This window comes from Artibeus jamaicensis, unplaced genomic scaffold (assembly GCF_021234435.1).
Source record: "Artibeus jamaicensis isolate MK-2021 breed Jamaican fruit bat unplaced genomic scaffold, CSHL_Jam_final contig_233, whole genome shotgun sequence".
NCBI lineage: Eukaryota > Metazoa > Chordata > Mammalia > Chiroptera > Phyllostomidae > Artibeus > Artibeus jamaicensis.
The window spans coordinates 2,646,625-2,924,939 of record NW_026521486.1 but is presented as its reverse complement, the minus strand read 5'-3'; the positions used below and the strand labels follow the sequence as shown (position 1 = coordinate 2,924,939).

The 278,315-nt window shown below is 59.8% G+C and overlaps 4 protein-coding genes and 1 non-coding gene across 13 annotated transcripts; 3 read left to right on the top strand and 2 right to left on the bottom strand.

The window, feature by feature from the left end:
- Positions 1-32,403: 32,403 nt before the first annotated feature.
- Positions 32,404-37,947, bottom strand: RTL6 (retrotransposon Gag like 6). Of its 2 annotated transcripts, none has more exons than XM_053662033.1 (2): positions 37,571-37,947; positions 32,404-37,376 (listed from the first exon to the last, which is right to left on the bottom strand). In XM_053662033.1, the coding sequence occupies exon 2, from the start codon at positions 37,102-37,104 to the stop codon at positions 36,385-36,387; it is 720 nt and encodes a 239-aa protein (XP_053518008.1). In that variant the 5' UTR covers positions 37,105-37,376; positions 37,571-37,947; the 3' UTR covers positions 32,404-36,384. The 2 variants fall into 2 exon arrangements, with proteins under 2 accessions (XP_053518008.1, XP_037016434.2); XM_037160539.2 differs by having other exon boundaries at positions 37,605-37,947.
- A 74,517-nt stretch (positions 37,948-112,464) lies between these two features.
- On the top strand, positions 112,465-158,042 carry PRR5 (proline rich 5). Of its 5 annotated transcripts, none has more exons than XM_037160345.2 (9): positions 112,465-112,548; positions 135,524-135,643; positions 144,098-144,178; positions 146,771-146,819; positions 148,008-148,065; positions 152,305-152,396; positions 152,711-152,851; positions 156,232-156,367; positions 157,549-158,042. In XM_037160345.2, the coding sequence occupies exons 2-9, from the start codon at positions 135,534-135,536 to the stop codon at positions 158,001-158,003; spliced, it is 1,122 nt and encodes a 373-aa protein (XP_037016240.1). In that variant the 5' UTR covers positions 112,465-112,548; positions 135,524-135,533; the 3' UTR covers positions 158,004-158,042. The 5 variants fall into 5 exon arrangements, with proteins under 5 accessions (XP_037016240.1, XP_037016239.1, XP_053518141.1 ...); XM_037160344.2 differs by lacking the exon at positions 112,465-112,548 and adding an exon at positions 116,773-116,919; XM_053662166.1 differs by lacking the exon at positions 112,465-112,548 and having other exon boundaries at positions 135,252-135,643; positions 152,310-152,396.
- LOC119060613 (U1 spliceosomal RNA) lies at positions 145,369-145,536 on the top strand. The gene has a single exon (XR_005084614.2). It is a non-coding gene; the product is annotated as a U1 spliceosomal RNA (small nuclear RNA).
- Positions 158,043-165,604: 7,562 nt separating the features above from the next.
- ARHGAP8 (Rho GTPase activating protein 8) lies at positions 165,605-194,868 on the top strand. 2 transcript variants are annotated; one of them, XM_037160339.2, is made up of 13 exons: positions 165,605-165,690; positions 175,907-176,024; positions 176,817-176,963; positions 179,869-179,956; positions 180,585-180,716; positions 181,840-181,926; positions 183,558-183,656; positions 184,893-185,003; positions 190,003-190,076; positions 192,025-192,102; positions 192,786-192,914; positions 194,094-194,197; positions 194,513-194,868. In XM_037160339.2, the coding sequence occupies exons 2-13, from the start codon at positions 175,988-175,990 to the stop codon at positions 194,804-194,806; spliced, it is 1,380 nt and encodes a 459-aa protein (XP_037016234.2). In that variant the 5' UTR covers positions 165,605-165,690; positions 175,907-175,987; the 3' UTR covers positions 194,807-194,868. The 2 variants fall into 2 exon arrangements, with proteins under 2 accessions (XP_037016234.2, XP_053518139.1); XM_053662164.1 differs by lacking the exons at positions 194,094-194,197; positions 194,513-194,868 and adding an exon at positions 193,513-194,022.
- Positions 194,869-202,223: 7,355 nt separating this feature from the next.
- PHF21B (PHD finger protein 21B) lies at positions 202,224-260,238 on the bottom strand. Of its 3 annotated transcripts, none has more exons than XM_037160109.2 (13): positions 259,833-260,238; positions 258,894-258,956; positions 223,653-223,745; positions 222,522-222,872; positions 220,288-220,425; positions 213,018-213,069; positions 212,140-212,216; positions 210,644-210,698; positions 209,229-209,251; positions 207,646-207,804; positions 205,830-205,905; positions 205,454-205,557; positions 202,224-204,147 (listed from the first exon to the last, which is right to left on the bottom strand). In XM_037160109.2, the coding sequence occupies exons 1-13, from the start codon at positions 259,884-259,886 to the stop codon at positions 203,929-203,931; spliced, it is 1,464 nt and encodes a 487-aa protein (XP_037016004.1). In that variant the 5' UTR covers positions 259,887-260,238; the 3' UTR covers positions 202,224-203,928. The 3 variants fall into 3 exon arrangements, with proteins under 3 accessions (XP_037016004.1, XP_053518138.1, XP_037016005.1); XM_053662163.1 differs by having other exon boundaries at positions 222,522-222,788; XM_037160110.2 differs by lacking the exon at positions 259,833-260,238 and adding an exon at positions 259,145-259,194.
- Between the last annotated feature and the right edge of the window lie 18,077 nt (positions 260,239-278,315).

Here is a 278,315-nt window from a genome sequence, read left to right as displayed (position 1 = left end):
TAGCAGCAGCCAGCGCGGTTTCCAGCTGGGTGGTGGCAGGGTCGCCGTGACCATCCTCAGGTCACCCTCATTTTACTCAATAACGGCCCCCCCAGCACAAGAGCAGTGTGGCTGGCAATTCGGAGATGCCAGCGAGAAGCCAGAAAGTGCTTCCATTAAATGAAAAGGTATTTTGAGAGGGAGAGAGAGAGACCATGTTCATGTAATTTTCATCACAGTCTCTGGTTAGAACTGTCCTATTTTATTTGTTACTGTCACTCTCTTCCTGTGCCTGATCCATCAAGGACACTCCAGCCTCAGTCCACATGTAGAGGAGAAAGCGTGGCCTGCACAGGGCGCAGCACCGCCCAGGGGCTCAGGGCTCCACTGCGGGTGTTGGCTCTACTGCCCTGAGGACCGGGGGCTACTGTACATCAGCCGTGAGTGCACACACACGTATATGTGTGTGCGAATCGCCGTATCATTTGCTGGGCTATGACATTTTACGAACTTCTGCCGTCGGCAGAGGGGGTAGGTCCATACGACAGAGACTGTCCAGATCCGCCCCAGCTTGGCACCGGCCTGTGCTTGCCAAGCGGGGCCACGTGACCAGGTTAGTGGCTCTGGAGTCGGCCACCATTTCCGTACTCCCCTCCCCGTCTGCACTCCCAAACCTCCCAGAGGCCACAGAAGCTGTGTGGGGTCAGAAGAGGCTCTTGGGGACAGGCCTCCTTCAGATGCATCTAGGGGAGAGGCGGCGTGTCCACAGGCACACACACGACAGGGGCCAGGTGCGCCAGCACGGAGTTGCCCCCAAGTGTAGGCTGGCAGTGCTTCCCACAGTCCCTCAGAGCCCCTGCCCTGCTGGAAGGCAACCCCGAGTGCCCTGTCCCAAGCCTGGCAGCCCTCCATCAGCCAGGGCCAGGGCCAGCGATGGGAGGTGGGCAGAAGGGGCTGTCGCTGATGACAAAGTCCGAGCAGCCTTGCCCACATGTGAGTGTGCGCATGTGTGCGTGTCCCCTGAGCCCTCTGCACGCCTCCGCACGCCAGGATCTGCGCCGGGAAGTACTGACGCTGCAGGCCCACCATCTAGGGCAGAAGAGGAACGATCGCGGGGGGGGGGCACCCTCCCGAGTGCTGCCTGTGCCCTGGGTCACACTCCTGCAGCAATCGCTGAGAGCCCTCCAACAGCCCAAAGAGGGAGGCCACTCTGACCCCATTTCACTGGTGAAAAGACTGAGGTTTACAGGGGCAGGTGTTTGCTGAAATTCCCGCAGCCGGGGAGGAGTGGCGTCAGGAGCAAGCCTGAGTGGGCATGCCAGCCTCGACGGGGACAGTTCCTCTGTTGCTGGCTCTGTGACCTGGACCGCCTGCGAGATGGGCAGCCATACTAAAGCTGGGGTGGGGGTTGGGTGACTGGGCAGGGGTCAAGGGTACATGGGGAAGGTTGAAGAGCATCGGGGTGATTCCAATGACTGCGAGGGTGGTGGGGACAGCACGGAGGCGTCGGGGACTCCGGGCATAGGAAGGGCGTGAGGAGGTATTTGCAGGGAGGACGCCCTCAGTCTGAGATCCGGTGGCAGCCACCACGACCCTGGCTCCGCTGCCCGCCAGGGCCTTCCCCACGGTGCCCTCCTACCTCCAGCCACAGGCTGAGGCTGGACACCACGCAGCCCCTGTGCTCCCGCTGAGCCAACACAGCCACAGGACTTGGGTAGCGGAGGCCAGCTCACACCCAGGTCCCCCAGAACCATCCTGATGAACCCACTCCCTGCCGTGTGCCCAGGAAGGGTTCACAGTGTGGGGGGAGAGGACCGGTCTGTCCGCAGGTCCTGTCAGCCTCGGCGCCCCTCCTGGGGGTAGTAAAGGGAGCCCCCAGCCTTTCCCCTGTCTCCCGACCTCCGCCCTCCTGGGCACCAATCACCCCGACTTTAGGGGACTAGCCAGCCCAGGAGAAGGCACGGAATCCATTGCGGCAGGAAGTCAGGCTAGATGGCCCCTCCCTCAGAGCACCGGGACAGGGATGGGGGGCGACCAGGACGGCCCCTTGCGCTAGTGCCACGCCCTGGGTGCCGCCCACCCCCCAAAAGTGGTTTCCTTTTGTGAGCCTTGAAGCACGCTGCTGATCAGAGGAGACCCGCCCAGAGCAGTGCTCTCCCCACCCTTCCAGGGACTCTCCCCACACCGGGCGGAAGGCTGGCCGCCACCTCTGTCTGGGCAGGACCCCAGCCCCCACCACTCCTGAGGAGGATGGGGAGCGGTTCTCCCCCAGGGGGCCAGGCACAGCGCTGCCTCCGAAACCCACTAAACCCACAGCCAGCCCCTAACTAAGCCAGCCGGACTGACTCTGGGGCGGCAGCCGGGATGTTCAGAGCAGGAAGGGCGAGCGGCTCCCCCGCCCACAGACCGGGAGGGCAGCGGGGTTGAGCCCCCTGCCAGAGGAGAGCTTATGGCTGCATCAGGGCTCCGTGGGGTTGGGGAACACAAGGTCCCCCCACCAGAGCCCTCTCCCACCCCCAGGCCCATGGTCTCTCCTCCTTCAGGGGAGCAGAGACTTTGGAGCACAAGAAGACACCCCCCTACCTGTGCTGAGGCTTGTCGCTGCTGCAGAAGTAACTCCAGTGTCCCAGGTGCCTGCCCCCGGCCCCTGCCTGAGGGACAGCCCCAGCCCTGCTCTGTGGAGCGCACCCCCAGTTGGGGCACGTGTGGCGTGCATGGGCATAAGTGTGCACGGGCGTGTGGTGTGTGTCCGGGAGCCAGGGATCAAATATTCCTGGCTGCCACCTGCCAGCAGCCCATCCCAGGGGCCAGCTGCCCGAGGGGGGGCGCCCTGGCAGGGATGGCCAGCCGTACTCTGCTGGGAGGGCCAGGCGGCAGCGCTTGCTCACCAGGCCCCCACCCGCCTCCGGGACTGAGCCGAGCGGTTTATTTTTAGAGCTCGGCCCTTCCCTGGGCGCCAGGATCCCGGCTGAGATTTCCAGTGGCCGAAACCAGCCCAGTCCCAGGAGTTTTCTGAGAGAGATGGAGGCACGTAAAGGATGCTGTCCTCAGTGTTCTCGTCTCCAAGACCCCCTGGCAGGAACGGCCACTGCCGCAGGGGTCGTGCCTGGGATTCTGTGGGGGCCAGCGTGTCCCTTCCTTGGGCTGCCCCAGTTTGCTCAACCAGACTGTGAAAGAGGGCTGCAGGCCCACCTGTCCAGAGCGGGGCTGGGGTCAGAGAAGGGGCTGGAAGAGGAAGAGCCGTCACTGTCCACCAAGTGCTTCCCCCCAACTGGACTGAGGTCACGAAAGGGCAGGGACCCCTGGGCATGTTCACCATGGTAATGCTGGGGTGTCTATCCCACAGTCGGCGTCCAGCAAGTATTAGTGGGGGGACCAGTGCAGTCCCCAAGTCCCTATCAGTCTCTGAATCACCTGCAAGGTCACGGGGCGAGCCTGTGGGACGGACGGGGAGCCCGAGGGGCAGGTCCCTCTCACCCCGACGTGCATCCCGCCTCCTCGTCCAACAGCCAGCCCTGGTCTGCTGCTCTTTCCTGGACTCTGAGTTGCGTGGGTCCCCTGCTGTGCCCACTCACCCCACGGCACACTCGCTGTGCACCAGGCACTCCATAAACATTGTCATCCTGCACACAGGGGGGCCACGGAGGCGCTGTGGGACTCAGCCATAGGACCTCCCGCCTCCTGAAGCTCTCTGGCCCCGAAGGAAGGTCCTGGCCGTCACCACCAGGGAGGCCTCCACCATCTGGGCGCCGCCCTCCCTCCCGTCAAGCTCCAGTGGACCTTGCCGTGAGGACGAAGGGAGGGCACCAGGCACACAGGAGGAGACCGTGCGTGCTCGCCCCCTCCGACTGGCTCGCAGGGGAGGCGGGCGCGTCTGCTGACCGGGGCCCGGCCCGGAGAGCGGGGATCCCCAGAGGGCCCAGGTATCCCACTCGCTCCCTTCCTTGAAGAGTTCTCCCCTTGCTTGGGACACCCCCCTCCCTTCTGCAGCCTTCCAGACCCAAGGCCACCACCTCTGTATTTGCGAGCCTGGCTGCTTGGTCGCCCAGGCCCCGCCTGCCCTGTGCTCTTCTCCAGGGTAACCGAAGGCAGGTGGCCTCCATGCTGTGAGTAGCTGCAGCCCTCAGGGTGTCCCCCAACCTGGGGGACAGATGCAAGGCCACCCCAGGGCATGCTCCAGGCCCAAGGCTGCTCGGAGGCAGGGGAGGGGGTCAGCTGTCACTTCTTAGCCAGGACCTCACCTGAGAGAGCTACCCAGGCCAGACCAGCAGACCCTCCTAGTGGTCCCCTCTGCACCAGAGGCCAGCAGACTTCTGCTGCAGAAATGCCACCGAGGTGGGGGGACGTCTGTCTTCACCAGGCTCTGGAACAGCCACCTGCCACCCGCCATGTCTGCCTCCCCCGCCAAGCGCCTTTCGAGCAGGGCTCCCTGCCTCTCTGGGAGCCTCAGACTCCTCGGTCCCGTCCAAGAGATTCTGTGTTCCTGTCCCTGTCCCTGCCATCAAGGTAGGAGCTCCCTGAGGCAGGAACCCTGTGTCTGCAGGGTCCAGGGCACTTACTCACTGGTCAAGTGGCCGACTCAGTCAGTTGGGCTGTGTGCCGGGTGCCACACTGTGCAGACATTTCAAGCCGGTTTCGGAGTGAGAGCTGACGTCCTGGGCCGGTGCTCACCACCCGATGCTAAAGGGATAGACTGCACGCTGACTACAGACAGACGTCAGTTGTGTTGACTGTGCACACTGGGAGTGACCGCACAGGGAGGAGCGGAGCCTGCCTCTGCGAGGAGGTTCCCGCTTCCCATGGGCGAGCACGCAACCGCCACACGCCAGGCGTGACAGGAGCCGTTTGGTGGAAGGATGGACAAGTTCGTTTATCCGTCCTCGTTTGTTCTTGCAGTCAGCAAATGCTGCTGGGCACCTACTGTGTGCCAGGCTCTCAGCGCCGGGGTCCCGAGAGTACCAGACGGCAGAGAGTCCCGCTCTCACAAGCTTGCCTCAAGAGATGCAATGGTAGGGGACAGCAGACGCCAGAGTGCAAGGACGGAGTCGAGTTGGGCGCACAGGAGGCCCCAGCAAGTGTCCCAAGGAGGGGAAGTGAGCGCAGAGCCCAGAAGTGCGACGGGATGAGAGAACTGGCTGGGACCGAAGGGCCTGCCCCCGAAGGACCACTGCCCCCTTCATAGGGCAGGCGCTCCACCTGTGGGGAGGGCTGCCATTCCCTGAGGCCTGAGACCCCGTCCTGCTCACAGAATTCAGGCTGAATCTGGAGGTCTGTGCTCTGTGCTGAGCCGCTGTGGAGCCTGGAGGATGGTCAACCTCCAGGGACATAGCCCAGAGCACCGCCCACCACAAGTCCTGTTTGTTCTGGATTTGGGCCTGGTGGGCTGCTGCCTCTCCCCCAGGGGACTCCAGCCCCACCCGTGAGTGATTTGACAGCCATCACACGTCCTCCCAGGCCCTGAGCAGGGAGAACAGAGATAGGGGCCTCTGGCAGCCCGGCTGCTGGTCTATTTCTGGCCCCATCTTACTACCCTGTCACTGGCTGGGAAGGCAGGGGTCGGGGGGGACATGACAGACAGAAACCCAGCAAGATGAGGAGAGACACATGGACAGAAACACACAGATAGAGGGACATTCAGACAGAGACGGAGACAGAGAAGGGGTACAGATACAGAATGGGAGACACATGGAGGCAGAGAGACGGTGGGAGGGGGGTTGAACGCAATGGAGTGGGGAGGAAGAGGGGGCCAGAGAGACCCCAGGAGGGACAGCTGAGGTTCTAGAAGAAGGGAGGGGGGACAAAGCAGAGAGGAGGACAGCAGTGACGGATGGATATTTACTGTCAACCTGGTGATCTAGAGGAAGAGGTACGGCCCTTGGCCCTGGCATCGTAGGGTCCATCCTCCCTGCCCCACCAGGGCTCTTCAGGGGCGGCCCCTGCAAGGCCCGCTGCCTGCCCTGACCCACCCCAGCTCCTCAGGGTCCCTGAGGCCCAAGGGGGGCTGGGTCAGAACAGGCTCGCCCTGTTTGTGGAAAAGTGTGCTCTTTCTCCATCCTGATCATTTTTCTTCAATGAAAAAACACCTCTCTCCTCACAGTTGGATCCTTTTTATTGCTCTCTTGTTCAGGTTCCTGCCTTTTCGTTTCCCTGTCTCCTGGAACACACTGTGAATTTTCATAGGAGACCACTCTGCATGGCATGGGCCCAGCTCCCACTCAGAAAGGCCAGTGCAAAGTGAGGTCTGATGCACAGGACCCACACCCACAGAGAGGTTCTCCCGCAGGGAATCAGACCTGCCGTGTACCGAGACTGCTCTGAGACTCGTTTTTGCTAAAACTCCCTCACCCTGAATTGAGGCATCAAGCGCTTGCTGTAACTCCTAAAATCCATGCTCAGCCTTCCAAGGCCGAGTGTAACCACTTCAACCACTTTTCCCTTTGCACTTGCAAATATCCTTCTGTGACGTGATTAGCAGCAGCCTCTCCTCTGTTTTCCGTAAAAGGTTCACCACCTAAAGCGAACTTCCACACAGTAAGTGAGGACCATCATGTAATGTGCCCAGAAAAGCAATGAAAGCTTGTCAAGGCAGGGGTCGGGGTGCTGCCCCCTTGAGAGAGTGGTCAGGGAGCTCCAAGGTGCCTTTTCTCCCCTTGAGAGAGAAGCTGCGTCGTCCCTTTTCCTCCACAGGACTCGGTCGCCCATGTGAATTTGTCGTGTCTCATCCACAATGTCGCGGACCCCACGAGCAGAGGTCCGCATCAGTTTTTATGGCCATCATCCCACTTTTCAACTGTAAAGTTTGTGTTTCGTTTTCTCAAACAATAGTTTTCATCCTTCTGCTGAGATCTCCTGCTTTTTCTCTCGTTAGCGCCATAACCTTTCATTGTTTTAAGTATGTTTTTCCTTTAATTCTTTGAAGGTATTTATAATGGCTGCTTAAAAGTCTTTCTCTGCTAAACCCAACATTAAGACAATCTTTGTTTTTAAAGATTTTATGTATTTATTTTTAGAGAGAGGGGAAGAAAAGGAGAAGGAGAGGGAGAGAAACATCAATGTGTGGTTGCCACTCATGCGTCCCTCACTGGGGACCTGGCTCACAACCCGGGCCCGGGCCCTGACTGGGAATTGAACTGGCAACCCTTTGGTTCACAGGCGGGAGCTCAATCCACTGAGCCACACCAGACAGGGCAAGATTGTCTTTTCTTATTGTATTTTTTTAAATTACCAGTTAGTCCCCCTGTGGCCCACACCCCGCTGCAGCCATCAAGGCCGCCTTCCGTGTACCTCCTGCCGACCACCAGTCGGCCGCCACACGTTCCTGCTTCTCTCTGTGTGTCTAGTGATTCTGTGACTGATTCTGTGAGTGATCCCGTTGTGGACGGCCTATTGCAGAAATACCGGATTCTGCCGTCTTCCTTAAGGAGTGTTTTTCGTTTTTGTTCTTGTTATTTACCAGGCAGCTAAATGACCAGTCATCCCTTTGAACTCACAGAGCCCCCACTTATGCTTTGTTCGTGGGCGAGAAGACAGCGCACGGGTTTCCGAAGCCCTCCTCAGTTGGCAGGAGGAGGCTCAGAGCTTAGTTTCCCCTGCAGACCTCTCGGGCGCCTGGCTTGGGCTTCATTAGCAGAGGTCCCATGTAGTTCTCCCACCAAGACATGGAGCCTGTTCCTCAGAACTAGCCTCTCCAGGGTCTCAGCTGGGCGCCTGTGTTTTCAGCAGAACGTTCAGTCCCCACTCTGGCCAAGCCCCGCCCCTCCCTGTGGCTCCGCTCAGGAGATCTCCCAAGCTCCTGTTTTGCCCTCGGTCCCACGGGGTCTCCCGTCTGAAAGTCTCAGACCGTCCTGCTCTGGGAGTACACAGCTCACACCCCATGTTAACTCCCGGCCCCGCCTTTGCGAAGCTCCTCACTGGCATCACACCTGCGGGTCTGAACTCTCGTTGCTGTCTTCCCAGCTCACCGCTGAGCTGTGCCCAGGCCCGGGTCCCTGGGAGAGAGTTGGTGACCACAGGCTCCCCCACAGGCCAGCCATCTCCCAAGGACCACAGCAGGGCGCTGCCTGCCGCCCAAGTGTTATTAAGCCCGAGCCAGGCCTAAGACTCTGGATCTGGGAACAGACTCAAGGGTTGCCCCCCAGTCTGCTGTGACCCACAGGGGTGTGAGGTGGGCGCTGCCCTGGCTGACAAAACCCTCTTCTCAAAGGTGAAAACGTGTCTCCAAAAGCCACGTTTTGGAGCAAATGTGCTAAAGAGCCGGCCCCTCCCGCAGGGACATGGGCGGAGGGGGTGTCCGTCAGCCTGGGTTCCAATACCGCCTCTGCTCAGAAAGCCGCACTCTCTCTGGTGGGCTGTGCAAATCACAGGATCCACACTCCGCTCGCAGGCGTGGGGATCCAATGAGGTAAGAAAGGGGTGAGAAAGGGCTCGGTCGTGCTGAACAGATGATTACCATCACAGCAAGAGGACAATTTGGAGCCAGCCAGCCACCCTGGAAGGAGTGGGCAGCCCGCCCAGCACCTGGAAGGAGCCCTGCCCTGCGGTGGGCAGTCTCCGGGGTGTGAGCTGAGCTGTCGGTCACACCGCTTCTCCCTCACTCCCCACACATTTCTCCTCTTTCCCAGCCAGGGACTTCGGGCTAATTATAGACGTGAAATTATCAGCCAGGCCAGCCGACTCCGCGCAGTGTGGTTTGAGGAAACTCGGCTGGCATGTGGCAGAGTGTCGTGCCCCACCACCCAGGGTTCCAGACACCCCAGGCTGTGGACTGCTCCGGGAGGGCCCCTGACCACTCTGGAAGCCCCCCTTCCCCACGTCTTGGCTCAGCCGATGAAGCTTGGGCTTCAGGGACGCCAGGGGTGTGAGCCGGATCCTAGAGAAACTCTTTAGTGTTGGGGGGCAGGTTGTGGTGGCTCTCGGGTCCTCGTTAGTAAAGGGATCCCAGCTTTGCCTTAGCCCAGGCCTGGAAAACCCCTGGCACTTGTCTGTCCTCTTCTGCTAATGTCCTTGGAGACATAGCCAGCCAGCTTTCCCACGCAGCCCCACCGGGCCTCAGAATCCTTCGCAACACAGTCCCGGGCAGCCTCTGCTGACTGGTCAGGCTGGTGCTTAAGTTGAAAGCCATTGGCCAGCCTCGCCCAAGTCCTCCGACTCTGAAAGGACCCAAGAGAGATGAGTGGTGTGGAGCAGCTTGTAGCTGGGTACAGGGGACGCCCCACCACCAGGGGAGATGAGTGGGGAACCCCTCCTTTGGAGAAGGCTGGAGTCCTGAGCACAGAAGAGGAGGGAGGGGAGGAGGGAATGTGACCTCATTGTCTCCCCCAGCCCCCGACTCCTGGCCTGACGCCTCCCCACCCCCCAAAACCCCCTTTAACTGCGGCCCCTGCCCCAGCACCGTGGTGCCGCGGAGGGAGCAAGCCCAACAGAAGCCCAGGTGGCCCCGGGTCGAGTCCTGGCCCTGCCCCAGAGTGACTTAGTTACTCCAGGTCTCTGTGTCTCGGTTTTCTCATCTGCACAATGGGGGTGACACTTACTGCCTGGACAGACCGTTGTGAAGAACAGGTGAGTTCACCGGCGACATCTGACTGATTCTAGGGTGTACCTCCCGACCCCTCCGGACCCACCACAGACCTGGTGGTCCGTGTTTTTCATTCCTGAAACACGGGCGTCTCGCCAGCTCCAGTGAGCTGGACTGGGGCATGCAAAGCATTAGAACTGTGCCTGGCACACAGTGGGGCTAATGAATGTCAGCTGTCATCGCTTCTAAACCCCAGATCTGGTTCTGTCGCCCTCTCCCCACCCCTGATTCAGATGAGGCAGACAGAAATCACTGAAAACTAGGGCCCTGCCCGGGGCTCCCCAGGAGTGCTCGGGGGAGGGCCTGCCCATTCAAGCACCTGCTGGGGGTGCGGGGCTGCCCCAGCCCTGGCCACACCAGGGCCGCCCCTGTCCAGGAGCTTTGTGACAGGGACATCGTGCTCAGTGTCTTGATGTTCCCATAACAGTGTTTTCCCGCAAGGCGATTTTTCTTAGTGGCATAATACCCCAGCACACCCACGGTCTCCACCTTTCCTCGCAAAGCTCTATTGCTGGTGGTCAGGGTTCGCTCCAATTTTCTATAATGTACAGAATCACTTTGTTCCCAGGGCTCTGCAAAGGTTACCGAGGACTGGTAGGAACAAAGGGGTAATTGCTGCAGAGAAATGATCGGATATTTCAAAGCCTGTCTTTGTGCCTTATAATCCACTTGCAATTTGGAGGTTATTACCCCACTTTACAGAAGGAAATGATTGTCATTGTTTCTCGTTCAAGGTCACCTGGAAAGCCAACAGCAGACCAGAACAGCACAAGAAAGCTGCTGCTATTCCTCTGGATTTGAAACCCCTGCCTCCAGGCCCTGAGGTCTGAGAAGCCTCGGGACAGCCTTAAAAGGCCACCTTCACCTTTGGTCGCCTTCTCTGGGTCTCTGCGCTGATGTGCAAGAAGCAGCTTGCCTCCTCGGACCCCCCCCCGCCCCCCCGTGGCCAGCAAGGCCATGTTTCCCACCAGCAGTGGGGCTTGTGTGCATTTCCTCTGGTCCCAAGCGGCGGCAGGTCCAGGCATCTGGGCGACCTCATTTTCAGCTGTAGCTGCCCCTCTGGGCTTTTCTCGAGAGCTTTCTCTCCCAGCTCAAGTGGTTGAGCTGCTGCCGTGTGCCAGGGTGTGAATTAATTACACACAGGCCTCACAGCCTCTGTCAAAGAACGCAGAAAAGCAACTTTAAAGAAGAAACCCCTTTTTCTCGCTTGGTGGCTTTCACTGTGGGAGACAGGGCCGATTATGAATTACATCAGCGCTATTCTGAGGCACCGGCGGGGGGCTGGGAGGGGCCCGGCTTCAGCGTCGCCCCTCCCCGCACCCCCACCCTGGGGACAAGGGTTTCGCTCCTGGCGGCGGCTCCAGACCTGGCATGCCCAGTGATCCTGGGGTGAGTGAGCACCCTCAGACCATACCGACTGGGAAAGCACTACAGAACCTCCACCGTAACCCCCTGGTCGGCAGTTAGGGACCTGGGAGCCCCAGGAGAGAAGGGGCTCACTCGGAGTCACACAGCCAGACGGGGAAGGGCCTGAGGCCTGGACCCGCCTCTCCTGAGTCCCTTAGTCCAGAAGGTTCCAGGGAGGAGCGACGTCTTGGGTTAGGGTTCCTGGAAACTGGGGTGCAGAGGGCTCTCATAGGTGCGAGATGTGGGTTGAATGGGGACCCCCAGAAGATCTGCCCGCATCCTCACACCTGGAACCTACGAAGTCGACCTTATTTGGAGGAGGGGTCTTTTCGGATGTAATCAAGTTAAAGATCTGAAGATGAGGTCATCCTGGATTATTTGGGCCCTAATTCCAATGACAAATGTCCTTGTAAGAGAGAGAAGACACAGACAGGAAGAGAAGGTCCCATGGCCGCAGAGGCAGAGGCTGCAGTGATGTGGCCACAAGCCAAGGACCGTGGGCAACGGACAGGAGCCAGAGAGGCAGGGAGGACCCCTGCCCCCGCCCCCAGAGCACTCAGAGGGCGCACCTGGATTCTGGAACTGTGGGAGAATAATTTCTGCTGTTTCAAGCCACGAACCCCGTGGCACTTTGTTATCACAGACCCAGGGTAGGGTCTCCCCAGAAACCCCGAGCCACCCCTGTCTCTGCCGGGAAGTGCGGAGGAGGATCGGCCAGAGGGAGAGGCCGGCCCCGCCGGCCCTGCAGGGAGCCCCAGGGCTGGGGACACCTGAGGTCGGGGGCTGGGTCCCTTCCCTCCGCATCAGCCCATCGGTCACTGGGCCGCCTGCTGGGAGAGGGGCAAACCCGGAGAGGAGCTGCGGCCCGGGTGGAGGGTGCTGTCACGGCAGGCGCAGTGGGTGACAGGGGTGACAAGGTGGGGCACAGGCAGGCCAGCCCTGAGCAGCACGTGGGAGGCGTGCCGCAATTTCCACTACAGAGAGGCCGACAAATCCGTCTTCATAAAAGTAGGGAGCTGCTCTGTGGCAAAAGGACGGAAACGATGCGAAGCGGCAGACGCCAAGGAAGAGAAGCACCTGGGACAATAGAACAAAAGCTTAACGGCCTGCGTTTGCAGGGTGTGTTCTGGAAGCAATAAGAAAAGCACAAACAACAGGAAAATGGGTAAAATATTGTATCAGAAAAAAATAAATAATACATGTTCAGCCTCACTAGTGAGCAGGGGCCGAACACCGGCACAACGCTGCGCTCGTTCTCGCTGTCAGAGCACCGATGGGGGGGCGGTCAGACGCGGGGGGCGGGCCCTGCCCCCCCAGGCCTCGGGGGTCAGCAGAACCCCAGTGGTCCATCGTGAGAGGCATCCCCGGTGGGAGCCCTGCGTCTAGAACACTCCGCAGGGCCGCGGGGTGCATGTGACTCTGTCACAACCGTCCTCATCGCAGGGGGGAGGGCACCCAGGGAGGGCGGCCGGCCCTCCACAGCCCACGAGCAGGCAGGTGGGACCCTGCATCCTGCTGGGGAGGGACACACGGGAAGGAGGCTTCCCTGGAGACAAACCGCAGTGGGTGGGACTCAGGGTGTCGGCAGGAAGGCAGCGCTCCGGGCGTGCGAGGGAGTGCCCACCTGGGAGGGACACGCCTGTCTCCGCTCCCCAAAGCCAGCCTCGCCCCCCCCAACCCCATGCTCTGCTGAGACCTTGCTTCACGGAGCCACCAGGTTAGTCTGGTCCTTCCCCTGTCTGGGTGCCCGTTCTCCATGCGTGTCCCGTAGAGTGACACACGCTGCCTGGTGACACACGCCAGGCCGGACTCCTCCGTCTCTGCATCACCACCCTTTCCCTTCCCCCGGCCAAGTCATCAGCACCAAGGGCATTCTCAGTCCACCCCAGCATGCCCGGGACGTTCTCGCCTTCCCGGACTGGCACCGGGTCCTCGAACCTGCCTCCCCGTGCCCCGCCCGGCCCGGCACCCACCGTCCCGCTTTCTGATTCTGTGACACTGACTCCTCTGGGGGCCGCCTACAAGTGGGACCTGCAGTACCCTTCACTCAGCATGGCGTCCCGGCGCGCTCGGCGCCCGCTGCAGCAGCTGTCGGAGCTTCCTTATCTTTATCTTTTTTTAAGCTGGATAACGTTTCATCCCAGCAAGCACCGGAGGACTTGCCGATGCGACAGAGGCACGTGCAGTGGCCGTGGAGGCAGGCCCCGTGCTGCCCTGTGCACTGGGGACAGGAGCGGACACTGCACCCCGAGCTTCGTGTAGGGAGGCTCTGACCGGGGCATCAACCCGCAGCCATTGTACGTCCTACATGCTCCCGCGGGGCCGCGGGCATCCAGCCTGGAGCTCCACAGAGTGGACGCCCACCTTGTGCCTGTGAGAGTGGCGCCCTGGGTTCCCCATTGGAAAGTCGGCCAAAGGCTTCACTCACATCCCTCATTTAAGCCCCACCACCTCTGCACTCCAAGGGGAGGCCCTCCCAGCCCCACTGGACAGATGAGAACACTGAGGCAGGGAGAAGCGGGCTGTGGATGGTCTGGAGTACACGCCTTACCCTCTTGTTCTTGCCTCTGGCCCCCACATCCCTACGCCGAGGCAGCTGGAGCTTAGAGGAGCAGGGGTAGGGCCACTGCAGGAAGGGAGGAGCTGCAGGAGGGGAGGAGCTACGGGAGGGGAGGAGCTACGGGAGGGGAGGAGCTGCAGCAAAGGAGGAGCTGCAGGAAGGGATGAGACCAGCCACCCACCTACACCTGAGGTGTCGTCGCTCCTTCCATCAATGTTGAAAGCTAATACTCAAGTCCGCAGTTGTGGACCCTGGGCTCAGTGGCCCAGACTTTACCTCCAGAAGTTTCCACTCCTTAGCCAGGCCTCTGGGGGGCCCTGGAGAGCTCAGTAGATTCTGGCCGGGAGGGGGGGGGTGAGGGAGGACGAGGGGGTGGGTGGGAGAGAGCTCAGTCTGAGCCGGGGGAGGCAGCACGGGCATGCCTGTGCAGGGACGGGGCCCTCCGGGGGTCACCTGTCTGAGCTTGGTAACTCAGAAGGATGCGAAGGGGCCAGGAGGCCTCTCTGTGCAGCCCGGGTCTGTTGGCGGGTGCCGCAGGGGAGGGAGGGAAGGTCCCTGCGGGGACACACAGCCTGTGAGAGGACAGCAGAGGGGACTGGCGTTCCGGAGGCGCGGCCGAGGAGACGGATGGGGAAGGAGGGGAGGCTGTCACACTCGCGTGGCGGGAGGGCAGCTGTGTTGCCTGGGGTCTGATTAAACTGAAGTGACAAGCCACAGCGTGGGGAGCAGGTGGCAATTTACTGTACTCTTGCTGACAAGCAATCTCTCCGGCCAGTGTCCAAGGCCAGCCTTCCTGACTCGCACTTCACCAGGAGGAGGAATATGGAACCTCTCTCTCAGGGCTGGGGGCCTGGGACCCAAATTGAGGAGGGGTGGGGTGCAGGAGGGGCTGCGTGGGGGTGTGCATAGGGGGGCTGCAGGGAGAGCATCCCTAGGAAGGTTGGCTGGCCTTGAACTCTCGGCAGTGTGGGGTTGACCCTCACAGTGTCCTCACCCTGCACGGAAGTGGTCCCTGCTAGACAGCACCAGGAGTCAGCGACAATGACACAGTAGGTAACAATTGGGGTGGTGTTTACTGGCCTGTCCACAGCCAGGTCTGGGCCTGGGAGGGAGTGATGGAATCCGCCTGGGGGAGAGACGCCAGTGGGGCCCTCGGGTGCCACAGACCTGGGCCTTGGGCCTCATGTGAGGGAGGAGTTCGCACCAGGAGCTGCCCAAGCCCCGTACTCCCCAAGACAGGGTTTCCTTGCAGAGTTCCCATTAGGTCGCTCCCCCTGCTTAAACCTCCCAGCGGCTGCCCAGGACAGAGTGAAGTCTGGCCCCGGCGGCCCGGCCTCCAGCCTCTGGGCTCCTGTCTGCCCCACAGGCCCCAAGCTGCCTCCGGTCTCCGACCTTCACCCTGCCCTTCCACCTTTCCTACAGCTCACTCTCGCCATCCTCCTTAAAGCGCTCAGCAAAGGCATCGCCTCCTCAGGTGCCCCCATGGCCAGCGCTCCATCTGTCGAGGGCCCACGTTCAAAGGAGAAAATCACATGGATGCAAGAACTGCCCACCCCAGCCACTCACCAAGGCTTCACTGTTGCCTTGTCTGGCCTCTCCCAGGGGACAAGGGACCATGGCCTGTCCTGTCTCATCGTGGGTCAGAGCAAAAAGAGAGCCCCTGGGCCCCGGCCAGGCCTTCCCAAGGGTTCTGCAAGCTGTGCCTCACCTGGGGTCGGCTTTGTCCCCAAACCTTGCCTGGGGGACCACGGAAAACAGCACGTGTGTTCAGCGTCCCCCGGTGGAATGTCGGCCCACAGGATGTGGACTTTGCCGTGGGGATGATGACAGCCTCGGGGGACTAGTGTCAGGAGCTCCGAGTCAGGCCAACCTTCCTTGCTGTGCACCAGAACCTTGCACGCACGCAGTAGGTGTTCAAACATAGTTGCTGAACAAAGTCCCAGGAGACCTGCTAAAATGCTACCAAAACAGGGCCCTGTGAACACATTTCCACCAAAGCTGATGGAACCTGAGTTCGTTTGTTGGCAGGGGCACACACACCTTTTCCGAATTAGCCTCGAACAGAGTTATCTTTAAAAATGAGGCTCAGAACCAGTTGGTGCCACTCAGCCCCACCCCCCAGGGAAGCCCAGTTCCTCTTGTGGGCCTGGGGACAAGCCCCACCCTGAGTGATGGGAGCAAAGACCGCGGGGGGGGGGAGGTGTGTAGATGGGGAGTGCAGACAACATTCCGGAGAGGCGGCGAACGAGGGAGGGCGTTCCTTAATTTGGGGACCCCTGCTCGGAGAGTGGGCAGACCTGCAATGTGAGGATGGGGGGGTCTTCCATTCTCTACTGCCCATGCCGGCTATGTGCACACTCCACAGGCCCCAGGGTCTGGCCCCTCCAGCCTTCTGTCCTGGGGGTCCTGGGGGTCCCCTCCCGGGGTATTCTGATTTGCTATCAGTTCTGGTCTCTGGTGTCCGAGGTCCAGCACTTCCTCAGCCCGGACAGCTCACCCACGGATGGAGAGACAGTTTGTGCACAGCACCGGGTCTGGGGACGTACAGCTCACACACGGATGGAGAGACAGTGTGTGCACAGCACTGGGTCTGGGGACGTACAGCTCACCCACGGATGGAGAGACAGTGTGTGCACAGCACCGGGTCTGGGGACGTAGAGCTCACACACGGATGGAGAGACAGTGTGTGCACAGCACCGGGTCTGGGGACGTACAGCTCACACACGGATGGAGAGACAGTTTGTGCACAGCACCGGGTCTGGGGACGTACAGCTCACACACGGATGGAGAGACAGTGTGTGCACAGCACCGGGTCTGGGGACGTACAGCTCACACACGGATGGAGAGACAGTGTGTGCACAGCACCGGGTCTGGGGACGTACAGCTCACACACGGATGGAGAGACAGTGTGTGCACAGCACCGGGTCTGGGGACGTACAGCTCACACACGGATGGAGAGACAGTTTGTGCACAGCACCGGGTCTGGGGACGTACAGCTCACACACGGATGGAGAGACAGTTTGTGCACAGCACCGGGTCTGGGGACGTACAGCTCACACACGGATGGAGAGACAGTGTGTGCACAGCACCGGGTCTGGGGACGTACAGCTCACCCACGGATGGAGAGACAGTTTGTGCACAGCACCGGGTCTGGGGACGTACAGCTCACACACGGATGGAGAGACAGTTTGTGCACAGCACCGGGTCTGGGGACGTACAGCTCACACACGGATGGAGAGACAGTGTGTGCACAGCACCGGGTCTGGGGACGTACAGCTCACACACGGATGGAGAGACAGTGTGTGCACAGCAGCACTGGGTCTGGGGATGTGGAGCTGCTGGAGGCAGACCTATTTGCTCTTGAATTACAGAGAAGGGAAATCAAAACAGAACGCAGCCTCAAGGGGGAGGCGGGATTGCTGGCCTGGGCACCCCACTCCTGGCAAATGATGGCACAGGGACCCGACTCCAACCAGAAAGTCTGCCTGGGCCCGCCTCCCCCTCCCCAACTCCTCCCCAGCCATCAGCCCCTGGCCTCCAGCCCTCCGCCCCTCTCCCCTCCTCCCACGCCACACAGAGGAGGCTTTTCCTAATGACCTTCGCGTCTCTGCGTTTTCTCTCCAGCAGTGGCTTCCAGGGCTTGCTGGAATCCCCCCCGACATGGCTCGCCAGTTTCTTTGAGGAATTGGATGGTTTAGCTGCAGATCTCACTTGATCTGCAGGAGCCACCCGGCCCCTCTTCATGCCAGCTCCTGGGGATGAGCCCCACGCCCGCGCTGCTGCCGACATGCTAAGTGGCTGCCCTGAGCTGGGAGCCAGCCAGGGGCAGCCCACGCGAACTCAGAGGCTGCTCCGAGGACGATGGGAAGCACGTGGCCAACAGCAGTGTGCTCAGGGACTAGGGTTCTGGGAAAGCAATCCCCGAGTTGACTCAGAGAAATGGAGATGAACTGAGGAGAGATGCGAGCCCAGGCGGGGCCCTGCATCTGCAGAGTCTCCGGGGAAGGAGGCCTCTCCCCTCTGGGTGCAGACAGAACACACGCGCCTCTGTACATTAGGGGTGGACTGGGCTCCGGAGGATGAGGCTGCAGCAGCCGGGGCCCCTCAGAAGTGACCCCTTTCCCTCTAGATACTGCTGCCTGCTCTGCCCCACTCATGAGTTACATGTTACCTGGCTTCCTGCACCCTGACACCTCCCTCCCTGGACCTCGTGGTCTCTCTGCCTGGGGCCCAGGGGCTGGCCCCGCTCCCTGCTCCAGTCTCACATCCCAGGGGAAGCGGGCCCTGCACCTTCTGCGGGGAGTTTGTCACTCCCCTGCTGGTCCTCTCAGCCCTTGTGCAGACCCCCATCAGCACAGGAAACTCACAGACCACTATGCTTAGGTGCCTGCGTCTCATCCCAGGTGCGTCACCCCTGCTTCCACACCGAGAACACATACAAGACAGGTGCACCTCCAAAAATCCATTTTTGCGCCTATTCAATGTGCCCATGGTTGCTGAGAGCAGGGTCTCGTCCCTGCAAGATGGACGTGCCGGGCACGCCCGCCCAGACACCTCTCAGAAACCAGAGTGGGAGCAAGGTCTGGAGGCAGGTGACAGGCTCTGGGATGACAGTGGGGCCACACACTGCATACTGCCCCAGCTTGCCAGCTCTTGGGCTCCAGTTTCAGGCGACAGAGCCAGGGGCCAGGGCCACAAAGAGAAGGCAGCCTCAGCAAGCCCTGTGGAAGCAATGCCAGGAAAAGAGTCATCACCTAGCGTTGGGATGCAAAGGGCAAGCTGTGAGAGAGACACAGCTACCTGGGCCATGACGGGTTTGGGGAGGCCAAGGAGGGTGTGGCTTTAGTGAATTAGGGCGACGTTTATGTCTGAAACCCAAGATAAGCAAGGACTGGGCTGGCAGCATTTAAATGGGGGTCTGTATGTCATCCTCAGAGGGGTCATCTGTGTCACCAGGAAGCAATGGCACCTTGGTGGGCAGAGCCCCTAAGCAAAGGGCCAGGAAGGGACACTTCTAAGGGCTCCCCACCCTTGGGCGGGGAAGGGGAATAGACACAGAGAGCCCCGAAGTTCCTTGGGGACCGCCTGGCTCTCCCACACCTCACCTGGTTACACGAAGACGCTAAAGGCCAAGAAGAAAGCCCCGCGGGAGCCAGCTCAGCCAGCGACAGACCGAACGGGGCGGGGCCCACGAGCTCTCCGCAGTGGGGTCCTGGGAGGCCAGTCCCTCACTGTTGTCCTGTCTGGCCGCCATGCCCCAGACAGGGGACCGGAATGCCTGCTCTGAAGATGAGGATGAGGGTGAGTGGGTCACAGATGCTGGCTGCGCTGCAGAGACGGCCTCCACGTGACCTTTGCAGGCCATGGTCAGCAGAAGCGCCGCTTCAGACCCAGGACACTTTCTCAGAGTGGCAATGACTTCGGGGAGAAGCTGTGAGAATGTCGTGTGGTCCCCACTGGGAACCCCTCTGAGCCTTTTGCCCCTGAAGGACATGCCCAGCCTGTCACTGGATCAGAGGTAGAACACCAGGTAAAGGCTGCAGCATGAACCAAACCGCAGAAACTCCGGGTGTGGCTGTTGTGCGCTAGGCCCTCCGTTAGACGTGCTACACTTCGTTTATGTGTTTTAATCCTCACCCAAGTGCATGTTTATTGATTTTGGAGAGAGGGGAAGGGAGGGACAGAGAGGGAGAAAAACACCAGTGTGAGCGAGGTCTGTTGCCGCTTGACCCAGGACCAAACCCGCACCCGGGCATGTGCCCTGCCTGGGAATCCACACTTCGACCTTCGGTTTATGGGACGGCGCTCCACCCCACTGAGCCGCACCGGCCAGGACTGGCACACTGCGTTGTAAAACTGCATTCCCATGAGACGTGTATTATCATCCTCATTTTATCATTGAGGAAACTGAGTTCCAAAGAAGAGAAATAACTTGCCCAGGATCAGCTAGTGTTAAGTGAAAACTGCTCCCCGCACTCTGCAGTCTCCTGAGCGCGCTGCCTCTCTGCCTCTGGTTATCTGTGGGCCCCGGGGCAGCCTTAGGCATGGGGGTCCCCAGTAGGCTCTTCAGGAGGCCCAGGACCGTGTCCCCAGCACCCAAGCTTCCCTCCCCCATGGCAACCTGAAGCCCCAACCTCTGCTCCTGGGAAGCCCAGCCGGTGGGAGAACCGGCAGGGGCGGGCCCGTCAGACCAGAGGCCCCGGCAGAAAGAGCCTGGGGCAAAACTGTGCTTCCTTCCCTCTGCCCCCAGGCTTTGTCTGGGGGGAGGGGCACTACCTTCTGCAAGGAGCAGCCGCCATCTTCCCGGGTCCAGAAGTCTCTCTACCAAAGCCCGGAAGGCTCCAGTCCTCATTTGCTCCCAAGGGAGGAAGGCTGGTGGCCCCACCCCCTGCAGAGGCCTAGTGCTGGGGACTCAGCGCTCTGTCCGTGGTGCACAGTAGGCTCCTTGCAGATGCCAGGTGTTGTTTCATGTTGTATAAACTTTGAGCAAACAGGGAGTCTGCGGCTCCCATGGTTCAGAAGATGCTCAATGGCTCTGGTTCCACACAGGGACTCTGTCAGGCACCCAGCTGACACCAGCTTTCTCCCCTGTCCTCTCTCCCCGCCTCACCTGAGGCTGGACCTTGCTCTGCAGACCTTGCCTTCCACGGCTGGGAGGTGGGTCCACCCCAGGCTGCCATCTCCTTCCAGATGTCCCTCTGAACTTCAGACAGATGGCACGTCCCACCGTAGCAGCTGGCCCTGCCTGCAACAGTGCCCTGAGCCCAACTGAGCCCAAGGGGGGCTTGTTTGGCCTCGTGGGAAAGCCCAGAGGCAGAGTTCGGCTCACTCTGTCCACCAGTGCAACCAGCGCTCAAGCCTCTTCCAAACCCTGGTGTTCTGTCCTCCTCACCCTGTGACTGAGATCCTCATGGTCACAAAACGGCTGCTGGGATCAAGACACTTTCTCAGCATTCCAGGCAGGAAGGACACAAATTTTTTTTTTTTAAAAAGGAAATGGCAGCTAACTCTGGTATGTGACAAAGCTGTCCCAGAACCTGACCCCACTGACTTTCACTCACACCTTTTTGACAGGAATAGTGCCACCAGGCCACCCCAGACTGCAATGGTGGCTGGGAGAGCAAGTGGCTTAAACGGGCACATTGCAGCTGTCCAAACTCAGGGAGAGTGGCAATTAGCCTGGCAACTGGCAGCATCTACTAGTACCTCTGAGAGTGCTCTATCTGTTATTTCCTCGAAGATGGGGAGCTTGCTCTGCCCCAGGGTGGGCACACAGCAGCGGGAACGCCGGAGAGAAGGCAGCAGACCCCCAGGCCGGGACTCTGGGCCCATTAAGTTCTGCTCCCGGGGAGGACACCTGTCTGGCAAATTCAGAGGCACGGGATTCTCAGCTTTCGATGCCGCTCATCAAACCCAACTCGTTCATTCCGCGCACGTCTGGGGACGATGCTTCCTGAGAGACAGCCACAGAGATTGTCTCCGAGACAAATCACCACCTGACCACGCAGCAGCTCTCAATTATCCCCGTGGAACCGGCCCGGCGAGTGGTAAACAGCCAGGATTGAGCTCTGTGTGGCTGAAGGACTGCCATCACGCTAATCATATTCCAAAATTTTCCATTTGTCTTCCGCCTGCTGCTCCAGCTTCCCAGCGGATGAGTTTGTGTGAGTTTCCGAATGCATGATTCTGGCCCCCACCCGGCTTCCTCTGCACAAGGCTCTCTCTCTGAACGCCTGGGGCCTCTGCCCCGTTCTGCAGGGGCTTATCTGAAGGAGGGCCTTGCCCAGTGCAAATGCTGCACTTCAGATGTATGTGGGTGTGACCGCTGCAGGGTCCCCACCTGGGGACGTTTGGACCCAAAGGCAAGGAAAGAACCCTGGCCTTGAAGCCAGTGAGCATGTTTATGCTAATCCTGGCACTAACACATTACCTGCATAATCGCTGGTCTATTTTTAAAGCCACTGGAAGGGATTAATTCCAGCTTGAAGGTCTCCAGCCACAGCAAGCTCTTTGATTTGGTGGTGTTCCTAGAAAAGGGACCTCTTCCTATGGAGTGGAGACTGGGCTGGAGAAAGGCCATCTGCCTGGGCCCCTGGAGCAGGGGGTGACCAAACAGGGGTCAGGGCCTGGGGCAGAGAGGCAGGTCCCGGGGCCTGGCTCCGAAATTCCGGGACTTCGACTGCATTCCTTCTCTCTGCAGGCCAGGAGGTGGACAGAACCCCCCCCAGGATGCTCCGAGAGCTCAGACTCGGGGACACCGATTCCAGTGTGCCCTGGTCCTGTTCACAGTCCCCTGCCCTCTAACAGCGAGTGCAGTAACCACAGCAACGATGCACACAGCACACGTGCCACATGCCCCTGGGCCCAGAGGTCCACTCCGGGGAGTGTGTCCCAGGCACTTAGTGTGGGTGGGCGTGTGAGCAGGGCCAGTCGATGGCCCCCGCATGCTCACAGCAGTGAAAGTGGGCCCAAGGAGTAAGCAGTTGACATGAAGACCAGGGGACCCCGGCGGTCGTTCCAGGGTAGAGTGCTCCCACGCAGTACTGAGAGGTTACGGAAGCATGGCTGGGAGTGTGCCTCTTTTTTGTTAAAACAACAACATCCGTGCGCATGCGCAGTTGCAATGGGAAAGCCTGGTAGGACAGACAGCAATGTGGTAGGAGCTGTTCCCCTGCCCGCCTCCCAGCAGGCCCAGGGGCACTTGCACCTTTTGTCCACTCCTAGCCTCCACACTGCCCCCAGCCACATTCCTCAAACTTGCTGCCCCTCTGCCTGGAGGCTCCCCTCCATAATCTCCAGGTTTATTCCTGCACCTCTGCTAAAGGCAGAACCGCCCTCTGGAAGCGGCCTGCTCCCACCAGGCAGCGCTCCAGGGAATTTCACAGCTCTTACCACCCCCCAGGGGTGACAGCTCTGCTTGTTCATTGTCGAAGAACTCAGTCCCTCCTAGAAAACGAGCTCCCCGAGAGCAGGGGCCTTAGCCAGCGTCCCCAGCACCTAGAACAACGCCCAGCCCGAGGGAAGCGCTCACAAACGGGCGCTTCTTTCCAGGGCGCCAGAACATCTCAGTGCGGAAAGAAGAGGCCTCCTGACCAGTGGTGCAGGGGCACCTGGACACCCGCCAGCAAAACACTAAATCGGCCCCTCCCTCACACCCTGTAACAAATCGCCGCAAAGCCATCAGTGACCTAAATGTAAGGACAAAGAGTATAAAACCCTTAAAAGAAAACATGGGTAAATCTTCCCGACTGTGGACTGAGCCACAGATTCTTAGCTGCCACCAGCAATCAAAGAAAAAAATTATTTGGACTTCATCAAGATCGTCAGGAAGATACCTCTGGGCTTTAAAAGATACCTTTTAAGAAAATAAAAAGACAACCCACAGAATGGGAGGAAATGTTTGCAAATCATGTATCTAATACACGATTTACATCTAGAGTTCTTTAGAACATATAAAGAACTCTTACAACTCGATAATAAAAAGATAGCTTAATTTTTAAAAATAAGGCAAAGGCTCTGAAGACAGGTTTCCCCAGAGAAGAACGCCAACAGCCAATGAGCACATGAAAAAGGTGTCCGGCCTCAGCAGCCACCAGGGAAACACGAATCGACACGCAACCAGGTGTGGCTACAGAACGGCCATGGTCAAAAAGCTAGGGAACAGCCAGTGTTCGCCGGATGGACAGACATGGGAACGCCCGTACGCCACTGAACGGGAAAGGAGACAGCCACGCGGGCAGCCCGTGTGGCTGTTCTTAAACGGTTACACGCAGACTCACCCCGTGACTTCCACGTCTAGGTGCACACCCCACGGAATCGCGGACGGGTCCACCCAAAAGTGTGTACCTGAACATGTGCAAACAAATGATCACTAGCCGTATTATTCATAACAGCCAAAAAGTGAAAACAGCCCAAATGTCCATCAGTGGGTGCAGAGACCACACGTGGCCTGCCCAGACAGCAGGACCGTGTCCGGCAGTGAAGGGGACTGTCACATGCTGCAGCCCGGCACACAGGTGCCAGTGAAGGAGGCCGGCGTGCGGCCTGAGCCCCTGCGTGTGGAGGGTGCAGCGTGGCGAGTCTGCAGCAAGAGAACGTAGGTGAGTGGTTTCCCTGGGGTGGGGGTCTCAGAAGGTAAAAGCTAAAGAATGTGCGTGATCGGGGCGATGGGGATGTCCTGAAATTGATTATGGGCATGGTTGTGCACCTTTTGACTATAATAAAGACCAGTGAACTTTTAAAATAGGTACACTTTTCAGCGTGTGAGTTATATTGCAAAGGAGTTACCAAAAAAATTCACTTACAGAGACAGCAGTTTCCTTGGAAATAAACTTGATGGCGTGGGTCCTTCTCAAAGACGCTGCATGGAGAAGTGCAGGTGCTGAGGAAGGAAGTGACAAAAATATCGGCAGAAATTAATGAATCATAAACCAAAAAAACTGATGGAATACGTTAAATCAACAGTTGATTCTCTTAAAATACATAAATACAATAGTCCATAATCCATAGATTAATAGATTAAAAATAATATATTAGAGACTTCCGCCAAGATGGAGGCATAGGTGGATGTACTGTGCCTTCTCACACAACCAAGTTTAGAGACAACTAAATATTAGCAACAGAAAACACAGCCAGAACACGGAAAATTGAACTTTTCAGAAGTCCGTTAACAACAAATTCTTCAGCCTGACCGGTAAGGGGCGAAACCAGCGGCTGGTGAGGGGTTGCACAGGAGGACTCGGTCAGACCGACTCAGGCGCACAGAATCCAGGCGCACGGAATCCAGGCGCAAGGTTGGACCTAGTGAGCGACCAGGCGAGCAACTGCGGGGGAGACAGCGGGGGAGCGGTGCTGCGTGTTGACTGTGGTCTCACATTTGTGCGCGGGTGGACAGGCGAGGGAGTGGGCGGTTGGACCGGGGCCTGGCGGGTCCCCGCGGCAAGCGGCAGTGGAGGGCGCCGCCATTTCCCTGCTCTGACCCCACCTCCACATACAGCGTCATAACCCAGCGACCTGAGTGGCCCGGCCCAGGTGAACCACCTAAGGCACTGCTCCTCACCCAGCTGTGAGAAGCGGCAGAGGGGGCCGCCATTTCCCCGCTCTGACCACGCCCCCACATACAGCGTCACAACCCAATGACCTGGGAGTCCAAGGCGCCGCTTCTCACACTTAAAGGGCGCAAACAGACCAAAAATGGCGCAGGAAGATCTCAAAGCCCCAGAACCTATAAATCTAAGCGATGAAGAAATAGCAAAACTCTCAGACGCACAGTTCAAAACACTGGTGATCAGGATCCTCACAGAACTTGTTGATTATAGCCACAAATTAGACAAATATATGAAGGCGAAACTAATTGAAATGAATGGAATTGCACAGGACACCAATAGCAATGAAAAGGAAACTGGGACTCAAATCAATGGAGTGGACCAGAAGAAAGCAAATAATGGCCAAACAGAAAAGAATCAAGAAGCAAGAATTCAAAGAAATGAGGAGAGTCTTAGGAACCTCCAGGACATCTTTAAACGCTCCAACATCCGAATTATAGGGGTACCAGAAGGGGGAAAGGAACAGCCATCAGTGGAAAACTTATTTGAACAAATAATAAAGGAGAATTTCCCCAATCTGGCAAAGGAAATAGACTTCCAGGAAATCCAGGAAGCTCAGAGAGTCCCAAAGAAGTTGGACCCAAGAAGGAACACATCAAGGCACATCATCATTACATTAGCCAAAATTAAAATGAAGGAGAGAATCCTAGAAGCAGCAAGAGCTAAGGGGACAGTCACCTACAAAGGAGTCCCCATCAGACTGTCAGCAGATTTCTCAAAAGAGACCTTACAGGCAAGGGGGCTGGAAAGAGGTATTCCAAGTCATGAAATCCAAAGACCTACAACCAAGATTGCTCTATCCAGCAAAACTTTCATTTAGAATGGAAGGACAGATAAAGTGCTTGTCAGATAAGATCAAATTCAAGGAGTTCATCATCACCAAGCCCTTATTATATGAAATGTTAAAGGGACTTACCTAAGAAAAAGAAGTTAAAAAAACATGAACAGTGAAAGGACAACAAACTCACAGTTATTAACAACCACACCTAAAACGAAAGCAAACTAACGGGACAGCTAGATCAGGAGTGGAAACATAGAAATGAAGATCTCAAGGAGGGTTAGCAACAGGGGAGTGGGAGGAGGAGAAGGGGGGAGAAGGTACAGAAAATAAGTAGCATAGACAGTAGATAGAAAATAGATGGGGGGGGCAAGAATAGCATGGGAAATATAGAATCTAAAGGACTTGAGACACATGGTCATAAACTAAAGGGGGGGGTAAGGGTGGGGATGGGGGGTAGGGTGGAGGGGAATGAAAGGGGGAATAGAACAACTGTAACAGCATAATCAATAAAAAAATTAAAAATATATATATAATATATTAAATTGAGATGAAAAGGGACGTGACAGAGAGGGTTTTCAAAGCCTCAGAGGAAACCATGCACAATTTTATGCTGATAGGTTTGAAGATTCCCAATGAAGTGGACAGTTTTCTAAGTACCCAAAATGATTAAAGTGGAAGTAGCTGATCTGGGACAAAAATGCCATTTATCATATCTGCTACCTAGTACCAGAAATTCCAGCCATTTACATGTAATGAGAAATAAATCAGTCCTGGCTGGTGTGCTTCAGGGGATTGAGTACCAGCCTGCGAACCGAAGGGCCTCCTGAACGATTCCCAGCCGGTGCCCATGCCTGGGTTGCAGGCCGGGTCCCTGGTCAGGGGTGTGCGGGAGGTACTTGGTCAATGTTTCTCTCCCTTTCTTTCTCCCTCCCTTCTCCTCTCTCTAAAAATAAATAAATAAAATATTTTAAAAAGGAAATTAGGTGGGTGTCCTCCGTGTGCAGACACGTACCCCTACCAGCTGGGGAAGAGTGGAAACCACGGGACTCGTGGATCGTTGAGGCAGGAGCAGCAGAAAAAGAGGGCAGACCCTGGTCACGATCAGTCAGAGGACAGAAGACAAGCTGATGGGTTCAGCTAAGGAACCACGAGAAAGACCCGCGAGACCGGAGGCAGCAGAGCCCACAACTTGAGGGAGGAATGAGGCTGGGACTAGGGGGAGGTGCACAGTTCAGGGGCGCCCTGCTCCCAGGGATGACTTTGCACTCACATGGCCCTGAGAGGGAGCACCCCCTTATGTGGGTGTATGTGTGAACTCGGGTGTCGTGTGTGCATTTGCACAGCACGAGGTGGGAGAGGGACCCTCAGGGTGCTGCGGCAGTGCAGGAAAGCTGACTTGCAGGTCTCGCCCGCCCCCGTCTGCACTGCTGACTGAGTTCTCCCGAGGCTGCATTATTTTGCACTTAAATTGTTGTATTGAAAACTGAGATGAGAAGAGGCACAAACACTGGAACACTTTTCCTAGTTCCATTTTATTGTTTCCATGAGACTCTATTTTCTCAGTTTTCTACACTAAACGTGCAATTCATGTAAAACCTAGAAGTTTTACTTTTATAAAACAGAACAAATCAATAAACATTATGGAGAGTCAGGCCCATGAGCAGGGGCAGGTGGGTATAAATAGGCAGGCCATTCCGAGAGGGATCGGATGCTCCAGCCACTGTTTAAAATCACAAACAACATGAGTCATGATACAGAAGGTTATTTTTGTTCCTCCTAATTGGTTTGAAGAAGTCAATGCAGGGTTGGGAGGCAGAACGCCACAGGGTGCACCGCTTCCACCCTAACAACGAGCAAAAGCTGCGTGATCTACAAAATGAGAATTTTCCCTGAGCTCCCCAGAGGGCCAAGTTCACAGGAAGTGAAGGGAGGTGACGTTCAGATCCTGGCCAGCCCCTGTGAGAAGGGACAGGACTCAGATCCGGGTCACCTTTAGCAGAGCGGGGAGACAAAGGGGTGGCCAGAAAGCACCAACATTCTAATACATTCTTAGAGGAGAATGGGACACTGTGACCCCTGAAGGTTACTGGGGCCCAGACCCAGTGGAGGTCACGCTCACCCGTGAGCTCTTGTCCGTAGGCCCTCACTTGGGGTCGCCAGGAATAGTGGGGACAGGGCCAGAGGCCAGAGAGAGTGGCCCTTTCTTTGATACACAAACATGCAAAGCCATGCCCGTCCCAGACCCTCCTCTTTAAAAAATGCTTCAACTTGAACTTGAAAAAGAGAGCAAATTAACCCTAAAATAAGGTGGAGGAAGGAGATAATTAAGATAATAGCAGGAATCAACAATATGGAAAACAGAAATATGGGCTAAATCGATGAAATTTGTAAAAAATGCTACTTTGCTAAGATCAATAAATCCCTAATTAGAACGATCAGAAAAACTAAGAAGACACAACTCCCCACCGTGAAGCAATGAAAGGGGGGAGGCACTAAGATTCCCTCCCCCCCCCCCCCCCACATCACGGAGAGAACAAGGGACTGTCCTGAGGATCTCTGCAGACAAATTTCCTATCTTTGACCAAACGGACAAGTTTTCTGAAGGACACACCACCCAAGCTCCCCAGAGGAGAAACGGACAGCTGATCCGTCCGGTCCACCCACTAACGCGCTGAACTCGCATCAGACCCCTTGTCGCCATGGAGAAACCTCCAGGCCCGGTGCCTCCATCCAACAATTGTCTCTCAAACAACGAAGGAAGGAAAAATCCAACCTTGCGAACGCGTTCAGAAAATGGCGAGGGGCACGGCTCCCAGTCTTGTGATTCGTCACGTGCCAGCGGGGAACGAAGACACTGCAGACGGAGACTGCTGGCCAGTAGCCCCGCTGAAGACAAGCCCGAAGGAACTGCGAAACACCAGCAAACCCACTGCCGCGTTTACAGTAAGAGTAACACTCAGGGACCAAGTGCGTTTCTCCCAGGAGGGCAGGGTTGGCTTTATCGTTTGAAAATCAATCTGTTTCACTCACCATGTTCACAGAACAAAAGAGAAAAGAAATATGAGGGTTTAAATCGATGTGGAAAAGGCAGCAACAAAATTCCGCATCCAAACGATTCAGTTTGAAAACCCTCACAGTTCGGGACAGACGGAAACTTGGTGACTGCGATAAAAGCCACGCAGGAAAAACCCTCCGCGGGGCGTCACACCCAGTGGTGACACCACCTGCACTCCCCAAAGCTCGCGGAGAGGCCGGGCTGCGCATGCGCGACCTCTGCAGGACGCCGAACCGGAAGTCCTGCACAGTGCGGAAGGGCAGGCGGGGGCAATGGAAGGGCAGGGGAACTAGCAAGCAGGTGTAAACTCCCTCCGTTCATTGACGATGTGGCCGCGTGTGTGCAGAAAACCCTAAGGAATCTGGGGAATACGTACTGGAACTAACAAATGGATACTGCAAAAGTCGCAAAAGTGGATGTAAATATTAGTTTGGGTTTTATACACAAGGAACAAATGACTGCCAAATGAAAAACATTGTAATTCCATTTACAGCAGCATCAGGAATCATAAAATTCTTAGGGATATATTCACATGAGATGCGTAAAGCCACTAACTAAAAACAATAAAGCTGGTGAGAAAAATTGAAGGAGTCCTGGAAAGAGAAACCGCATTCGTGTGTTGGATGACTCAATATTATTAAAATGTCGGTTCTCCCTCCCTTTAATCTGCAGGTTTCATTTCTTCCAGGCATAGCCCCAGCAGGCTTTTAAAATAGAAATTGATAAAATGATCCTAAACCTTCCATGGAATTGCAAAGGACTGAAAATGGATGTGGCAATACAAATGTACTACTGAGCTTTGTAAATGCGGTTATTGTGCCTGAGGAACTGAATCTTTAGTGTAACTTCATTTCGATACATTTGAACGGCCCCAGGCGTCTGGTGACTTACTGCACGGCTCAGCGCAGACTGGGACCTGGGAAAGGGGGGCCCTGCGCGAGCCGGGTTTGCACTGAGAGCAAAGCGTCCGGTGCAGTCTCAGTAGTGAAGGCAGCACAGTGCCTGCGTACAGACGGAGGAATAGACGAGCGCGACAGAACCGAGTCCAGGAGCAAACCAACCGTTCTCCACTCATGCAAAGCCACCGAAGCCACCCAGTAGGGAAACAGAAAGTCTTTCAACAAGTGGCTCTAAAATGAGGGGCTGGCTGGCCAGAGGGGCAAACACGCATTTCAGCCCCACGTCCTCCCCCACCAGATCATGGCGGATGCATCAGAGAGCCACGTGGCAAAGTTGCAGCTATGGTTTTCAGAAGAAATACAGAGTACCTTCGTGTCTCGGGAACTGTTACTAGAACTCCTCAGGAGCTTTAGGGAAACATCTGGGTGGCGACGTGCTTTGTATACCTTGGCAGGGTGGTGTACACAGTACACGTTTCAAACTCACCCAATGGCAAGCTTAACGTGGAGGGTTTCGCTGCGTGGAAATTAGTCCCCCTGCCACAGTGCGCGGAACCATAGCTAGTTAGTGACCTGCACTGGTCTCAGGAGGGAAGCCTCCACTGGCCACCGGCCCAGCCTTCTTCCCTGTGACAGGCGCATGGGCTTGCTGCTGCTCTTCCCACTCAGGGACAGAAGCTCCACAACAGTGGTCTTTGTCTCGCCATCACAGGGTAGGGTTCTGGACCAGTGCCTGGCCCTCAGCAGGTGAGCACCTGAGACTCAAAGCCAGTGTTGTTCTGCCGTCCTTCTGGTCAACAACTGAACCATCCCCAAGCAGCTTCTCTGCCAGGCCCTGGAGGAGGGGCCAGGAGCATGGATGGAGCAGACCTCAGCTCCGCCCTCAGGGAGCACAGGTGAAAGTAAGCTCAGTAAGAAGCGAAGTTCCTAGATGGGGCCTGGGGCGGGTGGGGGAGCGCAGCCGAGACCCCGCAGCTGGCCCCGGAGGCTTCCTAAGAGGAGGACTGTGTGGTCTCTGTCTCCACACAGCACTAGGCACAGGGAGGGAGGCAGGAGGGTGAAGAGGACAAAGGTGGCAGGAACGGAGCTCCAGACTGAGAGCTTAGGCACAGCATCGGGAGGCCTTGGAAATGGAGAAGGTGCCATGAAGGACACAAGGCAAGGAGCACACTCAGGTCCCAGGTCCCTGGCTTGGGATGATGTGGATGGAGCCACCACTCACTGTGTGGAGAGTCTCCCGGAGTCTTCAGGACCCTGGTTGGCTATGGGGGATCCAAAGCAAGAGCAGGGGCCCTGCAGCCACTGAGGATGGAGCCCTGGTCCTGCCCAGGCTCCTGGTCTCCAGCCTCACACTGGGTCCCACAGTGGGGCTGGCTGGGGGTGGGGGGCAGAGCTCCATACCTCCACCCCCAGACATGGTGGGGGGCCAGGTCCTTGTGGACCTCTCAGGACCACCTGTCGGGGGCAGCCAGGACGAAGCCGTGCACACAGACTTGCGGGCAACTTGCGGGCAGGCCGGGTGGTTGGGGTGCCATTTTCAGCCCTGGCGTGAAAGAACCAGTCATTGAGAAGCAGGTCGGTGGGAGCCCCAGGGGCAAGGCCTTCTCGGGGAAGGAGGAAGGGGCCACCCCGCCCACAGGGCTGCACCTGCGCACAGCTCACCAGAGCCACTGTGCCTGCCCAGTGCCACCCCTTGTTGCCAAGATTTGGGGAAAATCAGAAGTTTTCAAGTCCATCTGGTATGAATAGCAAAAGAACTCTGAACAGAGGGACCCCACTAGATATGAACACAAACTATAATCACTCTAAAAAGGGAGGTACTGGAAAAATAAATGGATCAATATATAACAGGAAAGTTGGGTAAGAGGTAAGGCTTTCAAATGGGATGAAGAAAACACACACCAAGCAGGAAGAGAAAGGAATCTCCATGAGCTCAGGATGTTTGTTAAAATATTTGGGACCAAGTCCAGTCAGAGCTTCACTCCGAGCTACCTGCCCACCTAATCCCAGAGATAAGTTCACGATTCTAGAGGGAAGAAAGGACCTTCTTCACTTTGAGGTAATGAAAGAAACCACGCAGGATGGGGTAGAGATAGATGTCTGGGGGCCGGGCAGTCTCATGTCTTCGCAGACTAGCAGCTCCCAGAGTGCGAAAGCCCTGTTGGGTCCTGGAGCTACAGGGTTTCCATGGTAACACCGACCACCCCACGCTGCCCCACCCTGTCTCAGGGTGAGCGGTGGGATCTTTCAGAGGCTGTGACAGGCGATCTTACGAGAGATTACGTGCAGAAGCAGGTCTGAGACTCCAGCTGTCTTCTATTAGGCCAATTTTAAAAATGGCAAAAATGTAAAAAAAGTGCCACGCTTGTAAATTTTTTCCTTTGGGAAATAGTTTTCATTAAAAGAGGCTTTTGTGCTGATATTAATGAGTTTATTTTTAATATGTTAAAACACCTTCCAGTTAATGTATTTTTTAAGATTTTATTTTTATTTTTGGAGCAGGAGGAAGGGAAAAACATCAATGTATGGTTGCCTCTTGCACGCCCCCTACTGGGGACCCAGCCCGCAGCCCAGGCATGTGCCCTGACCAGGAATCAAACAGGTGACCCTTTGGTTCCCAGACCACACTGAACCCACTGACCCACACCAACCAGGGCTAATGTATGATTATTAATAAAACCCACGTACGCAAAAGCTCTTTAGGGTCCTCAGTGATGAGTGTGAAGGGACTCAGGGACCCAAAGCGTGGGGACTGCTCTTGCCTGTGGGCACCTGGGCAGGGACTGTTCCCCCCCCACACACACACAGGTCCTCTGCACCCAGCACATCCACTTGTGCAAGTCTGAATTTACTGTGCACCTACTGTGTGCCAGAGGGCATTGTCACAAATGCCACGACACACCTGTGAACAAAAGGTACAGAATACACCAGCCCCTCATCGCTGTCCGCAGGCAGTGCCGGGAGGCACCGTATCAGCCTTGGGGAGGCCTGTTGGCGCTGCAGTCAAACACCCACAAAAGTAAGAGGCTGGGAACGCACCGCAGCTGACACACGGCAGTTAGTATCTTTAATGTACAACGAGCTTGTACAGATGCGTCAGACAGACCCCAGGAGACAAATAAGAGCCAAGGATGGTGACGATTTACAGAAGAGGACACACAACTGGCTTAACATGGAAAGATGTTAAACTGGGTTAAAAACAAAGAAATACAAATGAAAACACAGTGCCATCTTTTCATTATCAAATTAGCAGACTTGGCCCGTTGATGATACTCGGCACTGGCAGGCCGGCAGAGCGGGCCGACTCGTCCTTGCTGGTGGCAGTGTAAGCGGACACATTTTGGAAAGCCGTTTGGTCAGTATGTAACCACAGCCTCAGCAGTTTTCCTACCTTCACTCAACAATCCCTCTTCCAGAATCTATCCTAAGGGGATAGTGGGACATGGGAGAAAGCTTTATGCACAAAGATACCATCTATTTCTAACCGGGAAGGATTAGTTGCCTGCCTGATGGAGCAGTACCGGCCGTTTCAAAGAAAACCAGTAATAACAAGGAAGACAGGGAGGCTGAGAGATCCCAAACTGTTGAATTTCACTTTTCTTTGCTCTACTTAATGTTCCAGAGTCTCTGTGATGTGTAGGTTTGCCAAGACCTAGCAGGCTGTTACTTGTTCATGGAAAGGGGTTAGTGAGGTTCAAGTGAGGACCTGGGGTTCCTTCGGTCTCCACTATGCCGGGTGCCAAGACCCTGAGGTGACACGGGAGACGGCAGCTCCCTTCAGTGGGCAGAGGGCCTGCCCTGACCCTCGGCCCCTCCCTACACCTGCAGGCGCTGACAGCCCAGAGCCAGCCCGCTCCGCCCCAGGAGCACCCCCTCCTCATCCTGAAGCTGCCATGGCTTCTCGAGCACAGGTGATCTCAGTCCCACAGCTCTGGCTGCTGGACGGACAGAGGGACCCTCAGGCGGCTCTCCCAACCCAAAGCCCCACTCACAGTCAAGGGGTCCCTTGCCTTCCCAAGTCCATGCCCACCTCTGCCCACAGCTGTCCACCGTCCCACAGGCCTGTCAGGCTCACAGTCACCCGGTGGGTGATTCTGTCCCCCATTTTCAGAAGCATGTGTGTCAGGGAGCCTCACCTGCACCTCCACACGGTCCTCGACCTGACTCACTCGTCACACACTTACTTACCTGGGACCCAGAAAAATGGGTCTTGCTTTCCCCCAGAAGTCACTGAAATGCTGTAGGACTTCAGCATCGAACCCCAAGGTCACACTCTGTACCGGACCAGGAAGCCACCCCTTACTCGGAATCCCACCTCACATGACGTGGTTAGGAAATGAAGCTTACTTCCCAGACGGGGATGCCATGGACCAGAAAGCAGTCACAGTCCTGTCCAAGGCCAACACCATGGAAAGCAAATCTGACCCTCACATGCATCAACACTAAAGGCCTGACCCTCTGTAAATCAATACAAGTTCTCCTAAATGGAGAGAAAGCATAACCCCAAGGCATGTACGAAGCAGCTCCCCTCCCCCACTTCCTTCTTCAGCTTGACCCTGCCCTCCACTGTGGCCTAGATCTGGGCCACATGGAGCTCAGGTCCCATCTACTTTTGCTGGGGACTGGGTGTCTTCTCCTGGAGCCAGTGGGCTCCTGTGTGGCATTTCTTCCCTGTCCAACGTGGGGGCCACCCCACTCGCTCGCCTGCTCCAGCTTCCACAGCTGCAGGTAGCAGCCAAGGCTGTGGGTGTCCAACAGCGCCAGTCCCAAGCCCACAAATGTAAGCACTAAGTCACTAGGCTAAAGGAAGCTGGAGCAGCAGGCTGGGCCAGGCACCGCGGCCCACGTTCAGTGTCACAGGTGTGGGCGGCTCTGGCCCTGGTGTGTGGGTAGCGTGGCTGAAACACTGCACCTGGTGCAGACACTGAAGTGGGCCTGGGGTGGCTGAGAGCCGAGTTCCTGCCCTGCACCTGCATTGGGCCCCCCTCCCCAGCTGCGCTGGGCCACACAGACAGCCTCCAGGCTCCTGCTCCAGCTGCAGGCATTCCTTTGCCCCAGGCGACGCCGCACCCTTCATCGCAGCAGCCTCCACCTGGCATGCAGGCAGAGGGAAACTTGAGCCCTAAGTGGAAGTGGTCTTCACACCTGGACTGAGGCCCCACCCCCAGAATGGGGGGCTCCACTGTGTCCTCCCCCACTTCAAGCTTAATGAGCACCAAGGGCCCACCTGAACAGCCGTGGCTGGAATCCAGGGGGCCTGTCGCCTGTATTCAGGCAGTTGTTCAGCAGGGCAATTGGGCTAACAGAGTTTACAATGAGAGTGGCAGTGACCCACGAACATCAGCAACCACTGGGTACCCTTGACCTTGCAAGGCAGTAGTTGCTTCAGGAACGCAGTCACTTTCATCAGCATCATCAAAACTCTTAGGTAGGAAGAAAGGATGGGCCCCAAGACCCAACCTCTGGGTAACCCAAGATATGTCTTTGGGTGGGTGCAGCAGCTGTCCCTCTGCAGCCAAGCAGAACAGGGAGGGACAAGCCCAGGGTAAGACACCCCAGCTCCCCCCATTGTCCAGGCGGCTGCATAAATGCAGGTCACTTGGCATTCAACTGTGGCAGGAGCATCACTGGCCAAATGACTTGGCCAAGACTCGCTGGGGAAAAGAATGCCAGGCATCCCCGTGAGTTAGTGCAACGCTGCCCACCACTAAGAAGTATGGCTTTGTCCCTCAGAGTTAGGACTTGAGTGTCAGTCTGCACTGTCGCCTTAGGATGGAGGTAGTCCGCAGCTCTTTTCCTTTCCAAATGTCACTGAGGCCCTGGCTGGAGCGACCAGAGGCCAGTCCTGCTTTGCCTTCCGTGCTTACGGACGCATCCCAAAGGAAGTGGGTCTCTGGCTGTCAGAGGCCAAGTTTTCTTGAGTAAAGGCTAGACACCAGATGGATGGCATGGGGGGGCGGCATGCTACATGGGGGCTCTGGAGACCTACAGATGCTGTGGGTGGCTGAGGGGCTGAGGTGAAGGCCACTTGTCACCTGAATGGAGAAGAGAACAAGTCTCAAGCCAGAGGAGACCTGCCACCAAGTGACATGGGACAGTGGAAGGGTAACCACGCACTAGCAACCAGGGGTCATCCCCACAGGAGGCCAAGTCCTCAGCCCGCAGAGGTCCTTGGGCACTGCGTGCATGCACAGGCTGCTCTGGCTGCTTCTGGGAGCAGCCCAGTGGTCCAAAGTCAGTCACCTTCTCTAGCAGGCAAGTTCCAGGTTCCCAGAACTCCCGGCGCCACCAGAACACTGGCAGCTCAAGCCAGGCATTCACCGAAGTGTCTCCGCTAGGTCTCTCCCTTAACCTGTGTTTCGGCCTTTCCCAGCAGCAACCACCAGCCCACTGACTGCATACTCCGGTGCAGACTGGAGCGTGCCCCCAGACATGCTAGCACTATATCCCTGCAGTGATTGCTCAGCCACCAAGAGCAAGGACAGGGCCCCTGCCTGCCACACTGGGCCCTGGACAGACTAGCAACCTCACAGGTGGAAGGCCAGACTCCCTTCTCCAGGTCCCCACATCAAGCCACCAGCCATCCAAAGTGCCTTCTCTCATCAGCAAGCTCATCAGTGAGAACAGGGCAGCCAGGTGGGGCGCTGCCCTGGGGGTTTGCAGAGGGCAGAAGAGGAGCGTTGGTGAACCTTGTCAGGCCAGGAAGGGTCGGTCAGCCCTAAGGGTCCGCAGCATGTTGTGGGGTGGATGTGATGGAGCAGCAGAGCTGCAGTCACCCGAGGAGCTGCAGTTGCAAGCATGGGAGGGGAAACATGCACAGGGGCGCAGGTGCGGAGCTAGCACGGAACACCAGGAAGCGAGGTGGGTGACCAGGTGCCCAAGAGTATGAAGATCTTCTGGAGCAGGTCGGGAGAGGCAGAAAGGGGTGTCTCAAACAAGGATGCTGTGGTAGGGGCTTTTCTTCTATGCAGCAAAGGGTTTGGGACCTGGTAGTTGCGGTCTCGACCAGGGTGGTGACAGGTTCTTAAAGGTTCCGTGCTCGGGTGGGCAGGGCAGGGGCGGGACTAGTCCCGTTGGAGGCTGGGTGCACAGGGCAGGGGCCTGTGCCCGAGGCGGCCAGCTGGCGGCACAGCATCTGCCGCTCCCGCACAGCTCGATTGGAGGCAGAAGTCTTCCTGATTTGGGCGCGACGGGCGTGCCGCAGTGGGGACTTGTAGGTTCTCCGCAACTCCGCCAGGAACCCCTGATAGTTGTTTCGCAAGGGGCTGTCAGGTTGCATGTGGGGGATCGCCCACTTCTCTGCCTCCCCGGTCAGCCGGGACACAAGGAAGGCCACGCGCTCGGCCTCACCTGGAAAGCGGGAGGCCTGGAAGATCATGAACCTGTCCATCTGCATCAAGAACCCTGCCAGCTGGCCCGGGTCCCCGGAAAAAGGCTCAGGCAGAGAGGTCGGAGGCGTGGTCATTGGCCGGGTCCCATTCGAGGTAATGGCTGAGATGGGCGGGGTGATCTGCAGCGCACCAGGAATCCGGGCCCTGGTGCGTAACAAGGTCAGCTCTGCCATCACGCTCTCCAGCATATTAGTGAGGTTGGCCTTCTCCGCCCTCAGCGTAGAGGCCTCCCGCCTGAGTGCGGAGTTGGTGAGGCGCAAAGAGGTCAAGGTGTCAATGACATCATCCATTTGGGCATTAGTAGAGGCTGCAGAGGCTGGGGTTTCAGCTTTTGATGTCTGGGGTTGGACCATGTTGGCAGAGGTCAGCCAAAGGATGAACTGATGGGTGGGAGAACGGGCTTTGGGTAACCCGGAACCTGAAGACCGGTGATGCTAAAATTGGGTAGACCAGGCAGGAATGAGAGAATAGGTAGGGTTCAAGATTCAGAGTGAACGCAGGGTGGACACGCCAAGAGATGGAGGTGGTGCAGGCCTTTGGGATCCCCGATTCCGGATCTGCTCCTTTATCGCGGACCTCACAAAGCCAAGGCGGGCAGCACAGGAGGTTGGACTTGTTCTGGGGCCTGAAGGATGAAAACACGTTTTTAAAAGGTTTCTTTCGATTGTAGAAAACAGGGTCGAAGTAGGGGAGGCGGCGTGGGAGGGCCAAAGAGCTGGGGGCGCGGCGGGAGCCAGGCCCGAAGCCCCCTCACAGCGTGAAGCCCCCTCCTCGGGCGCGGCCGGCGCCCACCTGGGGCACAACAAAGGGCGAACGCACCTGCGGAGGCGCGGGGCCTGAGACGGGCGCGTACCTGGGTCTCCGCGGCTCCCTCCGTGGCTCCGGGTGCCCCGCGGGCCGCAGCCAAGATGGCACGATCTGGGGACGCTGGCAGGCGGATGAGTCACAGCGGCCCTCCGCCGGAACTGCTTCCCGGTCAGGTCAGGCCAGGGAGGCCGCGGCGGCGTGAGAAGGACGGCCTCGGGCGGGCGCACGGGCGAGCGCACGAGCGGGACCGGGGTCGTAGTAGAGAGCAGGTCGTAGCGTGACCTCGGTGCGGGCAGGGTCGGTGCGGAGCCAGCGGCAGTGGCAGCAGTGGCGGCGAGTGGGTCTTGCGCAGGCCCCACTAGTTGCCATGGAGACCTCCCGCTCGCGTGCAGAGGCTGCAGCCACGCCCCGGAAGTGGCGGGTTCAGCCCCGCCCCTATGTCGCCCAGCCCCGCCTCCCGGGGCAACTCTCCTCAGCAGCCAATCAGTGATGACTACGGTTACTGTTACTTTGTGATAGTGGGTGCTTTTATCATTTCTCTAATTCTCCCTAAACTACGTGCAAAGCCCTTCTTGTATTTGTTGTGATTTTTTTTAGTGAAGCTTGCTTTTTACATTGTAACCTGAATACAAATTCAGTGTAGTGTCTATTGTAGCAAATTCTGATGGCAGAGAAGTCTAAAAGAAATCCTTCATGTCACCCAGAATTCCTCCACCTGGAAAGGACACATAGTAATATTTCTGTCGTTCTATCCAGTCGTTTGTTAATTATATAATTTTTTGTACCTTCTGAGATTTTTTACTCTTAATAACACTGAATTTTGATATTAAAGATACCATTAAAGATATTTCGACAGCCTGATTTTCAAATATTGCCTAGTGTTCCACTGAAGTCGTGCACTGTGGTTTATTTAACCATGCCCCCTTTTGATGGGTCTCTATCTTATTTTCCACGTCGAAGTTTTATAAACCACACTTGCCTATAAATCACAGCCTCTTTCTCTGCCACTTTCTCCAGGGTGAACCCCAACGGGTAAAATTACTGGGCCAGAGCATGGACTGTTTGACTCAGGACCCAGATGCCTCCCTGCCTGACCTTGCTGAGCTGCCCCTCAGCCACCAGATCCAGGCCGAGGCTCGGCGGGAGAGAGAAGACCCCACCATGTCAGTCTCCTGTGCACACAGCCCGCGGGGAGGTGCTGACCACTGGCCCCACCTGAACTCGCTCCTCACACAGGCCTGGGACAGCGGCAGGCCTTCGCTCGGGCCTTTACCATTTTTGCTTCTGTAAAATGGAAATTGGAACATGAGGGTGTGAGTGCTTGGGAAAGACAGTCTAGCTATGCCCCCAACTGTGTGCACCCCAGTGTGCCAAAGGAGGCATTTTTTTGTAACTAGTTGAAAACTCCTGGAGCATAAGGCAAGAGAGAAAAGAAAGGAGACAGTGTTTCTTTAAACTACCTCCACGAAATCTCCCAAGTCAGATGCCAGCAGGACCTTCATTCATGTGGGCTGAAGTCAATGGCTACAGAAAGTGGCTGGGATCCCTGTGCCTCTCCCACTGCTTCTAAACTTGCACGGCTCTCCCCATCTGCTGCTGTGAGCTTCCCCTGGGCCTCTCTACCCTCAGAGCCTGCCTTGTGCCTTCCCAGGCCCCTGGACACCGTGCCCATTACTGCAGTATCTGCTGCAATTCCAGGTGCAGTCGGCACTGGGTCTGGAATTCGCTGGTGCGTGAAGTACAAGGTGCATCGTGATTTCAGAAGTTATCAAAATGAATTTGAAAAAACATACAATTTCTTTGTATTTCGCTTTATTGAAAATAAAGTAGTATAAAAATAAAGCTTTATTTTATTTAAATAAATAAACGAATTTGAAATAAAAATGAATTTGAACATACAATTTCTTCGTATTTCGCTTCATTTTATCTAAAATAAAGCAGTATAAAAATAAAGCAAAATAAAAATGAACAGACTTATTTAAATTCAAAAAACAGCAGACTATTCGGCCCTTGATCCCAATTGGCGATGCTATGAAGCTTCCCTGCCTGCCAAAAACGCAGGACAATGATAAACTGCAAGGAAAAGACCCTGCTGGAGCAAACACAGACAATTCCACTGTGGCCCAGAAACACAAGCTGCTGAGTGTTGACAAAGCCATGGGCCTGCCGGCCCATGTGTCCTGACACAAAACAGGGACACAAGGCTGTGAACAGAGCCAGACTGCATGTGTGAAACAAGGGGAGGGGGAATCACCCCTATTTCAGAAAGGAGTCTGAAAACTGCCTCCACATTTCATGAGGCAACAGCTTCTGGGAGGTGCAGCCCTGCGACAGGGGAGCGCACATACAGTCTCACGAATCTCGTGCCCCTTGGCTTGACAGGCGGACCCCCAAGGGCAGGAAGTGCGGCCCACCACTGCTGATATAAAGCCCATTCTGTACTGAGGACCAGGCATCACCGATACAACACCAAACTACCAGAGGGGGGTGGGAGTGAGTACACAGAGAGAGAAAGAATGTGAAAGACACTCTTTTACCCAAAAATGAGCCTAAAAATAAAAACTCTAGAGCCAAGGAAGACACCTAAAGCTAAGAATAATGGCCACCATAATAAATAATTATAATATCAATTAAATCCAGATGAAGTTAAAATCATAGAACGGTCTGCAAATGAAAAGACTTTAAAGAAAGCATGTTTAGGGTCTTCCATGAGAATAATGAAATAAATGACGTTTGTGAAAGGAACAGACATAAGAGTAGGGGGAGAGAGAAGGCGGACGTGTGACCAGCTGAGGTGGCCATGAAAAAGTACCTTTTAAAAGGATATCGAGTCACCCTCTGTTTCCAGGAAGACGGAGTAGGTGTGTCCTTCCCTGTTCTTTCAGCAAAGCACAACTGAAAACGACTTTCCAGAAAGACCCTGAAAGGCTGAGAGGAAAAGGCGGACGGGGTGGGTTGCTCGGGACCCGGAGAATGGCATGACGGTGAGTAACCTGAGTGTTCTTTGGCATCATGTATCTCAGACTGAAAGCCAAAGATGCTGGCAGCCTGGTGCAGACAGACGCGGCCTCCCCAGAAGCCTACTCTCTCAAGCCAAAGAGCCAGGAAAGAAGAAGACGGGAAACATGCCGACAATACGCACTCTGTCCCAGCCAAACGCTGCGGAGAAACCGGAGGCCCACCACTGCGCAGGCCGGCGAGAGCCCAGAGGGAGGCCTAGACGTACACCCTCGCCGAGCTGGGAGCCACAAATGCCCTTTCGAATGCCAAGGGCAAATGAGGTGCCGCAGCTGTGGCCCCTGCTGGGGTGGGTGTGAGAGAAGGCCAGAAACGTCCCAAAGTGGATTAAATACATTCGTCTGCACAAATTCCGAGTACGATCAACTCAGGTGCACAGACGTGTCCTAAGCAAAATCCTGAAGGTCAAAGGCAGAGAATCTTGAAAGCAGCAGGGGAGACGCAAGTGGTCGTGTATCAAGTGTCATCAATATGTTTAATAGCTTGTTTCTCATCAGAAACCGCGGAGTTGGAAGGCAGTGGGCGGGCAGTTTCAGCGTGCTGAGAGAAAAAGACTATCAACCGAGGGTTCTATAGCCAGCAAAACTAGCTTGCAAAAGATGAAAGAAAACTTGGGACCTTCCTAGGTAGGTAAAACTGTAGAGCATTTGTCACCAGCAGACCAGCTTTACAAAAAATAATAAAGAAAGCTTTTTCAGGTGAAATGACAGGGCATTGGGTGGAAACTGGAATTCATACAAAGAATAAAGAGCATCAGTGAATGTACCAACATGGGTAAACATAAAAGACAGTATAAATGTGGTTTTGTCTGTAAGTCTATTTTCTCCTCTCTTACTTGAAAGACAACTGCAAAAAGCAACAATTATAAGTCTGTGATGAGCATACAATATGCAAAAATGTGATTTGCATGATAATAGTTCAAATGAGGTGTGGAGGACATGATGGTATTCGAGATAAAAGCCTTCTAAACTATTGAAATAAGTTAGTGTTAATCCAAACTAGGTTTTTATAAGTTAAGATGTCTGTTGTCATCCTCAGTATACTTCGTTAGGAATATAACTCAAAAAACATGTTAAAGAAATGACAAAGGAATTCAAATGGTACACTAGAAAATATCTATTTCACATGAGAAAAAGGCAGTAATGAAAGAACAGAGGAACAAAAAATAGGACCCATAGAACACAAATGATAACATGGCAGGTGCAGATCCTACCTGCTTAGTCATATGTTCAATGTAGACGGATCGAACGCTCCAGTTAAAAGGTTGAGATTGGCCGAAGAGATTTTTTAAATGGCCCAATTCAATGCTGTGCATGAGACATACTTTAGTTTAAAAGACACGAGTGAGTTGAAAGTAAATGAATGGAAAATGGTCACCAGAAGAGAACTGGAGTGCTATCAGACAAAACAGACTCTAAGACAAAAATGTTACTGGAGAAGAAGAAGGACATTCTGGTACCTGGCTGGTCTAGCTCAGTGGATTGAAACAAAGGGTTACGGGTTTGATTCCCAGTCAGGGCACATGTCTGGGTTGCCGGCCAGGTCCCCAGCTGGGGCCACATGAGAGGCAACCACACACTGATGATTCTCTCCCTCACCCCCCCTCTCTTTCTCCCTTCCTTCCCCTCTCTCTAAAAAATAAATAAACAAAACCTTTTTAAAAAAGAAGGACATTTTATAATGAATAAAGGGTCAGTCCACCAAGGGGACAATTATGAACATACTGTGGTCCTGCGCCACAGAACTTATTCTAGAGCTTCAGTACCGGCAGAGGGACAGGTGTATAGGTGGACAGGACAGTATAGAGAACCTGGAAATAGACCCGTATAAACATACCAAACTCACTCCTGACAAAGTCAGAAGTGATCCAGTGGGGGAAAGATAGCCTTTCAACAAACGGTGATGCGGCAACTGAATGTCCATTGGTTAAAAAAACACACATACCTCAACCTAAACCTCGTATCTCCTATGAAAATTATCTCAAAGTGGGTCACAGGCCTAGATGTAAAACATAAAACTATTAAACCACACATGGTTTAACATAAAACTCCACATAGTAAAACATAAAACTATGTGGACTTTACTAGTTTTGTGTTGTACATTATGTTATACGTGTATGTGTGCACGTGCGCACTGGAATCTCTGTGATGTGGGGCTGGGCAACGAATTCCTAGATTTGACACCAAAAGCATGATCCATATAAGGAAAAATTGATAAACTAGACCCCATACAATTTTAAAGTTTTGCTCTTTGAGGGACCTATCGAGAGGATTGAAGTACAAGCTGGAAGTGGAGGGAAATATTTGTAAACCACACACCCTACAAAGGAGTGGTATCTAGAACATACATAGACCTCTCAAAATACAATAAGTAGAACAACAAACAACCCAATTCGAAACGGAACAAAGATGTGAACAGACATTTCACCCAAGTGCATACACAGGGTTGGGCAAAAGTGGGTTCAAAATTGTGAGTAGGTGGAACGCAATTTATTCTCGTATTTGTTGAGTAAATATTGTGTTATTTTCCACATGAACAACGGTACACCTACTTTTGCCCCACCCTGCACAGATGGCAAATGAGCATGTGAAAGAGCTTCACCTCATCAGCCATCAGGGACGTGGAAATCAAAACTACAGTGTGAAGGCAGTACGCACACATCAGGGCGGCCAAAATAGAACCAGTGGCTTCCAGTCATGGTGGCGGGTTGGGCAAACACCACTCACCTCCTTGAACAACCACATCAAAATTACAACTAAAATATAAAACAATCATCACTCAGAATCACCAGAAATTGAGTTGAATGGAAGTCTGAGAACTGTAGAATTAAAGGAACCGCATCCATCCCGACTGGTAGGAGGGCGGAGATGCTGAATGGGCCAGTCCCACATCCTCGAGTGGTGGGTAAAAACTGGGGAGTGAGGAAGCGAAGAAGCCCGCTCCAAGACACACCCTGATTGAAATGCCACAACTTCAGGATAAACAGAGACTCCTAAAAGCAGCAAGAGAAAAGCAGTTAGTTACCCATAGGGGAAGTGCCTGTAAGAGTATCAGCTGATTTCTCAAACTCTGCAGGCAAGAAGGGATTGGCAAGACATATTCAAAGTCATGAGAAGCAAGGACCTACAGCCAAAATTGCTCTATCCAGCAAAGCTTTCATGTAGAATCAAAGGACAAAGAAAGAGCTTCCCAGAAAAGGAAAAACTAAAGGTTCATCACTGCCAAACCATTATTATATGAAATGTTAAAGGGATTTGCTTAACAGAAAGATCAAAACTATGAACAATAAATTGGCAATACATACATATCTATCAAAAATTGAACCTGAAAAACAAACTAAGCAAATGAGAAGGACAGACAGAATCACAGATACGGAGAGTGTTTTGATGGTTGCCAGATGGAAGGGGCATTTGGGGGGACGGGTGAGGAGGTGAGGGCGGTAAGAAGTACGAACAGGTAGTCACAGAGCAGCCGCGGGGATGTAAAGTCCAGCAGAGGACATGGACCAGGACCAGCCAAAGAACTTATATGCCTGGCCCATGGACATGAACATGGTGGGGGGCTGCCTGAGGGAGGGGGAGGTGCTGTGTGGAGGGGGAAATGGGGGGGATCAGAACAGCTGTAATAGCATAAACAATAAAATGTAATTTAAAGAAACAGTGACAACACCAGTGAGGATGCAGAGAACCAGACGCACCACCGGTGGGAACGTAGAAGGGCACGGTCACTTCTATGGAAACAGGTTGGCAGGTTGTCGGTAAGCGAGGCCTGCCACTGTCCTGCAACTCAGCCACCGCATTTGTCCCAAAGAAGTGAAGACCTGGGGGCCGCTGGGTGGAGGAGTGGTGCGTGTGGCCCGGGAGGGCCCTGACTGTGGCGAAGTCGGCATCCTGGTTGGGGTGTGGCCCTGTGGTTTCCGAGATGCGAGCATTGGGGGAAGCTGAGCGCAGGGCCCAGCGGTCCGTCTGCATTGTCTCCGACAACTGCCTGCAGAGAGTGGCTTTGCGGGGACGACATTGCTGAGATGGAGTTCGAGAGCCCTTTCCATGACCTTGAGTGGGTATCGGGTGGGCGCGGCTGCGATTCTAGAGTCCGGGGAGAGGCCCGTTGGAAAGTCACGAGGAGACAGGCAGTGTTCAAAGCTTGGAAGAGAGCGTGCCTGAACGGAGAAGGTCAAGGACTGCCCCGACACCTTCAGAGGTCTAGCGGTTGGGAGGGGGGACCTACTGAGGAGCAGTCGGAAGGGCAGAAGGAGACCTCGGGGCCCCAGAAAGCAAGGACTGGCTTCAGGGAAGGCGGTGGCCGCGCGGGCAGGCTCATCGTCCCAACTGGGACGCTTCTGAGAGCAAACCAAGTTGCCAAAGATGGTTAAAGCAGCTTATTCTCCGCAGCCACCAAATTCTTGTATGATGCTAGCGGACCCACAGCTGTGCCCATGTGCTGATATGGTGCTGGGGAATGATCTTTTTTTCAATACGGTCTTATTATTCTTCATTTCATCAGAAAATCACTTACAGTCTTACTCCAAGTTGCATTCTGCAGTTATCAACTTAAATCTGTTGACATTTCTTTTTTTTTTAAAGATTTTATTTAGTTTAATTTTAGAGTGAAGGGAAGTAAAGGAGAAAGAGAAGCATCAGTGTGTGATTGCCCCTTGCGCGCCTCCTACCGGGGACCTGGCTCACAACCCAGGCATGTGCCCTGACTGGGAATGGAACCAGCGACCCCTTTGGTTCTCAGGCCGGTGCTCAATCCCCTGAGCCACACCAATTGGAGCAAATCCGTTGACATCGTCAATTAACTCTTCTTTGTAAACTAAATTTTAATTGAGAGATTCTCTTCATATAGGGACAAAGGAACCACTCAGAAAAACCTAGTAAATGGGAGGTTTTCTCAATTCTATTTTTTTATATTAAAATATATATTCCAGCTCAAATATCTCTACAGGTTCAGTCAATTTGACTCCACTCAGAGTACCACTCTTTGACAAATATTTTTATGAACAAAAACTTATCCCCCTGAAAATTCATCATTGTTTGGAATGTTTCATCAAATTCAGGTGCTGTAGAATTGTGGGCCTTCTGCCCTCCTTCCCGTTCCAATACAGAGTATAAATTTTACCTCATTAAAACTTGGAATCTCATCCAAGTGCTCTTCCCACATGTTGAGATGTTCCAAAAGCAATCACGGAATTTGAGCAGCAGGCCTCAAACGCCATTGGAGCTCTCTGCATTTAATTTCCTCGGCTCCTCCCCGGCTTTTGTAGAGACAGACTTCAGCACTTCCCCGTTGGCAAGGACGGTCTCTAATAATTACAGCTCACTGACGCTTCAAAGCTGGATTCTTGGCGCTCACTTAACAAGTACATTGATTAAAGGCTTCCAGCAGGCTTTGAACACAATGCAAGGAAAAGTTAGAGGACTCCTTTACAAAAGTTCAGACCTCCCGCAGAGCCCTGGGGAGACAGATGCACACAGGAGGTCTTCAAGGGCTCCAAGACTAGCGGGTGGATGAATGACTACAGCAAAGACCCAAAGGACGCACCAGGCGCCTGAGGTCTGCTTTTGCATCCAACCCTGGATTTGTCCCCGGTACCTCTGCTGCCTTCTTTCTCCAACTGCGTGAAAATAAAAGTGTTTTTAAATGTGGACAATGACGGTTTCTCCTTTGGTTGATTAGATTCTGTGGATTGTGGGGACGCCAGCCTGGGGGGGGGGGCTCAGTGCCACCCAGCCCCAAGTGGGTCTGCTCCATCGGTCTGTCGGTGTAGTGGAGATGCAGCCTTTTACCAGGAATGCTGTAGTGAACTGTCCCTTCCCGAGCGCTGTTCAAGTGCCTGGGACCCAGCCTGGGCCCTCACCAACACCCATCCTCCCGGAAAGTAACTCGGCACAGACTGAGAACAGTGGAGGTGGGCGGGCCAGGTCCTCCCTCCCTCTCAGGGGCAGAACCGGGGCACCTGGGCAAGACCGCTCACAGAGGCTCTGTCCCCAGTAGCAAAACCCGGGCAGCCATGCAGACGCCGCCGCAAGAGGCTGGAGAGATCAAGCCGAACGACACGGTAAAGTCGTTCTCAAATGCTCGTGAACATCCGAACCAGCTGGAGAGGCTGACTGGCCCCCCTGTACCCAGAGCTCCTGACTCATAAAGCAGGTCTGGGCTGGACTACCGAAGAATCTGCATTTCTAACAAGGAGGTCTCAGGACGCCGAGGCTGCTGGTCTGGGGACCCCACTCTGAGAGCCGCCCCTGCGGGATGCTGAAAATCGCTGAGCTACCCCCAACGTGACCAGGAGAGCAGACTCAGTGCAGGCTGCTTCATCTCGTTACCCGAGCTCAGTCCCGGGGGGAAGCGAACCACGTACAGGGAGGTGCGAACTGTGGTGGGAAGCACATGTCCATCATCACCACACGTTTCAGGCTCACGGGGGGAGGGGGGCGAGCCTTCGTGCAGGGAGAGGGCTCACTGCAATGAAGAGACACCACCCGTTTTCCAGACCAGCGGTCCCCAACCTTTTTGGCAGCAGGGACTGGTTTCGTGGAAGACAATTTTTCCACAGACGTGGGGTGGGAGGGGATGGTTTGGCGATGATTAAGGCACATTACGGTCAGACTCACCTCCTGCTGTGCGGCCGGGGTCCTAACAGGCCCGGACTGGGGCTGGTCTGCAGCCAGGAGGTTGGGGACCCCCGTTCTGGGCCACAGGCGCCGGAGCAGTTTGCCAGCTGGTGGGAATCACACAGATGTGTCCCTTAGCGGATGTTGAACTGGTTACACACTGGTGTTGTGTGTGCCACCTGCGCCCCCACTGTGTCTCATAAGGTGGAGTTTTTAGAAAGACGAGGGACTGGGCAGAGCGAGAACGCTGCGGGGGGTGGTCAGACGGGAGACAGTGGGAATGGACACATCTTGCAACTTCCAGTGCTCCTGGGTGAGGCCAGTTCCTCCCCCTTTGCCTCTAGATCCTTCTGCTGAGGTCCTTCCCCTGCTCCAGGTCCTCATTCTGGCCTTTCTACCGCCTTCCTCTTCATCCATCTTTCCTTTCCCAGCAGAGGAGTCGCCTCAGCACACAAGTAATGGTATTCCTGCATCTTGTTAAACATCTTGCGAAGGCAGAGCCCTCCTGCTACTGTCCACACTCAAAGCCTGTTGAATTTGGGGGACACAGTGCAGCCTGTAACAGGGACCGGGGTCTGGGCAGGCGAGCGGGGGTGAAAATGAGAGTGTGGGGTTGGTGTCAGAGTGTCGGGGCCACAGTGAGGGGGGCGGGGTTGCTGGGGAGCCTTAGGAGCCCACTGGAGGGCGGCGGCCCTGATAATACCCCCCTCAGTTACATGCCTGCATTTCTTTTGTTCTTTTCCTGACACCTTCAGGGACATGCCCAGCCCATCCACTCTCACCCGCCTCCCTGCGGAGTTATGGTGGAGGGCGAAGGCAAAGCCACAGCTTCACCATGGGGCCTGAAGAACAGGATTTACTGGGCAAACTCACAAGGCCCCGCCCAGTAGGACAAGACCCCAGAGCCTGGAGCTGCCCGGGATCTGCCAGCCTTGTTCAGATCTCAAGGAGGCCTGTCCCCTGCCTGCATCCCCACCTTCCTGTTGTCAAACATGAGAAACCAGCGTGGCTACAGGGAATGCCCTTGGGGGTGAGGTGACAAGCAGGATGTGCAGGGACTGGCCTGGGAAGGCCAGCCGCTATCCTCAGGGGTCAAGTGAGGTTTTGGCTTTCTACTGCTGGCAGAAGGGGAGCCCCTGCTCCCAGGACAATGCAAATGTCTAGTCACTTACCTGACAGCCCCATTGGTCCCTCCACAGGAAATGAGCATTGGAGGCTATGAATCACCCTCTAAATAGTGCTTTAGCTGCATCTCTCCAGTTTTGATATTTCGTTTTATTTTTATTTAATTATTTTCTAATAATTTGATCTTCGACTCATGAATCATGTGGAAGTAGATTCTGTATTTTCAGCCTCGGATTTTTCTAATTATCTAGAGATTATTTATTCGAGCATCATGGTCAGAGAATGTTCCAGTGTGTTTGAAAGAATCTGCATTCTGCAGTTGTCTGGTGCTGGTTTCTATGCATGTCCTTCAATTGCTGAGAGAGATATTGGAAAAGTTTCCAGTTGTAGTCAATTCACCTCTGTATCAGTCTGTTAATTTTTGTTTCATTGCTCTGTTATTAGCTATATACAACATTTTAATTGCTACATAGTCTTAGTTCATTGAAATGTTTATCATTGTGAGGGGCACTTTTAATCTCCACTAGGCTGTTTTATATTAAAGTTAATTCATCTGGTTTTGATGCAGGTATAGCTTTCTTTTAGTGAGTGACATTTTTGTGCCTTTGTGTCTTAGGTGTATCTGTAGTTAATAAATAGCATGTGACTAGCTCTTTTTTAGTTCAGTTTAATGATGTTTATCTTTTGACTTTAGAACTTACAAGTCTACTTCATTTACGCTGATTATGATTGTAGTTCTATTTAAATTCATTTCTGCCAATGCATGATGTGTCTTCAAATTGCCCCACCAATTCTGCCCTTTTTCTATTTTCTCTTGATTTCTTTTGGATTAAGCTCTTTTCTCTTTTGACTTCCTCTACTTCTAATCATTTGGAAGTTACACTCTCGTTTTTCTCCCTTCAACAGTGAAATGGAATCCTCCCTAGTCGTTGTAATGGAATTCTGAGGGTCATCACTGTCCTCACGCTTTCTCTCAGCAACACACACACCTCGGGCACCTTAACTCTGCCCTCCACACTCCGAGGGGCGTTACTGGTGCCCGAGGAAGGCCCTCCCCTCCGGAAGCCCCGCCCAGTGTTTTCCTGCGCCACCAGCTGGGCTTACATTTCTGCACACACCACCCCTTCTGGGCTCCTCGTTCTTGCTGCCCGGTCAGACCTTCCCTTAAAGAGGCACTTTTCTCCTGCTTGCGTGCTCTCTAGCGACGGTCTCTTCGGGCAAAGTCTTGCAGTTGTTTGAATGTTGAAGATGTCTTTATGTCACTTTCGTTCTTAAAGGGCGTGTTTGCCCAGTGGAAGGTTCCCTTCCTCCTGCATGTGGAAGATACTTTCCACCCTCCTCCGCCGGCCCTGTTGGCCAGTGAGCGCCAGCCGCCGTCCTGGCCCCCACACTCCCCCTTCTTCTGCTGCCCCACTTGATCTGCATGAGTTTTCCCTTCATTCTCTTTGGCATTGACAGGGATTGCTGACTGTGGGACAGCGTCTCATATCCGTTCTGGGAATCAGGAAGCAGAAGTTGCAGCTGGCGCCCAGCCGCCCCCACTCCTGCTCCTGCTGGAACCAGGAGGCCGCTCACCCTGCCCGGGCTCTGGCCTCCCCCCTGGTCTGTGCCCCTCGGCGTCTCTGTCCTGCTTCCCATCACTGTGTCCCGCGGCGCTGTGTGCTGGGTCATTTCCTCCGGTATATTTTCCAGAGCAGTGGTAATTGTTTAACTTCTCTGTATTGGAGGATGTGGCATCTTGATTTCTATACACAATACAAATAAAATAATCGCCCATGGATTAAAGCCGTAAAAGTGAATAGCAAAATTCTAAAAGTCTTAGAAGGAAGTATATAGAAGAATATAATTTTGGCCACAGAGTTAGGAAGAGTCCTCTACCTAAGCCACCAAAACTCAAACTGTGAGGAAGAGATTGATGAACGCAGTCCGTCCAAACGTGCCACTTCCGTGCAAGGCCTGCCAGCAGGACGAGCAGACACGCGCCTGAGTTGCAGTCAGCTGGGACCAGTTTCCAGAGTGGATGGGGAATGCGCGCTGATCGGTGGGAGAGAGACACCCACCCAGCAGAAAACTGAAGCCCCTGGAGCAACGGCCCGTAGAAGAGGAGACCCACATGGCCAGCAGACAGGTCTTTCGAAAGTGCGCCTTCACCAGCAATCGGGAAACTGCCAGTTGAATCTGCGGCAGGTCACCCTGGTCTCGTGCCGTCTGCACGTATGTGTTCGTAGCGTCCTCCCTCCACTTGACGCTGTGGAAGTGCCAGGTGAACAGGGCTCAGAGGACCGAGGGGTGCTGCAGCTGTTCTCCCCCAAGCGTGCAGTCCCTGCCCCCACCCCCTGGCCACTCCCCCCAAGCAGGAGGTCCTGCCTGAGTTGCTTCCCCACTCGCCTCTGCCTCTGTGAACAGCATCCACAGAACACCATCTGTGAACCAGCACGAAGGTTCTAATTGTGCTTTGATCAACCTGCTCACGTCCCTCCTCCTTCTCGCTTCCCAAATCTCATCCCCGTCGCCCCCTCTCCTGTCCTGTCGTTCCTTGTGACCGACATTGTTTCACAGATCACGCCGTTTAATGCCAGGCTGGTGGGCTTGAAGAGGGAGGGCAAGAAGTGATGTGTGTTTCGCCATCACCTTGGTCCTGCTCTCCTTCCTGGTGCCGAGGTCTGTTTACTGTAGACACAATGTTGCCAAGTGTAAATGTTTCCGAAATGAGCGACTTTGTCTGCGATTGGTGTCAAAGATCTGGCCCATCCCCAGGCCTGGGATGCAGCCTAGGGTGACCAGCCATCTCTCTGTCCCTCGGTCTGAGGAGGGGTCCTGAGACATGGGACATCCCATGGGTGAGACGGCCATCCTACTGGCAGGTGACCTCAGCCCACTCAGGTGTCCGTCCACCCGTCCCCTGGGTTCAGGGTGGGTGTCGCCGGCACCGCAGGCGTCTAGGTTACACTGGGACTAAATGTGTGCGTCCGACTGCACCTCGTTGTGCTTCACGAGTGACGGCGAGAACTGCCTGTTTCCACTCTCAACCCTCCCGGGGGAGGCCCTGCTTCCCTGTCCCCCCCAGGGCCCCTGCCACCCAGAGCAGGTCTGCAGTTTGCAGCGGACACGGTTCCGGTGTCCGACAGTCTGACTGGTCTGCCCCATCTACCTGGAGGTGGCGTCGGCCCCCCAGACTGCCTCCGAGTCCGGGGTCAGCTACTACAAGTCCCAGGGTGCGGCCTGTGACTCCAACGGACCCACTCCGACTCGGGAGGCCCCACAACTCCCTCTGAAGGGTCAGCAATGTGCTAGAGTGGCTCGCAGAACTCAGGAAAGCAGCTGACTTACTAGATCACTGGTTCCTTATAGCGGACACCACTCAGGACCAGCAAAAGGGTGGCCATGCAAAGGGGAGGGTATAGGGCGCCATCCTCCGGGCCCCAGTGTTCAGTAACCTGGAAGCTCTCCCAACTGCATTCCCGAGGGACTTTTATGGCGGCCTCATTACAAAAGCAGGATGAACAGTTCATTGGCCATGGGCATTAACTCAACCTCCAGTCCCTCTGCCCTCCCCAGAGGTCGGAGGTCAGAGGTCAGAGGTGGTAGAGTGATGGGGGTGGAAGGTCCAGCCCCCTAAGCACAAGGCTGGTTCCCCGGCTACTAGCCCCCACCCTGAGGGACCTTCTGAAAGTTGCTTAATTAACATGCACTCGACTTTGGTTGAAAGGAGCTTGTCCTGAATAACAAAAGACAACCCTTCCGATTTTATCTTTCACGCTCTTATCACTTGAGAAATTCCAAGGGTTTAGGAGCTCTGTGTAAGAATATACATTTGTTATTATAAATCATAATATTATGACAATGAAGCATTAATCCGGCTGATGAAGCATTAAAACCAAAAGTGCTCTCCTCCTCACTTCCTCGTGGTGCCTTGAAAAAACATCCTTCTAGGAATAAAGGCCGATGCAGAGCTGTCCGCTCGCCAGCTGCTCCGTCACAGGTTGGCACTGCACTCGGTGTCAGTATCTGTCCCGGTCAGCTGAAGTCATAATAATGCTGCGTAACAAACGGCTCCAAAACTCAATGGCTAAAACACGAACCATGCTGTCCTTCCGTGTGCCCGGGACATGCTGAAGGTCAGCCGACAGGCCTGCCCTGGGCGGGGCTTGCCTCTGAGCTGCAGGACCAGTCCAGGTGTGCTCCACCTGTGCTCATGCAGGGGCGTGGCCTGAAGAGGCAGCAGCCAGGCAGGGGGGTGGCAGAAGCCCAAGGGGTAGCCCACGTCACAAGCACATCCCAGGCTTTGCTGTGATGCATCCACCAGCATCCACTGGGCCGAAACAAGTCCAGCGACTAAGTCCAAGGTCAGAGAGCAGAGACTCGGGATTACCCACCACGAAGCCAAGGCCGGTCACGTAATCAGACCCAGCAGCAGTGAGCTGGAGCATGACCACCGTGGAGGTGGGGGCGGGGGCGAAGATTCTGGAACAGCTTCTATCTCAACACACTTATCCTCACAGCCTGCCTCTCAAAGGTCAGTCCACGGACCTAGCGCCTCAGGTTCAGTTTCACGACCACGTCTGCCTCTTTTTAAGGTACTTCCCTCTCCGCCCTCCAACATGAGCTTGGCAATTACTTCTTCGAACATGTTTTATGTCAGACCATCCCGAACTCGGTCTCCCAGTTCTGAGTTCATTCCTGGGCTACGGAAACAGACAGGAAGCCTGCGTGTTAACTGCGTCCCGTTCTTGTCACACACCTGCCACTGCTTTAAAGACAGACGACGTTGCCAAATCTCTCACAGTGGATTCCAGAAGTTCCAAGGCTTGGAGAGGGGCCAGGAACCAAGTCATCCGTCAGCAGGAGTGTCACTCAGGAGCCACACATTCCCCTTTCCGAGACGCTGGGCTGCCTTTTGAAAGACACTGTGCACTTCAGGTGACAAGTAATCCAGTTAGGGACGGAAAGGGAAGCTCCTGCCCCCCACACCACCCCACGCCTGGGGACAGGTTGCCACACCCCCTGCCCTGACAGCAGGGGGCACCTGATCAGAGGCACCAGGACTGGGGACCGGCCATGTGCTGTCCCCTGGGACCACCAGGCAGGATTCTGCAGAAATTTCGACTCAAATTTCCATGGCGGCGACCAGAAAAAAGCTGGGCTGGAATTGGCGGGGGGGGGGGGTTCCCCTTGCGAGAATGTTTATAGCGGCGGTCTGACGGCAGATGCCAGCCAGGAGGCCACCTGGACAGGAGGGTGAGGCCGACACTGACGCAGGCAACCCCCCAGATCCCAACAGAATTGATCTGGGGAAGGAGGGCTGGAGTGGGTGGCGACCCCCACAGCCTGGGGAGCGAACTCTGCCCCTAGACACTGCGTTCTGTACAGCAAGATGTGGCCACGAGCCCCTGAGGAGACAAAGGGACAAAGGCAGTGTGCGCCACACGGGGAGCCTTACCTCCCAGTGGCCCTGTGCTAGGTGACTGCCCAGAACCGGGGCTGACACCGCTTGACATTCATCCTGGGCTGTCAGGCCACGCGCCATCGCTGACATGGACGCTGGGTACTCAGGGCTGCGTCAGTGAGCTGAGCGCAGGTAATCCCGGAGCAGAAGGCTGGGAACAGCGGTCGATCGAAGTCCACAGCGTGGAAAGTGTGAGGGAGAGGAACTCGGAGGGCACAAAGATGGAGCGAGTCTCGTCCACGTGGACGTCGGGACAGCGGTGTTGGTTAGGCCCCTGGGAAACTGGGGCCTGACCCACAGAACTCGGCAGGCGTAGGGCCGCCCTTGGGATGGGGAAATGGAATTTGTTCACCACCTCAAAGTTTGAGGGTCCGGCCGAGGGCGGGTGGGGGACGGACAGACAGATGCTACGTGTGGCTGCATTTTGGGGGGTTGGGGGAGGTGGGGCACAGGCAGGGACTTCACCAGGAGAGGAGGAGGAGGGTCCTTCAGGGGAGGGGCCTGGGGGATGGGCAGGGGTGGGATCGCGGAGGCAGCCAGAGCCGCACCTGATGGGTCCCAGGTCCTTGTTTACCTGCTGCCCTGGGGGGCAGAGCAGCGCCCACCCACCCTACTCCTGATAGAGCTGCATCCCAGGGGGGGGACAGTGGGGAGGCGGGAAACGTCCCCAGGGAGGGTCCCTTCCACACTGGGACGTGGGCCTAGCCACACTGGTCCACAGCTGGAGATGCGGCTGGCTGTGGCTGCGGCTGCGGCTGCGGCAGACAGACCGATGCTCTGCTCTCACAGAGGCTGCAGATCTGGGGTTCACCCGCCGGGACAGGCCTCAGCCAACAGGTACGGGGGTCATCTGGGTGGACGGTTCCCAGGGGCCATCTACACGGTGAGGGGCCCCGGTGGGTGGGGCTGAGCCCCGCTGCCTACAGCGACTTCCTTCCCTGCCTCTCTGCCCGAGGCCCTTTCTCCCGCCTCCTGGGATCCAACCTGCACCACACCTTTGCTTTCGAGGCTGTCCGCGCGGAGCCTCCATCCTTTCAGGCTTGCGGTGGATTCAAGGGGCCAGAGCAGACAGTCCTGCTGCAAACAGTAGTCACTGTTCAGGAGCGTGGCGCATGGCAGGGGCTGACAAACTCCTGAAGGGCCAGTCAGGCCTCAGAAGGGAAGCGGCTCTGCAGGGGTCCAGGCCCAGCCACATTCCACGGGGCTTGAACTGGGGGCGGCCTTGGGGACAGGGAGACAGTCAGACTCTGGGTGCGATGAAGAAGTACATTCTCCACAACTTGGTGACGAATTGGAAGAAGATGACGAGGGAGGGGCAAACGTCAAGTGTGACTTTCAGACTAAACAGCTGAGTGTCGTGTAGTCCTGGAGGTGACCAGATTTGGGGACCACCGTCCCCCCAGTCCTGAGTGCAGGGCCTGAATGTGACCCCAAGGGGAGGCCTCTGAGCGAGAACAGACCTCCAACCACAGGTCCTAGGGCACCATTTCCTCTCCGGCATCATCCCACTGTTTAAAAGTGGTTAAAGTAAGTGACGGGGAGGCTTTCAAAATGAGTCGCAATAATGACCATTTCCGGAATGTCCGAGAAATGAAATCATTCTAAATGTCTCTGGGGGTGGCCGTAGCCTTGAGAATGGAGATGCTGAGTTGTAGATTATTCTTCCCAGTTCACCATTTCTACCAAATCCGACGTTCCAGCTCACTGCAACTGGACTTGGAGAGAGTCCTCGCGCGCGTGTGCACACACACACACACACACACACACACGGAATAGATTAACAGCCTGTTATCATCATTATTACAATATACGCACCAGCTAATGTAAACCTCACAGAAAACGAATTCCACCACCCTGCTCCCTGGCCAGACACCCGCACGCCGGGGTGTGGAGCGTCCCAGGGTGAGAGAGGACAGGGAGGGAGCTCAGCCCACGTTCTCCCTGCGCTTGGTTCTGGGGACGTTGCACGCGGCTGTGGGTGCGATCTCTCTTCTGTGTCCACTCCTCAATTCCTTTTCCGACAGCCCTCAGTGAGGTTGGCCTTGTTAAGGCATCTGTGGCTTTTCTGTCACCAAGTGACAGATCTGGGGTCTTCGTGACACTCAACAGATACTAAATAGATCCCCAGGCTATTTGAGGAAGCCACTCGAAATCCTAGGAAAGCATTTCCTCACTTTTTCTGTGTCGAGAGAAAAGGGGTTTTCTCTCCCACCTGTGGGTTTGGTGTCTGCGGGAAGGTGGAAAGATGCCGCCTCCGCAGCCATCCTTGGTCACCCGGTGACTCGTGGCTTTTCCTTCAACCTCGAGACAAGACCGGGGTCCGGGTGGGCTGCTCACACTCCGCTGAAGCTAAAAGGGCAGCTTGCCAGTGGCCTCCTATTCTCAGAGCGACACCCTTTCCTGCTAATTGGAAGTGAAGTAAGCCAGGCATGAAAGACAAATACCATATGATCTCACCTCTAAGTGGAACCTAATCAACATAACAAACAAGTGAGCAAAAGAGAAGCCCAGACACAGGAATAAAGAACAAACTGACAGTGGCCAGAGGGGAGTGGGGAGGGGATAACGGGGGAAATAGGGGAATGTCCGTCAGGGAACATGTATAAAGACACATGGACAACGCCAAAGGGGGCGGGTTCGAGGGTGGGAGGCGGGGATGGGTGGGGCGGGGGCCCGTGGAGGGGGGAATGGAGACGACTGTACTTGAACAACAGTAAAAATAAGACCTGCCCCGGCTCTCCTTTCTCAGCCTGCATATTGCCAACCGGGAAACGGTGGTAATTTCACATCACAAAAAACCTCTTTTTCTGAAACTCAGGCCTTTGGACGTAGTGGGAAGGATGCGCACACGGTCAGGCGGTGGTGGGCTCTCTGGGCCCAGTGTGCTCCCCTTTACTAACCAGCTGGGTTGCTGGGGGCTGGCCACTCACCTCTGCGGGCCCAGGGCTTGCCAGCTGCAAAATGTGGGGAATAAAAGCATCTTTTGTGAAATCAATTAGTCATGGCGATTAAACATAAATTTTAAAAAAGTAAGGGTTGCCTAATTCTTGCAAAGTTCCCAGAATGCTACCTGACAGAAGCTGGGGCTCAGTGCCTGCTGCCCTGACTTTGGGGCTCTCTGTGTTCTGCCAGCATGGGCACGGGCCCCGCCTGGGGCCGAGTCAGCCTCCCCACTTCCCGGAGGTTTTCCCGGGGCAGAGAGCAGTGTGTCCTGGGAGATGCACAGACGGGAATTGTCCCCACCCACCGTGGGTCCTCGCCCCTCCGCCCTGCCCCCGGTCCCAAAGGATCGCCGGCTACGGCACTTGGCTTGTAGCCCTTGCAGTTGTCCGCCTGACTGTGACGTCTGGCACGAACTTGGTGGTCACTTTGGAAACAGCCTTGGCTCTCGTGCTGTTGCTACAGGGAGGGCGCCTTTGAAGGATGTCATTCTTGCTCCATTTCAGCCTTTATTAGTAACATGCCGCTCTTTCCCACCGGTGGGTCTTGTTTCCGGCTTCTGCTGAAACACTCATCCCATTGCCGCCACACGGAGCCCTGCGTGAATTTATGACGTGGAATCTTCCTCAGCTCCAGGCTGTCATTTGATCAAGTGTCATAACCAGGAATGTCCCAAGGCCTGGGGACAACAGAGGTTCATTCACTGGTACAATGAAGTCGATTTTTCAGAGAACTGAACTTGGTGTGTTTTTATTTGTGCCTCAGTTTTCTGGCTGCTGGGGGGCAAAACCATTAGCCAGGTAGACTTGCTTCCCCAGGAGCAGTAAATCCTTCTTGCTGGGCTCCCCCCCTTCTCCCTGTTGATGGATGGCCATGAACTCCTGCTGCCTTGCCGCCAGCATCCTAGTGTGGAAAGGACACTTTCGCGTGGTAATGAACCACTTCTGGGCCCCCAATTTGTCTTTTGAGTTAGGGATACAGCACAGCACATTGTAACTATAATAAATGTCAATTAACTCAAGCAAATAATCAGAGGGAAATGATAGGAAAACACAGTGCAGAGGCGAGCTTGCTTGCTCACAGAACGTCCCCTGCTGTGCTCTGGGGGGGGGAGGGCAGAGCCGGGGGGCAGTGCTGTGGGCTGGTGTCCTCCATCCCTGCTGAGGCCGGCCGGCCCCAGGATGCTGGGCCACACTGGCTCACGGGCAGACGGACCAGGAAAGCAACACTGTGTCTGGTGGTCACAGCCGCACTGGCATTGCCAGCTGAGTATGGTGCCACCAACACACCAGCCCTTCTAAGCACCTTTCACTTGGCCCCCAAGGGCCGGAGGACCCTTCCGATTTGGGAGGTGGACATGGAGAAGCAGAATGGGAGGCGTGGCCCCAGGTGCAGCACCTGGCTGTCTTGGGCACTGGCCAGTGTGAGACGGGCTGCCAAGTGCTTCCCTTGGCCTGGTCTGGCCCTCGAACCCTCTAAAGTGGTGGCTGTCAGGGCCCCGTTTTGCTGACGCAGACAGAGGAGCAGCGAGGTGAGGCTACACCCTCAGACACACGCTAGTTAAGTGGCCGAGCCAGCCCTGGAAGGCCGGGGACAACGTCTCCACTGTGCTCATCTCCACCGGGGACAACGATTCCATTTCCGGGGGCAGTGGCCTCACCACTCTCGTTTCTGAAGAGCTGAGCTGTGCTGGCTCTTCCTGGGAGCAGGACGTTGGACGGCAGAGTCTACGGCCTGGTGGGGCCCTTTATGCATTCAGGGCGGCGGGACCGGTGCTCACAGACAGAGACCAGAGGGCCACATGAGGGTGGGGACTGAGGACAACACTGGAGGACACAGAGGCTCAGCAGGTGCTCCGAAAGGTGGGCTTACTGTTACCCACAGGGCACACAGCCGTAACTACACAGCAATGCACACGTGTGACCCCAGGATGGATGGCCGCCGTGTGTCCGGGAGTGAGACCATCTCGGTGTCCAAGGGAAGTGTCGCAGCAGCAGAAAGTTAGGGGCTACTGGAGATTAGTAGGACAGAGAGCTCGGGGCTCGGTGACACTCACTCACTCCCTCACTCCCTCCCTCATTCACTGATTCATGTGTTTGTTCATTCACTGCACTGGTTGGTACAGGAGGCCCCTTCTTTCTTGGGACTTATATTCCAGGGGGAAGGCAGCTCGTAAACACACACACAGTAGGGAGGATAATTTAACAGAGCAGGCGTTCCCACGATAGTAAAATGGGGGTGTGCAGGAAAGTTCTGGAGACAGAAGTAGGGAGCACGTTAGATGGGATGGTCCAGGCTTCCCTGGCCTTCGATCTGAGGCCCGAGTAAGCAGGAGGCTCCTCCATGTGAGTATTTGGGGCACCAGGCTCCAGGTAGCAGGGCAGCAAGTGCAAAGGCCCTGACAGGCGGGGTTCTGCTCAGGTCCCAACAGCAACTCTGCCCACTGGCCCTGCGGCTCCACCTGCCGCATGCCCGCCCCAGGCCAAGCGTGCCACAGCCGGCCCGCAAGCCCTCGTCCATGAAATGAGAGCAAGAACCTCCTCATATGTCCTACTGTGTGCAGGCTACAAAGATGAGTTAGGAGAAGAGCTCAGCACAATCCTTGGGGCAAAAATGCGGACCCAGTTATTGCTCACAAGGGGAGGGCAGCGGGCTTTCTTGGTGTGGCCGATGCGGTGGAAGGTTGCTTCACTGAGAGCTGCTTCAAGGCAGCCAGCACGTTCTAGTGGCAGAATCACAGCTTGGAACGAACCAGCCTTTCCGCCAGCAAATGACAATCCAGGGGACTCAGCGCCCCTCCCTCCCCACCCCCCACACATGTGCCAGCATGGTGGCCCTCTGCAGTCCCCAGGCCGTGGCCAGCACCTCTGCATCATCCTCTGCACAGACCCCTGCACGGTCACCCACAGACTCAAGGGACCCCCACCGAGATCCTAGCGCTTGCTTCTCCCCCCTCTGTCCCCATCACCAGCCTGGCAGAGCCCGACTGAGCCCAGCTTTGGGATGCGACGCATCCCAAAGACCAGACACGTTCTCCGAATCAGCCAAACCAGCAGCCCCAGGAAACACCTGCCAAAGTGGTGTTGAATCATTTTCTGAATTGCTTTCCTCTCAGAAGAGAAAAGGCTCCCGATGCAGAGGAAGCGATCTGAAATATGGCCGTCATGCCCCGGCCGCCCCGGGAGCGGGTCGTTCCTCTGATGTCGTCACTCAGCAGGCAACGGTGCGGCTGAGCGCCCCCTCCTGGGAGAGGTGTGACCCTGACTCCTGGCCAGGGGTGCCCCCTCCACTCGGCCTCTGCAGCCGAGAGCAGAGCCTTGGTGCTGGGCTCAGACAGAACCAGTAACCGGAGCTTCATCACCAGGCAGGTCCCCCAGCCCAGGAGTTGGCTGCGTCTCTCTCCAGAAACAAACTTGACTGAAGGGAGCCACCAACCTAAGGTCACCCCCTTCTGGGAGCAGTCTGCTTCCAAAGACTGATCAGTGCAGCAGGGAGAGGACTAGGCCTGGCTTGGTCCGGGCAGTCTCAGCAGGCCCTCCCAGGTCCGGGGCTCCCTGGGAGGTCAGTCCGTCCGGGGAGGTGTCTGCGGCAGCTCCGTCTCGGGCCAGCCTTTCCCGCTGCCCTGTCCGATTCCCTCAGCCCTGCAGGATCCCCCCTGGAGCACTCTCCCCAGTCCACGTCCTGCACACGGGGGCCCAACCCAAGAAGGAAGTTATGTATTATCATCCGGGTCCTTCCCCGTGTCACCCCGGAGCCTTCACATCCCGGGTGAAAGGAGGATGTCGTCCTGTCACACGCTGTATCGGGCAGGTTTTGCCGCAGTAACAAACAGTCCCGGTATCTTCGTTGTTTGGAGCAAGGAACCTCACTACTTGTTCTCAGTGACGGAACCACAGCTCAGCTACACCGATCTCTCATGTCTCCTCATCCCAGGATGAGGAGACCAGGATGCAAGGGAGGCCGCCATCCAGGACGTGCTGCCCATGTAGTGAAGGGGGGGCAGGCAGGGGAGGGCCAAGCAAACTGGGGGAGCACAGGCATGGCCCCTCAGCCAGCACAGGCCACAGACCAAGCCCAAGGTCAAGGGAAAGGCTCGTGCGACGTGGGAAGGGCGAGGAGGGAATGGTGACTATGACCACACCAGACAAAGACTCTCCCGACTCCACCCACACGCAGCCTACCTCAGTACTCTCCACGCCGAGAATATACTGGGAAGCTCGACAGTATTACTACAGTCGACATCAGTTTTTACTATCAACTTAGCAAAAGTGAAAAAATAGATTTACTGTCTGCGGTCCGGGCTCGTGCACTTCCAGCAGGAGCGTGGCTCGGTCGATCCCCTTGGACGGCAGTCTGGGCACGATCTGTGAAATGACAGGAAAATGCTCCTGTCACCAGGTATCACCAGTTCAGGAACCTAATCACACGGGGGCACCCGTGTTCCCACAGGAGGGGCCATGAGACCAGGTTAGAGAGAGTGGGTAGAAATCATCTGATTTCCCCCCCGAAATCTCTCCTCTCTCGGCACCCCTTGGCCAAGGCTCCCGTGGGGGGAGTCGGCCGCCCTGACTCCAGGCTTGGTCAGCAGCCTGGCAGCAGGGACTGGGCTGGGTGCACCCGGCGGCCCTCGGAGGCACCGGGGGGCCCTGCTCCCCTCCCCTGTGGACCTGAACCTGGCCACCGCCCGGGAGAAAGTGGGACCCTCACTGAAAACCGCCGAGAGGTCTGGGTCGCTTGCCGCACAGCGTTGCTGCAGCAAACCCGGCTAGCACCACGGGAGACTTTTCAACAACCTACCACGGGTAGAAAGACGTTTCTCAAACGCTGCTGAGTCCCAGGTGCCTACCAAGCGCTTTACAAACGGAACTCACTCCTCACTCAGCCAACTTACGCAGTTGTTTTTCAGATGAGAAGACAGAGGGCCCGGGAGGTTGAGTAACTCACCCTGGACAACCACGGGTGCCGACAGAGGCTGACCAAAGCTGCGCGGCCAGGCCTGGCGCCCACTCGGCGAGCCCTCACCACCGCCCTCCGAGGAGTGGCTCTGGCCAGCCGCTGCTCGCGGCCACCGAAAAGATGCAGGCGTCGTGGAAACGACCAGATCTCACCCTTTCCTGCTGCGGGGACACCCACTTGGACCGCATCATCGGCATTAGGTCACCAGGCCCCCCTTCTCGTGGGCACCCCCACCAGGGGTGTGGCAAGCACTTCCTGTCATGTGAGCACTGCCGCCTGCTGACCTCCACCTCCAGCCCAACGGGCCCTCGGAGCACGTGCGTCTGCCCCTGACCCAGAGCCCACCCTGACTTCTGACGAAGGCACCGAGGGGTCCTGCAAAGCCTCCACACGTCTTTGGACCCCAGGCACAAAGCTCCTGCCGGCCTTCGTGTGGCTGGGGCGTCCTGCCGAAGGGTGTTGTGTCCTGATGTGGGGAAAGGCTGTGTGTGTGTGTGTGTGTGAGAGAGAGAGAGAGAGAGAGAGGAAAGACAGTAGGAGCCAACATTTGGAAGGGAGGAGGAAGGGCGGGAGAGGAGGAGGGAGGGAGAAAAATAAAGAACAAAGCAAAACTCAGCCATGTCGGGCCCTCTGGCCCGTCCTCGCCTCACATCTATCTACGCGTGTCGTCCGGGGCCGGGTTCTCTCTCCCGTCTGCCGCTCCCCACACTCCCTTGTTTGCGAGCTTCTCCGCTGCCGGTGCCTCTGCCTGCCCTGCTTTCATCCTTGTTGCTATGAAGATCCCACTGTGTGAACATCCAAGTTTATTTATTCACCCACTGCCTTGGGCATGTGCGTGGTTTCCAGTTTGAGGCGATCGCAAACCTTCCAGCGTGTTCTGTGCCTCTGGCGGCCATCTGTGCACCTGTCGGCCGAGTCTGTACCCGGGAGCAGGAGCGCCGGCGCCTGTGGGGGCCGAGGTCCAGCTTAGCAGATGTCGCCAAGCAGTCACCACCCTGCCCGGACCTGGGGCGGAGGCAGGAGCACGCACAGGGAGGGACAGGGGCAGCGGGGGCACAGGGGCGGCCGGGGTGGGGCGGCGCAGGAGCATTATTTCTGGGTCTGGGTGCGGGTGTGTGGGTGTGAACCAGGTGGAGACCGTCCAGCTGCACGTTTAGGATGCTCGCACACTTCGATGTGCAGACGAGTTCAACGAAATGTTTGAGAACACTGCTTCTAGAAGCATACATGTTACACACACGTGTGACTCGAATGTCTCGGCCCCCTCTAGCCGTTGTCGTAACTTCTCCGTTATACTTCTGATCTTTCCAGAGCACCTGCGAGAAGCCCCCTGCCCCCGAGTGCAGCCTGCAGAGCCCCAGGCGGCCTGTGCAGGAGGGGGCGGGGCTCAGAGAGAGACCCTGCGTTCTGCTCCCGGACCCCCGGGGCCCCCATGGCCCACTGTGGGAGGGCCGGGCTTCCTCTCAGTCCCCAGCACTCTGTTCCCTGTGGCTGCCTGTTCTTGTGTTTGCCCCTGTAATTCCAAACTTTCACCAACAGCCAAATGGGAATGTTTTATCGGGGTGCTAGAAGGCTCCACCAGTCAGGACCCAACTTTAATTAGCAGAGGTCTTTGTCGGATGGCATCTGGACCTCAAAGAGGCAACCGAGGTGCATCGGCTCACCTTCCGGAGGCCAGCGTGGCCAGGGCTCCCCCAGCGCCTGTGGCCCACACTGCCTGTGCCTCAAGGGGCACGCGACTTCCTGGGAAGGGAGATGGCTGAGCTCCCTGGGTCCTCTGCACCAGGGTGGGGGGCAGCTGATGGTGGCACAGAGGGAGGGTGTGCCAGGCGGCAGACGCTGGAGGCTGTGGAGCTAACGAGGGTGTGTGTGGCTCCCTGGGGGACCACAGCCGGGACCTGTGCTCTGAGCCCCGGCTCCGAGTGGGGAGGGCTCGTCACCGTTCCTTCTGAAGGCTTTCTGAAGGACCCAATTATCTCAGAGCTGGTCCAGCAGGTACCTTGGCCTGGTAAAGTCCCAGTCTCGTTAAAAGCATCTGACAGCACCTTGTTCCCCAGAAGCTGCCAGGGCCTGAGTTGAAAACACTACACAGCCAATTAGAAGGCCGTCACCAGTGGGCCGAGACCTGGGTGTGCCTGTCAGGAGTGTGCGTTCTTGCTGTTGTCTCCTCAAGCTGGCCCCGCCGGGCGGGCAGGTGGATGGAGGGGTGGGTGGATGGGTGGGTGGGTAGGTGGATGAGTGAGTGGGGAAATACAGGAGTGGGTTGGAGGAAGGAATAGTACAGCACTCTGTGCTGTACTATGAAATCACCCTTGCTCTTTCCGAAGCAGGCTGACCCCTGACGCCCACCCCGCCCTGCCCCCGACAACATCAGGAGTCTTCTCTGGGCTCTCTCCCCACTCCTGAGTCCCCTCTGCCACAGCCCTGAATGCAGTGTGTGGTCACCTCTGGTCCACACTTGTGCCCCCACCTGCCTGCAAGGCCCGAGGGTGGAGCCCGTGTCCCCGCAGACGAGCGTGGCCAGTGCCCTGCCTTGCCCGGTCTTCGCTCCACACCGCCTCCACAGGGAGGCCCCCCACCCCCGGACAGAGCCCGGAGCCGAGCCTGGGAGGCGGTGGGAGCCCAGGCGGCTGACGGCACGCCCTTCACTTGCACCGAGGGCTGTGGCAGCACCAGGCACGAGGAAGCAGCTGCTGGCGAAACAACTGGAAAGGCTGCAAACAGGAGGGAGCACGTGTGGGTTTTGACGGATGAGTAGGAGTCGGCCTACTCAGGAAGGAAGACACCCAATTTTAGCATCGGGACAGTTGGGTGTTAACAGAAGGCAAGGGGACGGAGCCGACCGAGAGGTGAGGATGGTGTCGGCACGAGGGATTCAGGGACCAGGAGGGTGTGCCTCCGTCCTGTTTGAGGCTGAGAGCGTCGTTCTCTGGGAAATGCCAGATCTAGGGGACGCACAGGGCCACCTGGGTGCCCACTGAAGGCCCACCCGGGACGTGGGTGTGCTCACAGAGGGTACACCCACATGGCCCAATCTTCTGAAAGAGCCAGGATTGTGGGTGGTCCCGGGCAGCGGCGTCACCGGCCAGAGCTCAGGGGCTCCAGTCCCCCTCGGATCTTGTCCTGCAGAAACGCCAGCCCTTGGACCAGCCACCTCAGGGTTCTCCACAAAAACTAGGTCAGTCCGGAAAGGAAAGCGCGACATCAACCTCAGATCTTTCGTGGCCCAGGAACACCAGCAGAAGTTCAAACACTTCACTGCGTGGCGGGAGGCCTGAGCCCTCACCGCCCGTCACACTGAGGCTGGCCCTCAGAGAAGCGCTCAGCGCCCAGGGTGCAGCCCGGGTGGGAGTGGCCCAGCTGGGCTCTGCTCTGGGTGTCCCTGGCCTCGGCCCTTTCGCCCACCTGGCATGGAGCCAGCCACCGCCTGCAGTCCTCAAGGCCTGGGACATGGAGATGCTCTGCAACACGGAAGTGGCTCGAACTTGGCTGAGACGCTGGGAAGATTCGCAGGTGCCCTAACTCCAACCGCGGCCCTCCCCATGCCCGCCCAGGGCCTGGGCCGCAGGGAAGTCAGCTTGCAGGGGGGCAGCCAGGGCCCCTCTGCTGAGACAGCCGCGCGACCGAGTGATGTATAAGCCTCTTCCGAGGAGCGCCAGGAAAGTATTTCGATGGCGTCGAGATTATTCATCACAGCTGGCGTCACGCAGGGCTGCCTTTCCTCAGGCCACCACCCAGGGAGGTGGCCTTTCTTAAAAATAGAAGCATCATTATAGACTCTGCATCTTCCAGGCACCAAAGGGACCGCTCTCAAATGCCAACTCACTGTGTTGCTCCCGGCCCCACCGCTCCCCCGCGGGTCACAGAATGTGATCGGCAGGACCAAGCCCCACGCTGGGCCGCACGGCTCTGTCCTCCTGGAGGACACGACATTTGAATGAAGACCACGAGCTCCGAACTGGAGGAAAAGGGCGGCGGAGAGCGTTTTAAGCAGGGGAGGCAGCCGGCCGGCATAGGCCCTGCAGCAGGCGGGAGCTCGCGCTTTGCACCGCATTGTTTCCTCCTTGGGGGCCCCAGGAAGACCTGCTGCCCTTGCACTAACCTGGGGTCGTGCTCCTGCGTCCGGCCCGGGCCATGCCCCAGGTCTCCTGCCCTCCACCAGTTGAAGGGACCAGGCGTGGAAGCTGGCAGCGTCCTGAGTCCCTGAGTCGCTGTGCAGAGGGGCTGCCCAGAAGCGAGGAGCTGGCGTTAATCCTGGCATGGGAATAAGCCTGGTGTCGAGGACCGAGGTGGAAGACCTTCTTTGTTATTGCAGCATAGCCTATCCCAGGCTGGCGGACTCCCCGAGGTTTGCTTGGTCAGCAGCGTGGAGATTGGGAGAGAGAATTCCCAGCCTTTCTCTACAGTGAACGTCGGCCAAGACCACGGTCATGGGGTCACTCCCGAGGTCACCTGGAACGGTGACCTCCGAGTGGTACCCTAGGAGCCCACATGGGAGAGGGCTGGCGGGTGGGGGGGCAGAGGAGGGAGGGGGAGAGAACAGGGGTCACTGAGGGAGGGACAAGGTTGAACAAGACCCCAAAACAACCAGAGGACCCTCCCTCCCTTTGTCCATCCACCCGATGGGACTCAGAACAAAGTCTCACTTCCGTCCTGTTTTTAAAACAGATTTTAAAGTGTGAAGTCTCGTGCGGTTCCACACAGCAGCCGCCAGGCCCGTGGGTCAATGGTGACCCGTGAGGTGCGGCTGCCCCAGACGGAGGCGTCCCTCTGGTGTGAGGGGGACAGTCAGATTCTGGGGTCTGCACAGGAAAGAACCTGTGCAGTAGCTCAGCACTAACTCACGCTGATGGCCTGTTATAACAGTACTGCGGCTACCTCGAGTTAAACAAAATGTAGTACGAAATACATTTACCTGTTTTCTCTTTTGAAACACGGTTATCAGAAACTACTATTGAATAACCTGTTTGACTCACATGACATTCATTTTTTAAAATATTTTATTTATTTATTTTTAGAGAGGAGGGCGGGAGACAGAGGGGAGAGACAGCAATGTGCAAGAGCAACACCAATCAGCGGCTTCTCATGCCCCCAGCAGGGGCCAAACCTGCAACCCAGGCAGGCACGTACCAGGGATCGAACCGGCGACCTTTCCCTGTGCGGGATGACGCACAAACCGCTGACACACCCGTCAGGGCCACGTTCTGTTTCTGTCGGGTGGCTCAGATCCAGTTCAACCACTCCGTTTCATAGCTGGGACAAGCGAAGCAGAGAGGTTAATGAACTTGCTCACGTGCGCACGCAAGTTTGGAAGCTGAGCTGCCTGTGAGCTCATAGAGATAATCCAGTGTTCCCTCAGGAGGCAAAAGCAGCAGGCGCCCAGGGGTATCCTGCACTAGTGGTAACAGCACCTGCCCCAGATTGGGGGCCCCTGTGGGGTCTCTCACCAGGGAGGGCCTTCTGGACAGAAAGGGGAGCAGCAGAGGTGGTCAAAGGGGGGATCCTGGACCTTGGGACAGTGAGAGCCTGGCCCGTGCCCAACTGGTATGTCCTCATATCTGGGGGCCAAGGGGACAGGCAGCAGCAGAAGAAAGATGGCTCGGCCGCTGGACCTCTCCCTCTGATCCTCACTGTCCAGGCTGTGGACTAGAGGTCAGGTGACTGCTCATCAGGATTCAGTGGAATGATGTCTGTTTTGGGCTGGCAGGAAAATTCATGCTGACAGGTAAAACAGAGGCCTTATAGGCTCCTAAAAGACAGAAGCCCAGGGTTGATGCAGCTTCAGGCACAGCTTGATCCAGATGCTCTCCTGATGCTGACAGGGTCTGCCTCTCCTCCCGCCACCCGCCCTGCACCTCTGTGCCTGGTGGCTTCAGAGAAGTCGCCCCCATAGAGGGACCGGTGGCAGCTGGAAGCCTCCGTCCCAGCACCCAGCCCTCCAGACCAGCATCATCTGGATGAAACACCTGTCTGTCAACCCAAAAGGTCCTGTAGAGCAGACAGTTGTTTTGAATGCTGTGTGGATCCTTCCAGGGTGCTGAACGGGTTCGAAACCAGAAACAAGCAGCAGCAGCACAACAGCGTGAGTGCACTGAACGCCACGCAGTCCTGTAACTTCAAACGCTTCACTCACAGTGTGTTCTGTGCAGTTCACCTCAGATTTTAAAGGCAAAACAACATATGAACTTTATTTTTCCTAAGATTATTTATTTGTTTTTAGACAGAGGGGAAGGGAGAGAGGGAGAGAAACATCAAGGTTCAGTCCCCTGTCACGTGCCCCCCACCAGGGACCTGGCCAGCAACCCAGGCATGTGCTCTGACTGGGAATCGAACCCGCGACCCTTTAGTTCACAGGTCAGCGCTCAATCCACTGAGCCACACCAGCCAGGGCTGACATATGAACTTTAAACACCTTACTTCACATGGAGACTAGCTCATCGCACTTTTGTTGCAATTCTTTTCTTCAATGTGGGCGGTGTTACCTCTGATGGGCATTTCTTGGAGTGTTTGTTGCAGAAACCTAACTTCCAGGGTGTTGTCCACAGTTTCCGGTTTGGCCTCTCACGAGGGGGAAAAGGCCAGGAGCTGCCCTGAGCTGTCGGAGCTCAGATCCTTCTGGGTTTCCATCTCCGCCCAACTGTCTGGCAGCACAATTTTAGCGTCTGACTTTTATCCAGTCTTCAAATACTCAACTTTGTTTTTCACAGAAAGAAACTGTCTCTCCTCCTTCGTCCCTGTCATTCTCCAGCCCCAGATACCACCGGCAGGAGCAGGTGTGGGCGCCGGCACGAGGCCAAGAGAGACTCCCACTCCCTCTGCTGCCACGGCCGTCCGGAGGCCGACACTCCGGTGCAGCCTCAGCGTGACTTCTTTGTATCAGAGCTTCCACGGGGTCCTCGCGGGCAGCTCTGTCAGACACCCGCCACCACCGCGCCAGCAGGGCCTGGGAGGCAGCAGCCCTCGGCCAGTGGGAGCTGAGACGACTGGCCCAGCCTGGTTTTTCCATGGTTGGTAAAACCATACATTTTATAGGCTGCCTGTGCTGTGCACACACTTTGTATGTAATCCATTCGAGTGTGCGTATTCAAGGCACTTCTGGAAAATCTTCAGGAAGGCTCTTGGTGCCACCAGCTGTCTGCTTCCTCCGCGAGGTTCAGGGTCACGGCTGAATCAGACACTGTCCCCACTGGGAAGCGGGACTCATCACCTTTCAGTGATGACAGGGAATAGCCTTGTTACAGCGACAACTGGAAAATAGAAAGAATCCAGACCGGACCCTGCCATTCCCATAGGAAGGCACACCCAATAACCAACTAGATCAGTAGTGTCCTCTAGGAGTGTATTCCAGGTAATAGGAAATGCCAGGATAGGACAGGACTATTGCCATTCTGCACCCCTGCCCTGTGCATCTCTACCCTGAAGTGACAGCTGCCAACTTCAAAACAAGGAGGACCAGATGCCACGTGCCTCCTGATGGCCGGGTGAAGGCACACAATCAACAGTTTAGTGAGTGGGAAACCGGGGACAGAGGAGTGCACTGGGTGGCACCAGGAGGGCAAAGGCAGCTCCCTGCCCACGGGCAAGTCCACGGTCAAGCAGCCCTCTCTTCAACGGACGCATAAAGGAGAATGAAGCGATGGAGGCTCCTGTAAGGCAAGAGACTTAAAGGACCTAAAAGTCTTAAAGGACGATGACGTCTTCTTGGAGGACAAAAGCATGAGGAACACTGGAAGTGGTCACTGGGGAGTCAGAAGGGAGGTCAGCGACAGGGGGTACGCACGCAGGGCGTGGCCTCTCCAGCCTGCCCGTGACCACTCCCCACCCATGCTCAGCCCCCTGGCCTCAAACACACCCAGTGTTCCCCTCCTCTGGGACTTCACCAGAACAGCCCTTGCAAGCAAGCGTACCTCACCCGCCTGTCACCTCTTCTGGGAAGCCCTCCCTGATGCACCTCAGTGAACTAAAATCTCCCCTAGCTCTAAACCAACCCACGAAGGCAGCCACCTCTCCCACCGGTCTGTGCTGTCCTCGAGGCCAGATCTGATTCACGACCAAGTCCCCAGTGTCCAGATCAGATATCATAACCCCTCAGCTAGCCAATGAAAAAGTCAAAGCCAAGAGGGGAAGCAACATGCCCATGGCCACAAGCTAGTAAAAGGCAGGACAGGGCTTGAACCCCTGCCACCTGCCTTGCAGCCCCTTCCTCACGCCATAGAGCTCCTGGAGGTGGTAGTGGAAGTGAGACCTGGTGGGTCGACAACAGGCAGGGGCACCTAGTCCGGCTCAGGCTCCGGCTCCGGCTCCACCGTGTGGCCCAGCGCCACTCCCAGAATGACGAGGGCCAACCAATCAGCTCTGAAAAGGCGAAGTCACAAATAACAACCGGCTTGGAGCCTGGTGATCGCCATCTGCCGCAAATGCCACTGCAAGCCGAGCCAAGCCCAGCCCCTTCTACCACGCAGGAGCTCCTTCTGTGCTGAGATGGGAGCCTCAGAATCAAATTAAGACTCGGAATCAAATTAAGACCCAGCAGCTGTGCTCCGAAGATAAGGTGCCCCTCAGCCTGCTCAGCACCAAGCCGAGCCAGGAACCAGGCTCAGGATCAGGGAGCGGCCACGTGGTGTGCTCCTGTGCCCCTGCCACCCCCGCCACTGCCCCCAGCTGGAGCCTCTGAGCCCAGTGACAGGAGGACACAGTGCAGGGCAAAGCCCACAGGCTTCCAAGTACAACCCCAGCCCTTGAGAGCTGGAAGGTCCCAGCCCCAACTTTAAAACAAGGATATGAAACTATTGCTCCAATAATGCCGCATAAATAACAAACCTCCCCAACACTTCAAAGGTGAGTCTGTTTGGCTCACAGTTCAGCCCTTCAGGTTGGGCTTCGTCGTGTGGTTCTTCTGGTCTCACTGGGCTCACTGGTGACACCCCGTGGCCCCTCACGTCTCCGCACTTGCCAGACTTGGTGCCTGGGGCGGAATCTGGACATTTCAGCCACAGGACCCCGGTGAACTGGAGAGGCAGGGTTTTGTCGCTGTGATTCTGAAAGATGGGAGCAGGGAGGGCCACCAGGAGCAGAATGACCTGTAGGACGATGCCTCCCCAGGATGGGTCCACAAGGAAGTGACTCTGAATGGGGAGCACAGGTCACATCTATAGGCACTCCAGTCTCCCCCCGGGGGCTCATCATGGGATGGCGGTGTCTCGGTGATGGGAGAGGGTGCTGGGCAGGAAGTGACTGAGGACAGAGCTGTAGCCCAGAGCTGCGGTTAGAGCCCCCTCCAGCCTCCCCGCTCCATCCACAGCCCTGGAGCCCTGCGCCGGGCCCTGTGCAGTGCAGGGGACCAGCCCACTGCCCCCAGCAGGGCTTGCTGGCACGGGCCCCAGGGATCTCTAAATGCCGCCCCAGCAGCTGGCAGGAGCGTGGACCCAACTAATAATGAGTGACTGGGTCCATTGTTCAAAAGTTATCTTTAGACGAGAGGATTTATCAAGTTTAATTAACACGTCAGGGACTCCGCTGCCGGAGACGGCCCCAAATGCAGTCCTGATGATACTAATCTTTCTACTTTAATGACAACTGGGCACTGAGCACTGGGCAGAAAATAGACTGTCGGCGCACTGCCACCCAGAGCAGGGAGGCGATTTCCTCCCCAAAGCAAGCGCAAGGTGTTGCAGACGTCGCAGTGGTGGGCAAAAGGGAAGTGAGCGGGTGGGGGACCTCTGCCCCAAGCTGAAACATTGCAGCACCTTCTGCGCCTGCCGGGCTGGGCGCCGCCCACTGGGGTAGTACTCTCGCTCCAGCTTGGAATCCTTCCCTGACTTCCCAGAAGCAGAAGCCGAGGTTCAGAGAGGCGCCTGACTCCTGGCCACATGGCTTAGTGGGGTCTGGTGCCGAGAGCTGGCCCCTCAGGGGCCCCTCCCCCAGGTCCGGGCAGCCAGGCTGCCAGCATGTTCTGTGCACGGGCTGCCCGCCAGGTCCTGGCTCCAGCAGCCAAAAGGCAGGTGAGACAGAGAGACAGACAGTGGGGCTGGGAGGTGCAGGAGGAGGTGGCAGCTGCCCTGGGCAACGTGGAGTCCGGAATCTTGTCCTCACAAAAGACTGGGAGAGGGGACATTTACCGGGGCCCCAGACATCACCGTGGAGAGTGAGCCGGCGGAGCTGCCCAACGTGGGTGGGGAGCCGGCTCCCCGAGGACGGGCTGTGTGACCCTGGGCACCTCACTTCACCTCTCTGTGCTTCTGGGTCCTCACCTATGAGATGGAGACGAGATCTCAGACTCTCAGAGTCATCTTGAGGGGCTGACAACCTGAGACATGAGGGGCCCTAGGGCTGGGCCTGTCCCAGAGGCCTCAGTAAATGGAGGTCATTGTTATTAGCGTGTAAAGCCACTGGGCCAGCGGGTAGATGAAGCTTCCAGAAGGATTCACAGGGAGGCAGACTTCAGCTCAGTCAGGACAGAGGACCCCTGGAGGGGCTGCACTGCCCGTGTGGGAGTGAGCTCTCCACCACAGGAGGATGCAAGCGGGACCGGACAGCCCCCTTTGTGAGCTGAGTCCAGACACCCTGGGACTGGGCACACGCCCCACCCTTCCTGGCCTGGGGGAAAGGGCCCTTCCCGGGATCTCGGCCCGTCAGGACCTTCCGGGCATCCGGCAGGAAGGTGCCGAAGGCCAGTCGGACACCAAGGAGAGGCCGCTCTGCCCCAAGGTCTGGAGGCCCAGGGAGCACAAACGGTTGTTCCCGGCAGCTGGAGGCACCCAGGTGCCACCAGCCCAACAGAGCCCAGTGTGGCCCCGAGGGTCATCAGCCGGGAATCCACAGTCCTCCAGGTCCTCAAGGTCAGCCCGGTGAGCGCTCAGTGCCGTGGGCAGCCCTCGCCTCTCCCTAACCAGGGCCTCCGCCGGGCCCCCACTGGCCCCGAGCCCCCAGGCGTCTGTTTTCTGGGGTCCTTGCCCTGCCCCTCACTGTTGGTGGGCAGTGGCCTGAGTCTGAACTGCAGCTGCACCGAAGGACCCCCGCCTCTGCTCCCCTTAGCGGCTCAGACCCCGAGAGAGGCAGGGGTCTACACCTTCCTCTGGACATCGTCCAATTCTCGGCACAAGCCCCTCACCTGCCTCCTTGGGGAGTGGCAATAAGGGCCCACGGGTCTTTATCTTCCAGCTCTGAGTGGAGGATTCCCGGGTGACGGAAATTTCATTCAGAGCCCCTGTGTGGGTCGGGGGTCCTAGGACAGTCCCACAGCTCAATGCCCCTCAACCCCTCACTGAGCTGACAGGAGCACCCAGAAGGCAGCCTGCAGAGGGCGCACCAGGAGCAGGGCGCATCGGCCGTCGCCGCCCCCCTGGGCCTCTGTCTCCCTCCCACCTCCGGTCTCCCTGGTGTGAAGGAATGGGGCTGACTTCAGGGAGCAGATGAGGCAGGAGCTGAAGTTCCCGCCTAACTGCTCGCCTGCACAGAGGAGGGGGAAGAGAGGGGTTTGGGGGTCCTCCTTCAGGTTTGGGGCCTGAATCAGTGAAGAAATGAAGAAGCAAATTCTTCCTCAAGGGCCTAGCTCCCGCCCCTCCCCTGAGAGCAGGTGCCGTCCCTGAACTGCCCCCCATACCCAGCTTCCAGCCCGAGGACCCCTGGGCCAGGCCTCCGGGGCTGCCTCCGCCCCTTCCTGATGTCCCTGAGCCTTGTCCCTAGTCCCTGGGGGAGACTGGTCACAGGAGACAACTCCCCGCTGCCATTACCCAGAGGCACCACCTAATTGCTTGTGAAGCTGTTGTCAGGGCCACAGGCCCTCTGAAAAATCCCCACCACATCTCATTTGCATAATCTCCAAGCCTTGCGTGAGGGGCAGCTCTGGCTCAGAGAGAGGGTCACCTCAGGCCTGGACATCTCCAGCGCCCTCACTGGACCCCACTCCTCCCTCCAGTCCCTCCTCCACTTGCACAGCCCCCAGCCACCTGGCATCCTCTGGGGTCACCCCACTGCTCAGGGAACCTCTCTGGGCTTCACCGGCCGGAATCGGTCTGCCTCCCAACGGGAGAAGCTGAGCCAGGGATGCTTTCCAAGGCCAGGGGCAGAGGTTAGGAGCCTGCATGCTGGCTGGTCACTCCTTGGAAACCCCAGCGTTTGCGAACGTTTCCCGGCGCCCCACCCCCCACTTGGAGCGTCTTCACCTAGTGCGCAGGGACGATGCGTCTCCAAGAAACACTGGTGCAGAAGTGGCTCGGGACGCAGCTTCGGGCCTCAAAGGGGAGGTGCAGGAAGAACCCAGGGCACGGGGGGCAGCTCATGGAGAAGCCAGAGCTCTCAGGGCCCGTGCTGCCCTCCCAGGTCCAACACCCCTCTCTGACCTGCAGCGGGAGCAAAGGAGACTCCCCCCACACAGGGGCCTCTGAGCCCAGGCACAGAGGGGTCTCTGGCCTCCGGTCAGAAGCTGAGACAGGGAAGATGGCTCCAGGCCTGCGCTGGGGAGCCAACGAGGTCGCAGTGGGGACTGGGAGGTCCTGCCAACCAATGGGACCAAAATAGAGATGGGGAAACTGAGGCCCAGAGGACCCGACATGTCCAGAGCCCCACCCTGGGGGGGTGACAGGGAGGAAATTGGGGTGCTGGATTCTGACCTCTTGGCCAGTTTCTAAGGGCCCTGGAGCAGGTAGGGGTCCCCTGGGGTCCAGCCCCCTATGAACATTCTCAGACACACCAGGTCCCTTGGCAAGGTGAGGGCCAGCTGTCGTGGGCAGTGACCATTCTCGGGGGGCGGCAGGGGGTACTCGGGGAGTCTCAGAAGAGGAGTAAGCACAGGTGAGGGAAGTCCAACATGCGGGGGGCACACCCGCCCCCCTGAGAGCACTGGCTAGGACACAGACTAAGAGCTCTCCCCCACACGCGGCCCTGAGTGTCTGACGTAGCCGGTTGGGGTGGGCCCTGAAATCTGCAGTTCCACCAAGTTCCCGGCAGACGCTGGCCCACTTTGAGCTGCACCCGGGAAACGAGAAATGGCCGGGCTGGTCCTGAGAGCAGTGTGTACAGATTGGGGTGTCCTGCTGGTGTTTCTAAGGCACAGGTGGGTCGCACTTTACAGTTGGGGAGAGCTTTTCACGCCGTCTCACCTCTCCACGGCTGTGGCGACGAGTTCCACGTTTGCCCAGGGACACTCAGCGACCTGTCCAAGGCCACTGTCCTGGGTCCAGCAGCATTACCTCCAGCAGACGTGGCCCCGGGTCCTGGGCCTTTTCCCATTCGCCGCATCAGCTCTGTGCATTGAATTCACACGCCTACCTTCCTGGGGGCGGGGGTGATCATCACTTTTCCTGAGCACATACTACATGCCAGGCGCTCGCTTGCACACCCCACATCGTCCCATGTGACCCTGGCGCCTGCCCACCTGTGGGGTGTCCAAGGCCAGGGCTGGCCACACCTCCTGTTCCGCGGTGCCAGGAATTGAGCCCACATTCCCTGGCTCCAGGCCCCGGGCTCCCCCCCACCCAGCGCCTGCCAGGCAGGCGGCCCTGGAAAGCAGGCCTTGCTCGGAAACCATCCGCGCCATCGGATGGGCGGCAGGAGGGACCCCAGGGGTAATTGGGGTCCTGCGGCCGAGCGCCCAGGTGTGCCGTCCGCATCCGGAGTCTTTGTTCTTTGGTCCCTTCTAGACAGACTCTGCGATGACCTCCTTCGCCCTTTTTCAGCTGGCTTTCCTCAGGCCTTTGAGCTAATTATTCCCAGACAGAAAATTACTTCCGACCCCAGAAAGAAGTCATTTCGGTGGCAGAGCTCATTATCGGCACTGCCGGAGAGTCTCTGGGAGGGCGTCGCCGCCCCGATGTGTCATCACGGGAACATCGCAACGGAGCCATGGTTGGATCTGACATCAGCTCGAGGCAGGTGGCGCCTGGGCCCAGACGGCTGAGCCCAGGGGCTTGGAGCCCAGCTCCCGGGACCTGCACACCTGACCAAGGTCGCTGAGGGACTGAATCATGCCCCCCGGAAGTCATGCCCACCCAGCCCCCCAGAATGTGACCTCTGGGAATAAGGCCTTGCGGGTGTGATTAGTTCATAAGGATCTTGAGATGAGGTCATCCTGGATCCAGATTGGGTGAGACTTCAGTGCCAGGCCGGCCAGAGTGGCAGGGGAGAGAATGTCAGGGCAGAAGCAGCAGCAGGAGCAGAAGCAGGGGCTGGGGGGAGCTGGGAGTGTGTGGGGAGGGGGAAGGGCCGCGCCTGGAGCTGCAGTGGGACAGGAGTGACAGCCGTGTGATATGTGCCTGTGACCACCGCCCTCCCGAAGGGGGTGGGGACCGAGGCTTGAAATGGCCAAGCGACCCTTTCAAGGTCACAGAGGTGGTGAGTGGACCAGGCGCAGACCACCAGAGGCCTGGACTCCCACCAGCAGCCTGCTCTCCCTCTCAGTCCTGCAACAGTGCAGTCGGGAGGGTTCGGGACCCTGGAAAGTCACAGCTCACCAGCACAGAGCATCGGGGGAAGGTGGCGGATGGAAGGGGATCCGGTGCTGGGGGTGGGGGTGGGCTACGAGGAGCGGAGCTCATGTTGTCCCTTCCTCCTGGAGCAGGCTGCCTGCCCTGAGTCTCGGTGCCCCCGTCTCTGGGGGACCTGAATGATGGCGGCTTCCTCCTGGTGCTGCCGGACCCAGGCAAGCCGACCACACACAGGCCAGCATCATCCATCCCGAATCAGGGCCGCCTGCCTCGGGGACAGGAAGATAAAATCCACCTCCCCACTTCTCGTCCTGCGGGGCCTGTTTGCCCTGGAGCCGGCAGATGGTCCCCAACGAGGCCCTGCCCCACTGCACACGGGGCAGCCCCACCCAGGGCCCCGTCCTCACCATGGGTGCAGAGACATTGAGGCCCCAGGTCTCCCCAGGTGACGCTGTTTCTGCAGCTTTTTGGAGCTACTTTCTTGCAGGGAGACGCCAGAGCTAACATCACGGAGGAGGTCGGGGAGCCAGGTGTGAGGAGGAATGGCCCCCGTCCCATCTCCATCCTGCCGGCGGCCTCCCCTCCATGCCCGGGTGTGCAGGCGGGGCCGCCCACTGAGGGGCAGAAAGGAAGTGGCCGATGGGGGAAGGGGGTGGGAGGTGGCGCTCTCTCTCTCTGAGACCACGGCCTGCTTCAGGGGAAAATAGCAGAGGCCCAGGCTTCACTGTGGTCTACTGCAATCTGCACTGAGCCCGGGGTACCCCAAATACTATTGCAAGGCAGCTACTGTACCCCATCTTTCAAAGGGAAGCAGAAGTGGCCTGTCCCCACCCATGCAGCAGCTAAGTGACAGGATTTGAGCCCAGGCAGGTTTGGGGCTGGGGGGGGGGCTCCTCCCCCAGGGGAGGGTAGGTCCTGGCCTCTCCAGCTTCCGGAGGCACCCGATTTCCCCACGCCACTCCCCTCTGCTCCTGTCACCTCCCCGACTCTGACCCTCCTGACTCCCTCTTATGAGGACGCCGGGATGATACAGCTGCACCCGGAAAACCGGGGATAGTCCCCCACCCCCAAACCCTTCATCCTGCAGCGCACCTGCCACCGAGTGAGACGGCACCCACTCAGGTTCTGGGAATTAGGGTGCACGCGTCCTTGGGGGCCATTTTTCAGCCCGTGGGTACCAGAGGGGGTGGGAAGGGCTGACGAGGGTGTGAAGGGGGGCCATGAGGGACATTCCCACACGTGAGCTCCTCCGGTCCCCACGGTGACCCTGAGGCCGTCCCTCGCTCCATTGTACAGATGAGGGAACTAAGGCGCAGTGACAGAGCCTGTGCCGGTCGTGGGGGGAGGGACCCTCTCCCAGTCTGTGCCCTTTGCCACTGGTGCTGTGGCTCTAAAGGCCCAGGAGCCCAGTCCCCTGGAGGGTCAGCCCGCCCCAGCATTTCTGCTCAGAGGTGGGGACAGCTGTGGGGCCGGAATCTACACATTCCCAGTGATGCTGGTGCCACCAGAAACTCTGGCCATGATGAGAGGGGGAGGCCAGAAGGGGGGCCTGGGCCCTGAAGGCGCCGTGACCCTGCCTGCTGCAGCCAGGGGCCTGTCTCTGATTGGGCTGAGTTGGTACCTGCATCCCGTCCCCGGGTTCCTGGCCAGCGGGGGCAGGAGGCAGAGGGTGGGTCCAGCCCAGCACAGGCCCCAGTCCCTAACACAATGGGAAAGTCCCCGTGTGGATGAAGGTAGACCAGCAGTCCCCACAGATGTGGGGGTGTCAGCATTTGGAGGAGATCCTTGGGCAGTGTCTGAGTGACTTCTGACTCAAGTACATTCTTCTAGAAGAACGTTTGGTGCGGTCGCCTTTTCATGGTGAGGTTGTAGGGGTCACCCTGGAAGGAATCAGAATGGCCCCGGCCACCCTGCCATCCTGAGACCTGACCCCAGCACCCCTGCCTGGCCGCAGCTCCAGAGCCAGCCTGGGCCCCTGCGGGAGAGAGTCCCCCTTGCTGGCTGGACCCTGCCCCCTGTGGGACCCCCACCAGGACCAGCTCCAGCCAGGGGGCCTCAGACCAGATCCCCTTGACCAGGAGAGCACGGCCCAGCCCCCAGCCAGCTCTTCCTCCACGGTCCCTCCAGGTTTGAAGGGGAAAAATGGTTTCCTCATAAAATATTCATGCCAGGCCAAGCCTAAAATAGGCTGGAGAGGAAGGAGGGTGACTTTAGTCCAGCACAAGTGAGGTGACAAGACACCACGAGGCTGTCCTTTCTGACCTGTCCCCCTGCCCCGCCCCCACCCCGCCACAAGCCCTGAGAGCCCCACGGGGCAGACTGCATGGGCCTGTGCCCTGGACGGTCATCCAGGGCCCCCCACCCAGAGGGGTCCCCTGCTTGGTCTCACATTCTGTGATCGCCATCCAGAAATTCTGTTTCAGAGCCAAGGGCCCCCATTTTCATTCCGTGCCGTATGAAAGCAACCATCCCAGCTGACCGGGAAGAGACTGTCGGTCTGACCCTGTGGGTACAAACACGGTCTTTTGGTTAGGGCCAAAGGGCGCCCCCTGGGGCCACCTGCATCCCATCTGTCCCCTCGTTTCGTCCCTGACGAGCCTCGTGAGTGAGACCAACAGCAGCAGAGCCAGGCCCACTGCCCCCGGTCCGGCACCGGCAGGCACAGAGCTGGCGCTCGGTCACCTCTGCTGGCCCTCCAGCCGCCTCGGAGATGACACCTCCTTGACCCCTTCAGGACGAGAAGCTGCGCCCCAGAAAACAAGTCCTGGTCTGCTGCTTTCGGAGACCGTGAGGGTGGGCATGGAACTGTCAGAGGCTGGGCCGGCTGGGCTGGTGGAAGAGAGGTGTGAGCAGAAGCCGGCGAGGTGTGGGGAGGACCATGGAGGACCTGGAGCCCAGGTTAATGGCCTTGAACCGAAGGCATTCGGAAGCTGCCACCTGCCTGCCCTCCTGGGGCCATTGGTGTTTGAAGACTCGCCCCCGAGGGAGCAGACCTGGGGTCCAGGTCCTTATGGCCCTGCCCACCGTGTGCACAGATGCCTGGGACGCGCCTGTCTTCCCCACAATCGGCCACAGCGCCCCCTCCGGCCCCTCAGCCGCGCCTCCAGAACTCCTCCCCTCAGCCCTGGCGGCAGCCCTGGCCGCAGCCCCTGCGGCGGCCCTCAGATGCAGGCCCTGCGACAGGCCTCCCCCCTCCCCCCTTCCCCCGACGCCCCCAGAAGACCCCCCAGGACTCCTCCCAGGAGCCCAGGCCTCCTTCGCCCAGGCAGTAGTGGCAACAGTGACGGCAGCTGCGAGTGCCCCCTTGGGCCAGGCACTCACGCTGGGGGTGTTATGGGGAATGGGTGTCAGGGTCCTGGAGTTTGAAGCCCTGGACTTTCCCAGGGACGGTGGCATCTCCAAGGCGGAGGGTGGGGTGGGGGGGTGGGGGGTGGGGAGGCTCTCAGACTCGGGCCTCCCACTGAGATCCTGCCTGGTGGGGAGACCCCGGAACCCCAGGCCCAGCCCCTCTGTCCCCGAGCACCTCCAAACCAACAGGTGTGGACAGAGCTGTGATCGCCCCCAAACCGGTGCCTCCGCGGTCTCCCTGTCTCAGTCAGTGGTACCCCCCCCACTCCACCGCAACTCTGTCCAACACCTGACGTTAATGCTCCGCCCCCTCCCATTCTCCCCACCCCACATCCCACCGGTCAGAAAACGTGGATGCGCTTTAGGAGGCCCTGAGAATCGAGCCACTTCCCGCCAGTCCTTGGTCCCCGCAGGCCAGCACCTCAGTCCTGGATTGTGTCCTGCCCCCGCCCCTCCCTGCCCCACGCTGTGACCGGCTGGGGCCTCTCACCTCACTCCCAGTCAAAGCCAAAGTCTGGTGAGGCGCCAGGCTCCGCACGACCTGCCCCTCCCCCTCATGCACCCAGGCGGCTTCGCAGTCCACCCCCTCCCTCCCCTGTCTTTACTCAAATGTCACCTCAGCACAAGGCTGCCCCTCGTGACTCAATTCAAACAGGAGAGGTCCAGGCTAGAGCGATGGATCTGGGGAAGACCGGGAGGCTGGGTGGGATTTCCCGGGGAGGGGGGTGTGAAGAGAAGAGGAGGTAGTATCAGAAGTCAGAGAGATCGGGGGCGGGGAGCAGTGAGCAGTGAGCAGTGCGGGGGTGCCGGGAAAAACAGCCGTCTGAAAGCTGCTGCATGCTCCAATGCATGAATGAACGAACACATGTGCACGAGGACAAATGCACACATGCATGAATGAACAAATGCACACATGCATGAGTGAACAAAACATGTGTGAGTGGACACACACATGCACGAATGCACACGTGTATGAATGAATAAACGCACACATGCGTGAATGAACAAATGCACTCACTCGTGAATGACAAAGAAACTACCAAGTCCAGCCAATGACCGTGAGAGCGCCCGGGCCCCGCTCGGCTGGTCCCAAGGCCCCTCGGACGGGGCCCTGGCAGCCGGGGCCCTGTGCTGTTACTTAGACTCACGTCCTCTGTTGTCAGCGCACACTATTGATGGCAGGTTCTCCTGGGAGACCTCCAAATTTATGCTGCAAATCTCACACCGTTTGGTCGGAGGCAGCAATCACCCGCTGTCTGTGCTTATCTGCGGCCCTAAGTCTGCCCGCTGCCTAATGGAGCAGCCGTTTAACAGCGGCCTGACATTTATGAGGCCGGCCTGTCAAGGCCAAAAGAAGCAGCTGGCGCTGGCTCCCGACAGCAGTGGCGGCGGGGCAGGGGCAGCTTGCGGGGGCCGGAGGGGCGGGTGTCTGGGAGGGCCAGGGAAGCCTGCAGCTGGTGACATGAAGCCACCACACTCCCAGGACAGCCTGTGTGTGGCGAGGGTCCAGCCCCGCCTGGGGCCACCAAGAGGGCTCACAGGGAGCCTGCCAGGGGCTTCTCGCCGATGACAGACCCGGAGACTCCTGGGAAGCAGCTCACCTAAGGAATGAGGGAAAGGCAGAGCTACTCAGGCCTGACCTGCCCAGCCTGGTTCGCTAGTGGCCGGGGGTTGCCGGCCCCCAAGGGAAAGAGTCTCCTTTACCCCAGAACCTGCTGAGCAGGTTTGGTGAAATAGCAACGCTAACAGCTAAGTCAACTGAGGCCAGTCGAGATAGGGCCTCAGGGCCCATGTCATGCCCCACAGGTCATGCCCCATCACAGGTGAGGACACGGAGCCGGAGCCCATGGGGACCTGCTGGAAGGCACATGGCCACTGGGCTCTGCTGCCAGCACCGGCCGGGACTCACCCTGACCGTTCGGGCCGACTCCTGAGCCTATCTGGCCAGAGACCCACGTGCCGTCCCCCTGGCAGACCCCGCCCCACACCCAGAGAAAGGGGCACTGCTGTGATCAGTCCGATGGCTCTGGGGTCGGCCAGCAGGACTCGGGCCAGCGTCCAGGGACTGTGGCAGCACCAGAGACAGCATACCCTTCGGGCCCACCACAGAGGCACCTGTGGCTTTAGGATGCCAATAGCTGCAGTGATGGCTGCCCCCTCCTCCCCTGTTCACCCTTCTCCCCGGGACCGCACCAGCTGGTAAGGCGGGGTGGTGGCTGAGGTCCTGGAGGGGAAGGCCCTGGCGAGGGCTGGGGACTGGCAGGTGTGGACTGCGGTCCCCGGAACCAGGAGGCCGAACCTAGAAGCATCAGCGTAGGTTACAGGGAGCTCACTGGCCTCGGCCAAGCTGCCCCCCTGCAGGTGCCCAGACCTGGGGGGGGGGCGGCCTCAGGGCACCAGGCCTGGCTGCTCCAGTGCACCGCAGGCTCAGAGAAGCAGCTGGGGAAGAGGGGAAGGCGGGGGGGAAGGGGGGGGGGGGGGGGTGGGGAGGCGGGGAGGGGGAGGGGGGCATGAACAAACGGGCGGGAGGCTAACGTGCTGGGGATGAGGGAAGCACCTGCTGGGTTCTTAATTGTCCCGAAAAGGTGAGATTAAATGATTATACCCATTTCATAGACAAGGAGGCTGAGACAGGAAGGTCGAGTAACTCGGTCAGAGTCACACAGCCCTGGACCTGGGTCTGAGGGGCCACGCAGCCCCGGGCCAGGGCCAGCCGTCTGCCAGCCTCCTTTTTCCAGCACCCCCACGGCACTCCCAGTGCCTCTGTATCTTCTTATGTGGCTGTGGCCCCGGGGGCACATGTGCGCCCCAGCAGCTGCCATCCCAGCCCTCTCTGGGCTGCCCAGACAGACAGGCAGACATGGAGAAACGTGACATCCAGGTGAACTGACTCCAGGAGGCCTGGACGAGGGGGTGATGGGCCACCATCCAGAATTCCCTCTGCAGGGCTCATCCTCTCTGGGAGTCCGGAGACCACTCACTGGACCCTGACTGGGTCCCCTCCCCCTCCCAGCCTCAGTTTCCCCAGTGGCAGGACGGGATGATTACAGAATCAACTCTGGGACCTCAAGAGGATGGATGAGTCAACAACTGAGACAGCGCGTTGAGAAATGCCAGGTGCTGGGCAGATGTGGGGGAGCCTGCCTGCGCCTGGGGGTTGCCATGGTGACGGGTGCTCCGTGTTTTGCTGGTAAATATCCTCAGCCCACTGGAGCATCTGGTCCTGTCTCATCAAACATCTCTGAGACAGGCAGGGCAGACTGCTCCCAGGCCCTCAGTGCCCCACCCTGGGCCGTGCTCGTCCCTGCTCCGTGCCCCACTGCTCTGTGCCCCCCACTGCCCCGTGCCCCACCCCGTGGCCCACCTGCCTCCTGAGCAGGCCCACACGCAGACCCAACTGCAACACCTCTCTGTCCCCACAGCACAGGTTCCAGAGGGTGCTGTGGGGAAGTGGGGCAGGGGGAGGGATAGCGCAGGCCCCCGGACTGGGGCCCAGGCTGCGGTGGAGAGGCCAAGGGCAGACCCTAGCCCTCTGGGGCCCCTTCCAACAGGACCTCCAGACCCCCAGTTCGTGGACAATACCTGACCGCCCAGAGGGAGAAACTTCCGTCCTGCACTGTGCACCCATCCCAGCCACTCTGGATCCTCCCAGGCAGCCACGGCTGTGGACCGGTGACAATGCTGCACAGCCCACAGAGCTGGGCGACGCGGCTGGCCCTGTCTGCCCGCCGACTGTGGCAAACAAGCACGTTCCCGTAAATCCTGCCAGACGGAGGGAGAGCTGAGCCGTCGCTTCGCCCGTTCTGTGCGCTGGATCAGGCACAGGTTCCAAAAGTGCCCCCGGGGCTTTCCTGCTGGCGGCACCTCGGACCCTGCAGTGAGCGGCCAGGCCGGCCCTGCCTGCGACAGACAGAGGACACCTAACAGACGGGACCTAAAGGGACAATCGAATGCAACACATTGCAAATATTTATCGTAAGTCCAAGATCAGAGGAACCGCTGAGGCTCTGAAGCCCCAAAGACTGAAAAGAAAAAGAAAGAAAAGAAAACAAGAAGAGGAGGAGAAGGAGAAGGTGTCCCGAGTACCCCTGTAGGTCCAAAGAGGGACCATTTCTGGACCCTCAGGCCAACCATCTCCCGGAAGTAAAGCAGTGGCAGAAGGACTGGGGGGCAGGGCAGGGGGTTGCCTGAATGTGTGGTGGTTCTAGTCCTCAGGCACTGCCCCAACCCCAACCCCAGCCCCGGTGACAGAGTGAATGTAAGTCTCTGACAGCCAGTGCAAAGGCCCTGGGGCAGCACATGGGTGCCCTCCACAGCCACTGGCACGAGACTGGCCATCTCGAGGCCAAGCCAGCATGGCGGGACCTAGCAACAGAGTGACAGGGTCCCTCGTGACAGGAGACAGCAGAGTCCTCAAGGCAAACAGAGGAACAAAAGTCACAAACACAGAAAGATAAGCCAGACTGCTTGTCCCCGGCCACCCAAGGGAGCGACAGTCAGGCCATTGCAGCAACTCCCCAGCACTGCCGCTCAGCAGCCTCGCACCGACCCTAACCACCGGACAGACGGATGGACACGTGCGTGCACACACTCAGCCAGAATCGCTGCCCCAAAGGTAGGCGGGGTGACAGGTGAGTTTCCAAGGCCCTTGCCTGGTCCGCGACCACAAGAGAGTCCTTGCCACGCTCACGGCAAGAGACACTCGGGAAACAGCCTCCTTCCGGAGACTGCAGACTCAGGGGCACCCGTGGAGGTGCGGGAGGGGCGGCCCACCCGGTGAAACCACCACAGGTGAGTGAGGGAGACCGAGACCCGAGGTCGCCGAGCCTGTGCGGCTCACCACGTGCAACGGCGACAGAGCGACTTCCTTCCCGGCGCTCAGGCTGGCAGCCTGCCAGTGCCTTTAGACACTCGGTGTCACCAGAGTCAGGGACGGCACAGGAGCGGCCGCCACGAAAGCTCACGGTTCATTCCCTTGGGGGGTGGGCAGCAGGGGGTGGGGGTGCCCAGGTGTTCTCAGTGACCAGCTCCAGGCCGCGCTCCCGGGCGGTGGGACGGGAGGGGCCCCTGCAGCAGGAGGCGGGAGGCTGGTCAGTTTTGATGTCGCCAGGGTCAGGGAAGGAAACCTGCCGGGGGACCTTCAAGATGCTGTGCCAGGGCAGAGGGGAACCGCTGTTTCCTGCACACATGTTCATCGCCCCCTGGATGCGGGCACCCCCTCAGTGGGGCTGGAAAATGGCAGCGAGCAACATGGTCCCAACACTGCCCCAGGGGCTCACGCCGGAACACCCCAACGCCCCACGTGGGAGCCACACGGTCCGGGGTGAGGACGGGGTGAGTGCCGGGCAGGGAGCCAGGCAGCCTGTGGCAGGGGGTTTGGGAGGCTGCCCGGGCTGGAGAGCGTGTCCCACGCAGGGCCACACGGGGCAGCCTGCCCGCAGCCGGGGCTTCTAGTCTTGGCTCACCTGCTACGCCGCCTGCACTGGCAGACCCTTAGCGCCCCACCCAGACTTGTCACTGTCAACTTGGGGACAATGAGGCCAGAGGAGGGAAGAGGTGAGCCTTCCTCACAGAGGGGCACTCGCTGCCCGACCCGCCCAGCCCACCCAGGGAGCACAGGCCCCGCCGGCTGCTGCGGAGCCCCTCCCCCTCCTCTCCTGCACCCGCGAGTGGCAGAGCTAGTCTCACTTAACAGCAGGATGCTCCAGGGCCTCATTACCACGATGCAAATTAATATTTATTATGCAATTATTCATCATTGTAATTGCCACTATTTCAAAGCGAGCACAGAGGCTTGAATTAGAACACTTTGCATGATATTAAAACGACTGTCAGAGTGACACGCGCGCCCTTGCCGCCACAGCCCCTGGGTCTCAGCCTCTGGAAGGTTCTCAGGACCTGGGTCTGCAGCGCGCCACGCCCGGAAGCTCACTTGGTGTTGGGGCCCATCTGTTTTATCTGACTTCTGGAAACCTTCTAGGGACATCAGGAGCTAGAAGCACGAGGCCCTCGGCGGCTGGGGCCAGTGCGGGACACCCTCAGGCCCGGGGAAAGGACCCAGTGTCACAGGCGCCCCTGCTGGTCGCCGCGGCGTCCCTGCCCGCCTCCCCGCCCCCTCCTGCCCCGGCCGACTCTGACCTCTGACGGAGCAGAGCTGGGACCGCTCCTGCCCCTCCAGGGTCACACAGAGCATTGTCCTCGTGGGACTTGCACGTGGCCCTAAGAGGGCGGGAGGGCGGGCGTCGGTTTTCAAAAGCAAGATTTGGGAACTGAGCCGGTCCACCCAGTGGTAGCAGGGCCCCCACCCACCACCCTGTCAGGGTCTACACCGCCCAGCAGGCCTTGGCCACCCTCCTCACGAAGGCAAGCTCGTGGGCGCCGGGGACACTCAGGATCGGAGCCGGGGTTGGAAGGACTCGAGGCCGGGGCAGAGGTGGGGCAGAGGGTCCCCTCCCGGGGAAGGGCTGTCCTGGGCGAGCTGGCATCTTAGCTTCCGTGGAGCCAGGAGGCCCTGGGTTCCAGGCCTGGTTCTCACACCCACCTGCTCTGTGACTTATGGCCAGGTGGCACCCCTCCCCAGGGCCTCAGGTGCTCCATCCGTAAAATGAGCACGAGTCCCGTAGGCCAGCGCCTGGGGCCCCGGCCACAGCCGCCTCTCCTGGTCCTGGAGCAGCGAGCCTCGGGAGCCCCCCAGCCACGCGCCCCCCATTTCTCTCCACGGCCTGACCTGCGCTCACCTGATCTAATGACAACCGAGAGAGCCAATCACTGTCCAAGCGCTCTCTCCGGAAACCCGCCCAAGGCCCGGATGGGGCAGGGGCGCCCCGCCAGTTTACAGGGGGAACTAAAGCTCAGACGGAAGCCAGCCCAACATCCTCAACTGTGACGGAGAACCGAGCTGAGTGGCCTCTTCGTGAGACAAGGCTGGCTCCCCCGGCGGCCGTCCCCAGCTGGGTGGCCCTGGGGATGTGCCCGCACCTCTGGGCCTCCTCATCTGTCACACAGGGAAGAGGTCGCTGATGCAGCCGGGACTTGGAAAGCAGCAGGGTGACAGCCCCGGAGGCAGGCCCGTCCTGTCCCTTCCTCTTCCTCTGCGCCATCGCTGCGACCCCGCAGCCGCTCCCCCCACGTCACTGTGCATGTCAGTCACCGCACTACCTACGGGTGCCCCAGGGAGAGACCCCTGCTCTCTACACCGTCATGCTCAGTCTGGTCGCCCACCAGGTGTGCCCACCTGTGTCCCCTCCTCCTGGGACACCCCACTCCCAGCAGGGGCCTGTCGCCTGGGCAGAGCCAGACAAAGGCAGGTTCCTCTTGGCCACTTCCCAGGGCTCCCTGCCCAGCCCCAGGTGGCCTCCTGCTGGGACCCCCCCCAAAAGCGCAGCAAAGCACAATTTGCATGACAATCGGAGGGGTGGCATCTGTCTGGGGACAGGCCTGTCACCTGGGAGGGGAGGAGGGATGGGGGGTGTCAGTGTTTTCTGGGCCTCGGGTTTTGTGTGTCTGTGTCTTTGAGTCCAGGTGTCCCCTGAGGGGTGCGGTGCCAGTGTGCACAGAGGTGTCGCCTCCTGGAGACGCCAAGTGGAAGAAAGTCCAGGGGGGCGGAGCCGGGGTGGGGGCGGAGCCGGACCAGGTGGGGACGGTGGGTGCTGGGAGGGAAGCTGCCTCTCGAGAGCCATGTCCTCACTAGCAAGCCTAATGACACCCAATGACGCCCAATGACGCCAAAGGGCAGGAAGCAGGCTTGACCCCACTCAGCAGGGGTCAGGCGGGACCTGGGCTCATCCTGTGGAGACAGAGGTCCGTACCCTTGGAGCCGCTGCTGGAGACCCGAGAAGCACGTCAGCAGGGCCACACTGTGTTGTGGGCAATGGCGTTGTCACTAAAAATGGAGTGACGTCGAAGAGAGGGTGGGCCAGGCAGCCCAGGGCTCCCTGTTCTCCGCCTGACCCCAGGCCCCCACAGCGACCCTGGGCGACCCCAGGCACAGCCCTGCCGAGCTGCTGCCTGCTTGCCTGGTTGCTGAGAGGTCTCCGTGGTGACTGATAAGGGGTGAGGGAAGCCTGGCAGCCCCTCCCAGGACTGGCCACCCCCACGGGAGCTGGGCGTGGCCGGACCTCTGCAGACACAGCTGGGCCATGGGATGACCAGGACCAGAATGGGTTGAGGATGGAGGGCAAACCGAGATGGGGCGAGGCAGCAGGAAGCCCTGGGGGCACCGAGGCTGCCTCCACAGTGACCCCTGCTCCGCTGAGGACACCCCCGCAGGCCCGGGCTGGGTGCCAGCTCGTCTGGCCACCCCTTAGCCCTGTGATGGGGTGGCTGACTGCCCCTCGGGCCACACAGGAGGCTGCAGAGCCTGAGCTCCGGGGCTTGTCATCAGAGCGTCCAGTGCTGGTTGGCCGGGTGCCTGTTATCCTGACCGTCTGCCCCTGAGAGCGAGGCCCAGGCCCAGAGAGGCCAAGGGTCTGCTCCCAGGTCACACAGCACACAAGGGAGGCTGGGTGTGCCGATACTGGGGGGGGAGTGTCAGGACGCAGCTGAAACTCTTGGTCTGAGATGCAGCCCAGGGGCTGCCCTGACACAGATGGGGTGCCGGAGAGTCATGCAATTAAACACCTAGGAAACGAGGCCGAGCGTGCGCTGGCCGGGAGCGGGTGCAGGGAGGCGGCGGAGAGAGCTGAGCCTCTCCCCAGTCCCTGGGAGGCAGGCAGCGTCCCCCCATCTGCCCCCACACTCACAACCCGCCTCTTTGCTCCTGAACAGGGCCGGCAGGGAAGGCTTGCTCCTTGTCACGCAAAACGTCTGAGGCCCAGAGAGACGGGGGGGACCAGCTAAGGTCGGCCAGCCCGAGTGTCAGGGCTGGCCCCGACCCGATGGGCCCTCCTGCCTCCCGGCCCCAGGGGTTTCCACTGGGCCCGTGAAGGTGACCCGGGCAACTTCTGAGTGTGCACCCAGCACATGGCCGGCGGTAGCAGGGAGACGTGGCCAGGGCAGCACCTGGTGCAGGGCAGACGCTTGCGAATGGGGAAGGGAGAGCAGCTGTCGCCACTGTATTGGGCTGATGGGGAAACCAAGGCTCAGGGCAGGGGCACAAGGGAGTTGGTGGGAGAGGGAGGAGGGGCGGACCCCAGGGCCCCACGGCCCGGGCCTCCGCCCCACAGCCCCGGCCCCGGGACAAGCTGGGGAGGAGTCCCAGGAGACAAGTGTCATCTGGGTGGTCAGGGCGGAGCCCCTGTCACTGCCTCCCTCTCCCCTCTTCTGCAGGTGGGGGTGCTGAGGCTCCTGCTCCCTCCGTGGAGGCAGCGTTGCCATGGTGACCACTGTTACCTGGCAACCAAGCTGCATCGTCCTGGACACCTGCTGTCTCTCTAGCTGTGGGGATGGACGTGTGTCCAGAAGCCTCCTTGTGTGAGAAAACCCACCCTTGTGCACAAACCAGGTAGGCCAGGCAGGAGGGGACGTGTGCAGACCCTCCTGGGTCTGTGAGGATCAGAAGTGGCTTCTTTTATTTTCTTTCAAACCTGGGAATAACTGTACTGATTTATGGGATAATAAAAACGACATGATAAATGTTTTTGAAACAGTACAGGAGAGTGTGTAAAGCAGGTAAGATTTATGCGCTCACCCCTCTCCACTCGCTGCACCGGGAGGAGCAGGAACCCGGTTTTAACGAGGGATTGCGTGGACCTGTTTCTCAGCCGGCGACACCCCCGTCACGCCCATGCTGCCCCGGGGGCCTGGGGGCACTCACTGAGCATGCCCAGGACTCCAGGGCCAGGCTGGCCACTGGGGTCCCTAGATCCGAGGCCCTGTGCCTGGGCAGAATGAGCTATGACCACCACACCCTAACCCAGCGTCCAGGAGGGGGTGCCCCACTCCACAAGAAGGGGCCGGCTGCGGGGCACGGGCTCAAAAGCAAGGCAAAGCGTCCTCTGCCAGGAAATCGGGGCAGGCTTCCTGGAGGAGCCCTCTTTTTGGCTGAGATTAGAAAGATGAAAGGGGTTAGGAAAAGAACAGAACGTAGGGAGAGAAGGAGAGGACAGGAACACAAGGACAACAGCATGGAGGTGGGACCCTGCTGGCCACCAACAGAGCCCCACTGAGTGTGCAATGGCACAGGGACCAACAGAGCCCCACTGGGTGTGCAATGGCACAGGGACCAACAGAGCCCCACTGGGTGTGCGATGGCACAGGGACCAACAGAGCCCCACTGGGTGTGCAATGGCATGGGGAAGGCCAGAGGGAGGGGATCGCCGGGTCTGGGGAGAGAGGACAGAGACGGGCGGACGGGGGTGGCGGAGGTGGGAACAGGGCCTGTGGGCAGGTGCCGGATTCGATTCCTACCTGAGCCACCGCACACACAGGCCCCGGCTGCCCGCTCCACAGGGCGGGACCTGGGGGCCCTGGCCATTCAGCAGAACTTCCCGAAGACATCGCCGGTGAGCAGGGGCTCCCCAGCAGAGGTCTGTCTGACTTCAGTCCCTACCGCCCATTCCAGCCACTGTCTCAGAGCTGCCCCCGCCCCAACCATTTGTCCCAGAAATAAGTCTCCTAGGGCCTCAGGCCACCAGCTCCCTCTGGGTCCAGTGTGCTCTGCAGCCTGGGACCTCTGGGACCCCTCTTGGGGATGTGCTGACCACCTGACACCCGGGACACACATGAGCATGTGGGCCTGCCCCCGGAGGCTCTGAGGACGGGGGACACTCGGAGGATGAGTCCCTTCTGTCCCCAGGGGGTCGTGGAGCCTGGGGAGCAGATGCCCTCCCTTCACAGGGAGGAAACAGGGGAGAGGGCCCCCCTCCCCCGGAAACTAAAACAAGCCTTTCCGTCTAACCCGTGCCCCCAGCTCGTCCCCGCTCCAGCCCTGGCAGTGTGCTTTGTCCTCTTCAGAAACAGGGTCTCCTGGGCCTGCCCTCTCCTGCCCACCCCGGCTCTGCATACCCACCCACCTGTCACCCTGCCTGCCCCTCCTGGTCACCCACATGGAGCCGTGGGCACCCCTCAGGAGAGCCTCCAGAGTGGCACTGGAAGAGTCAGAAAGGCACCTGCCATACTCGGGGCATTAGGGAAGGCTTCCTGGAGGAGGCCACACATCCAAGCCCTTTCCACTGACTGGGAGTTGGCCGAGGATGGAGGAAGGCAACCCCCACAGCAGGAACCAGACAGCAGCATGAACAAAACCCAGGGACAAGAGGAGTCCCCGAAGATGACAAGCAGACAGCACCGCCAGGGAGCTCTCCTGGGGGAACAGTGCACCCCCAGGGCAGTAGGGGGTGGGGGGGGAGGTCGGGCCAGGAGTGAGGGCTGTACTGCCCCCAGGTGGAAATGCCGAACTCTGGGACGCGGCAGTGGCCCACCTCCAGGCAGGCCTTGACACCAGCCAGCTCCGGTCTCCACCCCTGACACCCACAGGCAGGGCCAGCGGGACCGTGCAGACCCCACAGATAAGCCGGGGGCCCGGTCCCTGCCCAGCCCCCTCCGCCCCTGCAGAGAAACCCATCTAATTGCCAAAGGGGCCTCACCCTGGCAGGGAGCAGGCTGCCAGAGGAGGCAGGGACGGGCAGTGGGCAGCCCTCCCTGGGCCTTGGCTCCCCCTCACTCCTGGGGCGTTCTCTGCGTGTCTCTCCGGGGCCAGGACACGGGGGCCAGACCCACTCCTGCCTGGGGGAGCACCCAGTCTGAAGGCCACAGATAGGAAGAGGCCGTGTGGGCGAGGATCCCTGGTGACAACCAGGTCACAGGCAAGGGGAGGCAGGAACTGTGGCCTAAGCAGGGCCTCCCGCTGCCGGCTCCACGCCAGGCCACTCGCAGGCCTTGGGAGTCCACAGGGTCCCCCGGAGCACGGGCTGGGGGGGGGCTGATGATGCAGATGGGGGGGGTGAGAAACACCTATGGACAAGCAAGTGACCCAGGACAGAGGCCGCCACACCTGGGGCCAGGTGGGCACCGGTGAGGAAGTCGCATGGCCCACTGCTGGGCCCGGTTCCTGGGTTTGGGTGGCTCAGCCTGACTGATTTGGGAATTGCAGCGAGCCCTACGCTGTGGAGACTGGGAACGAAACCTCATTTGGAAAAAGGGCGCTTGCATCCTGGATTAGCTGATGGGGCCTGAATCCCAGGACAGGAGTCCTTGTAAGAAGAGAAGACATAGAGGAGAGGCCAGGGAAAGACGGGAGGGAGGCTGGATGAGGCTGCCACAGGGCGGAGGAGAATCTGGAGCCCCCAGGGGCTGGAGGAGTCAGGAGGGACCCGCCCCTGGAGCCGGCGGAGCAAGCACGGCCCCCGCCCACAGCTTGATATCAGAGTCCAGGCTCCAGACTGGGAGAGAACCGATTTGTATTCTTTTAAGCCACCCAGGTTGTGGCAGCCCCAGGAGACTGACCTTGGTGGCAGCAGCCCCTTGCCCAGCACCCGCCCAAATTCAACCACTCTCAGTGATGGGAGGGTGAGGGGGTGGGTGAGGGTGGGCAGATGGGTGTGGCCCAGCCGAGGGAAAGGGAGGGGGAGACAAGGAGGGCCCACACTGCTCTGACCCCCAGCAAAGAGCCACCAGCCGGATTACTCTCCCACATCACTTCGAGGGGTCCCCCGGAAGGCCTAGCCCCTGAAACGCAGAAATAAGCTGAACATGACCCTCCGAGGGCGCTTTCCGGGCTGGCCAATGGTGGGGGAAACGGAGGCCCGAGGAGGGGAGGAGCCCGGGCGGGATGCGGGGGCTCTGAGGGCACCTGGAGCCCCCAACCCCTTGGCCCCTCCGCGCCCTGCGGGGACTGCAGCCGGGACCCCAGCTGGGAGGCTCCCAGCGCTCCGGTGGGGCGACAGCGCCCCCTGCCGGCCGCGGCCAAGCCGGGCGCGGACTCCGGACTCAAGAACACCGAGAGCGCGCAGCTGGCGTGGACAGCCGCGAGGTCTAGTTCGCCAGGATTCTGGGCAGCGCCGGCTCCCGCTGTGATGCGAACAAGCACGCTCGCATCTGTTGAGCCGCCTCCATGGCTGTTTCTCAGCATCATCATTCGTGAACATCCGAGCGCGGGCACCTGACTTCCTGATCTCATGGATCCAGTCCAACACACACCCCAAAAGGAAACCGGGGTCTGAGCGGGGAGGCAGCCCCAGCCCCGGACTCTGAGGGCCCGAGCCGGGCTCCTGGGGCTCTGATACGGATTCGAGGGGGGAAGCCCCAGGAAATGGGAAAGATGGTGGCTCCGGAGGTCCCTTCCCCTCCCTGAGCCTCAGTTTCTTCGTTTGTAAAATGGACACTGGACAGCGGCGTCTCTTCCCCGTCCCTCCATCAGGGGGCGCTGTGAGCACGCAGAGGGCCGTGGAGAAGGCTCTGCGGGCGCTGCGCTCTGCACTTGGGGCGCACAGCCTCTGGGTGTGCAATCTGGGCGGGCGGTACACGCGCACCACGCTCAGAAAGGCCAGAGCTTGGTTTTCTGCCCTGCTCTCGCAATCTTTGTCGCCTTTTCTGAACCAGGGCCCCTCGCATTCACTGTACAGTGGGGCCCGCAAATCACGTGCTGGTCCTGCGTGTGGGAGCCACTCTATGGAGCCCTAGAACTAGTGGAGGGGCCTCCATCCCGGGCCGCCGGCTGAGCAGGGGCTGTGCCCGCTGCCTGCCCGTCCACGGGCATGTGCCCAGGACGGCGTCGGAGCGCCTGGGAGGCCTCCCCGACCTGCCAGGCTCCCTCACCCCAGCCTCCCGCTCGCAGCGCTGAGCCCGGGGGCCAGGACCAGTGTCATAGAGTCCTGTTCCCTACACACAGCAGGAAGGGTTTGCTAATGCGCTGAGTGAGGAACCCGGGGGAGCTCTGAGAGAGTGTAGGTGTGGGCGCTCCAGCAGTGCCCCCTGTTTGGCCCACACCTCGGACCTTCATCCTCTACCTGTCTCGGAGGGCGCCGGCCCGCTGTCGTTTTCCAAGGTGGGATCCGTGGGGCTCTGCTGCCACCTGGTGGCCGATGGGGAGAAGGCGGCCAATCTACCGCGGGGGTGGAAGCGTGGATCCCCCGTGCGGGGTGGAGCCCGTGCGCCAGGTGGGTGGGTGGGGCAAGGCCGACACCGTGGGGTCGGAGTATCCCAGTGCTTAAAACAACGAAACTACTGTCTCCTTCCCAACGCCCAAAACCACTGTGTACGCTTTAAGAGGGTGAATTGTATGGTATATAAATTGATCCGGTTTTTATTTTATTTTTTTAGACTTTATTTTTAGAGAGAGGGGAAGGGAGGGAGAAAGGGAGAGAAACAGCAGTGTGGTTGCCTCTCACGCGCCCCTGACTGGGAATCAAACTGGAGACCCTTTGGTTGGCAGGTTGGAGCTCAATCCACTGAACCACACCAGCCAAGGTATGATCTGCCTCCTTTTATTTATTTATTTTTTTAGAGAGAGAGAGAGAGGGAGAGGGAGGGGAGGGAGGGAGATAGAGAAGAACATGGATGTTTCCATGGATCAGTTGCCTCTTGTATGAGCCCTGACCAGAGACCTGGCCTGTGACCCAGGCATGCACCCTGACTAGGAACAGAACTGGCGACCTTTCACTCTTTGGGACGGTGTGCAACCCATTGAGCCACTTGCTCAGGGCAATCTGTCTTCTTAAAAGCTTGCCCAGACTTCTCAGCCTGAATCTGGGACCCTCCATAGCAGACCGCAGAGCCTCATCTCCCGCTCAGCCCCCTGAAACCCCCCCACACACACACATCCTCTGACACCTTAGAAAGTACGGCAGGTCTCGTCCCAGGCTCTCTGGGCACCCCTCGTCACAGCCCCGTCGCCTGGCACCGCCCCCTGTCTGCCTCTGTCTCCTACCTTGAGTGTCCACCACCAAAAACCAGACTGGGTCCCCTGGTGTTTACAGCCCTCAGTGGGAGCCACAGGAGCAGGTGTCAGACGAGAAGCCGTGATGCATGGGCGGGTGGGCGGGTCAGTGGATGGGTGGGTTTGCAGCAGCCTAGGAAAGCCATCCAGTGACACTGTCTGGGATGAGGGAATGACACCATCAACCCCTGTGCCCCCTCCCTGCTGGCTCCTCCGGCTCCAGGCCGGGCAGGGGCGGTGGGAGGGGCCGATCCGGCCCCACAGCTACATTAAGGAGGGTAAGAGTCAGCCCCACTCTTTGCCCTGGATTTCACAGCCCGACTCCCTCGCTAGGGGCCCAGATGGGGCGAGCAGGACACGTGGGAGCGCCCTCACAGTGGACAGGCCAGCTCAGTCCTCAGCCGAGTGGAGCCAAGAGCCCCGGGAAGGGGAGGGCAAAGGAGGGACCAGGCCTGGCGGTCTGCTGTGCCCCAGAGGCGAGGTCCTGGAGAAGCCTGAGCAGCGGAGGTGACAGACACTCCCACCCCAACCTGCACTCAAGCTCGATGCACATCGCCCTCTGTGCATGCACACACATGCAGACACACACACCATCCAGCCAAGGGGCGCACCGGCCGGCTCGGACCACAGCCTCCCCAGCCCTGCCCTCCGAGTCGGCCCACCGCCTCCGAGGGAAGCGTGAGATGGCCGAAAGTCTGTGTTGGTCCCTGCCCCCAGGTCCTGGCACTGAGGTCCCAAAACCCTAGTACGTTCCTCAGGGATCAGAGCCCGCGGAGCATCTTTTGTTCTAATGAGTGACCCCTGGGTGGGGCGTGGCCACCAGGCAGACCACACCAGGCAATAATATTAGGAGCTCGGGACGTTAGCCCCACCCCACCCTCCAGAGGGGGCCGGACAGGGAGCCGATGGGGTGTGCCCAGGTGACGAAGCCTCCCCAAAACCAACAGTATGGGGTTCGGGGAGCTCCCAGGTGGGCTAACACATCCACGCACTGGGAAGGTGACGCACCCCAACTCCGTGGGCACCGAAGCTCCCAGACCTCGCTCTGTGTACCTCTTCCTCCGGCTGTTCATCTGTATGATCGTGTTCTTTAAAAGACACGCCGGTTTTCCTGAGATCTGTGAGATGCTCCAGCAAATAATCCAATCCCAAGGGGCAGGGCGGAAGACCTTCCGGGATGTAGCCAAATGGGACAGGAGTTACAGGGAACCTGGGGACCTACAGCTGGCGAATGGCATCTGAAGTCTCGTGGGACCGAGATCCGACACCATCTCCAGACGGCGGGGAACCCCACACATCCGTCGTCACCAACTGGGAGCATTTCAGTCCTGAGCAGGTGAAGGAGATGCACAGGAGGAGGAGCCGTAGGGTTCACACTCAGCAGGCGAGGCAGCTCATTGTGCCCATTTCACAGAAAGGCACACTGAGGTCCCCCACACCAGCGGCTCTATTTGAGCCGGGGGTGACTTGGCCAGGACTCCCGGTCGCTCGCCTACAAAAACCAGGGACCCCACCTTCACAGGACAGGCAGCCCTGCCAGCACCACCACCACCTGGGGGCGTCCTTGTCCACCCCTCAGAGGTGGCAGAGGGCACTTTCAGTGTGTCCCCGTGGAGATTTTGCGAGCACCTGGTCTGTGCCTGGCACCGTGTCCCATACCAAAGGTAGCACTGGCAGGGCTTGGAACTGGCCGAGGGGGGACAAACCCATAAGAGTTTTAATTATAGGGGAGGGTTGCTTCATTTGCAACGCACGCTGAGGCCTGATGGGAAACATGCCTGATGCCTCCAGGGGATGGGGCGGGCGCCCCATGGGAGGTGCCCTTTCACCCAAAGCCTGAAGGTGAAAGGAGGCGCCCAGATCAGCAGGGAGGGGCAGCCTGGGAAGAGGGCGGAGCCGCAGCAGCGCCAGGAACTGGTGGGGCAGGAAGCCGGCCGGGGCGCTGAGCCCCAGTCCCGGGTCTGGAGGTTAAGGCGGGGTCAGGCTGCGGTGGGTCCGAGCCTCTGAAACCCCACCGGGCACAGGCTGTGAGGGCTGGTTGAAGGGATCTGGGTGCAAGCAGAAGCGAAACGGTGTTACAACGTATTTATTTGCAATCTGCTCATCTCCCCGCCTAGAGGTCGAAGCTTCCCACAGCCCCATGACCTGTGAAGTGGACTGACAGAAGGATGGACGGAAGGAAGAGGCCAGAGGGCTCAGGTGGTGACGATGCTCACGGCAGTTCTTTCCATCTGCGGAGACTGCTTGCCGGCCTGGGGCAGCTGCGCCAACAGGCTCTGGGGCCCCTGAGAAGTGCTGCTCAGGAAACCCAGAGAGGACAGACACCTCTGGGACAGCCCCATCCCAGGGCATCACTGCTAACAACTTAGCGCTTCTCTGAGGTCTTAGTCTCACGTTTTACGTCATCTTGATGCTATCTCCCATAACATTTTGACTCACAGGATTTTTTTAAAAACTTATAAAATTTAGTTCTGAGGGTTTTAAAATTTTATTTATTTATTTATTTATTTATTTTTAGAGAGAGGGAAAGGGAAGGAGAAAGAAAGACACATCAATGTGTGGTTGCCTCTTGCACGCCCCCTACTGGGGATTTTACCCGAAACCCAGGCATGTGCCCTGACTAGGAATAGAACTGGTTACCCTGTAGTTCCCAGGCCCCTGCTCAATCCACTGAACCACACCAGCCAGGGTTGTTTTTTTTTTTGTTTTGCTTTTTAAAACCTCACCTGAGGATATGTATTTTTATTGATTTTAGAGAGAGGGGGAGGGAGAGGGAGAGAACTTGATGTGAGAGAGCAACATCGATCAGCTGCCTCCCGTATCCCCCTGACCAGGCATTGAACCCACAGCCTAGGTACGTGCCCTGACCGGGGCTCGAACCTGCAGCCTCCTGGTGCAGGGGACGGCGCTTTAGTGGAAATGCGTAAGCACCTCCCTGTGTCACTACAAACGCATCGTAAACCTGGTTCTAGTGGCTGTGTCTCGTCCGGAGGAAGGATGTGTAATCACATCATATTTAATTCTTGTTGGGTATTTACATGGTGCCCATTTCTCTCAGCTCTGACTAACCATGTGAAGGTTTCCCAAGTTCTGGAAGGTTCCTAAGCATGGGACCCCAGACGTGGAACTGTTGAGTAAGCTCCCTTCCTGACAGGCCTCCGGCAAGTTTGCAGGGGCTGGTATTCCTGCCAGAGGGGTCGCGCTGCCCTGCGTTGTCCAGCCGTGGGCAGACTTGTCATCGTTGCCTACGATGTTGCTGACCTGAAACTTGACAGGCGCTCACCATCCACCCGCCCACAGGATGACGGTCGCCTGGGCGTTTGGTGGCGGTGTTCCTGCCACCCAGGAGTCGTCCCCTCCGGGCCGTCTGGGGCTGGGGCAGGGAGAGGGGGAGGACAGTCTGAGGAGCCCGCAGATCCAGGTCTAAAGCCATGGCCAGCTGCTTCCTAACCCAGACAGGGACAGTGGGAGGGTCAGGACAGAATTTGAGGACAGTGGGTGCGGGCAGTGAGTGGTCACTGCATTCGTATCTTTCATGGCTGGTCCCCGCTGGCTGGCCCCCACCGCTGGCCCATTTGGGGTGGGCGGTTGAGGGGGGGATGCCACACCCTGACCCAAAGCCACTCCTGCCTCCTCCCAGAACAGCACCAGATCAAACACGCTGGGCTCCTGGACGTCACTGGCGACTTGCCTATTCCTCTGTGCCTGGCAGATGTTCCCATGTAACAAGAGAGACCTTTCTATACTCGCATGTCCCTCCAGCAGCCGTGTGGTTTGGATGCTGAGGAGAGAGGGGGTTTGTGCAGGACCCGGTGTCTCAGAACCTCTTCCTACTTGGGAAGCCCGGGGCCCTTGGAGGGGGGACGCCCAGCTCCCTTTCCAGAGGGAAGGAGGGCAAGGGCCAGCTCCAGGCCGGGGGCCCCTCGTGGAGAGGCTGCAGTGTCCGTCTGTCCGTCCACTCACTCACCTGCTCACCCACTGGCCCGACGTCTGTCCCATTCTTGGCGTTGGGACTGGGCTGGGGCTGGGGACAGAGAAAGAAGTCAGACAAAACCCTGCCGCCAGCTGGGGTCGGGGGCTCTGGGCAACAGAAGTCGGAAACATGTCGTCGCGTACACACGGTCGCTGAAAACACATTCTCTGAGCATTTCCCATGGCTCTCAAACTGCTGGGACAGTCCGTCACGCAGACTGTGTGAGCTGGGGCGGGCTGCGTCCCCGGCCCTGTGGGCCGAGGCAGACGGGAGTCTATCGAGGACCAGGGCCACTCCGGGTCACACTCGGGCTGCCAGCAGGAACTCAGGACCTGGACATCAGCCTCTCAGACTCAGCCCACACTCCACGGGCGGAACAGGGAGGGGGATGTTCAGCCACCAGCCTCCCCTCCTCCCGAGAGTCTCAGGAGAAGGCCCCCTGAGCCCCTGGGGCAGGGAACGCGTGCCAGCACCTGTCGGGGAGCCGGAGAGCCGGTTCCGGCCCATGGCTGAGGCAGGAAGCAGCTGTGGGAAGCCAGGGCGGGCGGGGCAGCCACTCAGCAGCCCGCTCCAGGAAGCCAGGGTGGGGGTGCTGTTACCCTGTGGGGCCCGCACTGGGCCGAGCCCAGCTCCAGGGCCTGACAGCCCCGCTGGCCACCCACGGCCCTTTTCTCAGCCTGCTCCGGTCCAACAGCCGCAGGGAGGTGGCGGCTGTGAATGCAGAGGCTGGGAGCCCTCCCAGAGGTGGCTGTGTCCCCAATGGGTGGCCCTGGACAACCAGGTGGGGAGCTGTAGGCAGATTGCTGAGCGAGCTCAGGAGACAGCTGGGAGGAGTGAGTCCACCATCTCTAGCAGCAATCAGGCCTGAGCGAGGCTGCCGTGAAGGCTGCACATGCAGCAGCCTCATAAAAATCCCAGCCCCTGTATGAGGTCCCCGCCCACGTGGGAGGGACTGTCGTCCCCTTACCACAGTGGAGGAAAGTGAGACCCAGACAGTCCAGCCACCTGGCATCTCAGAGGCCACCGGATGGCCCTTCGGGTTCAGGCGTTGTCACCCCCACCTCTGAGAGGCCCGCAGTCAGGGCCCATTTGTCGGGCGCTCCTGGTTTCATCCCTGGTCCCTCCCCGGCTGTGGCCCTGGGTCCTCAGGGAGCACACGCTGGCCTGCGTCCAGGCCCACCTTTTCCAGGTGGCGGGATGGACAGTGTCCCTGCTGCATGTGGGTGGGGGCCGGGAGGGGGCTTGACTACCAAGTGCTTTCCCTACGTGAGTTTGTTTACTCCTCACAGCCACTCACGCGTGGGAGGCTCGTGAGTGGCCACAGGCCACATCCTGGCTGCACGCGGCCAGGTACCCATTCCATCCCCATCTCACCAGGGAGGCCACTGAGGCTCACGGAGCCCGCGCCTCCTGCAGCAAAGCCCACCCAAGTGTCAGTCTTCTTTTATTTATTTATTTATTTATTTAGGGGGAGAAAGAGAGGGAGAGAAACATCAATGTGTGGTTGCCTCTTACACGCCCCCTACTGGGGACCTGGCCTGCAACCCAGGCATGTGCCCTGACTGGGAATCGAACTGGTGACCCCATGGTTCACGGGCCGCACTCAGTCCATTGAGCCGCACCAGCCAGAGCAGTGTTCTGTCATCTGTTTGTCACAACCCAACAGCTGCAGGGCCTCAGTGAGGATGAGTGGGAGTAGCCCTCAGGGTCACTCAGGGGCCAGTGGGTCCAAAGGGCACCCCTGACTCCAAATCCAACCTAAAGGGGGGAGCAGGCAGAGCTCTGGGACCCAGCTTGCTCGTCAGGCAGAGGACAGCTCCCGGAGCCATCTCAGACCTCAGCCAGCCCGGCTCCTACAGCCTTTGGGGTCTCAGCTCCAGCCCCCTTTCAGGCTCAGGGCCCCCTAGTACTGGAACCCCAACCCCCCCCCATAGGTCAGCCTGCTTGACTGAAGGCCTGGTGGGGCCTGGGAGGGGCTCGGCAGTGCTAAACACGGACACAGGGGCTTGGGGGGGGTGGGGGCGGAGCCTCTTCAGGCCCCTCCTCCCCCAGCTCCTCCCTTGGCCCCTCCTCGGACGAGCCTCTCTGCCACCTGCCGCTCCTCAAGGTCCCCACTTGTTGCCTTTCTCTTTGTTCCTTGATTCCCACCCCGAGATTGGTCCAGGGCCCTCCTCGGTACTAAACTGAACCATCCGCTCAGCTACAGGCTCCCCCCGCTCCCTGCACAGGAACTGGAAGGGCAGAGATGTGCTCCATTGCAAGCTGGCCGGCGAGCCTGCCGCATGCCGTTCCACAAAAGCTCCCTACAGACGCGAGTCACCTGATCAGAAACAAAGGACAGTCTAGGACTCGTGGTGGCAGCGGGAGCCAGGAATCAGCATTTTTACGCACCAGTTCCCCAAGCCCCGGTGCCCATAAGGCAACGCAAAGGGGCCAGGCGGCGCCTGCCACTCGGAGGAGGAACCCTGCACCGGGAACCGGAATCTTTCACGGCGGCGGCGAGCAATCCTGCCCTTTGCTCCGGAGGCGGAAGAGCTGCGTGTTTCCAGACTGTTCACCAACCCTGTGTTGCATAGTGTCCCCCCAAATCACGTCCCCCAGAAAACTGTGCATGCGATCTCATTTAGAAGCAGGGTCTTCGCCGATAAGCGAAGTTAAGGGGAAACCCTCTTGGACTGGGGCAGGCCCTTCGTCTCCTACGACCGAGGCCCTTGTCAGCAGGAGGAAGTCTGCAGACGGACACTGACTCGGAGGGAGGGGGCCGTTGTGAAGTTGGGGGCAGAGACCAGAGGGATGCGTCCACCAGCCCAGGTCCACCGTGGGGTGCCAGCCACCACCGGGCCCTGGGGGAGGCAGGAAGGGCCCTCCGCTAGAGCCCTCACAAGGAGCCTGGCCCTGCCGACCCCTTGATTTTGGACTTTTGGCTTCAAGAACTGTGAGACAATGCATTTCTATTGTCCTAAGTCGACCAGTTTGAGACCATCTGTTACAGCACCCATGGGAACGAGTGCGTCCTGTACGAAGTCCTCGAAAAGAGAGGCAGGGACACCGGGCAGTGGTGCCTCGGACACGACACCCCCGAGACTCGGAAGGAATGTCCCCCCCTCCCCCCAAGCAGGCCTGCCGACACCCACCCATCTCTCCTGCCTTTTTTGGCCTTTGGAGGGGGTCACACCCCCGCAGAGTCGGCTCACCTCTGCCAGCGGCCTACCCTGCCATCTCCCCTCCTTGGAAAGGAGATGTTTGTGCCAGCTGTTAAGACAATTTGTAAATGCTTACAGTGTAACATAGCTACAGGTCGGGTTTCCACCCCAAATTGTTTGCAGAGGGGGCTCCGCGGGGTTTCAAGAGTTAAAAAGCCGGACTGCCTGGACCTAGCCCTCTTGGCTGGCAGCTCAGAGGAGGGCAAGTGCTTGCCCGGAGTCAAGAGAAAGTCTGTAGTAGCCGTTTTCACAGACTCCCGATTTAGCCTGTTTCCGCCTATCAAAGCGAAGTCAGAGCCAAGGCCGGCCCTGCTGGGCTCCGCTGTGGGCTGAGCAGGGCTGAGCAGGGCACAGCGGGGCCCAGCCAGGTGGGGACAAAGCGCATTTGTAAGGAGCAGCATCCTTCCCCCGTCCCCTCCCCCTGCCCCACAGAAAACTCGGCCACAGACCTGACACCCGCCCCTCCCACCCAGACCACTTCCTCGGAGATTTCCATCAGCGGCTGAAGTGCTGTCAGGCCAGCGTGTCACCTAGAAAACCTCGTGGAAAGGGGGGCCCCTCTTTGGCTGTCTTGCTCCCCACAACTGTGCTGGTGCCTGGGCTGCTCGCTGACCCCCCTCCCACCCCCTTCATTCCAGGTCTGCTCACTGGGTCCCCACCGTGGGCCAGAGACAGGGCATGAAAGGCTCGGCAGCCGGGGTCTGGCCTAAGCCCCAGAAAAGGGGACTTCGGCCTGATTTCCTTGTAGGGATCCCGAGACTCGGAGAGGCAGGTCTTCAGCTAGAAACTGGCCCTGTAGGTAAAATGGGGGAAGAAGTGAGGGGGGAGGGGACCAGAGAGGAAGGGGCAGTAGTTAGCAGGCGCCCTTGCAGGAACCAGGAGACACAGCCATCTCGTGGGCTGATTCTATAAGTGTCTGTATCTTTCCCTGTCTTTGAGCAAGTTGACCACTCTGTACGTCGTAGAAATGACGGTGACTCGAAGAGGCTTGCCCACAGAGATGCAGAGGAATTGGACCTGGTGGCCTGGGCCCCCCACCACACGGAGGAGCCAGTTTTGTGCCTGTTAGCAAATTCCCTTTGGCCTTCCTGATTGCACACACGCATGTCTGCCCTTGGCTTTTCCTCTGAATTACTGTGACACTCTACCGGCCTTCCTGTTACTTACTGAGCTAACTGTGATCTTTGGCAGCTGTTCACTTAGTGTTTATGTGACAATCAGTTCACCCTCCAACTCAGGGACCCCTGTCTAGGTCCGGGCATCTCCTCAGACTCCGGGGGTGCACCAGGACCCCAGAAGAGAGGGCTCTTTACAGCCCAGACTTCTGGTTCAGAAAGCTGGCCAGGCCTGAGAACTGGCATCCCTACCGGGGCCCCGGCACTGGGGCTGTGAGCATCGCGCCTCACCCTGCGCCAACCCCGCCGCCACCATTCGGCCCGCGCTGTCCGCTGTGGTAACCCCAGCCCATGGCAGGGCCTCAGAGAGGGGATCAAGGTCTTGTTATCCAGCCCTGATCCCCCCACCCCCGGCCCTGCTCTGAGCCTGGCACAGTGTTAAAGCTCAGAGTCCAGTCTCCCTCCCAGGCAGGGTCCACTCTCCCATGGGCTGTGTTGAGAGCAGTTAAGAGGCAGACAGAGCCCTGACTGGTGTAGCTCAGTGGACTGAGCAGGGGCCTGCGAACCAAAGGGTCGCCGGTTTGATTCCTGGTCAGGCACGCGCCTGGGTTGCAGGCCAGGTGCCCTGTTGGGAGCACCTGAGGGGCAACCACACACTGATGTTTCTCTCCCTCTCTTGCTCCCTCCCTTCCCTTCTCTAAAATTACATAAATAAAATCTTAAAAATAAAGAGTCAAATATGAAAAGAGCTGTTGGCTGGGGTGTTATGAAGGAGGCTGTGTCCCCTTGAAAAGCACAGTCCCACCCCACCCCCAGCGGGCAGCTGAGAGCAGGCTCCGGGGGTCTGCGGGCACCTCTGAGAGGCCCCAGGTACGCCGCCGCGGGGGCAGTCGGCCACCTGTCTGGGGTTCTCCTCCGGGGCAGTCAGCCCTGCTCCCCCCGGGAGGATGGCCCTGCCCCAGAGCTGGTGCAGGTCGCCAGATGAAGACCCCTGTGACCAAGCTTCAGCTGAGCTCCCCAGCTGTCTTCTCTAGCAGGCCTCATCCTTGGGCCCCACCCCCACGGGCCAAGCTCAGGAGAGCAGGACCCCCCACCCTTGGTGTCTCCCCTCAGTGAGTTTCCATCCTCTGACCCCTCACTCCGCCAGGTCAAGCCCTGTCTCTCTCCCTGTTGCAGTAGTAAAAGTGGAATAAAGCTTTCCCCGCTGGTTTTAACATTCAACAAAGAGAATCATGTCTCCTTCACAAGCCCTACTCTCCAAGGCGTTGCTGTTCTGCGTGACACCGAAGGCAGTGAACTCGGATGAAGGCCCGCAGGCCCGAAGCCCTGTCTCCCGGGCCCCCGTCCTCGGGCGCCGCCTGCCCGGGTCTGCCTGGCCGAACCCGCCCAACCTACGGACCTCGCCTCTGCCTGTGCTTCCTCCCGCCGTTTCAGCAGCCGCTCATTCGTTCTTTCTTCTTTTCAGCTTCACCCAAGGACATTTTTTTTCATTGTTTTTTTAGAGAGGAGGAAAGGGAGAAAGAAACACTGATTTGAGAGAGAAGCACTGATTGGTTGTCTCCTGTATGTGACTGGGCCGGGGGTCGCAGGCACCCAGACTTGGGACTGGACGTGCCCGCCTGGGGATCAAACCTGCAGCCCTTCTGGTACAGGACGACGCTGCCACCAACGGAGCCACTTGGCGAGGCCCATGCATTCATTCACACACTCACTCGTTCTAAAGTGTGGCACAGCACCCCCTGCGGGGCTTTGCTCTCCCCGGAACGCCATGGGCCGGTCTGTATAGAGATGCCCACATGCCTGTCGCTGCCCAACACCTTGCCTCCTCCTGCCAGCAGCACCCCAACTTTCTTCTGAGAAATTCCCCCGTCCCCACTCACAGCTCATGAGTTTGGGAGGTAGGGAGGGGAACTGATTCTATCTCCCGCCCCCAGGGATGGGCCAGGGACCCTGGTCCGTCATCACGGGACACAGCGAGGGGTCCAGGAGTGGCTACAAGACACCCTCAGGCCAAGGAGATTCAGCCCAGGGTCCTCGCTGGAACCCACTCTTTCTCGGGAGGTGGTGAGGCTGCAAGGCTCGGGGTGCTAGAAGGCCCAGTGACATCCTGGGGGCCTGGATCCAGCAGTTCCTGCAGCTCCCTCTCGATGTACCCATTACGTGAGCGGATGCATTTCCATTCGCAGCGTGTGTGAGAGGCTGTGCAAGCCACGAATGCAGAGGGGAGAAGCAAGCACTTTCCGAGCCGTTGGCATGATCCCGGTCAGTTCCACACATTCTCTCTCTTGAATTTCACAGCAAGAGAGTCTTACCTTTGTTATATAAAAATAAAGAAGTGAACTAAGTCTCAGAGAGAAGTGACTCATTCAAGGTCACACATGAGCAAGCAACAGCCCCTTCCAGCTAAGTCCCCTGGTGTCCCGTCAATGACCCTTTCCCCAAAGAAGTTTCTGGGAACTTCCAGACATGAGAATTCACATGTCCATACTCAGATGTTAAAGCGACACCAGCAAACCACAGCATCCAGCGCTGTTCCAAGACCTGGCCTGCTTCTGCCCCCCCACTACCGTTCTGGGACCGAGAAGGGGTCTCGAATGACAGCGAACACCCCAAAGCCAGAAGGGACGCCTCACAGGGCCTCTTTGGGTCACGGATCCTGCTGTGTAACTCAGGTAAGTGTGTTGGGGCCAAGATTCCCATCAGCAAGAGTGGGAGATTCAGTGAAGGAAAGAACTCTTGTCTGGGGTTCGATTTGGAGGGTTTGGCCGTTTTTCCATCTGTTTTTGTTTGGGGACTCGTTTATTATTTTTTTAATTGATCCTGGAAGCCCATCCAGGACACCGCCAGGACAGGCGGCAAGGAGTAGGGAACTGGCGTGTGTGCATGGAAGGGAAATACCCGGCTGGGTGTCCTGCGCCGTCTGGCGGTCTCCCTCCATTTCTCGGAGTGGAGTTGGGCAAACCCCAGCAGGCAGGGGGGAGGGTGTGAGCAAAGGCCGGAGTCAGGAAGCGTCATGGGGGGGATGGGGGGTCACAGAGGGAGGCAGGCACCGGCACACAGCCTGGGCCAGGCAGTCAGAGCAGGCTTATCCCGGGGTGCTGGGAAGCTGCTCGCAGGAATGAAGAGCCAGCCGCAGGGGTGGCCGAGGCCGCCTGGGGGGGGGGGGGGCGAGGCCCTCGTGTGAGGCAGGGTAAGGCAGGAAGGGCTCTGGGGAGACTGCGAACAGGACTGAGTCAAGCCAGGGGCCAGGGCGGGGAGATACAGCCAGGATGTCAAGCTGACCGGAAACTTCTTTCCATTAGGACACAGAAGGATCTTACGGTAACAACAAAAAAAGGAAAAAACCTGGATAAAAATTGAAACAATATGTTTCTATGGGGCATCCAGGAGGGCTGGGCGTAGGAAGCATGGGCTGAACTCCAGGGAAGCCCAGCCAAGAGCCCCGGCGGCTGCGTGCCCGCGGCCAGCTGCCCGGCAGTGTGCGGGCGGGAGGAGCCAGGCGGGCAGGGACGACTGGAACCTCGAAGCCGCCGTGACAACGGAGAGAAGGAAATGTGTTTCGCTTCCACCCACCTTAGGGCCTTGGCTGGGCCTGTGCATCAGGAGGGCGAGACAGGTTCCCGAGAGAGAAACCAGCAGGGTTGGTGAACACGGCATTGTGCCTGAGTAGCCAAAGGGGTGGCTAGAGCTTGGGCCTCTCCACCACCGTAGGGTGTAATGAGCAAAAGGGACTTCCGGCTCCTGGGGAGGGTGGTGACGGGAAGGTGACCAGGAGGAGTGTGGGAAACAGGTCGGGTTTGCTCCGCAGATTCAAACGGGCGCCTCCTCCGTGGACAAGCTGGTAAGACACCCCCTTTTCCTGGTACTGAGAGCGGCTTCCAACATTTAGGGAAGAAGTTTATAAAAGCCCCTTCAGAGACCAGAGAAGCGGGGAGAATATCCCAAACTGTTTTAATGAGTTGGAATTACCCTGGAACCAAAACTTGGCTGGGACATTATTTTTTTTTTAAAGAGAGAAAGAAATTACAGACCAATATTGCTCATGAATATATGTGCAAAATCCTCAACACAAGTGTAGCAGCAACATACAAGTGATAATGAACTGTGAGGAAGTGGCCTCCGCCAGAACTGCAAGACTGGCTTGCTCAGTATTCCAAAACCAGTCAATGGCATTTACTTCATCAACAAGATAAAAGATAAAAATAATCATGTGATTGCAATAGATGCAAAGAAAGCGCGTGAACAAATTCATTCATGACCAAAAAAGAAAGATTGTTAATGTTCAGCAACTGAGGAATGTGAGGGACCGTCACCAACAGGATCGAGAAACTGCAGAAAAACCCTCGGCGAGCATCGCGGGAAATGGGGAGAGGCTGACGTTTTCCCCAGAGGGCCAGGGGGGAGTCAGGCTGCTCACTGTCCCCCACTTCTACTCCACTTGTCCTGGAGGTCCTGGCCCGTCTCCAGGTGCCAGCGACAAGAACGTCCATCCCTGCAGACGCCCCGCGGGGCCTTGGTGACGGAGGGTGAGTTCTCCCTCACTGAGTGGGGTCGAGGAAGTGGGACATGGCAGAAAGCTTTGGGGCTGCTTCTGCCGGGGAGGCCGCCCAGGAAGAGAGCTATTTTAAGGCCAGCGGGGCCTGGGTTTCCTGTGGAGGCCTGGCGGACTCTGCCTGGAAATCGGAAAGCGGTGATTGAAGACAGATTCTTGGCGGGACGGCCTGGCTCACTGGCCTCGGGTGCTTGGGCCAAGTGCAGGGGGTAGGCTGCCAGAGGCTCCAAGTGTGCGCTGGGGGGCGGGGGAAGGGCACTGGCTGTGTGTGAAAGGCCTCACTCCTGCTCCTTTCATCCCCAGTCAAGTCCCCAGCAGAGGGGAGGGTGCATGAGTGGTCTCAGGAGTGGGACCTCACTGGTGGTTGGCAGGCTGGGCCCTGCGGAGTTCGCCCTCTCAGGTACCCCCCCCCCCCGCTTTGGTCCAGCACCTGGGGCTCAGCCCGAGACCCTCTCGGACAGGCACCAGGCCTAGGGGCTCCGTGTCCCAAGAGGTCCGCCCTCTGTGCGGAGCTTCTGCTGACCTCCCAGGAGGAGGGCGGTCTGTGTGTCCAGCTCCCCAGGGCCCTTCCTGGGTTCTCAGGGTCACACATGTTGTCAGGCCAAGTGGCAGAATCGGTTTCCGGATCTGACTTTTATACCCCCACACCCCCCATCCCCCATCGGAGCTCCCAGGGCTCCCATCGGCATCCCAGCCCAAACTCGGAGCCTGGCACGAGTGAGGCATGCGGACAATGCTCCTCGAATTGAACTGGACTCGGCCGTGCTGTGACCAGTGGGCCAGCAGTCCCGGCCGCTGCTGAAGACAGGGGGCCTGGTTTTCAGCTGGGACCAGTGCTGGGCAGACGAACCTCGTGGAGGAGCCAGACCAATGGAAGGAGAGCCAGGAGGCCCGCAGCCCAAGGCCAGAGCCCCCACCCCTCCAGCACAGCCTGGTGCACAGGTGTGAGACCCAGGTGTGGGGCCCAGGTGAGGTGCACAGGTGACGCATGCATCCGTCAACTCGCCCTTGGGTGCTGACATTGCACAGCACTCTGCACAGCCCATGTGTCACTCGCTGAGCACTCGCTAAGCACCCCTCGGTGTAGCCCAAGCTGTGGGCAGCACCTCTGGACCTGGAGCTGAAGGCCAGGCTTGGCTTCGGAGGACTTTCCATTCCAGGGAAGGGGAGGAGGAGAGGAACATGCTCTGGCAGCTACAGCTGTCTATCGTGGCCTCAGGCCAGGCCAGCTCCTGCCCAGGGTGCTGGCCCTGGGTGAGGAGGGACCGCCATCTGACAGAGCATCAGAGACAAAGGTCAGTTCTGCGCTGCTACAGCACAGAAGGAAAGCCAAGTTCACGATGGGGAAATGCATGCAGCTGTCATGTTATCGTCACTCAGAATGCCGTATTTCCCTTCAAGTGCAAAACGGCGCTACCCAGCACCTGCCTTTTAAGTCTGCAATCACAGGTCAGGTCTGGAAGACCAGTAGCCCCTCACGCAGCCGTGGGGGCAGGGCGGTCACCATGGCAGTCAGGTGAGGCCCAAGCTGGCTCCAGGGTGGACAGTCCAGTGAAGGGGGCTCCAGGCAGAGGCGGCAGCTGCTCCCTAGCCGGCCCTTCATCCCACCCCAGCTTTAGAGGGATTTTTGGCTCTTTCTACGGGAGCTCTGGGGTTTGGTCAAGGCCTCATCTTCCTCCCGTGCCCCGAGCTTGCGGGAGGGGCCCGCAGAAAGAACCCCGTGGGCGCTGAAGTGCCCGCTGCAGGCGGCCAGCTTGTCCAGGAGCTTCAAGACTGGGGAGGACCTTCTGAGTCTTCCACTGTCGCAGGGGACTTGTGTTCTGTTTTTCCCGTTATCATGTACGTCATTGTACGTGTATGTCCTGTAACACCGGAAGCACGCCACGGGAGCAAAGTTTGTGCTGGAGCACCAGCGGAGCTCACAGCCCAGAGCCCCGGAGGGAAGGTGAGGCGCAGAGCGGGGCTCCAGGCGGGAGCTGGCGGAGCTGCGGGACGCCCAGCGCCCCTGCCCGGCTGCGCCCATGGCTCTCCCATGGCTGTTCTAACTCACAGCTGCAGCGTCATGGGCTCCAAACCACACAGACTCCCCCGCTTATGGTTCTAAGGTCAATGGTCGACCAGGTCGTTCTTCCAGAGGCTCCGGGGAAGGAGCAAGGTCCCTGCCTCGTTCTGCTTCTAGGGCCCTGAGTTCTGGGGCGTGAGGCCCCTTCCTCCATCTTCAAAGTCGGGGTGTAGCATCTTCCAACCCTCTCTGTTTCAGTGGTCACACCGCCCTTCCTCATGCTGACCTTCCTATGAGGTTCTTTCTTATGAGGACGCTTGTGTTGACAGCGGGCCCCCCAGATAATCCGGGCTCACCTTCCCACCTGAAGGTCCTTCCCCCTCGAGGCTCCTTTCGCCTTGAAAGATAATGTGTTCACGGGCTCTGGGGACTAGGACGTGGGCATCTTTGGGGGGCAGTGCATTCACCCCAGCCTGGCACACGGTTTGTCCCTGGGCAAGCCGAGGCACAAGGCTGGCCTGTGCCCATCTGCGTGTCCAGAAATCCCTGCTGTGCAGAGAGCCCTCGGCATTTGCATGTCCCCCCGACCCCCCGCCTCGCCCCAGTCCTGCTGGGGCAACTCCTGGGGTTACAGGTGAGTTGAGTGGAAGGTGCAGAGGTTTCCCAGGTACCCTCCTTGCCCCACCTGCTCACAGCCTCCCCCACAGTCACTGGGTGTTGTAATTGATGAGCCTACACAACACGTCATTGTCACCCAGAGTCTGCAGTTCACGCTAGTGCTGGCCGCTGGCGCGGCGCACTCTGCGGGCCCAGACGGACCTGTGATGATGCGCACCCACCACTGCAGCACGATCGAGAATAATCCCACTGCCCCCAAACCCGCTGGGCTCCACCTGCTGGTCCCGGTGCCCCCCCCCCCGTCCCCGGTGACCACCGCTGACTGTCTCCACAGTCTCCCCTTCTCCAGAATGTCGTGGAGTCGGAGTCACACGGTGTGTGTGCTTTCCACAGGCGTTTAAGTTTCCTCCGTGTCTTTTCGTGGTTCGAAAACTCATTTCTTTTTAGTGCTGAATACTTTTCCACTGTCTGAACGTACGGGTTTCCTGTCACCTGCTGAGGACATCTTGGCCGCTTCCAAGTTTTGTTGGTTGTAAATCCAGGTGCAGCTCTTTGTGTGGAGACGAGTTGCAGCTCCTGTGGGTGACACCAGGAGCGAGCGAGCGGGGCCGCGTGGACAGAGGGCGTTCAGGTCTGTGAGGAACGCCGGCTGCCCTCCACCACAGCTGGGCCTCCTGAGTCCCCACCGGCAGCGGCAGCGAGCGAGTCCCTGCTGCCCCTCGCCCCCGTCAGCGCCTGCTGTCAGCCCTCCAGGTTCCGCCCTCCTGCTGGGGACACAGCACTGTCTCCCTGCTGTTGCCACTTGCGCGTTCCACATGGTGCAGGATGCGGGCCTCTTTTCACAGGCTTATTTGCCACTTGTTCGTCTTCTTTGGTGAGATATCTGTTCAACTCGTTGGCTAGGCATGTTTTATAGCCTTGCTGAGCCTCAGCTTCCGATTCTAGAAAGTGGCAAAGATCATATCTGTGTCAGTCAGGGTCCCAGCATCAGACAGAAGGTCCCCGGGTGGTCCAGACAAGAGGCAGGACTAAAGGGACTCACAGAGGTGGGGCCGGTTAGGGAGCACCCAGAGGCTAGCAGTTTCGGGGAGCTGCCATCCTTGGGGCTGGAGGAACAAGCAGAGAACTTGGGGTTTCACGTGGAAGCTGGGGCCGCTGGGGGGCTGCAGCGTGGCTCAGAGAGCCCATGGGAAGTGCAGGGAAGACCCTGCCCCCAGTCCGCTCCCTGACATCCATTGTCATCCGCCTTCCATTGACCAGAACCAACCAGGCGCCAGAGCCAGGTACAGTCCCCCAGGGTGGGCACAGAGCCCAGCAGCAAATGGGTCTGAGGGGACAGGGGTGCCACAGGTGACAAGTGACCAGCACCAGTCCTTATTTGCTCATTCCTTCTTTCCATAAACATCTATTAGGTGCCTTCTAGTTGCCAAACGCTGTCCGAACCACCGGGCACACTTGGGGTGAAAAAGACACACAAGTCCCCTTTCTCAGGGAGTTTGCATCCTACTGGACAAACTAAACAATAAAGAAATAAGCAGCTGAAGACCATACGGCCAAGTCCAAGTGTAAAGAGGAAAGAGAGCAGGGCAAAGTCAGGGATGAAGGGGAGGCTATGGCAGACGGTCTGGAGGTGGGCACACTCACCTGCGTGTTGCCCCCACTGGGCTCTGCCCAGACACCCTCTGCGCTCTGGGACTCCCTGGCCTGTGACTCGGGTGGACTCACCTGCCCAGGACCCTAGGGGACGCCACCAACCCGCTTCCTGTCCTGGAATGCAGTCACCAGGAAGGCATATGCCTGGCCTGTGCCCTGTTAGCACTCTTCCTGGGGACCAGGAGGCTTCGCTTCAAGTACGCACGGTAGCGGTGGGGAGAGGGGGGTGGCGGTAGATGTGTTAGTACTGAACACAGGCAAAAATATTTGCACAGCGGCATGTCCAAACAGTCCGTCACCGCCTGAACACTGGAAGCCCAGCCAGGCCACCTGGCCCCAGGCAGCTCCTGGCTTCCTCCACCCGGTACTGACAGGTCCTCAGAAGGTTCTTATTCCAGGGGCCACCTCCAGCCCAACACGGTGTCACCAGGGGGTCTTTGTAAATGCAGGGGCGGGTGTGCCCTGCTGGAGAGGTGGGGAGCTGGATCCCCCCCCCCCCCCCCAGCCCTGGGGCCTCATCTCCATCCACCTTTTCAGGGCTTGGGAACCACCAGGAGGGCTTGTTGAAACCCAGATTCTGTAAGTCCGGGTGGGGCCCAAGAATTCGAATTTCTAACCCAAGCCTGCGGTGCCCTTGGCGAGGTCTAACCTTAGCCTTGGGCTATTTAGATGCTGGGTGCACTTGTTTGCTGCCTCTGTCTCCTAAGTCCACATCAGGGACTGGAACTGACGGCCGATTTTCCCTCCGGGTTCCCAGCACCCCGCAGGCCGGGGCTTGGGGAGGGGGCGCTCAGAGGACGTTAGAGGGCCCCGCAGAGTGGGTTCCTGGTCAGAGAGCTGATCTAGGCCACTGTGGTTAGCGGGACGACCCCTTCGGCAGCGGGCACCACCCACAGCCTGCGCAGTGCACCGGGGTGGGGAATCCGTGGGGCGGCTCACGGCTCCCAGCTCCGGCGGGTCCAGCCCCCAGCGGGCTGGGGTCGGTGGCTGTGGGTCCGCGGCCCCACCGGCCGCCTGGCGCGGATCTCCCCGCAGCCCCAGGGTCCCGTAGCCGTGGCTGCGCCGGGCACCCTGCGCGAGCAGGGGAGGCGGGGTGGGGCGGGGCCTCAAAGTCCCCCGCCCTCGGCCCCTGGCTCCGGCTCTGCGCGGTGGCAGCAGCGGCGGCGGCAGTGGCGCGGGGACCCAGGTGAGTGGCAGCGAGGGTCCCGGAGGCCCGCCGGGGGAGGGGGCCGGGTGAGCGGAGGGCCACAAGAGCGCCGCCGTGGAGGGCGGGGGCCTGGGGCTGCGCGGGCGGAGTGGCGTGCGCGTGCGTTTGTGTTGCGCGGAATGCGGAGACTGGGGTGGGGTGGGGTGGGGTGGGGTGGGGTGGGGGGGGGGGGTCCACCTTGAGGAGGTTCCACCCTCTCCCACCTGGTCTCTCCCGGGACCCCCCCAGCTCATCTCCTCTCCCAGTCTCTCTCTTGCCCCCCGCCCCGCCCCCCTGTTCCTACCTGTCCCCGAGTTTCTCTGGGTCTCTGTGGTGCGTCTCCGCCTGTCGGTGCAGCCGCCTGTCCAGCGCCTCGTTCCCTGATCTTCTCCCCAGACACTGCCCGCTCCCCATCCAGGCGCTCCCTCCCTTTCCACTGCCCCTTTCACAGAGCAAACAAAGATGGTGAGGGAGGGAGACACCTCCTTTGACAGTGTCCTGGCTCAGCGCGGGGCCCCACCCCTCTGGCCTCTGGCAGGGGCCTCCGCCACCTTCCTGCAGGGGGCTGACCCTGCAGAGTGTGGGGGTGGACTTGGACAGCAGGCCCCAGGGAGCAGGGGGGGGTCTGTGCCCTCCAGCCTGGGGACACCACCTCCCACACACACCTCCTGACAGGCACACTGGCCAGCTCAGCCCGGTTAGGGCCTGGGCCTCTGGCACAATCAGGTCATGCACGGGGCCCTGCTCACGTGTTCGGCCGACACTTTCTAAGATTTTTTTCCCATGAAGCCAAGGTAGGGAGCACTTGCAGGGCCGGAGGAGGGTCGCCGCCCGGGGGCCCTAGGGTGTGGTCAGCGCCTTCCTGCCTGCAGCCCCCATTTCCCCCATCCTCAGCTGGGCATCCGTGAGAGGCTGCCCTGAGGTCTCGGGCTGTCCAGGTGACTAGTGAGCTCTTGGTGATGGCCTGGCTCTACCCCAGTTCCCTGGGCTCCCAGAGGCCAACCCCTGGACTGCCCCTGGAGGGGGAGGGGCTCCCTCAGGCCTCCTGCGTGGGCCCAGCCCCCCCTTCCTGGAGGGCTGGCTGGGGGCCATGGGAACAAGTCCGGGACTGCTGCCTTGTCCTGCCCCTTGCTGGGCTCCTGTCCTGACCCCGGAGGGGGTCACCAGGAATTTGCATTTTCCAACCCACCCCTCCCTCTGACTCATGTTGGGATGTGAGCCCCCCTGGGCGGTGGCCGTGGACAAGGGGACAAGGCCACCTTGTATAGCTCTTTCACTGGCAGGCAGGTGGGGGGGGGAGCCAAGAGGGTCTTATCCCAGAGTCTGCAGCCCTGCTGCCTGGGGAGTGTGTTCTGTGGAGGCGGGCAGAACCGGGGTGGCACCCAAGGCCTGCACTGGCCGGCTACAGGGCCCTGAGCAGGTCACTGTGCTTCTCTATGGCTCGGTTCCTCACAGAAAAATTGGGAGTCACACTGCCCACCCCCTCCCGGTAGTGGGACACAATGCCGACACCTCGAGAGCCCACTGCCCAGGTGGGGACGCCAGGCCCCCAGGTGGTGGGCACTGCATGTGTGGCTGGCTCTTTGGACCCTCTGGGGATGGGAACGGCCTCTCGGACTTAATGTCTCACCGGCGGGGAAGCGGTCTGTGCAGAAACCGTTGTTAGCTAATGGACTTCCTTCTTCCTAATGGACGGCCTAAAAGGCCTGGCGGCGGCCAAGCGGAATTGTCCGGTCAGAGTTGGGTGACGTTCGGTGGGCCCAGGCCAGGCTGCTGGGCCGGCTCTCTCGCTCTAGGCAGGCTCCAGGCGAGCCGTGTGTCCCAGGGACTCCCAGCAGAGTGCGGAAGGCAGAGACGTAGCTGAGAGCCTGGGCTCTGCCCCAGAGCCCGGGTCGTGGGTGTCGGTGGCTGTGGTCGAAGCCCTCTTCCAGGACATCTGTGAGGACAGTGCAGCTCTCAGGAGACACCCTCAGAGGGACAGAGAAAGCCACAGCCTACCGAGTTCACTCGCAGGTCTCTTGGGCCTGGCGGTGGCCAGGGTACCCCCAGGGAGATGGGGAGACCCGGGTGGGAGGGGCTGATGCACAGGGGCTACTGGAGAAGTGGGGGAGCCTGTGGTCCTCAGAGTCCAGTGGCAGGGCCACACAGCTGCTGTGGGGTCAGAAGCCCAGAGTGGCCCCCAGTGGCTCAGCCTCGGAGAAGGATCGGCCGTCTCCTGGGTGAGAGGCGGGAGGCGTGAAGTAGAACCTTGGATGTTGTAAGGACTTGAGTTAGTGGGACAATGAGGTGGCTTCCCCCCCAGTGACAGTGCAACCCTCTTTTCTTTTAACCAAATCCCTCTTTTATGTCTAAAAATCGAATCTTGGTTGGGAGTGCCGCGTGGGATGGGGGCTTTGAAGTCTGCCTGTGAGCAGACTTCCTGGGTCTCTGATGCGGGAATCCCTGGCTCCCGGGACTGGAGCCGCCCACGGGCCTTGGCCCTGGCCTTGGCCTGTCGGTAGCTCCCAGGGAGGCCCAGAGGGGCAGCCCAGCTGGGCCAGGGAGGAGCGGCAGATGCTGGGGAGCCCAATCAGGCCCACTGCTGTAAACCTCTGCGGTGCCATTGAGCAGCTGTGTGGCCTTGGGAGAGCCACCCAACCTCTCTGAGCAGGAGGAACAGACTTGGAGTTGGTCCCGGCACCGCCAGGTGGCAAGTGCCCAGGCCGGGCCCCAGCTGAAAGACCATCGAGAAAAAACATCTGCGGTTTATGTCTGCTGGGAGTGCTGCTGTCCTTCGCCCTGACTCTAAAGCCTGGGTTTGCCTCTTGAAGGCAAGCACCTACTGTGTGCCTGGCCTGTATGAAGACTCCCCCAGGCGCTGTGTCATGCACCCCACCCCCAACCAGCACAGAGGGGATCAAGGCCAAGGCAGCCAACAGATGGGCACGCTGAGGCTCGGAGAGGCCAGGGGCTGCCCGGGCTTTCTTCACCCCTTGTAATACGAGGAGCACATGCCCTGTTCCACAAAGGCCCAGCAGCTCCCAGATAGGGACGGTGACCTGCTTAGCGATGGCCGCCCAGCATCCTGCCCTGTAGGTGTCTCACCCTTTGCCGTGGACCGCATCTTGGCTCGGTGCCGCCACCGCGTGGACAGTGATGTAAAAGGCAGGTGTGGACCCCTGAGACTAGCCCCCAAGGCCCAGCAGGACAGCTGCTCAGCCCCGATCAACAACCCACCCCTTCACCCCTCTGAGTCTCAGGAGGGTCCCTGTTCCACAGTGAATGGGGGCTAAGACCCCCGTGTCACAGGGCTGCTGGAGGAAGAAGTGAGGGGTTGTGATGTCACATCTCTGGGAGGTGGCAGGGGCTTGAAACTTGGCAGCTGCGCTTACTGTTGCTGTTTGGGTCTTGTCGCCCCAGGGAAAGTGTAGACCGTTGCACACGGGAGCCAGGCTCTTTGCGTTCGCAGGCCCCACCCAGGGCACGCCCAGTCACGTTTACTAACCCGATTCCTGACCTCTGAGCCTCCAAATAGAGTGTCTCCTTATGGGCGGGGCACCAAGACAGTTACACAATGTCATCTTGTCCCCCACTTCCACAGCCATCAGCTCCATTTCAAAACAGGGTCAGAGAGGATGGTGGTCCTGCCCAAGGGCACACAGCTGGAAGGGGAGTCGGGAACACTCCCTGGAGGAGGCGGCAGTGGCCCAGGCCAGCAGGACTGGGCGTTTGAGTGGGCCAAGGAGCAGAGAGCTGGTGTGTTAGACATGGGAAGAGGGAGATGGGAGCCCTCCGTGGGGCAGGCCTGAGCCCAGAGCCCAGCACCCAGCACAGAGTGCGGGTGAGCGTTTGCTGACCTGAGCTGGCCTGAAGTCACCGGGGGACAGGAGTGAGCTGGCTGCCTGGGCTCCTGACCTCACCCCTCACGCACCCTGCCCACCACTTCCTTCTGTCTGGGCAGGAAGGGGTGCTCCTCGGGCTCGCAGGCTGCAGACACCTTCGCAGGGACCACTCCGTGAGCAGTGACAAAAGATTCATCAGACACTGGCAGCTGGGCTTCCCCGCGTGGGACAGAGCCGGGGGCAGCCCCCGCCCCAGCCTGCAGCCTCGCCGAGTTCCGCTGAGTCACGGGGAGCTGGGCCCCGCCTGCCTGCGGGCTCCTCGCTCCTGTGCCCTTTGCCCACATGGGTGCCTCCTAATGTGTAAGCCATTTGACCGCCCGCGAGGCCAGGGCTCCCAGCGAGGTTAGTGCTGAGGATTTCAGAGCTCGCCCCACGGGAGGGCGCAGGCCTCGGCCAAGGCCGCACAGGCAGAGAAGGCCAGAGGGCCAGGAGCTCCCTGCACCCACCCCTGCAGGGTCACACCTCCTGACTCCTCACGGCACCCCAAAAGGTAGGTGGTCCTTTTGTGCTTCCCTTGAGGTGAGGACACGGGGATCAGAGCTGGGTGCAAGATGTCCCATCTCCTGGCTGCTGGTGGCCGAGCAGAGGTTTGGCCCCAGTCTCACCCCTGTCCCTGCCGTGCCGAACTCAGTTCTTGCCCTGAATCAGGCCTGGTGTCTCTCCATCTCGATCCGAAGTGGAGCTGTGACTTTGCGTTTGTCGTTTTGATGTCCAGAGTAATGGCTACAAAAAAAAACACAGTAGCAGATGGCCTCTTCCCACCGCCCTGCGGAGCGGCAGGAGGACGGGCTATCAGGTGCTCTTGCTCGCTCATTCATAAAACACGCTCTGGTGCACAGGCCAGGGCATGGGGGCGCTTCGCTGTGGGGTGGGAGCCCTCGGAACCAGAGGGCCAGGTTCGGGGCCTGGGCCTGCTCTCTGATGACGTGCCTGCGTGTGGCCTCTGGCAGACTGCTCCGCCGCCCCGAGCCTCGGTCTCTGATTTGTGAATTGGGGGTACGTGCTTTCTTGAGCGAGGGTCACGCCTGTGTCCCTGTTCTCTGTCACATCCGTCCGATGGGCATCATCGATTGGCCTTGGAACGGGTCTGGTTTCCAGAGGCCCCAGCAGGCTTGGCGCGATCCGCCCTCCAGGAAGGAACCTGGAGCTGGTGTTCCGGGGGCCTTTGGATCTGATGGTGGGAGGTGGGAGTTTCTCCTAAGCTGACTTCTGCAGGAAACTGGCCCCTGGAGCCACGGTCACTGTGAGGGGGAGCCGGTCGGTCACACACAAACTCTGGGTGTGAATCCTGTGGGTGGCTATGGTCTCCTGCACCCTCCGGTCCCGGACCCGGGTCCCTGTGGCCCCCCTCACTGCCTGCCTGTGCACGCAGGTCCTGTCCCTGCCCACCCTGTGCCTTCCCCTCCGCCCTCAGAGCCTCCCCCTGGCATCACTCTGCCTGGAACGCTTTTCCTCCCTTTTTCACTTGGGGGCTTTCATTGCTTCTCCAAGCCCCTGTTAGCGGGTGCCCTCCTCTTCCGGGAAGCCTTCCTGGCTGCCCGAAGTCCATCCCAGGCTGGGCAGGCCGCAGCCCCTGCCATACCCTCCATGCCGGAATTTTGCTCATGTCTTTGATGTAGCCCTGGAACCTCCTGTTGGAACGCCCTCTTCCCAGGCCCCCTTCCTGCAGCCTGGGGGTCCAAGGCCAGGCTCTGCCCCATTCATCTCTGGGTTCCAGGGTCCAGCCCAGGGCCGGCACAGAGCGGGACCCCAGGGGTGTCCAATGAATGAAACCGAGAGTGAGTGAGTGGTAGACATTCAGGGTAGGACCTGCCGCTGAGACAGGAGGGAGCCTGGAAGGTGTGCCCCACGTGACCTGGATCCGTGGCCAGGGCCTCCGGTCCCCTGACGTCACAGAGGATCGGGCCCAGTGTGCACGTGACCCAGTCACATTTACATGCTTGGCTGGACGGCGGGGAATCCGGATTTCTGGGGCTGAGGCTGGGGTGGGGAGCGTTGTAGGGGTCAGGAGGGCGGCCCTCTCAGCCTCAGCCCCCATCTCGGAGCTGCGTGCCCGCGAGCAACTCACCCCCTGCCCCCGCCCTGGGCCCGCACCCATTCCGCAGACCCGGCGTTTCGTTTGAGGGAGGGGGCGGGCAGTAGGCTTGTGCTGGCCAGTCCCGCACAGTGGTGTCCCCACCGGCTGTGTCACCACCGCCTGGCAGGGAAAAAGGGCTGGAAGGAAGGGGCCAAGACGGGCGGCTGCTTTCCTCGTCCAGCATGTTTGTATGTTTCAAACGTTCTCGAGTTCACTCAGTGACGTCGCGTGTGTGTGTGAGATCCTCTTGCTAACCCCCGAGAGACAACTGCTCCAATGCCCCAGCGCCTGCCCACTGGGGCAGTGATGACCGAGGCAGGCAGATGGGACACAGCCCCGTGGCTGACGGACATGTCACGGGCAGATGGAGGCCCCAAGGAGGCCCAGCCCTGCCTGCGGGCTGCCAGCTGCCAGCTTGCTGACGGGCGGGTTTGCCAGGCAGGCAGGTGTGCGAGAGCCAGCGATGCCGCCGGAGACCTGGAGGGGGCGAGGTGGTGGTGGGAGAGACCCTGCAGGGAGAGGGGCCGGGCCAGGTCCTGAGTGACTGGCGGGGAGGGAATTCCTCTTAGGATCCAAACAGCGTCATCCCCTGAGGACACACCCACCGCCTACCAGCGGGGTTGAGGGGGACTTTGCACTAAGGAGCCCTTGAGACTCTCTTACCCTGACCCTATGGGGCAGGCACTGCTGTGTCCCCATTTTACAGAATAGGGACATCAAGGCCAAGCCCTAGAAGTGATGGAGCCGCACTTCAAACCCAAGTCTGTTTGTTCCCAGAGCCCGGCTGGGAATAGCTGGCCCCTCCAACAGCCCTCGCTCGTCACCGAGCCTCCAGGGCCTTTGCTTGGTCATTTGCAGAGTGGAAGTTAGAAAGCCACAGGACAGACCCAGTGATTGCCCTTCCCAGAACTAGTTCTAAAGCCCGCCCCCGGAGCTGCCGTTCCCGCACCCCCACCCCGAGCTGTGGTCAGAGTGCTTCCCTGAGGCCACCAGTCAGGGGACAAGCCGGAAGCACAGGAGGGACCTTGGGGACAGGGCCGTGAGAAGAATAAGCCACAGGTGTGGGAGAGGGACTCAATTCCAGGAGAGCCCTGAGCAGCGGCCTAAAGGAGGTCAGCCCGGCCCAGCCCGGGGCCGCCCGAGGGAGCGAGGACTCAGCCTCAGGGCGGTGGGGGCAGCCAGACAGCCCGAGAGGGAGCGGCTCTGGGGCCCTGGGCCTCCATGCTGAGGTCTCAGAGGCTTCGGGGAGCATGTCTGCCCCTCAAGTCACCAAGGTGACCTCTGCTTTACCCCAGGGTGTGAAAAACCAGCCCAGTGAAGGGTAAAGGCCTCCTCCCTCACAGTCACGGTCGGAGGCCATCCCCTTGGTCGGAGCGCGGGTGGTCACCGTGCGCAGCGGGTGGGGGAGAGGGAAGGAGCCCAGCTGGGGCCCACCATCCTCCTTCCCTGGCTCCACTAGGAGAGGGTGGGGGTCCCCTGCCCGCTGGGGGTTTTCAGCTGGGTGGGCGAGGTGGGTGCCCTAGGGGTCGCCTCAGAGGCTGTGATGTAGACCCCACGGCGTGCTCCGTGTGGGCTTCTGTCCCCCAGCAGGTAAAACAAGGACACCTCCCACCTCCCCCGAATCCAGTCTACCTCCCAGAGCACACATGAGGGCCACAGAGACACTGAGGTCAGCAGGCAGGGTGCCAGGCCTGGCCAAGGTCAGAGTCAAATCCGGGACTCAGCTCCGTGTCTGGCGCATAGCAGCCTCTCAAGAAACACTTTTTAAATGAAAACGAGGGAAAGGGCCAGTGGCCTGTGGCATGTCGCCCTGCCCTCGAGGCCGGGAATGCAGCGGGCCCGGGCCCTGTGGGGGCACTGGACCCTGTGTGGGTGCCGGGCCACCGCCATGTGTGGTGGGGTGGGGCCCGTGGAAGCAACTTGGGGGCTGAGGTCACCCTAAGCAGGGTTTTGCAAGATGAGTAGGGGTTGGCCAAGCAGACCAGGTTTAGGGGAAGTCACCCCAGACAGGGCAAAGGGCAAGGGTGAGGCTGTGAACTTGACCTGGCCTCTGACCCGAATTTGCTCCAGAGGCCTCGGCGAGGCTCCTGGCTCCCCTCCACTCCCCGCAGGCACCTGAGGCCTGGGCCCCCTGCGTGGGCTGGGAGTCTGTGACCCTGTGCTCACCCCTTCGCCCCACCCCTGCAGCAAAGCCGTGGAGACCCCTTCCTGTCGTCTGCCCCCCAGAGGCTGGGGAAACCCCTGCAGCTGAGCCAGGGCGGGAGGGGCTGAGCAGGCAGCCTCAGCTCCCAGGGCATCGGCGTCTTACCTCCATCCCCACCTTATCTGCCACCCACACAGGGAGCCACAGAGAAAGGCCCAGACCTCGGTTACTCAGAACCAGAAACTGCCGGGAAGAGGTGAGGAGAAGCCCTCGGTAGAGGCCGGGCCAGCGTCTGGGCAGGGCCGTCCTCCCACGCCCAGCACCCCAGGGGAGGGCTCAGGGGACGGCAGGTGCCAGGACACCATGTCCACCTGCCAGCTCCTGGCCCCAGCCCAGGTCCCAGTGGGCCGTGGACCTGCCCAGGCCCTGGTCCCTGGGCAGTTGGACCCACAGGGATTCCTGTCTCAGAGGCTCTGCTCTGAGCGCCGCGCCCCAGGACCTCCACCCAGCCCGGGGGCATGCCCCCAGTCACCACAGTCCCAGGGGTTGAAACTGGTGACTCTTCCGAGTGACAACCACCTGTGGCATCAGTGAAACCCCAGGGGGCCCAAGCAGGTCACACCCAGGAGCTCATGCCGTTGCCCTGGTGAGCGGCCCTGTGAGTGTGGTTTCCCATCTCACAGGTCGGGAGGCTGAGGCTCAGAGGACGCAGCAAGTGAGCGGTGCGGGCCGAGGGGTGGGGCGACTGCGTGGTGCTCTTGGGGCCCCCGTGGGCCTGGATCCAAGGCCAGCCAGCCTGCCCGGCCCACAGACCAGGGGCTCCCAAATTCATGCAGGTGCAGGAGGGCAGGCTGGGACCGGGCCCGGGGCTTTTCAGCTCAACAAGCTGCGCGTAACCATTTCCACCCAACCCCCCAGGGCTCACAGAGCCCGAGCTATGGGCCTGGCTTCCTCTCAGCACCGAGGTGGATGGGTAAGGGGGGGACCTCAAAGGCCCCCACCTCTTATTTCACATCCAGGGGCCTTTCTTTCATCACCACAACCTCATGTGCCCACCATCCCCAAGTTCTATCTTTTGCTGGTGGCAGATCTTGGGGCCCGTGAGGCCGGGATGGAGAGGCGGGGCTGTGGGGCGGAACTCCCTGAGACCCACCCTCCAAACCCCTCACACCCCCAAGGTCAGCCGTGCAGCACCCCCTCTGCTCCCTGCTTCTAGGCCCCTGCCTCCCCGGGGACCTGGCTCCTGCCCCCCCTCAGACCACCCTCACTTAGCTTCAGTCCAAGCACAGCTCAGGGCCGTCCCAGAGGGAGACCCTGCCTGGGTGAGCACCAGCCGAGTAGCCTCGCCGCCAGCTCTGGGCAGCAGCTGCACAGGGGCAAAGCTGGGGAGGCCAAGGGGCCCTCGGGTCACCTCTTCGCTTTGCCCTGACTGACCTTGTGGGCTGTGCTGCCCACTCCAGAGCCCCTCCCAGTGGACTGTTGTGGCATTACATGGGATGAGGTGCAGAGTTGCTAACCACAGGGGCAGTCCCCAGGTCTTAGCCCTTCCGGTTACCTGCTGCGTGACCGGGCGGTCAGTTCCCTCCGCGGGGCCTGGTGGGGCTGCCCAGCACCCAGTGGGACCTTTTGCTGCTTTTCTCACTCACTGTCACAGCCCTGCTCCAGGGAGACCCGGCATGTCCCACCCCCATGTGAGGCCTTGGTCTTCCCATCTGTAAAATGGGCAGCTGGGCTGGAGGAACTCCAGGGGCCTTTGGGCCTGGCTTCCTGTGGGTGACAGCAGGGTGGGGAGGGCCTGGGGACAGGGTCTCCCAGCGTCCTTCCTGAGGCCACCAGGCCACTTCCTCCGGCTCCCGTAGTGTTGGCCTGAAGAGGAGGGCCAGACGGTTTGCGTGAAGTGCCCTTGCTTACCCTCCGTGGCAGCTCCCAAGCTTAGGGCCAGCAAGGTGTGGGACCCCTGACGCACGCAGGTGTGTGAGCCAGGTGAGTGAAGGAGGGCTGGATGTCTCCGGGGCCGCGGAGCCTGGGAGAAGCGCCCCTTCCCTCCAGACCCCCTGGGAGAGGAACCCTGCCGGTCTCTGCTCCCTACCTCTCCCGGCCCAGGAAGCGGGCGAGGCGGATTCCCGCTGCTCCCCTGCCAGGGGTGCCGCCGGGGAAGCACTGTGTCTGCTGTCCTGCTCCCGGCCACCTCGCCTCCCACGGCTTCCCTGGCCCAGTCTGGACGGCGGGGTTGGCGGTACCTGCCTCAGACCGTATCGCCGCAGCCTGACTGTACGGAGACACCCTTCAGGCCTGTGCTTGGCTGTTAGAAAGCGCTTGTGATGCGGTGCTTGTGCTTGTGTTATTGCTGTAATTGGTATAAGATGTACCCAGATTTGTTTTTAGAAAGGACACGCTGGGAGTTCCAGTACACGTGTGAGTTATAGACAGAGTTTTTGGACTGAGCTTCCTAGCAGGAAAAGCAAAGAGGGAAAGAGGATGACTCACTGGATTCATAATGCCCTTAAGACGAAAACACAGCTTTTCTTGGTAATGAGATCCAAGGGACGACCCTCCTAGGGGCCCCCATCAAGGGTCCCCATGTGATGCGTTGAGCAGCGTCCTCAGTGCCCCTGTGACCTGTCTTGTTCCGAGCACCTGTGTCTGGAGCACATCCAGGCTCTCCTGACCGCAAGGGAGAGGAGTGGGGCATCCTCAAGGGGCTGGCACACGGGACCCAGCAAAGCCCCGGAGCCTTGAACTTTCATGTGTTACCACCTTCAAAGTCCATGAGGAGTTCACCTCAATCTGTGAGAGAGTCGAATGTGTTGAACTACTAAAGCAATGTTTTCCCTCCTCCACTCAAATCTGTGGGGACCGGGGATGCTCCACACAGGGGGCGGGGCTCATTCCTCAGCCCTTTAAGGGAGGGCCCTCGAAGCCACGCCCTCCCCCAGCAAAAGGCCCACTGGCCTTCAGGAGTTATTCGGACGTGAGCAGAGGGACTCCAGGCCCCGGCTTGGCAGGCAGGCCGTGACCTAGGGTGGCGGGGAACAGCGTGCTACCTCCTGGGCCCACTCATGAGTACGGTTCCTCCCAGCTGGGCTTCTGTCAGGCAGCAGGAGCAGAAAGCTCCAATGGACCTCGAAGTGCATCTGTTCAGGCGCAACCCATGTGACCCAGATGTCAGACACTTGAGGAAGTAGGGACTTTCACACAGATCGAGGGACACCAAGGAAAGACAGGGAAGTCAACGCAGAGACTGGCGACGGTCCCTGCTCCCAGGTCCTGTCCACTCTCACAGCCCTAGACACCCAGGAAGCAGGTACTGGGGTGGCTGATGCCCTGAACCCTGGCTTCCCACCGGCACCGGGCTTCACGGCATCTGTCCGTGTAGGGACGGCCCAACCTGGGGAGGAGTTTTACAAAAATGCATCGGAGCCAAATAGAGGGCACACCTGGAAATGGGATCCCCACAGACTGAGAAGACTGCTTCCCAGGTGGCAGTTTGCAGCCTGTTCTGTGTTCGGAATCAAGGGGGGAAGGGAAGGTGCTGTATGAAGGCGGGAGAGAGCGAGGCAGGATCGGATCGAAGGAGAGTTAGCAAGACCGTGCGTCTGCTCGAGATGAAGATGAACCTCGAACCAAAGACGTTCTGTGCCTGAGGAGTGACTCCCCACCGGGACCTGCCTGGGTGGGACCTGTCATCCCATCGTCCCTTGCAGTGGGCAGCTCTCTGAAGGACCCTTCTCCGGCCACACGCCCTGTTCTATTCTACTTTCCCTTCGTGGCTTTGAATGATGTCGAGCAAGTTCCTTTCACAGACTCTTTCCAGTCGCTCTGCAGCTGGAGCACTGGGGGACATCAGTGCAGTCCGCTGTTGTTTGCTCTGCTCCCTCATGGGGGCCAGACTGCTTGTGTGATGTGTTGCTCAGCATCCTGAGTTCATTTCCAGCCTGGCTTTACCGGAGGACATTCAGGAGGCCTGGCCTGTGGGCGCCCCTCACCCGCCCCCGCAGCCTGGGGCCACTTTCATGTTATTGTTCAGGTTTCCCCACCAGAAAGTGACAGACAGCGGGGGCAGCCAGAGCCTCAGGGGACTCGGAGCTTTTTCCTGGCGACTTTCCTTCTCATCTCTGTCAGTGTAGCGAAACGTTCAAACCTACAGAGAATTTTGGGTGAGTTTATCTGAGCCCAACTGAGGCCTGTTGCCAGGAAGCAACATCTCAACGGGTTCAGCAAGGCCCCCCGAGAATGGCAGTTTAGCACCCTACTCCCTGAGGGCAGTCAGAGGAGGGGCCCCAAGGGGGCTGCGTGAGGCCCACTGGTGACAGCCTAGAGGGGCGGCAGCAAGCAAGGCCGGGGGGGGGGGGGGGGGAGCTCTGGGACTGGAGGAAAGGAAGATCACAGACTTCTCCCCTGCAGGAGGGAGACGAGAGCAAACTCTCCGCAGGGAACAGGGTAACAGTGACTGCCAGGGGGGTGTGGTCTCAGCTGGTGCCCCAGGGCTTTGGGGAACAGAGAGGTTACTCTGACATTCCACAGGTGCACAAAGACAGCAGACAGGCTTCTGGAAGGTAAAAGTTGTCCTTTGTTAGGGAAAACACCAGCCTAGGCCCGGACTAGCTGCCCTGAACCGCCTTTCGTTAATAAGCTCTCATTGTGGCCCATCCTCTGTGGTCACTTGGGGTCTCGGAGCGTGTGAGGTCGCCTCTCACTCCTCCCCTCCTGCTCGGCCCCTTCCTTCCACATCTGTGTCCGTGGGCAGATCTTTCTCCCAGCTCCCCAGTGTTGGGGGGGTGCGGCCCCCTGAAACCCCTGCTGTCTGACACCCTGCTTGCTTGGGGTCTTGTCTTCTGACTGCTGGTTTGAACCTGTGTCGGCACCCCTCCTTCCCTCCAGAGGCTGCCACAGACGTGGGAAAAGTCAGCATTTGTGCTGCCTGACCCAACCAGCAGGGACAGGGATTAAATCTTCAGGAGCGTTTCATTCAGACACTGTCGGTCTGAGAAGACGGCAGGTTACGTGCCCTAAAACAGGGGTCCCCGACCCCCAGCCATGAGCAAAGCTCGCCCGAGCTCCACCTGCCGTCTCCCCACCGTCCACAGCAGGGGAGTGAGGCTCACCTGAGCCCCGCCCCCGGCCCCTCCCCATGGACAGTGGGACTAGCGAGGCTCACCAGTCTCCCCCACCACAAAACGGGTTCGTGGTGCCAAAAAAGATTGGGGACCGCCGCCCTAAAGGGCCGTCTTACATTTCATTTCAAGCTTGACCCCTTTTATAAGGAGAAACAAAAGTCTAGGTAAGGGGTCTGGAATTCAGGAGAAGGGTTAATCTGATAACAGCTGCAGTCCTGCAGTTTCCCAGCGGCCTTTCATTTGCTGGGGGGGATTCTCCGTCCGTGTCCACCACCCGCCACCCACCACCCTCCTGGGGCACGAAGGTCGAACGCCTGTGGGCTCCGGGAGTCGGGGTGGGTGATACCTTCAGTTGCTGGAACTGTAGTGTTTTATACATGCATTCGTTACAAAGATTATTAACTGTAACTTTAAAACTGAAAACTTTCCAGCCCGAGAGGTCCCCCATGACCACCACCCTCACTTCAAGTCCAGGCTTTGCAGCGCTTTCCGGTGGCAACCGTTGTGTTGAGACCGGAAAGCTGGCGTTGGCGCTGCCTGGCACCTGCTACACTCAACAGGCAGAGACGGGGCTGAATCCCTGTGGGGGCTTCATTCAGATGCCGGCGATCTGAGACAACAGTGGTCTGTACCCTAACAGACAGACCGTCTTAAATTCCTTTTTCCAGCCTTCCTATAAGAAGAAAAGTGTAGGGAAAGGGGGTGGAATTCGGGGAAAGTCAATCCAGGGGAAAGCTGCAGTGTTCTTTCATCTGTGCCCCGGGCGGGGGACATCCCACCCTGGAGTGCAGTGGCTCCGGTGCCATCGGATGGCCTGCACTCCTCCGGAGGCACAGTGGTGGGACTGGGTGTGGTCTCCTGCAGTCGGGGTCCTACCTTCAGTTCCTGAAACCATAGCTTTTTACATGCATTGATTGCTGAGCTTATTAGCTATCACCTGAAACTAAGACCTTTCCGACATCTGAGCCCCCCATCAGGACCACTTAGAGCGCATTGGTAGAGTAGAACCGCGAAGAGTACGGGTGCTGGCCCTGACCCATGTGGCCCAGTTGGTTCGGTGTTAGCTCGCAAAGTGAGGGGTCATGAGTTCCATTCCCAGTCAGGGCACGTGAGCAGACCGGATGCACGGGGTGTGATGAAGGCAAGATAAACCTTTCACTGGGGAAGCTTCAGCCCGGGCAGGACTGCCCCCTTGACCTGCCCGGTGAGGGGCTGAGGGTCAGGCCGCCCTGCGAGGTGACTGTTGGTTAGCTCTGTGCCGGCCGGTGCCCATTTCACCCACAGCCGCAGGGGCGGAGGCCTCGGTGCGCCCAGGTGTGGAGACGCCGCCGCTCCGTGAGCGTTGCTGCACACGGCCAGCGCCTCGCCAGCACCTCGCCAGCCCTCACTGCCATCCGCATTCTGTGCGGTGTAACCGCAGGAGCAATGCTGTCTTAGCGATGACGTGAGCATCGTCAGCCTGGCCCCGGTAACGCTCCTCACTGTCTTACGAGCTCACTCGTGCATTCAGGAGACGTCTGGGATGTTTCCTTCCAGCGCGTCTAGGAGATGGTGTCGGAAGGAGCTTCCTGGTTGCGTGGTTCTCAAACCGTCCGGCTTCATGGCCTTTCAGCCGGTCATCCAACCCTCCCCCCAGGTGCCGACCTCTTGCCCAGCACTCCCTGGGTGCGTGACGCTTCTGTCTCATTCACCTTCAAAACTCAGACTGACGTAGGGTCCAGGGAAATCCGGCTCGGCCACCTGCCAGCTCGGTGACTCACCTTTCCGTCTGTGCAGGTCTCCTGCCCTGATCTGCCCCGCCTAGGCCAGGTGTGGTTTGGGAATTCCTGTCCGATCTCTGTGGCAACTAGAGTCTGTCCCACCTATAAGTGGGGACAGTTTCTGCACAACCCGCACCGCGGGTCAGGGTTTGCAGCCCCTGGGGCGGTGGGAGACATCTAGCAGTCTGCGGGGGGGAGGGGCTGGACTCATCTCCAACAGGGACACGGGGGGCTTGACCGCCAAGGGGCCCCAAGGTGTCCATGGGCAGGGAAGTACTGAGAGGAGGCATCTGAGGTCAGGGGTTCTTGTGGGGTCAGCTCATCGGAATCCTGAAGGCAGGCCAGCCGATAAGATCCCGAGTGTGAGAACTTGTCCTGCAAGGGGTCTGGTTCAGGCTGGGTTCTACAGCAAGGGGAGGGGAGCCCAAGGTGGGGCCTCATCAGCGCAGACCGGTCCGTGTGCGGGGCCTGTGCGGGCAGGGGCCATGGCCTCGGGGGAGCCTGGTCTGACGGGGAAGGGCAGACCCTGTCCTGAGACGGAACACATGACAGGGGGCGGTGGCCGGGGGACCCTTAGCTGAGTCGTGTCGGGAGGAGAAAGTTGCTGCCTGTGGGCACTGGGTCGCATGGGGCAGCTGGTGACCGTGGCCCTCGGGCCAGGCCCCTTCTCAGCATTTCACGGCTGCAGATACACTCAGAGCCTTGGGCTCACCCAGGGAGGAAGGCGTCAGGATTCTGTGGGGGTTCAGGACGAGTCACCCCAAAGAGATGCCTCTGTGGTACGTGCATAGTTTTGAGCTAAAAGCAACCTGAGCTGTGGGTTCACGAGGAAGGTCTGCACCTCCCCGTCACTAGCAGGACCTGGGAGCAGGGCCGGGCTCGTAAGCAGAGTGTGTCAGAGGTTGCCTCTTCTCACCGGCCTGTGCCGTGAGGCAAACCACTCATTACGGGGCACGCGCACTTCCGGACGTCCGGCTGTGACCAGAACCCCCACGGTGCCTCGGGGGGCCTCACGCACCCCGTCCCCTTCTGCCCCCGAGGCCGCCATGCCCTCGAGGTTTCTGGCTCTCTCCTGCGGGCAGGGCTCCTGTACATACGTACGTATGTACGTACACAGGAAATCTGTTTTTTTTCTCTTGCTACTGTCTCATCTATTTAGTTATTAGAACAGCTAAAAGAACCTCGAGGGTGCGGTTTCTTCCTCTCCCACATTCCCATTTTTACAGAGGAGGAAACTGAGGCACAGGTAATTGAACAGCCCGAGAGGTCAGCTCCGACCTGCGGAAGCCACAGCCCACCCCCAGCTCGAGGCTGCCCTGCCTCCCGCTGTTATCGGAATCACTGAACCAGAGACCAGAGGGAGGGGCGGGGCGGGCAGCCGGGGCGGAGGGCAGAGCCTGGGTAAAGGCCAGAGTGGGAAGCAGGCAGGGAGTCTGGAGAACAAGCCACGGCTTTGTCTCCTGGCAGGGGGGTGGGGCGGTGAGAGAAAGGGGGCCGGCGGGGCAGACTGGGAGATGAAGCGGAAAAGGAAGGGGTGGAAGGCTGTGCCCGGACTGTGGAGGGTCCTGGCCGCCCAGCACGGAAAGTTGGAGTTCATCCCGCCGGCAGAGGGGGCCTCCCTCTGAGCCCGCGGTGCAGGTCACAAGTGGGGGGACAAGCAGGAAGTGCAGGACACGTGGGCACAGGGACAAGTGACTGCTCGCCACAAGATGCATTCTGGCTGCCGCAAAGGGGTGGCAGTGGGATGGTCCTGACCCTTAGGGGCTTGGGGGCCCAGAAGGCTTCAGGGACAGGGCCAGGCCGGGGCCTGGGACCCAGCAGGGACGGAGAGGACAGCAGGGGAGCAGTACCTGCCGGGGCTTGAGGTGGGGAAGGTCCCAGGCTCCACCGGGGGTGCCTGAATTCAGTCCACAACCCACCTTGGGGGAAGCCAAAGACTGGAATGGGGACTCCAGCACCCATCCTGGTCCTGCCCCCTGCCAGCCTGTGACCCTGCAGGTGACATCAGGATCCGGGACCTCCGTGTGCTGGCAGGGTCACCGTGGGGCCATGTGGGCCGGGCCGGCTAGGAAAAGTACTCAGTAAGGGGTGCCTCTCACCCCCATGGGGAGATGGGGCCCCACCCGCCCGTCCAGAGAACCTCAGCCTCAGTTTCTCCGTCATTTAGTCCCTCCCTTCATGGACTGAACTGCGTTCTTGTGGAAGTAGGGGTGGCGAGGGGAGCACCCTCCTAAGGCCCCCTCCTCGCTGGGCGATTGGGCTTCATTCACAAAGTCAGCAGCACAGGCCAAGTCGTGGTACCACGCTGTCCTTCCCCAGCCGGATCTGCGGGTGGCTGGGACAGGGGTTCCCGCCTCTGGGGCCATCAGGGGGCGCAGTGAGGGGGTTCATGGGCCAGAAAGCACTTCCTCAGACCCCACCTCCCCATCAGGTCCTCCCTGTTACCGCGGCCCCCTCCCTCCGGAGCCTTGCCTGACCAGCGTGAGTTCTGAAATCCACAGAAAACTTCCTTCCTTCCAAGGATCCTTCCAGGGAAAGGCTGCGGGCCAAGAGGGGCCCCGGGGGGAGACTAAACCTGGCAGTCGGGCCCAGGCCGTCCACCTCTGCCCTGTGTGGCCTCAGTCCGCACGTCCGCCCTGTGTGGGGGTGATCCCGAGGCCTGCCTTGCAGGGCCGCTGCCCGTATTCAGGTCAGGAAATGCCATGGGGCCCCGGCACTGGGTGGGCACAGAGAGGCCCAGCGCTGCCCACTGTCCACACCCAGGGGCCAGGGCCACGTGTGACGCCTCCGGCAGAAGGCCCTGCTCCCAAGCTGGACTCCTGGACCTGTGCGTCCCGACCCTAGAACTTGGTGAAGAGGGGTCTGGGGGCACTGGGGCTGGCCTTTCCGCACTCGGGCGGGGTGGCCTGGGCGCCGCGGTCAGAGCCAGGGCTGGGGAAGAGCAGGCCCTGCGAGGGGAAAGCACTGCCTTGAATCAGCACAAACGGGCTGGCCGACCACAGAGACACATTTCTCCCAGGCCTGGAGGCTGAAGTCTGAGGCCACGGGGTCGGGGGTCACGCTTCCTTGTCCCCTCCAGCTGCTGGCGGCCGCCTGTCTGCACCGTCCAGGCGCTGCCTCCCTCCCCCACGGCCACCTTCCTCCGTGTCTCCACCTGGTCTTATGTCAGCGTGTCAGGCACAGGGTTCAGGGCCCACCCTTCCCCAGTCAGATCCCCTCTCGACCTGATCACACCCACGTCCAAATAAAACCGCTGTCACAGGCACTCGGACTAGGACTTCAGCATGTGTTTGGGGTCCCAGCTCCACCCACAGCAGGAGAGCGGCATTCGATCCCCAGACCCGGCCCCGCAGGCAGGTCGCCGCCTCTGTGTCCTACTCAATGCGTGGGCTGCGTACCAGGCGGGCGAGGTGGCGTCTCTGGGCAGGAGGCTTGAAGGGGCAGCGCCAGGGTGGCCTCGGCCTAGCACCCGCCCCCTTGCTCCTCGCCTCCGCCTCCGTCCGAGATGCTGAGGAAAGTAAAGAAACTGCAGCTGCTGTTTACTCAGGGCCGCTCTGTGCTGGGTCCCTGGAAGACACAAGCTGTCCTCACTAGTGTGACAGCTGGCGAGCACCGTGACAACACGAATGTCCCCGTCCCGCCTCACCCCTCCTGGGACAGGTGTGTCCCCTTCCCTGTCCACCCCAGAGTAGGGATGCGATGGCTCCCGGTGCCCGGCACACTGGTAAGCCCCTCCCTGGGTGTCCCCTGACCCCGGCATCCCCGGCCAGTAGGAAGGACTTTCCCAGACAGCAGGGGGGGACACCAGGCCTGCCCACCAGGGGGCAGGAGACTGGCCAGCAGGAGTGGCACAGCCGGGGACAGTCTCTCTCCGGCTCCGCTGGCCTCGCTCCAGCTCCATGCTGACTGTGACGTTGGCCTCCCGAGCCTCAGTTTCTCTGTCTGCAGCCCTTGCCTACCAGCTCTGCTTGGACTAGGTGAGGCAGAAGGACTCCAGGGGCCTCCCTCTGCCCTGCCCCTCACCCAGCCCCTTTGGGGACAGACGAAGCCCCCCACTCACGGCCTGCACTGACTCACCGCTGACCCCTGGGCCCCAGGTCCCCGTCTGTGCCAGGCTCGGGGGTTGCTGAGCCCAGGGGACCGACCCCCTTCCCGTCCCACATGCTTAGCAGCCCTCGTCACGCAGGCCCTGCCGCCAAAGATCCCAACTCCCGGGTCCCCAGCAGGGGCCAGGCCGGTCCTGCGGGCCCCAGTGCTGCGCCTGTGGATGTGAAGGCCCTGGGCCAGCCCCTTGGTGCAGGCAGAGGGATCAGAGATGCCAGGGTTGGCGTCCCCAGCCACGTCTGTCTACGGGGGTGCAGGCGGCCTTTAAAGTACTTTATGGGTTCTCACCTCTCCAACTCCCCTGCAGCAGCTCTGGGGAGGGAGGGAGGAAAAGAAGGAGGGGTCTCACTGGGGTCCCACCCTTGACTTCCTCCATCTCACAGACCGGCAAACTGAGGCCCTCAGGGTCAGGGCCAGATGGACCCCCATTCTGGCCACCTAGTTGAGGGCCTCCTCTTCCATCAGAAGGGGATAGTGGAGTTTTGCACCAGCTCCTGACATCCTGCTGACTTGGGGGGGGGGGCACGGGACTTAGCGTCCCAGGGGAGGAGAGGATGTGGTCCGTGCCATCAGGTCCCTCTGGCAGCTCTGGGGCCCAGGAATGGGTCCCCCTAGCCTCGTGTTCCCTTTGACAGAGAGCATTTCCCTTCCCAGAGTGTCAGGCACAGGGGACCCCGCCCAGAGTCACCCCTCAATACAGTTGTTCAATCCCCCACCCGTGTCAGGCTTGGAAGGTCCCAGAAGCCAGTGCGGGCCTGTCTGCAGGGGCGGCAGTTCTGTGAGAGCCGTCACGTGGGGCCTTGGGCCCAGGAGGCCCGGTCATCTGATGCTTCTCGGGAAGCCAGAAATCAGGGTTTGCATGTCGATCTCCCTGTGAGAAACCCTGGCTGCTTGCAGTTCTGGGCTGGGGTTCCCCCCTCACGCTGCAGGCCATGCAAAACGCATGCATGCAATTGCCCCTGCTCTGCGGGGTTGTCATGGCTGTGTCCCCTCCTGGCCTCTATCTCAGAGTCTATGGCCCTGGCTGCTGGCGGCTCCCCTGGGCTGCCAACCCCCCCCCCCAGCACCTATGTGTGCCCCTCCGCCAGTCACCAGCCCACCCTCTGCCGAGCACCTTCCCCTGCGTCCCCGCTGCAACTGGCCCTGGGCCGTGGGGTGAGGACTGCTGGTGCCTCCGCTGATTCCCTTCACACTGACTGTGGTTGGCTTTTCACTCCCAGGACCGTTCCTACGTCTGGAATTCCCTGCCGGCCACCTCTCCCAGACCCTGCCGCAGCCCCGGCCCCTCTCCACCCAGGCGCCCTCCTGACCACCTCTCTCCCTTCTCTCCCCTCCTCCTGCCTCCCCTATCCCCGGAGTTTCTTATCTGAGCAGTCCAGCCTCCTCCCACCGCCGCCTCCTCACACCCCACTGTGCCCGGGGAACAAAGCCCGCCCTCTGCCCAGAGCCCGCCTGCAGCGTGGGAAAGCTTCTCCCAAGGTGTCCCACCCAGTCCGCTCTGCTGCGCCTCACCGGGGGCAGTTCCCCACCCTTCCCTAAGCGTTTGCGCCCATCGGAGGGACCACCTCTTCCTGGGAGAGAGGCATTTCTCCGGCCATTCCGCCAGACACTGCAGCGTGCCTAGTGTGCAGGGCGAGGTGATACAGAAGTCGCCCAGCTCTGGCTTATGGCAGAGGGTGAAAAAGCCACGGAGTGACAGAGGGCAGTCTCTGAGCCTAGCCCAGGGTGAAGGGAGTCGGAGAAAGGGAGGCACCTTCGCAGTGGCCCGGGGAGAGCAATCAGGAGGCGTCTGTCATCCTGGCCAGAGACCCCTCCGCTCTGCCTGGGGAGGGGACAGGGAGGTAGAGGGCGCAGAATCCATAGATGTTTCTAAAGGGGTGAGGAACCACCTGGGGCTTGGCGGGGTGAAGGCGAGGCAGGGGCGACCTGTGAGGTCATGTGGGTCCCAGCCTCGGGGATGGCAGCTCTGGGAGCCGAAGGTGTCCACGCCCTCAGTTTTAAGCACAGGGTCACAGGGTCTGTCGGCCAAGACTCCGCCCCCTTAGGATGAGGGTAGCGTCCGGCACACAGTAGGTACTCGGGAAATGCTGGTTGGTCTGAACTGGACCATGTCTCCTCACAAAGCTCTTGTGCACCTAGGTGGGGACTGTCCTGGCTCCCGGAGCCACAGAAGAAGCCCCTCAGCTGCCCGGTCGAGCTGTGGCAAGCCCCGTCCCCTGCATGCTTCACGCTGAGGTCCAGGTTTCTGTCTCGGAGTGGGAACGACTTGGCCTCACACTGTGTCACACCGAGCCGGCCACAGGCACCCGTGCCCCAACCCCGCCCCCGGTGGGGACCCTTTTTTCCAGGGAGCAGGTTCCGCCTGCTCCACCATGAAGGGTGGAGTGCAAGGCACTCACTCTGGGGTAGGGGACCCAGTGGCCTCTGGGCCTCAGTTTCCCTCTTCTGTACAACACTGGTGCGGGGGGCTCTCAGGGCCTCCTTCTCAGGCTGAGGTTCTGGGATCAGCCCCCCTCCCCTCACTGATTCATACAGGGAGCATCGGTCGGAGACATGGGGCCAGGGCTCCGGTGGCACCGGGGCAGCCATGCTGCCTTGCCGTCCGAGGGCAGAAGCAGAGGCCGGGGTGCGGGGTCAACCTGTGGCAATGCGAGAATCTGGGGCAGGGCAGGGCAGGGGGCGGGTTTGTGCCTTGTGCTCAGGAGGCTTGGGTGGTCAGGCCCAGCTTTGCCATTTACTGACTGAATGACATTGGGCAAATTACTTCCTTCTCTGAGCCTCAGTTTCCTCAACTGGAAAGCGGTAAATTCCTACCTCCTAGAGGAGATGGGCCTGAGATCAAGTGTCTCAGGTCCCACGGCCCGTCTCATGGTCCCAGTGCTGTGCAAATCCGGCCTGGGGCTCCCTTCCACGGGAGCATTCTCCACCAGCCATAAGGTCTTAGGGGACCCACTTGTTTTTATCATCCCAGAGACCTGGAGTGGGAGGGGTAGCAACAGCTTCGCAGGTCTCTGTGCTGGAGAGACCACTCCCGATTCCTCCGATCCCCAATCTGGCAACTCCTCCAGTCCCAGGCTGGAGGACAGCGTTTGGAGCAGCCAGGGAGGGTGGGGTCGGGGCCTGAGGCACCCCAGGGGGCTGAAGGCTTGGCTCTGCTTTCCTGAGAGCCATGCAGACGCCTGTGTCCAGGTGGCAGGATGTTGAGGGATGTGTGTGAGCACAGCCTTCGTGGGGAGGGACGGGAAGGAGGGGGTGACTTTGTTTGAGGCATTGCAGAGGAGGGGATTTCGGGGTTGGGGGAACAGGAGCCACCGAGCATCCTGTGGATGCGTCCGCAGGGGCGGGGCGGGCGCTAGGGGTTGTTGGTCGTTCTTACCGTGGGTGTTGGTTTCCGATGGGCAGGTGTGGCCTTTGGAAGAGTGCAGCGGTCCTGGATGGACGGAGGCTGGGCTGACCGAGGGGATTTAAGGCGGAGGCGCCAGTTTTGCCCCCAGCTCGTGGCCCCGCCTCCGCTTCCCACAGCCCCGCCCCCTTTCCAGTTCCACTCCGGGCCTCCTCTGCTCCGCCCCCCGGCCTCAAGCCCTGCCCCTGGCCACGCCCCCGGCCTCTGTTTGCGCCGGGTCCGCGCTGCCCGCGGCGCTCCAGGCACTCCACGCTGCAGCCGCTCGGAGCAATGATTAACCCAGAGGGCCGGCCCGCGCCCGGCCTGGGGCGGAGGCCTGGGGCCGGGGCGGGACCCCGAAGGGCCGCTCGGCTTCCTGCTCTCTCCCAAGTTTCCTCGTAGAGAGCGCAGCGCCGGCCAGGGCCCGCGGCGCGGCGTGGCGCAGGGCGCGGCGCCGGCCGCGCGTGGGCGCGGAGAGGGCCACTGGGGTCACCATGAGGACTCTCCGCAGGTTGAAGTTCATGAGTTCGCCCAGCCTCAGTGACCTGGGCAAGAGAGAGCCGGCTGCCGCCTCCGGGGACGAGCGGGGCACGCAGCAGCGCCGGGCCTGCGCCAACGCCACCTGGAACAGGTAAGGCCGCGCCCTCCCGGCCCGCCTGTGGGCCCGGGACCCCAGAGTAGGAGGAGGGGGCGCCCTGGAGCGGGTCTGCGGTAGAGGGCGGGCCCCCTGCGAGGAATGGAGCCGTGGGCACCGCGGCACTTCACTGTTTGCAAGAACTTGCTCCGCCGGAGTTGTACGGACTGGGAGGGAAGTTTAGTGCAACGTGTTTCTAGAGCGGAGGGACAAGACCGCGGACCTCGGGCTGGTCCAGAAGCGCCTGGCTCGTGGGCGGCTGAGTGGGCGGCGCCGCGTGCCGGCCTCCCGCCCGTGGTCTTCCCACGTCTCCGATCCAGTGCTCATGGCAACCTGGGAGATAATACAGCAGGAAGTATTTTTCCCATTTCGCAGATGAGCAGATGAGCCTCGCGGGCGCAGTCGGTAGGTTGCTGGCTGCTGCGCTTCCTGCCTCTGCATTAAGGTCGGGGGCGGGCGGGCGGGCGGTTTTCCCCCGGAGCGGCCCCTGTCCTCCCAGCTGTCCGCAGGGGTGCAGCAGCTGCCCCGCATTCCTTAGCCGACCCTCCTCCAGGGGCCGTTCCCAGACAGGCAGGGGCGTGGGAAGGCCCCTCACCCCCAAGCTTTGTTTGAAGAGCAGCATTGGGATCCGGAAAAGAGACGGTTTATTTAGTGGGATTCCCCAGCCTGTCTGCTCATTGGCCCTTTTCAAAAGTAGATATTTCCACCAAAAGGCAACTGGGAGGGGAGGGGAGGGGAGGGGAGGGGAGGGGAAGGGAAGAGTGTGAGGCAGGCTGTTTAGGGGGGCTGTGGGTGCTGTCCCCCCAACACACACACCTGGCAGTGAAGTCTTGCCAGATGCTCCTCGGGCTGTAGTCTTGGCCAGACTTCACGAGCATCGTGGGGAGCCTGGGGCTGCCAGCCGGGGACCCTCCCGTCTGTGCACCAAACAAGACACTGCCATCGTCTGCTTGTCTTCGGTCCCCTACCAAGTTGCACACTATTTGAGGGCTGGGACGTTTCTGCCCATTTCCCTGTCTGTCTGTGCGCCTGCACATTCCTCCCCACAAACCCACGTGGGACCGAGAGAGAAGGGCTCTGGGGACTCTCACACCGTCTTACAGCTGTGCCTCCCCCCATGGGACTGAGAGGAGCAGCCTTCCTTGTCCTGTCTCTGCCGTGGTTTTAGTGGAAGGCGCCCAACAGTCCTAGTCCGAATCCCTGCTCCACCCCTTCCCTGCTGTGTACCAGTTCTGGTCCTCAGTTTCCTCACCCATAAAATGGGCTAACAAGAGTACCTCCCTCCCACCAGGGCTGTTGCAGGGATTAGGTGTGAAGATGGGCAGTGAAGCCCTCAGCACAGGGCCTGGCAAGCAGTGGGTCCTCTGCTCAACTCAGGCCTGAACTCAGGTCAGGGTGGACCTGGAGGGGTGAGGTTTGGGGGAGCTCCTCGGAGTCTGCTGCTTTGTGAAGGGCACTCTTTGTGATCGGCCCTGCCAGGGGTCCCCCAAACAGAGGTGAGGGCACCCTAGGCCCTGCTCTGAGTCTTCCAGGAGGGGTCACCTGGTCTCCCCACTGCCTTTTACTTAAGGGAGCTGTGGTACTCCAGTCCTGTGCTGTGCCTGGGCCCGGCGGGCTGCCGAGGAGTGCACCCCTCCTCACGGCCTGCACCCACAGGCTCGCGGTCAGCTCCCCCACTGGCCAGCACTCCTGCAATGTGCCAGGCCCCTTCGTGTCCCTTGGCTCACTTCGCCACCATTGCAGCCCAGGGAAAGAGAGATCACAACCACTCCCACCCCCAGTTCAGAGGTGCAGAAGGAGACTCGGAGCCCCAGGAGACCCGCTCACACAGGTGGTGGCAGGGCCAGAGTCCTCCTCTCCCTCCCCAGGCCAAGGGCGGCCTGAGCCAAGAAGGGAGCAACGCGCCTTCAGCAGTGCCCCTGAGTGACAGTGGTGGGGGCCAGGGCCCCTTCTGGGCTTCGCAGTGCCCCCACCGGGCCCACAGACAACAGCCTTGTCTGTGCCGGAACAGTCTGTGTGGGTCCTCCTTGCTGAGTGGAGTCTGCGGTGCGCCGCCCTTTCTCCGTGTGGCCACACTGGTGTCCTGGGCCACCATAGCCCAGCACCACAGGGCGACTTGCAGCAACAGGTTTCTTCCCTCGTGGCTCCAGGGCCAGAAGTCCAAAATCAAGGTGTTGGCGGAGCCGTGCTCCCGCCAGAAGCTCTGGCGGAGGGTCTCCCTGCCCCTACCGGTTCCCGGTGAACCCTGGACTGGTGGCCAAGTCACTCCAGTCTCTGCCTTGTCTTCCTTCCATCTCTCCTCCGTGTCTCGGTGTGCAGCCCCCCTCCTCTCTCATAAAGATACCATTGGATTTCAGGCCCGCCCACATCCGGGGTGGCCATCTGAAGGTCCTGAAGTGATGGCATCTGCAAAGGGCCTGTTTCCAGATGAGATCTGAGATTTCAGGTGGACACTGTCCAACCCACTACAGTGACCTTGGCACACCCCCTACGTTCCCTGTGCCTGTGCCTCATCTGGACATGGGACATGGACAAAAACAAAAAAAAAAACACAGCTTGTTCTTACACAAATAGAATTCGTGTTCTCACTTAGCCGTTCATTCATTTGTTCATTCACTTATTCGCTCGCAGGGCATAGAGTCAGCGAAGAGTTAACAGGCTCCCAGAGCTTCAGGCTTGGAGTCAGGAAATAAATGGGACACAAGCAAAGCAGTCAGGGGTTCGCAGGCCGGCCTCAGTGCCGGCAGGAGACGAACTCGGGGCAGCCAGGTGCTGCCTGCACGTGGCCGGCAGCCTGCATCCCGTTCTCATGGGTTCTGTGGTGTGCAGGAAATGTTTGAGTGAGTGGTGGGTGCCAGGCTGGCCCGCCCTGGCCTGCCCTTGCAAACCACAGACTAGAACCACCAGGAGGCGCGTGGTCAGACAGGTCTCTCCCCTGCCCAAGCCCGCGCCCAGGGCTGCAGGCTGGGGCTCCGGGGAGGGTTGGAAGGCTCACCTGCCAGTCCCACCTGGAGTCCCTCATGCCCCCCCTCCCCAAGGCCTGGCCCATGTGCGTGGGGCCTCCAGCTCTGTGAAGGTCACGTTCCGAGATGTGGGTGGAGGGAGCGCCCCGGACCCCAACACAGGTCCCCTGCACCTGTGTTTGGGTCAGGGTGCAGGGTGCTAGCGATTCTGGCCCCTACCTGCCAGGCCTGACCTGCCCACAGGCTTGAGGTTTGGAGAGCCCTGCACCCACCTAGACATCAGAGTGGAGGTGCCCAGCCAGGCAGGAGCGGGTAGAGGGTGCTCCTGCGTGGGGTCGGTGACACTCGTCACGCTCCCCACAAACTCACTTCCAAAGCTGGGTGACCCTCTTTAGCTTACAAGGCCTGGGGTCCGAACCCAGGTCCCCTTGCAGCCACTGCTGGGCGAAGTGGGCTTCGGGGAGTAGCTGGAGTCTGCCCCCGGTCCTGGAGGGGCCCTGGCCTGATGCCCACAGAGTGTTCCCCTCTGGGATCTCAGCAGCGCTGAGCAGCTGGACACCCTGTTCCCCAGAACCTGAAAGTACGTGGTATTGCAAGGCACAGGGGCCTTTTCAGATGTGACTAAGTTAAGGATCTTTGGATGGAGAGATGACCCAGGCGGCCATGTCCCCACAGGGACTCTGGGAGAGGGAGACCGGGGCGGAAGCTGAGAAGCTGGGGATGGAGGGAGGGGCCCACAAGCTCAGGAGTGCAGGTGCCTCTCTGAGCTGGGCGGGGCCGGAGCTGGGCAGGGCCGGAGCTGGGCAAGGCTGGGAACAGATGGCTCTGCCCTGGGGCCTGTGGGAGGGGCCAGCCCACCCGTGCCTTGGTTTCAGGCCCTTGACACTGACCTGGACTTTTCAGCCTTGAGGATGCCAGGAAAACAACTTGGGCTTGTTGTGAACCACTAGGCTGGTGGTTTTCTGATACAGCAGCCGCGGGACAGCCACGCTCTGGGCGTCCCTCCCACCACATGCCTGGCCCCACCACCACCCTCGCCCCAGCTCAGAAGGTGGGAACGTGAGGCCCGGGCAGCCGTGGGTAGACATGGGCATGCCCCTTCTCCCCTCTGTAGATTGTCAGGATGGAGGGGGTCAGAGCCCAAGCAGGTGCCTGCCTACCTGGGCAGGTGAGCCTTCGAGAAATTCTCCGAGCCCTTGCCTGCAGCGGGTGTGGGTGGGGCTTCTCCAGCTCGGCGAGAACACGGGTGGGGGATTTGAAGGCAGGTGGACGGGAGCCAGGGTACGAGTGGTGCCTGTTGGCTGGGGAGCAGGCAAACCTGCCCATGGGTCTGTTCTCACCCCTACTTTCCGGGGGGTCAGATTGGGGCCTAAACGGGGGTGGGATTAGGTTCTGAGACACCTGCCTCCTGGTGCCTTTCACCCGGTGTCTTCGTGCAGCCCAGGGCATGAAGAAGAGGCCGGTGGTCCTGGGGGCTGGGTGGGGCCCCTGGGGTGCAGAGGAGGATATGGGCTCCCCTGCATGGACAGGGCAGGGAGAGGGGCAGCGCCCGGGCAGTCTGAAGTGGGCGGGGGCTGGGGTGGGCACTAAGCAGCCCAGATGGCATCAGGAAGATCCTGAGGGGACCCGTGGGGACCCGGTGGAGCCCGGCACCCCTGCCTGCGTCTGTCCACCCATCTAGCCCTTCCCTTGGGCCACTGGCTGGGTGTGGGATCCCGAGAGGATCCAGGTCTCCATGCTGGCCTGAGGGAGAACCGGCCCTGCCCAGCCCTGGGTGGCCCTCTGCGGGCGCCGAGCAGTGAGGAAGATATCGGAGGAGGCCCCTTGGAGGCCTGGTCCAGAGCCGGTGGGGGCCCGAGGGAGGACAGGGCCCTACCTCCAGGGGTCCCTGAGCGTCCATCCGCTGACCCGCCGGAGGAGGCCCCCATCCACTCGCTCTCTGCCGGGCAGGTGTGTGCAACGCTGAGAGAGGCGATGCTGTGGTCCCAGCCACACGGCCCCACGTTAGTCTCAGCCCGGGCCGGGATGGCCACCGGCAGGTGCCCCCGAGTTCCACGATCAGCCCTTCCTCCCACTCTCACCACAGCACCCCCAACCCTGGGCAGCCCCGTCCCACCAGCCTCAGTGGCTGATCTCGGCCCATCCTGGGTGCCCCGGAGCCTCCCTGCGGGTCCTGCACCTCTGACCCGTGCCCACCCAGTGCTTGGGCAAGAGAGGCTGGGACTCAGCCCCGCCTCCTGTCTTCCTCCGTGGGATGGGGAAGGACAGGTCCTGTGGGGGAGGGGCTGTCCAGTGGGGTGGGCGATGGGTCAGGGTCTCTTCCTGGAAGTTCCCCAGAGGCCGCCTGCAGTTTCCCTGGGACCGTGGCCCTGCCCCCGGCTGGGCCTGCCCACCGCTGGGCTCGCGGCCGCCATGGGCTGGAACAACTGGGGTTTCACTTCTGTTCTGGGGCCGGGTGGGGGGTGAGAAGTCACACGAGGTCCCTTCACCTTCTCCGCCCTTCCTCCCCCAGGGGCTTGTAGTGAGGTTTTCTTGTTTACCCAACTTGGTCTTTGGAAAGAACATGGAACCTCAGCTGGAGAGGAACGGGAAGGAGCTGGGCCCGGCCCGGCCCCCACCCACACCCCTACCCACATGTTTGGGCGGGGTGGGGCGGGGCGGGGGACCAAGGGCCCGGGGCTCCAGGCTCCGGTGAAGCTGTGTGGCTTCGGGCTGCCGCCCTCGGCCTCCCGGAGCCTCGGTGTCCTGCGGCCTGGGCATGACAGTCCCCACCTCGTGTTGTGTGGTTAGAAGGAAGACACTGAGAAAACCACAGGGCAGATGGCTGAGCTGGGGCGGCCGCTTCTGGGGTCACGCCCCTCCCGAGAGGCGCTGCGGGCAACGCCATGACGAACGGCCCGCAGGGCACGGCCTGCTGCCCACAGCGTCTCCTTTAGGGGCTGCAGTGACGAGCCCACTGTGTGGACGGGAACATGGAGGCACAGAGCTGGGGAGCTCGCGGCTGGGACCCACACCCACACCCACACCCACCCCTGAGCCCGCCCAGGTTGGGGCTGGGGGTGGACAGTGTGGGTGGGGCGCTCAGACAGAATGCAGGGAGGTCACTGGGTCACCCACAGACCCCCGTGAGCGACCTCGGCTGCCCCAGTGCCAGTTGGGGGGTGGAGGCTAAAGAGTAAACCAAATAGACCTCCCCTCGCCAAAAAGGAGAGGGGCTGAATACTTGCCCCACACAGGTGTGGGGGGGTGGGCGGAAGGCCAGCTTCCAGACCAGGGAGCAGTGAGGACGGGGGCCACGAGGCAGGAGTCACAGAGTGGCCAGACCCGCTGAGGGTCCAGACTGCCGGCCCAACCGGTCAGACCCACGCGGTGCGGCATCCGCTCTCGGTGAGGGGTGGGGGCTGTGGAACCAGAGTGGGCCGGAGTCCCTGGGGGGGTCCAAGGGAAGGAGAGGGAGGGCGCAGAGAGGCTGGTGAGAGCAGGTCCCTGAGAGCAGCCGGACCAGGCCTGGCGGCTCGCCGAGGCCTCTAGGTCCCGGGCCCCACCCCTCTCACCACCCCCAGGCAAACGGGGCTGGGTCCCCAGCAGCCCCCACGAGGCGGAGAGAGAGTTCCCAGCTGTCAGGATTCCAGGGGGCGGCTGCCATAGGACAGCTGGCTTCCTGGTGGCCACTGACTTCCCATTGGAGTCTCATCTTTTTTTAGTGCAGTTGGGGAGCCGAGTCCGCCAGGGACTGGTAACCGGCGGACACGACCCCAGTGGTGACCGAGAGGCGAGGCTGGGCAGGCCGGCACATGACCCCGTCCCACAGACAGGAGCCAGGTAGAGGGTGCGGGTCCCTGGACACATGAATAAGCAGCGTTCCAGTGTTGGCCCCAGAGGAGCCGGGCACCCTGGGTCAGGGGACAGGTGTCTGGTGTGGTCACAGCCTCTGGCTCAGCTGGGGCTAGCTGTGGAACCTGGGCACGTCCCCAACACTACCCAGATCCCCCTTCACCTGCCTGGGCTGTGGGGCTTTGCCCCTGCCCGGACCTGTGGCACCCCGCACCCCCCAGGTCACCGGCCTCTCTGAGCCTCAGTCTCCTCATCTGAGAACTGGGCAGCCAGGCCCCTGTTGCTGGGAAGGGTGGAGCTGAGGGAGGCAGACAAGGGCCCCAGGTGCGCTGTGGCCACTTCCTGCCCTGGGATGTGACCAGCATCACGTGTCCAGCTGTCCCCTGCATACCAAGAGTCATGTGGCCAGCATGAGGTAGTGAACCTCAGGGAGCAGCAGCCAGGTGCTGGGTGGAGGGCAGCGGGACCTGGTTGTCACCCTTGGGAATGGGTGGCTGGTGGGAGGAACTAATAGGAGAGTGAATCAGCAAAGTACTGGGACACGAGTTTGCACAGAATGAGGAGGGCATCAGGAGGGCTTCCTGGAGGCAGTGGCCTCTGAGCAGAGGCTCTGATATGACTAGCAGCTTACCTAGAAGACAGGGAGAGGGCCCTCCAGGCAGAAGGGGCAGTGGGTGCAAAGACCCAAAGGCGTGGCACCCCTGACAGGCGCTGCATTCTAGGGGATCAGAGTGCGGGATGCCCAGGAGTACAGGGAAGGGTCACTTCCGAGGAGCCTCGCGTGCCACGTCCAGGCCTTGCTCTGTGCTGGGCGGTGGGTGCCGTGGGGAGGCCGGTGGGCGTAATCAGAGGCCCAGGTGGGGAGGAGGGGCCCTGAGCCGGAAGGCAGAGGGGGGGTGCCTCAGAGATCCAGGAGACAGGGCTGATTGAGTTTGGTGGGCGAGGGTCAGGGTGAACTTGACCAAGTGCGCACCAAGCTGCTCCCTGAGCCAGGTGCCATCACGTGACCATGAGCAGCACGGGGCCCAGCTCATGCCCTTTGTAAAGATGGCGGAAACAAGTTAACCTCACAAATCACACGTAACCATTCCGTCCGGGCTGACAGGTGCTGCCAAAGCAGGCGGCCGCCTGTGACCTGAAGGAAGGAGCCAGGCAGAAGGGAGAAGGGAGGCCCCGCGGGCAGCTTCCCCGGCCAGGCCGGTGCAGAGCGTGGCCCCTGGTGCTCGGAGGCGGGAGCAGCAGGGGCCGGCTCGGGGCCACAGAGGAGCCCAGGGTGGCAAAGTCAGTGGACTTGGATATGGTGAGGCCATCAGGAGGCGGCCCTAGTCTCTGGCCGGGGCTGGAGGGTTTGAGAGCACAGGAAGGGAAGCAGAGTGTGTGCGGGGGACATGGGACGTCCTGGAGAGGTGACCGGGAGGTGCCTGGGGCACGGGGGAGGCTGGGGGCACAGGATCTGGGGGCTGGGGTGGGAACCGAGGGTCCCACGGGGACCATGGATTCCTGCTGTCCCAGCGCCCTGCCTCTGCCCGGGCCCTTCCTGTTGCCCAGCCGGGCAGGAAGGCAGCAGGGGAGAGTGGGTTGAAGGGAGGTCTGGGGGAGGCAGGGAGGGGCCCTGGGCCGTCTGGATGCAGCGCTCCTCTCTCCCCACCCGCAGCATCCACAACGGGGTGATTGCCGTCTTCCAGCGCAAGGGGCTGCCTGATCAGGAGCTGTTCAGCCTCAACGAAGGTGTCCGGTGAGTGGCTGCCCCGTCCGCCCCCACCCAAGTCTGTGAGGGGGGTGGGGGCTGTGCCAGGGTGGGAGGCCCCGGCCAGTCCACCAGCCCTCCTGAGGACATCTTTCCAGGGGAAATGGGGCAGGGCCTGACGGTGGGTCAAGAAAGTGCCCACATTCCCCGCTGGTGTATCAGGAAAGACATTTATTCTGTTAAAGAGGAAGGACCCACCTGCCTAATGACGGGGGTGCCGTTCCCGGAAAAGCCGTTACAGCCGGGGCATGTCCCTCATTTCCTGTGAGTGGCCAAGGCATGGGCACTTGGCAGGGAGCCCCCATGATGGCCTGGCTTCAAGGGAATCCGTGAGGCCTGGCGTGGTCGTGCTCTTTAACAGGAGGTGGCCAGCGATCAGAGAGGTCAAGAGCCTTGCCCAGGGTCACACAGCTCCTACAAGGAGGCGTGGTTGCCTCTGAGCTGTTCCCCTTCCTCTCTGGGGAAAAATAGACAGCAGACCTTCTTGCCAACTCCAAGCGGAAATAAAAGGTCACCTGGGATGGGGTGAACCCTCCCCACCGCCGTGTGGCCAGGCTGGAAGGGCGCCTGCGGACCAACTGCTGAGGCCTGAAGCGGGAGGGGGCTGGTGAAGTTGCGGGAGCAGGGGCTTGTTGCCTGCCAGGCCTGACATGCGGTCTGTCCTGCTTTCCCCGGACTCCGAGGGCCACCCAGGGGTGGGGCCCCAGGAGCCCCCGAGGGCCTCAGTGGGGCCCACAGCACCTCCATTTTCTGCTGTGCTCTGCTCTGCTGAGGGAAAAGGAATTGGGGCCTAAAGAATGTGCTCGGTGTTTAAACAACAGAACATAAGGAAATGGTTCTGCATTCCTGAGCAAAATGTCAGGGACAGCCCTGCAGCCGTCTGCACCCCCCCCCCGCTCCGCTCCATCAGCACAAACCACACAGGGGTGGGGACTGTGACCCCAGACCACACGTCCCCCGTCACCAGCCCTAGGGCACGAATGGAGCAGGCAGCCCCCCTCAGGAGTGTGTATGGGGTGCCGGCCCCAGGCCCCAGGCTCCCCGGACAGCCCAGCATCTTTTACCCGAGAAACAGGTAGAGAGCAGTGGATGTGAGACGTGCAGCTCCTGGCCAGGTAGGTTGTCTGGGGCAGCAGCATTTTAGCCGCTGCTAAAACGGAAGTTCAAAACCGAAGCCTGTGCTCACCTGGCAGGGCAAGGAGGTCCCATGGTCACGAAGGCGCCTTTCCCAGGGCGAGGGTTTTCCGCTACAGTCCGGATGTGCCAACCCGTGCGTTTTCCCCAAATGTAGGAGACTCAGCTGCGTAATTTTTGGTAGTGGGGGACTGCGTTCACACTCTCCCCGGACCCCCGCTCCCCCCAAAAAAATGAAATGCCGGCAGCATCAAGTGCTGATAACGGCCTTTCTTTCGAGAGTTCACTCTCTGCTGGCCTTGTGCCAGGTGCTCACACACCTTAAACGCTCTATGGCACCTCCGAGGAGTGGGTGCCTCGTTGCTCACTTCACAGATGAGGAAACTGAGGCACGAAAAGGTCATGGGTCGATTGTGGAGCCGGGGCCTAAGCCCCTGACTCAGGGCCCTCAGGCCCTTCAGGACCTCCCCCGGCCCCCAGCTCTTCACCATCACGCGGCCTCATTAAATTAAGTGAATTTAATTGTGATTAAGTCCATAATTGGTCACTAGGTTCGATCCCACGAGAGCCTGGGCCTGGAGCCACGGGTCTTGTCCTTCCCGACACTCCCCTCTGCTCCCTTGTGAGACCAGGCGGTGCCTGGGCTCGGGGAGGGCTGAGACCGTGACCGGGGAGGGGACGCTGACATCTGGCCCTCGCTTGCCCCCGCTCCCCCTATTTTGTCTGTGTATTTTTTTGAGACATAATTCATCCTTGTAACATGTGCAGTTCGTTGCTCTAGTTTGTTCACAAGTTTGTACGACCATCACGCTATTTAATTCCAGAACATTTTTATCCCCCGACGAGAAGACCGTCTCCATCACCAACCCCTCCTCCTTACCCTCCCCCGGCCCCTGCCAATGCCCGTCTGTCCGTCTGGGTGGACCTGCCGGTTTGGGGTGACACTTCGTAGGGTGGCGTCACGCAGTCCGCACAAGGCATCTCGTGGCCACTTCCTTCCCTGGGCACAGTCCTTCGGGGTCCGTTCATGTCGGAGTGGGTGTCAGGACTTCGCTCCTTTCCACGGCCACTCAGAACACCACTCGGGTTGCACAGAAAACACACCCTCCTGTTGTCCTCTCCTCTGTGGGCGGACATCCGGGCTGTTTCCTCCCAGTGGCTGCACGGACACCACTGCTGTGAGGTCGTGTGCACGGTTCGTGTGGACAGGTGCTGCCGTGTCCCTGGGTCCCTGCCTGGGGCGGCGTTGCTGGGGGGCCGTAGCCGTGGACAATGAAAGTGTGCAGCCCCCCAGGGCCAGCAGTGCGGGGACAGGTGGACATGCCCGGCCCTCACGTTAGGCTGAGCACGTGGCCCATGGCTCCTGGGCGGGCCCCTGGGACCCCCGCTGCCCCTCGGTGGAGTCTGACTCCCACCCTCCCTCTCTCTCGTCTCCCCCCCCCACAGGCAGCTGCTGAGGACGGAGCTGGGGCCCTTCTTCACGGAGTGCCTGCAGGTGGGTGGTCCTGCTCTCAGTGGGCATTTGGAGCACTAGGTTGCAAAGACTCCGCCTCCCGTGACTTGGTCTCCCCATCGACCACGGCAGCCAGTTGGGAAGTTAATGATTCGATGCAGGCGCAGACTCAGCGCTGTGCCTGGTGCGTGGCGGGCTCGGGCGGCTTCGTCATTAGTGGTTCAGCTCCTTCTGGAACATCAGCGCGGCCCCTGATGTCCATGGTCACACACACACACATACACACCCGCTGCCCCAGTGCCCTGAGCTGAGGTGTCTGTGTCACTGTGTTCCCTTGGTCCCGGGCGCTGTGGCTCTTGTCATTCCTGGCCCCCCTTCTGGCCGCAGGTCAACAGTCGCTGAACACAGGGGAACCCCACGCTGTGGTGCAGTTTAAAGGGTTTAGCTCAGTGCTTCTCAGCGTACCCACAAAGTCCTGCCAACCTCACCACTGGCTGATTCCAGAACATTCTCATCACCCCTCAAGAGAAACCCCATGCTTTGCAATCAGTCCCCGTCCCCTTCCTGAGCAGCCCCCCCGGCAACTGCCGGTCTGCGGTCCATCTCTGGCCTTCCCTGTGCGGGGCGTTTCACGGGGGCGGAGCCACGCCCGCCCTGACTGGCCTTTCGTGGCCGGCTACCTTTGCTGGGCGCGGCATCCTCGGGGCTCCTCCACAGCCAAACACCCCTCCCTGTCTGTGTGTACCCCATTTTGTTTGTCGGCCTGTGGGTGGGCCCTGGGACGTGTCCACCCCTCGGATGGTGTGAATGGGGCCGAGACCACACGGTGTCATCCCCAGCCGGTGCCCAGGGCACGGGACCCTGTTGCATGAGCCTCATGTGACCGGTGCAGTTCCTGAATGAGGCCCTCGTCACAGGCCCTGTGGGCTCAGCGCCCTTCATTTGTTGCGGGATGTGATGCCCAGCTCAGCTGAGGCTGCAGGGCCGCTCGTCTCCTGGGATCATCCCCATGGCCACCTCCTGCCTCGTGACAACCCCTGGTTGGGTCAGCTGTCAGTGTCCTCCGGGGAAGCTGAGGTTCGGGCTCTGAGGCAGGCGGGAGAGGGGATGTCAGCGAGTCCCCCCCTTTCTGGGCCTTGGCTTCAGGTGGGAGACTCGTGGGAGCCCTGCCTGCCAGGACCCCGAGGGCACCCTCAGGGCTGTGACGGAGTCCCCCTGTGTGCCTTCCAGAACCAGCTGCTGACGAAAGGCATGGTGATCCTGAGGGACAAGATCCGCTTCTACGAGGGTGAGTCTGGCAGCCCCGGGGTGGGGACCGTGTGCTGGGCGCCCTGCTTGCTGCTGTGGCTGCTGGGCCACCCGGCTCGTACCAGGGACAGTGGCACAGCAGATGTGCTGGTGGGAAGCATGGCAGTGTGGCCGTCCCGGTCGAGGGCCGGGGGTGCGGCTCGGAAGGGACAAAAATGAGGCCTCTGGGACAGCAGGGGAGATCCGATCCCCGGAGGGGCCCTCGTTGGGTAGAACGTCTGCCCAGGAGGCCCACAGGGTGTCCGGGAGAAGGCTCCTGCCCCACTCAGTCCCCAGCAGCCTGGGAGCAGCCTCGGGCTCTGAGGCTTGACAGGAAGTGGCTTGAAGAGGCCGGAGCAGGTCGCTGGCTCCTGGTGGGAGCAGCCGATGGGGGCTCCCTGCTAGGCATGCGCAGAGGTTCCTTCTCTTCGTGCCCACACCCACCCCCGTGGGTCATTGTTCCCACTGCACAGCTGGGGACAATGCAGTGACGACAGGTGATCTGTCCGTGACCACACTGCACATAAGGAGTAGGGGTGAGATTTGAACCCAGGTCGGCCTGAGCACACACCCTTTGCCCTTCTCTTGGCCCGGAGTCCCAGCTGGCCTCCCCTGCAGGCGCCAAGCCTCAGCAGGGGTGCCAGGTCCTGGCACCCTCGGGCTCCCCGAGCGTGTGGGCCCTGGGGCCACAGCTGAAGGGCAGCCTCCTTAGGGAGGCAGCAGACAGTGGGAGCCTGGCTCCAGCAGGTCGCCTTTGCCTGGGGCCTACTGTGCGCCAGGCCAGTGCTGGGTTCTGGTTCCGTGAATGTTCGCTGAGCACCTGCTAGGCACTGGGTACACGCTTACTCTGCTAGGTTCTGTCCTGACTCTGCTAGCTCAGTGGGTCTCCCAACAACCTGTGAAGGAGATTTGGAAAAACCGAGTCACAGAGGGGTTCAGTGACGTGCAGGCCACATGGCAGCCTGGTCCTGAGCCCACACTGTTCTCGCAGCTCCAGATGTATCCTCAAGTCCTGGCCCTGTGCAGAAGGGGCGTTATCCTGTTTCAGAGAGGAGGGGACCCGGGGTGGCCTGGTGGCTCTGGATGAGCCTGGAGCCGCAGGTCCTTCTGTGTCCACGTCCGTGCCTATCGGGCAGAAGCCCCTGAGGCAGGAGCCTGAGAACCTCAAACTAGAGGCACGGCCACCGGGGTTCCTGGGCCAACTTCCTGGAGGAGGCAGCAGCTAACCAGCAGGACGGGCGGCACAGCCTTGGCACCTGGCGGAGACGCCCTCCCACCCCCTCTCCTGACTCTGCACATTCCGGCAGTGCCTGTGCCTCCCACCAACCCCGGCCCAGGGGAGCGGGATCGTCGGAGAAGGGGAGCTTTGTGCATCTTGGTGGAGTCCTGCCCACAGCAGCCAGGCCGCCAGGCCACCCAGCAGGGAGTGCCAGCCCGTTCAGACTCCCCGGGCCTCTGGGACAGGCCCGGGGCCCCAGGCCATGGGCCGCAGGGCCTGGTGTCCTGCTCTCATCCAGCCACAGACACGACATTTCGCTCTGGCCTCAGTGTCCCCGTCTCGGCTCTGTGGGGTTGGTCGAGCTCCGTCTGCGTGGTCAGGCCCTGTCCAGCAGGGCCTCACAGCTGTTCGGGGCATGGACAAGGCTCAGATGGTGAAAGTACAATGTGGTGAATGTCAGGGTACAGGGCAGCCCTGGGGAGAATGGACCAATTCCACAGAGGCAGTCAGGGAAGGCTGCATGGAGGCGGTGGCCCTCGAGTAGAGGCTCAAAATGCTGTCTGTCCAGGACAATATCTGGCCCCCTAAAGCCCATACCATTGGAATAATAACCGACCCACGTCCTGAAGGCAGACTTGGGAGCCTCTCCTCCCACCTCTCAGCCCTGTTTGGGTCCCAGGGAGAGTGCTTCTTTGAGATGGCTGCTGGCACCCCACCTTGCCCTAGCCTTACCTATGTTTCTGATAAATGGGGTGCTGCCCCCACACAGGGCAGCCGGGCACTCGCTGCCTGCTGCTCCCTTTAGCTGCGCCGAGGCCGGAGCGTCGGCCGCCAAGCAGAGAGGTTCCTGAGCGTGAGGAGTCCGGACAGCAGCCCGGAGGAGGAGGCTCCTTCAGGACCAGCTGAGGTTGTGATTTGGTGCCCTTGGCACGACTAATGGCTAATCGGAGCGAACCCCCTCCGCAGCCACGCCCCATGGTCCCCACTGTCCCTGGGGGCTCCCCGAGGCCGGCCGAGACCTGAGCCACCACCATCCGTTCATTCTGGTCTCCAGGCCCCACAGTCGGCCCTCAGAACTCGGACAAGGAGGACTGACCCGCCCCCTGGGCAGAGCCAGCTTGGCTTCAGCTGCTGTCTGAACCCTGCTGACCGTCAGCAGGGACGCGGCCCACCAATCACCATGACACCTGCCAGCGCTTCCAGAGCACCAGCCACATAGCTGCCTTTAGCCCTGCCTGCGTGGGACAGTCATCGCACCCATTTTACAGAGAACCGCACTGAGGCCCGGGGTGCGGGACTCCCCTCGGGACCTCCAGCAAGGCTGTGCAGCCTGACTCTGTCACCTGATGTCCCCAGTGCCCCGAGATGCAGCCCCCAGGCAGAGGGCCTGGCTGGTGGTCGCGGCCCCGCTTCCTGGCCTCCGTCGGCGTGCGGCCCGGCCGGGCCTGGACTTCGTGTTTCACAACATCTGCTTTCCGCTGCGTTTCCGGGCCGGGGGCTGGAGAGCGGCCCAAGCTCAGCGGACACTGGCCTGGCCCGGCCCGGGGCCACCCCACGGCTAGCTGCGGGGACTGAGCTGCCTTTCTTCTCGCCGGCAGCAGCAGGGACCTGAAGGGACCTTTGTGCTCAGGCAGAGCCCCTGGGGCAGCAAGTACCCGCCTGTCCTGCCACAGACCCAGGTGCGGGCCCCAGGGAGGACCGGGAGTTGGCCGATTGGCAGGGAGCCCCAGTGCCAGCCGACAGCAAAGCACAGAAGCCAGACCCCCCTAACTGCCAGCCAGGCCGCGCTGCACCTCCCGGGCCGCCCCGCCAGGCTCCCCTCCCAGAGCCCCAGCACCGACACAGACCTGGGCCTTGCAGGGTGGTGGCAGCAGGGCCCAGAGCCCGAGGAAAGTGAGGAGAAGAGAGGCCAAGGCTCTTGTCTGGCCCTCTCGTTCCCATGGAAACCGCCGGCATTGAGCAGTGCAGTCTGGGAGAGCGGCCAGTGAGGGGCACTTTCCCCTCCCACCCGGAGCCGCCCACCACGCCCCTGCTGACAGCGAGTCTGCCTTCCAGGCGGGGGTCTACTCCCCCTGGGTCTGGCAGCCCCTCATCCTTCTGCTCTTTCCAGTGAAGAAACTGGGCGCTCAGCACTAAGCATTTCCTGAGGGCACCCCAGCTGTCCCCAACCCCCGGAGGCTGCCGGCCCCGAGGACGGCACCCCCCTTCCCAGGGCAGCAGAGATGACTGCAGTGAGCCTGCCCCACTGCCTGCCTTCTACACACCTGCTCCTGTGGGCCACCAAGGGTGTCATTCAGCCTGGCAAACCGTCCCAGATCAGCATAGACAGCCCCTCCTCCAGGAAGCCCTGCCTGCCCGCCCCTCCTCACCTTCTCTCTACCCTTCTCCCCGCTGCCGTGGATGCACATGGTCTTCCTGGCTCCTCCGATCTCGCCTCCGGCAGCCTCGGGTGTCAGGGCCCCCGGCCCTGGAGAAAGAGGCCTGAGCCTCTCACCGGCTTTGTCTCCGCACTGGCCCAGGGAGGTCACCCCTTGCCACCATCTCACACTTGCTGTTCAGTGCCCTGCTTCTTGACACGTAGTGGGATTGGACTGTTTGGGGCTCAGGGTGGGTCGGTGGACAGATGCCTCACTCCTGGGTGGTGGGTGAGGTGAGTCAGGTGAGACAAGGACGTGAGCTGATGCTCCCATGGGGGGCACGCCTTCGTGGGGCCACGTGGGTGGGGCTGGGACCAGCAGCTCACGCACGGTCGCGTTTCTCTGCCCCAGGCCCCGAGTCAGCTCTGAGATATGGGTCTGCTTCTGTCCCCTTTTACCAGTGGGGAAGCTGAGGCACAGAAAGGCTAAGCAGTGGGCCCAGAGCCAGCGAGCTGCCAAGTGCTCTCTGCTCTTGACCTTGGGGGTGCCTCCTGCACCTCCTCCGGACCAGAGAGGGGACTTCTGACGGCGGGGGGGGGGGGGGGTCAGGAAGTGTCTCCTGAGCCCATTCGAGACGGGCAGTGACAGCTCCCTGTGTCCACAGGACAGAAGCTGCTGGACTCACTGGCGGAGACGTGGGACTTCTTCTTCGGCGACGTGCTGCCCACGCTGCAGGCCGTCTTCTATCCGGTGCAGGTGAGCGGCCCCTGGGGCCGCAGTGTCACCTTCACTGCCCAGCCTGGGGGTGGACACACCTTTCCGGCCCTGGGTGCCAGTGCCGTGGGCAGCACCGTGACAGGACCAGACACGCGGTCCCTGGACCTCTCAGAACCCGTTTTCCCACCCACGAGATGGAAGTAAGGCCAGCTCCCTCGGAGGGCCCCGTAAAGCCCGAGCAGCACACAGTAGGCCGTGCCCAGCGCAGAGTAGGCACCCTGTGTGTGACAGCAACCCTTGCCTCGCCTGCGGGTCAGGAGGCCTCCCACGACCACAGAGTTGTGTGTCCACAGGGCAAGGAGCCGTCCGTGCGCCAGCTGGCCCTGCTGCACTTCCGGAACACCATCACCCTCAGCGTGAAGCTGGAGGAGGCGCTGGCCCGCGCCCACGCCCGCGTGCCTCCCGCCATCGTGCAGATGCTGCTGGTGCTCCAGGTGGGCGCGGGGCCGGGCTCCCAGAGGCAGCGCCTGAGAGCGGGTGTGGGTCCCCACGTGTCACAGCGGGGGTGCTGTCAGCAGGAACCTGGGAGGGAGGAGCCACGCCGAGGCCTGGACTCGGGAGAAGGCCGGCCTCAGCCTGGCCCCATGGTGGCCCTGCAGCGTGATCAGCACCAGAGCTGTCTGCCGTGGGCAAGGAGCTGGGCTCCTACAGCCCCATCAGTCGGTCACGGGGGCTGAGGGCCGCCTTCCCTGACGCTCCACTGTGGCTCTGACATGTAATGGTGGGAACGGCTTGCGCCCAAGAGGGCAGCTCTGGGGGGTGGCCAGCAGCAGGCTGTTGGCACCGTACTCCCAGCTGTGGGGTGAGCAGCCTGGCCCAGGCAGGGGGTCTGATGGGCCACCAGCAGCCCCTGCTGCAGACTGGCCCTTTCGGCACGTCCCGAGTCCTGGGGCAGGCACAGCGCTCCGCAGTTTGCCGGCTCGCCTCACGGCACAGGGCCCAGGTGGGCACCGTCAGCCACCCTGCCTTACCCACAGGCTGGCATGACCAGGAGTCTGGCCTCACCTGAGCCTGGCCGGCTCCAAAGCCCTGCCCATCACCCAAAATGACACATCTGTGTGGAAATCCTGCTGATTCGGGGTCTGTGAGTTTGGTCCTGGGGTTCAGGGCAGCTGGCAAAGGCTCCAGAGCGAATGTGGAGGGTCAGGGGTTGCACCGTGGGGTCCGGCAGCCACGGGCCTGCGGGCAGGGATTTTAAGGGCTTTTTGGTTGCTCCTGGCTGGGTTGCAGCTGGGGGCTTGGAGGAACTCTGCCTCTGGGCCTCTTTTCTCCTTGTGTGGTAGAGTAGGGCCACCTACCTGGTGGGGCAAGGCCAAGGGAGAGAAACCAGCTGTAAAGCCCTCCCTGGAACCCCATCCCTGTGGGCAGCCAGGCTGGGGTGGTGCTGCCCCCTGGTGGCCGCCACCTGATGCAGCTTTCTGGGCTTGGCCCCTCAGCCACCAAGACTGTGGGTGTGAAGCCAAACCACTACCTTTTGCCATTGCCCACCCTCCTTTGGCCCACACTTTAAATGACCTTGTCCCAGCTCCCCAAGGAAACTTGTCCCTACTGTTTTCATGTCCCAAATAGATTGAATTCACAGCTGCTGGTTGGCATATCGGAGGACCTACTGTTTGTCCTGTGCTTCGCCCAGAGAGGCATGGTTCCTCTTCACGGGGTCCCAGAAACCACAGGGACAGCCATGCAGTGGAGGGTACACAAATAATGCAGTCCGTGGCCCCGCTTCCTCTCTGTCCGGGGGAGCAGAGAGCAGACTTCCCAAACAAGTTCTGGGAATGAAAGCACATGAAGTTCCTGGAGACCCAGCACAGCTCGGCACTGCCGTCATCACCAGGGCACCGCTGCCAGGGGCCGAGACAGCTCCAGGGACAGCGGGGCTCCTGGGAGGGCAGGCGCTCGTGGGAACCCAGTCCCTCCTTATCCAAACGCAGCCGGGCCCACGGGTCTGTGGCGATGTTCTTTCCCATCTCCTCAGTCCGCCTGGCTAGAGGCTTAGTGACTCCACTCCTGTCTTCAAAGAACCGGCTTTTGATTTTGCTGGTTTTCTCTCTTGCTTCCTGTTTTCTCTCTCATTCAGTTTTCCTTCTACTTACTTCAGACTTGGTTTGCTCTGCTTTGTGTGATTTCGTAAGCTGGAAGCTTAGATTGTTGATTTTTTAGCTTTTCCTTTTCTAGTATGTCCATTCGATGCTGTAAATGTCCCCCGAAGCGCCGCCTTTGATGTTGTTCATGAATTTGACTGTTTTGTGTTCACTTTCATTGAGTTCAAGGTCTTTTACACAAATCTTCCTGAGATTTCTTCTTCGACTCACGTGTCATTTAGACGTGAGTTGTTTAATCGCTATGCATTTGAGAATTTTCCAGTTTCCTGTTGGTGGTTTCCTGGTTTCATTTCAGCATGGCCTGAGAACGGACATGCTTTGCATTTTTAAAAACCGGGGGGGGGGGGTGCCCCACGGCCCAGAACGCGGTCTGTTTGGCCAGTGTGCCGTGTGAGCGCAAGGAGAATGTTTCTTCTTCCATGCGTGGGTGGACTAGACTGTCGCTGCCACAGACACAGGCGGCTGACAGCCGGTGCTGTTCGGTCCAGCCCAGCCACTTTGACTTCCTGCTGCTGGGGCTGCAGTTCTGAGAGGGGCTCGATGTCTTGGCTGTGGGACTGGACTTGCGTCTCTCCCTGCACTTCTAGATTCCTCCCCTAGTTGGCGCTCTGTCGTTCGGTGCATGTGTGCCAAGGATAGCCATGGCGTCTTAGAGAATGGACCCCTTCATCCGTATGCCATGACCTTCTTTGCCCCTGGGATGTCCTTGGTCTGGAGTCTGCCCTGTCTGGAGTGACCACAGCCACTCCCACGTGTTCCGGTCAGCAAGAACCCGGCACGGCTTTCCCCTCGCTTTCCTTTCAATCTGCCTGTGTCTTCACAGTTTAATAGGTTTCTTGAAGACAGTGTAGAGTTGGGTTCTCTCGCTGTCTTGCACTGTTACTTAATATTATTGTCCTAACCATGTCTTGCCCTTTACCGACTGGCAGCTTCTTTAGGAGTGGTGCCTTTCATTCATTCATTTATTCATATATCAGTCATTCAGCAAACACTCACCAAAAACCTGCTGAGTGCCGGGCCCGGCCAGGGATGCTGGGACCCCGAGCTTGCCCCGCCGATCAGCAAGACCAGCCGTGTCCTGGGCAGCCCGGTTCCTCCGGCTTTGGCTCAAATGAAACCAGAGGAGGCAGAGATCCGCAAAGCTCTGGGTGGGGGGGAGGTATCAGGGAGGAGCTGGATAAGACCTGATAGGGGATGCCACACGATGGGGAGGGGCAGCTGTCAGGAGGAGGGACCCTCACTGCCCAGCTTGGATGTGGACCCTGGGCCTGCCCCATGGGGGTCCACACCCCCTGCAGTGCCCCACAGGTGAGGGAGGGCAGGCAGGGGCCCTGGGTGGATGAGCTTGCCCCTGTAGCGGGGATTCCAGAGCCTCTGGGAAGCCGGTGCTCAGGACCGTCTCCCAAGGGGCAGATTGCAGGTAGCCCAGCCTCACTCAGCCACAGGGCCCTTCCCCATAGGGCCACATGGGCCCCCAGACCCACAGCTGCTGTGGGCAGTGAGCAGCCACAGGGGGTGTCAATTCAGGAGAGAGGCCGCGAGGCCCCAGCTCGAGAGAGGGTTGGGGAGCAGGGCTTGGTAGGCACTGTCCTCAGGGCCCAGGCCCTGTGGGAGTGGGATCAGCGCGGGTGTGGCGGCTTTGAGCTCAGCCCTCTGGTTGAGGGAATCCAAGACCGTGCGGCGCGGTGACCCTCCCACCTCTCCCTCTCCAGGGTGTACACGAGTCCCGGGGTGTGACCAAGGACTACCTGCGCCTGGAGACGCTGATCCAGAAGGTGGTGTCGCCCTACCTGGGCACCTACGGCCTCTACTCCGGCGAGGGCTCCTTCTCACACTCCTGCATCCTGGGTATGGCAGCCCGGGCCGTGGGCGGGAGTGGTAGCCACTGCGCCTGTCCACCGGCCTGCTGCTGGGCTGAAGGAGACCCCAGGGCAGACACCATTGCTGGTGATGTGCGGACTCTCCCTGAAACCCAGCAGCGTCCTCTGTCCCCAAGGGAGTCCCACTTGCACTTCATCCTGACAGTCAGGTGTGGCCAGGCACAGCGGACAGCACAAGTCAGAGCCCCAGGAATCCGGCGCATGTGGGGGTCTGGGAAGAAGGGCGGGGCTTGGGGGTGGGGGCTGCTGTCAGGGGGCTTCCTGGCATGTCCAAGAAGCCAGGCTCCATTGCTCCTTTAACTGTTGGCCCATCGGTCATTCAGCAGTCGCCCGGGCTCCCTGTGGCCCTGGATGACAGGCCCCTCGCAGAGGGACGAGGGAGCCTCGCCTTCTGTCCAGGAAAGGCCCCAAGTCCCTCCACACACTCAGCCCAGCCACTTGGTGGCACTCTGTGGAACTGCGTGGTGCTCACGTGTTCCCCTGTGCAGCCTCGGCCGCCCCCAGGTCCTCTGCTGCCTTCCAGAGGCCCCCACAACACTCGGAGTAGAAACCCCAGCCCTGACCTTGACGGGCCCCTTGTTGACGTGGAACTTACCACTGCCTGACTTGTGGACCACCCCTGTGTGTCTGTCATCTCGTCCCCCTCTCCCCCATCACACACACACTTTGAGATTCCAGCTCCAAGGACAGGGCCTGAGTCTGCCCAGGGAGGTGCCAGTGTGGAGCACCTGTTGATATGGGCTGGCTTTGCACAGGGGGCGTGGGGGTGGGGGAGAGGCACGTGCAGCTGGGAAACCGGAGAGCCGGCTTAGCTGCCCCCCAGCTGATGTGCCCCCCCCGCCCCCCCCCACACTGCCTCTCCAGGCTCAGAGGCAGGGACAGAAGACACAGCTGGGGTGGAGTCTGCACCCTGTTCCCCCCCAGACCAAGCCACCCCTGCAGCTACTGTGGGGGGGCTGGCCCGGGGTCTGCACCAGTCAGGCCTTTCCTGGGGCCACCTCCAAGCAGAGCTGGCGGCCCAGTCTGTGCTCACAGTAGGAGCCACTGGGCACCTGGCAGAAGGAAGGGCCAAGAACCCGCAGTTGCCTGGGGTCGCCATATCCCCTGGCCTCCGGTGCCTGATGCCTGTCTGTCTGTCTGTCTCTACAGAGAAACACTTCCTGCGCCGCGCCCGCTCCGGGGACATCCTGGCCAAGAACCCGGTGGTACGCTCCAAGAGCTACAACACACCGCTGCTGAACCCTGTGGCGGAGCACGAGGCGGAGGGTGTGGCGGCCGGAGGCACCAGCATCCGCAGGCACTCGGTCTCCGAGATGACGTCCTGCCCGGACGCGCAGGGCCAGGGCCCTGCAGGGGACTTCACGCCCTCCCCGGGCCTGCAGCCGGGGCCCTGCCCCAGCAGACTGTACCCGGATTGCACGCAGTCCCCCGAGGCCGGCCCTGCCTGCGGCTCCCCACCTTCCTCCAGCCCAGAGAACCTGGTGGACCAGGTCCTGGAGTCCGTGGACTCGGACTCCGAAGGCATCTTCATTGACTTTAGCCGGCGCAGTGGGCCTGGCGCCTCCAAGCTGGAGGGGGACAGGGGCCGCCAGAGCATTGTGTGAGGTCCTGGCGTTTTTACTGAGCCCAAGTGCGAGCCTGTGTTTGCGTGCGTGCGCGTGAGTTTTTTACTCCATCCCGGCCAGTCCACAGCCAGCCTCGTCCACTGTGGCTTCCCCCACCCCTTGGTTGGAAAAACCATTTTCACCAGCCCAAGCCCCACTCTGTTCTGGGACGTCTACTCCGGCATCTTCACCTGCCACCCACAGGGCACCCGGCACATGGGTCAGCCGCACGTGGGCGAAAGGGTCACCGCCACTCACTGCCCATCAGGCCACCCAGCACCCACATCCACACCCGTGGCGACTGTGAATCTGGCCTCCGGCCAGAATGACCCTCGGACCCACCTGCCCCTCCCCACTGGCCACAGCACAACCTGTGGGTGACTGTCCCGGGCCCTCGGAGTCACCTGCCCTCACTCGGCCAGGGTGGCCACGGGCAGGAAGAGTGTGGAATAAAACTTGTCGGCTCCAAAGCACGTTATGCCCAGCCTCACTTGGCTGGGGCCTCCCCTCCCTGCTTTTGGAGGGGCAGGTCCCTATTACCCACTTTCTCTGTCCCATCCTGTCCGAGGGGCCCAGAGACCCGGAGGGAGGAGCCAGGAGACCCGACAGCCTCTCAGGAGCTGCCAGGACCATAAGGGGTGGAGGCCGGGTGCAGACCATTGGCCCTCCACAGAGGGGGCGGGCCCCTGCCTTTGCCCCCAGTGGTGAAGCGTAGGAGCCTAGAAGGGGGACGGAGCTACCTGGTCCCCACCACCACAACCTTGCTGGAGAGACCTGCCTGGTGCGGGACCCCTGGCACCGCTCTTACCACCCTGGCAGGCAGTGCCCTCCCCCGGCTCCGGGATCCAGGCCCTGGACCAATAGGCTCCCTGGCCTGTCCCCCAGTGGCATCTGTGCATTTGCCAAGGTCTGGGCTCCTCAGTCTTGTCCCTCAGACACACCTGTGCCCCTGGTGGGCGTCTTACACCGCAGGGTCACCTCCCATCTGTCGGCCCAGAGAGTCCTCCTCTGAATGCCAGCTGACCCTGCAGGTCACTGACGGCCACCTTCTCTCGCATCCTCAGGACGCATCCTGTCCATCCAGCCCTGCTCCAGATCTCGTTTAAACTTACTTAGGGACCCCATCTCCAATGCAACCACACTGGAGGCAGGTAGAGCTTCGGGGGACACGACTCCCTTCCATGGCTCCCTGGTGGGGGGTGGGCCTGTTCCTTGGGCAACCAGCCCCCACGCCTGCCCCGGAAGCCAGAGGGGGGCCACGTGCCAGCAGGAGCCCAGCCAGGTCCCGGGGCCTTGCCCTGCTGTGGGGCGGGGGCATTGAAGGTGCCCCGGACTGCACCGCCTCGGAGTTAACATTTGTTTTTGGGTGTGTGTGGGCACCCCAAGATGCCCTCGGGCCCAGGGGTGTTCTTTGCCCCTGCCGATACAAGTCTCTGGAAGGAGGCTTTTGGGGAGGTGCTGCTGGGCGGCTGTGGCCCAGGAATCCCCGGTGGGAGGCCAGGCCCGCTGGGGAGAGGGAGGAGGGTCCCCGCCAGGTGGGGGGGCTGCCTGCCGCACAGGGAGCCCATAGAAGGAGGGGGAGAGACTGGTAGGCGGAGAAAGGCTAGGAAGTGGGTGAGCCAAGGGGTGCGCCCGTCGAGTTTTGACTCATGTGTTATCTTCCGTTTGACCCTGAAAGTGATACTTGACCTATAATTAAAAAGAACTGGCCCTGGCCAGTGTGGCTCAGTGGATTGAGTGCAGGCCTGCAAACCAAAAGTTCGCAGGTTCGATTCCCAGTCAGGGTGCATGCCTGGGTTGCGGGCCAGGTCCCCAGTAGGGGGCGTGTGAGAGGCAACTACACATTGGTGTTTCCCTCCCTGCCTCTCTCTAAAAATAAGATAGAAAAGAACCGAATATACCCCAAAGGAGCTGACAGCAGAGACTCAGACAGATGCGTATCCACCACGTGCACCTCTGTTTCCGAGGGCGAAAAAGGCAGAGGCCACTCAGCCATCCGCCAACAGGTGAATGGGTCAGCAGAGTGGGCTGTCCGTGCAACGGAGTGCGACTCGGCCTTAAAAAGGACAGGAATCCTGACATGCGCCACCACGTGGATGAATCCTGAGGACGTTTTGCCCAATGAAATAACACCAAGGAGGCAAATGCTGCAGGACCCCACTAACGTGAGGCCCCTGGTGGAGTCCAGTTCACAGGTCTGCACCACGTCCCTCAGGGAGTGTGGCCTGCCCAGTGTGGCCCCAGCATGGGACCGTGGTCCTGAGCTGCAGTAGTGTCCAGCGGTGACGTGGGCAGTAGCCTTGGGGATTCTGGGAAATGGGAGGCTGCTGGGTAGAGGGCATCGGCCAGGGCTGCAGTGGAATGAGATTTTCGGTAAGCCCCTAAAATCACGGTGCTCTGCTCTTCCTGGTCCCCTGGTGGTTCGTGGGGCCCTATGACCAGCTCTGGCCAGTGAGTTCTGAGCAGAAGGGACTGGAGCCCTTTGGAGCTGGAGCACTCAATGCCACGTGGAGACCCTGTGAGTCATGTTCCAGACAGGCCTGCTCCAGCTGGAGGGGCGTGGGGGGCTGCAGACATGTGTGAGTGAGGAGGCCGGGGTCTGTGTAAGGCCCTAAGACTGGGGGTGTTTGTTACTGCAGCATGACCTGGCGCGACCTAATACATGTCTACATGTTCAGTGTGGATAGCCCACCCCTCAAGGGCAGTGCCAGGACCCTGGGTTGTCCCCCCGAATCGGTCACTCACCTGCTGTGTGACAGTGGGCAGTCATGCCATCCTCTGTGTCTCTAGCTGAAGGAAGGATCTTTCCGAATATAAAATTCTATAGCTGGTGATATCTCTCTGCTTGTCTGCTGCGCTACGTGAACCACACAGAGCCGGCGTGAGGTCTCGAACTCCCAGGTGGCAGGCGTCTGATGAAGGAGCTCGGCACAGGTGACAGTGTGTTGGGCAAACAAGTGCCTGATGGGTTTCGACCTGAAGGTGACCACGGCTCAGTACTGAACTGAGAGTTTCCCTGGCACGAACCCTTGCGCTCGCCGGGATGTGTTTGCAGAGAGCTCAGGCTGCCGCTTAGCCAAGCTGCGAAACGCCGTCACGCTGCAAAGTGTCTGCGGCACCATCGCCAGAAGAATTTCTCAAGCTGACATTTCTCTCTTCGCTGTGGGGATTTATGTCAGCCTGTACTTGGAAGGGGAGGAGGGACAGGGAAGCATTAAAAAGGAGGCCACAGCATCAGGCAGGACTCTTACTTGAAAGCCCCGAAAGCAGATCCCAGCTGGTTACACAGCGAAGGAGCTTGTTAAAGGATGTTGGGAACTCCTAGGATCGTCAGGATTGGGAGAGAGCCAAGCTGGAGGCTTAACGCCCAGGGACAATGCCTCAACCCGCCCCTCAGGACAGGCTTGATAGGAAAACGGGGGTGCTCCACTGCCCAGGGATGCTCCCTCCACGGAGACGCTCCAGTCACACTGCACCAGACTGGCCATCGCCGCCAGCACCGACGTCAGTCACGTCCCTGTGCTCAGCCTTTCCAGCCGCTGCAGCCTCCACATCGCACCCCCACCCCCGGGCCCACATCGAGCATCACGCAGCTGCCCTCTCCAGTGTAACAAACTCCAGGGCTGCCCCCACCCCCTGCCAGGTGTATGTCGCAGTGGTGGAGCCTAAGTCCCCCTCTATGCCCCGGTTGTAAAGCAGGCCAAGTCAACCTGTCGTCTGACTGCTTTGGGCAGAGACTAGTGAGGACCTTTGAAGGGAGCAAGGAGCTTGGGCCCCAGCTGGGTAGCTCAGTTGGTTAGAGCATCAGCCCCATGCACCAAGGTTATGGGTTTGATCCCCGGTCAGGGCACATGCAAGAATCAACCAATGAATGCAATAAGTGGAACAGCACATCAATCTCACTCTGTCTCTCCCATCCTCTCTCTAAAAATAAGTTTAAAAGATTTTAAAGGTGCAAGAGGCCAGAGTACAGGACCAGAGTCCCACCCTGGTGTCAAATAGGGCACCAAGGGTGTGGCCCGCCCAGTTGCAAATCAAAGAGCTCCCAGAGCCAGGTCCAAACTATGCCCAGAGCACCGCAGAGCAGGCACAGGCTGGGCTCGGTTCGCGGTCGGTGCTAACAACCAGATGCACGTGGCGGGGTTCCTCGTGGGGTTCCAGGTCCTGGCCCCTTAGGGAGGGTCTGAATGTGATCTCCCGGACATCCTCAGCTCAAGCCACAGTCACACCCACACTCCACTGGGAAGTTTTGGTTTCGTGGTTTTAGTGGAGTTCAAAGCAGACAAAGTCTGGGCTCGAGCAGCTGGCTGGGGGAGTTAATCTGGGAGAAAACAAATGCGAAGCCCCAGACCGGGGGCGGGTTCTGCATCCCCTCCCTCCTTGCGGCTGCCCCCCCCCCCAGTGCCTATTAACATGGAGTGTGCTGCTGGGGGGAGCCTGCTCGCCCGCCCGCTCCATAAACACTGGCAAGAGCAAATTTAATAAAGCTGGGAGGAAGGCCATTCGGATGCCAGTCCTTCGCTTTGCGCGATTCTTCTCCCCCTTCTGTTGCAACCCATCTGAAATGCAAGGAGTTATTGTTGCAGCGACAAAGGGAAGTGGCTGCTGGTGGGTTGCCGATTGCCCGTGTTTGGGGGGACAGAGGAGCGAGCCCGGAAGGGAGCCCGCCTGGGCTTCACCGTTCCTTTCTGTTCCCTTCTTCTATTAGAATGGCAGGCGCACCTGCGTTCTTGTGCCCACAATCATTCTGTATTATTGCTTCAGTGGGTGTGGTTTACAGCACGGAGCTATGGTGTGGCATTTGTATGAGCTTCACACAAAACACAAACTCAAGGAGAGCGGAAATTACGCTGCCAGCCGGGCACCAGCGGGGGGCGCTTTCTCCCACTTCAGTCAAAAGTGCTTTTTACAACAGAAAGACTGCCCATTGTCCCTCTTTCTTGAGAGACTGGTCTTACACTGATGATAAAATAGAGATGTTTACATTCTGCAAATGGAGGAGAGAACCTGGCACACAGCTCTGGACGAAACCCATTGTGTGGGTTGCTGGGAAGAAGAGTTTTGGGCGAGAAACCAGCCCCCCATTCCTGATCCACCTGCAGCCTCAGGCTTATATGCACCGGTATGTTCAAGGTTAGCACCACAGTGCCCTTGGCTTTCTCACCAACCCAAGGCCTCTGGGAGCAAGGAAGTGCTAAAGAACACTACGCAAGTGTGCTGTGGGGGTCGAACAGTCTTCGTGAGGAAAAGGCAGTTGCAGGGTTGATGACAGAACGCAACTCAGGTCATTCATTCGTTCAGATGGATGGGGGGTAGTGTCAACTATGTGCCAGGTGCGGCACTAAGTGCTGGGGACGCTGCAGTGAGCAAACAGCCCCACGGCTCTGGGACAGCCCACGTTCCATGGAACGGTAACAACTAACATTTCGCTCTGGGCACAGGTCCCCCGTTAACATTAGCCCACGTTCACTGACTTCACAGTTGGTGCTGGCAAAACTGGGGTGAAGCTGGCTGTCTCAGCTTCGGGGAAGAGAAAGTTTTGGTCTAACTCCCCCTGGTCCCTGGAACAGCCACAGATGTGCCTCAGGACTAGCCGGGAGTGGCCTTCCTGGTCTTTTTCTGCAAGTGCTATTAGGAGAGAAACTCTTTGCACTTCGTTTAAAAGGAATGAAGATACTTCCTCATGTGACACTTTGTAGGATTAGAAAGTTGAAACTAGATTGAACAAGAAGAGAATTTACTGGTGCACATAACGAGAAAGGTCGCAGACAGGGCAAGCCTCAGGGTGGGTTTGATCCAGGGGCTCTGCATTGTCACCAGAGACTCCGTTCTGTGCCACTTCTGCTGCATCCTAAGGCGAGATCTCTTCATGGTCACAGGATGTCTGCCGGGTGTCCCCGATGTGCTAGGCTCCTCGTATATGGGGGGGGGAGAGAAAAGGGGACAGCAGAGTCACACCGCCCGGACTGGCCTGAACTGTCACTGTGGTTTAATGAGCATCCATGCGATTAGCTTAGGCCCAGTTACTTCTGGACCTGAACCAATCACTGTGGCAAAGGAGTGATATTATGCTAATGAAACTGGAAAAACTGGATGTCACCTTCCGTGCAAGGCGGCCTGGGATTGTGGGCTGCGGATGTCCCCCAACCCCAACCCAAAGGGGCGGGAGGGAAAAGAGGGAGAGAAACACTTGAGCAGGGGAAGGCAGGTGTTTGTGAAAGGACCCCTGGCTGCTGGGGTGACACAGACCCAATGGGGTGGGAGCAGAATCAGGGAGGCCCATTAGGGGACCTCATTGGGAGCCATGTGAGAGGTGCTGGTGGCCTGAACCACCTGGGCCAGTGCCAGTGGGGAGAAATGGTGGCCCTGGGACACATCTCAAAGGAAGAGCCATCGGGGCCTGCTGAGGGACCACACGCGGGATGTGAGAGGACTGGGGAGCCGAGGATGGAGCCGAGGGTCTGGATGGGGCTGGCGCACAGAGAGTGGGCATGGAAGCCCAGGAGAGGAGGCTGGTACGGAGGGCCAAGGAGCTCGAGCTGCCCGCCAAGATCTCCAGGCGGAGATGCTGGGGGCCGGGTAAAGGCAGGAGTCTGGAGTCAGGGGATATAACTGGGGGTCAGGGTACAGGCACACTGAAAGCAGGGGGCAGAGGAGTGTGGATAAGGAAGAGAAGACCTTTGGAAATCAGGGAGATGTGGCGGGAGGCAGCGAGGAACCTGAGAGGTGGGCCAGACAGGTGGGTGCTAGGCTGGGCCTGCAACAAACCCATTCTCCGAACTCCACCTCGCTGAGCTGCCCCTGGGGGACAGTGCGATGATACTGGAGGACCCGTCATCCTCTTGCCCGGAGGGCTGGGCCAGCAAACACACCTCCAGGGGTATCCGGGCCTTGCCTTCCTGGCTATATGACCCCTGCCTCAGGGTGGACTGCGCCCAGGTGCAGAAATGCAGCCCTGAATGACCTTCAGGAGGCCCAAGGTTTGCTCCCGTCTCCTCCTCCAGGAAGTCCTCCCTGCTCCTCAGCCTAGGTCAGAGCTGCCCCTGGGATCACCCAACCCCTGCCACTGTGAGGTCGGGGGCCCACTCTGGGACCTGTGGAGACCCACCAGCCCTGGGAAGTCAGCACCTGACTCTGAATGCGCTTTGGGAGCCATTCGTTGAATGTTTGTGTCTTCTCAGTTGCTCGCAGATCTCACCCCTTCCCGCCTCGCTCGGCGCATCCCCTAAAAAGGGGAAACGGATCATCAAGGCAAAGGCTCGCCTCGGACGCGGGTGCTGCGCCAAAGGCGGGCTCCACTCAGGTGGCACCCCGGGGCGCCTCCAGGGCTTTGGCAGCGAGGAGCCTCTGCCATCGCAAGCCCCGCGCCCCGTCCGCAAGGCGGAGCCACTGGCCCGGCCTTGTCCCGGTGCCCGCAGAGACCGAGCCGGACCTGCGCCGCCCAGGGCACTAGGAAAACACCTTGCGCGGGTCATAGAGGACGGGGAGAGGGGCGGGACCTGCGCGGGAGCCACGTCCGGGGCGGGGCCAGGTGGGTGAGTCTCAGGTCGAGCTGCTCCCAAGAAAGGAAGGCGCTCAGTTGGTTGGCAGTCCGGTAAGCCTAGGAGGAAGCCGGCCTGTGCCCCGGCGGGGACGCCGCGCGGGCTCGGCGGGCGGGAGCCGGCGGCTGGACGGGCTCGCGGCGCAGGTGGGCTCTCCGAGGCCGCGCGGGAGGCGGTGCGAAGACTGGCGCCAAGGCAGATCCCGGTCCGGCCCCGCCCCCTCCTGCTGTTCCCCCGCGCGCCCCTCCCCCACTCCTGCGCCCCTCGTACTCCCTCCCTCCTCCTCCCGGGCTGTTTCGTGTCTGGTCTGCTCCGGCTGGGCTGACTTAGCCCAAACTTCCGCGGGCCCCCCTCCGAGGCATCGTGCGTTTCACAGACGAGAACATTGAGGCAGAGCAGGTGCTGCGCGGATGCAGAGGCAGGGGCTCTGCCTGGGCTGCTGGCCCCTTCAGCACAGCGGGGGAGCCCCAAGAGTTACTAGGCCCAAAATCAATCAAGCGTGTCCTCACCCTCTGAAGTCGCGAGTTAGAGGAGAGGCGCTGGCTGCTTTCACTTTTCTCGGACCCTGGCACAGGGCCACCCTGAGAATCCCCTGCAGCCGCCGGGGCCGCGCTGGCTGGGCCTTCCCCAGGGCGCGGCGGGAGTGTGCGGCGGCAGAGGGACCACCACCCTGTAGGAGGCAGCCGACCAGCGGGCAGGGACGCCCGGGAGCCTCCGTCGGGGTGGGGGGAGGGCTGGCTGCCGCCGGGCTGCAAACTCGGAAGCTTTGTTTCAGAGTCTGCGCGGGTTCCAGGGAGGGCTAGGAAGTGCAGGGTCGGCATGCGCCAGCCTCCACAGTAAACATCTTTTGATGGTCTCCGGTGGCAGTTTTGTTTAAAAACAGTTTATTTATTTATTTATTTATTTGTTTGTTTATTTATTTATTTATTTATTTATTTATTTATTTATTTTTAGAAAGGGGGGAAAGGAGGTTTAGAAAGAGGGACTGGGGACCTGGCCCAGCCCGCACCCCAGGCATGTGCCCTGTCCAGCAATCGAACTGGGGACCTTTCTTTTTGCAGGTCGGCATGCAACCCACGGAGCCACACCCGACAGGGCTCTGGTGGCGGTTTCAGAATCTCGTTTGTGAACTTGAACGCAGTGACAGACCATTCCTTACACCAGCACCAGGCCTAGGAGTGAAGGAGGAAGAGGGACACAGGGCAGTAGCTGGGGCCCAGCAGGTCCCCGCCCACAGGGGACCCAGAGTCTGCTCTCTGTTAATAGAGAGAAGCCAGGGGCTTGTGGCTGGTCAGGAGGGCTTCCTGGAGGAGGCGACCATTAAGCTGGAAGATGTGGTTGGATAAGTGATAAACAGGGAAGGGTGTCGTGCTTTGAGGCCCTACAGACACTGGGGGACTGAGACTGGGGGGCCGTGTGTGACCGGAGGTGACTCATATGTAAGGTGGGGGGTGGGAAAGTCCATGGAGTCATTCAAATGCAACCTCACTGAGATTTTTAAAAGATTTTAGAGAGAAGGAAGGAAGGGAGAAAGAGGGAAAGAAACATCAGTGTATGAGAGAAATACTGATCAGTTGCCTCTCACTTGCCCCCAACCGGGGACTTGGTCTGCCACCAAGGCCTGTGCCCTGACGGGAATTGAACGGGTGACTCTTCAGTTCACAGTCCCGAGTTCAACCCACTGAACCACACCAGCCAGGGCTCATGGAGAGCTTTTAAGGGCCGGAGACTTGCTCGACTAAGCATCCCGTGGGCGTATGGCATCTCCCCAGCAGGCAGGCTCCAGGCCCAGTCGGTCCTGGGCTCACCGGCGAGGACGGCTTCAGTTAAAGAGAGGACAGCAAGAGCTCAGGCCACCCGGGAGGTGCCTGATGCGGGTACCTTTCATGCCATTTGGTGACCCATCCCGTCCCCTGAGGGTGCCCCTCTTCCACCGATGGGGAAACAGAGGCACAGGAGGGTGGGGAGGAGGCTCTGGAGGAGTTGGACCCAGTTTCTGAGCAGGTCACTTTCCCTCGTGGGCACTCAGCCTCCTGACCCATAAAGTGACCCTGGCGGCTGTCCTTTCTCAGGGTGGTCACGGTCACTCCTGCCCAGAACAGCCAGTCAGGCCCTAACAGCAGCACGATGGGCTGCCTCATCCCTCACTCACTCACGTCAGCCTTGTGAGGCAGGGACTGTTACTGTCCCCTGTTACAGGTGAGGACACCGAGGCAGGGGGGGTCACACGGCCAGGGAGCGGGGAGCAGGCAGGTGTGCTGCGGGCGCAGTGTCCCCACCTCCCGGGCACTGCCCCGGGGCACTTCAGGCGGTCTCCAGGGAGACGCCCGGGGCCTGCCAGCGGCTGCCCTCCAGGCTGTGTCAAATGAGAATGGAGACCGAAAAGTGATGTTTTCAGATGAATTACTGCACTTTTTCCTCACCCCCTTGATTAAAACTGATGCCCCAGGATGGTGTGCCACTTGCACCCGTGTACCTGGAGGCTTCCGGGGCCTCCTGGGGCGTTTTTGCAAGGATCCCTTGGGCCAGGTGCTGCAGGGCTGGGGACAGCTAAATAGATGCTGTTTGGGGGGGGGGGGTGTCACTGCAGGTGAGCTCGCCATCCTCGGTCCTGCCCTGGCGATCCTTATCTGTAGGCTCCTGGGACTTCTGGCAGCTGGATCTGGCCTTGGTCCAGGTTTCTAGGTGCCTGGAAGGCAGCAGACCTGGCTCAGGACTCTCCCCAAATGACGTCTCTGGCCTCGTTTGCTCACCTCTCACCCGGGCACCATGAGGAGTGGGCTGCCCCGAGGCTCAGAGGGGAAGATGCCTGCGGTGGCGCGTTACCACCTGGCTCCGTGAGCAGGGTTGCTAGCCTCTGTGGGCCTCGATTTCCCCACCTGAGATGCGGGCAGTGTGGACAGCTACGCCTAGGGTTCCTGGGAGAATCCAGGAGTTAATTTGTGCCAAGTGCCTAACCCAGGGCATGTCATGTGTGTTTGCACTTATTAGCGTTAGCCCTGCCCCCTCCCCCCATGGTACAGTCCTCGTTCCCAGGAGTCAGTGCGGAATGAGCTCGTAGGGCCCTGTTCCTGCCCAGGCTGGGGGCCAAGTGGTTCTTGCTTCAGTGACCCGGGACAGCTCAAGGCAGCCAGACATTCATTTTCAGTTGGAGCTGGTGACCGTCCACAAGAAGGAACTGGTTTGGCAGGTCAGGAGTCCAAATACTTCTAGGGAGGCCTCCCCCTCCCCACCTGGTCATAAAATGAAAACAAGCAACAGGGGCAGGGGCTGGCGTGTTTGCCACCCGCGGGAAAGCTGCAGGTGGCTGGGGCCCGCATGGGCTCGCCCACCTGCTTCCTCACTCCCACTCGCTCACCCCAGCTCCCCAACCAGCTCTCCCAGGTCCGTGCAGGGGCTGGTGGCCGCCACGTCCAAGGGACGGGGGCACAGGTGGGAGCAGAACCAGGTCCCTGGTCTGGGAGGTACTGAGTGGCCTGACCTTCCCCTGGGACCTGGGCGCCTCTGTCTCTGGCCACGTTGAGAGGAAGCGCTTGACTTGGCTGAACTGTAATCGTACCTTTCTGGAGAGAGGCCCCTGAAGGTGAAGGGCAGGTGCATTAGGGTCTTGTGGATCCCACGTCAGTCTCCCAGGAGGCCGAGGGGGAGGCAGATTTGAATTCAGGCTGGATGATTGAATTGGCTTGAGCCCAAGGTAAAAATGGAAACTGCTTATGAATCACCTACTCCCTACAGCTGAGTGATCCAGGTGGAGGGGACAACGGTGTGTGCAAAGGCCCGGAGGCACCGTGTGGTGCGTGGCTGGGGCAGAGAGACGGGGGCTAGTAGAGGTGGCATGAGATGATTCCAGGGGGCGGCGGAGCCAGGTGACAGGGTCTCTCAGCGGTTGGTGGGGTCGGAATTTTATTCTCAGAACTGAAGGCAGCTGTTGGCACACAGAAGTGCCACGGGAGTTGGGGGATTGAGTCCAGAGTCAGGAGAGAGGTCTGTTCTGAGACCTGAGTTGGGGGTGGAGAGCAAGAGATTACTGTCCCTCAGGGAGGAGAGGAGAGGGCCCAGGGTCCCCACCCACAGGTCTGGGTATGGATGATGGAGGTTATAGAGAGGCCCAAGCTGTCCCCTCCTCAGGGACAAAGCAGCCTGCAGTGGCAGGGAATGGGCGAGCGAGGCAGGCCGTGACCATGACACCCGGCCTGGAGGCCTTGAGTGCTGGGCACAGTCATGTGCCTGTTCTCTTATCTAACAGACCCTCACCCCACCCCGGCCACCAAGCTCCCGCTCTCGTCCCTGACTGGCCGGGTGACGGCTGAGACTTGTGTGGGTCAGACGGCTGTCAGCACACAGGCAGAGGCAGGAAGGACACACCGACCTGTGGAGCAGGCTGAGGGTGGCCAGAGCTCAGAGGAAGTCCCTCTCCCAGCCGGGGTGGCAAGGCCCCCAGGGTTCCTGTTTTTTAAATCCTCGCCTCTTTGATTTTAGAGAGAGAGAGAGAGAGGGGAAGGGAGGGGGAGAGAGAGGGAGAGAAATGTTGATGTGAGAGACATTGATTGATTGTCTCTTGTGCGCACCCCAACCAGGGATCAAACCCACAACACAGGCATGTGCCCTGGCCAGGAATCGATCCCTCAACCTTTCAGTTTACAGGACAACAATCCAACCACACCAGCCAGGGCAACAGGATACTTTTAACTGTAATGAACAGAAAACCCAACTCTGGCCCAAAAGTCAAAGTGGATATATTGCCCTATGCAGCTGAAATGGTCTGGGGACAGGATGGAGATCAGGTATGGCTTGATCAGGGCTCAGCAATTCCCTGCCTTTGTCGGATCTTCCAGGGGGCAGTGAGTTGTCTGCAGCCATTCCAGGCCTCATCTTCATATGTAGCTGTGTGGAGAGAGACTGCTCCAGTGGTGCTCTTCTGACACGCTCTTCCTTCCCAGAAGAACCTGGAGACTTTTCCTGGTCCTTCACGGGCCTCATCGAACTCCTCCCTCTGGCCAGGGAAATTGCTGTGTGCTGATTGGCTCAACTTGGGTTCTCTATAAACCTTTGAAGAGGGGGATAGGTAATCAGGTGGGCTCTAGGAGGTGGGATGGGTCAGCACCTGGCAGCTGGAGGGCTGTGCGGGTGAGAGGTGCGCACCAGAGTGAGCACCTGGGCCCCCCAGGCAGAGCCAGGCGCACTTGACCCAGGCGAGCTCTGCATCTTGATGTCAAGTGTAACCACAGGACGGGGCGGGCAGCCCCAGCAGCTCTGTACAGACCCCCTGCCCTTTCTGAGGGTCAGGGATCCCTGGGACTTGAGTCAGGCCTCTGCCAAGGTCACGTTGCACATCCCACCTTGTATGGACCTTGCCGCCGCCACCTTGGATGTTAGCCGAGTGTCTTGCCAGAGTTCCTCTGGCTTCTGGCCCTGCTTCGGGGCACCTGCCTTCTCCCGTGTTGGGAGCCCCGTGGTGTTTGTGAGGACGAGTGGGTGGGGATCTGTGGTAGGGAATTTGTGGCAGCCGAGACACAGGGGTGAAAATACTATTTATGGAGGGTCCCTAGGAGATGCTGGAATCCCAGCTCCGTGGTGGCTCCCTTGTCAGCCAAGTGCAAGAGTTCCTGCCCCTCCCCCCTGATGTGCGCCCCCTGCCGCACATGTGCCCCTGTTTCAGCCCCTTTCTCTCTGGGTCTGTGTCTCCTCCCCCCGGAAATACGGGTTTAGACCTGGATGGTGGGGGCCCCTCTCCCCACCCTGTACCCAGACAGGAGCCGACCGGGTAGATGCCAGGTAGTGAGCTCTTCCTCTGTGCCCTGCGCACCCACCTCTACCTGGGCACTCATGATATCTGGCACCAATTTGTACGTAGGTGTCGATCTGTAACCTCGGCACTTGGGTAATTGCTCTGAGGGTCTGTGTGTGTCTTGTGCAAATATATTTTCCTAGCAACAAACTGTTTTGCTTTGGATTATAAATAGAGCCGTTGGGGGATCTGAAACCCCTTTGCATGACAGCCACATGGCCCCCGGGGGCCCAAGTTCCCGTCCCAGGGAAGGCCCCCCTGGTGCCCACCCGGGCCCACCGGGAGTCGAGGTGTGGACTCAGGTGGAGGGTGAGGCGGAGCGGGAGAGAATGGCCTTTGCCTCCGCAAAGTCACAGTGAGAGCTCATTGTCAGGAGAGAATAAAATATGACCTTCATTGTAAGATGTGAACATGAACATGTGTTAAAGATTTTATTTAACTCAGGAGAGAACCTGGCAGATGTCATTGGTTGAGAAGAGCTACTGAAGGACCTTGGCATTTACATGTCAGGAACGGTAAATGGAACAGATGACAGGAAAGCGCAGGCGGGGACACCTTTGGGGCACTTGCGGGGGGGCAGGGTGCAGGAAGGAAGAGAAGCACCTGTAGACTTGAACCTGAGGGGTCGGCTCCCACAGGGCTAGTCAGACATGGGGGGGACTTCCTGAGATACCCCAGGGCGGTCTCTCATCTAGACAATGCAATTTCCCTCGGCACCAGTTTGTCCCACAGTAACAAGAAGGTCCCTGGGGGCACCGGAGGTAAATGGCAGGTAATTGGTGGGTGGCCTGAGATTTCAGTAGCAGCTCAGACGGCAGCCTTGCAGGAAGTGGGTCCCATTGTGAAGAGGGGAGCGGCCTGGGACAGGAGGGCACCTTGGACAGCGGCCTGGAGCAGTGGAAGGCGGGTGTTGATCAGCTGTAGGAGGTGGCGGTGGGGCAGTGGAGGTGCCCGCGGCTGCCTTTTCTGGTTCCAGGCTGGAGGCCGGAGACCCAGTTTCCAGAGGCAGCCCCCCCAAGGACTTGCTGTGTGGCTTTGGGCGAGCCCCTTACCCTCTCTGGGCCTCAGTTCCCACTGTCCAGTGACAGTTGACGGCACTAGACGTCCCCTAGGAGTCTTCCTGGCTCCACTGTTTGGGATTCTGATCATTCACGGGAAGGAGAAATCTGAGTGTTTAAAAGGCGCGTGTACCAGAAAAACAGAACTCGCAGAGGGTACTTCCATACAGTTGTCCCTTGGTGACCATGGGGGGTCCCCTGACCCCCGCAGACCCCAGGCCACACGGATGCCCCGGTCCCTCAGATGAAATGGCGCAGATGCGCGCCCTGCCGTGTATTCGATCATCTGTAGGTCACTTGTGATTCCCGATACAACGTAAATGTTATGCGACTTAGCAGCAACGTAACCTTTGGAAGATACTCTGGGTCTGGGGTCGGTGGAGTGGGTTTGGAACGTGCGGGAACGGAAGGCAGAACGTGTAAACGCGCGTAGGGTTAGTTCACGCCCCTGCGGGGGCGGGGGGTCTGAGGTCTGCAGGGCAGGCGGCCGGCTGCCTGGGCAGGGGCTCAGCACTGTGGCCCGGAGGCAGATCACGTCCCCAGAAATCGCGGATTCTTTCCCCAAAAGCTTTTTCTCTTCAGGCCTTTGCCTGATGAGAGGAGGTCCACCCGTGTTCTGCGGGGCGTCTGCTTTACTGAAGTCCGCCGGCGGTAGGTGTTTGTCACACCCATGAACACCTTCACACGACACTTGGACTGTGTTTGACCGCCAGCCACACAGCCACACAAACGCCCATCACAGGGCGGGTGGGACAGTGCACTGCTCCCACGGGTGCCTCCCGGCCACCCAGCGCCACTCGGGGCTCCCGGGGCTGGTGGAGCCAGATCAACGGTGCGGGCCCATGGGAACTGAATGCCCGCCCCCCCCCGGGAGCCCCCAGGCCCCTCAGCAGCAGCGCCAGCCCCACCCACTGACCACATGCAGCAGGCGGTGGGCAGCGGCCACAGCGCTCTGGTCCATGGGGCACCCGAGTCAGTGGGTGGGCCTTGTTCTACTCGACTACAAGGCTGTGGGGGGGTGGAGGCGCTCAGGGCTCCCCCGCCCGGCAGATTCCCTCCCCCGACGAGCTGCTGTTGCCGAGACAAAGCATGATTGCGGGGGACACAGGCCCAAGGTGCAAACTTGAAAACGAGTAGTGGGGTCCGTGCCCTGTCTGGTCAAGTGGGGTCTGGAGGAGAAGCGAGGCCTCCTGGTTTCAGCGGCTCTGAGCGACTGGGGCCCCCGGGGACCTCAGGGGCCGCAGCTGTGCCCCCGGGGGCAGGGGCGAGGGCTGTTTTACTTGTTCACCCCTGCGGTCAGAGCCTCCTGTGAGGCTCTCAAGCAAAAATGCTCTAGACGTGTCCCCTGTGGCCCCATCCCATGAGGGGTGCGGTCCCCAGGAGGTGGCCCTGCACTTTCAGTCAGGGCCACCTGGCGCCTCCAGAGGATTGCGTCCCAGTTGTCTGCCTGGCTCGGAACAGGGTTAGCCTTCTGGGCCGGCCCAGCCCACAGAAGGGCCCCCAGGACCCTCGGAGGCCTGGGGTGGGCGGGAGCAGGGCGGGAGTGGGGACAGGAGGCCTCCTTTGCGTATCAGACTTCGGGGACACCTCCTGCCTGTTGGGGGGTGTCAGTGGAACGATGGTGGCAGTGAGGCCCCCACAGGACTTCCACCTGCCCTACCAGGGCAGCCCGGCCCTGGCCACCCGCAGTGGGCAGCCCAGCTGGTGAGATGGCCCACCGACAACGACAGAGTTCGAAGGTCCCCAGGCCTCCTGGCCGGCGCTCAACACTCCTTACAGACCAGCCACCTGTGCTGCGTCCAGAGCCGTGGGTGTAGGTGACTGCGTTTCCGTTCTCACTTTCCTGCAGGTCGGGAGGGGCTCCTGGCCGGGTGTGAGTACTGGTCTCAGGTCTGGGGGGTCACCCCCAGCACCCTCCCAGCTCCCTAGTGAGCTGCCCCGCAACTTGGGGAAGCTGGACGTGGGAGGAGGCGGCGGTGGGGTCCTGGTGTGGAGCCCGGGGGGTAGTGCAGGGCTCCCCTGCCTGGCAGTCGGTGCCCACATCCTTCCAGGGTGCAAACCCGATCCCGTGTGGGCGCCCGGCCCGGCCTGCTGGCTGGCTGCTCCCATCCACCTCCCTGCCCTCCAGGGTCAGGTGACCTCGGAAGAACACGGATGCAGGCCCGGGGGTGCTGTGGCATAGAAATGGGGGTGTGGGGGGCTGATGTGGAGGTGTGGTCTGCACAGCAGTAGGGAGGAGTCTCACAGCAGGGAGGGGGTGCTCGCCCAGAGCTGCAGGCAGGGAGGAGCCAGGGCACGTGTGTGCACATGCATGTCAGTGTGTGCATGCGCTTGTGAGAGTGGTGTGTAGAAGGGTGCGCACCTGACTCCTGGGACCTCGCCTGCCTGTCTCCCTGGGGCCTTTCTGGAGTCTGTACCCCTCCCCCCACCCCCTCTCTGTCCTGGGCTCCCCCCTCCTGTCCTGCCCAGGTCCTTCACAGCGCAGCCCTGGCAGCCTTCCAGGACTTGGCGGCAAGTCAGTGAGCGGGAAGGGAAGGGAAGGGAAGGGAAGGGCAGGGCAGGGCTCTGCTCCGCCTCGGCCCAGAGAGGGCAAGACTCCAGGCAAGGCCACACAGCCGTGGGTGACAGCAGGGTCCTGCTGAGGGCTGGGCGGTGAGGGTGGGGGCCAGCCGGAGGTTGGGAGGCTGGTTGAAAGCGACATGTGTCACTGTGGCTGTGGCTCTGAGATGGGGGGGGCTGTCGAAACCGGGCTCTGCTTGTGCCAGGGTCGGAGACTGGAAGGAGACGGAGAAAGAGGAGGTGTGCGGGGAGGGGGGGATTGTGGGACCTTCTGCCCAAGTCCCCACCTCCCCGGCCACTGTCGGGGCCATTTCTGTAGTGCCGCCCAGAACGTTCCAGCCCAGGGCTTCCGGTGGGTGTCTGTCCAAGAGTGGAGTTGTGATTTTTTTTCATTTTTATTTTATTATTTTTTGTAAGATTTATTTGTTTTTAGAAAGAGGGGAAGGGAAGGAGAAAGGGAGAAGAACATCAGTGTGTGGTTATTTCTCGCATGCCTCCCACTGGGGACCTGGCCCACAACCCGGGCCTGTGCCCTGACTGGGAATCGAACCTCGACCCTTTGGTTCTCGGGCCTCACTCAGCCCACCGAGCCACACCAGCCGGGGCGCAAACAGGTGTTTTAAAAAGTGTGTGCAGGTGTGGCGGCAGCGTCCCCAGTGAGGGTAACGCCTGGCTTTAGTTACGACGATCACTGTGCCGCCAGGAGCAGTTCTGAGTGATCTCTGCCGGCCTCGGCGACCCGCTCTGTAAAATGGGCACAGGAGGGGGTGTGCGGGGCTCTGAGGGAGGTGGTGAGGCAGGCGTGTTGGTGCCCGGAGGTCCGTGGGCCCTGCAAGTGCTGTTCCCGCCTCCACTGCCTCTGCCCTGCTCCCCGGAGATGCCGGGCTGCCCTGTGAGAGGGAGCCCCCCCAGGGGACTTGTGTGAAACGCCCCTGGGTTCATGTGCTTCCCCCTCAGGGCCTCGGAGGGACCCCGTGCCTGGGTTCCTGAGAGCTGGCCTCCAGACGGTGAGCCCCGGCCAGGTGCCCCCAGCAGAGCATGTCCCGGCCGGACCCAGAGGAGCTGGCCGAAATAGGTACGAGTATGTTCTCCCCCTGGTGTCTGTCCTGTCCGCTTCTCACAGGGCCCACTGTCCTCGACTTATTTTGTCTCCAAGGACACGGTCCTGACGAAGGTCACGTTGCAGGGTTCCGGGTGGACGAGAGTATTGGAGGGATGCTGGTGGACCCAGGTCACCGGGGGCGGGGGGGCTGCGGAGTCCGCCCTCCCCTGAACCTCGGAGTTCCCACTCTTTTTCCAGCTGAAACATTCCTGCCAGACCCTCGGTTTGTTTGGTGGGCAGGACCCCCACCTTCTAAAATGCAGCTTCTGGGGACGGCAGTTGTTCCTACCTGCCAGCTCAGGGACCCGGGCTCTGCCCTCACCCCTGCCCCGCCCCCACCGCGTCCTGCCAGTGCCAGCATCTTTCAGGAAAGGCCTGAGGCAGAATTTGGTTGTGGGAAGTCGAGTTCAAGTGCACACCCTGCTGCCTGTTAGCAGTGGGACCTTGGGGAAGCCATTCCCCTTCTCTGAGCCTCAGTTTCCACTCCTGTCAGTCCGGAGGACACTCTTCAGCCCTCGGGTCTCATATTTTTCTTCCACGGCACTGTGCATAGTAGGTGCACAGCGGAAGTGGGTGCATAGTGGGTACCCACTGAGTGGGTGCATGGTGTGTACACAGCAGAGGTGGGCACATCGCGGTGCACGGTAAAGGTGGGTGCCTGGTGGGTGCGCGGCCGAGGCACGGTGACCGTCCTGTAAGAAGACCCTCCCTCGTCCTCCCCGGAGAATCCAGCCGACTTCCTCTCATCCTCCTTGTCTGCCACAGAGCTGCGGAAAGATGAGGAGCCGGAGGCGGCTCTGCCGGGCGTGATTCGAAGGCCCTCAGCGGCACCCACGGCTGGCCAGGAGCCTGCACTGAGCACCAGCCACCCCTTCTACGACGTGGCCAGACACGGCATTCTGCAGGTGGCAGGTGAGTCGCAGCGGGGTGGCCCCCGGGAGCCCCAACAGTGCCGGCTGTGGGCCCCGAGGCGTGGGGCGGGCGCCTTGGGGACGCTTCCCTGCGGTGTGGCTGTGCCGCCTGAGCAAAAACCGAGTCAGGAACTAACGTGCCCGCCGGTGTTTTGAGAGAGAAATGACCTACCTGTCTGAGCACTGCCCAGGTGCTCTGGGAAGCCGCCAGGCAGCATTCCGCCGCTCTTTAAAGAGCAGAGGCCGGAATGGAGCAGGTGGCTTTGTTAACCAGAGACACCATCACGCCACATGTCAACAGACAGAAGCAACAAGCCCTGCCACACTGAGAGGACCAGCACCCCACACTTGGCAGGCAGCAAGCGGGTGGAGCAGCACAGTTTAATTAGGCCTGAGGGGCTGGGGCCACCAAGTGCAGGTAGTGGTCGGCTGTCCCGAGAAGCAGCCCTGGTGGGAGATGGAGAACTGCAGGTGGGAGATTTGTGGGGGGCCCGTGACCCTGGGTCTGCGAGCTGGAGCCCCAGGGGAGCCGATGGTCCCAGTGGGAGTCCAGGGCCTGAGAGCCAGGAGCACCGACGCCCACCTGTGTGCCCGGGCAGGAGGAGATGGCCGCCCCAGCTCCCGTGGGGCGCACGCTCACCCGTCCTCCCCCCTTTGGGCCGCCCCAGATGGGGGTGACGCCCACTGAGCTGGAAAGGAGCATCTTCTTACTCAGTCTCCCCTCCCAAATGGTGGTCCCCTCCGGACACACCTCCCAGACACATGCTCACCTGGGTGTCGCTGAACCCAGTCAAGGTGACATCACAGGCAGTGACCTTGGCACCCTCACCTCTGGTCCCCTGTTCCCTGGCTGCTGGTTCACTCCCGTCTCCAAGGAGCTGGGACTTGGTGAGCCTGGACGCCAAGGTGCAGAGGGGCCGCCCGGGTGGTGGCGGCACGTCCATGTCCCTGACTCCGTGGCAGAGGTCCCCCAGACCTCCCCTCCACGTTTGCCCCAGGCTGGACCTGTGCGGCGTCCTTTATAACAAACTGTAACCGTAAATGTGGTCCTTTACTGAGCTCTGTGGGTTCTTCTAGTGAGTTATTGACCCTGAGTGGGTAGTGGGAGCCCCCTGTCTGTAGCCAGTGAGTCAGCAGTGGGTGGCCTGGGTGGCCTGGGGTCTGAGTGAGGGCCAGACCGGAGGGTCGGGGAGGGTGCCCTCACCTGTGCATTTTGGCCCAACCCCGGGTGGGAGTCACCACAGACGTAGGTGTGGCTGTCAGCGGTCCCCCGAGGTCCTCGGGGGGCTGTGGGGCCAGGCAGAGACCTGCTGCCCACGCCACCATCCTGTCCCCAGGCCGTGTTTGGTCATTCACCCCGGAGCTGCGCACACAGGCACCTCGGCCAACGCTGGTGGACCTCCGTCTGCCAAGTTGCTTCGTGCGTCCCCCAGACCTCCCACGTGGTCTGGTTTCAGGAATAATGGTAGCGGGCACTCGGAGTTCTGACCGTTCTCGACTTCAGAAGCAAAGTTGTCTTTCCCCGTTTGTGCCGGTGAGCACAGACGCGGGCCGGGCCCGGAGCCCTGGCCCCGGACGGTGGGCCCAGGTTGGGAAACCGGTCTGCGCTCCCAGACTCCCAGACACAGCCACCAGAGGGTTCCTGTGGAACACCCACACGGGGCAGGGGAGGCGAATGGGTGCTCGGCCCCCAGGCGGCCTCTCCGGTGGGCGCTTTGCAGACAATTGGGAGGCAGAGCCAGGACTCTCGAGGCCCGTGAAACGGAGAGGCGGCCGAGCGGGAGCTGAAGCAGCTGGAGTTCCACGCATCAGGGTGGCGGCCAGGCTCCCGGGACGATGGGGACGTGCCTTGAATGGCGGGGCCGTCGTGGGTGTGTGCACACAGGGGGAGTCTCGGTGTGTCACCTTCCCCAGGTGGGGGGACACGAGAACACTTTGTCACCATCCTGTCTTACTTACAGTGAGCATCTGAAAGCGGATGCGACTATTTCTTCACAGTGGCCCTGACCAGAACACAAGCCTGGGTTGGGGGTTCGGTCCCCGGTCGGGGTGGGTACGAGGCTCCTGGTCAATGTTTCTCTCTCACATTGATGTTTCTGTCCCTCTATTTCTCCCTTCCTTCGCCTGGCTCTAAAAATTAAATAAACAAATTCTTTATAATGAACATGCGTTCAGAGTTGTGCGCATTTCTAGGAGGGCACCCCTGTTTTCTTCAGGTTCCTGGCATCTTTCTATAATCAGCCCTTCCACCAACCAGACATGATCGTTGGACGTGTTTGGAGCCTCAGACACGCGCAGCAGCCTGCGTTCTGGGTCACAGGTCACTGGGGCGGGGGGCGGCACTCCAGGATGACGCCCCACTGTCCCACGTGGGGCGAGCACAGATGTGTTCAGACTATGACAGAGTGACCTAGGCCATGACGGGGCCAGGACCAAGCCACACTTCCCAGGGGGCTCCTGTACCGTGGGGGGGTCACATCCGGAAAACTGTCTCCCGGGGCCACCCCCACTTTCTCCGGGGCCCAGAGTTCTGGGGGCCTGCGGGGGGGGGGCTTTCGTTTTGTGGGCGGAGGCAGCAGGCAGAGTGGCGGACACTGGTTTGGAAGCCCGTCGTGTCTGGGTTTCCATGGCTATGTGGCTTTGCACCGGTGACAACCCCTGCGCCAGGCTTTCCCTTTGTAAAGTGGGGGTGGGGTGTGTGGTGTGCGGGCTGGTGGAGCAGGTGAACGTGGCTGCTGTGCCCTGTCCTGCAGGTGCCGCCTGCGCTGTGGGCCGGCTGCCCGCACCTGTTAGAACAGGCAGGCTGGCCCGGAGGCTCCTCCACTCGTTCACGCCTGAGGGCATCCTGAGAGCCGCAGCCGGGGCGGCGGTGTCCTGGTGAGACCCACGCCCGTGTCTTCCTGCAGGGGAGGACTGCCACGGGAGACGTGTCGTCTCGTTCAGCTGCTGCCGGATGCCGCCCTCGCACGAACTCAACCACAGGCGCCTGCTGGAGTAAGTCCCGCCCTGTGACTGCACCCTCCACACACACTGCCCCGTGCACACACCCCTCCATCACTCAGCACAGGGGGGACGTCCGGGTCAAAGGCTAACATACGTAGATCGAGTCACGGACCCCAGGCACATGTCACATAACTGCCAGTCACCAAACCCGCCTGCAGGACAGCTGCCCCATCGGTCGGCCCAGGGAGGCTTTAGGGCCCATCTTGAGCTCTGGCCCTAGGCCTTGGGGCCCTTTGGGGCCTCCTCTTTCTCGAAGCCTCCCCCCTGCCGCCCCCGAGCTCCCAGGCCCTCTGCATTGGCCTCAGTGGCCTCAGCTATAAAATGGGCACAACGGAGTCTGTCTGAGGGGGTTGTCGTGAGTACGTGCGAGGAAGGCAGCTGTCCTCGGGGTCAGCACCTGGGACAGCGGACACTCGGTGTTGTTTAGAAACCAAACCAGCGAAGGAGAAGCTGGCTGCTGACTCCTTCTGTGCAAGGAAAGGTCCCCCCATGGTGTCCGGCAGGGAAGCGCTGGTCGGACCCTCACAGGCGGGCGGAGGCTCCATCGTGGGGAAAGCCTGTTTGGTTTCACAGCAGCGGGAGGGCGACGGTCACAACCGAGTCTGTGCTTGGTGCCCAGGTACTTGAAGTACGCACTGGACCAGCACGTGGAGAGCGATTACATCCTGGTCTACTTCCACTACGGGCTGAGCAGCCGGAACAAGCCGTCCCTGCACTGGCTGCAGGGCGCCTACAGGGAGTTCGACCGGAAGTGCGTGCCCCCCTCCCGGCCCGGGGGGGGGAGTGGAGAGGGGGCTGGCGGCTGGGCCCAGGGGCTCAGCTGTGCGGTGGGCCAGCCCGGGGTCCTGGGACTCTGTGTGGCGTGGCAGGCCGGGGCGGGGAGGCACAAGTGTCCTCTCGGGGCCCGTGGGCCTTGGTCACAGTCCCCTGACACCCCATTCACTGCCCAGGGCTCAAAGCCGCCACAGACAAGATGTGAACAAGCAGGGGGAGCCCTGTTCCAACACAAGTGTTTTCAGACGCTGAAACGTGACCTTCATTCCGTTTTCACATGTCACTTCATGAACTGTTATTCTGCGAATTTTTTTCAACCAAGTGCAAACGTAAAGCTCTTCTTGGCTGGCAGGACATCTCCCTGCCAGGGCCCACGGCCACCGTGCGGGCCCCTCCCCCCGACGGGGCCCGGCCACCTCTGTCCCCACCCGGGGTGCACGCCAATGGCCTTGGCTCAGTCTGATGGCTTCGAACTGAATTATTCAGGAAGGAGGGAGGGAGGCAAGCTGAGAATCACCTCGTTTTTTGTTTTTCTTCTTGAGCGGTGCTGCGTGAGATGACGTGAACGCACTGCGACTCCTCAGAGCAGTTGTGTGTCTTAGATTTCATTTATTTACTTTAGAGGGAGAGGAAGGGAGAGAAGGAGAGAAACATGGATCACTTGCCTCTCATGTGCCCCCAACTGGGGACCTGGCCCTCAACCCAGGCATGTGCCCTGACTGGGAACTGAACTAGCAACCTTTCGCAGCCCACTGAGTCACACCAGCCAAGGGCGAATCACCTTGTTTTTAAGTGGGTGCCTAGTGCCTCGCTGTGTGGGACTCTGTGACCCACATAATAAAGTCCTTGCCCCCCCAGAATCAATTCTAGGCAGAGAATGGGGTGTGGTTTTAGTTTTAAGAGCTGTGGCCTCGTCGCCCTCCAGCGTGCGCCCCCCGGCCTCGAGTGAGTGAGCCCCAGTAAGTGGGGCCATGGGGAGGTCCTGATTTCCCCCCGAGTTCGAGTCCTTTCTGGGTCTGTCCCACGTCCTTGAACTGGCTCTGGCGAGGAGCCTGGGTGTCCCTGCGGGTCCTGCTCTGAAGTCGGGTGCCCCCCCTCAGGTACAAGAAGAACTTGAAGGCTCTCTATGTCGTGCACCCCACCAACTTCATCAAAGTCCTGTGGAACGTCTTCAGACCCCTCATCAGGTAGGCGGCCCCTCCGCCGGCCCCCCACGGCTCCACGCTCGGCGAGTGGCCACACAGTACGTGTGCTCACACGCACCCTCCAGCACTCTGTGCCCACGCCGTCTGAGACCCCCAGACTGCTCTCCCGGGTCCCGACCTGCCTTCCGAGCCCTCTGCACCTCCCGGCCACCCTGGGACGTGGGAAGGAGCACCCCAGTGTGTCCCACATGCAAGGTGACCCTGGGGGAGGAACCCTGTACTGCCCCCACTACCTCAGCATACAGAGTCCTGAGCCATCCGTGGAGCCTGGGGCCCAGCAGGTGCCTGGCTGGCTGGACTGGGGCGCCAGAAACACAGGTGGATCAGAGAGGGGGCTCTTGGTCTGGTACGGGGGGCCCCCCTGTAGCTCTGAAGCAGCACCTCCGTCCCCACGGACTGTCCCTGCAGAAGCACCAGGACCCCCTTGCCCCTTAGTGCCAGTGGCCGGGGGTCCAGGCACCTGTCTGATCCCCCCTCATCCACTAGGGGGAGCCGGTGCAGGCAGTGGGGCCTCTCCTGGTTCTGGGTTCTAACTGGGCTTGTGATAAAACAGTTTCGTTTCAGTTTTAAAGCTCGGGGAGTTTCTAGATTCTGGACGGGTAGAGCCTGTGGCCATTTTAATGGCGTAAAATCGCCCAGGAGGGTGCATGTCGAGTGAGGCGGGACAAAAGCAGAGGGACACAAGGAAGCTTCGGAGGTGACACCTGTGCTCGTCCCTTGGTTGCGGAGACAGTGTCATGGCACACGCACACGTCCTCACACACCTGGCCGTGAAGGCGAACGCCTGCCGTTCCGGGTCGGGCGGGGCGCTTGCCAGAGCAGGTGCCGGTGGGCCTGCTCCCACGGCGCCCCCTGCCCCGTCCTCTCCCCACTCTGTAGCCCAGCAGACTGAGGCTCATGCATCACAGCAGAGGCGGAGTCATGCTGTGGTAACTACGTACTGCGTGGCCCAGATTTCTCGGGGCCGCTTCATACCTTACATAAATGCCTGGTCACCGTGTCGTATTCCTGAAGCTAATAAGTGTGTCGACTGTGACTGAAACATAAAAGACAAGTACACATAAAGCATAGTAATGGACACACGTGGTAGTGTCTGCCAGGGTGGGGCAGCAGACCAGTTTACGCAGATGGTCCCTGTATGTGGGCAGGAGGAGCCCCGTTTTCGGGTGGGGGGTGCCGAGGCCCTGCAGGTGGGCGAGTTGATTGGCCCAGGGTTGGGCTGGCCCTGTGGCGGCACTGGCTCCGCTGTGGTCCCCAGGGGGACAGCGTCCTGGAGAGAAGCCGGAAAGGACTGGGTATGGCCTGGGCCCTCAGGGACCCTCACAGGGAGAGGAGGTGGCGCAATGGGAAGCCCCTCTCTGGGCCGCCCTTCTGCACCGCGGGCTCCCGCACATTCTCTGCGTCTCCGCAGATTCTCGGGACGCAGACTGGAGTTTATGCTTCTGCAGAGGGTCCCAGTGCATCTGTGGTCTTACAAAAGCGGAACGTCTACGGACTCGCAGCCTCTGTTACATCCCCAGTCTGGGTTGCCTTCTCCCACTCCTGCCGCCCTTCCCCTCCCGCCTGCAGCTCTGTGGACGCCTCGTTGTTTCTGGTCTCTTCTGCTTTTCCAGTCACAAGTTTGGGAGAAAAGTCACCTATTTCAACTACCTGAGTGAGCTCCGTGTGCACCTCCAGTGCGACCAGCTGGCCATCCCCCCGGAAGTCGTGCGGTGAGTCAGACCGCACCTGCCCTGGGCCGCGGGTCTCGGTCCTGTCCTGCTCGCACGGCCGGACCCGGCTCAGCGGCCGGCAGCGCCCTTAAGGATGCGCAGTGGGGATGCCGGCTGCTGACTCGGGGGCGTGTGCGGGCGCGGGCGCGGGCGCGTGCGGGTCCGCCGTTTCTCTCACCCACACCTTGCAAAACGGGTTTTAAAAAATAACTACGGCGATGCTCAATGCTCTGCGTTTTGCTTTGGGGCAGAGCCTTGGGGTGTGCGTCGGGTTTGTGGGTGACACTGGACGTGCTCAGGCACGTCACAGGTGCCCTCGAGAGCAGCACGCTCTGTGGCTTCTTGCTGAAAGCTCACTTCATGTATCTGCTGCGTTAATTTACATGGCAGAGGTGCCCCCCCACCTGGTCTGTCATGTGGGGTGGGGGAGCCCAGGAAAGCCCGGGAAGGCGTGTGGTGGCCCTCAGCCCACAGCCAGTGCAAGGTGGGGTCCCGTCCAACCCGTGCCTCTGCCCCTTGCGTCTCCCTCCCTGGGTGTCCTCTGAGGGAACGGCCCTTCCAAGCTGCAGGCAGGTGAGGACGGCAGCCTTGCAGGGAGAGCAGAGAGGCTGAGCTGCCTCCGGGCTCCAAGTCACATGCCAGAGGCCGGGGACAGAGCCCTGTGCGGAGTGACTCTGCCCCCAGGACCACCCCCAGGTGTCAGGGGCCACAAATCAGAGATGACAGGGGCCGCAGGAGGCGCTGCACCCAGCTGGGGAGGGGCTGATGGAGCGGGTGTGCCATGGGAGGCTTCCCGGGGGGGAGACTCCTGGGGCGGGTTTCAGGGGGTGGCTGACTGTATCAGGAAGCCAGGGAAGGGTGTTTCCAACAGAAGGGGACGTCCCCATGCAGACACATGCGGGTGCAGTGCTGGCCAGGGGTTGGTGAAGTGACTGAACATTTGAGTGGGCTGGGCTTCCCTTCCTGCCTTTTGTGTGAACACCTCTGGCAGTGGTAGAGAGTGTGTGTGTGTGTGTGTGTGTGTGTGTGTGTGTGTGTGTATGTGTGTGTGTGTGTGTGAGAGAGAGAGAGAGAGAGAGAGAGAGAGACTGCAGTGTGGCACACGGACCCAGGAGGCTGAGACACTTGAGTGTCCTGCAGACGCCCGCAGGGCACCGGCCCCCAGACAGAGCCTGCCGGTGGCCCCTCTGGCCTGAACCCCGCCAGGTGAGAGCCGGACTCCTGCTGTGTCTGCAGGTACGACGAGAAGCTCCAGAGCCTGCGCAAGGGCGCGCCACTCCCTCCCGCCAAGACACCGCCGCCGCGGCCCCCCCTGCCCACGCAGCAGTTCGGCGTCAGTCTGCAGTAGTAAGTGAGCCTGGCCTGGCCTGTTCTTGCTTCAGCTGTGGGACCATGGGGCGCCTCTGTGGGGGGAAGTGGTCCCCAGACCTTGGCCTGCGTGCCCGAGCTTACCCTGCAGGAGTGAAGCCTGAGACGGTCACTGGGAAGGTGCCCACCGCTGTGTGTGACTCAGTGCACCACGTCCCTTCACCCTTCAGTCTCCTCCACCCGGAGTGAGGGAGGGGCGGGTGGCGGGCCGCTCACCAACCCCTGTGGTCGTGGTGTCCTGGTCCCCAGAACCTGTGACTTTGTTGTTTTACATGGTAAAAGAGACTTTACAAGTATGATTAGGTGAAGGATCTTGGGGGAGTCATCCTGGGTGATTGGGGGTGGGGGCATTGTCCTCACAGTTGTCCTCATACGAGGGATGCAGGAGGCTCAAGGTCGGAAGGATGTGAGGACACCGCAGGACCACAGCCAGCCAGTGCAGGTGCCCCAGAAGCTGCGAGAGGCCGGGAACGGGCTGTCCTCTGGAACCGCCAGAAAGAACGTAGCCCCGTTGACCCATTTTAGACACCCGACGCGTCCAGAGGGGTGAGGTAGTAAACTCGTGTAGATTTGAGCTCCCCGGTTTATGGTAGTTAGTTATAGCAGGGCTAGGAAACTGGTACAGGCAGTGGGAGGTGGGCGGGGGGCTGTGCGGACGGACACCCGTCTCAGAGCCAGGCAAGTCCGCTGGGGGCCTGGTGAGAGCTGGCAGGGAGGGGGCCCAGGAGGAGCGGCTGGGGAAGGGCGGCCCGGTGTGTGGGTGTGGTGGGGCAGAGGGCACCTCGGGTGTGTCCCAGCAGGTAAAGGGGCCCAATGCTCTGCAGACCTTTGGGATGCTAGGCATGGCCTGCACTGGCCAGTGTGGCTGCTGAGCCTGTGAAATGTGCCTGGTGCCCATGCGGCCCCGAGTTTCTGACTTTATTTGAGTCAAGTGCAGCTCTGGACTAGGGGCATTTTGTGAGCACTTTACAAACACTGTATCTGTTCAGATAGATCCTTCCCCTTCATGTGTCTGGAACCAAAGTTCACCAAAAGGCATTTCCTTTTCTTTTTTTAAACATTGTAATAAGTGCTGGCGTGACCCCCCCTCACCCCCCCACTCCTAACAGCCCCAGGGAAGGCAGGCTGGGGCTCAGACCCGCAGTGGCGCTGGGCCCCTCTGGGGGCGCTGGTGAGAACTCCGCTCTCCGGAGGGTCCCAGGGACGCCCAACCAGCAAGGCCTGGGATTTCCACCCACCTGCCACCCTTTTACCCACGTTTGGCCTGTCCCGAGTTTCTGTGGGGGTCCTGGGTGGCCCTCGCCAAGACCACTGGCCTTTCCACCATCAGTCCCTCAGCCTGGTGACTCACAGTGCCTTTCGGACTGGCTTCTCTGTCCAGAGCCATGTCTGTCTCATTGTCTAATAAAACTTTAAAAATGAAAAGCCCAGACGCACCCACCTGGTGGTTTCTGAAGCCATCCCCCTGGGCATGCGGGAGGTTGTCAGTAAGGGTGGCGTCTCTGCTCTGTGAAGCCCACCAGGGGCCCCGTGGTCTTGGGACGTGTTGACCCCGCGATCAAGCTATTGAGCCCCAGATTAAAGGCACATGAGTGACCCCCCCTTAGAAAAGCTGTGGTTCCTTCCAGTAACAGGGCCCCTCGTCACTGGGAAAACCGGTCCCGCGCGTCTGCGGGGAGTGGTGAGGGGCATGGGTCAGCCTTCGAAAACATTCTGGGCGCCTCGCTTCCAGAATCTGTGAGATTGCCTCTTGAAATTAATATTTTCTGCTGTTGCGTTGAGAACAACTACAATAAAATGGCAATGAACACATTAAATAAGCCACCAACTATGTAATTTTCTTGGACTATGAATGAATAAACACCATTAAAATTCATAACCCCATCCTACTCGCAAATGTTAATTTGCTGAGTTAAAGTTCAAAAGCACACAACTGAAAGCCATCACCTTAGAATAAGCCAATTAAGTTAGCGTGTTAATGGGAAGTTGGCGATTCAAGAGGTCTCTGCCGCCTCGCCATCCCTGAGGAGGGAAATGGAAATGTTCGTGCGAATTTAGCACAGTCCTGCCTGGGCAGACTTGGCCTCGCGGACAGAGGGAGGGGCCTCGGGGGGGGGGGGGGGGGGGCGAGGCCACATCCAGTTCTGGCGCTTTCCGCCTTTGGAAGTCAAGCTAGTCAACCGCAGTTTCTCTCTGTAACTGGAGTTGAAACCTCGCCCTCCTCACCCTCCAGGGCCACGGAGGCTTAACCTCCGTGTCAGGGGTGTCAGGCTCTATGAGCCAGTTCCTGCTCCCCGGCACTTTGCCTGCTCTTATTCCTTCTTCACGGCCTCCTCCTCCAGGAAGCCTTCCCTGATGACTCCACACAAACAGGGACCATTTGTTGGAAAGACTATTTTCCTCCCATTGAGTTGCCTTGACACCCTTATCAAAAACTGATTGACCATAAACGTGACGGTTTATTTCTGACTCTTAACTTTCTTCTATGGCTCTGTGTGCTGGGGCCACACCATCTTTATCAGCGAAGCTTTCAGTGAGTTTTGAAATCGGGGGTATGAGTCTTCCGACTTTGTTCTTTCTCGAGATCATTTTGGCAATTCTGGGCCCCCTGTGTTTCCGCACAAAGTTTAGAATCGGCTTGTCAGTTTCTGCAGCTGCTGGACCTCGGTGGGGCGGGGCCGCCCTCCTAACGGTGGGTCTTTTGAGTCCCCAAACACAGGATGTTTTTCCATTTATTTGGACCTTTTCAATCTTTTCAGGGACGTTTTGTAGTTTTCAGTGTGCCCGAGTGGCCCCCTTTCGCTAAGGACCCGAGGACGACAGATTCCAGGAGTCTATCTGCTCACGGGCAGGCAGGGCCACTGGTTTGTTGGGCCCCAGGGTGGAAGGCTGCGTCAGCCAGGACACGCTTTGCCAGGGTAGAGGTGACAGACGTCTGCTTCCCCCTCTTTCCTCGAGTGCTCGGGAACACTTGCCTTTGGTCTCCTGCCCCGGTTGGCTGGGCAGAGCATAAAATGCTGTCTGGGAAGGCGGTGGGGGTGGGGGTGGGGGTGGGGGTGGCCGGGCCTTCTTCGGCTCTGGTTCTAAGTCACGGGCCAGCTGGACGTGACAGAACTGCCACCCACTGGGGTTGGGGGGTTGATCTAGCAGGTGAAGCAAACCTCTTTGTTGTGGCCCCCGAAGCTCCCAGGGAGGGCCAGCTGTCGGAGGGCTGTCTCAGCCTGCGGGGGCCACCACCTCCCAGCACCCCCACTGCACACCAGGCCTTGGGCTGCCCCAGGCACAGGGGCCTGGGGGTCAGTTGGCCTGAGCCCTAGGCTGTGTGACTTCAGATAAAACAGCCTCTCTGGGTCTGTTTGTCCTCTATGAACACGGGGCCACTGGGGTCAGGCAGCAGGCTCAGCAGGGTGCCCGGCCCACAGAGCACGGTTCTCTGGGCTCCCAGGCTCTCCTGCCTGTCCGTGTGGCTGGGACCTTTGCCGGTCAGTCACATGAGCAGCAGCCATCTCTCCCGATTCAGAAGCTGGGAGGGGCCATGAGACAAATGACCGGCTCGGAGGACAGGAAAAGCCTGGGGGCCTGCCCCCCGCCCTTTTACCAGTGCGATTTCAGGTCACCCTTCCTCCCTCCCCCTTCCTCTTGTTTTTAAAAGTCACAACTCACTCTCTGCCTGCATCCTTGCCTGCAAAACCCGGGAAAGAACATGTTCTGCATCACTCAAAGCACTTCTCCTAAGGGGAGGGAGTACCAGTGAGAATCAAGTGGCAAGAATCCCGCCTGGTCCCCCAGGGCGGGCGGCTGGCCAGCAGTGGGCTGGGCGTTGCCGACCCTTGAATAGCACCCTGCCTCCGAGAGCCCACCGCCCTGCGTGCACCCCTGAACATCAGTGTAGGGTGTGGGTTTAACACGGTCCCAGCAGCCCTGAAAGGACCGGCCCTGGCCCACACGGCGGAGATGCACAGGGCGGGGCCTGCTGTGAGAGGGCCCGCCCCCAGGCCTCCTGGGTAGTCAGGAGCACACACGAGCCCCTGGGGGCAGTCGTCATTCTCACACAGACCCCGTCACTCCCCGGGGCAAGCCCTTCCTTGCTGGCTGGGACACGGGAGGAGAAACCGAGGCTGTGGTTTCCGCTCTGTCCAGAACGGTGGCTGAATGAGTGCCAGGGCCCCGTTCTGCAGGTTGGGTGTCTGTCCTGATCCTTCACTGCCCGGCACAGGGAAGGATGCTGCGCTGGGAGCCCCTTTTGGGGCCTCGGTCTCCTGCTCTCCCGGGCCCCTTTCTTTGAGGGAAGTCTGCTCTTAAAACACGAAACATCGGCTAAGCTATAGGCGAAGGGTTTGTCTAGCAGCCATGACATGACAGGTCTCCGGGGTCCAGCCCCGTCAGTGAGTCTCAGTTGGGTCCCCTCCCAGGAACGGTAACTAGCCCCGGCTTTGGAATCAACAGACCCCGGCACTCTAGCTGGGGGACCCTGTCTGTGCGAGTCACCACAGGGCCCTGGACCTGTGTCTGCACTGGGAGAGGGGCCCCCTGTGTTTGGCCTGGGAAGCCCCTGAGCCCCTGGCTTTCTAGCGATTTTAGTTATCAACGCCTTTGACTTGCACGTTAGCAAAGCCATTTGTGTTCTTCACCACGAATGTGAATTGCAGCTCCCAGCCTTCCTGCTTTCCTGGAAGGGAAACTGAGTCTGGAAAGGCTAAGGGAGAGGCCGAGGGTCGTTCAGCTCAGGCGGGGCCAGGACATGCTCTCCAAGAAAACGGAGGAGGAAAGAGCCCGAGCTGGCAGAAACTCTGACACCACACGCCACTCCTGGCCACCAGGCCACCTGAGGGCGCTGGCCGTCTCTGTCTCTCTCTGTCTCTCTGCAGGGCGCCCGGGGCCTGTTCTCACAGGTGCGGAGAGGCCCAGAGTCCTGAGCTGGTCGGGATTACCTGTCATGCCCAGGTCAAAACTGTCGCTATCTTTTCTGTGCCCTCAGCCTCAAAGACAAAAACCAAGGCGAACTCATCCCCCCTGTGCTGAGGTTCACGGTGACCTACCTGAGAGAGAAGGGTGAGTGGGAGCTGGCTCCAGCTAGGGGCTGGGGGACAGGCGGGGAGTTTGCGTGCCTTGCTGGGAGGCCATCCGGGTCATGAGCACCCCGGGACGCGGAGTTGAAGGAGGGGAGACCGTGCAGGTGGGTGACCGGGATGGGACGGGTTCAGGCACAGTGGTTCCCGCCGTGGGCTCTGGACCTGCACTGTCTGGGTTCGAATCCTGGCTCCCCTGTGTCCCAGCCGGCTGGGCGTGGGCCAGGTGGTGCACCTTCTCCGGGCCTCTGTCTCCTCCTTGGCCCGATAGGCTGCTCACAGGGTGGCTGCAGGGCCCAGTGAGGTGACACAGTCCCCCCCTCTGTGGAGGGGGCTGCTTTGACACGGCAGGTGAGCCTGGGTCGAAGACCCCAGCGGTGCACACCTCAGGGACGTGGGGGCCAAGCCTGTGGCCCCTCCGGGGCTCCCGAGGCCAGAGCTCAGAGCCACGGGGAAGGTGTGTGGGGGCTGCGCCTCCCCTGAACGGGGAGCACCGGGGGGTGGTGGCCCCCCACAAGGGCACGTGCTGGGGGGACACATCAGGACATGGGAACCACCACTGTCCCCCGGTGCCCCGTCACTGCGAGTTCTGCTCACACAGAGCTCTGGGAGCCGGTGCCTCTGCAGCCAAGGGCGTGGCGCGCCCTGGGGGCTGTCTCCACTCTGATGACCGTGTTTTGCTGTGTATAATACACACTTTTTTGCCCGAATTTTGATGGAAAAATAAGGATGCACGTTATACAGGAGTGGACGTGCCGGGTGGCCCAGTGGCCAGGGATGGTACTGAATCCTAACTTCGTAAATGTTTTAAATTATTTTATTTGTGCCTGTGCATGAAAAGTGTAACTCTAAAAAGCGATATCTATATCCATGTGCAAGATAATACCTTGGGATCCTATCATCGGTTTTGTTTCTCAATATAAGTAAATAAAAAATTGAATAACAATTAAAGTGAAATATTTTTTTCTGAAAATTTGGCCCAAAACGTGGGTGCCCACCACACACAGGAGTGCATTGTACCTGCCCCAAAACGGCGAATGTCATTTCTCCTGCTCCCCCTTCTGCTGCGTGTTTCAGGACCAGACAAAGGCTAGTGCACAGACCGGGTCAGAAACCGTGAAAGGGGCAGCCTTTGTTTCGTGCGGCTACTCACTCCATTAGAAAACAAAACACAGAAACAGCCCACAGCAGGAGCTCAGGGTCTGTTTGTTGAATGAACACGAGACTGGAGGCTGGAGGGACAGGGAGAGGGGACAGGGATCCAAGGGCAGCTGCCCTGTGGCCGAGAGGACAGGAGGGTTGGCCACAGGTGCCGGATCCTGGTGCCGATCGCCCCCTCGGCGTCAGAATGGAGGAAGACGGGGGGGGGGGGGGGCGGAGAACACAGGTCTGGTCTGCATTCCCCCCGAAGTGGGAGTCACTACCCCCTGCGGTGAATTGCCCCACAGAACCCTTACACATGGCTGGAGTTTTTAATTTCATTTAACTTTAAATTTAAGTCTTCACGTGCAGTGAGGGACAAGCCAGCCCTAAACCTTCATGGGGAGAAAGAAGCCAGCAGCGGGCCGGGGGCCCGTCCATCAGCCCTCGGGGGCCACGGCGGCCCGGGTGACCCGCAGACAGGGCAGCTGGGCTTGGTGGGCCATGTGCTTGGTCCGAGGCAGAGCTGCCCGGGACCCGGGTTTGTCTGGCTTCAGTGGTGGTCGGTCTCCAGGCTCCCATCCTGGGGCCCACACAGGTGGGAGGGAAATCGGGTCGGATTTGGGAAACGTGGAAGAGTTTGAACTGAGGAGTAAATGAAGGAGGGGAGTGGATGGGGGCGGATAATGACCCAGACTGGGAGGAGGATGCGTGGCAGGGTGGGCCATGGAAGGTTCTGGAAACCTGATGTGCTGGGACCCGTGAGATTCCTGGGAGCCCTCTCCCTGCAGGACTCCGCACGGAGGGCCTGTTCCGGCGATCGGCCAGCATCCAGACCGTCCTCGAGATCCAGCGGCTCTACAATCAAGGTGAGTCGGCTCCCCCGAGCCCCCCACCCAAGGCAGCTTGGCTCTGCCCCCAGCCCCCGAAGAGCCCAGGGCCGGGACAGCTGTCCCGGTGGGTCCTGTGCCCAGCTCCGGGGGCAGGTGGCCCTTAGGGTTCCCCCCCACACCCCAGGGGGACAGTGTAGGGGACTGTTCTGTGGCAGCTCCAGCAGCAGCAGCGCCGACCTCAGCACGGCATCCTCAGGGGCCGGGGTGTAGCCCACAGGCGGAGACGCTGGCAAAGCGGCGGCTCACTCACAAGGAGGATCCCGTCCTCCGCGCACTCTCGTCGTTTCCGTGGCCGTGCGTTCGCTCCTTTGGCGACACGGCCAGCACTGGGCCCTGGTGGGCCAGCCCCTCCCCATGCCGTGTGGGCACTGGGGACAGTGGGAGCCAGGGCCCTGACCCCGGGCACTCCCACCCTCGCCAGGACCAAGCTGCCTGTCAGGGAAGTCAGCAACGCCCCAGCCTCCGCCAGGCTCCCTGGGGAAAGTGGGGCCGGCGGGGTGACAGCACCCCCACTTCCAGAGAGGACAGAGCCCACCCCAGTCAGCCCCGCTGCCTGAGCCTCTTCCCTCAGAGGTTTAAAGCTGCTTCGCATCCGCCCCGTGTTGAAGCCGAGTCCCCAGCCCAGGGTCGGAACTCAGCTGCCTGTGCCCTGTGTCCAGGCAAGCCCGTGAACTTTGACGACTATGGGGATGTCCACATCCCCGCCGTGATCCTGAAGACCTTCCTGCGGGAGCTGCCCCAGCCGCTGCTGACCTTCAAGGCCTACGAGCAGATCCTGGGGATCACCAGTATGTGTGGCCTGAGCCAGGCCGGGGGGGGGGCGCCCCTGCCTGGGTCGGGGGTCGGGGTTCTCAGGTGCAGCTGAACTGAGAGGCAGGGCAGTCAAGGGCGAGCCGGGCCTGGTTCCTGGCACCCGGGACGTGCTCCGGGCACGGTGGCTCTGTGACAGTCAGTGGGGGGTCCCTTCTGCTCGCTGTGAGGGCTCTTTCCTGAAGGGATCGCAGTGGGAGCCGCTCTGGGACCGTCATTTGGAGGAAGTGGGGTGAGGCTGGAAAGCTGGGTTCCAGGGCCGGGAGGGGGACCCCGGGCACGTGGGTGGCTCAAACATAGTCATTTCACAGGAACTCCATGTCCCTTAAATGACCCAACAGCATGTTTTCACCAAAGAATGGCTTTTATGAAAAAACCTGCAAGAATAGTCGCAGTAGAAGGCTTTGTGTCCTTCAGCTGTGGCTGTGTTTGCGAAGCCCAGGGTGTTCTCGGTGACCCCCCACGGGGTGTGGCGGGAGGTCAGCACTCCCAGGGACTGGGGTGTGAGAGTGTGTGCGTGTGCATGTGTGTCAGTGAGTGTGTGTGTGTGTGTGAGCGTTGCGTGTGCTCCTGCAGGGGCAGCTTGGGGACGCTCGTCGGTTGGTGAGTTTTGACCGGAAGCTCAGAGCTCAGTGGGGGACTGTAGTTAAGAGGGACCTGGGGTGGGAGGTGGTCTCTCAACCCTGGGACAGCTACATTTAGCCCCCTGTCGCTGTGGGGCCTTGAGCTGCTGAGAATCATAACCGGGTCAGGTCCGTGGACTGGGGTCAGCATGGGTTCTCCGTAACGGGCCCCGCGGAAACGCCTCGGGCTCGGTGGGCCCGGCTGCACTGAGAAGGAGGCCACAGACGGTTTGCGGCCGCGGCCCCGTGTGGGGAGCTTTACCAGTAAGAATAGGCCGCTGGCCCTGGGGCCCCGGGCTGCTGTGTGCCAGGGCCCAGCCTGGACGTCCCATGTGTGAAGTGGTGTAACCTCCGGGGAGGTCACAGCTGTGTGCCCCTGGTGAAGAAGGGGACAGAGCTGGACGGAGACACCTGCAGGCCAGTGAAGTGAGCAGGTGCTCCAGGCAAGTGCAGGGCGAGGGGAGACACTCTGTTCTTCCCTCCGCCCGCGCCCTCCCCTCGGAAAGGCTCAGAAGGACCCTCATGCCGTCACAGGTGTGGAGAGCAGCCTGCGGGTGACCCGCTGCCGCCAGATCCTGCAGAGCCTTCCGGAACAGAACTACGAGGTGCTCAAGTACCTCATGGGCTTCCTCCAGGAGGTGAGTGGGTGGAGCCGGGCACTGGGGCGGGGCTGGCCCTCTCGGGATCTGGGGTCACACCCTCCCTCCACCTGGAATGTCACTCAGTGGTCCCCGGGGACTTCACCCGAGGCCTGGCGGGCAGTTGCCGCGTGGAGAAGCCCCAGGGCCGACCATGCCCACTCCTGCTGTGGTCCTGGAGGCAGGGGCTGTGTCCCCGGTCATATGACTGGGGAATAGCTTGGTGGGAGCCCAAGGTCATGGCCCTGGCTCCAACCCAGTGCTCTTCCCACTCGCAGGACCCTTGGGTCACCCCGTGTCACGTGTGTCCTCCAGGTGTCCCGGGAGAGCATTTTTAACAAGATGAACAGCTCCAACCTGGCCTGTGTCTTCGGGCTGAATCTGATCTGGCCGTCCCAGGGGGTGGCCTCCCTGAACGCGCTGGTGCCCCTGAACCTGTTCACCGAACTGCTGATCGAACACCACGGAAAGGTCTTCAGTGCCCAGGACGCCGGTGGGGAGCCGGGCGCCGGCTCAGCGGGGCAGGAGAGCGGGGCGGTCCCTTCGCCAGTGGCCTCGCCACGCCCAGTGTGCCTCAGTCCCCTGGCAGCTGCCGGGAGCCTCCGCTAGTGTGGGAAGGCCTGTCCCTCTGTGCATGCGTGTGTGTTAACTTGCCATTAAAGGCACTCGTGGCGAACCTTCCAGTGGCAACACCGTGGCTCTGGTCCTTCGGTCCCTCCCCACACTGCTGAGCGTGGGCAGAGAGGAGACGGTGGCCCCATCAGAATAACAGTCTGACCTGGCTTCACCGAAGTTGGGCGTCTGCGCACTAGGCCTCGTCTCAGGCAGTCGCTGCGGCGGCGATGCTGTGTAACAGACGGACCAGTCATGGACAGCAGCAGCGTCTGGCCTGCTCTCGGCGGGCCAGTCGGGTGGCTCCGGTCTGACTGGGGCTTTAGGAGGCAGAACGCGTTCCTGCCCTGCAGGCAGAGGGGCAGGCGGGCTCCCAGCTCTGGCCGCCGTCCCTAGTACTTACACTGCATTGGCCACAGCTGGGCCAAGGCCAGACCACGGTGGGCGGGCTCTGCCGAGTTAATTTGGCACAGGGGTGACTGGGGCAGTAGGGGGTTGGGGCGGTAAGGCAGGCCTTCCTGTGTCCCTGGGTGTCCCACCAGGAAGGACCCCACCCTTTGGCTGTTTCTGGAGCAGAGGAGATGGGGCCGGGGTTCGGGGGCCAGGAGGGAATCCCTGTGACCCATGGGACATGTCTTCCCTGGGAGAGAGCAGGTCAGGTCCTCTGGGAGGATGAGGTCGGAGGCCGAGGCAGGTCCCTCCGGCAGGAGTCAGAGGACACTGAGTGAGCATGCGGGGCCACAGGCTGGTGAGGAGACCGCTGCCCCCTCTGCCGGGCCCCTGTCTTGTGCCGGGGGTGGTGCTGGACCGCCTTCCCCACCTGCCACTGGAGCCTCGTGGCAGCCCAGCCGGGCAGGTAGCCTTGGTCAGGGCTTGAGGGAGCTTCAGTGACACCCCTCCTTGCTCCCCACTCAGAACATCGAGGGAGAGGACGTCCCACAGGCAGAGCTGAGTGGAGACCTGCCTTAGATCTGGGCCCGAGGGCGTTTGCTCAAACCCACCGCCTGGTCCCACCCCAGGAAGGTGGTTCCGCTCCCTCTCCCAGCTGAGCCAGTCCGGAGAGTCCCTCCTCTTCCCAAGGGAGGGGTGATGGTGGGAGGAGGGGCTGGGGTCATTCCACCCGATGAACTTTCCCCCCCACCCTGGGGCAGGAGGGTATGGGGGCCCCCGAGGAGTACAGGGACTTGCTGGAGGTCACACAGCCCATACGGGCAGACCTCCTGGGGATGTACCTTTGCGAAGCTACAGGGAGGGATCTGGCCTCCATCTCCCCATCTGTACAATGGGCGCATTCACACCGCATGCCCCGCCTCCTGCCCGCCTGGCTCTGAGCACGCAGCCTCGGCTGGAATCGGCGCATGCATGTGCACCTGAGCCATTGGCCCTCCATACGCCTGTTCCCTGTCTGATCAGGGAGCCAGTCAGCGTGGGACCAAGATCACTGCCACCGCATGGCACTTTGGACACTTCCTGCTTGGACTGGAACCTTCTAGATCTTTAGTTTAAAGCAGATGTTGGTCCCCCCAGGTGGCCCACCAGATGCTCCTGTAGGGCCTGCCTTTGCCCTGAGCGGAGGGCAGAGGGCAGCGGCCGGCAGGTGCCCCGGCTCGCCCCGCACCTGCGCCCACACCGCGGAGGCTCCAGCGGAGAGCAGGGCATCCAGGCGTCTGCCCCCCTTCCTCACCGGCCCCCCCACCACAGCTCCCTCTCCCACCAGGTCTGGTCTTCCCCGCCATCTGCCCCTCTTCACTTCTCCTCTAGCTCACAGTTAACTTGGGCTAGAGTATTCTCTGCACTTTAAGGAGTGATTGTTTATTTCTTCTCAGTTCTGCTACCAACACTTTTTTCTTTCATTCTTTAAAAAAAAAACGCACAAAACAACCCTCCAGTTCCGACCAGCCAGCACAGGGAGCCCAGACCTGGCCTGTGTGGGGTCCCCACAGGCCGCGGTTGGGTCCCGCCCAGACCCGAAGAGGCTGAAGCAAAGGAAGCAGGAGGTTGGTCCACCCCAAGTGGAGGGAACTGCCACTGGGGGAGCCAGGACTGGGCACCCCACTTCTAGGGCTGGCCCAGATGCATAGCTGTGTGGCCCTAGCTACGCAGGTCATTTTGCTGGGCGGGGGACGCGCCGAGCTGGAAGGCTCAGCAGGGGCTTCTGTCTGACGCGGTGTAGGTGTGGCTGGGCTCAGGGCTTGAGCTGCTCCCCATTTGTACAACGAGGAGGGCGGCGAGCACGTTGCAATTCCACGGGCTGGAAAGCACCTGCTTTGCACCAGGTGGCACCCATTTCACAGTTTATAGAGACCAGTCGGGACACCTGCTCCCAATGGGCTTGCAGAGCAGCTGGGGTGAAAATAAGCAGAAATGCCCACAAGGAGTATGTTTATAAAGGTTTCATTTATTTATTTTTAGAGACAGGAAGGGAGGGAAAGAGAAACATCAATGTGTGGTCGCCTGTCAAGCGCCCCCTACTGGGCACCTGGCCCGAAACCCCAGCATGTGCCCTGAGTGGGAATCAAACCGACAACCCTTTGGTTCACAAGCTGGCACTCAGTCCACCGAGCTGCAGCAGTCAGGGTGCTGTGTGTTTTTAGAGCTAAAGCAGCGTGAGCAGGACAGAGGCAGGTGCAGGGAGGGAGGGAGGAGCCAGAGCAGTGAGTCCCGGGCACCGTCCAGCTTTCCCACATGAGCTATGCGGGCAGCTGCGCTGCTGGCCTCCCCAGACGGAGGGGCTGGGCTGGAAAGAAAGAGCAGCTTCTGCTGTTGGTTCAGTGACCCAAACCTTCACTGTCTGTTGCAAGAACAGTAACTGCTGGGGAAAGGGAGTGGGACTTTAATGACAAACCGTGAGGAAAAAAGTGACGGTCACTTGCGACTTGACTGCCCATCAGTGACCATTGTTAAGGCTCAAAGGAGTGAGATGTGGGTTGTTACAAGCACTTGGAGGAGCAGCTCCGCAAGCTGGTCCAGCATCGCACGTCTTGGTTGGCAGCCAGACGGGTGGGTGCAGGGCGGGTCTGCACTCACCGCAGGCTTGAGAACAGAGCGGGCAGCCCTGCACTCCCGGGGGCGGGAGGGCCAGCAGGTGGGCTGGCGTCACGTCGGGGGGCTGAGTAGTGGGCTGCGGGTCTCCGAGTGGCTGCAGCTCCGAACGCTACGTGAGAGGGGACACAGGGCCTTCACGGTGTGAAGGGGGAGGACCCCCCAGTCCTGTACGGGCTTCGAGAGCTAACCGGTGTTCTGAACAATATACATAGAGGTTTAGTTTGCCCCCCAAACTAAAGGGGTTTTAAAAAGTGAGTGAGAAGGTGACACACCGAATCCCCCTGGAGCGGGGAAGCAATGGGGTCTTCAGCTTCGTCTGCCCCTCCTGCGGGACGCGGCCTTCCCACAGACAAGGTCTGTGCGCCTCGGACTGACTAGGAAACGTCAAGGGCCAACAAACCAACAGGGACCCGAAGGCGCCAGAGAATGTGCCACGGTGGCTGCACCGCACAGGCCGAGCCTCCAGGGTGTGGCTTTCACGGGAGCCGGCCCGAGGTGGCACTTCTGCCGGAGGGGCTCCATCTCCAGGAGGAAGTGACAACCCTGCCAGCTCAAAGAACAGAGGACGGGGTCAGGGACCACCACAGCCCCTAGAAAGGGAGTGGGGGGTCCCAGGCAGGGGAAGCCAGGGAGGACGAGCCTGAGTCTGTGCCTCTGTCTGTGCCCATGGCGCTGCCCCACCCCCGAGCCACACACGGGCAGGACGGACACCAGGTGTGAACTGAAAAAGAGAAAACAGCCGAACAGAGTTGGAGCCGCAAACAGAGTTTACACTTTGAGTCCCTCCAAGTGAAATGCCTGCTGAAGCAAACAACCAAAACCGAACGTTCTTCGGAGGAATATAACAGAACCCAAGGTCTCTACAGCGCCGTATTTACAGTGTCCAGGACACAACACAAATTATTCATTATACACATAAACAGGCAAACGTAACCCAGCCAATCAATCCACAGAGACCACTCTTAACATGGTGCAGGTGTTGGAGACAGTGGCGGGCAAGGCTGGTGAGGCAGCTGTCAAGTCCTCAAGCGGATAAAGGAAAATGTGCTTATTTTAAGTGAAAAGATGGGACGGCTCCGTTACCAAAAAAAGAATTTTTTTAAAAACCAAAGGGATTCCAGAAAAGCAAAATACAATATCTGAAAATTTTTTAAACACACAAAAATAGAAATTTCAAAAAACCCCGGAATTTCAAAAACGCAAACTGCAATGTCTGAGGTTTTAGAAACACAGCAGCCCTGGCCCTGCAGACGGCGGTGGCCTCCCAGCTGGCCAGCGGGGACCGCCCGCCCGAGGGAAAAGCAATGAAAGGCTTGAGAAAATACGACAGGGCCTCCATGTAAAAATTTCTCACATACGAGGTCCGTCCAGAAGGCATCCAGCCATGAGATATGAAAAAATAGAGACGTGTGTTGAAGATACACAATACGAGGAACATTGTACACGAGACAAGGACGCCCCAGTCCCCTTCAAAGTATGCGCCTTGGGACCTCCCACAGTTCTCCCAGTCGCGATCGGTTGCCCCGTCGTGTTTTCCTGAATCACATTGTTGGTCTGAAATCGTTTCCCTTTTGCAGGTGATTTTAGTTTGGGGAAACGTGAGCACTCACAGGTGCCAAATCTGAGCCGCAGCGGGCTGAGTCTCCTGGGAGATTCGATGTTTTGCAAAAAAACGATGCACGAGACTCGATGCACGAGACTCGAAGCACTAGCGGGCGTGTGGGGGTGATGAAGCCGCCCGTCACCTGTTGCCCGGAGCCGCAGCCTTCGGAGTCACCCCAGTAGTTTCCGAGGAGGCGCATTCAAGCTTAACGCAAAATCTGGTGCTGATTCATTGCTCTGTTCGCTCAGTTGCTCTGGGTGGGACGCCCACACAGGACGCACGCTCCCTCAGTGGTGTCTACCGTCACCACTGCTGGGCTAACAAGCTGACTTGGGAACCTCCGCTCCCCTCTTGCGCACACGTGTGTGCACATCCACACGGACACCCACGCACATGCACGCAGTGTGCTGGTCACAGGAACACGAGCTCTGACTTGTCTGCCCACTCCCGTGGTGGTGTGCATATTCCCACGTGGCCCGTCTCAGACTTGCCCACATGAAGTCCCCAAACAGATTTGGGGAGAGACGCTCACGGTGGCTCTGGGGCTGGTTCCAGGGGACGCCCTTCCCTGGCCCGACCCCCCTCCACTTGCAGCGCATTCCTGCCTGGCAGGAGCCCCACCCGGGGAACGCCTCTCTTACTGTCTTATCTGGGGTGTGGGAGGAGGCAGGGACAGAAGGGTGGGCTGCGCACTCCCTTCGGGGACCCGCCTTGCTTGGGGACAAGTCCTTACACCGCCTGCCACCACTGGGACAAGGGGACCTCTGTCACTCGACAGCAAAACAGGGCCTGTTTGGAGCTGCACTGCCCCGCATGTGGAGGGGAGCCCCTCTGCTCCAGTCTGGCAAGCAGGGGTCCTCGGTGAATTAACAGCAACTGTGGGCAGCGCCCAGTGCTCTGTGGCCCGGCATGGGGTCCTCCAGGGGGACCCAGCAGGTGGGGGGGGGTGAGGTGAGGGGCAGAAGGGCCGCGCTGGGTGGCCCCAGGGGCAGAAGCCCCAGGAAAGCACATCCCCCACAAGACCTAGGGACAGGGCTGTTATGGTCGGAGCGTGCTCCCCTGAAAGAGATGGAAGTGCTGACATTCTGTGTATGAATGTGACCTTACTGGAGAAAGAGGTAGGGTAAGTTTAAATGGGATCATCTGGGTGGTCCCTCATCCAACATGCCTGTGTCCTTCTGAAAGGGACATCGAGATGCACGGGCGCCAGGGAGAATGGCACCTGCCTATGGAGGCCCAGGTCCAGGGGAGGAGTCCAGGCCAGTGGTCGCCGAAGACCGCCAGCCAACTGCTCGGAGGGAAACCAGTGGGAGCCCCAGAAGAGACCGCCGTCCGCAGGCCACAGACCCCCAAGGTCACCAGGAGCTGGGCGGGAGGCTGAACAGTGTGTCCCACTGCCTTCAGAGGAACCAGCCCTGCTGGCCCCTTGACCTTGGACTCCCAGCCCCCAGAACTGGGAGAGAATAACGTCTCTGTGGTTTAAGCCATGAGGTCTGTGGTGATTTGTCACAGCTGTCCCCAAGCTAAGAGAGTGTCCCGGCAGCATAGCCCTCAGGGAGGGCAAGTCCCCTTCAGTGTGGTCTTGTGGGCAGAGGCCACAGGGAGGGGTCATTCCTGGGCCTCCATCCCTCCATGCCCGGGGGCCACCTGCCTGGAACAGGGGCCTGTGCCCTGGGCTGGGTGGGATGGAGCTGACGAAGGAGGAGATGATGGAGGGATGCTGTCCCCACCCAAGGGCTGTCCCAGAGCACGGGCATGGGTCACCTGGGTGCTGGTTGGGTGGGCAAAGCTGTGGGGGGCAGACATCCGCACACTGGGGCCCCTTTCTAATGGCAGAGTTGTCTCATGGAGGAGAAGGGGGCGTGGAGGGGGCGTCTTTGGAGGTAGTTCCCGCCTGGTCAGGAGTGGGGGTGGTGCCCCCTCTGAGGGAGTGCAGTGGGCTGTGTGGGGGCAAGTCGGGGGGTGGGCTGAAGGATGGACTGTGGTCCAGGCCCCCAGCTCCCCAGCCACCCGGATGCGAGTGGATTTCTCACTTGCCTGACCTCAGCGCTCTCACCCGTTCCAACACCCCAGCTTCACAGGGCTGGGTGGACCTGGCCACTAGTTTGGCAGGGGTGACCTTCAGGGGGTCCCTGAGCCAGGATGGAGGCAGCCCCAGGCCCAGAAGCTCCAGGGGAAGCAGCAGGAATCCGCTGCTGGAGAGGAGTGGGGAGCAGCTGTGCAGACACGGACGCCAGGAGGCTGGGTGGAGCTGGCCCAGGAATTCCAGAGGGTGGGCAGCAGGAGGGGGAGCGAGAGCCCTCTAACTAAACAGACGGTGTGTGGCAGACCCCAGCTGGGTGGGCTGTGTACCCTGCCCCCACCCCGTGTCCCTCTCAGACCCCCAGAGCTCCAGGGGACAGTCACTTTGTGTTGGATCCCACCCTCTGGCCACAGCTGGCTGCCCACAGGTGGCTCCTCGTCCTGCCTGGCCCAGCACTGATTGTGGGACACTGTGTGCCCCCCTGCCCGGGAAGCAGAAGTGGGTGCCGTTGACCCACTGAGAACCAGAAAGGAGCCGGGGCAGCGTGGACAGCAGGCTTGGGCTCCCCGTGGCTTGGTGCGTTGTTAGTAGCAACCATGGATCATGACTCTGCAGGAGCACCTGCCACCTCCTGGGGAGTGGGGTCAGCCTGTAGAGGGCGCCCGTGAGCGCCTCGCTCTCCTTCCTGCCCACCTGCTCCCAGAGGCCTCGCTGCAGAAGGCAAGCAAACAAAACCACAGGGCTCTGTAATCATCAACCGAGTTTAATGCGTCCCACAGAAGGGCTACACGGGCATATTCACGACGAACACTTCTCTATCCGCACTATCCACTGGACGGCCCTCCGTGGTCCAAAGAAGCTAAGACTCAAGACAGGCCAGCAGCTCCCCTCCTGGGGCCAGCCTTTCACATCCTCCCGTTCCCTGTTTAAAAACTCCGTCCAATCCGTCCAGGAAGAAAACAAACCCAAAGGAAGGAATCTGAAGACCTTTACATCACAAACCACGCGGCAATGCGTGATTGGCGTCTCGAGTAACCAATATATATAAGACATGTGTCCCACAGTTCACTTTGTTCGATAAAAGAATATAAAAATCTTGTTCAACCCAGTGTTACGTGTATTAAAATAGATCTGTATCGTACAGCACAGTGTCTCCCGGAGTCGTGGAAACGCAGGAGGCACCGCAGCCGCCTGGGGGGCTGGGCCGGCCCCCCTGCCCTGCACGGCTGCGCCCGTGCTCGCCCGCACACGTGCGGTCCCTGCAGCTCAGCACCGCGGGAAGGGCTGGGGGTGGGAGCCTCCAGGCTCCCGGGTGCTTATCTGTTGTGCTAAGTCCCTCGGGACTGGAGAAGCTGGTGGGAGTGACAAGCAGGCACAGCCCACCCCAGGGTGCAGGAGCACTCCAGGACAGTGAGCGCACCCTCTGCTCTCAAGGAGCCGGCAAGAAGGGGGGCTCCGTGGGGTCTCCCGAGGCCCAGCCCACCCCTCTTCCCCACCCACCCCGGGCAGTCTCAGGCTGGTGGGCCCAGGAGGGCGTCCCATGCGGGCCTTGCAGCAGGCATGCCTGCTTCACATTAAACATCTTACGATAAAAACACCATACAAAAACGGAAAGTTATTTTTGGCATAGTGTCTGTACTGGCAAGAAACGGAGAGGAATACTTGACCGGCTCTTCGGAAGGGGAGAGTAAAAGGCTTCAGTTGCAAGTTGAGCGATTCAACCCGAAATGGGGCGCCTGCCCCATGCCCCCTCCGCACAGCTGCGACTCGGTCCTGCCCGAAACTCCATGAGAAAAACACATTGACAGCAACGTGAGTCCGAAGCCTCAGCAAGAGGAAGGAGGCGCTCGGCCAGGCACCCAGGGACTGTGGGGACAGTGGCACTGGCAGGGAACACAGGCCGCAGAGAGTTTCAAGTCAACCAGCTGCGATTTTTGACGCTAATAATACTGACAGATGGGCCTGGGGTCTGGAAAGGCACCCGCTGCCCAGGCCCAGGTGTGGGCCCCCTGTGGGGGAGGGGCCGGAGTCCTACCTAGATTCCTACCCACTTCTGCCCGACTACCTGCACTACTCAGCTACGCCTGCCTTCCCGGCTCCCTCCCCACAGGACGCTGGACAGCTGCCGGCCCTGGGCACCGGTCACCCTGGCCCTCCACACGCTACACAAGGCCATAGGGACAGCTGGGCTGGAGCAGACGGTGCTCCCCACCCGGCTTCCGGGCGTCCTGCCTGAGCCTGAAGGGGTAGGACTCCACCCCCACCCAGCCTGGCTCCAGGACTAGAACCCCCACCCAGCTCTGCCTCCCTCTTTCCTCTATCTCTTTCTGTCTGGTTTTATTTTTGTCTGAAAATCAGAGTGTTTATGAATTAAGGCTGACAGGACCCTCAGGTCTCGTGAGCAGGGTCCCAGGGGCTTCCCACAGGTGTGAAGACGGGTCCCTCGGGTCAGTTGTGTCCCTGGGGGTGCTGGAGGGCGGACTGCATGGCGGCTGCTGAGGGCCTGGTCCAGGGCCCAGCCAGCAGTGGGCTGGGGCTGGTGGTCACCATGGAGACCTGGAGCATCTGTTCACCCTGCATCAGTCTCAGGAGGGCCCGCAGTCGGTCCAAGGACGACCGGGTGCCCCTCTGCCGGGCCAGCAGGCTCGTCTTCAGCTCCAGGCATTTCTGGGAGGGAGGGAGGGGGCCAGAGAGAAGGGTCTCAGAATTCAACTGTGCAGGTGCCCGGGGCGGCCATCCCTCAGCCCTGTCTCCCAGAGCCCCTCCCTCCCACGGCAGAGGCCAGAAAGAACCAGCCAGAGGGACTCACCAAACCCTGGCAGCAGTGGTGAAAAATGCAATTAAACAGCAGCCAAACCCATGGGAGAAGTTTGTTTTAAACTTGGGGGTTTGGGGCCAGCAGCCTGACTGGTGTGGCTCTGTGGAATGAGTGCAGGCCTGGGGACCAGAAGGTCGCCGATTTCATTCCCAGTCAGGGCACACGCCTGGGTTGCAGGCGAGGTCCCCAGTGGGAGGAGCACGAGGGACAACTACACATTGACGTTTCTTTCCCTCTCTCCTTCCTTTCCCCTCTCCCCTAAAGGTAAATACAAATCTTTAAAACAATGAATAATAAAATTTTGGCCAGAAATAGTGTGGCTCGTGCAGAAGCATGGGGACCTTCTGCTCACTGCCACTCGCTCCCTAACCGGCCACACTTCTCCTCCTGCCGCTGACTCAGCCACGGCAGCCGCAAGAAGCCTTTGCAGGCGGCCGGCCAGTGTTCCACTCTTCGTCCTGCAGGCTGCACTCCCGCCTTTTTCTAGCCTTTCTATACAGAGCTAAGGACAGACATATTGGGTTGAAGTTAACTTGTTGCTTGGGCCAATAGCGTAAAATACCTGAGATTGTCTGAAACTCTCAGGCAGGAACAAACAGAGAGCCTCGTCACGCTACATTTGAGAGTTTTGCCAGCCCTGGCTGGTATGGCTCAGTGGACTGAGCGTCAGCTTGTGAACCTGAATGTTCCAGTTCAATTACCAGTCAGGGCACGTGCTTGGGTTGTGGGCGAGGCCCCCACTAGGGGGCGCGAGAGAGACAGCTGCACATTGGTTTCTCTCCCTTCCTTCCCCTCTCTCAAAATAAATAAAATCTTTTTTTAAAGTTTCACAGGGTCTGGCACTGCTGGTACACTGTCACCACCGTGTCATCGGCAGCCCACAGAGGAGGAATCCTTATGGTTGAACTACAGAGAGGAGGCCGGTGCCGACACAGCCTGGCTGGGGTCACAGCTAAGAAGGAACAGGGCCACCAGCTCATATGCTCAATCACCCGACAGTGGCTCACTGAACGAGTCCCACAGCTGCACCCTCCGCCTGACTTGTGGAGGGTGCTGGCAAGTCTCCCTTCTCCTGGGGCCTCAGGAACCGGACAACTTTGCACCCACCCACACCTTGTGGTTCTAGGAGGCCCCCCTGCTCCGGCCCCCACGCACCTTCATGGCCGAGGCCAGGCGCCGGTCCCGCTCCTCCAGCTGCCGGCGCTCGCTCTGCAGCTCGGTGCCCCTCCGCAGCAGCTGCTGCTTCTCCTCTTCTTTGACTAGAAAGGGGGCCAGGCCCCAACAAGAAGCGCGGGTCAGCGGAGAGGTAGTCTGTGCCCTCCTGCCACACCCTCCTGCTGAGGCCAGTGGCCGGTGCCGGATGTACGGGGACTGGGATGCCACCCCCCATGGCCACTGCCCTGCAAGCGGGACCATCCCAGAGGCCTCTTCCAGAGTTTCTGGCCCAGGGCGGCCTCCGATGGGCCGGGAGGGAGCCCGGAGGCCTGGAGGCGGGGCTGGAGAGAAGGGCGGGCACCTTCCCGCTTCCTACCTGTCTTGTGGGTGACGTAGGACTGCACAATGGCCAGCATCCCCGTCCAGGGCACACCTTCGTCCTTCTTTAAGGCCTGGAGGACAGAGGAGAGATGAGCAAGCAGACAGGTGGGGACCTGCCACGCCGGCTGTGCGTGTGCACACGCGTGTGACCCTGGGAGAGGCTCTCAGAGCTCTCCGAGCCACAGGCTCCCCAGCTGTGACCAGGGTCGGGGCCCCCGGGAGGTTCCGGCTCAGAGGCTGCTAAGTGGGGGCAGGGCCCGCTTACCACCAGGGCCTCAAACAGTGGCTGCCACGAGCAGACTCTAATTCTTCTTGAACAATTGAATAAATAAATGTCTGTCTTGTCCCCACGCCCCGGGGACCTGAGAGCAGCCAGCGACAAATTGGGGGCCCAGGGAGGCCCCGCCATCACGCTGCGGTGGGAAGCCACCTCGCGCCCCCTGTGCACCCCTCAACGAGCTCCGACCCCCAGGCGGTGACAACACAGGGGCTGGCGGCCCCCACAGCCACACACAGCGCCCGTCTCAGAACCCGGATGACGGAACGCTCCAGTTGGCGGTTTCGGAGATAAAAGGAAACCCCCGTGACTTTACAGGAAGACGCCCTGTAGGAATTGGTGCGGCTGAAAGAGCGGGTGGCGCGCCCTCACCGCCCAGCCACAAACGAGCTCGCCGCTCGGACGCTTCTCCCGGTTTGTGTTCCACGTACAGCTTTTCTTAGCCGATGGCCAAACTATACAGCAGCTCTCGGGCCCGTTTGTTATTTTTATTTCTTTAAACTTAATTACATATAGTGAACATGTCCCAAAGAATTGCAAAATCTTCATAAAAGAGCATTATTTACTTATTATTTATTTTTAGAGAAAGGGAATGGGAAAGAGAAAGAGAGGGAGAGAAACATCAGTGTGGGGTTGCCTGTCACGTGCCCCCCACTGGGGACCTGGCCCGCCACCCAGGCATGTGCCCTGATGGGGAATCGAACTGGTGACCCTCTGGTTCACAGGCTGGCACTCAATCCACTGAGCTACACTTGCCAGGGCAAAACCACCGTTTTCAAAGATCGTCTGTCTTACTGAGTGCAAGCACCAGGATTTGTTTCATCACCTTGTACTGTTGGGGAGCTCACCTTCCCCTTTTATAAACGGGGGGGCTTCCTCGTGCACAGAGTTGCATGTGTATTTGGATTGTATCTTTACGCTACACTCTCACAAGCAAGATTCTGGGTTTCAAGGTGTGCCTTTTTTTTAAAATCCTACCAGAGGATTTGCTCATTGATTTTAGAGAGAGGGGAAGGGAGGGAGGGAGAAACATTGATGTGAGAGCCACACTGGTGGGCTGCCTCTTGGATGAGGACTGACTGGGGACCGAACCTGCAATCAAGGTACGTGCCCTGCCGGTGAATCGAACCTGTGACCTTCCCATTTAAGGGCCGGCACTCTGACCCAGTCTCTCCACAAGACACTGCCAAGTGCTAGAGTGGCCGGCTTGCTGCCTCCCCATGAGGAGGGCGTGTGGCGCTCTGGCTAACCCGAGAGCGTGTCGTTCCTGTCATCGCTGCCTTGGTGGCTGGTGCTGCTCGTCCACTCTGCCTGGGGGGGTCCTGGTGCTCAGAGGTGGGGTCCCTCGGGCGGCCCACACAGCCAGCGGTCTCCAGCCGGCACTGAGGGCCCTGACGGGGGTGCTTCTCCCACACAGGACGGTCCCCACAGCGGAGTCACTCGGGGTGCGAAAGCCTGTCCCTGCGGCCGGCCCCCTCTCACCCGACCCTGCCTCCACAGGGACTGCACCCCCAGGCCCCACTGGAGCCCGTACCTTCTGCTGGCACTTGGGGCACAGCCACACGCCCTTGGGTGGCGTCCTGAGGGGCGGGTCCAGGCAGCTGAGGTGGTAGGCCCCCGGGCAGGTGCCGCAGGGCTGCAGGTCGGCGCCACGCTTGCAGGCGGCGCAGTGCTCATCGTGGCCGGTCTCGTGCTGAGGGAGAAGGGCATCGGGAGGTGAGTGGCCTCCGTCCAGGCGGCGGCCACCCCACCTGCCTGTCACCCAGCCGCGTGCTCCAGCAGCTCTGGGCGGGAGGGGTGAGCCCCAACCTGACAGGAGGACTCCAGGGCACCCATAGGCACGTTCGCCAGTGTCGCCGAGTGTTAGCGACGGGCAGGGGGTCCTGCTGTGCTGCCTCTGTGGGCGCACCGCAGTCCAGCCTGGCGTCTCCATCACCCTGGGCGGGTGCCGCACTCCATCTCCACGCCTGGAACACGTGCTGACACCTGCCCCGTGGGCGTGGGGAGGCTCAACACACTAGGGCACACAGAGTACCACCGGAAAGGAACCCAGGGAGGGGTCGCCTTCCCCTTCCTCAGAGTGACCATCTAGAGTCATCCTCCTTGGGTTTGGCCTCCACTCACACACCTCCAGGGACGGGGAGCTCACTCCCTTCCAGGCCTTGGTGGGCAGCCCTGAGGGTGGGAGCCTCCTGTGGGGCGCACAGTCCGCATGGTCTCCCACCAACCGACAGAAACCCTGCCCCCTGCGTGTTACGCTGTTCCCCAGCCCCGTGTCTGTGTACCCCTCAGATCTGGGAGGGACCGAGGGCCCTCTTCCAGGATGACCCGAGCCACAGTGACAGGAGATTCCAAGGCTGTCTCTGAAGGAGGCCTCAGAGACCCTGTCCTCCTCACCTCTAGCTGCTGTTCAAGGGCACAGCGAAGGTGACCCGCTTGCCCAAGGTGATGCAGGGAGCTGGGGGTGGGGCCAGGGCGGCCTTGGGGTCTCCCGCCGGGGCCGGGCACGGAAGGGCCGTGGACCGGCGCTGCCGGGCCTCCCTCTGCCGGGTTTACGCCCCCACCTACTGTTTCCCAGCCGCGTGACCTTTACGGGCTGGACACTCTTAGAGTTAGATCTGACCTTGGTGAAGAGAAACATGGGATAAATTCTGAGTGGGGTCCTCAGTGAGGTCACCACCCGTCTGGGAAGCGGGGACGTGCACAGGCATGAGGGCCTGGGGCTCACAGGGTCACAGGAAGGTGGGTGTGTGGGGCAAGACCCTGCGGACCACCGAGCCTCACCCCTTCAGGGGTGGGCGGAGAGGAGCGGCTCTGCCCAGGACCACACAGTGAGGCCGGGCAGGGCCTGGAAGAGCCCGGCCGGCACCTGGGACCTCATGGCTCCCGGGGTCCCTGTGTCCTCAGCACCAGGCAGGGAGGCTGCAGTCTGCCCCCAGGGAAGGCCGGGCCGGCTGGGCAGAGGCCTGGGTGCAAAGCTCGGCACCATGGAGTCCCAAGGCCCTCCGCTCCCCTCCAGGATGGCAGGACACTGGGGCCCCTCTCCCTTGCCAGGAGTGGTCCTACCTGGACTGTGGAAAGCATGACCCACCCCAGGTGTGAAGAGGAGATACATACCTTCCAGCAGGGGTCCTCATTGGCTAGCACAGGGAAGAAGGGCGTAATACATGTTAGTGGGTGTTTGGGGAGAACCAATCAGGACTGGAGTCCACGGGGTCCAGTGTGACCCGGTTCTCACCAGGGCATGATGGGAGTATCACAGGCCCCGGTGACAGCAAGTTCTCACCCACGGTGTGGTGGCAGTGCAGGTCTCTGGCCTGGTCACGGCCGGGACCCACCATGGCCCAGGCCCATTGGGGCCAGAGTTCCCTCGGGACATGGCAGCAGTAAGCCAGGGCAGCGAACTGTTGCTCCAGGGAAAATAAGGGACGTATTTCCAACTCTCTCTTTGGCCGTAATCCCCTCTCACCCTAGTAAGCGGTGCCGGACCACACCTTTCAGCGATCAGACCGGTCTGTGACGGCACCGTGGAGTGGGAAGAACAGCCCTGTGTGCACGGCCCTCTCGGCTCCGTCTGCCCGCCCCCGTGCCACCTTCCCGCTGGGACACGCCAGTGCTGGCCGGGCTCACTCCAGCCGCCAGTAAACCGCGGCCCGAGGAGGCGGCGTGGCGGGCTAGCACCGGCAGAGCCCGGAGAAGAGGATGGCGGTCGTTTCCTGCCCTGAAGACCGCCCACATTTCCCTCGCTGCGAATAACAGGCCCCCTCCTGCTAATTGGAGGACGTTGTACTACATGCAGATGCTGTGTTATCCTGGGCGTTGGTGCCTCGGCCCGGCGGCCCTGCAGAGGGCAGGGCTGGCAGAGAGGAGCGGGGCCCCTGCATCCCGGGTGAGGGCCTTGACCCGGGTCCTAGCACGCCAGTGCGGGGTGCCCGGCGTGCACCCTGTTACCCAGAAGGACCCTGAGGCCCCGGGGGAAGGTCTGGCCCAGGCAGCACAGCTCTGACTGTGCAGGGAGTCGGAGGCTGGGCCGAGGGCCCCGGATCCCCTCACAGCCCAGGGTGGGCCCGGGGGATGCGCCAAGAGCCACCAGCCCAGCCAGCTGTGCAGGGGGGGCGCGGGGGGGGGCAGGGGAGGAGGTGCTCTCCAGGGCTCCTCCTGGCACACTGCCCTCACCCTGACCCAGCTCAGCCCTGGGTGGGCGGACCCCGCCACAGTGGCGTTTGGCACCACGGGACCGGGCTCCGCTCGGGGCCACAGCCGTGGTGGAATGGGGGTGGGGGGCAGCCTGAGCCCTGGGCGTGTGCATGACCCTCGTCCCCGCTCCTGTTCAGAGCTTCGGTGTCTGCCCCTGCCACGAGTGGGCGCCCTACCCCCCGCCTCCTCCCTGAAGCAGAGGGAGGCTGAGGAGGCCAGGTATGGAAGGCCCGTAGCTGTGCAGCGCTGCCCACCAGGAAGTGACCAGGCCGCTGCCATGGACAGGTGGGCCCCCGAAGCCCCCGCCCCGGAGCGGCCCCCGCGGGGCGGCTTACCTCGCGCTGCGGGAAACAGGGGGCTGTTGAGATAGTTGGACGCCAGCCGCTTCCTCTGCAGGACAAAGAATGAGACCAAACCACCCGTCACGCGGACCCTCCTCAGGCCACAGCCCCTGCCCAGCACAGGCTCCGCCCCCCCAAACTCTGGGCTCTGGCTGGACACCCACGGCCAGAGGCAGAAACAGGGCCAGACAGAGGGGACGCAGGGCAGGAGGAGGCGGGGGCCGGGGTGGGTCACGAAGGCCCCGCCCCTCAGCCGGGGGAGTCCTGTGGGAACACTGGGCTGGGGGGGCCGCTCAGGAGGGACAGGCTAAGACCCCCACGCTGGGGCAAATCAGTAACAGGGCTGACACCTGCCCTCCCCCCATCTGGCTCCTGTATCTTCTTTCCCAGCTGGCTCTGGAGTCGGGTGGGGAAACGAGGGGTGCTACTAACTGGCTCCATGAACCCCACTTCTGCCACGTGGCCCAGGGAGCTCGGTGCCAGGCAGGGTATGGTCCTCGAGCCCAAGCATCACGGGCAGACAGAAGTTCCTGGCACACTCCAGAAAGGCAGCCCCACCCGCAGGCCACACTGGTGGCTTTGGCTGGGGCGGTTCAGAGAGACTGTCCTAGAGCTCTGTGTTCGGCTTGAAACCTGTGTCTCTGGGTACAACTGGGCTGCGGTCAAGGCCGTGGGGGCCCCATGGAAGGGCTGCTCCTGAGGTTACTACGAGGCCAAGGTTCAAGGGCACAGGGCTGTGTTGGCTCCTGATTTGCTCACCAGGTCACCTCCGGCCCCAGCTGGACTCCAGAGACCAGAGCAGAGGCAGAATCATCAGCGACCACGGCAAAGGGGGCGGGGACCTTATCCAACAGAGAACTTGCCATCACCCCCAGATACAGAGCGAGGAACAACTCGGTGACATTCTTACAAAGGGGACACAGGCCAGGGCTGCATGCCCTCCCAGCGCAGCTCCCATTCACAGGCTGCGGATTAGGGGACAGCCGGCCCCGGCTGGCCGGTGCCCGGGGAGGTGAGCGTGGCCGCTCCCGGACGCTCCGCAGGGCCCTGCAGAGCCTTGCTGGCGACTGGCAGTGACGGCCAAGTCTGGAATGCACAGTCGCTGGCCTCTGAGAACATCATCCTGCTTCAGATGGCTGTCCTCCGCTTTGGGCTTTAAGGCCCTAAAAATTTGTTTCTAGTCTAGGGGACAATTCCTGGGTGCCACTCGGCACTGCCTGTGACAGGGAGACAGGCCTGGTAATTGGGGGAAGGATCAGGACGCCCATGTACCCTGCAGCTTGGCCACGCCCAGCGCAGCCCACAACAGGGCGACGGTTGGCATTCTGACCGCCTGCCTCGGTCTGTCAGCTGATTTTGACGTCAGGGGTGACGGAGGGCATGACTTATGGTCACCGCTCAGCTCCCATGAGGAAGGGCGGCTAAGGATGGCCAGCCGTGCCCCCCCCACCCCCGCCAGCCTCCCCACCCCTGTGCAGCCACAGGCTCACCTCCGTCTCCAGGAGGCCGCTGTAGGCGGGGTTGGCTGTGCTTCTCCTCTTGCGCTCCTGGCGTTTGCTCTGGATCTCTGCAAGGCACACGCAGCAGCCGCTGGCTCGCTCCTGCCCTGGGAGGCCTGCAAGCCTCCTTCTCAAGCCCAGCCACCACCGTCCCCTCCTGCCCCACAGGCTCTGTCTGCACAGCATCCACGCCCACCGCGGCCCGGAGCAGGTGAGGTCAACAGGCCCGAGGCCTCCGAGGCGGGACAGGTGTGCTGGGCTCAGGTTGGAGGGCGGGTCGGCCGGCGGGTGACTGCTTGGAATCCAAGTGCCCACTCTCAGCTCCCTGTCCCCCTGGGCCTAGCCTCTCGTGGGTCCCTCAGGATGACAAGTGCCCAGCCTCAGAGTGAGGCCCAGGGCTGCTGGGGTACTGGGGTCCCCGAAACCCCAGACAGGAATTCACCAAGAGGACTGGTGTGGCGTGTGCCTCCACAGTGACAGTGACCGAGTATCTCCCCCCAACCCCGTCTCACTCTCCCCCTTCAGCTCCAACTGCCAGGGGAGCTTCTGTGTGTGGCCAGGCTGACATCAAATCCCAACCCTGCCTCGGCCCTCACCGTCCTTTTGCCCCCTCTCGATGTCACCCGTGCGTGCCCTGTGGCACCTTGGGCCTTCTGTGGAGGGGAGGCAGGGCTCCAGCGACCACAGGGTCCCTCCTCCGAGACAAGGAAGCGCCACACGGGGTTTTGTGCAGACTGCCAGAGGGCGGAGGGTCTGCCTCGGGGACGACCGCCGGCTGGTGACCAGGCGGGCCTCCCAGGAGCCCACCGCTCCCATCCAAGGCCCGCAGACCGCCCGCCCCAGCCTGGCCCACGCTGTGGGGACCTTACCTTCCAAGTGCTCCGTGGTGACCAGGCCCAGCGCTACCATGAAGGCGATTTTCTGCGGGAAGGATGTGGAGGAGCGTGAGCTCGGGGCACACTCGCTGCAAGCGTGCCCCAAGCACCTGCTTCCCCGGCTGCCTTACCCACTCAGGGTTCCCTTGGTTTTAGTCTCGGGGCCTTTCCTGGCCCCAGGGCCCCACCCAAGGTCCCACACTGCGAGTCCTCACGCCGCCTCAGCATCCCTGGGGGCTGAGTTTCTCAGAATTTCCTGGTGTGTTCGACCTTGGCAGTGGAGGGGAGGGTTGGGTGGGGATCCTGGAAGGCGCCCCTCTCACGGGGTTTGTCTGGTGTTTTTCTCAGGGTCACGGTGGGGTCGTGCGTTTGGGGAGGACACGGCTGGCAAGCGCCCTCTCATCGCATCCTGTTGGGCACATGCTGTCCAGGTGACCACCCACCGTGACCCTGACCTTGAGTTTCCCTCCATGGCGTCTCGGAGAGGAAGTCACTGTGCACAGCCCACACTGACAGAGTTGGGGCCACGGGCACTTTCCGTGTGTGTGTGTGTTAGGATTTATTGCTATTTTCCCGCGTGGTGTTTGGATTTTTGAACCTGGGCCAGAGGCTCTGAGGTCATAGAGCGAGTCCACTGTGTTTCTCTTCACTCCCTCCAGCTCACGTTCCACATTCAGATCTCTGACCCACTGGGATTCACCCGGGAATCACAGACTGACCGAGCCAGCTTTCTGGGGTGACGCTGAAATCCTTCGTTCACTTCGGGCACCGCGACAACTTCACGCGCCTCGAGTCTTCAGGGTTCTTCTGCCCTTCAGGGACTTTATACTTTCAAGCAGGCGCTGAAGTTTGTACTGCGGTTCCTCCGAGGCGCCTTCTTGCCGCTCTCCTCCCAGGTGTCGTCCACGCGGCTCCTCCCAGGGGCCAGGCCACGTGGCGTCTACACGTCAGTGCCCCGCCCGCTGCCCCGCCCACTGCCCCACCCGCTGCCACGCCTCCGCCTCCTACGAGCCGTGGGAGGTTCCCATCGATCCTCTGGGGTTTCCTACACTTTCACACTGCGACTGTCGACCCTCCTTCCGAATTTCTACTTCTGCGCTGTTAAAAAGGCTCCTCCTCACGTTGTCGGCTGTGAGTGATGTTCTTTGGTTCCTGCAAAGCCCCAACTACAACACCGGAGCCCATCTTCTGACAGCTCAGTCCGCCCCCCCCCCACTTTGCTCAGCTGGGCATTTGATGAGTCATTGGAGCAGGTGACATTTACACTGTCCCAGCGTCCTCATCCCGCCTCAGGCTTACTCTGCAGTGAATCACGGGGGTGCCTGCCTTCGTCCGGGTGCCAGCGTGGCCCCAGTGGGCTCGTGGGCGACTGGGCTGGGCCTGCGGTGACTTCCCATCCACGGCTCCGGGGAGTCCATCTCCCGAGCTCCTGGCAGATTTAAAACTTTCCTGTGGCCTTTCACCTGGAAGGCCAGCTTGGCTGGATCGAAGTCCCTGGCTCCTTCTGTCCTCAGGATCTTGCCATGGTGGCCTGGCTGCGTTCTCAAGTTCAATGCTGCCCTGTGGACAGGGCAGAAGGCGGTCTGATCCTCCTCCCTCCAAAGTCACTGGATCATTTCTGCCTGGAGGGCCCTGTGCTTCTGTTACAAGTCAGTGACTTTCTGGGTTGTGTCTCCCGGTTGACTGGTCATTTCCGCTGGTGCTCAGTATGTTCCTTCAGTACGTAAATTCAAGTCCTCTCGACTTCAGTAAACTTTTCTTGAATTATACTTAAAAAACACCAAAGCATCACCACACCAAGGAGAGTGGGCCATACAATTAAACCCTGTAAGATACGTGCTCAGCTGAATGCAAGACAAATGCAATGACAAAGCGGCCACAGAGCAGCCACAGTGGGAAGTCTGGGGTCCAGCAGCTTCTGCCGATGACACTGATCGGGCTGCAGCGAGGTGCCTCCTGGCTTCAGTGTCACTGCTGGGCCCTGTGGCTGGGCCGATGGCAGCAGGGCCCCCAGGAACCCCCAGGACTGGAGACTGGGATGGGCGGGCACCGGGACCAAGAGGCCCGCGCTCCTGCCTCCTGGTTCCCCGCTCAGGAGCTCACGCTCACCTGAGGACAGGTCACAAGTAGGTCCCAGCAGCCGCTGCCGCCCTGTCACAGGCTACCGCACACTGGGGGATCCTGGGAGTTTGTATTCCTTGTGCTCCGTCATCCTGGCATCCTCGCCGGCCTCAGCTTACCTGCCTGTTGTACCTTCTTCGCTCGCCTTTTGGGTCACTTTCTAATATCTGAAAACACAGTCTTTTTTGTTCCGTGGACTTTGCTCACTTCTGCCTCCTTGTTTTTCTCAGTGTGTATGGTACGCTCTGCTCATCCAGTTACACACTTACTTCTGTGTTAGTTCTAAGTGACCAGCTCAAGTTTCGTGGTCTCCTGTACTCTGGCCACTAGTGCGGCCGCCTCTCCCATAAGCCCTTGCGCTTCGCTTGTCGTCTTCTCAGTGGTGGTTCACTCGTATTTTCAGCGGGTCACCCTCCACTTCTACTTCCTTTCCTGTCTTCTTAAAGAAATAGTCCCACATTCGCCTCCTTTTCCTCTGCTGATTTGGAAATTATAGCTGGCATTTTATTATTTTTAGTGATTAGCCTAGATGTTTAAGAGCATGTTTTTCTTAAGACTTTATTTACTTACTTTTAGAGAGACAGGAAGGAAGGGAGAGAGAGAGAGGGAGAGGAACATCCATGTCGGAGAAATGCACTGATCGGTTGCCTCTCACATGCCCCCTACTGGGGACCTTGCCAGCAACCCAGGCATGTTCCCTGGCTGGGAATCGAACCCACGACCTTCCAGTTCCAGGGTGGGTGCTCAACCCACTGAAACACACCCTCCAGGGCGCATGTTTTAACCACATGCTTTCCTAACAAAGTCTCGGGTTACTGAATATTCCTACCTTTCCCCAACACAACACTAACCTTAGCGGGCTCTAGCTTCCTCCAAACACCACCAACTGACTCGTTACTGTCGCCCAGAACTTTCCTTCTACCTGCTCTGAAAAATAAGGCTGGGGACTGCACAGGCTAGGCGTACGAACAGCCGCCCCCACGAACGACGGCCGAGCCGGCGATGGCTGTGCCGGCTGCGGCTTCTCAGGCCCGCTTCCTGGCGCCCTGTCAAAACCCAGTTCTCTTAATGGACAGTTTGCAGGCGACAGAAATCTCAGTCTTCCTACGTCTAAAATGTCTCTACTTCACCCTGGCTTCACCCTGGAAACATGACTTCACCGGCCGGGAACCACGAGTGGGTGGTTACCCCCTCTCGGCAGTTTGTAGGCGCTGCTCTGCTATCTCTGGCCGCTGCTGGGAGCCCACGGCACGCCTGTCGCCCCCTGGGGGTGACCGGCGGCTCTGCCCTGGCAGTTTTCATGGCCCCTCCTTTTTCTCTCTGGACACGGACGTCTAGCCTTCCAGACGTATCCTCAGTCATGGGCCCCATAGATGGGAGGACTTTCCAGGTAAAGACTCCCACCGATGCTCCTTAACCCTAGAACACTTTTTAGCTCCGTTCTTCCATCTCTGTTCCTTCACCTGCCCTCCATCTGTTCCCCGTGAGGTGAGGGCTGAGGCTCCTCCACCCTCCTGTTTCTTACCTGCTTTTATATGCAAACTACTTTTGAACTTGGCCTCTCTGTGCAGGACCCTTGGTGCCAATTCCAAAGCACTCACTACCTTGTTCACCTGTGTAGTGAGGTTTTTTTCATTTCCACTTACCACCGTGTTTTTCACTGGCAGATTTTCAAATAATTTTTATATTCCTGTTCTTGTTTTATATTCATGATCTTTGGCTTCATTATTCCTCGTGGATATTATTCCCTTTTCTAAACTTTGAGGATCCTGAACATCCTTATTTAAAAAGTCGCTGTGAGAGTACTCCATGAAATTAGCTTCACCTGGAATAAATCCCGGTTTCAAGCGCCGATTCTTACTGACCATCATTTCTAGCATTAGATCTCTTCGTGTGTTTCAGGGTTCTGTCTACAGACTCATTCTGGGCACCACGTTTCTTCCTGCTTATTTTTTTCACATTTCCTCCTCCTGCTTAACCTTCCCTTACAACAAGTTTGCAGTTGCCTCACCCCCCCCCCCCCCCCCCCCCCGGTGCAGCTGTGGCCCCAGGCGCAGACTGGCTCCCAAAGCCCAGACAGCTTTGGGGACCCACTGTCCACGTGCGCTGCCCCTCCCGGTCCCCCCGCCCGACTGCACGCCTGAGGCCCGCATCGGTCCTGCGCCCTGCTGCTGTTCTGGACACGCCTTTGTCCTGCCTGCGTTCCCCCTGCTGCTACTGGGGGTCTGCAGCAGACGGGCCCCCCGAGAGTCACCCAATGGGGTGTGCTTTGGGGGATTCCAAGAAGGGGGTGAGTTGGTTATTTCTGAATTTTGGAAAGCTCCTTAGCTGCAGAGTGAACAGACAGGGAGGGCCCCATCTAGGGACAGGGAGACCAGCAACCAGGGACAGACGAGGCAGGAATGGGGTGCTGGCAACAGGGATGCGCAGAGGGAGGGAGCGACTGTGTGCACAGGTCTAGCCCGGAGAGGCGGCGGGCCGGGGGCCGCAGACAGGCCTGTACAGGGCTGGAGCCCCCACTCCGGCCGCCCTCTGCAGGACGCACGGTAGTCTGAGGGAGGCCAGCCCGGCCAGGTGCCACCGAGGCCAGGATAATGGGAGGCATGGAGAAGGCCACAGCTGCCCCGAAGAAGCCCGGGCCCTGGGACAGGAAGGAGCAGACAGAGGCCAGGTCAGGGGCCAGCCTCTGCGGGCCTCGCTGACCAAATGGACATGGAGCTCCCTGGCCCAGCTCCGGGGCAGAGCTGCCGGGAGGACGTGGGGAGAAGGAGCAGAAGCATGTGAGCTCTGAAGCCTCAGCTGTGATTTGGGGTGACTGCCCCATGTCCTTGCCATGCCTCAGGCGACTGTCCCTTCCTGTGCCCAAGCTTCAGCTGCCTGTCCCTGTCACAGGGCGGCCGTGAGGCTCGGCAGACGCCCAGTACGTGGATGCACGTCACAAACCACAGAGCGTCAGACCTGGGCAGCCCTGCCACGGACCCCGGTCCGTCCTGCCACCATCCTGCCACTGCTTTCGCACAGTGGGAAGCCCTGGGCACACTCGAGCCCGAGCTGAGGTGACCTGAGAATGACGGGGTCCGACAGTGGCCAGACCTGTGCAGCCCTGACCGTCTACGCCAAGCGCTTTCTCTGGGGCCCATTCTCTATTTATTTCCAGCCTGGTCCTTTGCCCTGGGTCCTCACGAAAGCGCAACCCATCGCCAAGGCAACCAGGAGGCGCCGTGGGACTGCAGGGAGACCGGAGACAGGGCTCTGGTCCCAGGTTCCCGGGACAACCAGGGTCCAGGCTTTTGGCTGCTCTGAGGCTGGGGTGCACACACCCCGTGGCAGGGGACACGACCCCACCCCGTGCGTGGCTGTGTGGGGTCAACGGACTAGCCAGGCACACATGGGTCCCGCATGTGCTGGGTGCAGCCTGGGTGTGTGAGGACGGGCCTGGGCCCCTGGGTGCGGTGTTGTGTAGGGTCGCGTGGGGTGTGCCCTTCAGGAGTGAGTGACACAATCTCGGCCATGGAAAACGTGTCCCGCCCGATGCCCCAGCTCCCAACGGGCTCCTGTGACAATGTTTTGGAGCTGCTGCTGCTGCTGCTCTGGCCTTACACGCGCTTAACCTGGACTGTTCACGAAGGGGTCTGAAGGTCACCGCTACTGCTCCGAGTCCTCTTTTAAGAAAAACTTCCAACCCTGGCTGGTGTGGCTCAGCGGGTTGGGCGTCGTCCTGCAAACGGAAAGGTTGCCGGTTTGATCCCAGCTCAGGACGTGGGCCTGGGGTACGGGCCGGGTCCCCCCCGCTGGGGGCAGGCAAGAGCCCACTGACCGATGTCTCTCCCCCTCTCTTTCTCCCTCTCTTCCATTCTCTCTAAAATAAGTACATAAAATCTTCAAAAAAATAAAAATAAACTTTGATGAGGACTTTTACACCAAGGTACACTGTAAGTTCTATTTACGCCATTACACATAGTGATACTAATTATGCAGTTGCATGTAATTATACTAATTGCATAAATGCACGGTAATTGGTGAGGATAACAGAGAACAAAGACTCCACCCAGAAAGCCCTCCGGAAGGTTAAGGGTGTGACAAGACCCCACAGGGGACAGAGGGGTGCTCATGGGGGCCGTGGGCTTTGAGCCAGACCCAGGCCTCACCGTACACACAGTAGGTGCTCACACACTGCCATGGAACTGACTATCTTAAGACAAAATTGTGCCTGGGGCCACTGCAGGCACGTGGCTGCCTGCCAGCCTTGGGGAGGGGTGACCCCGTGAACCCTGACAGGCTTCTCGGGCATGCAGAGGACAACCACCAAGTCACTGCGCCGCTCAGAGCTGTCCCTCGGCTCCCGACCCTCAATGGGTGGGTCCCACCGGGCAGCCGACGGTGTGACATTCGCTCGCACAGACCGGCTGACCGGCTTCCACGTGCGGGGGTCCCTTCCCGCCTGCAGGTAGCTGCCCCCACCACACCGCCGCTCCTGCCCCCTTCCCTGCCCCACCGAGCCCTGCCCCCGGGTCTCCCGGAGCTCCGAATCTGCCCCTGTGTGGGGACGCCTGCGTCTGCTACTCCACGTCCTCGTGGCCGTGCCCATCTGCCTCAGCAGGGAGCTTCCCTGGGGCCAGGACCATGTCTGTCCCTCTCAGTGTCCCCACGCTCGGCAGGAAGCCTGGCTCAGACGTGCTCGACAAGTAGCTGACTGCACAAAAGGCAACTTTTTGTTGATGAAAAGCACAAAAGCTTCCGAAGCAGCCTTGTCCCAGGACCGAGGGCCCGAGGACCAGTGTGAACGGCAGGGACAGGTGGGCCTCGGCCGGGCTACAGGGGGTGGCTAACTGCCCACAGCGCCCGGGCACTGCCTTCTGCCATGTCACAGACAGGACGAGGGTCCGCCTGCCTGGTGCACCCCGAGAACCAGGCAGCTCCAGGACACACACCGGGCGTCCTGGCTGCAGAGCCGTTGCCAGGCACCAAGCCCACCACCTCTCAATGGCCAGTCTGCACACGGAAGTGGCGGGGACCGGGGCCTATGGGTGGGTCTCCACTCCAAGTGCTCGCTGCACGGGGGCTGTGCCTGCACTTGCCAGCCGACTCCACTTGAGGCCTGTCCCCAGACCTGCACACGGCCCTGGGACTGCGGCTTTCCTACCTCAGGGTTCTCCTGGCTCAGGGGCTGGTCCTCCTTCTTTTTGGCGGCCTGCGCTCCCTGAGACGGCTCCTGCGTGGGCGACCTCGAACCCGCCGTGCCCTCGGGATGTGGCTGCACTTGAGGCTGGATGAGGATGACCTGGAAGATGTGGAGAGGGGTAAAGGGGGGCAGGGGCGGGCGCAGGGAGAGGGGGCGGGAGCCAGGAGGGTCTAGGGTGGGCAGGCGTCACAGAGCCTGGGTGAGGCCAGGGGGCAACTCCCGAGGAGCAGGTCCTCAGTGGTGGGGCCCCAGGGGCACGAGGAGGCTTGCTCTGAGCTCTCCTGTCCACAGTGAGGGCTCATTCTCCAACAGCCCTTCCCTGAGAGGGCGGTCTGCCCAAGAGACTGGCCTAGGTCCAACCCTGTGCTGCCGTTTTCCCACCATGGGGGTGCAGGGAGGTCACTCTGCCTCCCTCCCCAGCTTCTCTGCAACCCCTCCCCCAGGAGGCTGTCAGCTTCTGGGCAGCAGGGACAAGAGAGGTTAGTTTCTTTATCCCAGCTCAAATGCAGGTAAACTGAGGCTGAGGGGGAGCAGAGGGGCTGGGACACTTCCCTGGCTGTCTGTCCCAGCTGCATTACCTGGCCACCCTCTCCCCCGCTGCCCCTCGGCCCCGGGCTACTGGTTTGGAGGTGCTTGCACTTGGCTGGGGGTGGGGGTTCAGGTAAGAATATCAGTTTCTCTCCCTCTGAGGAGCCCTGTGGAGCCCGGGGGGGGGCGGGGAAGGAGGAGGTGGGCTCCAGACCCACACAGAACCACCCAGGGCAGCTCCACTTGGGCCAGTCCTCCTCAGGGTTCAGGGTCACCACTGGCTTTGACCGCAGGGTCAGAGGCGGTGGGAAAGCCTGGAACAGAATTCTTGCAGCCTGGCCTCGGCCCGGCCAGATTCTCTTCTGCCTGTGGCTAGGCTGTTTCGCTGATGCATTTATTTTTGGACAAGGAACTGGGAAAGAATTGTTATCTTTCATGAGTCCGGGAAAAGGATTTCCCTGAGCCTGAGCCCAGAATGACTTGAACTTGTACCCCCCACCCGCCCCCAGACCGTGTGGGGACTGTCGTGGGAATCCGTGAATCCCGTGCACGCAGGGAAGGTGCATCATGGTTTTTTTTTTTCTGGCTTAAGGGAAGTCTCTTTGCTCTTTGTACCAGCTGTAAAACCCCAGAACGCTCTGGGGGGGGACAAGGCCCCTTTTGATTATCCCCATAGGGAGAAAAGCAGTAAGGTCCCCAGCAGAAAAAAGGGCAAAGGACATCCTGAAACAAATCACACAGAAGGAGCCAGAATTCTCGAAAAGTACAGGGAAAACATTCAAGCTTAATAATCACCTAACTGTTCGACTTGCACCAGCGAGTGCCTGTTTGCCCTGATTAAACGGTGAGAAGTGAGGGGCGAGGCTGCAGCGACACAGGCACATGCCTGCCACGCAGCCCCCGTGCACCAGGCGCTGTCGGGGCGCACAGCTGCTCTCGGTCCCCCGACGTCTGACCAGAGCCCTCTGGTCACAGCTCCCTGGCCTTCCCACCTACCCAGGGGCGGGGCCGAGGCGCAGGGGCTGGGAATCCTAACACTCCTGAGATTCCATGTGCAATGACTTCGGGGGCAGGAAAGGGGAGAGGAAGGGACCCTGGCCACAAACAGCAGGGGGCAGCCTGGCGGACCCCAAACTGGGAACAGAAAAAGAGGCCAAAGAGAAAATGGCGCCTTCTACGCAGCCCCAAAGGCCTCCAAAAGCACAGAGAGAAGGAGTTCAGAGGGGATCGGGAAAACAGTCTCGGTTTTAGTTTTAAAACTTGGCAACAAATCCGAGGTTTTTCCACTCAGACATCAGGTCCGAAAAAGTCCCGGCTCCCTAGCTGCGCAGCAGAGAGCTGTCTCCGGCGCCCGCCACCTGCCTCAGTGTTACTTACTCGGGCAAATGAAGTGATTCAGTCACTGGCCAGGGCTCTCGTCTGGCTGGAGTGCGTCCACTCAGCCACACATCCTTCCAATCCCACGGCCAAGAGCGGCACCCTCCCCGCTTCCTGCACCCGCCACTCACCGGACCCCTGGCTCCTTCCTGCCCCGCCCACCCATGGGGCCCCTGATCACTTCTCCACATCCAGCCACTCCTGCCCAGGCCTCCGCCAGCTGGCCCCTCTTGGACAGTGGCCGCAGCGTGGGTGGGCACGCCCCGGCCTGCCCGTGGGCACATCCTCACCTTGCTGTCGGCACTGATGAGGAGGGGCTGGACTTTGACGCTGTCACCGACCGTGGGCACAGTGTTGCTGGGGGCGATGGTGGCGGCATGGCTGGGAGCGGTGGAGACGAGGGCATAGGCCACGCCGGCGCTGCTCAGAGGAGAGGCGATGGCGGCTGGCTCGGCCAGGGCCTGCGGCTGGCTGCCGAGCGTCGGCACATGGCTCACGGTGTTGTTGGCAGTGGGGAGAGCTGGGCTGGGGTTCTTGACGCGGACCACGGCGGCCTTCTGCAACGTGGGAGGCTGCTTGGGTGGCCGGTCCCGGCCTGGGGTGACGGGGAGGCTGTCTGGAATCAGAGTCTTTGGCCTAACCTGGGGGAGGGACAGCTGCATGGTCAGGCGGACACATGGCAGGCGAGGACAGGCACAGCGAACAGGCAGCCCTGGGCAGATCCAGGGCGCACGGGCATAGCACAGCACCGACAGACCTGGCTTGGAGACTGTCCACGTCAGAGGTGAGGGGACAAGAGCAGAGAGGCCAGGGGCCCAGGAGGAGCCTCTCTGGGCCCAAGTCCCTCCCAGCTCAAGGCAGGCACAATGGTGCAGACCAGGGCAGGAGGCTGGGGGAGCAGACGGACCAGCTGGAGGCACAGGCCACAGCACCACCCTGTCTGCATCGGCTGCAAAGCAGCAAGGCTCCCTCTGACACCACACAGGGACTGTGGTCTCTGCCCCCAAAGGGGACCAGCAGACAATGACCCCTCTGTGACCTCCAGCTCATGCCAAGGGAGGGCTGTTCTGTGCCCTGCCAGCTCACCGGCCTGCCGGGTTTGCCACGGGCTCTGGTCTGCACCGCTGGGTACTACAACCTGACCCAGACCTGAACGTGGGCAGGCAGCCCCCAGACCGAGCGTCAGCTCAGCCAGGGGCTGTGGGTTGGGCTCAAACGTGGGGTGAGGGAAAGGGTCAGAGGGCAGTGCAGAGGCTGCCAGCAAGTGACTGTGAAGATAGCATATTGTGAAGACTGCATGTGTGTGCACACATGTGTGCGCCCAGCTCAGTGCCCCCCAAAACCTTAGTGCTGAGGGGGCCAGGGTTAGAGACCACGGGGATGGACAGACAGACAGCCCGGGCCACCCTCGGGCTGCTTACCTGAGGTAGCACTGCCGCTCCTTGCCCGGCCAACCTCTGCAAGGAGCTGACCTGAGGACCCGCGACAGGCACTGCGGTGATGGATCCCAAAGCCTGGAAGACAGGGGGCGCTGCTGAGACGGGCTGTGGGGCGCGCACGCGCTCTCCGGCCGGCTGCGCAGGGCCAGGGTGTGCCGACGGCGCGCTCCGCTCTCTCCGCCCTTCCTTACCAGGTCTTAGGCACGAGGAACAGACACTCGGGTGAGAAATCTCGGAAACCAGAGGACAGAGAACGGCGGCGCCGCAGGCGGCCACCCTGGGGCGCACGTTAGCCTCCCATGGGTAACGACGTCACACAGTGGTACGCAGGAGTCTGCCACCTGTTTCGCTACGTCACTCCAGGGAGGGCAGGATTTTCCGATGTTGCCATAACCCTCATGAGTCGCTCCCGCGGCTGCGGAGTCTTTCATTCGGCAGATTCGCTGGCGCTTCCTCCCCAGGCCCTCCTCTCAGAAACGTGGGTGCTAGCCCACCCTTTCCCGATGTACACACCGTGCGTCTGCATGGAGAGAGCCGTCCCCACACCCCAAACGCTCCCAGGGGACAGTGTGTGCAGACAGACAGGGTTTCCCGGTGGGGTTAAGAAGGGTGGGAGTATTTTTGGCCCTCGATACACGTCCCCACTCTGCCCCTCAGGTGGGCAGTGTCCAGGGCACACCCCGACACACCCCGACCCCCGGCGCCCCAGTGCAGGGCTCTCTCTCACGCTGACGCCGCACTGCCGGCAGGGGGATGGTTAAGGTGGGGAGACGGGGGAAGGCAGCCTCTCAGGGACTCCGGGCCCACATGCACATCGCTGTGTTCGGGTGCCTGCTTTTGTGGGGATCACCCCATCCACAGCTGACGAAGGGGCAGTCGTGTTCACCACGCACGTCCCCCACCAGCCTCCCAGATGGGGGCAGGCACCCCTCACTCAGAGCCTGGTGACTAGAGACCCTTGAGGATCTCTCTTGAACTGAGATGCAAAAATTCTTACTGAAGTGTTAGCAAGACTTCAGTAAGAAGTCTTCAATCCCAACAATAATAAAAAGGATAATACAACATGAGCAAGTTGCATTTACCACAGGAACACAAGGCTGCATCACCATTTGAATATCAGGTAGGGAACCCTCGTCCCACCACGATATAGTTCTCTCAATAGACACAGAAAAGCACCGAGCAAAATTCAACATCTATTCAAGACAAGAGTGGTCAGCAAACTAGGAATGAAAAGCAACTTCCTTAACCTGATAAAAAGTCACCTACAGAAACCAATAGCTGGCACCACGCACAACGAGGAAAGGCTGAAGGCTCCCCGCTGAGATCAGGAAAGGGCGGGGATGTTCTCTCTCCCACTCCTATTCACACCCCACTGGACTGGAAGTCCGGCCAATGCAATCAGGCAAGAAAAAGAAATAAAATGCCTCCAGATCAGAAAGAAGAGAGAAAACTGCCTTCACTTGCAGACGGCAATATTGGCTACATAAAAAAAATCTTACAGAATCTGCAAAAGAAGCTCTTGGAACCATAAATGAGCTTATTAGCATGGTCGCAAGAGACAAGATTAATATACAACAAAAACTGTATTTCTATGAACTAGAAGAAAATCCAGAAAATTTAAAAAAGTTTGGACCCCACTTGCAGGAGTTTTGAGAAGGGAGCGGTACTTGGAGGAAGATGCGCCAATGACTGTGAGTGACCCGCACACCCTAAACCTCCAGATGCCGCTGAGAGAAACAGTTAGAGCCCCGTGTACAGGGGGAGGCACACACTGTCACCATGGACGAGGAGGCTCAGTATTGTGAAGACATCAGTGTTCCTAAATTGATCCACATATTCAATTACAACCTCAATCAAAATCTCAGAAGACTTTTTTTGGGGGGGTAAAAATTGACAAGATGATTTTAAAAATCAGATGGAAATGCAAAGGACCAGAGCAGCCAAGACAACCCCGGATCAAACAGAACGTCACCAAGCACGGTGAAGGACTCAACCGAGGTCCCACCGGAACGCCGCAGCAGCCGAGAGCACACGGTGTGGGCGCGTGCCGCACACACATCGACGGACCCAGAGCCGGAAAGTGGACCTGCACGTACACGACCAGCCGATTCTCGGCAGGGGCAATTCACTCAGTGCAGAGGAGACAAACTGTTTCACAAATGGCGCTCAAACACGTGGACACTTACATGTTGAAAACAAATAGGCACCGAGACCAAAAAAAAGGCCCAAATGAAAGAACAGATCAAAGCTCCAGAAAAAATACAACTAAGCAACAAGCAAATGGCCAATCTATCAGATGCACAGTTAACAGAAAACACTGGTAATCAGAATGCTCACAGGATTGGTTGAATATGGTTGCAAAGTAGAGGAAAAAAATGAAGGTTACGCTAAGTGAGATAAAGGAAAATGTACGGGAAACCAGCAGTGATGGGAATGAAACCGGGACTCAAATCAACGGTGTGGGTTAGAAAGAAGAAAAACATTCAACAAGAACAGAATGAAGAAACAAGAATTCGAAAAATGAGAGGCTTAGGATCTTCTGGGACAACTTTAAATGTTCCAACATCCGAATCCCAGGGTTCTCAGAAGGAAAAGAAGAAGAGCAAGAAATTGAAAACTTGTTTGAACAAATAATAAAGGAAAACTTCCCCAATCTGGCAAAGGAAATAGACTCCCAGGAAGCCCAGGAGAGAGTCCCAAAGAAGTTGGATCCAAGGAGGAACACACCAAGGCACATTATAATTACATTAGCCAAGATTAAAGATAAGGAGAGAATCTTAAAAGCAGCAAGAGAAAAGAAGAGTTACCTACAAAGGAGTATCCATAAGACTGTCAGCTGATTTCTCACAAGAAACTTAGCAGGCAAGAAGGGGCTGGAAAGAAGTATTCCAAGTCATGAAAGGCAAGGACCTACATTTAAGATTGCTCTATCCAGTAAAGCTATCATTTTGAATGGAAGGGCAGATAAAGTGTTTCCCAGATAAGGTCAAGTTAAAGGAGTTCATCATCACTAAGCCCTTATTATATAAAATATTAAAGGGAGTGATCTGAGAAAATAAAGAATATGAACAGTAAAATGACAACAAACTCAGTTATTAACAACCGAACCTAAAACAAAAACAAGAACAAAAACTAAGCAAACAACTAGAACAGGAACAGAGCCACAGAAATGGAGATCACATGGAGGGTTAGCAACAGGGGAGTGGGAGGGGGAGACAGGGGGAAAAGGTACAGAGAACAAGTAGCATAGACGGTAGGTAGAAAATAAGGGGAGGTTAAGAATAGTATGGGAAATACAGAAGCCAAAGAACTTGTATGTAAGACCCATAGACATGAACTAAAGGGGGGGAATGCAGGTGGGAGGGGGTGTGCAGGGCAGAGGGAAATGAAGGGGGAGAAATGGGACAACTGTAATAGCATAATCAATAAAATACATTAAAATAAAAATAAAAAATAAAAACCCCACAAACCATAGCGTCGATCCCCACCTTGCAGCACTAAAAGAAAGGAAAACGCCCAGCGTGGGCCCGAGCCCCGTGGGCCCGAGCCGCCCTCGCGGTGCGAAGGACTGCAGCACTTCCGGGACAGGACAGGAGGAACCTGGCCTGGGGACTCGGGGTCGGTGCACCACCCCACGTGCGACACAAAACCACACCCCGTGCAAGAGTGAAGCCGCCCACCCGCCATCCTTTCCGCTAGGGGCGGCCGAGCGCCCGCCTTCCGTCCTTAGGAACCTTTAACTGACGAACTGCAGGCGCCCAGCAGGCCCGGCCAGGCCGAGATGCAGGACACCGGCAGAAGCTGCCTGGCGGCGCCTGCGGGAACACTGGACAGATCGCAGGGCAGGCTCATCAGATGCGGCAAGGCATTTACCGCTCTGAGCATTTTAATAAGCACAAGGGGCCACAAAAGTCAAAGATAAAACAAGCTCCTCCTGCGTCAGCTCAGGGACCCCGTCCCCTGGAAGTCTCTGCTTCTTCCAGCCCGTGTGAGTGTCTGCAGTCTCGACGCGCACACGCCCAGAGCAATACACCACATACACACGTGGTTCCCGCAAAGCCCACACGCCACCTGGAGGGGGAACTCATGGACACGGCTCACAGAGAGGGAGCCCCAGGCTGCATGGTTGGGGACACACGGCAAAACCGGGGTGCGGCGGGGGCTGCCCTGGGCGGGGAAGGGGGCAGGGTGATTCCCACTTCCTCCGCAGGCCTCAGAGCTTTGAGTCGGTCAGAGCGACTGGGAGGAGATGCTCTTTCTTCTCCTGGGTGGGGGCGCACCCGGAGGTCTGTTATTGTGCTTTTCACACATTTTATAAGTAAAAATAAGAACAAACGGGGGTAGAGGTAGAGGCGCCCTCTGACGCTGGGCCTGTAAACGAGAACGCTCTTCCAAATCGGGCTTCTTCAAGACCCTTGACTGATGTCGTTTTCTGAGGCTCAGGCTTGGAGACGAGCACCCCCCACCTCCGAGCAAACTGGATCACAAATGCAGCTGGGGGGGGGGACGCTGTGAGGACGCAGTACCCCACTGCCGGGCACAGGCGGCTCTAGCTCGGCTGGGTCCCGGTGACCCTGACCGAGCGGCCTGCGCAGGGCACTTCACCAGTGCGGAGGTCTCTGCCACGGAGGCCGCTGCTCATCAGAAAGCCCAGGTGACGTGGCGACTTCTCCGCACTGACATTCACGGCACCCTTTCAGCAGCCCGGTGTGGCCAAGTGGTTTAATTAGCCTGAGAGGGTGTGATTGTATGCTCTCTGGTAGGAAGCCCACACACACTCTGAGTGGCCCTCTGGATGAAGGACTGGGCCTGCTCCAGGCCTGCGAGGCTGGGCCCTACCTGGGCGTCCTGCAGGGGGTGTGGGCCTGCCTGCTCTCCAGCCTCCTAGCCAGCAGCTCCCACCCAGGACCCCTGTCCCCTCCCCCACGGACAGAGCTGGGCAGCAAGGCTGGTATCGCCTACTGGGGGGTTGGGGGTGCCCTGACGGCCTTGGCGGGGCCGTCATTCATGGCACTGACATTCACGGCACCCTTTCAGCAGCGCGGTGCGGCCAAATGGTTTAATTAGCCTGAGAGGGTGTGATTGTATGCTCTCTGGTAGGAAGCCCACACACACTCTGAGTGGCCCTCTGGATGAAGGACTGGGCTGCGGTCCCGAGGGAGTGCAAAACCCGCCTGGGGTGCCTGGCAGGCACCGGTGTGGGGACAGGGTGGAGCGTGCTGGTCACCCCACCCCCGACAGCAGCCTCCGAAGCAGCGCTGGCTCTCCAGCAAGGTGTCCATGAGACCAGCAAAAATGTACATCACATCGACTCAACTGAGAAATTCCACATCTGAGGGACATGGACTTGGGGGACAGGCTGGGGGCTGGTCAGGACCCTGTCGAACCCCCCCAAGGGCGTCAGGGCACCCCCAACCCCCCAGTAGGCGACACCAGCCTTGCTGCCCAGCTCTGTCCGTGGGGGAGGGGACAGGGGTCCTGGGTGGGAGCTGCTGGCTAGGAGGCTGGAGAGCAGGCAGGCCCACACCCCCTGCAGGACGCCCAGGTGGGGCCCAGCCTCGCAGGCCTGGAGCAGGCCCCGGGCAGGGGCAGGAGCCTCGGGGGCCACTGGGAAGACTGGCGTCTGCCTCCCTCGGGTCCGTCCCTGGAAGGCGGCAGGAAGACATGGAGTGGTTGGGGCCTGCCCTCTCTCCTCTGCTCCCCACAGACCACCTGTCCCCCTCGCCTCGTGCTCCACAATACCCAAGATCGGGGACCCTTGTGTCCACTCCCTGGCGGAGGGCTCTGGGGATGGAGGCCACTGCCAGGGAGGCACCTTCAAAACAAACGGGAGGAGGACAAGCGGCAACGGATGGGGCCCCTCCCGTGGCCTCCCCCACACCGACCTCCGGACCTCTGGAGAACGGCCATTTACGGAACCCAGCCTCCACCCCCGCCTCCGCCTCCTCACCGCCCTGGAGTCTAACTTGGCAGTGGCACTCCTGCACGGCACCCGAGAAGCCCCAAACAGCCTGCGACATGCTCCTCGCTTGGAAGAGGCATCCTGGAGCGAGGGCAGTGACCCGGCGGGGCGACCCCGTCCCCTCAGAGCCCTGGTTCCCTGAAGGGGGCCCCACAGTGTAACACCGAGACACAGCTGACATACGGGGACAGCGTAGGGCTGTGTGTGCAGCTCCGTGGGTTGTGACAACCGTCCCCAACTAGGTAAGCAGCACCCAGACCATGACACAGAACAATCCGGCAAACCTGGGGGCTCCCGGCTGGATTCCCTGGGCCTCAGGACTAAGGCCCATGACTTTCTCAACCTGCGGGCACCAACCAAAGTCAGCCACCGCTGACTGAGCAGCCACACCATGCCAGGCCCTGTGGGGACAGCAAGGAAGGCAAGGACCACCCCCAGTCCGTGCAGGGATGGGGTGTGAGCCCGGGTTTGAAGCCACTTGGGCCAGAGACAGAGGCCCAGCCCACAGGGCAGGGCCAGGCATCCGACACTGGACGACCCCCGCAGTTCTGGGGGCTGAGCGCGGGGCCCTGGACTGTCTGACTCAGCTGGACGAACACCGAGTTGGGCCGCTCCCCAGCACCGGCAGACGGCAGGCGTGCCTGCTGCTCAGAGGCACCACCTTAAGGAGCACGATGCCAAAACCCAAGACAGAGAGGCACTTCCTGCAGGTCAGGAGCGAGTGAACCCCCTCAGAGTGAGGGGACCCAGAGCAGCGCCCCCGGGGGCGCACGGGAGACTGTCCAAGGTGATGGGGACGTGCTGTCTCAACGGAAGTGCACCTTCCCAACTGTCAACCTCGCCAACCAGCACGACTAAGCCCTGTGAGTTTCACTGCATGTAAACTCCATCTCAGAGAAAAAACGACATGTTGAGGAAAATGCAAGTCGCAGCTCCAACCCTCGTGGGAAGAAACAAAAGGGGGCCGCAGGAGGGGCGCCTGCTTGTGAGCAGACCCAGGCCCCCGGGGAGTCACCTCCAACCACGAACCCCTGACCTTGGCAGCTACACCACTAACCTGCTGCCTCTGGCCCGGACTCGCTCTCCCCAGGCATAAAGGGGTCCCGCACTGGGCCTCCCACCTGTGTCTCCCTGACCTTCAGGTCGGTCCCTCTTGGGCCAGTCGGGTCTATGGAGTAACAGAAGCGGTTCCTCCCATCACCGCACAAAGGCAGCCACATCCCTCCGAGAACCAGGTCTGTGGAGTTCGCCCGATCGGGTCACACCCTCCGCCGCTGCCTGGGCAGCGCACGGCGGGGGGAGGACCCGGGAGAGGACCCGGGAGCCTGGATCTGCTCCTTCCGTCTGCAAGCAGGAGGCCCCTGTCCTTGGAAGGCAGCAGGGTTCACGGCCCCAGGTCACATCGGGCCCATGTTCTGTTTCTGTACAGCCGACCAGCTAGGAACTTTCAAATGATGGGGGTGGTCAAATGAATAATAATAGTTTGTGCCGGGTGGAAATTACACAAACGGCACATTTCAGGGCCCGTGAGCAGCGCTGTACTGGGACTTGGCCGTGGCCGTCTTCTCCGGGCCGTCCTCTCCGGGCCGTCCACAGCTTCCCCTCGCTCAGCGGTGAGCAGGTACACGAAGCTGGGAAGATGCCTACCGCCCCCCTGGGTCAGAGCTAATGAAGGGAGTGTCCACCCTTCATCGTGTGTGGAGGGTGCATTTCCTTCTGGGGGCAGAGGCTTTGCCTGAATGAAGGGCCCCAGATGGGGGCAGCCATGGGGGCGGCTCACCCACTGACCAGCCCCTCTGAGACCCAGTGAACTGAGAATCCAGGCTGCCAGGTGTCGGGTGTGACATGGGCGGGGTGGGGGCAATTCATGAATGTAAACATCTAATGACCAAGGACAAAGCTGGGAATGCAGACGGTTCCACAGTGGACAGCCTTTGGACATCCTGAAAAGGATGGCAGCCTGGACCATGAGGGGGCGGGACTCAGGGCCTGAGCTGAATCCCAGCTACGTCCTCCAATACTGGTGATGGTTTGGGCAGGACACAGAACCCCCGAGCCTCATTTTCCCCACTGTGTACACTGCAGGGCCCTTTAGAAAAATATTCTTAGATGGGGGGGGGCAAGGAGGGAGAAAGAGGGAGAGACACATCAATGTGTCGTTGCCTTTTGCACGCCCTCTACTGGGGACCTGGCCCACAACACAGGCATGTGCCCTGACTGGGAATCAAACTAGCAACCCTCTGGTTCGGAGGCCAGTGCGCAATCCACTGAGCCACACCAGCCAGGGCTGCAGGGCCCTTTGAAGGACGAGAGAGAAGGTAAGTGTGCAGCCAGGACTAACTCCAGCCTAGCGCACCTGCTCAGTGAGCGGCCGCTGCTGCTGTTGTTAATCTTTCTTCTCTGCTCTTCCAAGCAACGCTGCAGGCGGAGCATTCTGGTTTGTGTTAACTAACATCTCAGAGAGATGAAGTGACTCGCTCAAGGCCACACAGCAAGAAGGCAGATGAGCTGGCTGGACCTGGGCCTTCAGACACCCCGTCCACCGGGCCGGAGCACGTGCCTCGGGGCTGCAATGATGCAGCCAGCAGCCCCACTGCAGGGGCTGGGGCGGGACCAGCTTCCCGGAGGCCTCTGAGGAATGGAGATCGTGACAGGGGACTTGAGGTTCTGTGCTGTCAGGAGAGGAAAAGGGCAGTCCAGGCAAGGAGGGCTGAGGCACAGAGCCAGTGGGACAGCCACGCCTGGGGGTGGCGGGCAGGCGGGTGGGAGCTTCTAGCCCAGCAGCTGCTGTCCAGCGAAGCCCGAGCACCAGCATGAAGTGCCCCCCCAGCAGTGGAGTTGGTGAGACCCAAGAGGGCAGAGTGGCAGCACAGTCCCCAGTCAGCACTGGCCCTGGGCTTGGACATCACCCCTCCCAACCTGTGTGACCTCACGGAGGCCCCCCGACCCTCTCTGTGCCTCAGTTTCCCCGTGTGGGAACCATGACCCGTGTGCGCAATGACTACGGCCTTAATGTGAAAAGATGCCTTGAAGGCATTTACGACGGAGCCCAACCCAGAGTCGGCACTCGCAGCTGTTCACTCGCATCACAGACGAGCGCGGTGCACAAAGTTCACGAGTTTGCCTCATGAATGAAGGCAGGCGAGGAGCCGTGTGCGCTGCACAGCGTTGCCCTCTGCCCATGGCGCCAGGAGGGTGTGGTGCTCTCAGCCCCAATGACGCGAGCAGAGGCACGCCCCCAGGAGCCAGGTCCCCGCAGGCACCCTGTGATCTGAGATCCACAGTACCCGGGGGCGGGGCTGAGCAGCAGTGACAAAGAGGTCTGTCACCAAATTTACGGCGCGGAGTCAGGGCTTCCTCGTGCTGACGGGTGCACTGCTTCCTCGTCACTCAGCACCCAACGGGGTGACAGCTGGGGTGAAAGAGTAAGTCATCCGGCCCCGCTGCGGCCAGCAGGATGGCGCCGAATTAAATCTGGCCGTCGATGGAGCCGCCAATACTTAATTTACTCACTGCGGGTGGCAATTCAGCCCTGGAGACGCCACTGTTTAATGGCAGAGATAGCGGGATGTATCTGGGGTGGAGACCCGGGCCACCTCTGCGATGGATTCTGGGGAGCTTGGGGGACTGGACTTGACCCTGTGGCTGATGCTGGGCCGGCCCAGGGCAGTGGCTCCTACTTTTGGAATCCACTTGGCCCTTTTTGGAAACAGGAAACACCAAGAAGTGAGGGGTGGAGGGTCCTGCTGGGTGGTGGGTCCCCCCTCCTGGTCCTCCGGCCGCCCTCACCTGGTCTCCCAGGGAGCCAGGGCCGGCGAAACGACTCCGCCGAGCGGCATCACAGACGTTTTGGATCCAACAAGCGTGTCACCCTCCTCCTCCTTCCATGGGTGGGAGCTGTACCTGGTGGCCACTGTCCCCACAGCGGTCCCACAGCCACAGGGGAGTGAGCACACCCTACCCCCCAAGTGCACCGCCTCCCAATCCTGCACCACCCTGCTCCCACCCCGGTCCACCCCCAGCCCAAAAGCCCACCATCAAGGATGCTTTCTCCCCTTGGCCCACAGCCACCACCGGCCAGGCCCTTGACCTTCTGCAAAGGGACCTGTTCCACAAGCCAGGCCGGGGACACAGCCACACAGCGTCTGCCAGGCCCCATCGTGAAAGCAGAGCTAGACCATGCACTGTGCGAATATTAACTCTCTTTGAAAGGCTGCTCACCCCTCTAGTTTCTAGTACTTTTTCCTTTGGACATTTTAGCTTGGTGTTCATTTTTCATCATCTTGATGAAGGAAGTGGGGACAGGAGACACAAAGGGGTCTGGGATCTGGACCTGGCTGGATGGCTTCCCAGGGGTGGGGGGCGGTGGTTGCCCATGTTGTTCGCCTCACACTCCCCCATGGGGGCAGCTTGGGGTGCTCTGGACAGAGCCAGCACAAGGCCCGTGGTTCATGGACCCTCGCTCTACCAGGAGACAAACTGACAACCTTCAGGCCTGCTGGCCCTTGGGGACCGACCTTCTCCTGGGACCTTGCTCTCCCCAAAGCAGTGAGCACCAGGCCAAGCATGTGTGTGTGTCCCCAGAGAGGGAGCTCCTCGCACAGACCACCGGGCCCAGCATAGGCCCAGGCCAGGGGGCAGGAGGCTGCCCAGAGAGACAGGCAAGTGGCCACAGAGCATCCCAGCTTCCGAGAACAGAAGCCACGGGAACCAGGTACTGGCAGGATTGTGTAGACGGTGACTTCAGCGCATTGTTGGAGGATGAGTGTGGACTAGATTGAGTTAAAAACTCCTGGGGGCCCCCAGTTTCACTGGTTTCACCTTCAGGAACCCCACCAGGCAGGTGACCAATCCGAAACACAGCTAACAACATACAGCGAGCCCCTACCGAGTGCCCAGTTTTGATGGGGTGCCGTGAGAGCCGGGGCGGGGAGCCACGGACGGGGTTTGTGTGGCCCCTGCTCCCAGGGCTGTGCAGCCGGCTGAGGAAGGCCTGGCCTAGCCCCGAAAAGTCAGGGAAGACTTCTTGGAGGAGGAGGTACATCAGTTCTTAAAGCATTAGCAGGAATAAGCCAGGAGGAGGCAGGAAAGAACAACACAGGTAGAATTAAATGCAGAAACAAAAGTCAAGGGTATGTCTTGGACACTGATGAGCCACCCAAGTCTGGAGCTTGGGGGCTGGGGCCTGTGTCCCTGGACCCCTGGAGGAGGAGGACCCCTCAGCCTTGGCTCAGGAGCACTAAAGCTTTGGGCTGGGATCACGGCAGGCAGGAGAAGAGACAGGAGGAACAATACATCAGCTCCATTCTTGGCCTCAGAGTGTTGGCGTATCGTGCTATGTGAGCACACGTGTGTGCGAGGGCGTGGGGTTGTGCATGATCAAACCTGACATGCACCCTGCGTGTGTGCTCTCGTGCACCGCCCACACACCTGAACGCTCTACAGCTTCATGGCACCAAGTCCCACATCCACACAACCTGCACTGAGCCAACAGCAGGTCACCTCCGGGCCCCGTCCCCAACTCTACAGCTGTGGCCTAGCGTTGACCAGTGTGCATCCAGCGGAGCCAGCCACGGAAGGAGAGATGCGCTGTCCAAAGGGCAGGCACCTTTCGCTCACGCCGGGCTCCCCGTTCAAACCAGAGCTGCCGCGCGTGGGTGCGACGTGGATGCAATGAGCCAGCAAGGTGCAGGAGGCAGAGCCAACTGCCTTGCCTCAACCAGCAGTGTGACGTCCTCTGTGCTCTGGAGAAGTGAGATCCTACAGCACAGCTGCTGGGCAAATAAATAAATAAGTAGAAATGTGATTTAACAAACTGCGGGGACCGGAAGCAGGTGCCCTGGGGTTCAGAGCAGGGAGAACTCGGACCTTCCAGTGGCCGTTCCTTTCTCTCAGTACAGGGTCACTGCCTGGTCACTCTCCTGGCCGGTGACTCCCCATCCTCTGCCACCTCCCCTGCTCCCCTACCCACATGCTCAGGTGAGGGCCTTGCTACTCATTTCACTCACTGAGGAAAGACAAGAGAGAACCTTCTAGAAGCCACCACCACCACCAGCTCTCTACCCTCTAAAGTGCATCAAGGCACCTTTCTCTCCAGGGACTCAGGGTCAAGCGCCTAAGCTCCTGGTGGGCACCTGCCTGGCATCGCCCCTCCTCTGGTCACCTGGAGGTTGGTCCTGAGCAGGAAGTGCAGGTGGAGGATAGGCAGGTGCTCCTGTCCCCCGCAGCACCCCCACCCTGTACCAGCTGCCTGATCACACAAGGAGTGCAACTGGTGGGGTGCCTCCTGCCCTGCCCAGCTCACCCCGGTCCCCTTGACCACCAACTAACTGATGCTTCGCAGAAACTCACGTGCCGGGCCCACGTGTGCTGCCTGAAGGGGCCCCTCCCCTCAACAGCACAGGTTCCTATCTAACCAGGTCGGCCATGCTCGGAGCCCGGAGCACACGCTGGGCTCCACCACAGCAGCTTCCTCCACGCGCCTCCCCTACACGGAAAGCAGGAGGGAACCGAGGCTCCAGAGCCCTAGGGGACTTGCGCAAAGCCACGCAGCCAGGGAGGCCAAGAGGCAGGATGCCGAGCTAGGTCTCCAGCCACCAAGACGCCCACCCAAGGGAGGGGCGCGCACCCAGCACTGACGTGGAGCCAGGGGCGCTGTCCGTGGTGCTGAACCAGCGCGGCCCTCCGTCCTCCCGCGGGGCCGCCAGCGCTCCATCCGCCTTGTCCAGGAGAGGGCGCTAATCAGTTTTGCTTTACTTCCAGAATTTACCTTGACTAAGAAAATGTGGCCTTGGTGCTACTTTAGGGGGAAAAAAAAACAACCTTACGACATGAGCTCCACAATTTACACACCTCACACACTTTTGACCGTTCTGTCTTGTTTTGGAAAGTAACAACTTCTTTCCTCTGGGAAGCTGGAGGTGCCCTGTCACCCAGAGGCTGTATGACCAAGGACAGCCCTGATCTCTGTCCACCTGCCCTAAAGCCCAGAGTCTCACTGTGGTTTGAGGCAGGACACGCCATGCCCGCAGGCTCACTTTAGAAACATGTGCATGTTTTAAGGGCTGAGGGGACACTGGAAATAGTTAAATGCATGGACTGTCCAGAGAATGACAACACCATCTGCGCACACAGTGCCCCGCTTAACAAAGAAACAAACATCAGCTCCGAAACGCCTCTGCGTGCCCTCCCCTCCCCCCATGAACAGGTAACCACAGTTTTGTGCACCACTTCATGACTTTCTAGTTTACTAAATATGTTTATCAAAAAGTGCATTTCTTTGTTTTGCACAGTTTCCGACTTCATGTAAACAAAATCGTACCAGCGTGCTCTGCCGCTTCCTTTCGGTCTCGTCCGCAGGTGTCTCAGGCTAAGCTCACTGTTGTCACCACATGCGCCCGGCTCGTGCCCTGCACAGCCCCACGGTGCACGCAGGTACCCACTTACCTGCCCCCGTCGGCAGAGTCCCATCCCCACCTCGTGTGCCGGCCTCCTGTGGAAGGCTTCCCTAAGGCATGCACACACCTAGAAGCGGGTTTCTGGTCGCAGGATATGAGTGTCTGACTTCAGCCTCACCAGACGACTCCATGCCGCTTTCTAAACTCTGACTCCCGGCCCACAAGTGCCAAGTAGGAGTTCCACCGGTCCCCAGCTGCCCAGCCCCGGGCAATGCCAGCATGTGCCATGGGTGCCCGTCCGACATGGGTGGGGCTGGGCATCTTCTCACGTGTGCTCAACTATTCGTTTCCTCTTCTGGAAGGCCCCTCCACCCCCACCCCAGCTGCCACAGGACGGTCCTGGACTAGGGTTTCAGTCCAGGGGCCCAAGCACGGTGCACCAGGGACTGGACGGTCACCGTTCTGTGTGGCTGTGGAGGCGGGCTCACCCACTGCTGGGCCCCGGCCTGGGAGGAGAAAGCACGTCCACAGCTGACGGCTGAACGCGCCCTTTGCTGCCCCTGCCCCGATCAGAACAACCCTTAAACCGAAGTCACACCGGGTTCAGAAGGCGTTCTCCAGCTGTCTCCCCGACACCCTGCCTGGCAGACTTGGGCAGCTTTGAATGGCAGCCCCCGGCTGGGAAGACCACGTCTGTCTCCGCTGCACCCATGGGCCTGGGAGGAGCTGAGGTTGGGGCTGCCCCTCAGAGCAGCCTGGCAGGTGTTGCCGTGGGGTCACATCCGGGGGCACCCCAACCTATGGGCCCTGCGTCTGCAGAAACTTGATGAATGCACCTGGTTTGCCGTGTTTGTGCTTCCCAAGTCTCACTTAGCACTTTTCTTTTTTTAGAATCTAGACGGGGCCCCGGCTGGTGTGGCTCAGTGCACTGAGTGCTGGCTTGTGCATCAAAGGGTCGCTGGTTTGATTCCCAGTCAGGGCACATGCCTGGGCTGCAGTTCAATGCTCGATCCAGGGTGTGTGAATCCCAGGTCTGGGTGTGTGTGGTCCCTGGGACCAGAGCGCAGGGCGGGCAACCAGCGATGCTTCTCTCCCGCATCAGTGCCTCTCCCTGCCTCTCTCCCTCCCTCCCTCCCTAACAGCAACGCAAATAAACGTCCTCGGGTGAGGATAAAAAATCCACTTTATGGTGACCGAGTCAGCGGCATTTACCACGTTCACCAAGTAGAAGCAGCACCCTGTCCCGTCCCAAACGTCGCCATCGCCCACAAGACGCGCCTTTCTTTTCCCTACAGGACGTGCTCGCCCCCAGCGCCCCCATCAGGAGACTGGGAGCTCCTGCAGGGCAGACTGTGTCGTGGGCATCCTCACCCTCGTCCAAAGTCACTGACTACGTTTGTCGAGCTATAACCTAACTCGGTTCACACTGTCTCCTAAGTCTGTGCAGCACCTTCAGCGTGAGCAGGCGCCCACCATGGTCAACAAACATGGCCACGGGCGGCCTCGCTCGGCCCTGGCTGAGCCTGGGGGAGGGCGCCGGCGGGAGGAGCCGTGTGAGACCTGCATGGACACGAGTCTCGGGGACAAAGGCATCTGCCGCTGCTGTCGTCAGCGTCAGCGGTGCCAGCTCAGGACAGCCAGGAAGGCTCCAGCGCTCCAAGGTCAGGCTGGCCGCCCCGCACACGACCCACAGGACAAGCGCACTTCACTCAAAGCAGGCCGGTTGCGCGCATGCGTCTCTGTGAAGCAACTAATTAGCTGTTTCTCAGACGAGCCGACAACTGGGCTGGGGACCTGCGCCCCACCCCCCTGGGGGCCCAGTCCCTTCGCAGGGGTGAAGCGCCCTCCCAGTCTCACCCAGACCAGGAGGCACATCTGTCACCCTGCACTGCCACCCAGAGTCATCAGCACAGCTAATTACTGCTAATTGTAATATCGTTTCTGTCTTGCTGCTAATACATTTAGACTTGCTAATCAAATCAAACCATCCGCCTTGCCGGGCTGCTTTCAAATAAACATTTCTGCAAAGCGAGAAATAAATAAATAACTCCCCAGCTTTGTTCTCTCTTCTCTGTAGCTGCCGTCTGCAGAGACGTGGGAGTGTGTGTGGGGGGTCATTTCTGTGGCCCTGAGACCAAAGGCATACAAAGAATCCGACCAGGAACTGCCCAAAACTTCCAAAGAAGGAGGCGAAGGGGCACCAGGAGGCAGGGAACCAGGTGAGCAGAATTGAGAGAGGGAGGAAGGAGGGACCGGACTGTCACAGCTGAGCCCGCACCATCTGTTAGCCACTTTACCTGGGCCATGTCCACCCTCCCAGGGACTCAGTGTCCCATAGCCCCTGGCTGGACCAGGGGCTCCTTCTCAGCACGGTCAGACCTCTGAGCTCCTCCCCTCACTCACCAAGTTAAGCACCGAGCCCTGTGTTGCTGGTCTGTCTCCCAGCACCTCCCCCAGGGCCTGGCACTCGTGGCAGGTGATGGGACCTGGCTAGTGAGCACATGAACAAACAGCCTCGTCTGCCTATGAGGGGACCCGGCTGCTAAGGGGTGCTCAGGACATGCCTGGCGCCTGGGACCAGTAGGGAGCGGGACCTCAGTGCCAGTCCCTCCAGGGGAGGCCCGCCCTGCACCTGCTCCCTGGGAAGGTGAGGGCGGGCGGCCTGGGACAACAGCTGCGCAGGGACCAACAGGGAACATGGAGGGCTCTGGCACCACGCTCAAGGGCGCAGGGAAGTGTTTCTGAGAATCCTGGAACGGGAACTGACGAGAGGTCGACCAGGAACACAACTTCACAGAAACACACCCGGTTTCTGGAGCAATCCTGCCGAGAAACTTCCGCACCCTCACACAGCCAGCCACTCACTGCAGAGAAGGGGCCCCACTACATGAGGGTGGGGGCCCAGGGCCACAGGGCGCCTGGCCATGGCCCTGCGGCGTCTCCCTCTGTGTGGCAGTGCCACCCTCCCAGCACCCCACCGGCCTCGATGGGACAGGACAGGCAGGTCTCGCCTGGTCCTGCCTGGACGAGACTGCGTCGTTGGCGGTGTTCTCTCAGCCTCGGAGTGCTGGACCGGATGGGAAGCACTGTCTGGCACCCTGCCCTCTCTGTTTCCTGCCAAGCTGCCTTTCCTCTCATTGCAGAAGCGAGTGAGTGAGTGAACGAATGAATGAATGAATGAAGCCAGCTGACTGCTACAACCCTGGCGTGGGGTGAGCCCTCCCACAAAGGCTGTGGGGTGGGGAGAGTGAGGAGGACCGAGGGCGTGCGCTCTGAGCAGGAAGTACTGTCACCTCGGGACATGCTCTCAGGCTGGGCTACTACGCCCATTTCACGGATGAGAGGCTGAGGCCCAGAGGTCATCCAGCTGCTGTGAGAGGATGCAGGGCGCCCGGCAAGGTGGGAGGACTTTGAACCTGGGTGCTGCCCGCTCCTGCGCAGTTCCAGGTGGCCCACCGGGCCCTCCGGTGAGTGTCCCCCACCCCCTGCCCAAGCAGGAAAATGAGAGGTATGTCCCTCATCCAACGGTTTCATTAACTTCAGACTCTGTGTTCGGCGATTATATGTAACAAGGTTGACAGAGGGCACTTAACATTGATTTTTATCTAGATACCGATGTCTTTTTTAGGTAGCTCATTAGGGGTGAGTAGGGATTACAGGAGCCACAGGTTCCGGGCAGGAAGGAGGCCCCGGGGGGCCCCCAACCCTGCAGCCACCAGGGGACCGAGGATGGTTCTGAACGTGGGACAGCAGACCCAGGCCTGTCCCCAAGCACCACGCCAAAGAGAAGGTAGTAACGAGGCTCGCTCAGTTATCCTTAGCACTTTCTGTGTTTGCTTTTTATGCTTCTTTAAAGAAATAAGTTTCAAGACTTAACCTAAGAAAATCGGCACAAACGGACAGAAATGTCTGCCGATCCCATGAAATCAGTGACAACAGTTGAACGTCACAGATCACTTTACACTGTTCCCATGTCCTCCTTTCGCCTCTGTGTAAAGATGCCACAAAACTGAAATGGGGTGCAGTCCCGGAATCATAACGATAAAGCCACGTGCATAGGCCTTCAGAGCTTATGGACACCATCGCTCCCATTTTACAGACAGAAAAACTGAGGTTCAGAGGTTCCCATGCCTCACTCCAGTGTGCAAGGTGAGCAATCCGAGGATCTGCAGCTGAGCCCCACTTCTGTGTCCCAACCCCCCAATCCCTCCCTGAGCTGAGCAAGGAACAACCATAGTCTTCCCAAAATCACCAGCATGGTGTTAATAACCATTCTTACCACGCCGCGGCCACCACCATCACTAACCACATCACCACCGTCATCACCACCATCACCAAAAAGGGAAATGTCTCCGTGAGGGCTGAGGAAGCTACAACCCACGCCCTTCCATCTTGCTGGGCAGCCAGGGAAAGGCTCAGCCGCACGGAGCCCTGGTTCCGGCCCTTTTCAGCTCCGGAACCTTGCGGGGAACATGTCCCACACACTCCCGGGCCCAGAGGAGGAGCTTCTGGTTCATAGCACAGGGTGGCTCCAGGCGCCTGCTGGCAAACGGAGCTCCCAGGGGAGTCACGGACAGGCTCTGGGGACCTGAGCGAAGGTCCAGTCAGGGCCTAGGTCTTTGCAAAGCCTAGAAACACTGTGACTGAGAGTAAAGAGTCCCCTGAGAGTTAAATGCTACATGGTAAGTGTGATAAGCAGTGATCATGTCAGTGAAAGTAGGCAACATATATGCTATGTATGAGGGGGGACCCCAAAAATCCTAATTACCTTCAGGAGGGCGGGCCCCTTATAGTAGAGGCTCCTCCTGCTGGTGATTGTTCTAGGAACACACCTGGACCAATGCACCAGCTGGTGTTGTGGTAAGAGGAGGTGTTCGACTTCAGTGAAATTTTTTTCTAGACTTTTTCAACACAACTGCCCATTTCATGGCGGCTGATTTACGAGTGCACCTCCCCACACCACGCTGAGGGTTCAGCAGTTTTTGACCAAAAACAGCATGAGCTCTGCGCAACGTTTTGTTTGTTTCCCCAGATGAAAAAAGTTTTCAGAGGGAAACATTTTGTGGGTGTGGAAGAGGTGAAACAAAAAACAGCAGAAGCACTAAAAGGCATCCGGAGCCACAGGCTCAAAACCCGTTTGGAGCCGAGGGAAGAACGTCTCGACGGGTGGGCTGCATCCAACGGAGGTGACTGAAGGTCACTGAAGGTGACTGAAGGTGACTGAAGTCTGAACATCTAAGAATAAACACACAATTTTTATAAATAATTTCTGGGTTTTTGGGGGGACCCCCTCCACATAGAAATCTTGCTCCATCATTCATCAATTAAAATGTGTCGGTGGTAGGATTGTTTATCTTGTTGGTTTTTTTCACTTAAAGTTTTGATTTTCAAGAAAAATCATGTGCTCCCTGGCTGGGTAGCTCAACTGGTTGGAGCGTCGCCCCCTACACCGGAAGGTCGTGGGTTTGATTCCTGGTCAGGGCACAGACCTAGGCTGTGGCGCGGTCCCAGTCGGGGTGAGGACGGGAAGCAACCGACTGATGTTTCTCTCTCGTTCGCTCTCCCCGACCACCCTTCCTCTCTCCAAAATCAATAAACGTGTCCTCGCGTGAGGATGAAAAGGAAGAGGAGAGAAACCGCACACTGTCTTCTCTCCCTGTGACTCCCTTCCAGATCCTCGGCGTTGCCACTGGCAGCCATCAAGGCCGAGGCTCAGACAGAACCGGGACAGACCGCGTCCCAGGGGTGGACATGGGACACTCGAAACCTGCTAAGTGACAGACAGCAGATGTCATGAAAATAACTGCCAAACGAGCCCCATACACCCAGGAAGGGCCCCAGGCTTCCAGGCTCCTTTTGTGCTTCATGTCACCTTGCAGAGCGCCGGGGGGCGTCCCAGGAGGGCATCCCGGGTGCCCAAGGACGTGGTGGCCCACGGGCAGTTGGCACGTCTGGGAAACAGTCAGCAGTTCCGGGTCGGCGGCCGAGGCAGAGGCCAGAGGACGACAGGCCTGTCAGGCACCTGTGGAGAATTCCTGAGTCCTCCTCCTCTAGTCAGGGGCTTCCAGACTGGCTCCCTGGAGCCCCAGTGCCTCCCACTGGCCAGTGGCCCTGCGGAGAGGGCCAGCCCCACCCCACCTCCAGCACAGCAGCGCCTGTGTGGCCGGGCCCAGGTGAGAGGCCAGGAGACCCCTGCAGCCAGCGCTGTGGGCACTGGGGCGTGGGAGGCTGTCCTCACGACAGAGAGGTGACCCGAGGGTGACACTGCAGAAGAGCCACCGTGGTCACAGTGTGGCGGGCAGACGCGGAGGTAATGAGAGCAGTTGGGCAGCTGAGAGGGGGCCTGGAGCCCCAGAGGCGGGAACAGGTGAGAAACATCCAGGAGGTGCACCTGGCAAGAGGAAGGTGGCCCGCTGGGTGAGGGAGAGACCAGAGCGGGGACCAGGAGACGAGGGAGGTGGAGGTTTCGGAGGCTCAGCATCGGAAGTCAGTGGCCTGGTGGGGACCGCAGGGCAGGGACGCACCTTTCCAGAGCCCCCGCAGTCCGCTGGGCGCCGAGCGGAGCTGACCCCTTCCTTTGTCCCTCAGGCCCCCAGGCTACGAGTCACGTGCTCACACTGTCTCCCCCTCATGTGTGAGTCCAGGCAGGCAGGAGGGTGGCCAATAACTCCTTCAGTGTCACAACAGCAACCGGGTAACAGGTGCGAGCTGGGAGCTGAGAGCCTCAGTTGTTCAGGGTCCGGGTTTGGGGACGAGCTCTCCTCACTCTCCGGCCACCACGCCCATCCCCAGGTGGCTACATAACTGCTCCCCACAGTGACGGAGGCCCTCGAGGACAGACACCGGGGCTCACGGGTCTTCATTCCGTGGAGCACCCCACATCTGACTCACACACACACACACACACACACACACTCCATGGACTGTGACGGTCCCCCCCACTGCAGGTGGGGATGAAAGGATGGGAAGTAACGGCCCTCTGAAGTTCAGCTGACCAGACCTGGGATGAATCTGCTTTGGAGGTAGTGAGCTCCCTGTCAGGAAAAGACCTCCACTGGGAAGGAGAGTGGAGAGGGACTCCCCGGAGGATCTGCTCCGCGTCTGTGAAACCTGCTTGGGAGGCAGGACCTACAGGTAACGTCTTTCCAGAACACCAATGAACTACTGACATGTTTCACCCCACCAAGGAAAAACTCCGCCGGTACCCTGGCTGGTGTAGCTCAGTGGATTGAGCGTGGGCCTGCGAACCAGAGAATCGCGGTTCGATTCCCAGTCAGGGCACAAGCCTGGGTTGCAGGCCAGTTCCCAGCAGGGGACCCACAAGAGGCAACCATACACTGGTATTTCTCTCCCTCTCTCCAACCCTTCCCTTCTAAAGATAAATAAATAAAATCTTAAAAAAAAAAACTGCGCTGGAGAAAAGCCAACTGTGTTTATCTACGTGCAGAAGCGCCCCCACCAGACGGGGGCACCAGCATAAGTCCTCCCAAGTCCAGAGAAACTGCCACGAACTCTATGGTTCTGTCTGCATCTTATGCCATTTTATCATCTGCTAGAGTCCAACACAAGAAGGTGAAGAAATTTAATGCCAGAAAAAGTTTAGGCGAGAAAGGTCTACACTTTGCCGCACGTGGCAGGTTTCTCATGCTGGGGAAAGACCTCGCCCAGGCCGGTGCGGCTCAGAGGCCCCGCCCGAAGATCCACAGCAGAAGAGCCAGGTCCATGGTGGACGCTGGGGGGGCCTCTCAACATGTCACTCCTGAACCCCGGACTCCAGGTGTGGGTGACAAGTGGCCATGGCACGGGAGCGGGAATCAGGTTCTGGGAAGGTGCGGCCCAGCCCCACCTGGCCACATCGCTCTGATCTTCACCCTCGGGTGCCTGGGACCAGACCCGCCCGCCCTCAGGCCTCGGCTCTTGCACCCACGAGACGCTGGGATGCGTCCATGTGCGTGCCGGTGCCGGAGACACCAAACGCTGTGGTGTGCACGTGTGCTGCCCCTGGAAACACTCTGGGGACCCAGCTCCCCCGGCCCTGACTCACTGTCAGGAGAGGGAAAAGGAGAGAAATCACTCACTATAAAGCAGGGGTGTCCAACCCGCGGCCCGAGCACAGCCCAGGGTGGCTGTGAATACGGCCGACGCAAAACTGTAAATTCACTTAAAACTTTACGAGATTTTGTGTGTGTATGATTCCCTGTCACAGTGTATTTAATGTGAGGCCCAAGACAACTCTCCCTCCTCCAGTGTGGCCCAGAGATGCACTGGGTCTGGCCACCCCTGCGTAAAGCCTGGACAAGCCACCACGACGAGGCTGCATTTTTAACAGCTGCAAGCTCAGCATCAGTGCAGACCTCTGGAGGGAGAGGTGTCGGTGGTGCACACCCTACTGAAAGCCACACCAAAGTGGCCCACAGGCACCCTGGGTGCACTCGGGTCCACCCACGCCCAGGGCCCCAGGGTGCAGATCTGCCAGGGGCCTGGAGCCGATGGGAGACACCCCGAGCTCCCTGGAAGATCGGGGTGTCGATCGGGGTGAGGTTGAACCAAGGCCCCCCAGGGTCTCCTGGGGGTGCCTTCCTGGATGTGCTCTCCCATGGACTGCCCCGGCAACCACGCAGGCTTCTTTCCACCACGGGCCTGACTAGGAGGGAAAGCCAAGTCCAACCCAGCAGCAGGGCGCAGACCCCAGCGGCTGAAAGCAGCAGCTCTGACGGATCCACGCCCCGGACACCGGGTTCACACCCGGCTCACTCCCGAGAGCCAGGAGGAGGAAAAACTCGAATGTCCCTGAGAGACAATGGGTCGACACCATGTGCTCCGTCCCCATGGCAGGTGGGATTCAGCCCAACAAAGGGTGGGCGGACCCTCCTCATGAGCCTGTCTCGGCCTGCAAGTTGGGGGTCAAAGCCCCACTTGCCCACCTGCCCAGGCTGTCACCAGGGTCCCATCGATGCTGGGCGGGGACAGGCTCAGTCACCCGTCCAGAGCACTGCAGCCAGGTTTCAGTCCAGGCTCGGGCAGGACTCAGTCACTAGCAGTTCAGTGAGAGTCAGGCACCCCACAGGCCGGGTCCCCGGCTTTGTCATCCGGCCCGAGGTCACCACACACAACGCAGACACTGCAGGCTCACCCCCAGCGTACAGACGCCCAAACTGACCCAGGGGTCCAAGCCTCGCCCCACAGGGCCTTGGGGGTGCAGCGGGGATCCTACTTCCTCACGCTCAGGCCAATGAGGACACATCCCCACCCCACCCACCAGCCCCTGAGACATGGGGGACCATGTGGCATGAGACACAAGGGACCATGTGGCATGTGTGTGCTGCCTCCGGGCCGGAACAGGCAGCATGCCGCGGGTCCGCCTCGGCCAACAGCACCAGGGCTTGGGACAGACTAATCCAGGTCACCTTTCAGTCCTTGAATGAGGACTGTACCCCTCTGAGCCTCAGCTTCTCATCCTGTAAGTAAGGAGGGGAGCAGAGGGCGGAGTTGTGGGAAAGTGGAGGGGGGCACGCCATCACCTGTCACAGGTGAGTGGCACCTCCACCCTGCCACCCATGAGGGTCAACAGCAGTCCAGAGAGGATGTGGCTCCCGAGACTTAAACATGGACCCCAGCCCTCTGTTAGGCCAGGGGGACAGACCACAACCAGCGGACAGTGACTCCAAAACCACACACACACGTCCTTCAGTGCAGCCACTTCACAGGTGGGAAAACTGAGGCCTGTGAGGATAAGCAATGTATGCCAAGTGGAGCAGCTCCTGGGAGGTGAGGGCGGGGAGAGTGCCCAGGGGCTCTCCCCTGTCCCGCAGGGTGAAGGGGCAGCAGGCGTGCACTCCTGCTGACCGCCCCCTGGGCTCTAAAGTGTCCTGTCCTCTCGCTGGAAGGAGAACCAGTCCGGGTGAGACCATGAGCCAGCTGGTTTTCAAAATCACACTTGTAGTTCATGCCGGACCCCCCACCCGCAGTGAGCCACACGTGGTGACGAGGGAGGCCCTGGTTTCCAGCCTTCACACCGGACAAGACAGCCGTCTCACGGCCGGAGGGAGCCCGAGGTCCGAGGGTCCTCCGTCTCAGCTCCTGGCTGCAAGGAGGGGCAGGACGGCCGCTGCCCGCAGAGCCCGCCTCGCCTGGCGCTGAGGCAGCATCGAGCGCCGGTCTCATGTCTGATCCCCGGCTGCTGTGTGAAGCAGGTGGGACTGGCCTCAGCTGTCAGGTGTAGTGGACTGGGTCGTGTCCCCCCATATTCACATCCCCCCAAAACCTCAGACGGCGACCTTATTTGGAAACTGGGTCTTTGCCGATATAATTAAATCGCAGTCACACTGCATTAGGGTGGACCCTTCGTCCAGTGACTGGGGACCCAATAAGAGAGTTGCAGATGCAGAGGAGAGGCCTCATGACGACAGAGACAGACTCTGTAATGCAGCCACGAGCCATGAGCCCCGGAGCCCCAGGGGCCGGCAGAGGCAGGGAGGACCGCCCTCGGAGCCTCTGCAGGGAGCTCAGCTCTGCTGGTGCCTCGATTCTGGGCTTCTGGCCTCCAAAAGCGCGAGAGAATCCATTTCTGTAGTTCAAAGCCGCCTGGTCTGCGGTGAGCTGTTACGGCAGGCACGGGAAACTCGCAAAGCGGAGGAGGAAGTTGCGGCTCAGAGCAGGGTGCAGCTGGCAAGGCCCCTGCCTTCCCCATGAGCAGGGGCTGGGCCTGGCGCCCCCTCCCTCTTCCCCTCGGTGCAGGCCCCTGCCTTCGTCTAGAACACTCTCCCCCACCCCACTTCCAGGCTGCTGACTACGAGGAAAGATTTGCAAACGTCCCCACTTCCGCTGTATCCAAATAAGTGTCATTGCAAGAAAGGAGTCCAGATAAAAATACCCCAACCCAGGGAGTGCTGGGGACAGAATCAGCACAGGGACGGGTGGCCTGCGGTGCCAGCGTCGAAACTGCAGGACGGCCACTCACCCTTGGCCGGGGCCATGGTCCCCTCCGTGCCAGCACCAGCCGGCCAGCAAGGTCCCTGCTCCCAGCCCGTGTTTATCTTTTTCATCAACTAAACAAAGCAGAAGAGACCCAAACACAGCCTTGGGAAAGCGGCCCTGCACCCCTCCCTCCAGGCAGAGCGGGGGGTGGGGGATAAATTACTGTGCGTGAGTCCAGCTGCACCAGGATGTAATAAAATGTGTTGCTAAGATACAAGTGCCAAAGAAGTTCATTAAAGGACACTTTAAACCGAGCCGCCAGACTCTTCTCCCTTTAAAGGCTGCTTATTTGGTACCGTCCCTCGTGTCTATAATTAGATCGGCGATATGAAAGCGTGGCCCCCATTCAAGCCCACTCAGCAGAACTCGTTAATAACGTAACTTCAACGAGGCCTAGACTCCGGGTGGGCATGGGGGGGGGGCGCTGTTTTACTTACAGAAATAGATTTGAGTCCCACTTACTTATCTAAACAAGAGCCGAGCACTCTTGAGGAACCGCGGTGGCCCTCCAGCCACCGAGCACCTGCTTCCCCGTGGGGTCAGGGTCCCCAAGTGTGCCACCATGACTCCCCAGCTCGCTGCCAGACCCCCTCGTCACTGGAGAGTCTGGAGGTGCAGAACCGGCGCCCCGGGCTCTGCCTCACTCCAAGCGCGTGTCCAGCGCTCTGCCTGTGTGCACACAGCAGGTGAGCCACGAAGGAGTCGGGGGCGTGGAAGGGGAGGCAACAGGAAACTACTCAAGTGCAGCCCAGTAGCCTGAGTGGGGAGGAGGGACCGCCACCCGGTCCAGAAGCAGGAGGAGCCAGGTGACAGGTGATGGGGAGGGCTACCGGTCGTGGGCACTGGAGCAGACCCAGCGGCCGGCGATTTCTAGAAGAGGCATCTGCGCATCGCCCATGTGGAAGCCACCAGAGCTGCCACCACACGTGGCTTCTGGCCTCTCCTGGAAACTCCAAGGAGCAGGGGCTGCGTGGGGCCTGCAGTCGTGGAGTCTGCGTTTCTGCATCCGGCGAGGCCAGAGTCCCCGGGGACGGCAGTGTTTCTGAACCACAGAATCTCAGCCGGGGAGATCCAGCTGGTCATTCGTCCACCCGACAGCACTGGTGCTACCTCGAGGCCGGCAGGATGGGCACATGTCTCAGAACGGTCACCTCCACCCCTGGACAGCTCTCGCGCCCCAGGAACCCCTCCAGACTCAGGGCTGAAGTCAGCTTTCCGGCGACTTCCGGCTTCGAGTCACAATTCTGCCCCCTCCAACGTCCCGGCAGGTGGGTTGCGCTGGAGTGGGAAGCCCCCTGCCCCGTCCCCACTCTCGGACGGCCGTCCTCCCACTCCCCGCTCACTCGCTCTCTCCTGGCCACACCGGGAACACCAGGTCCCACCTCAGGGCTTTGGCACAGGCTGTCCCCTCCGCCTATGCCACCCTTCCTACAGGGACCACAAGGCTCAGCCCTCCATGCCCCTGCAGCCTCGTCAGAGACGCCCCCTCGATCACCCTGTTTAGAATGGCCACCTGCCCTCCACACACACGCACCTGCCTTACTTTTCACTGGGGCACTCATCACACTCTGACCCACTCTGCCAATCATTTCTCCTGTCTCTTGTCTATCATATGTCTCCCCCTCCCTGAGACTGTGAGCATGTCTCACTGGCCCCCTCTGGCCACTGCTGTGGCCCCTGCACCCAGCCCCATCCTGGCCCAGAGCAGGCACAGAGGCAACTGCCGGTGCCCCGGCCATCTGAGCGCCCTCTTCTGTAGGCACAGGTGGGACATATGCTCGAGGGCCTGAGACACAGGGGCCTCTGCCACTGTCCCCTTCCAGTCCCCGGCGCTGAGTGTGCTGGGCGCCCCACATCCCAGCCCCCGGCAGCCTCCACGGCACGCCCTTCTCTAGTGGGGATGGCGTCCAGGGCCCTTTGCGCTCTGTCCACGCTGACACGCTGACTGTATTGCCATCTCTCTTGTGGAACCAGGACAAGCCCTGGGAGGGGCCTCCTTGAGCAGGGGCCCTTGGCAGCGGCAGCTGGGAGGTGGGAGCTACAGGCGGGCAGACAGAGCCCCGCCCCACACGCAGCGGACTGCGAAAGCACAGTCTGAGAAGCGACCCAGGCGCTTATCTGCCGGGCGCCTATCACCGCCGAGACGTGGGGAAGAGGCGGCACCGCTGACGGTAGGGAACGCTGCCTGTCACCCTGTAACCTGCACCTCACATTAAACTCTGGATCACAGTCTCGAATATGTATATATTTTTAATTGCATCTGGAAGCTCATTTGCATGTGCAGATTGGCTTTCCGCCCGAGTGGCACCGAAGAGGCTCACGGCTCCTTTTCTGCCTTGCCCCCCCCCCCCCCACCCCCTGCCCCATCCCTGCCCTCTCCTCTTTGCTGGAGCACGGAGCCTCCCCCCAGACTGACGATCAGCACCACTGACGGACAGCCTGCTGGCGGCCCCCGGCCCCCTGCCCCATTCCGATGGTGCACAGGCAGTCCATTCTCCCCGCACTGACCCATGTGGCCATCTCTCAGCACCTTTTCGGTTTGGGAGGCCCCCCGCCTTGACTCTGAGGGCAGAGCCTTGTGCGGGGCAGGGGCCAGGGCCGAGCAGCCCTGCTCTCCCTGAGCCATCTCCGTGTCTGTCTGACGCAAGGAGTCTCGCGGGGTGGACAGCCCTGGCCTGAGCCCCCGCAGTCGCCTGTCCCCTCCTGTGCACAGCGGACACCAGCTGCCCCCAAGCTCGCCCGGCTGCTCTGCAGCACTAGGTGCCGCTCCAGGGCCCTTTCTAAAGAATTCTCACCCAAGGACATTTTTTCACTGCTTTTAGAGAGAGAAGAAGAGAAAGGAGGAGAGACATGGACCGGTTGCCTCCTGTACACATCCGAACTGGAGATCAGGGATCGAGCTGTAACCCAGACATGTGCTGACTGGAAATGGAACTCACAAACTTTGGGTCACAGGCTGAAGCTCCAATCCACCGCGCCACCCAGCCAGGGTCGGTCCCCGGGTCCTTTCTTGGTGTTCCCGTCGTCACGCGAGAACAGCTTCCACAAGACCTCAACACGTCCCATGCCGGGGACACCCTCCTGGGCAAACGACTTCTGAGAGAAGGCCCCAGTGGAGACACAGAATTCAACTGCTTAAACAGACATGACCGGCTTCTTGAGTGGCTGCGACGTGTGGCCAGAAGACCAGAGTCTCCAGGGGTCCTGGGTCTCCTGGGCCACCCCGTCCCCATTCAGGGACCCGATCTACCACCTGTACGAAGGGGGCCCGGTGGCCATGCCCTGCAAAGACCTCTGCCTTTCACATCCCGCGCTTGAAGTGGTCGGGGCCAGTCGGGGGACGTGCGCCCTCGTGCCCACCGAATCCCCAGTTCAGGACCCCGTCCTGGCTGTGGACTCACTGGTGCACAGAGGCGAGAAGCCACCCAGAGGTTCCGTCCCGACAAAAAGCCGCAGGTGCCTGCCTGCTTCTCTGGGTCCACCGGCGCACTACCCCTTGGGTTACTGTAAGCAGGGTAACACTGACGAAGCTCCCCCCAACCTGGCTCTGCTGCCCCGCGTCCTTGGGACTCTGCCGGGCAACGAGGCCTGGGAAACAGCATTCTCCCGCTATGAGATGGGGACCTGGCCACCTGCCCTCCTGCCACACTTGGGGGCTGAGGGTTCAAGTCGAACCTGGACGAAAATTAACCTCTCCATGAATATACTACTTTCTGCTGTGTTTTAAGCAGACCAACCCAGGTGCCAAGCAGGAAACACAGTGTGGTCCATCTGGGGCCAGACGGCCTCCCCCTCCGAGAGCCCACAGGATGCCACCGGCAGCAGAGGCTGTAACCGGATCAAAGCCGCCTCAGCAACTTCTCCCGCGACCTGGAAACCACTACAACCGAACAGCAAGTAACTGCCAGTAAAAAACACCTTAATGAAGCATGATGGTTTCTCCAGAGAAGAGTGACCATTTCGAAACCAGAAGATGCCTCCACCATGAAGTTTAAAACAACAACAGTAATAACAACAGAAGCGGCAGCCCTGCCAGAGGGGCCTCAGGCGGAGGTGGGCAGACTGGCGCAGGTGAATTTGCTTGGGGTCCCTCCGAGCCTCCCCGCGGCTGGTTCCGCCCCTCCACTGCAGGGGCCCTCCCTGCACCCAGCCAGTGGGCTATGGCGCCACGGTCCATGAGAAAGCACGGCAGCAAGCCCATGACTGGGCTCCAGGGCAGACACAGGTGTTGGAGGAGACGCTGGTGGAGACTCAGGGTAACCACCAAAGCCAGCAGCTCCGACGAGGTTCCCGGGATTACCGAATTATGACCAAATTCCTCTGGAGGAAAGAGCCCAAGGGAACTGGGACCATCGCACCGCTCCAGCAGGGGGTGTCTTAAGAGGCTAAAATACCGAAGCGAACTTCTTGGACCGAGGGGAGAAAGACAGCACAGTCACCGTGCAGGCACCTCCGCCAGGACCGAGGCGCAACAGAAGGGACCAGCCACTGTGCAAAGGCTCGGGCGGCCCCCAGCGCGGGGTCGGCCTCCTCGGAGCTTCCTGCGGCCCCAGACGCGGCCGCAGCAGCTCTCCCCAAAACCACACGCTTCGCACGAGCAGCCGCCTCACCTGAGCAGCGCGGGGAGATAGGTCTCAGCAGCACGCCTGCTTTCCAGATGGAAACCAGAGCTGCCGTGCCGGGCTCCTCGGTCAAGTGCAGGGAGCTGGGGCCACAACCCCGGGGTAGTGGCGTTAGGGCGCCATCACGTTACACTCCACAGAAGCGGAGGGCGCTGGACAGGACGAGGCAAGGGCTGTGACCGTAGCACCCTCCCGGCGTCCCTAACTGTCTGACCTTGGGAAGTCCCCTCCTCTGGCCTGACCAAGCCGCCGCGCTGTCCTGACAACTAAACAAGACTTATGCCACGGAGGGAATGGGACAGACCCGTTGAACCATGTGGGGGACGCAGGGAGCCGACACACTGCGTGGGTGACCAGTCTCCACAGGGGGGGTGCCACCTCCTTGGGGACAGCCCACGCACCCGGTCACAGACCAGTCTCACGGCCACCAGCTGAGCCACACATTGTAGCACGCAGGCCCCTCAGCTCTGCGGGACAACACCGGCAGGCAGAGCCCACGTGAGGCACTGGGGGCAACCGCAAAGCCTCCTCTGGAGAGAGGCCACTGCCACAGCCACTACCCCGCACGCCACCCCAACACGCCCGTCCCCTCCACGTCCCCAGGGCCCGGCGGGAGCTTGTTAACAGTTTGTGGGATTAACCGCAGTCGCACCCAGGAGATGTCCTCCATCCACCACCGGGAGCTCAGGGGGCAAAGCAGGTTTAGGAGCCGCATGCTCCGCGTGCCCACCCGGAACCCTCGATGGTGTGGGAGGGGTTTGTGTGCAGACGAGCCGGTGGGCGTGGCTCGAACCCACGGGGCCCCGCCCCCACGCTCGGGAAGGGGCGGGGCAGAGAGGGGCTGCTCACGCTTTTTGACTTTCAAGTCTGTGCCGGGAGTCCTTTCCCCCATAAGCATGTTTTTTTTTTTTTTTTTCCCAGTAAAAACTTCCTTTACGGTAGATTTCCTCTTTATCTCCCACACATTACAGAAATGACAGCAAAGACACCGCTCGCTGCCTTCCTCCGTACGATTTCAGTTCAGCAGAGACCGATAATGATTTTTACTACTCACTTTAGTAACACCACCCTGGACAAATTATCATTAAGTAGATGTATATACCATAGACTTCAGATGCATTACGTTTACTGGTATGTATCAGCATATTTATTATGTACTTTACATATAGTCAAAATAAAACGAGTCAAGAAAATACAACTAATGCAAAGAGGTGTATACACACACACATACATTTCTTCCTTAAACCAGCTGAGCAGACGCCCATTGAGTCACCTCCTGGAGGCCTCTGGAAGTGCCCCCCACTAATTTCTGGGCTCTGGTGAAGGCAGGAGGGGGTCCCATGTGGTCTCCCCGCCCTCACAGCCTGTTGCGGACTGGTCACCCAGGGCCCTGCAGCTTCCCAGCCTCCACACCACTCCTGCCCGGGCCAGCGACACTCAGGCCCCGCACCCTGGCCCCCTTCGAGGCCTTCCTGCTCCGGCCCCCGCCGGCCTCCTCTCGCTCATGGTTTCACTGCAGACACTCGGCCCCGGTTTCCGAAGGCCATGTCCCCTCAGTGGGCTCGGCCACGGGCCCCGCCTGCCCACGGCCCCAGGTGTCCTGGAGGACCGCTCTCTCCACTTCTTCGGGGGAGCCCTCCTCAACCCCCGGGGCCAGGCACGGCACAGACACTCCTGCCGAGGAAGGGAGTGCGGCAGTAGCCATGGGGTTTGAAGACACTCGTCCTGGTGGAGAACTCAGCAGCAGAAGGGGCTGAAAGGTGGCCACAGGCAAGGCTCCCTCTGCTGGTGGATGGACAGACACAGGTGGTCGTCAGACAGCAGAGCCGTCTCCAGACACAGGGTGCTGACACGCTTTCTACTCGGGTGGCCCTGCAACCTCACGCTCGGTGCAGGAAGCCAGTCATGCTAAGACCACACGGCCTGCAACTCCAGTCACACGGAAGTTCAGGACAGGCCTCTCCACAGGGACAGAAAGGAAGCGAGTGGCAGTTTGGGGGTGGGGAGCGTAGGGGGCTGAGAGTCAAAGAGTTTCTTTTTGAGATGAAAATGTTCTCAAACTGGTGGTCATGATGGTTGCAAAAACCACTGAATGGTATTATTTAAAGGGCTAAATCACATGGGTGTGCTGTGTGAATTGTGCTTCCGTAAAGCTGGGCTTTCATTTTTTTCAAGCAGATATAGTGAGGGGGCTGTTGCCATCTTGCAGCTAAGAGATGGTGGTGGCAGGGGGCAGGGTGGAGAAAGGGCGGAGGGGAAGGTGCGGGCCGGGGACGCTGGCTGTGCGTAGGCAGCAGGGGGCCGAGGGCCTGCAGGTGGCAGTGGGTGGAGCCAGGCCAGGCCCTGTTCCCTCCATCGCCCAGGCTCTCCCCGCAGAGAATGGATGGAGGGGCGCTGGGAAATGGCCTCAGTGTCCTCTTCAACAGGTGACGATGCTACTTGAAGAAGAAGGTCTCGAACTCTTGGTCAGAATGATTAAAAAGAAGCCTCCTGGACAGGAGAAGACGTGGGGAGGACCCAGGGAGCAGAAGCTCCCCGTAGCGCAGGCCGGCGCACCGTCGGGGACCTCTAGGGCGGAATCTGCCCCGCGGTTTCCCTCGGTGGACATTTCCGAGGCGGAGCGCCTCCGGGGTCCAGCTCGGCTCGTGAATCACACAGAAGACATGATTCAGCGCCGGGCACATGCCACATCCATAATAGCTTTCAAGAAGACATATTTTTATTGCTGCACTTGAGGACAGCCCCTCGGAATCCAGAGCCCATCAAATCGACAGGCAGAGCAGAGCGCAAGGCCCCAAGTTCACCGCCAGGGCCTCTGCCTCTCTCTGCCACACCAGCATGGGCTCGGCTGGCGCATCAGGCTCCTGGACAGCGAAGCTGCAACGAGTTCAGGTCTGGAGACGCCCACACACGTGGGCCCCAATGTTGTGCGGAGGTCGCCAAAGAGGGAGAACCCCTTCCACACCTGTGCTGGGCCCGTTATTTACACTGTAGCGCTTGTCGCCTGTCAGCTGAGACAGAAACGTGACTGCCTCTCTGCATGTGCTGCCAATTCGAAGCGTCAAACCACTGGAGCAACTAACGGGGGCTTCGCACACCCTACCTCGCTGAAGAAGGGGGGTCCTGCCTCCACCCAAATCACAACTCGGCTGCCGGCCCAGCCACTCCCGGCAACGGGGCCTGGCCACTCTCGGCCAGGCCACAACTCAGCTTGCACCAACTCTCCACACACACGCTGCTTTTTTCTAAAGGAGAAATATGAACTCTTGTTTTCAAATCGCAGGGTTCTGTGGAAGCGGGTTCCAGCTTATGCCCCCACCCACTGGTGACGGAGGAGCATGGGGGAGTCATACTCTTTGCTTCCGATCCACAACCTCCTGCCTACTTCTAAGGGTACTTGGTAACCCTCTTTGAACACTCGTCCGTGTTTCCAGAAGTCACAGGAAAAAGCCCGATGCCAAGAGCATGAATGGGAAATTGATGCCTGCACACCAAGAGATATTACTCAGCGGCTATTGTATTTCTAACATGTGGACAATGGGGTCATCCGTTCACCTACTATCCAGTTCATCATCCACGTGCGCACTTTTAATTAAAACTTAACCTTCACCTCCTGTATTCCAAGTGGGAGTAGCACAAAAATCACATCTATCCTCGCAGGCGCAGATGGTATGAGTTTCTCCCCAATCAAATCTATAAATGAACATTCCCTTTAAATTTTTGTGGAGTTAAAAGCAAACTCTGAAATATTGGCGTTTTCCCACACTTCAGCCCCTCCCAGGCAGGTCAGGGTGACCAAGCAGAGCCAGGGTGCAGCCCAGAGTCACCTCTGAGAGGCAGGTCATTGACCTTTCCCCGGCCAAGCTGCCAATCATCGCCAAACTCTCCCAAGGAGAGACCAGTGAATGTTAAGTATACCCAACTCATCTCATAGGTCGACCTCTGCAAGGCTTCACCTCAGCTTGGGAGAGCCCAGACAGCTTTATTAGCATGCTGCACCACGGCCCGCCCTGGCCCCTCCCCTCCCTCTTTTATGAGCCCTTGTTACATAAAATGCCACAAAGGGAAAAGGAAAAACAACAAACTTACAGTTACAAACATGAGTTCGGCTGGCCAGGCCAAACCCTGGCTGCTTACCAGATGTCATTTTTAGCATTTAAAACAGAAACATTTTGAAAAGGCCAGAGAACAAAAGTTTTTGTCGATGTCTTTCTTCTTCAACACACACACACACACACACACACACACACACACACAAAGATGGAGGTACATTCGCTCACAAGCATCCTTCCCCATTCAAACTGAAAGGCAGAGAAGCCAGGCAGCTCCTTTCGGAGGGGGAGTAAGGGTAGCCTTCAAACAGGATTTTCCAATGTTTCTCTCACCCGCATCGAAATTCCAGCGTGACAGATGATAAACAGCTACTCATTTACGATCATCATAAAAATTTAAACAGCCTTGAAATAGTTGCTACAATACAGAAGAAATGACCAGACCCCAAGCTCCGTAAAGCCACTCAGAATAGTCAAACTATTGCCATGTAGAAGACACATAAGGAAACACATAAGGAGAAAGCTGCGGGATTACTGGATTTGCTCTTTCAAATCTTCTATCGCTGCGTGTAAGAGTCAACAACTTGCCGTTTCACCCAGTGAGAAAAACGGTTTAGTAACCATCGGCTATCACACTGTGCCAGATTTGGTGGTGGTTCTTTTTTTTTTTTTTAGGAAAGTATCTGATTTGATTCTACACAGTGATTAAACATCTTTGTGCTCAGCGGAGAAGGGTCTTCCAACCCCTCCCCCTCCAAAAATGGCATCAAAGCAATCAAAATGGTAATGCCGAGCCCGGGTCCCCCCCCCCCCCCGCGAACTCCCCGACTTCGCCGGGGCCGCGCACCGGGCCCCCCCTCCAGCGGGAAATGGAAGCTTCCACTCCAGGCCGGGCGCGCGCTCGGCCACGAAGGGGGCCGTGGCCCCGGCAGAAAGGGGTTAACGCCGTCGTCCCAGCCCTGCGGACCAGCCCGACGCCCACGACCAGTCACCGACCCGCGGCGGGGAACAGCCATCTTTCTTTCCGCTACGCCGGCCACCTCCTCTTCCGCACACCCCCTCCCACCACTTTTCAACTTTAAAGACTCCTAACGTGCACCGGCCTCCCGAGTTCTCTCTCGCCCTCACCGCGGCCACCCCCTCCAATCTCCTCCAGGACTCCGGACAAATTTCTCTGGGGAGGGTCATCTGATCCGGTCACTCCGGCAGGGATTGGGGGGGGCGGGGGGCGGGGGGGGGGGGCGGGCGCTGTCCAAGTTTGGTGCTGAAAGCTGCGGCCGGCAGGCATTCCAAAGGAACCGGATCGATGGCCAGGGGGCGGGGACAGTGGGGAGGGGCCCCGAGGTCCCCTTCCCCGCCAGTCTCGGAGGCCCGGGAGCGCCATTGGCTGTGCCTCTCAAAGTTCTCGAGGGCGGGAGCGCGTGTGCGGGGAGAGGAGAGCCGAGGGGGAGGGGCACGCGGGCCGGGAGAGGGGGCGGGGGCGCGCGGCCGGCAGCAGCATCTGTTCGTGGTGCTGAAACCCCGAGCGCTGAGCTCGGCGCAACTAAGTCACAATGGACAACTTTTCCTCCCCAAGGGGCCGGGAGGGGGTCGGTGGCCGTGGCCCTCACCCTGAGGAGCTTCTCCCGGATCCCAATCTACACCTGGAGCCCGCAGGCTAAAGTTGGGGCAGAACTGGGGGGTCCCGGGGGCGCGTTCCTTTTGTTCCCAGGGAGCTGGCGTCAGGTTCCAAGAATAAAAAGTGACGCTGGAGAAGTGAGGGGAGGGGGCGCCCAGGGGAACGCTTCTGTAGATGGGATTTGCAATGGAACCCAGAAATCGCTTCCGAGCAGTTTGGTGTCCGGGCCCGAATTGGTGCCCCTCCACCCCCTACCCGCACGCCAGAAAGGGCACGGGGCCGGGAGAAACGCCCACGTTCCAAAAACATGTCCACCAACTCAAAATGGACGCCGGGCTGCTGGACGCCTTTTAAGTGCCGCTTCTGTCTTCCAGCCACTGCGCTCTGCCCCCTCGGCCTCTGAGAACCCGGCTCTTTCTTTCCAGAAAACGGGGGGCGCGGGTAACTTTGAGGATGGCACAGGGACTCCCTCGGGAGTCTGAGCGTGAGCGCGGTGGCCAGCACTTTTTAGGGTGCCATCAAAGTACCCGGAGACCCCTCCTCCCAACCGGGGCGGGCGGGGTGGGGGGGTGGGCGCAGGCTCCAGCTCGCTTACTTTGTCGCTGAGCGCAGCAATCCGCGGCTGCCTCTCGTGGAGCTGCTTCTTGAGGTCGCCGTTCTGTGGAAACACGGAGGAGTGGGCTCAGGCTGGCCGCCCTGGGGGTCGGGTGCGCCCGGAGCCCCATGGACCTTAAGCCCCGCGCCCTGCGGCCCGCGGGCTGAGCCGCCCGCAAGAAGCCTCAAGTTCCCCGGTCTCGTCCCGCATGCGCGGCGACCGAGCAGCCAGGACCGTGCGGGGCCGCTTACCTGTGGCTGCCGCCTCATCGGGGCAGCTCGCGGGGCGGGGCGGGAGCCGAGGCCACCCGGAGGTGCGCCCCGAGCCGTGCAAGTTTGCAGGCCCGGGTGCGTGTGGAGTGAGTGTGAGTGTGTGCCGGGGGAGGGGGGAGGAACAAAGAGCCAAGTAAACACGGCGAGTCCGTGTGGAGCAAAGCTCATAAATATTCAAGTCGCGTCCTAATCTCCCCGACACACACTCGCGCACGCCGCAATACCGCTCGGGCTCCGGCAGCCACGCAGCCGCTCGCTGAGCCAACAATCGCCCAAACTACTTTTGCAAACTGTGCGGGGTTGTACGCGGGTGGCGGCCACAGGGGGTCGGGGCACACTCGCACCGACCCCGGGGAGGGTTCACGAAGGGTCGCCACCCGGCGCCCTCGGTCCTGCAGACCCCCACCCCTGTGTGGAGAAAGAGAAGACGCAGGGCTCCAGTCTCACGGGCCCCTGGCCTTGCCCTTGCCACACCGGGCAGGACCGCACGGGAGGCGGGTGGAGGGGAAGCCCAGCGGGGTCCTGCAGCCGCTGGCTTCCCCGCCCCGGGGGCAGGCTCCAGAGGCAGCGCCCTCCAGGCACCTCCGGTCGAGTAGACCCAGCGGCGAGGGGCTGGACGTCTGGTCCCTGCAGCCCCCAGCCCGGCCCAGGGCCCCCGGCCGCCTACCTGGTGGAGCGTGAGTTCCGCGGCCAGCGCCTCGGGCCGGCTCTGCAGCTCCATCCTGGCAACTTGGGCTGCACTTTGCGCTCACTTTGGCCCCGGCTCCGCTGAAGTTGCGCGGCTCCGCGGGCGGGGTCGGACCGGGGCTCCCAGGGGTGGGGGCACACGAGCCCCCGCCCCCACCACCGAAAGCGAGGGAGGTTCTAGCGAGGGGGAAGGCGGCCGGGCGCCGCGGCGCTGAGCCCGCGGCCACCCCAACTCCTCAGGGTGCCCCGCAAGTTGCGCCGGGTCCCCGGGCGACCGGCGCTGCCCCACGCATGGCTCCGGGGCGCCGGGAGCCCCGCGCAGCCCCGCGCCGCCCGGCGCGCGCCCGCCCCGCCGCCACCGCCGCCCGCGCGAGCCGCCCGCCGGCAGGGACTATATTTCCTCCGGCGCGCGCGCCTGGATCTCGCTGGGTCTCGGCAAAGTTGTGCCTCGGCCCGATGCTAATTCGTCAGTGCCCGGATGCAGCCGGACGGGGCGGCGGGGGGCGGGGCCGGAGCCGGCCGCCCCGCCCCGCCCGCCCGCCCGCGCGCGCCTGCGCATTGCGGCCCCGCCGCTGCCGGGCGCCCAGAGCGGAGAACAAAAGTGGTGACTGGGAAGGGCGCGAGCTCGCAGCGCCGCCCCGGGACCGCCGCGGCACGGCGCTCCGAGAGGGGCTCCGGCGCTGCCCTCCTCCCCTTGCGGACCCGGCCTGAGCTGAGGATGACGAGGCGCCCCCGGCCCCTTCCTCCAGGGAGCCCAGCCTGAAGTCCGGGTTACAGACACTGATCGGTGGGAGGAGATCGAACGTCCGTTTCTCCTACTCTGTCTCCCCTCGGGCTCTCGCCGCCCGCTCCGTCCGCTGCTCCCCCGGCGCCGGCCCGCTCCTGCCTGCGGTCCCGTTTGGGTAAATTGTGCGCACCAGCGCCGCGACGCGGAGGAGCAACTCGTCGCGTAGCTGGACTCCCCGGCCGCCCGACAGTCCCCGTGTCGTCTAAACTCTCGGCTGTTCCTCTAGTGACATTTTTTACACTCACAATTAAACTCTCAGCAGATGTCACTGGAGTTTTTAAGACTGTTGTTAAAAATCACAGCATGCCCAGTCAACGTGACATAGAACAATTACAGCTACAGCAGTGCGCCCGCGGCCGGGACGCTCACGCCGCCGCCGCCGAGTCAAGGTCCCCCCGACCCCACCATCGCCGCGTCACGACCTCGTCTACGCGCTTCTGAGTGCTGTGTGCCCTAGGGACCCAGCGTCCCGGTGTGTTTGAAAGACGCTGGAGAGAAATGGTGCGATCGCACTTCAGAGGAAACGTTTAAACCGATAAGTCATTATAACTTACTCCTTCCCAGCGCAAAAAATACCCAGGCGTGCACAACCCACACACGTCCCCTTCCAGCACACAACGAGGGGCACGGATCGTGTCTGGGGTCGGCAGGACTTGCCGGAGTGGTTGATTATGTGGTGGAAAACTAAAGGCCTGGTTTCCCACGCAGACTTAGGCTGGGCCCTGTGCCGCCGCTGCTGCAGACACGCTTCCCTCAATGCGTCCTGCACTCCAGGCCGAGCGCCGTGCCTCCTCTGGAATGCACTTCCCCCCTGAGCCCACCTTGCAAAAATTCCTCTTCAGCCTGCAAAACTCACTTCACATGCCGCCTTTTCTGGGAAACTTCTAATTTCTACACGTAAATTCTTCATGCCTCCCACCAGCCCCCAGACGCGCCACGCAGAGCTTACTCAGCAGGGAGGGCACTGGGTCCCCTATTAAAGATAGTTGTTCTCCCCCCATGGAGTCTGAGCCTACTCCGGAGCCAGCTCTGGCCTGTGGGCTGAGCACAGTATGTGTGTGCTGGGAGCCAAGTCAGTGCCTCATGGCTGAATAAGAGAGAGAGGGAATGAATGAACGAATGAATGCTAAAAGAGACGTACATTCTGGTTTTGGAAAGGTGGGCTAGTGACGGTAGCCGTGGAAATAAGTAATGTCCACACTTTATTCCAGGATCCATGTTTTTCTTCACCAGCTTTGTGGCCAAGTGGGCATGGGGCCTGGGTTGGAACTGTATTGGGGTTTGAGATGGGTCCACCTCTTGACAACCTCGTGGCCTCGGGAAAATTAGTCAACATCCCAGCCTTCATTTCTTCGGAAGGAAAATGGGAATCTTCCAACCGACTACCATTAGTTCCTCCTGCCCCGGACCCGGGCCGCCCGCTGGGTGGACAGCCCCATCACCGCCTATCGCTGGCTTATCAGGCCCTGACAGTAGGCAGGAGAAGAGGCCGTCCAACCCCGTGGACAAATAGGGGCTCCAGCTGCTCCCCGCCTTCTGCACCTGGAGGCACAGACCTGCTGCCCCCGTGGCCCAAGACTTGGGAGTCTGGGGGAGTTAGTACTTCATTGAGTGACCCCGGAACAATTCGAAACAGGATTTAGGACGAAGCCAGCAAATGAATGTTTGCTCCCTTCCTTGGCCACCGCAATGCTCTCCGGTGCAGCGTCCCGCCAGGCGGCCTGCAGAAGCCCCACACGACCAGCACGTGGCTTCTTTCCCAGGACCTTGGTCTGGCTGCCCTTCCTCCCTTTCCTCCTCATTCTTGCCTCTCCAGGATTTTGCCTCAAAAGTAGACTTGGAGCTTTACTGCGCCTCTACTTTCGAAGTAGCCCAGGCTGAGAAGGGGACCGGCCATAGCTCCCGCCCCACAGGGTCCCAGGAAGGCAGATGAGGCCACGTCTACGAAGGCCCCTAGCGCACGGGGAAGAAACCACATCTTAGGGAATCGGGTGTCTGTGACAGGTGGGCAGGGCCTTTTCTGGAGAACACGGTCACCTAATGTGTGGATCCCACCTCATAGACAACTATCGAAAGACCCAACATTAGAGCCAAACTCTGAGGTTTGTGTTCAAAACTTGAGGAGCAGCCCAAAGTACAAGACGGAACTTTGAAAATAAGATTTTATTTATTTAGTTTTAGAAAGAGGGGAAGGGAGGGAGGAAGAGAGGGAGAGAAACACCCATGTGTGAGATTTGGACACGGGACCTGGAGAGCGGCTTCCAAAAAAAGAGAAGGCTTCGTCGGAACCCCGGGACCCTGTGAGTGGGACCTCACTTAGAAGACAGGTGTTTGCGGGTGGACTCAGAGACCTCAAAATGAGTGTGTTCTGGGGGATGCCAGCAGGGGAGGAGGCCACGCGAAGACGGGCAGAAGCTGGAGTGACGAGCTACCTGCCGAGGGACGCTGGTGGCCACCAGGAGCTGTGAGAGGCGGGGGGACCCTCCCCAGGCCCCATGGGGGGAGCGAGGCCCTGCCCACACCTTGATTTCTGATTTCTGGCATCCACAGCTGACTGCAAGAGAATAAGTTTATGGGTTCTTTAGAAAAGATTTTTATTTATTATTCTTTAGAGTGAAGGGGAAGTGAGGGAGAGAAACATCGATCAATCGGTTGCCCCTCACATCCCCCCCCCCCCGGCCATCGGGACCCAGCCTGCAATACAGGCCTGTGCCCTGACAAGGAATTGAACCGGTAACATTGCGGCTTACAGTCTGGCGCTCAGGCCACTGAGCCACACCGGCCAGGGCAAATTCCTGCTGTTCTGAGCCACCCGGTTTGTGGCAACTTGTTGAGGGCAGCCCTAGCAAACGAGTGCAGGCCCGGAACCCAGGCGTCAGGGTGGGACTCGCCAATTAAACTCCTGCCACATGTGGGCGCTGCACCGAGGGGCTCACGCCTGCCGTCCCTGACGGGACACCCACAAAGCGGGCAGACCCAGCCCACCCCCACGGTGCTGGGGAGCCGCCTGGTTCTTGGTGCCCTGACTGCCTGCCCCTCTACAGAAGGCAGATTCCTGCCCCCTCCCCCCACGAGCTGCAGTGAGGACCGAAATGAAAAGTGGTTGGAAACCAAGAAGTCCCGAGCAGCAGCGACCTTATTTGCAAGAAAAGCTCTCAGTTCTTCCACAAGGCGGGGCGTCCGGAATGATCACCTCCTTCTTCCCACAAGGGCCCTGAGACCAGGGGGTGCCGGCTCTCCCTCAAGGTGGGCTAGCAGTGGGGCTGGGGCCTGGCCTCCCCGGGCCCCTTACCTGAGCCCCACCTCTGGGTCTCCACACCAGCCTTCCTCTCTGAGGTGGGTGACTCTTGGGAGGTTACTTAAGCTTGGAGTCCCCGTGCCCCCACCCACTCTGCAAAACGAACTTACACGGGTGCTGGGTCTGGTCGTGGGGCCAGCACGAGGCAGCTGGAGGGGGGGGCTGGGTGCCCTGAGTCCCTGCCCTGAAAGCACTGTGTTCCCAGCAGGTGCAGGGACTGTGTCCTTACCACCCCTCCGGGCTCACCTGAGCCACCCCTCAGGGCTCACCGACATTGTGCTTCTCACCTGTCACCTGGGACCAAATGTCCTGCCTGCCCAGGATCACTCAGGTCCTGGGCAGGACCGTCTTGTGCCAGGCTCCACACCCAGAAGTAAAGGTGTTTGCTCTGGAAAGCCTGTTCTGTCTGGATTTGCATTCTGCCAATTTCCCAAATGGAAGTCAGGGCCTTCTGGTCACAGTCCGTCCTTCTGGGTCACAGCGCACGGCCATCGTGGAGTCGAGCTGCCTGGACCAGTTTCCCAGCGTGTGACCCCCACCCCCACCCCCACTCCTGTGGGCAGCTCTGATCTGCCCTCCCACCTGGGCCAAGTTCTTTTCCGGAACACGGCTCTGGGGTGACAGGCCCCGGCTCCCCAGGGCCCCATGTCCCCGCTCCTCAGGCTGGCACAAGGCCCCTGCTCTCTGCCACCACTCAAGCCTGTACCACCACCCCCAACACAAGCGTCCCTCGCTGCCTCCCCGAGTCCCATTCGAGCCCTGGCACCTCTGATAAGCTCCCCTGTCCTGGGAATTCCCATGTCCAGGGCCTCCTGTCATATCCCTTCTGCACGTCCCCTGCTTTGGGAAATGGTCCCAGGCGACCCTCTGCAGGCACAGCTCCTGGGGGAGGGGCCATGCATCCCCTCTGCACCCCAGCTGGCATGGAGCCGGAGCTCAGCCTGCGCACATGCTGAATGAACAAACCTGAGAAGACCGTGTGTAAATAATTTTTAATGTGTTGAAGCGCATTAACGATGCATTAGGAAAGCTGGCTATTTAAAGGAATTCCATAGGGAGTCATTCTCTAAAAACAAGAACCTCCTCCTCATGGAACTAATCACTCCCTAATTCATAGGGTGCGGGTGTGGGGTCTTTACTGACAGTGTTACATCTCTTAATAAAAAGAATGTCTTACAAGGACACTCTTTGTTGCCAGAAACTTTATTCCCGGAACAGCCATAAGGCCAATGAATGGTGAGGCCAAAAAAAAAAAAACCCCACAAAGAAATAGTCAGTAAAATTATGTCGAGTGCCCAAGAAACTGTAAAGTCCGCTTCTCGGTGTCTTTGCTAGAAGCTGGGGGTTAGGGTTGGGCCGGGGGGACTCCCTCACTCGCAGCGCTCAGTGCAAAGTCACAGACAGAGCCCCTGGTAGAAAACGGTTACGACCCGAATGGGGTGACTCAGCAGACTGAGCACCAGCCTGTGAGCCAAGGGTCTCCAGTTCGATTCCCAGTCAGTGCACATGTCTGGGTTATGGGCCAGATCCCCAATAGGGGACGCATGAGAGGCAACCACACACTGATCTTTCCCTCTCTCCCTTCCTTTCCCTGTGTCTATAAATAAATACATACATACATACATACATAAAATCTTTAAAAAAGAAAATGGTTATGAACTTCGAGGCAGCAACAGCAGAGCATCAGACTGAGTGCGGGCCCTTCCGAGCCCAGGTCCCATGGAGCTCTCAGAAGGGTTTCTAAACCGGGGTGCCACAGCCTCAGTCCAGGGGGTCCCATGGCTCCCGCACCAGATCACGGGTGACGCGGAGATGGACCTGGAGATGAGACGGGTCTGAGTGGGGCCCAGCACTCTGGGGGAGCCTTTGTGATGGATTCTAAGTGACCCCCCAAAACCCAGCCTCAGTGTCCCCTCCACGGCTTGCCTGCCTCACCATGCGCACCTGCCTCACCACCCTGGCTCCCTCCCCAGTGCCCACCCCCTGGGTGGCTGCTGCAGGGGGCAGGGGCCTCGTTCCCTTCTAGGCCCCTGCCCTGGGCCCGGCACAGCAGAGACACCCGGTGAGTGGCCCTCCAGTGCCCAGATGGAGGACCAAACAACAGTCACTGGAGAGACCCTGGTTCTCCTCGCTGACGCAGTGAAGAGTTACAAATCAGGGAGCCTATTAGCACACGAAGTTTATTAATGCTGAGTTCTAATGGGAGAGCAAAAGCAAGGTGGCCAGAGCCCGGGTGGCCAGGGCCCCCCAACCCCCCACCCTGCTGTGTGGCAAGAAGGGGCCAAGACAAGAAAGCAAGTCCCTTGTTCTGAGGACGAACTGTACAGAGTTGATGGGGGGGGTGAGGGAGTTACATACTGACTGAGGGGTGAAGGCGGGAGACGTGACTGCCCAGACGCATGTGTGGGCGGGGTCTGTTAGCCCAAATCCTCCTCTTGCTCCAGACTCTGTTCGTTTTGCATCAGAGCCGCGAGGGAAGGCAGGCACTTAACCGAAGCTGTTTTATGGGCCTTTTCTTTGGGCACCGTGGACCCCTCCCCTTCCCCTTCCAGGCCTTGGGGTGAACACACAGTCTCAAGGTTTTCCTTTTCGCAGCCCGTGGGGCTGATCCCCAGACTCTCAGGGCCCCCTGCACTGTCATAGTTTGCTCTCATTCAGAGAGGCCGGCAGCCTCCCCGGACCAGGCTCAGGGCGACTAGGCCCCGGGCGAGGCTGCCTTCCTCTGCTCCAGCCTCCTGTGTCATTTGTTAGACTGCAGCGGTGAGGGCCCTGCCTTTACTTCCTCTCTGGCTGCTCATTCCAGGCTGCTGCCTGAGTGTGAGAAGGCGTTGCCTGGCAACCAGGACGCCAGAAGCAGCGGCCCAGCCTCGGAGTTCTTCCTGAGTTGTCTCTCCTGTCTCACAACCAGTGTGACCTGTTGCATAGGGGCCACGGTGGAGGCCGGGCCCTCCAGCCAGGGGAACGAGCAGGGAGGCTCGGGTGGGAGTCTGCGGCGCTGGGGAAGAAAAGGAGCGAGGAGGCAGGGGGAGGGCCTTTGCTCCATCTCCCTCCCCTCACCTCCTGGCTGCCCGTCTGACTGCTGCAGCTTCTGTTTTCCCATTTCTGGCTGAAGGAAGCCCAGCAGGCTCGGGAGCCGAGTCTACAATGGACACACCTGTCCAAAGGGCTGTAAACACCTCTAGCATGAAGGCAGGGGCGACCGGCAGATGGCCAGTAGCAGTCTACCGTGGCAGCCCGATCTCTCAGCCTGAGGGCTGTCTGTCCCCGGGCCAGGCAGTGCCTTTCCCCTGCTGTCCCCTGCATGTGGGTCCCTGGCCGCCTGTCCCCAGCTGGCCATCACCCACCCCTCCCCCTCCCTGCCCCCACCCAGGAGCACAGACAGCCCCCTCCCCTCACTCATCCTGCCCCACTCCCCTGAGAAATCTGCACCTGTCCTCTCCCCCCTTGGAGGGTGGGCGTCTTCACTGCAAAGCCAGTGGGCGGGGGAGAGACACTAAAGGTAGTTCACAGGTTCCATTCTCTTGAATGGAAGGGGGGAGGCCCGTGAAGCCCAGCAGGGGGCTCTTGCCTGTGTCTACTGCTCCCGGGCCGGGGCCTGTGCACCACCCAGGGAGCAGAGGGGCGCTCCCCCAGGGGCATGCTGTGGTCTGAAACAGGAGATGGGGAGAGAGTCCAGAGCCAAAGGACGGAAAGGCCCCCAGAGAAACTGAGAGGGGAGTTCAGCAAGGAAGGAGACTCTGGGTGGTGGGGGCATGGGGTGGGAGGGGCACGGGGCTGGAGAGAAGGGGACAGCAGTGGACAGCCCAGGTGGACCCAGCCGCCAGCCCCAGGGAGTTGGGCCGCAGAACTCCGGGAGCCTGGGACCATCCATCACCAGGAGGAAGTCCTCTGGGCAGGGCGGGCCACCCAGCCTACACATGTTCAAGCATGCGAGGCCATCAGCCAGCCAAGAGCCTGGACCAGTCCATTTGTGGCCTTGCTCCCAGTACTTCTGTGTGAAGGCCCACACAGATTTACACAAGCGAGCACATGGAAGGGTTTATGTGTGCACACTGGGTGGGTGAATGTCTCTCGTGTAGTCCTGAATTTCCCACTGCATCTTAAACACACAGCCAAGATGTGTAAGAGCCAACAGTGCTTTCTCTGCAACCCCTCTGACCTTCACCTTGGCAGTCACCTGCAGCTTGTGACAGTTTGAACACCTGGGCTTTCTTTGGCAGACCCAGGCCATTGAAAGGGGTGCAAGTATCCACAAAGAAAGGATTCCAGGCCATCAGTCTACTAGGACCCGACCTCAGGGCTGCTGTGTGCCTGGCCACACCCACCTGCTCTCTGCCGTGAGGAAGGGTCACCCCAGTGTCCTGTGGGGGAGGCGGGCCCAGTCTCCGGTCCCTGTGTGTGCTCAGTGCTGGGGAAGAATTCTGTACAGCCGTCTTACGTAATATTTCCTCTGTCCCAGCCACCTGCATGTGTGGAACGACCCCGCTGACATCGAGAAACCCAAGCACCAGAGAGGGTCAGTAACTACCTAAGGACACACAGCTAATGAGCCCGGTTTCAGTGTCCCCAGGCTCTTGACCCCTCTGTCCTGCTGTTTCTTTCCATCATTAGTCAACACCTCCACTGAGGGGGAGGGGAAGAGAGAAAGAAGAGGGATTAAAAACCACACTGGAAAACGAGAATTAAGTCATGAAAAAGTAAAAACTAAAGAATGCAAAAAAGAAACCACACTGAAGGCGGGGGGCAACATGAGGAGACTTCTCGGCAGGTCGAAGTGTAAAACAGCAGAGCTATCGTAGGGCCCGTTGGCACATGAGCGTAAACTACAGAAACGCAGGTCTCCTCAGCTCCTGGAGAAATTCTTCGCAGGGCTGTCCCCCTGGGGACATCCAGATGAAGGAACAAAAGAACAAAGTTACGGAAGACGAAGCTGCTGACTCTGTCGCTGACGCGCCCTGGGCGCTGAGGGAAGTGCCGTGGTCCCGCGCCCGACTGACAAACCAGAGAGGAGCCCGCTGTTGTTGGAGATGGACCCCCAAAACCGATGCAGGGAAACACAGCGACTCAGAGAACCTGCCAGCGGAGTCTGACTCCTGTGTGAGGTAACATAGTTTCTAACAACCCTTTTGAAAGAATGATTTAAAAAAAAATCAAAGGTGGCTTTTTGCTTTGGCATTTTTAACAGAGGAGACTCGGAGTGAATGAAGGAGACAGCAGCTGCTGCTCAGATGGGCGACGGAAATGATGCCGGTCACACAGGAAGTGAAGGGGTGTCTCACGCAGTCTGACCACAGACAGTTCACGGCAGGCTGTCCAGGTGGGGGTCCCTGCAGGTCTGATCTGGGGTCCTGGGCACCCACGGCCTTGCAGGTGAGCCTGCCCCCTCCGCTGCCCATGCCTGGGAGCTGCCCCACCGCCTCCTCCCCGAGGCCCGGTCTTCCTGCCTTTGCTGCCCCCGAGCCCCCGAGCCCCCAGCTCTACGGGGCGCAGCATTCTGGGACCGCCAGCGTGCTGCATTCGGAACTGTCTGGGCCTCAGTTTCCCTGTCTCTCCACAGCAGGTGGTAACAGCCCAGCCTCGCAGGGTGAGATATGGGTTCAAGGGGTCATGTCATGGATGGTGCAGAAAGACAGCCTCGGTGACTCAGCTGCCAGAAGCTCCGTGTGGACACGCACTGTGGAGTGGGTTTTGACACGGACGCTCTTCAGGGACCTCGGAGCAAAGAGAGGCAGACACTTGCCCACGGCCCCTCCCCCCCCCGCCGGTCAACGGCGGGTGACCGGGGGCTGGTCTCCTGTGCATTCTCCCAGGACTAGTGCCTCTGTGGGCACGTGTGAGTGTCAGTCCCGAGTGTGTAAAAGGGAAGTGCAGTTGTGTTAGTTCCCACAGTTGTGTAAGGAATCGCCTCCACCTAGCAGCGGGCTCCCGTCTTGGGACACATCTCCACCGAGGGCACGATCCCCAGTTTTGATCTTTTTCACACAAGCACCAACACGCATCGAAGCCACAGAGCTGAAGCACACAGTTCGCAGACGCACAAACCCTCGTGACCCACACCCCAGTCAAGATCTAGAATGTTCTCTGCTGCCCCAGGGTGGGTCCAACACCCACAGACTCTGCTTCTAGTTCTGGGGCTACTGGGCTGGAGTCATTTCCTGATGACTTTTAATGTGTTTTACCTAATTGAATAGTTTTAAAATATTACCCTTTTGACATGTAATCGATATGAAAGTTATTGAGATATTTTATATTGTTTCATTCCACTGAGTCTTCAACGTGTGACATGTGTTTTCCACCCACAGCACCTGGTCGCAGTCCCCTCAGTTGGTGGCCGCCTTTCACACTGTCTCATGCCCCCCCCCCCCACGGCCGCCGGGGCGGGACCAGCTCCTCTCCCCGAGGGAGGAACTGAGCTGGAAGGGCGGCAGGAGGCCTGTTCTCCCGGTGGCTGACCGGCCACTTCACTCCACACTCACACCACCGCTGGTGTGCGAGCAGGGCGCTGGCCCAGTGGAAGTGCCCGGGCTTCTGCCCCACTGGGGGGGGTCTGTCTGTGGACCAAGAACCGAGGCGGCGGAGCAGGCGGGCACGCCCAGGGTGGCCCGGCTCTGCCTGCAGCACGCCACCGCGCCTGCGTTCTGCTCGCGGATCACCTCACGCTGGGCCCGTGTTCTGTTCTTTCCTTGGAAAGTTTGGGAGGTAGGTGGTGGCATTTTTGGCTGCTATTTTCACGCATCCTTCTTAGTCACTGTGGGCGGCTTAGAAGCCAGCAAGAGCCTTCCTCTCACTGCCGACGCTGCTATCAACCCTGCCTCCGACCAGGGCGCTGACCCCGCCTCCCTGCTGAGGAGTGAGGGGCAAGCCCTGGCGCCCCAGGCCCCCAAGAGGGAGTTGGAACAGCTCCACCCAATTTAAACACAGACAAACCCAGGCTTCTGCCATGGCCAACCCCACAGCGACCCCTGACCTCCATGGAGATCCATTTGCAGCTCCTTTCCTATCTGGAACCTTCTCTAGAACTAGAAATAGCAGAGACCAGTTCCTGGGCATTCAAAATAGATGCCACAATCCAAATCCCAAGGTTCAGGCATATAGCCGTGAGCGAGCCCCTCAGGCCCCCAGTCTAAGCACTTGTTTTTATTTTGGATGCAAGTTAACAGTCTCGACCTACCCATGTAGGCAGATCCAAGGGACAGAGTCCTAGAGAGTCAGCCGCGCCACCTCCCGCAGACGCGATGAAAATGTTGTGGGCACTGTCCCCAGGTGCCTCTTCAGTAAGCCCCCAGCCCCAACACTCCAAAGGCCCACTACCCGCAGCGCAGACCACGATGAAACACATCCACACCCGCCCATCATCTGGGAGACGTGCATTCTTCCGCATGCCCGCCCAAACGGACCCTCCTCTGCACCCTCTGTCGCCACCAGAGCGGGAGGGGCTCCCGGAGGAGGCCGGGCAGAGCTCTGCAGGTGGGGCCTCGCCCTGACCGCCACTACCTGGAGGGTGGGGTTCTAGCAGAGCTCCCTCCAGCGGAGCCCCGTTGGAGGGAAGTGGACCAGGGCCAGGAGGTGGAGCCCCTGTCCTACCCACCCCCCAACCTCACTGCCTCACCACTGGGCCCAGGGAAACTGAGGGACGAGAGGCTGGGCCGAAGGGCATTGTACGGGACAGGACACTGAGCGGGACAGGAGGACGGCCACGGGCCACTGATGGTGAAAGTGAGCTTGCCGCTGGAAGTGGCTTCAGCAGCTCGCCTGAGTGTGGTCACCTCGATTTTCACTCTGGGAACATGGGAGACAGCTGCCCTGGAGCCCAGCAGCGGGCCGGAGAGGTAGAGGGTGTCGGAGCTCCGGTCCAGGGAGCGGCTCAGCAGGGCGGCGTCCAGTCCAGCAGGGAGTCCTGGAGAACAACCTTCCTGACCCTTGACCTCAGCGCCCCACCTTGTAGCATCTCCCGGCCCCAGGACCAGACGCTCAGAGCAGGCCTGGGGCGGGGGGGCGGGGGGGGTGTTGCCTACATGCCCCCTCTGGGCCCCTCACGGCCGGCCGTCTCACCACGCTGCCCTTGACTCAGCGGCTCCAGCTGGTATGGGAGCCGGGCACAGTGCTGTGTTTGCTCCCCCTCACATGCACGGGGTTGACCATCTCTGCACTGGCACTTCCTGCCGAGAAAAGAGCATGACGAGGCTGCTCTGCTGGTGTCTACTGCCAGCTTGGAGGGAAGCTGAGGAGTCCTAGCTCCAAGGAAGCCCCTGTCCCCTCCTCCTGCCCCGAGACAGCAGTCCCCACCCTTAATTAGCTCCTGGGAGCCCCTGTCCAGCCCTGGGTCTTGCACATGTCAATTCGAGGCCACAGGACCAACAGTGCACCAGGTGGATCCAGGACGCAGTGGACGGCCCCACCCCTGAGTTCAAAGGCCTCCGTGGAGGCTTTGAAGAGCAGCTGGGCAGGGCCCGACCGAGCTGGGACATGGGCCTGGAGGCCTGGGCAGGAGCTGGGGTGGTTTGGGCACAGATGGTGGCAGGGAGCTGGGGAGAAGTGGATGGAGCCAGGAGTTGGTGTGGACACAGAGTCTGCAAGACACAGAGGCTTCGATTTCGGGAATGGGGGACAAAGAGGACGCAGGATGGTGCTCCGGTTTCACCTGGTGCTTCCGGGTGGGTAGAGGCACCGTTCACAGTAACCAGCAAGCAGGGAGCGGGCAAAGGGACCACGAGGGAGCAGCAGGAGGCTGGGGGACACGGAGGGCCCAGCCCTGCTCTGCACATTTCCTCCCACTAGGAACACTGTCCTCTGCTGAATTCTGCCTCAAGGTCATGGCTCAGACCTCCGCTCACCCATCCTCCGCAGAGAAGCTGTTGTCCCCAGCTGCACCAGGCCGGGAGTGCCCCACCCCAGACCTGGTTTCCTTCCTTCACAGCGGAGATCAGCGTCTGCATTGATCTTGTTCCTCCGAGTGTCTATTTTCTTCCCCCAAGTCAAACGTCAGCCTAGAAAGCACATCCTGTCCTGAGAGCTCCTTCTCCCCGGCACTGGAAATCGAACTGGCCACGTGGTAGGCCGGTGCCCAGCCCGCTCCGGGCTCGCTGACGTGATCCAGCCAGAGCACGCAGACGGACCCTTCCCGGCTGCCGCTGCGAGACCCAGTGCCTTCCGTCAGGGAACCGTGTGGAGCTCACAGGACCGGGCTTTGGGGTCAAACATGAGCTCCAGCCTAGGCTCCCCTGTGCGAGCTGAGCAACTTCGGACGAGCGCCACAGCCTCTCTGAGCCTCGGCGTGAACACTGACGACCGTGCCATGAGGTGGCGGAGGCACGCAACCCCATTAGGAAGATCCGGCCTGCCTGGCGCTGCGAGAGCGGGGACAGTGAGCTACGGCGTGCGGATAGGCACAGCAGCACTCCCCAGACCGCAGAAACCATGTCTTGCTCTTTATTCCCCATAACTGTCACACGGAGGATTCAGAAAGTATTAGTCATGTTGTCACCACCGTCCCCTGCCAGCCCACGGGCAGGTCGGGGTGTAGGGTGTCTGCAGGTTAAGAGGCTGAGTGCTCGCCCAGTGCCCGGGCGCTGTGGGCCTGGCTCCAGGTTCTCCCGCCTCCCGATGAAGGCGGCTGCCACTTCCCTCCGGAAGGAAGGAGGGTCCGCTTTGTTCTAGATCACCGGCGGGCCCCCTGGTATTTGCCTCTGTAATCCTTACCAGTAGCTTTGCAGAGAATCAGACGGGAGGTGATGGCAGACCCCCTCCTCAGCTCCCTGGGTGGGGTGTTTGGCAGAAACGCCTGGCTCTGCACCCCTTCCTGCACCCACATGCTTTGTGATGGGACACTGCGGCTCCTCCCGGGATCTGGGGGGTCATGGGGTGCCTTTGGCCAATGGCATGTGGCCTTGTACCGAACCTGGGGAAACCAAACCCTGCCACCCCAGGAACCAGCCAGGCCCGGCTGGCTGGGGAACGAGAGAACACAGGGAGCAGAGTTGGTCGAGTTGTGCGCCCGAGGCCCAGAGGCAGGAGGGAGACCACGGGTGATCGGCACAGCGGCCTGCTCAGGCAGCACCCCCGCCGGCGCAGGAGGGGACCAGCGAGCTCAGAAGGACCGCCTAGCTGAGCTGCAGACTCATGAGAAAAAAAAAAACAGCCACTGGGAGCCATCTGAATTTTGGGGCGGTTCAATAGCTCTGGCTGACTGAGACACTCAGCTCACAGAGACCAGCCTGGTGCCTTGGTCCCCCTGCCCCACATTCAGCCGTGGGCTGGGAAGGACAGGACAGGGGCCATACTGGAGGGTGGCCTGTGCCCTGCAGATGAGCATGGAGTTATTTGCTCTGCAGATAATGAGGATTTATTGTTAAGAAAGTTCCTTCTAGAATATGGGTTGGCAGAGGGTAGGATGCTCAGGAGACCAGTCTAGGCAAGACTGCCTGGGGACCACACAGATGCTGTGGACCTCTCAGATGATGTATGTCCATACACGGAATAATCCTCAGAAATTAAAGAAATTAATTACAGACACACACAAGAGTGTGAACGGTAAAGTCCCTGTGCTGAGTGAAGGGAGCCCGCACGGGAGAGTTTCGGCAGCCTGAGGCCGTCTGCACACAGCTTCAGGAAGTGCCAATGAGTGTCCGTGACCCAGGGGAGTCAGGGTGGGGGCGGGGGCCGGGGGGCCACCGGGCGAGTGAGGAGAAACCAGGACCTCTGGGCAGATGAGCACGTCTGGTGTCTTTGCTGCAGCGGTGTCTCTCGCAAGCATAGATATCCGTCAAAACTCACAAATCATGTGATTTACATGGGTGCAACTTACTGGACATATTATAGCCTAATAGGTGATCATAAAAAAGTGTATAAAGCCATAACAGTGAACAGAGAGGAGGAAAAGCAAACAAAAGGCACTGACGGAGTGTTTAACAGCTTTTTGGCGGTATAATTGATATTCCCCAAACTGCACATATTGAATATACATAATTTGATGAGCTTGGTGTCAACACAGTTTTAACAACAACAAAAAAGAAGAAAAGGAAGATGGGGAGGGAGGAAGGGAGGGAGGGAGGAAGGGAGAAGGGAGTTCAACTGGGGCAGGTGTCTGGGCAGGCCTGACGCGGGGGAATGGGGGGGAGGCAACAGACAGAGGGGAGAGGCATTCCAGAAGGGAGGGGCAGACGAGTATACACGGCAAGGTGGTTCCAACGGGCTGGAAGACAGGAGGTGGGGATCCCCAAGTCTGAAGACATAAGTGGGGGCACTCACTGGGAGCCTGGCGCCGGCATGTGCAGGGGCGTTAGGGAACGCTGGTGTCCCCACACCCGAGTGTTGGAGCCCAAGCCCCAGATACGACTGTGCGCGTGGATGGAACCTCTGAGGAAATAGGACAAATGGGACGGGACCTTGAGGTTGGGCCCTGGTCCGGTAGGGTTGGCTCTTACTCTCCCTCACCCTCCAGCCCCTGCCGTCTGAGGACGCAGCACAGCAAGGCCCTCACTGGATCCGCTCCACGTTGGTACCCCGTCTTCACACTTCCAGCCTCTAGGCCTGTCCGGTCATATTGTCGCCCCAGGCTGTGGTACTTTGCGATGGCGACTGAGCTGACCAACTCAGGTCACTGGCCTCTACCTCTGCCCCACCCCCGCTGCCCACCAGCTCCCACCAGACCAGGGGCTGAAGTTACCATGCCTCCCACTGCCGCAGCCGGTGGGACATCCCTGTCCCTTGACTTTAAATTCCACTGTCACCACAACTCCAGATTCCCAACGTCTCCAGCCTGCCTGACAGCGGCCCGGTGGCCCAGCAAGCGCCCCACACCCAAACTCCCCCATGCAACCCTCTCCACTCTCCAAAGACTCATCAGCAACAGCCCCAGCCCCCTGTGTCTGCCCGATGGATCTCGGGTCCGTCTCCTACAGCTCCCGTCCAGGGAACGCGTCTCCCTGCTCCTGTGCCAGGAGGGCTCCCCACAGAAGGGAGCGGCCGGCCCCAGCGCAGGTCAGCCAGCCCCTGGAGCCCCGCGCCGCCCCGCGCCGCCCCGCGCCGCCCCGCGCCAGCTGCCCACTGCCTCCACAGCTGGGGAGGAGAGGGTCTCCACCCTTCCTGGTCTTGTGAGCTCCTGGTTGGCATTCAAGACTCAGCTCTGTGTCACTTTCTTCTAGGAGTTTTCCTTAATTAGATGAGTAGGTAAATCATTCATTGAGCATCTAGTGACCGAAGTGCTGGGGGCTGTTTTAACAGGCTTGAGCGGGACCTGCCCAGTCCCAATCACCTGAGTTAGTCCCACTGATGCGGAAGCTCAGGAGGTGGGTCCCTGGGCAGCAGGGACCCTTGCAAGGCCGACCTGTGCTGTGGCAATGGCCCGTGGCACGGTGAGGGCAACTCATTTGGAGCCCGTGCTTTCCAGGTGCTGCTTTCTCGTCCCTCAGCCTCACACCCTGCGTGAGGACAGCTGCTGTTATTATTCCCATCTGATCAGGTGGAAAACTGGGGCCTGAGGGGTTCCTTGCTCCAGGTCACCCAGCTGGTGACAGCTACAAAGGATCTCAGGGACCAGCTCCCCCGGGCCCCCGCTGCACTGCACCAGAGCACCTGGGAGCTTCCCTGAGCACTTCTAGAGCATCGAGGGGCCCTCCCGCACTGCCGGGATTGCGAACCATCACCAACCCCACCCTTGGACTTCACAGGTGGGGAAACTGAGGCCGGGAGAGCCCAGAGGATGGGCTCTGGTCACACAGAGGTCTTGACGGAACTAGGATTAAAATGCAGGATTTTCTGACATCCCCTGGGATGTTCTCTCAAACAGCCCCAAGTTTTCCCAACACCATTACCCCTTTTAGAAGGGTGGTGTGGGCTTCTCCAATGAAAGACATTAGACACTCAACGGTGCCAAGTTTCCAGGCACTGTGGCCCCAGGTAGGCAACACTGAAAAGCAACCGCACCCCGGCAGGAGGAGTCTCTATCCCAGCCTGGAAGAAAACAAAGAGCGCTTTCTTCTGGAAGGGAAAGCAAAAACCCAAACAAAAACCCAAACTGCTCTCCAGCGCCATCTAGTGACCCCACGAAGTACAACTCATCGCTTTCGGAAACCTGGAATGTGGCACGTGGGTGGCGGTGGAGGGAAGTCCTCAAGTAAGAGGTTTTGTGTGGACACGACCACAGATTTGTCACCAAGAAGGCGAGACTTGAGGAAAGCTAGAAATTTACATTAAAATGAAGCATTTCATTGAGAAGGAAAAAAAGGGAATTGGGTATGGCAGGTGTTCAGAGTATTAAACATAGAATTACCCCAGGACCCAGCAAGCCCATTTCTGGGTAAACACCACAGAATTGAAAGCAGGGGATGGCACAGGTACTTGTCCACCCATATTCATAGCAGATCCACTCACAAAAAACGGTGGGGGTAACCAGAGTGCCTATGGACGGATGGATAGGTAAGCAAAATGTGGCCTGTCCTCACAACGGGATATGATTCACCCTAAAAAAGGAAGGGATCTCCGACACCTGAGGACGTCGCACTCCGTGAAAGAGGCCGGTCCCCACAGGACAACGACTGGCCATTCCACTGACACAGGTGCCTGGACGGTTAGATCGTGGAGACAGAGAGCAGGGTGGGGGGCTGCAGGGGCCGGGGAGGGGGATCACGGCAGTCCGTGCCTGATGAGGACAGCTGCGTCTGGGAAGCTGGACCGTTCCGGGGTGGGTGGCGGGGGTGGCTGCCCAGCAGTGTGAATGTGCGGGGGCACCGAGCCGCCCGCCCAGACCAGGCCTGACATGTTCTGCGCTCCGTACACTTTTCCACCAGCCAGCAGGCGAGAGGGAGCGGGGTGAGGCCCAGGGCGCCGAGTCAGCCGGCGCCCCGCAGCAGGCTCCCACTCGCTCTTGCTCGCTGGTTTATTCATCATGCTGTTCGATACAACTATACGTCAAAACAATTTTAAAATGTTAAAGGAAGAGAATCCATGATTTCGCATTGATCAATCTGATACTTCAAGTGAAACAGAAACTTCTTGCCTGAAAACTACACCCAGAAAAGGAGCCGCATTATTTACGAGCCTGTGGAGCACAGGGCAGTGAGTGCCCAGTTCTGGCAAACGTGCTTGCCGCTTTCGTCACACGTTCTCTGGGGGAATGACAGGGTGAGACTCCCCTTCTCCCCTCCCTCCCCAACCCCCCCAACCCCACCTGAAAAAGCTCTCAATGGATGGTTTAGGCCTTAACAACTCTGGAGAGCTGTGGTGGTCCATCAAGAGAAAAAACATTTACATTGCAGAGTGGTGTGTGTGACTTTCGCCATAGACCGAAACAGCAGCAGAGAATCGCTGCAGCTGGCCGAGTGCGTAAGCTCTGTGTGCTACACTTCTCTGAGTGTGGATTTACACAGTGGAGGGAGACA

Coding starts and splice junctions, on each gene's coding strand:
- PHF21B (XM_037160109.2), bottom strand. CDS start 259,886: ATGGAGCTGCAGAGCCGGCCCGAGGCGCTGGCCGCGGAACTCACGCTC. Junction 222,873..223,652: donor GAGCGGCAGTGCTACCTCAG/GTAAGCAGCCCG, acceptor TCCCTCCCCCAG/GTTAGGCCAAAGACTCTGAT. Junction 207,805..209,228: donor ATGAGGACCCCTGCTGGAAG/GTATGTATCTCC, acceptor CTTCTCCCTCAG/CACGAGACCGGCCACGATGA.
- RTL6 (XM_053662033.1), bottom strand. CDS start 37,104: ATGGTCCAACCCCAGACATCAAAAGCTGAAACCCCAGCCTCTGCAGCC.
- PRR5 (XM_053662165.1), top strand. CDS start 151,506: ATGACTGCAGTGAGCCTGCCCCACTGCCTGCCTTCTACACACCTGCTC. Junction 152,852..156,231: donor AGATGCTGCTGGTGCTCCAG/GTGGGCGCGGGG, acceptor CTCCCTCTCCAG/GGTGTACACGAGTCCCGGGG. Junction 156,368..157,548: donor CTCACACTCCTGCATCCTGG/GTATGGCAGCCC, acceptor CTGTCTCTACAG/AGAAACACTTCCTGCGCCGC.
- ARHGAP8 (XM_037160339.2), top strand. CDS start 175,988: ATGTCCCGGCCGGACCCAGAGGAGCTGGCCGAAATAG. Junction 176,964..179,868: donor CGGCATTCTGCAGGTGGCAG/GTGAGTCGCAGC, acceptor GTCTTCCTGCAG/GGGAGGACTGCCACGGGAGA. Junction 192,915..194,093: donor GCAGATCCTGGGGATCACCA/GTATGTGTGGCC, acceptor ATGCCGTCACAG/GTGTGGAGAGCAGCCTGCGG.